This window comes from Pristiophorus japonicus, chromosome 20 (assembly GCF_044704955.1).
Source record: "Pristiophorus japonicus isolate sPriJap1 chromosome 20, sPriJap1.hap1, whole genome shotgun sequence".
In the NCBI taxonomy this organism is placed as follows: Eukaryota; Metazoa; Chordata; class Chondrichthyes; family Pristiophoridae; genus Pristiophorus; species Pristiophorus japonicus.
The window spans coordinates 78,993,958-79,282,315 of NC_091996.1; the positions used below are offsets into that span (position 1 = coordinate 78,993,958).

The 288,358-nt window shown below is 47.0% G+C and overlaps 1 protein-coding gene, 1 long non-coding RNA gene and 2 pseudogenes across 2 annotated transcripts; 2 read left to right on the plus strand and 2 right to left on the minus strand.

Annotated features, from left to right (window-relative positions):
* Nucleotides 1–20,765: 20,765 nt before the first annotated feature.
* On the minus strand, nt 20,766–167,374 carry LOC139232785 (zinc finger protein 850-like; annotated as a pseudogene).
* Nucleotides 167,375–167,584: 210 nt separating this feature from the next.
* LOC139232622 (uncharacterized) lies at nt 167,585–184,914 on the plus strand. Its single transcript, XR_011588051.1, has 3 exons — nt 167,585–167,664; nt 170,352–170,540; nt 184,432–184,914. It is a non-coding gene; the product is annotated as an uncharacterized lncRNA (long non-coding RNA).
* Nucleotides 184,915–243,973: 59,059 nt separating this feature from the next.
* On the minus strand, nt 243,974–266,505 carry LOC139232786 (zinc finger protein 229-like). Its single transcript, XM_070863280.1, has 2 exons — nt 265,967–266,505; nt 243,974–244,739 (listed from the first exon to the last, which is right to left on the minus strand). The coding sequence occupies exons 1-2, from the start codon at nt 266,503–266,505 to the stop codon at nt 243,974–243,976; spliced, it is 1,305 nt and encodes a 434-aa protein (XP_070719381.1).
* On the plus strand, nt 259,622–261,605 carry LOC139232605 (zinc finger protein 271-like; annotated as a pseudogene).
* Nucleotides 266,506–288,358: the final 21,853 nt, after the last annotated feature.

Consider the following 288,358-nt stretch of genomic DNA (forward strand, 5'->3'; position numbering starts at 1 on the left):
CTCTACTCCAACATTATTGATGGTGACCCTACTCTAACGTTACTAGTGGTGACCCTACTCTAACATTACTAGTGATGACCATACACTAACATTATTGGTGGGGACCATACTCAAACATTAATGATGATGACCCTACTCTAATATTAATGGTGGTGACCCTACTCTCATATTACAGGTGGTAATCTAACATACTGGTTGTAATCCTACTCTAATATTACTGCTGGTGACCCTACCCTAATATTACTGGTGGTGGCCCTACTCTAACATTACTGGTGGTACCCCGACTCTAACATTACTTGTGGTAATCCTACTCTCACATTATTGGTGGTGACCCTACTCTAACATTACCGGTGGTGACCCTACTCTAACATTACCGGTGGTGACCCTACTCTAACATTATTGGTGGTGACCCTACTCTAACATTACCGGTGGTGACCCTACTCTAACATTACCGGTGGTGACCCTACTCTAACATTACTGGTGGTGACCCTACTCTAACATTACTGATGGTGACACTACTCTAACATTACTGATGATGACCCTACTCTAACATTACCGGTGGTGACCCTACTCTAATATTATTGGTGGTGATCCTACTCTAACATTACCGGTGGTGACCCGACTCTAACATTATTGGTGGTGACCCTACTCTAACATTACCGGTGGTGACTCTACTTTAACATTACTGGTGGTGACCCTACTCTAACATTACCGGTGGTGACCCTACTCTAACACTACTGGTGATGACCCTACTATAATATTACCGGTGGTGACCCTACTCTAACATTACTGCTGGTGACCCTACTCTAACATTACCTGTGGTGACCCTACTCTAACATTAATGATGATGACCGTACTCTAATATTAGTCGCGGTGAGCCTACTCTCATATTACAGGTGGTAATCTAACATACTGGTGGTAATCCTACTCTAATATTGCTGCTGGTGACACTACCCTAACATTATTGGTGGTGATCCTATTCTAACATTACTGATGGTGACCCTACTCTAACATTACAGGTGATGAACATATTCGAACATTACCGGTGGTGACCCTACTCTAACAGTATTGATGGTGACCATATTATAACTTTATTGGTGGTGACCCTACTCCAACATTACTGGTGGTGACCCTACTCTAACATTACTGGAGGTGACCCTACTCGAACATTATTGGTGGTGACCCTACTCTAACATTACTGATGGTGACCATATTCTAACATTATTGGTGGTGACCCTACTCTAACATTACTGGTGATGACCATATTATAACTTTATTGGTGGTGACCCTACTCCAACATTACTGGTGGTGACCCTACTCTAACATTACTGGTGGTGACCCTACTCTACCATTATTGATGGTGACCCTACTCTACCGTAACTGGTGATGACCAGACACTAACGTTATTGGTGGTGACCCTGCTCTAACATTACTGGTGGTGACCCTACTCTAACATTACTGGTGGTGACTCTACTCCAACATTATTGATGGTGACCCTACTCTAACGTTACTAGTGGTGACCCTACTCTAACATTACTAGTGATGACCATACACTAACATTATTGGTGGGGACCATACTCAAACATTAATGATGATGACCCTACTCTAATATTAATGGTGGTGACCCTACTCTCATATTACAGGTGGTAATCTAACATACTGGTTGTAATCCTACTCTAATATTACTGCTGGTGACCCTACCCTAATATTACTGGTGGTGGCCCTACTCTAACATTACTGGTGGTACCCCGACTCTAACATTACTTGTGGTAATCCTACTCTAACATTACTGCTGTTGACCCTACTCTAATATTACTGGTGATAATCCAAATTTAACATTACTGCTGTTGACCCTATTCTAATATTACTGGTGATAATCCTAATTTAACATTACTGCTGTTGGCCCTACTCTAACATTACTGGTGATAATCCTAATTTAACGTTACTGCTGTTGACTTTACTCTGATATTACTGGTGGTAATCCTAATTTAACATTACTGCTGTTGACCCTACTCTAACATTACTGGTGGTGACCTTACTATAGCATTACTGGTGATGACTCTATTCAAAACTTAGTCTTTGTGACCCTACTCTAACATTACTGGTACTGATCCTATTCTAACATTACTGGTGGTAACTCCAGCTAACATTACACGTGAAGAGACTATGCTACACTTACTGGTGGTGACTGCACTCTAACATTATTGGTGGTGATCCAGTTCTAACATTACTGGTATTGGCACTTGTCTAAAAGTAGTAGTCGCTAATCTAACAATACTGGTGGTGAACGGACTGAAACCATACGTGCGGTGACACTATGCTAAAATTCCTGGTGGTTACCCACTCTAACGTGAATATTACTGGTATTGGTCCTACACTAACATTACTGGTGTTAAAACTGCACTACCATTATTGGTGGTTACTCGAATCTAACATTGCCGGTATTGACTCTACTCTAACATTTATGGTGGTGACTGTACTCCAACGTTACTGGTGGTGATTCTACTCTAATATTACTGGTGGTGACCCTGCTCTAACATTACTGGTGGTGACCCTATTCTAACATTACTGATGGTGACCCTGCTCTAACATTACTGCTGGTGACCCTACGCTAACATTACTGGTGGTGACCCTACTCAAACATTACTGGTGATGACCCTTCTCTAACATTACTGTTGGTGACTGTACTCTAACATTAATGGTGCCTACCCTGCTCTAATATTACTGTTGGTGACTGTAATCTAACATTAACGGTGCCTACACTGCTCTAATATTACTATTGGGGATCCTACTCCTACTTTTCCGCTGGTGCCACTGAACTATCATTAATGATGTTGATCCTAGTCGAACAATACTGGTATCGATAATTATCTAACATTGTTAGTGGTATCCCTAAACTATCATTACTGGTGGTGATCTCACTCAAACCATACTGGTGGCGACTCTACTCTAACAAACCTGTTGGTTACCCTAACCCAAGTGATCCGTTAGGAAATCTACACCAACATTATTCGTATTAGCCCTATTCTAATATTACTGGCGGCGACCCTATTCTAACATGATTGGTTTTGAACCTATTCTAAGATTTCGGGTGGTGAGTCTACTCTAACAATTGTGGAATTGACACTTCTCTAACATTACTACTGGTGTCCCTACTCTAATGTAACTTGTGGTGACACTACACCAACTTTATTGGTGGTGACTCTAATCTAATATTACTGGTATTGACCCGTATTCTAACATTAGTGGTGGTAACCCTACTCCAACATTCCTGATGTTGATACAACATTAACATTATAGATAATAACTCTAATTGAACACGACTGTTTAGTCCGTAATTTTGACCTTGGGCGTCTGGTCATCTGTCACTTTAATTCTCTACTCTACTCCCACTGTAATGAGAGTGACAGACAGATACAGACAGAGTTCGTTTTGTTACAGCTGGGAGTCTACTTCTTGAATGGATTTCCAAATTCGGTGATGTGATCATGGGTGCTCACTGAAAATTGCAACCAATTAATAAAAAGCAGATGCGATCTGGAATATATGCAAATAATAAGACTCTGTATAAACAGCACGTTTACTGTATCCTGCCACACATATATTAAGGTGTTCCCTTTGAATGAGAGAATTATGCATTTAAAAAGTCCCACCAAACCATTAATTGTGTAGAGGCGATTGGTTCCCCATTTTAATGTCATACACAGTGTCCTTATTTGCATATAATTCATTGATTTGATATTGTTACTTATAATTAAGTTGCAAATCTTACTGCAATTTGGAAATTGATTTTTTGAAGCTTCTTGGACTTTCTCTGCTGGAAAAACTCAGGAGTGGTAAGACATGAAGCTGAGATGTTACAGCACCACCAGTGGTGGGGCATGATTGCAGGTGGTTATAGGGTTTCCAATATTAACTTAGACATAGGAATTGATAAGAGAAAGAAGATTTATACGGGAAATGTGACAACTGAAATTCGGTTTCGTAGACCGGTAATGCATCAGGCATAACGTTTTGAATAGGCCATAGATAATAAAAAGATTAACACTTGCCAATAACTGCCTGTTGCAATATCTGACAACGTGAGTTGAATCTAGCGTTGGAATGGTTTGCATTGTAATCCAGCAAGCTTACAAATCCTAATATACATAGTGTAATGTTTTGAGAGGCTTTTCAACCCATGGGGCTAACTGTGCATCAACTTGATTGTGCACCGGAACGAGATTGATTGCAACAGCAGCATCGGTGAAGTGACATGAATAACACGCATAGTAACAGAGCTCTGGGATCAGATGAAAAGAAACACTTGCATTTATATAGCGCCTTTCACGACCGCCGGACGTTTCAAAGCGCTTTACAGCCAATGATATACATTTGGAGTGAATTCACAGTTGCGAAGTGGGTGAGAACTGCACTGTGGGAGGTCCCGTCTTTGGGACCAGAAGTTAAACTGAATCCTTGTCTGCCTGCTCACGTGAACGTAAGAAATCCACTGGCACGATTTGAAGAAGGTAGTGATGTTGGCGAATATAATACAGCTTTACTGGTCATTTATCTCAGTGCTGTTTTCAGGATGTTGCCGTGCGCAAATTTGCCGCCACATTTGCCTGACAATCACGGTCACTGCACTTCTGCATTTGATGGATTGTGAAGTGCTTTGGGACAGTCTGAGGATTTTAAAAGCTCTAAACCAATAGGATTTATTTACTTCTGATGGGATGTTGTTTGCTCAAGATTTGTGTTCAGATTTACAGTGGAATATGTCTGTGTTCTTCCTCAGAAAATTATGATGCAGATAGTGCAAGACCTGTGCAAAAGATCGGGTCTCAACAAATGTGGCTTTGGTAGCCGACCATCTATATCCCAGATCCCAACAAGGTAGGGTCGTGGTTTCCTCAATATTAATCAGATTTATATAGAAACAATGCTCTATTGAGGCTGCACGTTTGATTTCCAATGTGCATGTTGGATAAGGAACTGGTATCAACCGCGCAGGCAAATGGCATTCATCAATGGGGTAGATCCACCTGAAGGCAGGTCACAATTTCAGTCCTGAAGTGCACTGTGTTGGGTGACAGCTGTTAACCAACTTCATAAGTAAGTTGATTGAGACTATGGAATGTTAACACGCTCCCATATCACAAAATTGTGCTTTGAAGTTGGGACTTGAAATAATTTCCCATTTAGTTGTTTTAGACTTATGGGTGGTTCTGGATACATAGCTTTTATTGCCCCTCCCAAGTTGCCTTGAGATGAAGGCGGGCATTTTCTCAGAATCACTGAAGCCCTTGTGACGCTGGTGCTCTCAGGTGGCGTCAGGGGCGGAATTTCACGAAATTGACCCAATCCGGTAAATCAGTGGTGATATGTGTCCCTGTGATGGTGAAGTGTAGCATGGGTTGTGATTTGGAGATGTTGCTGCTCCCAGTACTTTGTGTCTCTTGTTTTTTTTTAGGGTCGAGTTCGCAGAGGAGTGAAAAGTTTTGTCGAAGTAACTTCAGAGAGTTGCTGAAGTTTATCCTGTAGACCGTGTATACAGCAGCCGCATTGTGTCGGTAGTGGAGCGGTTAGTATTGGGTTGAATTAAGGCCGATTTATGGAATGGGTCCCAGCGTCGCAGATATTCTTCAATTTGGCTAAGTGTAGGGTGATGCATTTCCGTATGGGAAACTCCAAGATTGTGCTCACAAGGTAACGGTACCTGTTAAAGGCCAATATGCAGGGAGTTAACGTGGTGTCACAACCAATAAATCATTGATGATCCACAAGTAGCGTTAGAAGGACATTGGTAAGGTAAACCGAGATTTATGTTGTATTACTACAATAGTACAATATTAACTAAGAACACTATAATGAGCTTTGACATGGTTTCGATTGGAATATTGCAGGCTATTTTGGAAGGCACAGATGGTGAGAGATATCGAGGCCCTTTCGAAGGTATGATAGAGAGCGATCAAAGCGATACTCATTCTTAGACCCCTTTGTTTTGGGGATAGGCTCCATAAATTGAGCTGAATTTCGTAAGAGAAATTCTGGTTCGGTGGCGATATCATTGAAGGCTTTAAAACGATGAAGATATTAAATTCTGCTCAGCTGTATGAGTTATTCGGCTCCTGGGAGGACTACGGGCAGTGAGCATAAAACACATCGACAAAGTGTTAAGTTAGACTTTCGGACAAAGAATCCTGAAATTTTGGACAGATTACAGAGACATGCAGTGAATACAGATTCACCACAGTTCAATCGGAGCATCAAGAGTTGCTCAGTTAGCAGTACAGTTGTGTGACTGGTAAAATTATCTCCATTGAGTTAGTGTAGGAATCAATGCCACGAATTCTCAGCTAAATACAGCATCAGGTAGTGAAGGTCGCAGAAGGATCAGTTAGTTATCGATGTGGGTAATAGAATGCATAATATGTCCTTCAGAATCAGATGCCTCTCATTTATTAGCTGGTATTTCCTCACTCTGTTCGTGTCTTTTGGGCTGGTAGCCAACACATTGCCTGAATCAGATTCAAGAGATGTGCACGACAATAGAAAAGACGATAAACCTGACAGTTCAGAACACGCTGAACCAGCTGGAGAAGGACTGCGAGCTGACCATCCGCACAACCAGATGCCAGCTCGAGGAGAGCAGGTGAGGCTTTAGTGTGTGTTGTGTTCAGGACAGGTGCGGTAAGACTGGGGAAACAAGGATGGGAATAAACAACATTGTCCGAAATGGTAACAGAAAAAATATTATGATTGAAGAGGATATCGGGCAAGGAGACTGGGCTCTATATTCCTTTCTGCATTACTCCAATTCTTTCCTCTTGCGTATCCCCGATTTTAATCGCTCCACCATTGATGACCGTGCTTTCAGCTGCCGAGGGCCTAAGCTCTGGAATGCCCTCTCTAAGCCTTGTCACCTCGCTACAGCTCTTTCCTCATTTAAGATGCTCCTTAACATCGACATCTTTGACCAAGCTATTGGTCACCTACCCTCATATCTTCTTATGTGTCTCGGTGTGAAATTTTGTTTGTTAAGGCTATAGCGAAGTTCCTTGGGATGTTTCACAACTTTAAAGGCGCTATATAAATATAAGGTGTTGCTATTATTATATCAGGAATATTTAGATAGGAAAATTAGACTTATTTTCTTCAGCAATACGTTTATGTGATCTCATCGAAACGTTCAAGTTAATGGGGTAGTTGACAAAGATTATTGTGAACTATCAAGGGACACGAGGCAGAATCGTGGAATTAGGAGCAAGAACAGAAATCAGATGACCCATTTTATCCAAAGTGAACTAAGATCCTTGAATCCATGGAAGAGTATTGAAGCGGGAAACACACAGAAACTGGAGTCAGGATGGATGCACAAGGCATTCAAAACAAAGTTGAAAGAAAACAAAATAAGAAGCTATAATATTTATGAAGAAATACGACATAGCTGTAAGGGAACATTTCTTAGATTTGGACAGGCTTGCCAAATTATTGGCACTGAAATTGCAGTCTCTTTGTCAGCATACTCTGAGTAAGCCATCATAATCCATTTGAAAGGTTCAGCAACGTTTGGATTTCGGCATGCACTTATGAACCGCCTGAAAATTGTGTATTGCTGGTGCAGATTTGGGCTATTTGCCCAACAACTGCCAAGCAATTGCCCATGCAACTCTTATATCTGGTAAAATCAGGCGTAGGGCTTGCTTTTATCAGCGTGAGGGATAATGCTTAATGTGTATAATGCTTAAATAAACCATTTATAAATCCAGAATTACACATATATACTTTAAATAATTTTATGCAAATATTGGCCCGAGTTAAGATTTTAAAATTATTAATCAAAAAGTTAATTTTGTATTGAGGTTGGTGCAGTGACGGAAGTTATGTCCAATATTGCAATTCAGTACGTTTATAATTGTTAAAATTCTGTAAATTGTTTTATAATTTGGGGATGCCATACATATCATCTTGGGATGCCCTTTGCAAGTTACTGCAATGGAATCCTCCTTTGCCATTGGAGGATCGGGCCCATATGATCCCAGGGTTACTTCCAAAATGCCTGCATCTCATCGGCCTTTATGCTGCCATCCGCCTGGAGGCCCGAGACTGCAACTCTTTGCAGCCTGGATGTCAGGATGTATTTTGGAAATTGTTTTGTGTATCGGAGGCGTATGGCAATTTATAGTTCAATATTCCAGGTTTCGTACCTGCCTCTACCAAAATGCTGCTGAAACCCTCATCCATGCTATTGTTACTTCCAGAGTGGACTCGGCTATTCCAATGCTCTCCTGGCCGGCATAGGTACTTTCACGCTCCATAATCTTGAGTTAATCGCATACTCTGTTGCCCCTATCCTAAATTGCACGAATTCGCGTTTACCCATCACCCCTGTGAGCACTTACCGAAATGTTATCCTTATCCAGCAAAACTTCGACTTCAAAATTCTCATCCGCCTGTTACAATCACTCCGTAGCCTCGCTAATCCTTATCTGCAACTTTTTGCAGCCCCACATCCCTCCGAAAACTCTGCATCCCTCCAATTCTGCCCGCTTGTGCATGCTCCACTTCCTTCATGCCACCATTGGCAACTGTGCCTACAGCCCTAAACTCTGGAAATTCCTCCCCAAACCTCTCCTCTTCTTCGCATCTCTCTTCCTATAATACAAACCTGAAAACCTACCTCTTTGACCAAGCTTTTGATCACTCCTCCCAATGTCTCCTTCTTTGGCTCGGTGTGAATTTGTATCTGATTACCCTGCTGGGAAGCGCCTTTGGACGTTTGGCTTTGTTGAAGGCGCTTTATAAAATCACGTTTTCATGAGAGAAAGGGGCAGTAAAAGGTGCTGGAGTAGCAGCATTAATGAAGGATTCAGTTACAGCGCTAGAAAATCGTGATATCACAAACCATGCAATGAGACAGGATTCACAAGGACAGCTTTGCGGACTTGGAGGGGCCATGGTACAATTTTCGATGTACATAACAGAACACCAGAATTATGTGATAGAGGGGAGAACCGCAGCCAGTTCAAAGAGATAATATCAGAACAAAAGCTTACTCATATTTGGAGAATGTATCAATCAAACAATAGACAGAAATAATGTCCGTGATCAAAGTGAAGAACACATTTTAGACTAGATCGGGCACTGCAAGTAGGACCAGAATGTTTCATAGAAAATAGTTGCAGGAATAGGCCATTCGGCCCTTCGAACCTGCACCATCATTCAATAAGATCATGGCTGACCATTTCCTCAGTACCCATTTCCTGCTTTCTCTCCATACCCTTTGATTCCTTTAGCCATAAGGGCCATATCTATCTCCCTCTTGAATATATCCAATGAACTGGCATCAACAACTCTCTGCAGTAGGGAATTCCACATGTTAACAACTCTCTAAGTGAAGAAGTTTCTCCTCATCTCAGTCCTAAATGGCCTACCACTTATCCTAAGACTGTGTCCCCTGGTTCTGGACCTCCCCAAAATCGGGAACATTCTTCCTGTACCTAATCTGTCCATTGCCATCAGAATTTTATGTGTTTCTATGAGATCCCTCTCATCCTTCTAAACTCCAGTGAATAAATGCCCAGTAGATCCAGTCTCTCCTCATAGGTCAGTTCTGCCATCCCGGGAAGCAGTCTGGTGAACCTTCGCTGCACTCCCTCAATAGCAAGAAAGTCCTTCCTCAGATTAGGAGACCAAAACTGAATAATGTTCCAGGTGAGGCCTCACCAAGGCACTGTACAACTGCAGTAAGACCTCCCTGCTCCTTGAATCAATACCCCAAGCTATAAAGGCCAGCATACCATTTGCCTTCTTCACCGCCTGCTGTACCTGCATGCCAACTTTCAATGACTGATGTACCATGACACCCAGGTCTGGTTGCACCTCCCCTTTTTCTAATCTGCTACCATTCAGATAATATTCTGCCTTCGTGTTTTTGCCACCAAAGTGGATAACCTCACATTTATCCACATTATACTGCATCTGCCATGCATTTGCCCACTCACCTAACCTGTCCACGTCACCCTGCAGCCTCTTAGCGTCCTCTTCACAGCTCAGATCACCACCCAGTTTAGTGTCATCTTCAAACCTGGAGATATTACTCTCAATGCATTCATCCAATCATTAATGTATATTGTAAATAGCTGGGGTCCCTGCACTGAGCCCTATGGCACCCCACTACTCACTGCCTGACATTCTGAAAAGGACCCGTTTATCCCGACTCTCTGCTTCCTGTCTGCCAACCAGTTCTCTATCCACGTCAATATATTACCCCAATACCATGTGCTTTAATTTTGCACAGCAATCTCTTTTGTGGGACCTTGTCAAAAGCCTTTTGAAATTCCAAATACACCACATCCACTGGTTCTCCCTTGTCCACTCTGCTAGTTACATCCTCAAAAAATTCCAGAACATTTATCAAGCATCATTTCCCTTTCATAAATCCATGCTGATTTGGACAGATCCTATCACTGTTTTCCAAATGCTCTGTTAGTTCATCTTTAATATTTGATTCCAACATTTTCCCCACTACTGATGTTAAGCTAACCGGACTACAATTATCCGCTTTCTCTGTCCCTCCTTTCTTATAACGTGGTGTTACATTCGCTACACTCCAGTCCATAGGAAAATGATCACCAATGCATCCACTATTTCAAGGGCCACTTCCTTAGTACTCTGGGATGCAGACTATCAGGCCCCGGGGATTTATTGGCCTTCAATCCCATCAATTACCCTAACACAATTTCCCACCTAATAAGGATATCCTTCAGTTCCTCCTTCTCACTAGACGCTCAGTCCCCTGGTACTTCCAGAAGGTTATTTGTGACTTCATTCCTGAAGACAGAACCAAAGTATTTGTTCAACTGGTCTGCCATTTCTTTGTTCCCCATTATAAATGCACCTGAATCTGACTGCAAGGGACCTACGTTTATTTTCACTAATCTTTTTCTCTTCACATATCTATAGAAGCTTTTGCAGTCAGTTTTTATGATCCAAGCAAGCTTCCTCTCATACTCTACTTTCCCCCTCCTAATTAACCCCTTTGTCCTCCTCTGCTGAATTCTAAACTTCTCCCAATCCTCAGGTTTGCAGCTTTTTCTGGCCAATTTATATGCCCCTTCCTTGGATTTAACAATATCCTTAATTTCACTTGTTTGCCACGGTTGAGCCACCTTCCCGGTTTTATTTTTACTCCAGACAGGGATGTACAATTGTTAAAGTTCATCCAGGTGATCGTTAAATGTTTGCCATTGCCTATCCACCATCAATCCTTTAAATATAATTTGCCAGTCTATTCTAGTCAATTCGAAGTTACCTTTCCTTAAGTTCAGGACCCTAGTCTCTGAATTAATTGCGTCACTCTCCATCTTAATATAGTTCTACCATATTGTGGTCACTCTTCCCCAAGGGGCCTCGCACAACAAGATTGCTCATTTGTCCTTTCTCATTATACATCACCCAGTCTAGGATGACCAGCCCTCTAGTTGGTTCCTCGAAATATTGGTCCAGAAAACCATCGCTAATACACTCCAAGAAATCCTCCGACACCATATTGCTACCAGTTTAGTTAGCCCAATCTATATGTAGATTAAAGTCGCCCATGATAACTGCTGTATCTTTTTTGCACGCATCCCTAATTTCTTGTTGATGCTGTCTCCAACCTTACTACTACTGTTTGGTAGTCTGTACACAACTCCCACTAGCGTTTTCTTCCCTTTGGTATTCTGCAGTTCCATCCATACAGATTCCACATCATCCAAGCTAACGTCCTTCCTTACTATTGCGTTAATTTCCTCTTTAATCATCAATGCTACCTCAGCTCCTTTTCCTTTCTGTCTACCTTTCCTGACTGTTGAATACCCCCGGATGTTGAGTTCCCAGCCTTGGTCACCCTGGAGCCATGTCTCCGTGATGCCAATTATATCATATTCATTAATTTCTGCCTGTGCAGTTAATTTGTCCACCTTATTACAAATACTCCTCGCATTGAGGCACAGAGCCTTCAGACTTGTCTTTTTAACATACTTTCCCCTTTTAGAATTTTGCTGCCATGTGGCCGTTTTTGATTCTTGTCTTGGGTTTCTCTGTCCTGTACTTTTACTTTTCTTCTTTCTGTCTTTTGCTTCTGCCCCCATTCTACTTCCCTTTGTCTCCCTGCATAGATTCTCATCCCCCTGCCATATTAGTTTAGCCCCTCCCCAACAGCACTAGCAAGCACTCCCCCTAGGACTTTGGTTCCGATCCTGCCCAGGTGCAGACCGTCTGGTTTGTACTGGTCCCACCTCCCCCAGAATCGGTTCCAATATCCCAGGAATTTGCATCCCTCCCTTCTGCACCACTTCTCAAGCCAGGTATTCATCTGAGCTATCCTACTCTGACTAGCACGTGGCACTGGTAGCAATCCTGAGATTACTATCTTTGAGGTTCTACTTTTTAATTTAACTCCAAGCTCCCTAAATTCAGCTTGTACGACCTCATCTCGTTTTTTACCTATATCGCTTGTACCTATATGCACCACGATAACTGGCTGTTCACCCTCCCCCTTCAAAATCCTCTACAACCGCTCTGAGACATCCTTGACCCTTGCACCAGGGAGACACCCTACCATCCTGAAGTCTCGATTGCTGCTGCAGAAACGTCTATCTGTTCCCCTTACAATAGAATATCCTATCACTATAGCTCTCCCAATCCTTTTTCTGCCCTCCTGTGCAGCAGAGCCACCCACGGTGCCATGGACTTGGCTGTTGCTGCCCTGCCCTGATGACTCATCCCCCCCAACAGTACGCAAAACAGTGTATCTGTTTTGGAGGGGGCTGACCGCAGGGTACCTCTGCACTACCTTCCTTCCACTGCTCTTCCTGTTGGTCTTCCATTCCCTATCTGTTTGTGTAACCCTTATCTGCGGTAAGACCAACTCACTAAACGTGCTATTCATGGCATGCTCAGCATCGTGGATGCTCCAGAGTGAATCCACCCGCAGCTCCAGTGCCACAATGCAGTCTGTCAGGAGCTGCAACAGGACACACTTCCCACACATTTAGTCATCAGGGATGCTGGAAGCGTCCCTGACTTTCCACATAGCGCAGGAGGAGCATGACACATGTCCGAGCTCTCCTGCCATTACTTAACCCTCAGATTAACTTAAGTTGGCAAAAACAATGATAAATGTCACCTACCCTTAGGGAAAAGAAAAAGAAAAACTACTCACCAACCACCAACCAATCACTTATCCCTTTGGCTGTGACTTCACTTTTGGATTTCTTTCTACTTCTTTGTTTACCTTCTGCCCCTGCTATAGCTGCACCAGCTGGCCTCTCGGACTGCTGCCGCTGCGATGACGCTGGGCCTTTTATATGCTTCCTCAATCTCCCTGGTCTCCAGCCTCTCCGAGTGCCACCTCACAGATGAATTTGGGCGGTTTATATGCCTCCTCGATCTCCCTGGACTCCCGCCTCTCCGACTGCCGCCTCTTCGACAAGGTTGGGCCTTTTATAGGCCTCCTCGGCCTCCTCGATCTCCCTGGACTCCCGCCCCTCTGACTGTCACCTCTCCGATGATGTTGGGCCTTTTATAGGCCTCCTCGATCTCCCTGGACTCCCACCTCAATTTAACAAGGAAAGAAGCATCGCTTGGTTTATTCAGGGAATTTGACTGGGGTAAATAACTGCATTGAGATTAGGAGAAAAACCTAGAAACAGTGACCACCACATATTGGAAGAAAGGGGCGCATCAGAATGGTAGCCAATTTACCTTTGGGTAACAGTGTAAAATGGATTATATCGGTGCGATAGCTCGTGATGCACCTCATGAGATTTTCCTTTCCATTGAACTTAATCAGGAGAGATGTAAAACCAGCTGTCGATTCGTTATTGCCTGTATAACGCTATCACATGACGTGAGAATAAGAACATAAGAAATAGGAGCAGGAGTAGGCCATATATCCAATTGAAGCTGCTCCGCCATTTTATATGATCTTGGCTGATCCGATCATGGACTCAGGTCCACTTCCCTGCCCGCTCCCCATAACCCCGTATTCCGTTATCGGTTAAGAAACTGTCTATCTCTGTCTTAAATTTATTCAATGTCCCAGCTTACACGGCTCTTTGAGGCAGCGAGTTCCTCAGATTTAAAACCGTCTGAGAAAATACATTTCTCCTCATCTCAGTTTTAAATGGGTGGCCCCTTAATCTAAGATCATGTTCCCTAGTTCTAGTCTCCCCCATCAGTGGAAACATCCTCTCTGCATCCATCTTGTCAAGCCCCTTCATAATCCTACACATTTCGATAAGATCACCTCTCAATCTTCTGAATTCCAATGAGTACAGGCCCAACCTCCTCAACCTTTCCTCATAGGTCAATCCCCTCATCTCCGGAATCAACCTAGTGAACCTTCTCTGAACTGCCTACAAAGCAAGAATATCCATTCGTAAATATGAAAACCAAAATTGCACGCAGTATTCCAGGTGTGGCCTCACCAATACCTTATATAGCTGTCGCAAGACTTCCCTTCTTTTATACTCGATCCGCTTTGCAATAAAGCCCAAGATTCCATTGGCCTTCCTGATCACTTGCTGTAACTGCATAGTAACCTTTAGAGTTTCATGCACAAGTACCGACAGGTCCCATTCTACTGCAGCACTTTGCAATCTTTCTCCATTTAAATAGTAACTTGCTCTTTGAGTTTATTCGGCCACAGTGCATGACCTCATACTTTACAACATTATACTCCATCTGCCAAATGTTTGCCCACTCATTTAGCCTGTCTGTGTCCTTTGCAGGTTTTTTGTGTCCTTGCACATTGCTTTTCCTCTCATCTTTGTATCATCAGCAAACTTGTCTACATTACACTTGGTCCCTTCTTCCAAGTCGTTAATATAGATTGTAAATAGTTTGGGTCCCAGCACTGATTCTTGCAGCACCCCACTAGTTACTGATTGCCAACCCTAGAATGAACCATTTATCCCAACTCTCTCTTTTCTGTTACTCCCAGTGGCAAGGAAAATAGAGTGGGGCCGATAATTTATATCATGCATTGAACACCATCAATGAACACCACGCCTAAAGTTAAAATTACGCACATGGAAGCTATTTAAGGTGAATGTTCGGTACTGAGAGCAGAACTCATATATTAAGAAATGCTGTAGTTTTGGAACACTGTTGTTGATTTCTGGTGTCATGCGGTGCTAAGTTTTCACTATTTCAGTGATTTGGTGGACTTTTGGAAGCTGTTTTACACCAGTTACCTAAGATAGTGATGCTTGCTTTCATTTCAGTGAACAGGCACCTAAGAACAAGAGAGCCTGGATCAAGCGTATGTTCTTCAGATCCTTGACATACCTGACACCACTCTCACTGCTGACAAGTTGCACCATTTCCAACACACCAAGAGAAAGTCTCACCGATGTAATGGGAAAGGACTTGGCACACATTTCACATATCTGGGTGGTATGGCTCGCTTTTATTATCCTGAGTCTAACCAATGAATATCTGGCAGTGTTCGGCGTCTATATGTTTGCTCGGACTGTGCAAATGGAGCACTGTTCAAGATCCTGATCTGCACCTGCCCCGTGAGTGTTTGAGGAGAAAATGCAGAGGAAGATTTACTGAATACCGAAACCGTATTGTACCAAGCCGAGGAGTGTTTGATGGAACAGTACACAAACCGGTTTACTCTGTACCTAACCCGTGCTGTACATGCATTGGGAGTTTTGATGGGATAGTGTAGCGAAAACTGAAATCTGTATCTAACCTGTGCGTTACCTACCATGAGAGTGCTTAATGGGACAGTATAGATGGAGCTTTACTCTGTATCTGACGCATCTTTTATCGAACCCATACTGTACTTAACGTTTTGATAGTTGGTGTGAGTAATTGATTGGGAATTGTGGAGGCCATTTCACTCTATATCTGACGCACACTGTACCCGCCCTGGGAATGTTTGATGGTACAATGTAGAATGGGTCTTTCTCTTCAGTTAACCCGTGGTGTACTTGCCCTGGGAGTGTTTGATGGTACAGTGTAGACGGAGCTTAACTCTGCATCTGACTCATGCTTTATCTATGCGGATTTCGTCAACTACGGGCCACAACAGACATGATCTTTGCAGCGCGCCAATTGCAGGAAAAATGCAGGGAGCAGCGCCAGCCCTTATACATGGTCTTTTTCGATCTTACAAAGGCCTTTGACACTGTCAATCGTGAGGGTCTCTGGAGCGTCCTCCTCCGTTTCCGAAGCCCCCAAAAGTTTGTCAACATCCTTCACCTGCTTCACGATGACATGCAGGCCGTGATCCTTACCAACAGATCCATTATAGACCCAATCCATGTCCAGACCGGGGCCAAACAGGGCTGCGTCTTCGCTCCAACCCTCGTCTCAATCTTCCTCGCTGCCGTGCTCCACCTCACAATCAACAAGCTCCCTGCTGGATTGGAATTAATCTACAGAACCTGTGGGAAGCTGTTTAAACTATGCCGCCTCCAGGCCAGGTCCAACATCACCCCAACCTCTGTCATTGAGCTGCAATATGCGGATGATGCCTGGGTCTGTGCATATTCAGAGGCTGAACTCCAGGATATAGTCAATGTATTCACTGAGGCATATGAAAGCATGGGCCTTACGCTTAACATCCGTAAAACAAAGAGCCTTCACCAGCCTGTCATCGTCGCACAACACTGCCCTCCAATCATCAAGATCCAAGGCGTGGCCCTGGACAACATGGACCATTTCCCGTATCTCGGGAGCCTCTTATCAGCAAAGGCAGACATTGATGCGGAGATTCTACATCGCCTCCAGGGCACCAACATAGCCTTTGGCCGCCTGTGGAAAAGAGTGTTTGAAGACCAGGCCCTTAAATCTACCAACAAACTCATGGTCTACAGGGCTGTAGTAATAGCCGCCCTCCTGTATGGGTCTGAGGCATGGACGATGTACAGAAGGCACTCAATTCACTGGAGATATATCACCAACGATATCTCCGCAAGATCCTGCAAATCCCCTGGGAGGACAGGCGCACCAACATCAGTGTCCTCGTCCAGGCTAACATCCCCTTGTATTGAAGCACTGACCACACTCGATCAGCTTCGCTGGACAGGCCACATAGTACGAGACTCCTTAAGCAAATGCATTATGGGGAGTTCCTTCATGGTAAACGTGCCAAAGGAGGACAGTGGAAACATTATGACACCCTCAAAGTCTCCCTGGTAAAGTGCGACATCACCACGGACACCTGGGAGACCCTGGCCGCAGACCACCCGAGGTGGAGAAAGTCCATCCGGGAGGGCGTTGAGCTCTTTGAGTCTCGATGCAAGGAGCATGAAGAGGTCAAGTGCAGGCAGTGGAAGCAGTGCGCGGCAACCCAGCCCTACCAACCCCTTCCCTCGACAAATGTCTGCCCCACCTCTAACAGGGTCTGTGGCTCTCCTATTGGACTGTTCAGCCATCAAAGATCTCACTTTGGGAGTGGAAGCAAGCCTTCCTCGATTCCGAGGGACTGCCTATGAGGATGACGATGTTTGTATCAAGTGAGATGTCGTAGTGCCCGCTCTACTGGTCATCCTGTCTGTATAGGTGGAGTTTGTCCCATCAAGCTGACGGAGCAGGGTCTGTGCTTTCCTGACAGAGTGAGTGAAGGCTCCTCCACTTTTCACATCTCGCCGAGTTCACAGATTCCAGCATTGTGCTGACTGTGGCTTGGTTCTTGTTCAGCAAATACTCCTGGTAGTGAGCATCGCTTTCTTCTGTCCAACAAGGAATATATGACTTCCTGTACCCCCGAGGTATACTGCATTTTGCAACAGCTTTAATAATTCCTATTAATCAGTTAAAGGCATTGGTGGTTAGCAGAATCCACCTGATGTTGGTGTCAACTGGCCTTTGGAAGGTTTCCCAGTCTGCTTTTTTGAAGTTCCAATGTGATTTCGGTGTTGATGTGATGACAAGAATTGCAATCCCGATATTGATGATCGAGGGCCTGTGTTCACTGTTGGGGAAGTTATCGAGAAAGGTTCTGGAGGCTGTGATTGGGTTTCCTTTGTTGTCTTGAGAGAGCAAAATTGGTCTGGGTTATAATCTGCAGACGTTCGATGTCCTTTGCGATGACATTAGTTGTGCTCTCCGAGCTAAGATCATGTAACAGGGTGGGACACGAGAACCTCTGTAAAAGGAAGGGGTGTCAGATTATAACCTAGACAAATGGAACTTATCTCGATCTTTGGCATCAAAATGGAGGAATTTATTCTCTAGTGAAGCCCACAATTACTTCTCCATTATAATTGCTGTTTTCATAGCCCCATGTTGTGTGGTGATATTAAAGTCTACAAGATCAATGGATGGATGTTGATTAGGAAGGAGCGGTGGGTCAGACCACTGTACAAATGGTGGTTTATAGACATCAGAGATTGCTAGCTCTCCTATGCCCATTGCTGTAGTGAAAATTCCAGCAATACTGCTATGCTCAAGTTCAGTGCAGCCTTCGATGTCTCGTTTAACATAGCATGTCAGGCCTTATGTAAGATGGTTATTGAATGGGATTTGGTTACAAACTGTGATCCGTCCTCTTGTGTCAAAGTGATGGGTGTGTTCAATGTGTGTTTCCTCAAGCACAGAACATCAACGCTGTGTTCCTTGAGTAACCTTTGAAGGTATTCACATTTTGAACGGGAGAGGCCTTCGATATTCAGTTGGCATGTTCAGATGGCTATGCTTACATGCAGTTTTCTCTGGAGAGGATTGTTCGATTTGCTTAGTTTGCTACGGTCACCCGGATGTCAATTTAACAAAAAGGTCGATGTCCTTTGATACGACATTAGTTGTGATCTCCGAGCTATGATCACGTAACAGGGTGGGCCACGCGATCCCCTGTAAAAGGAAGGGGTGTCAGAGGCACATTGTAGGGGTCATCAATGGCTGGGGCCATATGAACAAATGTTGGAGGGGAATCGTGGTAAATAATAGTTAAAGCTGCGTCTACACTGTCCCATCAAACACTCCCAGGGCAGGTACAGCACAGGGTTACACAGAGTAAAGCTCCCTCTACACTGTCCCATCAAACACTCCTAGGGCAGGTACAGCACGGGTTAGATACAGAGTAAAGCGCCCTCTACACTGTCCCATCAAACACTCCCAGAGGAGGTGCAGCATGGGTTAGATACAGAGTAAAGCTCCCTCTACACTGTCCCATCAAACACTCCCAGGGCAGGTGCAGAACGGGTTAGATACAGAGTAAAGCTCCCTCGACACTGTCCAATCACACATTCTCAGGGCAGGTGCAGCATGGGGTTAGATACAGAGTAAAGCTCCCTCTACACTGTCCCATCACACACTCCCAGGGCAGGAGCAGCAAGGTCGAGACACAGAGGAAAGCTCACTCTGAACTGTGATATCTCGAACAGCATGGGTCAGATACAGACTGAAGACTGCTCGAAACTGTTCTATCAAACACTCGGGGACAGGTACAGCATGTCTTAGACACAGTAAAACTCACAGCACTGTCCCATCAAAAGCACACAGGGCAGGTAGACAGGGGCTAGATACTGTGAAAACCTCATGATATAGTCGTTAATTAAGCACAGTGCACTCAGATACAGCATGTGGCCCATGAAGCGTACAACTCCTGACAGTACGCACACAGCAGGGTATGAATACAGGGCAGTAATGGTCCATATCAGCACAACTCCTGACAGTACACACACAGCATGGTATGAATACAGGGCAGTAATGGTCCATATCAGCACAACTCCTCTGACACTACACAGCATGGTATGAATACAGGACAGTTAATGGTCCATATCAGCACAACTTCTCTGACACTACACACAGCATGGTATGAATACAGGGCAGTAATGGTCCATATCAGTACAATTCCTCTTACAGTACACACACAGCATGGTATGAATACAGGACAGTAATGGTCCATATCAGCACAACTTCTCTGACACTACACACAGCATGGTATGAATACAGGGCAGTAATGGTCCATATCAGTACAACTCCACTGACACTACACATGGCATGGTTGAATACAGGGCAGTAATGGTCCATATCAGCACCAACGACATAGGTAGGAAAAGGGATGAGGTTTTCGAGGCAGATTTTAGGGAGCTAGGAAAGAGATTAAAAAACAAGACCTTAAAGATAGCAATCTCCCTGTGTAGTGTTGATGTCCCTGTGAGGTGCAGTATCTGACCCTGAGTTGCCCCATGGAGGAGGCAGTGTGTGATGTCCCTGTGGGGTGCAGTATGTTCAGTGTCTGACCCTGAGCTGCCCCAGGGAGGGGGCAGTGTGTGATGTCCCTGTGGGGTGCAGTATGTTCAGTGTCTGACCCTGAGCTGTCCCAGGGAGGGGGCAGTGTGTGATGTCCCTGTGGGGTGCAGTATGTTGTGTCTGACCCTGAGCTGTCCCAGGGAGGGGGCATTGTGTGATGTCCCTGTGGGGTGCAGTGTATTCAGTGTCTGACCCTGACCTGCCGCAGGGAGGGGGCAGTGTGTGATATCCCTGTGGGGTGCAGTGTCTGACCCTTACCTGCCCCAGGGAGGGGGCAGTGTGTGATCTCCCTGTGGGGTGCAGTATGTTCAGTGTCTGACCCGGATCTTCCCTCATTCATCCTACTCCAGGGGGCAGTCACGTTCCAATCAGTCTGAATTAATTGGAGGGACAGAGTCATCTACTGGACACCGGCGGTATTTCAAGGCACATCATGTCTGGCTCCATCCCAGAGAAATCCAAAACCAACCTGCAGATTCAATTCATTTTATTGTCAATTGCTTAACAAACTTTAACTCCATTTGTTGCAGCTTTCAGTATTTTAAAACCCTTCTGATATTTTGTATCAGTATTAAATGTAGAAGATACTAAAGACATCCCAATAATAAATAATCAAGGGGCTATAGGGAAGGAGAACTTAAAACTATCACTGACACGAAAGAAAAAGTAAGCTGTAAAATAATGGGACTAAAGGTGGACAAATCCCCTGGACTAAAGGTGGAGAAGTTCCCCTGGAACTGATGGCCTGCATCCTAGGGTCATAAAAGAAGTGGCTGCAGAGATAGTGGATGCATTGGTTGAAATCTGCCAAAACTCCCTGGATTGTGGAGGGGTCCCAGCAGTTTGGAAAACCACAAATTTAACACCGCTATTTAAAAACTGAGGGAGACAGAAAACAGGAAACTATAGACGAGTTAGCCTAACATCTGTTTTTGGGAAAAAGCTGGAGTCCATTGTTAAGGAAACAGGAGCAGGACATTTGCAAAAGCATAAAACAGACAAGCTGAGTCAGCATGGTTTTAGGAAAGGGAAATCATGTTTGACAAATTTGCTGGAGTTCTTTGAGGATGTAATGAGCAGGGTGGCTAAGGGGGAACCAGTTGAGGTGGTGTATTTGGATTTCCAGAAGGCTTTTAATAAGGTGACATATAAAAGGTTACTGCTCAAGATTAAAGTTCACGGGTTTGGAGTTAATATATTAGCATGGATAGAGGGTGGGATAACTAACAGAAGACAGACAAATGGGTCATTTTCCGTTTGGCAAACGGTGACCAGTGGGGCGTCGCAGGGATCGGCCTCAACTATTTACAACCTATATTAATGATTTGGATGAAGGGACAGAGTGTAATGTAGCCAAGTTTGCTAATGATACAAAGATGATAGGAAAGCAAATTGGAGGAGGACACAAAGAATCTGCAAATAGATGTAGATAGGCTAAGTGAGTGGGTTAATATTTGGCAGATTGAGTATAATGTGGGAAAGTGTGAGGTTATCCACATTGGCAGGAAAAATAAAAGTACAATTTATTATTTAAATGGTGAGGTATTACAAAATGCTGCGGTAGAGGGACCTGGTTGTCCTTGTGTGTGAAACACAAAAAGTTAGCATGCATATACAGCAAGTAATTATGAAGCCAATAAAAATGTTGGCCATTATTGCAAGGGGGATGTGGAGTATAAAAGCAGGGAAGTCCTGTTACAACTGTACAGGGTATTGGTGAGACCACACCTGGAGTACTAGGTACAGTTTTGATCTCCTTATTTCAGGAGGAATATGCTTGCATTGGAGACAGTTCAGAGATGCTTCACTAGTTTGATTCCTGAGATGAAGGGTTGACTTATAGGGATAGGTTCAGCAGGTTGGTCCCATACTCATTGGAGTTTAGAAGAATGAGAGGTGATCATACCGAAACATATGATAGTGAGGGGACTCGACAAGGTGGATGGCGAGAGGATGTTTCCACTTGTACAGAATCTAGAACTAGGGGGCATAGTTTAAGAATATGGGATTTAGAAGTGAGATGAGGAGAAATTTCTACTCTCAAAGGGTTGTAAATCATTGGAATTCTCTGCCCAGAGAGCTGTGGAGGCTGGGTCACTGAGTATATTTAAGGTGGGAATAGACAGATTTTTGAACAATAATGGAGTGAAGAGTTATGGGGAGTGGGCAGCAAAGTGATTTTATTAAATGGCATAGCAGGTTTGAGTGGCTAATGGCCTACTCCTATTTCTTATGTTTTTTAAAGAGTGAATTAGAGATGCAATCACAATCAGCGTTATTTTTAATCTGAGCATTTTCTTGTTGATTAATTTGTCAAATATCCAGAATATTAAACTCCAGCCCAGTTATAGGGGGAATCATTATCAGCAGAAAGAAAGCCCAACTGTCAGAATGGACATGATTCAGTCTGGGACAACAGCAGAATCCAAACCCTGCAGTCACTTGTGAACTCGCTGGTGTGTCAGCAGGGTGGATGACTGAGTGAATCCCTTCCCACACTGAGAGCTGGTGAATGGTCACTCTCCGGTGTGAACTTGCTGGTGTGTCAGCAGGTGGGATGAGGTAGTGAATCCCTTCCCACAATGAGAGCAGGTGAATGGCCTTTCCCCAGTGTGAACTCGCTGGTGTGTCAGCAGGGTGGATGACAGAGTGAATCCCTTTCCACACTGAGAGCAGGTGAATGGCCTCTCCCCAGTGTGAACTCGCTGGTGTATCAGCAGAGTGGATGACTGAGTGAATCACTTCCCACAGTCGGAGCAGGTGAACAGCCTCTCCCCAGTGTGAACTCGCTGGTGTGTCAGCAGGTCGGATGACCGAGTGAATCCCTTCCCACACTCAGAGCAGGTGAATAGCCTCTCCCCAGTGTGAGTGCGCCGATGAACTTCCAGCTCAGATGGGTAATTGAATCTCTTCCCATAGTCCCCACATTTCCACGGTTTCTCCATGGTGGGGGTGTCCTTGTGTCTCTCCAGGTGGGATGATCAGTTGAAGCCTCGTCCACACACACAACACGTGTACGGTTTCTCCCCGCTGTCAATCGTGCGATGTTTTTTCAGGCTGTGTAACTGGTTAAAGCTCTTTCCACAGGCAGTGCACTGAAACACACTCACTCGGGTGTGTGTGTCTCGGTGCATTTCCAGTCACACTGATGTTTGAAATCTTTTCCCAAAGACAGAACAGACAAATTTCTCCTTCCACTTTCAAAGACCGATGATATTCAGGTCCTGATGAATCGATCTTGACGCGATGTTTGGTTTGAGTTTCCTGACTGCAAATCCTGCCCTTCGAATACCCTGGAAAAGGAGTTTACAAAAATCATTACTGCAAGTAAAGGACATTAATTCACAACCGACAATTTTAGATTGTATGTTACATTCTTTCCTCTCGTTCCTCCAAAGCTGTAAATCCCATCCCATACACTCGTCCCCGTCCCTGTCCTGAAATTCAAACATGTCACACGTCTGAAGGCAGCTTGTCCTCCGCTCCCAATTATCATTACCAACTCTGGCTGGGTTCAGTTCTACACTCACTGGTTCCCCTCCCCCGAAGGTACTGGCTCTGGCTGGGTTCAGTTCTACACTCACTGGTTCCCCTCCCCCGAAGGTACTGGCTCTGGCTGGGTTCAGTTCTACACTCACTGGTTCCCCTCCCCCGAAGGTACTGGCTCTGGCTGGGTTCAGTTTTACACTCACTGGTTCCCCTCCCCTGAAGGTACTGACTCTGGCTGCGTTCAGTTCTACATTCACTGGTTCCCCTCCCCTGAAGGTACTGACTCTGGTTGCGTTCAGTTCTACACTCACTGACTTCCCTCCTTCTCACTCAATTCCAGAGGGTGCTGACTCTGGATGGGTTCAGTTAACATAAGATAAGAAATAGGAGCAGAAGTAGGCCATTTGACCCCTAGGGCCTACTCTCCCATTCAATAAGATCATGGCTGATCTCATCATGGGCACAGCTCCACTTCCCTGCCTGCTCTCCATAATCCTTTACTCCATTATCGCTCAAAAAGCTGTCTATCTCTGCCTGAAAATGTTTGCTGGGACCGTGCAGGAGTTAATATCGGACAGAAACAGTCCGAGATTAGTTTAATTACAGAAAAACACTCGGTCACTGAGAGTAATACCAAAGTGGATAATCAAGCGGCTATAGGGATGGAGGAACGTAATACAATCACTATCACTAATGAAACAGTACTCGCTAAAATAATGGGACGGAAGGCAGGCAAGTTCCCTGGACGAGAGGTTCTTACGAGAAATAGCTGTAGAGATAGTGGAATCATTGGTTGTAATCTACCAACATTCCCTGCATTCTGGGGCGGTCCCAGCAGATTGGAAAACCACATATGTAATGCCTCTAGTTAAAAAAGGAGGCAGACAAAAAGCAGGAAACTATAGACCAGTTAGCCTAACATCTGTCGTTGGGAAAATGCTGGAGTCCAATATTAAGGAAGCAGTAGCGGGACATTTAGCAAAGCATGATTCAATCAAGCAGGGTCAGCATGACTTTATGAAAGGGAAATCACGTTTGACATATTTGCTGGAGTTCTTTGAGGATGTAATGAGCAGGGTGGATAAGGGGGAACCAGTGGATGTGGTGTATTTGGATTTCCACAAGGCATTTGATAAGGTGCCACATAAGAGGTTACTGCACAAGATAAAAGCTCATGGGGTTGAGGGCAGTATATTAGCATTAACTAACAGAAAACAGAGAGTTGGGATAAATGTGTTTTCTTCCGGGGTTGGCAAATGGTGACTAGTGAGGTGCTGCAAGTATCGGTGCTGAGTCCTCAACTATTTACAATTTACATTAATGACTTGGATGAAAGGACCGAGTTTAATGGAGCCAAGTTTGCTGATGATACAAAGATGGGTGGGAAAGCAAATTGAGGACACAATAAATCTGCAAAGGGATATAGACAGGCTCAGTGAATGGGCAAAAATTTGTCAGATGTAGTATAATGTGGGAAAATGTGAGGTTATCCACTTTGGCAGAAATAATAGAAAAGCAAATTATAATATAAATTAGAAAAATTGCAAAGTGCTACAGGACAGAGAGACCTGAGGTTGCCTGTGCATGAAACACAAAGTTAGTATGCAGGTACAGCAAGTAGTCAGGAAGGCAAATGGAATGTTGGCCTTTATTGCAAGGGGGATAGAGTATAAAAGTAGGGAAGTCCTGCTACAACTGTACAGGGTATTGGTGAGACCACACCCACAGTACTGCGTACTGTTTTTGTCTCCGTATTTAAGGAAGGATATACTTGCATTGGAGGCAGTTCAGAGTTTGATTCCGGAGATGAGGGAGTTGTCTTATGAGGATAGATTGAGCCGATACACGTTGGAATTCAGAAGAATTAGATGTAATTTTATTGAAATATATGATAACGAGGGGGATCGACAAAGTGGATGCAGAGAGAATATTTCCACTCATAGGGGAAACTAAAACCAGGGGGTATAGTCTCAGAATAAGGGATCGCTCATTTAAAACTGAGATAAGGAGAAATTTCTTCGCTCAGAGGGTTGTAAATGTGTGGAATTCTCTGCCTGAGAGAGCTGTGGAAGCTGGGACATTGAATAAATTGAAGACAGAGATCGACAGTTTCTTAACCGATAAGGGGTTATGGGGAGCGGGCAGGGAAGTGGTGCTGAGTCCATGATCAGATCAGCCATGATCTTATTGAATGGCAGAGCAGGCTCCAGGGGCCAGATAACCCACTCCTCCTCCTATTTCTTATGTTCTTATGAGATAATAACCCTGGGACTGTACATGAGGATTCTAACCCTGGGACTGTACATGGGGATTCAAACACTGGGAGTGAACAGCTCTAGGGCTTTCCTGTTACAATTGTCTGGGATGTAAACCGTAAGCTTAGCCCTGAGCAGTATTTTTAGGAGAGATGGTGAGAAATCCGAGGTGTTGAGAGTGACAATAAAATAATTAAGTTGTTGCTTTCCCCAAGCGAACCGGTTGGAAACAGACACTGACACACCTTACGTTGCTCCTGCACCAAGATGGTCACGCATGCGCTTTGCGGCTCATTGAATCAAGATGGCGGAGCGCTGAACTTACCTTCCTGTACAAAGATGGCCGCCGTTACCATGTGTATCTATCCGGGATAAAGCCCCGAAGCTGCAGTCGCCGATATTCCGGTTATTATTCCGGGCTTCCGGTGGGCACCAGTTGTTTATAAAGCCTCCTCGGTTACCCGCTGGTCCATTACTCTCCTCCGCCCGGCTGAAAACGGGCTCTTTCGCCCAGCAGATCTTCACCGTGTACACTCCGCCATTATACGCACCGCGCATGCTCTAAACACAGCCAGGTGCTGCGCCTGCGCACTGGGCCCCTATTGTCTGGGCTCAGTGCAGTCTTCCCCGCGGGGAATGCTGGGTAAATGCACCACCATTAAAAGGCCACGTTGGTGAATTGAAGTGGATTTACAGAAGAACATAATAATAACATAAGAACATAAGAATTAGGAACAGGAGGAGGCCATCTAGCCCCTCGAGCCTGCTCCGCCATTCAACAAGATCATGGCTGACCTGGCCGTGGACTCAGCTCCCCATAACCCTTAATTCCCTTATTGGTTAAAAATCTATCTATCAGTGATTTAGAACATAAGAACATAAGAATTAGGAACAGGAGTCGCCATCTAGCCCCTCGAGCCTGCTCCGCCATTCAAAAAGATGATGGCTGATCTGGCCATCGACTCAGCTCCACTTACCCGTCCGCTCCCCATACCCCTTAATTCCCATATTGGTTAAAATTTATCTATCTGTGATTTGAATACATTCAATGAGCTAGCCTCAACTGCTTCCCTGGGCAGAGAATTCCACAGATTCACAACTCTCTGGGAGAAGAAATTCCTTCTCAACTCGGTTTTAAATTGGTTCCCCCATATTTTGAGTCTGTGCCCCCTAGTTCTCGTCTCCCCGACAAGTGGAAACAACCTCTTTGCCTCTATCTTGTCTATCCCTTTCATTATTTTAAACGTTTCCATAGGATCACCTCTCATCCTTCTGAACTCCAACGAGTAAAGACCCAGTCTACTCAATGTATCATCATAAGGTAACCCCCTCATCTCCGGAATCAGCTGAGTGAATCGTCTCTGTACCCCCTCCAAAGCTAGTATATCCTTCCTTAAGTAAGGTGACCAAAACTGCACGCAGTACTCTAGGTGCAGCCTCACCAATACCCTGTACAGTTGAAGGAGTACCTCCCTGCCTTTGTACTCCATCCCTCTCGCAATGAAGGCCAACATTCCATTCGTCTTCCTGATTACTTGCTGCACCTGCAAACTAACTTTTTGATATTCATGCACAAGGGTCCTGGGGGAAAGTCTGGCGACCGGGGAGATGCCCCTCTCTTGGCGCAGGGCAGTCATCGTCCTGCTGCCGAAGAAAGGCGATCTCCGCCTTCTTAAGAACTGGTGCCCGGTCTCCCTCCTCAGCACGGACTACAAAATCTTCGCCAGGGCGATGTCTGCTCGCCTTGGTGCCGTGCTGGACCACATGATCCACCCCAACCAGTCCTACACGGTCCCGCGCCGGACAATCCACAACAACATCCATCTGGTCCGGGACCTCATCCATCATTCCCAGGAGGCTGGTCTGTCGGTCGCCTTCCTATCTCTCGACCAAGAGGAGGCGTTCGACAGGGTGGATCACGACTATCTGCTCGGAACTCTGCGTACTTTCGGGTTCGGGTCGCATTTCGTCGCCCGGATCCGACTTTTGTACGCCGCCGCGGAGTGTCTGATTAAGGTTAACGGGTCCTTGACGGCGCCCCTTCGCTTTAGGAGAGGGGTGTGCCAGGGATGCCCCATGTCCGGCCAGTTATATGCCATCTGTGTGCAGCCTTTCCTGCGCCTCCTGCGGACGAGGTTGACGGGACTGGCTCTGCAAGGCCGGGCGTGGACGTCATCCTTTCGGCTTACGCCGATGACGTGCTCCTCACGGTAGAGGATCCCGCTGACCTGCGGAGGATGCGTGAGTGCCAGGAGATTTACTCGGCCGCGTCCTCCGCCAGGATCAACAGGGAGAAATGTTCCGGACTCCTGGTGGGTCAGTGGCTGGTGGACTTCCTGCCAGAGGAGCTCAGGCCTTTTGCCTGGAGCACGACCCATCTCCTCTATCTGGGAGTCTGCCTTAGCCCTGACGAGGAAGCCTGGCCGGCGAACTGGCAGGAGCTGGAGGCCAAGGTCGCCGCTCGCCTAGGGCGCTGGACAGGACTGCTCCGAGTGCTGTCCTACAGGGGTCGAGCGCTAGTCATAAACCAGCTGGTGGCTGCAATGTTGTGGTACCGGCTGGTCATTTTGACCCCTCCCCCTGCGTTTGTCGCCAAGATACAGAAGAAGCTGGTGGACTTCTTCTGGAACAACAGGAAGCACTGGGTCTCTGCCGCAGTCTTGAGTCACCCGCTTGAGGAGGGCGGTCAGTCATTGGTGTGCGTCAGCGCCCAGCTCGCGACTTTCCGTCTTCAGACCCTGCAGAGATACCTTTACGTCGAGCCCCCTCCTAGGTGGTGTGCTCTGGCGAAGTATCTCTTCCGCCAGCAGCGCCACCTGAATTACGACACGCAGCTCCTGTTTGTGAAATTGGGAGGTGTTAGGACCGCCCTCCGGGAGCTGCCTGTCTTTTACAAGGAACTCATCAGGGTCTGGAACAAAGTCTCCACCAAGCGCAGCTCTCCGCCGGCTGGAGTGGCGGCTGTCCTGCAGGAGCCACTGCTCTGGAATTCGTACCTCCACAACCGAGGTTTTACGTGGCGGTCGGAAGAGAGGGCTGTGGCTGGTGAGGTGACCAGGGTCAGGGACCTGCTCGATGGCGGAGGCGCGGGCTGGATGGCGCCAGACACGCTGGCGCAGTGGCTAAATTCAGCAAAACGTCCGCCGCGTGGCCAAAGCCATCGAGTCACTAAAAACAGCTTTGGGCTCTGACTCTGTTAGGTGCATCAAGGAGGCTCAAGCACGTGGGGAGATCCCGTCCGAACTGACCCCCGTCCGGACGGAATTCCTCATCGGCGCCAAACCCCGGAACCTCCCTCGGGGGCTGGCACCTCACAACTTGAGCTGCCTCGGGGAAATCCCCTCCGTGCCTTTCAGTTCCGCGTGGAGGGGTTTCATGCACGGGCTGCTCCTGCACACTCTCAACTTTGCCATCCTCGCCGGCTGTCCGGACACGCCATGGCGTACCATCTTACCGTCCGGAGGAGGCGGGGGTCCCCTATGGAGGGCACTCTACGCGGGATTGCTCCCACTATTCATCGGGGACTTGGCCTGGAGGGTGGTGCACGGAGCAGTGCCGTGCAAGACATTTTTAAGCCGGTTCACGGACTCCCAGGCTGCCTGCAATTTCTGCGGTCTGGAGGAGTTCGTGTTCCATGTTTTTATTGAGTGCACGAGGTTGCAGCCCCTGTTTTATTATTTAAAGGGGCTGCTCCTGAAATTCTGGCTGCACTTCAGTCCCACTCTCCTGATCTTTGGGCACCCTGTGCGGAGGGGAGCGGGTAGGTCCGAGGGCCTCCTCGTAGGACTGCTCCTGGGCACGGCCAAGGGTGCCATCAGCCGGTCCAGGCAGCGGGCGGTCGAGGGGATCGTTCAACCTGACTGCCTGCCTCTCTTCCGCTCTTTCATCCGGTCCAGGGTGTCCTTGGAGATGGAGCACGTGGTGTCCACCGGTACGCTCGCGGCCTTCCGCGAGAGGTGGGCACCGGAGGGACTGGAGTGCATCATCACACCCGGCAACCACATTTTAATTTGATTTTACGTTTTAAAGTTTAATTTGTTTTAATTGCCGGTGCTTTTAGTGTCCCCCTCCCCTTTTATAGGCGGCACTGGAAAAAAAAAATTTGATTTTAGTGCCTCAAAAAAAACCAAAAAAAAGAAAAACACAAAAAAAAAACACAAAAAAGGAAAAAAAGGGCCTTGTAAATGTCTGGTGTGTCATCCAGGTCGGGTGGCACGGATTAATGTTTTATGTTTACAAATAAAGTCCAAGGGCCAATGGTAGAGCAGTGGAGGCGTGGCCTATTCAATTGGAGCCCTGCTGCTGTGAGGGATGGAGCTACCTGCTTTGCTCCTGCCTGGGAAGGCCTGGAGTGAGCCCTGAGAACAGCCCAGGAATAGGAGGGAAGGGCTGGCTTGCTACCCATTCAACATCCGGAGGGAGAGGTGGAGCGCAGAAAAATTAACCAACTTCATTACTGCTACAGAGAGTTGGAGAGAGTGGAAAAAAGCAACAACCTGTGTGGAAGGAGGGAGATTCTGCAATATTCTACAGGTGGGTGTTGGTGCATTCCCCGAAAGACATTGTTTCATTGGTGGGGGGAGGAAAGAAGACTTTTCGAGGGCCGGAACATCGCGGGGGGTGTGTGTGTGTGGAAGTGTGTGTGGGAGTCTTGATTACAACGAGGCCCAACACACCACTAAAGCACCCCTCCCCCATTGCCTAGCCTGGGATAGCTGGAGATACCAGGCTGATAACTATTGATTACCCTGGTTAACATCGTTGGGAGCGTGTGCCTGTGTGGCTCCAGCTGCCCCAGGTGAAGACATCTTCTCCCCCCACCCGAAGACCACCCCAAAGACTGTGTTTTGTTTTTGCCATCTGGGGAGTGCACCCACCCATTGCTGTGAGGGGAGACCTGCCCTTGCAGCCTCCCTCTTTCCCACACCCCGTCGCTCTATATCTCTCTCTCTCTGTCTCTCCCCTCTCTCTCTCTGAGAGCCCTTCCTCCTAATTTTTTTAATAAAAAAAAACAATTAAAACAACTGAGCAGAGGGAGCAAGGCCCCTCCCCAATTGCCAACTAGGGGAGAGGTGAGCCTCTTTCAGAGCTCCTCAGCTCATACATTGAAACGAGGCCAATTAAGACCATTAAGGCCTGTGACTTTGTGGTGGGTGTAGCCCTTAAAGGGACCCCGTGATGGCGACCCCATCTACGCCGGTGGCAGGGCCAGCTAGGACATATGCGCAGGCGGCATCCACAACCACGGCACCTCCTGCGCCACCTGCTGCCCTGCCACCATTCAGACTCATTACAAAGAAAAACGGGGTCAAGAGCTGCACTCACCCCACAATGAGCATTGAGGAGTGTGTGCGGGCGATGACTGGGGTAGTCGGCCCCTCGGCCATTGTCGCAGCCTCCAAGATGTCTGGGAAGGCCGTGTTCTTCCTGGGGTCGAAGCGGGCAGTGTCCCTGGCCATTGAAAAGGGGCTCACGGTGGGCAGGGCGTTCCTGCCGGTGGACCCTCTCGAGGCCAATGTGCAGAGGGTCATTCTATCAAACGTCCCGCCCTTTGTTCCCGCTGAGCTCCTCCCTCACCTACACCAACTGGGGGAGGTAAGGTCGGGGATCAACCCCATACCGCTCGGCCTCAGGTAGAACAGCCTGCGCCACGTGTTCTCCTTCTGCCGCCAGCTCTTTGTCCGGCTGGCGCGGGAAGAGACGACAGAAAACAATTTGAATGTGGTGCACGAGGGGACTGCCTGCCGCATCTTTTGAACGTCAGATGGCGTGCGGTGCCATGCCTGCAGGGAGGTGGGGCACGTTCCCAAGAACTGCCCCGCCTCCAAAGCCACCAAACCACCGAGGGCGGCCAAGGCTGGCGCCGCCGCCACCCCTCCCCCTAGTAGCGTCCGCGTGCCGGAAGCTGTGGGTGCGCGGGCATCGTCGGGGGCCTTTGTTTTCACGGCCTCCGGCAGGGGGGAGGGAGAGCGTCCGGTCGGAAAGAAGGCGCAGAAGAAGACGAAACACCTAGAGGCGGGTCCTCTCGGTGCGCCAGACAAGCTGTTTACCGCGCTCGGCCCAACCCCGTCACCGGCGAGCGCGGGGTGCCCTGAGCCCGTGCCCGAGCCCTTGACTAGTATCACAGAGGTGCTCGGGTGCGGGCAAGATAAGAAAAAAGGGGGGGTGGAGCGGGAGGCCTCGGCAGACATGGAGGTCTCCCTGCCTCCGCGCACCCCCAGAAACAAAAGGAGGCGCCACTCCAATGAGGCGGAGGGGGAACAACATCCCTCCGCGTAGGAGTCGGTGCCCGCCGCGTGTCCCGCGTCCCCCACCGGCACCCCCAAAGCGCCATAGGCGCGAGGAATATGTCCCCGGGGAGGGTGAGGCAGTCGAGGCTGCCCAGCCACTGCCTCCCGGGGATGGCGTGAAAGATCTGCCTGTCGTGGGGGGCGTGGGTCCAGTGGAGGAATGCGTTGCCGCTGGGTCGAGCGTCCCGGGGACTGAGACGGGCGGGGCCGAAAAGGCCGAACCCGAGCCCGCCCAGCCAATATCCAACTTCCCCCGGGATTAGCTCGACCCGGCAGAAATACACAACATTCGCAATTTTAATGAATCTGTACACGCTGGGCCGGGGGTGGCGGCGGGGAAGGGGAAGAACAACCACCCTCACCCCCTACTTCGGAGCTGGGGGACTTGGACGACCTGGAACATTTCTTTGACCAGGTCTCTCCGTGTTCCCCGGTTCCTGGGGCGGAGGAGGAACCCCTTCCGCTGTCGCTTCCTGAACCAGCACCACTTTTAAAAGAGCCCAGTGGGGACTCCTCTGCCGACGATCCTGGGGGTGGGATCGGGGCGGAGCCAGGGCCGGATGGAGCGGCCGGGCCGTTTGCCGTACCTCGTGCGGTCGAAGGGCCGGCTGCTGGCGGCGACCTCCCGGAGGAGGACGGGGACTCGGTGGGGGACTCGGGAGAAGATCTCGAGTCAATCGCCAATGAGGCGGTGGATCTCCTCGTACCCGCCGCTGAGTCCCCCATCATTCCCGTAGAGGAACTCCGGGACGTTTTGGTCCAGAGCCAGGGTCGCCGCAACCGAACCCATCTGGCCCGGGAAAGATGGTCTGAGCCGGGGCTGCTCATCGCGTCCGTCCGCGCCGCTGCTGAAATCATTGCCGCGGGCGGGCCCTCATCAAAGGCACAAGGCCTTGAGCTGCGCCAGCTCAAAAAGTTCCTCGCTGGGCTGCTGAAGGAGTGGAGGTCAACAAACGACTCCACTCCCCCCCCACAATAGGTTAAGGTAGAGGTTGCACTATGCTTTTGCCATGAAGATAACCATAGCCAGCCTCAACATCAACAGTGGCATAGAGGCACACCGTAGATTTAACAATTTTTCGCTCCTGCGGGAGGGGAAATATGCGGTGTGCTTCCTGCAAGAAACCCACACCGTTCCGGGAGACGAAGCCACGTGGCTCCTGGAATGGCAAGGAGAGGTCCGCATGAGCCACCTCACCGCCACTTCTAGTGGGGTGGCCATCTTGCTGGCCCCGCTTTTTCAGCCGGAGATCTTGGGGGTCGAGGAGCCCGTGCCAGGCCGCTTGCTGCACGTAACGGTTCGCCTGGGGGACGTGCCGCTCCATCTCGTGAACGTGTACGCCCCTCAGCCTGGCCCGCAGCAAGCGCGCTTCTTCGAAGAAGTGTCCGCTCTTCTTGGCTCTGTCGGCGACTGCATTGTCCTCGGGGGGGATTTTAACTGCACCCTCGAGGCGAGGGACTGCTCCGGTGCCCCGCAGAGCATGACGGTGATCGAGAAGTTGAGGGACCTGGTCGGGTCCTTCGACTTGGTGGACGTCTGGCGAATTCTCCACCCTGACTCCAGCGCCTTTACTTGGGTGAGGCCTGGAGTAGGATGGTCCAGAGTCGACCGCCTTTACGTGTCTCGGGCGTACGTTTCCTGCGTCCCGGCGGCCACCATGCGGCCGATGCCGTGTTCTGACCACCACCTGGTGTTGGTGGAGCTCGCTTCGCTCCGCGCGAGGACGGGGTCTGCGTACTGACACTTTAACAACCGGCGGCTGGAGGACGAGCGGTTCCAGGACTCGTTCCATCGATTCTGGGGCGACTGGAGAAGGAAGCAGGGGGGCTTCCCCTCCTTGAGGCTATGGTGGGACATGGGCAAGGCTCACGTCCGCGTCTTCTGTCAAGAGTATGCGAGGGGGTCGACCAAGATGCGGGCGGCCAGGGTCAGGCGCCTAGAAAAAGAGGTGCTCGACCTGGAGTCACGTCTCGGTCAAGTCGTCGAGGACCCGGCCCTGCGGACGGTGTACGAAGCGAAGAAGGCCGCGCTGAAGGACCTGCAGCTCGTCGAGTCCCGAGGCGCGTTCGTGAGGTCACGGATCCGGTTCCTGCAGGATCTGGACCGCGGCTCCCCCTTCTTCTACTCGCTGGAAAAAAGGCAGAGTGTCCATAAGCAGCTCTTGATGCTGCTGGCCGACGACGGCTCTCTTGTCTCGGATCCGGAAGGCGTCAACAACAGGGCCCGTGAATATTACGGGACTCTGTTCTCTCCGGATCCGTCCAGCGAGGAAGCGCGTAGAGTTTTGTGGGAGGACCTGCCAAAAGTCAGCCCGGAGAGCGGTGAAAATTTGGAAGCTCCGCTAAGCGTGGCGGAGCTGACCGGTGCCCTCGACCGGCTCTCGAGGGGAAAAACCCCGGGGCTGGACGGGCTGACCGTGGAGTTCCACAGGGCGTTCTGGGACGTCCTGGGGAGCAACTACGCGTGGGTCCTGGGGGAAAGTGGCGACCAGGGAGATGCCCCTCTCTTGGCGCAGGACAGTCATCGTCCTGCTGCCTCAGAAGGGCGATCTCCGCCTCCTTAAGAACTGGCGCCCGGTCTCCCTCCTCAGCACGGACTACAAAATCTTCACCAGGGCGATATCTGCTCGCCTCGGTGCCGTGCTGGACCACATGATCCACCCCGACCAGTCCTGCACGGTCCAGGGCCGGACAATCCACGACAACATTCATCTGGTCCGGGACCTCATCCATCATTCCCAGGAGGCTGGTCTGTCGGTCGCCTTCCTATCTCTCGACCAAGAGAAGGCGTTCGACAGGGTGGATCACGACTATCTGCTCGGAACTCTGCGCGCTTTCGGGTTCGGGACGCATTCCGTCGCCCGGATCCGACTTTTGTACGCCACTGCGGAGTGTCTGATTAAGGTTAACGGGTCCTTGGCACCCCTTCGCTTTAGGAGAGGGGTGCGCCAGGGATGCCCCATGTCAGGCCAGTTATATGCCATCTGCGTGGAGCCTTTCCTGCGCCTCTTGCGGACGAGGTTGATGGGACTGGCTCTGCAAGGGCCGGGCATGGAGGTCGTCCTCTCGGCTTACGCCGATGAAGTGCTCCTCATGGTAGAGGATCCCGCTGACCTGCGGAGGATGCGTGAGTGCCAGGAGATTTACTCGGCCGCCTCCTACGCCAGGTTCAACTGTGAGAAATGTTCCGGACCCCTGGTGGGTCAGTGGCGGGTGGACTCCCTGCCAGAGGAGCTCAGGTCTTTTGCCTGGAGCACGACCCATCTCCTCTATCTGGGAGTCTACCTAAGCCCCGACGAGGAAGCCTGGCCGGCGAACTGGCAGGAGCTGGAGGCCAAGGTCGCCGCTCGCCTAGGGCGCTGGACAGGACTGCTCCGAGTGCTGTCCTACAGGGGTCGAGCGCTGGTCATAAACCAGCTGGTGGCCGCAATGTTGTCCCCTCCCCCTGCGTTTGTCGCCAAGATACAGAAGAAGCTGGTGGACTTCTTCTGGAATAACAGGAAGCACTGGGTCTCTGCCGCGGTCTTGAGTCTCCCGCTTGAGGAGGACGGTCAGTCGTTGGTGTGCGTCAGCGCCCAGCTCGCCACTTTCCATCTTCAGACCCTGCAGAGATACCTATACGTCGAGCCCCCTCCTAGGTGGTGTGCTCTGGCGACGTATTTCTTCCGCCAGCAGCGCGACCTCAATTACGACATGCAGCTGCTGTTTGTGAACTTGGGGGGTGTCAGGACCGCGCTCCAGGAGCTGCCTGTCTTTTACAAGGAACTCATCAGGGTCTGGAACAAAGTCTCCACCAAGCGCAGCTCTTCGCCGGCTGGACTGGTGGCCGTCCTGCAGGAGCCGCTGCTCGGGAATCCGTACCTCCACGACCGAGGTTTTATGTGGCAGTCGGAAGAGAGGGCTGTGGCTGGTGAGGTGACCAGGGTCAGGGACCTGCTCGATGGCGGAGGAGCGGGCTGGATGGCGCCAGGCACGCTGGCGCGGCGCCTAAATTCAGCCAACGTCCACCGCACGGCCGAAGCCATCGAGTCGCTAAAAACAGCTTTGGGCCCTTACTCTGTTAGGTGCATCGAGGAGGCTCAAGCACGTGGGGAGATCCCGTCCGAACTGACCCCCGTCCGGACGGAATTCCTCATCGGCCCCTAACCCCGGAACCTCCCTCGGGAGCTGGCACCTCACAACTTGAGCCGCCTATGGGAAATCCCCTCCGTGCCTTTCAGTTCCGCGTGGAGGGGTTTCCTGTACGGGCTGCTCCTGCACACTCTCAACTTTGCCATCCTCGCCGGCCGTCCGGACACGCCATGGCGTACCATCTTGCTGTCCGGAGGAGGTGGGGGTCCCCGATGGAGGGCACTCTATGCGGGAGTCCTCCTACTATTCATCGGGGACTTGGCCTGGACGGTGGTGCACGGAGCAGTGCCGTGCAACAAATTTTTAAGCCAGTTCACGGACTCCCAGGCCGCCTGCAATTTCTGCTGTCTGGAGGAGTCCGTGTTCCATGTTTTTATTGAGTGCACGAGGTTGCAGCCCGTGTTTTATTATTTGAAGGGGCTGCTCCTGAAATTCTGGCTGCATTTCAGTCCCACTCTCCTGATCTTTGGGCACCCTGTGTGGAGGGGAGCGGGTAGGTCTGAGGGCCTCCTCGTAGGACTGCTCCTGGGCACGGCCAAGGGTGCCATCAGCTGGTCCAGGCAGCGGGCGGTCGAGAGGGTCGTTCAACCTGACTGCCTGCCTCTCTTCCGCTCTTACATCCGGCCCAGGGTGTCCTTGGAGATGGAGCATGCGCTGTCCACCGGTACGCTCGCGGCCTTCCGCGAGAGGTGGGCACCGGAGGGACTGGAGTGCATCATCACGCCCGGCAACCAAATTTTAATTTGATTTTACGTTTTAAAGTTTAATTTGTTTTAATTGCCGGTGCTTTTAGTGTCCCCCTCCCCTTTTATAGGGGGCACTGGAAGGAAAAAAAAATGTGATATTAGTGCCCAAACAAAAACCATAAAAAAAGAAAAACACAAAAAAATAAAGGAAAAAAAGGGCCGTGTAAATGTCTGGTGTGTCATCCAGGTCGGGGGGCACGGATTAATGTTGATGTATTTCAGGTAAACTCCAAAAGATTTTCATGCACAAGGACCCCCAGGTCCCTCTGCACCGCAGCATGTTGTAATTTCTCCCCATTCAAATAATATTCCCGTTTACTGTTTTTTTTTCCCAAGGTGGATGACCTCACATTTTCCGACATTGTATTCCACCTGCCAAACCTTAGCCCATTCGCTTAACCTATCTCAATCTCTTTGCAGCCTCTCTGTGTCCTCTACACAACCCGCTTTCCCATTAATCTTTGTGTCATCTGCAAATTTTGTTACACTACACTCTGTCCACTCTTCCAGGTCATCGATGTATATTGTAAACAGTTGTGGTCCCAGCACCGATCCCTGTGGCACACCACTAACCACGGATTGCCAACCTGAAAAGGACCCATTTATCCCATCTCTCTGCTTTCTGTTAGTTAGCCAATTCTCTATCCATGCTAATACATTTCCTCTGATTCTGCGTACCTTTATTTTCTGCAGTAACCTTTTGTGTGGCACCTTATCGAATGCCTTTTGGAAATCCAAATACACCACATCCATCGGTACACCTCTATCAACCATGCTCGTTATATCCTCAAATAATTCCAGTAAATGAGTTAAACATGATTTCCCCTTCATGAATCCATGTTGCGTCTGCTTGATTGCACTATTCCTATCTAGATGTCCGCTATTTCTTCCTTAATGATAGCTTCAAGCATTTTCCCCACTACAGATGTTAAACTAACCGGCCTATAGTTACCTGCCTTTTGTCTGCCCCCTTTTTTAAACAGAGGCGTTGCATTAGCTGCTTTCCAATCCGCTGGTACCTCCCCAGAGTCCAGAGAATTTTGGTAGATTATAACAAATGCATCTGCTATAACTTCTGCCATCTCTTTTAATACCGTGGGATGCATTTCATCAGGACCAGGGGACTTGTATACCTTGAGTTCCATTCGCCTGTCCAGCACTACCTCCCTAGTGATAGTGATTGTCTCATGGTCCTCCCTTCCCACATTCCCATGATCACCAATTTTTGTCATGGTTTTTGTGTCTTCCACTGTGAAGACCGAAGCAAAATAATTGTTTAAGGTCTCAGCCATTTCCACATTTCCCATTATTAAATCCCCCTTCTCATCTTCTAATGGATCAACATTTACTTTAGTCACTCTTTTCCGTTTTATATATCGGTAAAAGCTTTTACTATCTGTTTTTATGTTTTGCGCAAATCTACTTTCATAATCTATCTTTCCTTTCTTTATTGCTTTCTTAGTCATTCTTTGCTGTCGTTTAAAATTTTCCCAATCTTCTAGTTTCCCACTAACCTTGGCCACCTTATATGCATTGGTTTTTAATTTGATACTCTCCTTTATTTCCTTGGTTATCCACGGCTGGTTATCCCTTCTCTTATCGCCCTTCTTTTTCACTGGAATATATTTTTGTTGAGCACTATGAAAGAGCTCCTTAAAAGCCCTCCACTGTTCCTCAATTGTGCCACCGTTTAGTCTGTGTTCCCAGTGTACTTTAGCCAACTCTGCCCTCATCCCACTGTAGTCCCCTTTGTTTAAGCATAGTACGCTCGTTTGAGACACAATTCCTCACCCTCAATCTGTATTACAAATTCAACCATACTGTGATCACTTATTCCGAGAGGATCTTTTACTAGGAGATCGTTTATTATTCCTGTCTCATTACACAGGACCAGATCAAAGATAGCTTGCACCCTTGTAGGTTCTGTAACATACTGTTCTAAGAAACAATCCCGTATACATTCTATGAATTCCCCCTCAAGGCTACCCTGTGCGATTTGATTTGACCAATCGATATGTAGGTTAAAATCCCTCATGATTACTGCCGTTCCTTTTTCACATGCCTCCATTATTCCCTTGATTATTGTGCGCCCCAGCATGAAGTTATTATTTGGGGGCCTAGAAACTACGCCCACCAGTGACTTTTTCCCCTTACTATCTCTAAATTTTTAATTTTTTAATTTTTAATATTTTTTAATAAGTAAGATTTTTAACCAATAAGGGAATTAAGGGTTATGGAGAGCTGTCGGGTAAGTGGAGCTGAGTCCACGGCCATATCATCCGTGATCTTGTTGGGTGGCGGATCAGACTACTACTCGGGGGATCAAGGGGTATGGCGAGAAAGCAGGAATAGAGTACTGCGGTGTAGGCTCGAAGGGCCGAATGGCCTACTCCTGCACCTATTTTCTATGTTTCTATAATCTCCACCCACAATGATTCAACATTTTGTTCATTAGAGCTAATATCGTCTCTCACATCTACCCTGATATCATCCTTTATTAACAGAGCTACCAACCTCCTTTCCCTTCTTGTCTATCTTTCCGAATTGTCAGATACCCCTGTATGTTTAATTCCCAGTCTTGGCCTCCCTGCAACCACGTTTCAGTAATGGCCACCAAATCATACCCATTTGTAATGATTTGTGCCATCAACTCATTTACTTTGTTTTGAATGCTGCGTGCGTTTAGATAAAGTGTTTTAATACTAGTTTTTAAACCATGATTTTTAGTTTTGACCCCTCCTGCAGCCCCTTTATATTCAGATATATTGTCCCTTCCTATCACTTTGTGATTTACACTTACCCCAGTGCTACTCTGCTCTGTTGCCTCCTGCCTTTTGCATTATTTCCCGGAGTTCTGTTCATCTGAGCTCTCACCCACTCTAACTAGCTCAGACCCTCTCCTGGGTTCCCATCCCCCTGCCAAGCTAGTTTAAAGCCCTCCCAACCGCACTATCAAAACCACCCGTGAGAACATTGGTCCCGTCTCTGTTGAGGTGTAACCTGTCCAACTTGTACAGGTTCCACCGACCCCAGAAGCGGTCCCAATTGTTCAGGACACTAAAGCTCTCCCTCCTACACCAATGCCCCAGCCACGTATTTATTTGACTAGCCTTCCTATTTCTAGCCTCACTAGTACGTGGCATTGGCTGTAATCCCGAGATTACCACCTTTGAGGTCCTGGCTTTCAATCTTATTCCTAGCTCCCTAAACTCAGCTTTCAGGACCTCACCCCTCTTTCGACCTATGTCGTTGGTACCAATGTGGACCACAACCATTGGCTGTTCCCCTTCCCTCCCCAGAATGCCCTGCAGTCGCTCAGTGACATCATTGACCCTTGCTCCAGGGAGGCTACACACCATCCTGATGTCACTTTTGCTGCCGCAGAAGTGCCTATCTGCTACCCTAACTATTGAATCTCCTATCACTATAGCCCTTCCCCTTCTTCCTCCCTCCCTGTGCAGTTGAGCCACCCACGGTGCTGTGGACTTGGTCTTGGCTGCACTCCCCAGAGGCAACACCGCCCTCGCTAGTAGTCAGAATAGAGAACTGGTTGGAGAGCGGGATAGCCTCAGGGGACTCCTGCACTACCTGCCTCGCCATACTCTTGTGTGCGACAGTCACCCATTCCCTATCCTCCTGTATCCTTTTAATCTGTGGGGTGACCAACGCCTGAAAAGTGCTATCCACGTACCTCTAGTTCTCTCGGATGCTTCTCAGTGCCTCCAGTCCTTGCTCAATCTCCGAGACTCGGCGCTCGAGTTGGAGGAGCTGGAGACACTTCCTGCACCATGTGGTCATCCCAGTTGCGGGAAGCATCCAGGAATTCTCACATGGTACAGGTGTTGCATTCCGTTTGAATGAGCTGCCCTGCCATCCCACTAGTTACCCTTAAATTACCCAGCAAAAACACTGACTCCCACTACACACACTAAACAGCTATTTAGTAATTTATCCTCTTTTTATTAGAACACAAAATCAAAGAGATATACTCACCAGCCGATCAGCCAACCACTTACCAGCTTGGCTGTGACGTCACTTTTTGATTTCTTGTCCCTCCTCCCCGCACTGCTCGCTCACTAACTGCCACTGGGCCTTTGTAGGCCGCTGATCCCGGACTGCCACTGACGCTGCTCCTCCCCGCACTGCCACTGGGCCTTTGTAGGCCGCTGACCCCGGACTGCCACTGACGCTGCTCCTCCCCGCACTGCCACTGGGCCTTTGTAGGCCGCTGATCCCGGACTGCCACTGATGCTGCTCCTCCCCGCACTGCTCGCTCACCAACTGCCACTGGGCCTTTGTAGGCCGCTGATCCCGGACTGCCACTGACGCTGCTCCTCCCCGACTGCCGCTGGGCCTTTGTAGGCCGCTGACCCCGGACTGCCACTGACGCTGCTCCTCCCCGCACTGCCACTGGGCCTTTGTAGGCCGCTGATCCCGGACTGCCACTGACGCTGCTCCTCCCCGCACTGCTCGCTCACCAACTGCCACTGGGCCTTTGTAGGCCGCTGATCCCGGACTGCCACTGACGCTGCTCCTCCCCGACTGCCGCTGGGCCTTTGTAGGCCGCTGATCCCGGACTGCCACTGACGCTGCTCCTCCCCGACTGCCGCTGGGCCTTTGTAGGCCACTGACCCCGGACTGCCACTGACGCTGCTCCTCCCCGACTGCCGCTGGGCCTTTGTAGGCCGCTGACCCCGGACTGCCGCTGACGCTGCTCCTCCCCGCACTGCTCGCTCACCAACTGCCGCTGGACCTTTGAAAGGATGCATTAGAGGGAGCAGAGTGCGGTGGCATACCACTGCAGGAGGGCGGCGGCTGCGAAGTCAGGTCGCTGATTGCAGTGCCAGCAGGCACAGCAGGAGGGGCGAAGGAGCAAGAGTTTGTAGAAGGAAGTGACCGGGGCCCAGGAGAGGCGTGAGTCAGGGGCCCAAAAGAGGCGAGGGCCCAGGGGCAGCATGGGCCAGCCCACACGGCGATATGTGCGTGCGCTCGGTCCTTGCAGCAGAGCTGGTCTCCAGTCATCTGGGATAATCCTTGCCACTGGACCAAGACCTAGCTCTGTCAAGCCCATGTGGTGGCTGCTGTGCAACGGCAACCACACGTTAAAAAAAATCCACGCACAGGCATCTTCCACTCTTCAGGATGTAATTCGAGATCTGGAACATTAGGTCGTTCATTGAAACACATGTGAACTCATTCCTTTTTGGCATGGAAGCAATTCATCCTCGATTCGAGGGACTGCCTATGATGATGACTCTTATTGCATTGGGCAATGAACCAATTTCATTCTGGCAGTTAGACTTTGTTTCTGATGCTCTTAATAACCCCAATACCTGAGCTGGAGTTTAATGTTCTGTATAAATATTGAATCAATCAGCTTGTTTCAAACACCGTGTTGTAGGGCACTTTCAAAGGCAAAGGCAACAGCTGAATATATGTATGTATGTATGTGTAAAATGGTAGCCAGATATAAAATGGCTGCTAGGGATTCCGTAAAGCACTAGGGGAATTCAGCTAACCAGCTTGACTAACTTTCTGGGTAACTGATGACACTGCAGTTCCTTGTACAGGAACACTGGAAAGGGTGAGCTCAGCAGAATGTCTCTAATCAGCAACCCCCAGACAAGATGTCCTAGCAGAATACTGAACAAAGGAATTCCTGTAACTGGGTTAAGATAAGAAGGTTAGGCGCAGGCAGAATCCAAGGACAGTAGAGATAAGGGGGTCTGGAGAATATCACGAGGCCATGAGTAAGCCCCAGCTAAACATGAGATGGCCACGCAGTCCCTGGTGCCTGGGGACCAATTCCATTGGCCCAGAAGAATCGATTTGTAATCTATAATCATTATGATTGGATTGTGTCCAGCCGACATAAGCTGAGTGATTGTAATGAACTGTTGTACAACATATAAATATCGATGAATTTCTTTGTTCGGCGGAGAGTAGTGCCTGGATTAACCCAAATACTTTATCCCCGCCAGCAAAATAAAAACCGTTTTGATGTTCGAACTGACCCAGATTGACGACCGATTCTTCCAGGATTTAATTTGCGCTAACAGTGGCGAAGTCACTAGACGCCCTTGGAAAAATTGGGTGAGTATAGATTTTTAAAAATATAATACAGGATGCTGAAGGTGGACATTGATCGACACAAGGAGATGGTCCAGTCTCCTAAATGCCTAGCCTGAGCCTGAATTAAGAGGACTTGGTCCCACATGACGGCCAGGGCAGAGAGAGTACACTTAGACCGTAGGATCGTGATACCGAGCGACATCTACTGGATCTGGTAGTGTAATTTGAAACGTACCCCGGTGACCAGGCGGTGCACAGCGACCAATGGATATCAAACCTGTGAACAGGGTCGGACCAATAGGCAAAACGGTGGTATGTAGTTTGTTAAGGAGATGTCGAGTGCTATCGGGAATTGCTTAAAGTGTTAAAGAATTGTATTTAAACCTGTTGTAAGAAAGACATTGTAACAGACTTGTGACCCGCCAGTTAGCCAGGAGACGGTCTACTACAAGTAGCGCTAGGTAGAAAGCGGACCTCAGAGTAGATTCCTAACGGTTCTAATCCGACCCAGGAATGGCCAATGAACAAACAAAACTCGAGTGGGGGCCAGAAGGGTCCCTTACCCACCACCTGGCGGAGAAACAGAAGAAAATAATAGAAAAGATGATTAAATCAGGTTTGAAACCCCACGACCCGCCGGCTGACCAGCGGGAGTTGTGGAAGAGGAAAGGAAGGATAAGGAAGAAAAAGCCTGGGTCTTGATCCTTCAAGCCTATGTAACATTAACAGAAAAAGTAAATGAATACATAAGAAATAAAAGGGAGCAAGCGGCTGTTATGTCCGGACAAACAGTCTTGCCAGCTCAAACAAAGGGTCCAAACGCACCACCTAGTGCGGACAATATTGACTGGGGATCCTTAGAGGAAGAGGCATATAATTATGCCCAAGAAGAAGGGGATGCACTACCACCCCCATACACCCCAATAAACCCAGTCAAAGTGGTTCCCATAAAGGTGGAGTATATACCCGGAACCCCAGCAGTAAGCGCTTCAAAAAATGGGAATGGAGGGGCTCCCTCCAAACCCGCGCAAATCAGAATGACATACACATCCCTGTCTCCCGGGGATACTATGCAGTTACTAGCAAGCTACCACTCTTAACCCCCCAGCACAGCAATGCGGTCTGCTGGCAGAAGCTCAAGGAGATGCAAATTTGACACCAGCTTCACAACCGAGATATTGCAGGACTAGTCAGAATCAAAATGCCGGAGAAACATTGGGGGAGATTAGATGTGGAGCATCGGTACAGTACCTGGTGTAGGAACAGGAACAAGATGGTAAATTACGACATCTTAAAGCGGATGTGACAGAAGTTTTAGGAGAGGTCCCCGTAAATTGGAACTCGATCGTAGGGGTGACACAAAGGAAGGATGAAGGGGCGCAAGACTATGGGACTAGAAAATTTGAGTCTTTCCTAGTGCATAGCGGTGTGCCAAAGCCCGACCGACAGAACCAGCCCTTCATACAATTATATAAGGATGGATTAAGCCACGCTCACCAGACAATACTAATCACAGGATTGGTAGCGTTCAATAACTTTGACGATTTCGAGAATTGGGCCACTCCGGTAGATAATCAACAAAGGTCCAAAGTGGCAGCCAGCACAAGTGAAGCTTGTGCAGCCGCAACCCTGAAAGTGACCGATACATGCTTTAACTATAATAAACCAGGCCACTGCCGCGCCGAGTGCAGAGCCCCAAAGTGCGACAGTCGCAAGAAGTACAAGAACTGTGACCGGATAGGCCACGAGATGAAGGACTGTTGGGAAAAGGGGGGTGGACAAGAAAGAAAGGGGTCACAACAGGGACAGAGAAAGGAACAAAATACCAACGAGGAAACCATGGATGAAACCACACTGGGAAAGCAGCAGCTGTTAGATATTATACAACAGCTGACCTGACAACAGACGAAGCCTCGGCCTACGGCCAAGGACCCTATCCCCGCATATGGATCAATGCATCGTTAGGGGGCCGATGATGAGACATGTTAATAGATACAGGGATTGGTGTCCCTGACCAACCTTGACCTGCCCACCACCCGACGATCCATTATGATCCAGGGAGTGGGGGGAAACAGAACTATTGCGTACCAGAGCGAAACACAATTATTAGAAGTGGATGGTATAATGCTACCGGTCCAGTTCTGGGTATGTCCAAATCCAGAGGGTACTATACCAGGGATGGACTTACTCAACGAACTAGCTACGATAATTGACGCACAAAAGCAGCAAATAATTTGGACAGCGAGAAAGGGGTACAAAGATAAAATCACTGGAAAATGGGTCCCAGTGAGAAATGTAGCCATAATAGGTAATGTGGGCGGACTAGCTAGAGATTGGTCTGAAGACGGAATGTTAGGGTCACTGTGTCAGGCCATCCCAGGGGTCTGGGCAAAAAGCAAACAGGACTATGGTCTCATTAATATCACACCAGAGAAAATCATGGGGCCAATGCACCCTCCCCACAAACAATACCCCATCAAACCGGAGGCCATGCGGGCTACTGAGAAAATAATAGAAGCCCTGGTGGAACAGGACATATTATGACAGACAGTATCGGTCACAAACTCCCCGATGTGGCCGGTTAAAAAGCCCGATGAGAGCTATCGACTAACTATAGATTATACGGCCCTGAATAAGGTAACACCCAAGGAACACCCTATTGTAGCCAGCCCAGCTGTGATTTTTAACGGTCTAAGTCCGGAGCACAAGATTTTCACAGTTTTAGATATAGCCAATGGATTTTGGTCGATCCCCTCGACCCCGAGTCCCAGGAAAAGTTTACCTTTACCTCAAAGGGCAGACAGTACACGTGGACTCGGCTCCCTCAGGGGTTCCATAATAGCCCGAACATTTTCCACTGGGTTATGAGCACAGCCCTGGAGGAATGCCATTTAACCCCGTACAACAACACGATCCTACAGTAAGTAGATGACATCCTAATAGCCTCATCAAATGACCGAGAGCATTGGGAAGCCGTAGCAACTGTATTAAGAACGTCAGAAAAAGCAGGATTTAAGATAAACCCCAAGAACCCACAAATTGGGCAGGCTAGGGTGCGATATTTGGGACATGATATACGCCAGGGAAGTAAGACACTCCCAAAGGACCGAAAAACAGCCATCGCTGACATGCCCCGACCCACAACGGTGTGAGAAGTGCGGCGGGTAACGGGCTTGTTCTATTACTTTAGAAATTTCATTCCCCACTTCGCGACCATAGCCGAACCCGTTCAGCGCTTGGTAAAGGGAGAAAAGCCCGGAACGGAGCAGATAGAATGGGGAACGGAGCAGGAAAACGCATATCAAAAATTAAACGTTAGTCTGCTGACAGCTCCTGCCTTAAAATTACCAGACATAGCCAAACCATTCCGCGTATACTATGATCTCGACGGGGGCATCTCGTAATTTAAGAGAAAGGGGAGTGATGAGATCAGTAGCCTATTACTTGACACAGGAGTGCCCGGTAGTAAAGGGACTCCATCAGTGTGTAGCTGCCCTCGACCGTGCTGCCTGGGCTGCGAGAATATGAGAACCAGTGACAATGTCAGGACAGCTAGTTTTACACACCAAACACACCATAGTGCAATTGTTGAACACTGGGAGATTAAAACCGGTGTCCGATATATGTGGAATGGTTTGGACATGTCTGGTAATTTTAAGGCAGGGGCTGTCAGCAGACTGACCGTTAATTTTTCATATGCTTCTCTCTGCTCCATTCCTCATTTCCCGTCGGGCCCACACAGGAGGCGGTGTTACTACCCAAAGACCAGTCCATACGGATAATTAGAGACATAGGATTTAACCCAGCCGAGGGAAGAATGAGCGAAGGTGAGCCCCACCAGTGCCAGACAGAAATTGACCAGGGGCTAGAAGGAGAAATAGGCAATGAACCCCTGACCGACCCCGATCTGACTCTTTACATGGTCGGATCCCGACGGTACACTGATGGACAGTTCCGTACTGGATGGGCCGTGGTAGACCAGGATAGTACCACCCTCCTACGGGGAGGATTGGAAGGAATGGTATCTGCTCAATTGGCGGAACTCGTGGCCCTGACAGAAGCTCTGAAATTAGCAGAAGGAAAGCGTGTAAATGTCTATACCGACAGCCGATACACGTTTGGGGTAATACACGTCAAGATGACAGCATGGAGTAGGCGAGGATATGTAACTTCAGGACGGGGACATATTAAACATGAGAACATAGTACGGGAACTAGTGGAAGCAATTAAACAACCCGCCACGGCAGCCGTGATAAAAATCAAGGCACACCAAAGGGTCGAAAGTAGGGAACGGCAGGGGAATATGCTGATGGATCTAGCAGCCCGGAGCGCAGCAGAAGAGGCTGAGCCCCAGACAATACAAGTAGCCTCGGTAGGATCAGGAGAATTAAACATCCGAAAAGTGCAGGAAGAGAACAGCCCGGAGGAACGATCCCAATGGGTATGCCAAGGGGCAGTTATTGGGGAAGATAGAGTATGGAGGAAGGGACAGCAGGTAGTCGCCCCACTGTCTATCCAGACTGAACTACTCAGACTGCACCATGAGTCAGACCACACCGGGCGGGACGGGGTGTTGAACCGCCTACTCAAAGACTGGTGGTGGACTGGGATAGGGTGAGACGTGGCAAAACATTGCCAGCATTGCATAATCTGAACGGAGCATAACCCAGGGAAGCCCATAAAGGTTAAGAAGGCGCATCAGCCGCGCCCCAAATGTCTGTGGGAAAACCTACAGATCGATTTCAGCGGACCCCTACCCAACAGTCAGGGAAAGAGATACTGCCGAGTAATCATTGATCAATTTCCCCGATGGGTCGAGGCTTTTCCCACCCAGGATTGCGGGGCATCCACCGTGGCACATATTCTCGCTTTTGACATAATCCCACGATGGGGAGTACCCCTCCAAGTCGACTCGGATCAAGGCACCCACTTCACGGACCAGGTCATGAAGCGGGCGTTCGGTTTATTAGGAATACGACAACTATTCCATATCCTGTACCACCCGCAGAGCTCAGGGATGGTCGCGCGAATGAACTGCACCCTCAAGACTGCAATTGCAAAGGCCATAACAGACAGGGAAGGGATAGGTGGATGTCCTACCGTGCATATTAATGAGACTCAGAGCAACCTCCAATCGCACCAGCGGTTTAACCCCCTGCGAGCTAATTACAGGAAGGGCCATGAAACTCCCCGATGATATCATAGTGGGTGGGGAGGACATGGGACCCTTATGAGACCGGATTAAGCAATATATAAAACAATTCGATTCACCGCTGAAAGAATTACAAGAGGTGAGGGATCAACAAGCCATACTGGCCCTAGAGACCCAAGACCAGGGGAAGGCCGACCCACGCCTCCCACAGATAGGGGACAAGGTTCTAGTACGAGTCACCCCTGAACAAGCACGGTTTTGTCCCGAAATGGATCGGAACCTACGACATCATTTTGACTAGCGATACATGCGCATGCATCGACTTGAAAGGAAAGGGCCAGTGGAAAGATTGGTCCCAACTTAAAAAATATAATTAAAGAGGCAATGGCTGAACCAAAGGTAGTACCTATCAATGAGACTGCCTGGTATGCCGCAAAGTATCAGGAGTGGTTAAACACACTTAAAGATGGGATGTTTGGAGGAGTAATGGTGGCATTGATGTTGATTGGAGTTTGGATAATATTTAAATGGGTCATGGACCGGGCTCTAGCACAACAGGCTCAAATGCGGAACCCACAACAGCCCAGATAGGGACATAAAGTGATAGAGATGGTACGAATATAAAGAATATGGATAACATAAGCCTTGCCTCTGATTCCATAGAGTGACCGTGACACAAGTAGACCAGAACTTCATACCTGGTGACGACCAGGCTGTCTGTTTGAAATTTGCAGATAAAACTCATCGAGGTGGGACCACGGTGACTGCTTCAACTCATAATATTGGGAATCTTGAGGCCCACGCAAGCACTGGATTACAGCACACGCAGGAAGCAAGCGGTTACATGAACTATGGGATTGTGTTTAATTTAACTGATGGAATATGCATCCCAGCAGCCAAGGACTGGAGCAAGGACAGGACTTATTTTAACGCATGGCTGCAAGTACACCCGACTAAGGACAAAGTATGCGTGCAATGCTCCACGGGTACAAGGGGCAGCTGCATTGAACGAAGGGCCAATGGGCCCGATAAATGCACCTTTGGAATAATTTGTGCGCCCCCTGCCAAGCCCCAACCTATGGTTATCTACAGGAAGGGGATGGGGGTGTGATGATTTTATGAGGAGGTGGAGGCAGCCGCCGTATCTTTGTATTAATGCTTTTCACCTCCCCCAACACTGCACCCCATAAGAGCCTCCACACAGCCTGAGAAATTGTCATGTCCATAACTACTAAGGGACCGGAAAATGGGATTATACTGTTCAACGAAGGTGAACTATTGTATGATAATGTTAAACATGAAATTGTGTCTGTTCTGATCAATATCTCAGGCATAAGAATGCCGGAATATTGTACAGAGCAGGGAAGAAATATGTATAGTGTGTTGAGTAAAGTTGTTATGCAGCAGATGCCATGGGTGCCAGTAGATTCCGAGGTCAGGAGCCAATTCATAGGATCAAGAGGGGAATAATTAATGATGCTGCTACTGGTTTTAATGCCGAAACCTCCATAGTAAGCTCGCTGGATATACAAGGGCTAAACAAAAAGGTGGAGCAACTTAAAGGGGTGATGAAGGGACTATTAGAACGGGCAGAGCAGAATCAGAAAGATCAAGCCAAACTAGGAAGAGAGGGCGCAGGAATCCAACTGGATAGAATTTCTGTTCTAGATGCTCATGCCAAAACAATTAATAGCCTTATCGACAGAGAAAAGGAAGATGCTGGAAAGTTTAGCCAGGGACAATTTTGCCACACCTATGGCTTATGGATGATGGGACAGATACGACACAACCTCGATCAGATCCAAAGGGGAGAGGTGCCCGACTGGATAGACAGCCCACATCTGGCTCAATTGGCCAAACGGAAAGGGACACTGGATAACTGTATCCCAAACTGCCCAATGGGCAAAGCTTCCGGAGTGGGAATAGTCCTGATGATCCCCATAGTAACACAAGACTCGGGGCCGTTTTCCCTGTACCAGCTGGAAAATATTGGGGTCATACGGGAAAATGCCTCCCTCTGGTACCAACTGACCACAACCGCTGCTGTCCGCAGAAACAACACACTCCATGGGATCTTCATAACAGGATTCAAGCAAAAGGGGGCCATCACGGTGTGTCCTCACCCGGTGGGACAAGGAGAACTAGATGAGTGCGGGTTCAATCGAACCAATGGATACGTATTAGAAATAGTACCTGCACACACACACACTTTGCCAGAGCAGGTTACGGAGGCAAAGGGAAGCAGTGAGTCTCGACCATGGAACGGTCTTACCAGTACAATGGCCTACAATGCCAGATCCCACAGCCAAACTTTTGCTTTACGCCTCCAAGACCCATTACTATAGGACAAGCTCATATTATCCAGGTTAGACGTATTCATTTAAACATTTGGGGATTAAGTTTCAGTTACATGGGGCGGGGGGGCGGGAATTGATGGGCTTGCTAATGTTTTTTGGTTGTGGATTGTGGGTCCGTTGTTTATTTGTCAGGGTTGGAGAGAGTGGTGGCTGAGGGAAAGTGTGTTCAAAGATCAGTCCCTCAAATCTGCCACTAAGCTCATGGTCTACAGGGTTGTAGTAATACCCGCCCTCCTGTATGGCTCAGAGACATGGACCATGTACAGTAGACACCTCAAATCGCTGGAGAAATACCACCAACGATGTCTCTGCAAGATCCTACAAATCCCCTGGGAGGACAGATGCACCAACGTTAGCGTCTTCGACCAGGCCAACATCCCCAGCATTGAAGCATTGACCACACTTGATCAGCTCCGCTGGGCAGGCCACATAGTTCGCATGTCAGACACGAGAATCCCAAAGCAAGCGCTCCACTTGGAACTCCTACACGACAAACGAGCCAAAGGTGGGCAGAGGAAACGTTTCAAGGACACCCTCAAAGCCTCCCTGATAAAGTGCAACATCCCCATCGACCCCTGGGAGTCCCTGGCCAAAGACCATCCAAAGTGGAGGAAGTGCATCCGGGAGGGAGCTGAGCACCTCGAGTCTCATCGCCGAGAGCATGCAGAAACCAAGCGCAGGCAGCAGAAGGAGCGTGCGGCAAACCAGTCCCAGCCACCACATCCCTCAACGACTATCTGTCCCACCTGTGACAGAGAATGTAATTCTTGTATTGGACTGTACAGCCACCTAAGAACTCATTTTTAGAGTGGAAGCAAATGTTCCTCGATTCCGAGGAACTGCCTATGATGCTGCGCTCTGTTTGTTGGGGCCGTTTGTTTTGCTGCGATCGTCGATTTTGTTTTTTTGAAAAAAACATTATTTTTGTTTTTGTGCAACTGTATCTCGCTGCAGGGTCTCAGTTCGGTTGCGTGGGGGGTGGGGGGGGGTCTCGGTTAGGTTGTGTGTGTGGGGGGGTCTCGGTTAGGTTGTGTGTGTGGGGGGTCTCGGTTAAGTTGTGTGTGGGGGGGTCTCAGTTAGATTGTGTGTGGAGGTTCTCGGGTAGGTTGTGTGTGTGTGTGGAGGGGTGTCGGTTATGTTGTGTGTGAGGGGGGTTCTTGGTTAGGTTGTGTGTGGGGGGGGTCTCGATTAGGTTGTGTGTGTGTGGGGGAGGGTCACGGTTAGGGTGTGTGTGGATGGGTCTCGGTTAGGTCGTGTGTCTGGGGGGGTCACGGTTAGTTTGTGTAATGGGGGGTCTCGATTAGTTTGTTGTGGGGGGTCACGGTTAGGTTGTGTGTGTGGGGTCACTGTTAGGTTGTGTGTGTGGGGTCACTGTTAGGTTGTGTGTGTGGGGCGGGTCTCCAGTAGTTTGTGTGTGTGGGGTGGGTCACGGTTAGGTTGTATGTGTGGGGGGGTCTCGGTTCGGTTGTGTGTGTGGGGGGTCTCGGTTAGGTTGTGTGTGTGTGGGGGTTCACGGTTAGGTTGTGTGTGTGTGTGGGGGTTCACGGTTAGGTTGTGTGTGGGGGGGGGGTCTCGGTTAGGTTGTGTGTGTGTGGGGAGTCTCGGTTAGGTTGTGTGTGGGGGGGGTCTCGGTTAGGTTGTGTGTGTGTGGGGGGTGTCTCAGTTAGGTTGTGTGTGTGTTGGGGGTGTCTCAGTTAGGTTGTGTGCGCGTGGGGGGGGGGGGTTTCGGTTAGGTTGTGTGTGTGTGGGGGGTCTCGGTTAGGTTGTGTTTGTGTGTGGGGGGGTCTCGGTTAGGTTGTGTGTGTGGGGGGGTCTCGGTTAGGTTGTGTGTGTGGGGGGGTCTCGGTTAGGTTGTGTGTGTGTGTGGGGGGGGTCCCGGTTATGTTGTGTGTGTGTGGGGGGGGGGGGGGGGCTCGGTTAGGTTGTGTGTGTGGGGGGATCTCTATAATTTTTGCGACTTTTAGGGATCGAGTAGTCGGTTCAATTCGTTGTTAGTTACTTCTGGGCCTAGTGCTGATTAAAAGCCTCGGGCTGGATTTAACGTGCGGCCAAGGGGGTGGGTTGGAGCGGAGGTCTTATTGATCCCGGGAAAGGGATTGGGCTTCAGATTTTGAAGGTGGTTGATTTTAAGTCACTATTACCTTCTTTTGGGAAGATTGATTTATGTACTTTGATGTGCTGATTTTTAGTTTTAAGCTTTTAAATGTTATTATTTATTTTTTGTTATTTTTTAAATTTATTTTAACAATGTCTGTTTTTGGGTGAGGGTTGTTTTAATGAGTAATTCAGTTGTAGGATGGGGAAGGGGGCGATTATGTCCTTTTAATTGTTAATGATCTTAGTGGGTTGATCAGTGTCTGTGCCGCGTTGGAGGATCGCGTGGGGGGAGGGGGGAGGGAGAATTTAGGAAGCACTTTTCCCTTTGATTGTTTTTAAATTTATTTTCTGAAATCTTGTGTGTATCATCATCACAGGCAGTCCCTGGGAATCGAGGAAGACTTGCTTCCACTCTAAAAGTGAGTTCTCAGGTGACTGAACAATCGAGGATCCGCAAGATCCTGCACATCCCCTGGGAGGACAGATGCACCAAATTTAGCGTCCTCGACCAGGCTAACATCCCCAGCATTGAAGCACTGACCACACTTCATCAGCTCTGTTGGGCAGGCCACGTTGTCCGCATGCCAGACACGAGACTCCCAAAGCAAGCGCTCTAGTCAGAACTCCTTCACGGCAAATGAGCTAAAGGTGGGCAGAGGAAACATTACAAGGCCCAAAGCCTCCCTGATAAAGTGCAACATCCCCACTGACACCTGGGAGTCCCTGGCGAAAGACCGCCCTAAGTGGAGGAAGTGCATCCGGGAGGGCACTGAGCATCTCGAGCCTCATCGCCGAGAGCATGCAGAAACCAAGCGCAGGTAGCGGAAAGAGCGTGCGGTAAACCTGTCTCACCCTCCCTCTTCCTCAACGACTACCTGTCCCATCTGTGAAGGAGACTGTAATTCCCGTATTGGACTGTTCAGCCACCTAAGAACTCATTTTACGAGTGGAAGCAAGTCTCCCTCGATTTCGAGAGACTGCCTACGAGGAACAGTCCAATACGAGAATTACAGTCTCTGTCACAGGTGGGACAAACAGTCGTTGAGAGGGTGGGTGGGACGGGTTTGCCGCATGCTCCTTCCACTGCCTGTGCTTGATTTTTGCATGCTCTCGGCAATGAGACTCAAGGTGACACTCGAGGTGTGTGTGCACATAGCGGTTCGATGGCAATAGTTTTCTGTTGGGTAGGGCGGTGGGGGATGGGGGGGTGGGGGGAGGTAGCAGAGAAATCACAGTCCCGCAGAAAACAGTTATCCTACTAGCTCTAAATAGCAGTATAATTCGAGCTGGTACGAAGAACATTTTTTGTTAAGAATGAAGGGAAATGAGAGAGAGGCTTTTTTTTTATATAAAAGAAAAAGACCAGCACAGTGGGTTGGAAGTGTGGAGAGAGTGAGGGAGAAGTCTCCCAAGCGTGGGGGGAGAAAAGTAAGGCGAGGTTTTTGGGGGGGGGAAATTTATACTGACTTCATGATCCGTCGTCTAGGTGGCTGATTGTAGTCTATAGGCCTAACGTTTTGCCCTTACTGGGGCTTCATCAGAGGCCAGGAAAGGCAAACGGGTCGAGAGGTTCAAAGGTCAGAGGGTATCAGATTGAAGAACTTACAGTGAGAGGTTATGGAGGGTTGAGAGCTCCACCTTCCACCAGGTCAGTCGGAATGAGATGGGCTGGGAGGTGGGAAAGAAACTATTTAAACCTCCTCCCTCTCAGTGAAGAGTATTAATTGTATGCTTTGTCTGGTGTTATGGTTTTTATTTATACTCCTGATATGTTGTCTCTGTGTGCTCAGTGGTCCTTCCTGTTTGTTAGGTACAAATGTGGAGCTCCGCCCCCTTTTTGTTCGTGTTTGTGTGTGGTGTGTGATGTGTGATGCCTCTCCTGGCTCAATGTCTGTGGTTCGGGGTTGGGATTGTTTTATGGGGGGTCTAATGTTTTGATTTACTGACAGCTTGTTTGTTTCTTTTAAGTCCTTTATTCCATTTTCCCCTTACTTCCTGTAAATTTTTGGTTTTTGATTTTTAATAAATTATTTTTTTTTAATTTTTGTTTTGTACTTTTTTTGATTTTGTTATAGTTTTGGGGTTAGTTCTGTTATGTTTTTGTTATTACCGTCTTCGTTCAATGCAGTGTTTTGTTTTATTACGGTTTGGTTCGCTGCGTCGTCTGTTGTCCCCGATTGTTGTGGGCCCTTCTCGTTCCTGGTCTGCTCGGGGGAGGGCGGCTTCGGCCTCTTTTTTACACACATTTCTGTTTAGTTCCTGTTTCCTCGAGGAGGAGGGAAGGGCAGGGGGTTGATTTAGGGGCATTTAAAGTTGGGTCTTGGGGTTCGGGTTCAGTCTTGGGTCTGGGGTTAGGATTGGGTTTGTGAGCTGTGGTGTGGGCTGTTCAGTTTTCGGTTAGGGTTCGGTTTCCGGTGTTTGGGATCCAGAGTTAGGGTTGGGGTTTTGGGGTTGGGGTCTGGACTGTTATGTTTTATGTTAGGGTTAGATTTTAGGGGGGTTAGGGTTCTGGGTTTGGTTTTGGGGCTGTGCTTACAAGTTTTCGGTTTAGGTTTATGAGGGTTAGGGTTTGGTGTTAGGGTTAGGATTTGGGGCTGGGGGCTAGATTTAAAGCTTCTGCTTAGGATTCGGCCTTAGGGCGTTGGGGTCTGAGGTTCAGACTAGGTTTTGGGACTGTGGTCTGGAAAAATGGATTCTTGGGGCTCGAGTTCATTTTGGGGTCCTGGGTTAGGGTTTGATTTTGAGCTGGGGTCTGTGTTTACAAGTTTTCGGTTTAGGTTTATGAGGGTTAGGGTCTGAAGTTCAGATTCGTTATTTTCGTTGTTTTAATTACTTTAATTAAGAGTATGATTCTTTCTGTTCTGGTTTCTTCTTTTTGGTAAACTGGATTCTCTGTTAAGGTTTGGAATTAGTTTTAGGGTTCATTGTTAAAGTCTGGGAACTAGGATTGGGTTTAGGGTTTACGGCTAAGGCCCGGGAGTTAGGCTATTCTGGCACAGTGCCACCTGTCAGAGAGAACTGATCTGGGCTTGGGTATATGGGGCACTTGATCAAAATCTCCAGGGAACACCAAAAAGGGCCCATGGCCAACTGTGAAGAGATTTTAAATGCCTTCATTGTCAATACACAGGTTAGTAATTGGGGCAGGTAGATGTGAAATGAAATTTAATGCAGAGAAATGTGCTGTGGTAGATTTTGGGAGGAAGAAAAAGGGAGGAAATGTACATTAAATGGTAAAACTTTCAATGGAGTAGAGGAGCAGAAAGATTTAGGGTTGTATGATTCTAGAAAATTCCTTGTCTTATTAAGGATCGAGTGTCTAGTGTTAGAACACAAAAACATAAGAAATAGGAGCAGGAGTAGGCCATCTGGCACCTTGAGCCTTCTCCGCCATTTAATAAGATCATGGCTGATCTGATCCTGGCCTCAACTCCACTTCCCTGCCCGCTCCCCATAACCCTTCACTCCCTTATCTTTCAAAACTCTATCTCCACCTTAAAGATATTCAATGATTATTATTAGCAACTTTAATATCTTAAGAAATATAATTTGACCAGATTCTCTGTCCTCTACCACATCAGAGTAAACATGCAAGTCCCGCGTGTCCACAATAACTGACACCAGGTCAGCCCACTGGATGGAACCTCGGGCACCCTGAGTTTGATCTCCGGTGTTCCAGTCCCAACTGCCCCCTTACATCAGTCTCCCCTCACTTTTATACCCTGCACTGATCCACCTCTGGCACCGGACTCTTCTTTGTCTTCTCTGCTGGGTTTGGGCAGGAGGCGAGGAAAAGACAGCTGGAACTTCTCTAATCTGTGATTTACAAGGACACTTTCCCTGGTTCCCAGCAGTTACTTTTCTTCAGTAATTTTCTCATTATCTCTAAACTCCCCTGCCTGCTGTTAGTTGTTATTTCTTATAGTTTCACAATCACAGGTATAAACATCACACATTATAATTTAATCTATTGTGTTACTCACTCTCTTTTGAGCTAATATTGTGGTTACTAACAGACAAACCCTGTTCTTTCCCCTGATCTGATTACAGATTCCAACAGTGGGTTCAGTGAATGGAATGTCTTATCAGTGTTGCAATTGCGACCTGTCTGCAGTGAATCGATTGTTTGAGTTTCTAACTCAGACTAAACTTCTCTTTCCCATGATGCACATTTAAGTCAAAGTCTATGTATTGTAGCCATGTTATGTTAATAAAGTGGTTAAAAAGCACACGGGATCCGAGGTTTTATAAATAGGGGTGTGAAGTACAAAAGGGCAGCGGTCATGTAAACCTGCACAAATCATTGGTTAGGCTGCAGTTCGAATATTGTGTCAGGTTTTGGGAATCTTACACCAGGAAGGATGTCGGGCCATGGAGAGGATGCAGAGAGATTCACTGAGACGATATGAGGGAAGAGAGGCTTTAGTTATCAGGGGAGATTGGAGAAACTGGGGCTCTTTTCATTAGAACAAAGGGTTAATGGAGATCTGAGGGAGGTGTTCCAAATTTGATCAGATAAATGAGAATAAACTATTTCCACCAGTCGGTGAGTCAGTAACTCGAGGGCATCAAATTCAAATCATCACCAAAAGGCTCAGACCCTGGGATGAACTATCGAGCACTTTGTACAACAATGTTCGGGACACTCACTGTCCCTCCGCATATGCGTCCGGGGGAGAAACTGATGGGTTTCTATCTTTGGGTGAAATTATGTTCTCATCGAGGTGACGGATGTCAGTGCTGGGGAATGGGGTATTCTGAACACCAAGTGTCTGCCTGAAGCACTCTGCAGTCAGGTACAGCATGGGTTCGATACAGAGTAAAGTTCCCTCTACACTGTCCCATCAAACACTCTCGAGGCAGATTCAGCACAGGATTGCTGCACTGTCAGATTTGCCATCTTTCAGATGAGTCGTTCAATCGAGGCCCCATCAGCCCTCAACCACCATCACTAAAACAGATTATCTGGCCAGTATCACATTGCTGTTTGTGGCAGCTTGATTCATTGGCTGTAAAACACTTTCGGGGATCCTGAGGTCGTGTGACAAATGGACATGTCTTTGTTCCATTTTTGGGCTTTTTCTTCTTCATTTAACAGTCGGTAACAGGATATTAATTAATCTCCTCTTATCTTGGAGAAATCAAGGAATCGACACACTGTGTTGAAACCAAATCCGATTTATTTGTCAGATATCCAGAAAATTAAACTCCAGCCCAGTTACAGCAGAAATAAAGCCCAACTGTCAGAATGAACACGGTTCAGTCCCGATGTGATTAACAGCAGAATCCAACCCCTGCAGTCAATTGTGAACTCACTGGTGTGTCAGCAGGCTGGATGGGTCAGTAAATCTCTTCCCACACACGGAGCAGGTGAACGGTCTCTCCCCAGTGTGAGTGAGTTGGTGCATCATCAGATGATTTCTACTTTTAAAGCTCTTCTCACAGTCAGAACATTTAAACGGTCTTTTATTGGTATGAACAACTTGGTGTGTCAGCAGGCTGGATGAACAAGTGAATCCCTTCCTACACACGGAGCAGGTGAATGGCCTCTCCCCAGTGTGAACTCGCTGGTGTCTGAGCAGGCTGGGTGAATGAATGAATCCCTTCTCACACACAGAGCAGGTGAACGGCCTCTCCGCAGTGTGACTGCATCGATGAGCTGACTCTGGCTGGGTTCAGTTCTACACTCACTGGTTCCCCTCCCTCGCCTCCCCTGAAGGTGCTGACTCTGGTTGGGTTCAGTTCTACACTCACTGGTTCCCCTCCCTCTTCTCCCCTGAAGGTGCTGACTCTAGCTGGGTTCAGTTCTACACTCACCAGTTCTACACTCACCAGTTTCTTCACCATGTGCCCAAACTCCATGTGTGAATCTCGACAGTGAGTGTTGACAAGCTATTCCACGGTCCTCACCTGAGGCCTCACACGTGCATTTTCCAGCAGGATCACTGGATCCTCCTCCCAATGGCTTAGTGGGTAAAGGTAATGCCCAGTGTGACTGAATCAAAGGAACAGGAGGGACCTAGGTCTGATCTTGTCTGCATATCCTCCCCTTCTAATCCCCTGTAAAAAGGAACACGGGAACAGGAGTAGGACATTCAGCCCCCTGAGCCTGACCCGCCATTCACTTAGATTGTGGCTGATCAGTATTTTAACTCTGTCTATCTGCCTTGGTTCCATCTCCCTTAATAAATACCCTTGCCTAATAAAAATCTATCTATCTCAGTTTTGGAATTTTCAATTGGCCCCTGCCTCAGTTTTACGGGGAACAGAGTTCTGGATTTCTTCCACCATTTAAGAACATAAGAAGTAGGGGAACGAGTAGGGCATACAGCCCCTCGAGCCTGCTCTGCCTTTCAATAAGATCAAGGCTGATCTTGTACTACAGCTCCACTTTCCCCGCACTTTCCACATATGCCTTTATTATTTTAGTGTCTCAAAGTCTATCAATCTGAGCATCCACAGCCCTCTGGGGTAGAGAATGCCAAAGATTCACAATTAAGAAATTCTTCCTCATCCCAGTCTTCAAGCGCAAACAGCGGAAGGAGCTCACGACAACCCAAGCACCCCACCCACCCGTCCCTCCAACCACCATCTGCCCACCTGTGGCAGAGACTGTAGGTCCCGCATTGGACGCATCAGTCACCTGAGAACTCATTGGTGTGGAAGCAAGTCATCCTCGACTCCGAGGGACTGCCCAAGAAGAAGGAGAAGGAATGGCCGACCCCGTATCCAGAGACTGTGACCCCTGGTTCGAGACTCTCCAGCCAGGGGAATCAGCCAATCAGCCTTTGTGTGAGGAAGTGCTTCCTGACATCACCCTGAACTGCCTAGCTTTAATTTTAAGGTTCTGTCCCTTTCATCAGATGAAATAGTTTTTCTCTATCAACCACATGAACCCCTTTAATCATCTTAAGTACCTCAATTTGATCACCCGTTAATCTTCTTTATTCAAGGGAATACAAGCCTAGTCTGTGCAATCTGTCCTCATTATTTCCAAAAGTCATCACTGTATGTGCAGGATAGAAATTCTGAACACACAGTTCTGGTTTCTCTGGAACATTCTTTCCTCTCTTGCCCCTCCTCAGCTGTAGATTAATCCCAGTCCCCTGCTCGTGCCCCATAACCCTGCAAATTTGTCCTACTCAAATATTTATCTCTTTTGATAGTTACAAGTGAATCTGATTCCACCACCCTTACAGGCAGTGCGTTCTTGTGCATAACATCTCACTGCGTAATTTGTCCCCTCATGTAGCATCTGGTTCATTTGCCAATCACCTTAAATCTGTGTCCTCTGATTACCGACCCTTCTGACATTGAAAATTGTTTGTCCTGATTAAGAGAGTTGGCGGGCTGGAGGTTACAGAGATAGGGAGAGGCGAGGCCTTGAAGGGATTTGAACAAGAGGATGAATATTTTAAAGGCTGAAACCACAAGCCGTCTCCCCCATGCAGAATGTGACTCACTACTAACAGGAAGGATTTTTGTTTAACTACTAAAAATGAATAATGAAGGGAAATCAATCTCTGTCCCTTTAACTAACAGTGACATGAAGGAAATGAATGACCTTTAAACACCTGATCTACTTGGCACTGAACTGTCTGAAACTTATAATAGGATCTCCAGGGAAATAAAATACTGACAAATGTTAAACTGTTTGGTTGGCAAAAGAAATCTCGATTTAACTTTTAAAAGATAAATTGTTTAACAGGGGTTCACACTGACTCACCTGACAGGCTGACTCAGGATTCATCCCTCAAGCACCGCGATTGGTTACAGAACACGCTGCTCCCTGGGCCCTCCGGCCTCTGAGCTCTCTTCCTGTTGGTTCCCAGGGCAATCAATCACCACTTGCCAACATTATACTGCCAGATGAAGTTGAGGGGCTCAGAGGAAGAAATAAAATGAGGCCGTGAATCTGAGTTAAGAAATAAAATTAGAGAAGCATAATTAAATTTCTAAACTAAACTATTTAAAGTCAAATCAATAAATTGTTGCATTTAATATATTCCTTTTGGGCCAAGTGGGGAACAAGAGATGTGTGGGCTGTGCAGAGTGTCCCTGGCTCTCCGCTCCAAGTGTACATGTTTCAGCTCACATCCAACTGACTGGATAAATCTCAGCCGTCTAAACCCCATCACACAAATATCAGCATTTGATGTTTAGTTATGCTAAACCTTTATAAAACACTGGTTAGGCCTCAGCTGACACATTGTGTTCAATTTTGAGCAGCACACTTTCAGAAGGATGCCTACACCTTAGAGTGGGTGCAGAAGAGATTTACTAGAATTGTGCGAAGAATGAGGGACTTCAGTTATGTGGAGATACTGGAGAAGCTGCAGTTATTCTCCTTGGAGCAGAAAAGGTTAAGAGGAGATTTGATAGAGTGTTCGAAATCATGAACAGTTTTAATAGACTAAATAAGGAGAAACACTTTCCAGTGGCAGACGGGTTGGTAACCAGAGGACACAGAGTTCAGGTGATTGGCAAAAGAAGCAGACGCAACATGAGGAAACATTGTATAAGCAGCGAGTTGTTGCAATCTGGAATGTACAGCCTGATCGGGTGGTGGAAGCAGATTCAACAGTAACTTTCAAAAGTGCATTGGATAAATACTAAAGGGACAACATTTGCAGAGCTATGGGGAAAGAGCAGGAGAGTGGAACTAACTGGATAGCTCTATCATAGAGCCAGCACAGACACGATGGGCAAAATGGCCTCTTTCCACGCTGTTTCATTCTGTGAAAATGGCAGATGATCTTGCCCAGAAAGCTGTGACCACATATCCCCAGCATAACCAAGACCAACTATTTCCACCTCCGTAACATCGGCCATCTCCGCCCCTGCCTCAGCTCACCCATTCCTCAGTTACCTCTAGACTTGACTATTCCAACACATTCCTGGCTGGCCTCCCACATTCTACCCGATGTAATCTTGAGCTGATCCAAAACTTGGCTGCCCGTGTCCTAACTCGCACCAAGTCTCGCTCACCCGTCACCCCTGTGTTCGCTGACCTATATTGGCTCCCAGTTAAGAACATAATAAATAGGAGGAGTAGGCCATATGGCCCCTTGAGCCTGCTCCTCCATTTAATACGATCATGGCTGATCCGTTCATGGAGTCAAGTCCACTTCCCTGCCCACTTCGATTTTAAAATTCTCATCCTTGTTTACAAATCCCTCCATGGCCTCGCCCTTCCCTATCTCTGTTATTTCCTCCAGCCCCACAACCCCCAAACATGTCTGTGCTCCTCCAATTCTGCCCTCTTGAGCATCCCTGATTATAATCACTCAACCATTGGTGGCCGTGTCTTCTGTTGCCGAGGCCCCAAGCTCCGCAACTCCCTGCCTAAACCTCTCTACCTCCCTTTCCTCCTTTAAGACACTACTTAAAACCTACCTCTTTGACAAATCTTTTGGTCACCTGCCCTAATTTCTCCATATGTGGCTCAGTGTCACATTTCTTGTCTCATAATATAACACTCCTGTGAAGCACCTTGGGACGTTTTACGACATTAAAGGCGCTATATCAATACAAGACAAAAACAAAATACTGCAGATGCTGGAATCTGAAATAAAAACAGAATGCTAGAAATCTCAGCAGGTCAGGCAGCATCTGTGGAGAGAAAAGCAATATGTTATATAAATACAAGATGTCGTTGGCATGACCACGCCGCGCATGCTCAGCACACGATCACACCGCGCATGCTCAGCACACGACCACACCGCGCATGCGCAGCACACGACCACCCCACGCATGCTCAGCACACGAACACACCGAGCACGCTCAGCACACGACCACACCGAGCATGCTCAGCACACGACCACTACACGCATGCTCAGCACACGACCACCCCACGCATGCTCAGCACACAACCACCCCGCGCATGCTCATCACACGACCACACTGCGCATGCTCAGTCCACTCATGCTCAGAGCACTACCAGACCGCAGCCATGTGATTAACACACCGCCTGATTGACGGGAGCTTCTAACCGAAGGGAGCGAGTGGGCGGTGCCCGGAGGACCGAGAGCACGGATGGTCCTCAAACCAATCCGGGGGCCCCGAGGGGTGGGGCTTCAAGGGAGCTTCACTCAGCATCAGTGCTGCACCTGCCCTGGGAGTGTTTGATGGGACAATGTAGAGAGAGCTTTACTATGTATCTAACCCGTGCTGTACCTGCCCTAGGATTGTTTGATGGGACAGTGTAGAGGGAGTTTTTAAATTGTATTTGACCCGTGCTGTACATGCCCTGGGAGTGTTTGAGAGACTCATAGAAATTTACAGCAGGGCAGGAGCACATTTCAGCGCATTGTATCCATGCCGGCCGACAAAGAGCTATCCAGCCTAATCCCACTTTCCAGCTCTTGGTCCGTAGCCCTGTAGGTTACCGCACTTCAAATGCACATCCAAGTATTTTTTAAATGTGATGAGGCTTGCTGCCTCTACCACCCTTTCAGGCAGTGAATTACGGACCCCTACCACTCTCTGGATGAAGAAGTTTGCCCTCATATCTCCTTTAAACCTTCAACTAATTACTTTAAATCTATGTCCCCTGATTGTTGACCCCTCCACCAAGGGAAACAGGTCCTTCCTATCCACGACCCTCATAATTTTATACACCTCAATCAGCTCTCCCCTCAGCGTCCTTTGTCCCAAAGAAAGCAGACCCAGCATCTCCAATCTTTCCTTATAGCCAAAACTCTTGTAATATTCTTGTAAATCTCCTCTGTACCCTTTCTAGTGCAATCACATCTTTCTTGCAATGTGGTGACCAGAACTGCACACAGTACTCCAACTGCAGCATGACCAGTGTTTTATACAGTTCAAGCATAACCTCCTTGCTCTTGTATTCCATGCATTGACTAATAAAGGCAAATATTCCATATGCTTCTTAACCACCTTATCTACCTGGCCTGCTACCTTCAGGAATCTGTGAACCAATGGTGGAGCTTTGGAGGCGTGGCCTATTCAGTTGGAGCTCTGTTGCTGTGAGAGAAGGAACTACCTGCTGCAGCTCCTGCCTGGAAAGCCTGGAGAGACCTGTGAAACAGCCCAGGAAGAGGAGGAAGGGGCTTTCTACATTCCAATCCATCCAGAGGGAGAGGAGGAGAGCAGAAAATTCAACAACCTTTAATACTGCTGCAGAGAGTTGGAGAGAGGGGGAAAAAAGAACAACTATCCAGTGCGGAAGGAGGGAGAAACTTCATCAACCAAAGGTGGGTGTGTTTTTGGTGCATTACCCTAAAGACTTTGTTGTATCGGTGGGGGGAGGAAAGAAGACTTGCTCGAGGACCGGAACATTGCGGGGGGGGGGGGGGGGGGGCTGTGTGTGGAAGTATGTGTGGGAGTCTTGCTTACAGCTAGGCCCCACACACCACTGAAGCACACCTCCCCCATTGCCTAGCCTGGGATAGCTGGAGCTACCTGGCTGAAGAACTATTAATCACCTATTTAACATCGTTGGGAGTGTGTGCCTGGGTGGCTCCAGCTGTCCCAGGTGAAGACATCTTCTCCCCCCACCCGAAGACCATCTACAAAGACTGTGTTTGTTTTTCCATCATCTGGGGCGTGCACCCCAAGAAAAACACCCACCCATCGCTGTGAGGGGAGACCTGCCCTCACAGCTTCCCTCTTTCCCATCCCCCACACTCTTTCACTCTCTCACTCTCTGTCTCTCCCCTCTCTCTCTGAGAGCCCCTTTCCTCCTAATTGAAAAACCGATTAAGACAACTGAGCAGAGGGAGCAAGGCCCCTCCCCAATTGTCAACCAGGGGAGAGGTGTGCCTCTTTTAGAGCTCCCTCTGCTCAAACACCAACGAGGCCATTTAAGACCATTAAGGCCTGTGACTTTGGGGTGGGTGTGGCCTTTAAAGGGACCCCGCGATGGCGACCCAATCCACGGCGGAGGCAGGGCCAGCAAAGTCATATGCGCAGGCGGCGTCCACATCCACGGCGCCTCCTGCACCTCCTGCTGCCCTGCCACCTTTCAGACTAATAACAAAGAAACACGGGGTCAAGAACTACACTCACCCCACAATGAGCATTGAGGAATGCGTGCGGGCGATGGCTGGGGTAGTCGGCCCCTCGGCCATTGTCGCAGCCTCCAAGATGTCTGGGAAGGCCGTGTTCTTCCTGGGGTCGGAGCGGGCGGTGTCCCTGGCCCTTGAAAAGGGGCTCATGGTGGGCGGGACGTTCCTGCCGGTGGACCCTCTCGAGGCCACCTCGCAGAGGGTCATCCTTTCAAACGTCCCGCCCTTTGTTCCCAATGAGCTCCTCCTCTCTCACCGACACCAACTGGGGGAGGTAAGGTCAGGATAAACCCCATACCGCTCGGCTTCAGGGAGAACAGCCTGCGCCATGTGTTCTCCTTCCGCCGCCAGCTTTTTGTCCGGCTGGCGCGGGAGGAGACGACAGAGGGTAATTTTAATGTGGTGCACGAGGGGACTGCCTACCGCGTCTTCTGGACGTTGGACAGCATGCGGTGCCATGCCTGTAGGGAGGTGGGGAAAGTTTGCAAGAACTGCCCCGCCTCCAAGGCCGCCAAACCACTGAAGGCGGCCAAGGCTGGCGCCACCGCCACCCCTCCCCCTAGTTGTGTCCGCGTGCCAGGAGACGTAGGTGCGCGGGCATCGTTGGGGGCCTTTATTTTCATGGCCTCCGGCGGGGGGGAGGGAAAGCGTCCGATCGGAAAGAAGGCGAAACATCTCGAGGCAGGTCCCCTCAGTGCGCCAGACAATTTGATCACCGCGGTCAGCCCAACCCTGTCACCGGCCAACAACAAAAGGAGGCGCCGCTCCAATGAGGCGGAGGGGGAACAACATCCCTCCACGGAGGAGTCAGTGCCCACCACGTGGCCCGCGTCCCCCACCAGCACCCCCAAACTGCGCCGTAGGCGAGAGGAGTCTGTCCCCGGGGAGGGTAAGACAGTCGAGGCTGCCCAGCCTCTGCCTCCCGGGAATGGCGTGGAAGATCTGCCTGTCGTGGGGGGCGTGGGGCCAGCGGAGGAATGCGTAGCCACCGGGCCGGGCGTCCCGGGGACTGAGGCAGGCGGGGCCGAAAAGGCCGAACCTGAGCCCGCCCAGCTATTAACCAACTTCCCCCGGGAGTCGCTCGACCCGGAAGAAACAAAAAATGTTAACAATTTTAATGATTCTGTACACGCTGGGCCGGGGGGTGGCGGCAGGGAGGGGGAAGAACAACAACCCTCGCCCCCTACTTTGGAGCTGGGGTACTTGGAAGACCTGGAGAATTTCTTTGGCCGGGTCTCTCCGTGTTCCCCGGCTCCTGGGGCGGAGGAGGAACCCCTTCCGCTGTCGCTTCCCGACCCAGCATCGCTTTTAAAAGAGCCCAGTGGGGACTCCTCTGCCGGCGATCCTGGGGGTGGGATCGGGGCAGAGCCAGGGCCGGATGGAGCGGCCGGGCCGTTTGCCGTACCTCCTGTGGTCGATGGGCCGGCCGCTGGCGGCGACCTCCCGGAGGGGGACGGGGACTCGGTGGGGGACGAGGGAGAAGATCTCGAGTCCATCGCCAGTGAGGCGGTGGATCTCCTCGTGCCCGCCGCTGAGTCCCCCCTCATTCCCGTAGAGGAACTCCGGGACGTTTTGGTCCAGAGCCAGGGTCGCCGCAACCGAGCCCATCTGCCCCGGGAAAGATGGTCCGAGCCGGGGCTGCTCTTCGCGTCCGTCCACGCCGCCGCTAAAACCATGGCCGCGGGCGGGCCCTTATCAAGGGCGCAAGGCCTTGAGCTGCGCCGGCTCAAAAAGTTCCTCGCTGGGCTGCTGAAGGAGTGCAGGTCAACAAAAGACTCCGCTCCCTCCCCCACAATAGGTTAGGTAGAGGTTGCACTATGCTTTTGCCATGAACATAACCATAGCCAGCCTCAACATCAACGGCGGCAGAGAGGCACACCGAGATTTGACAATTGTTCCCTCCTGCGGGAGCGGAAATATGCGGTGTGCTTCCTGCAAGAAACCCACACCGTTCCGGGAGACGAAGCCACGTGGCTCCTGGAATGGCAAGGAGAGGTCCGCATGAGCCACCTCACCGCCACTTCTAGTGGGGTGGCCATCTTGTTGGCCCCGCATTTTCAGCCGGAGATCTTGGGGGTCGAGGAGCACATGCCAGGCTGCTTGCTGCACGTAACGGTTCGCCTGGGGGACGTGCCGCTCCATCTCGTGAACGTGTACGCCCCTCAGCCCGGCCCGCAGCAAACGTGCTTCTTCGAAGAAGTGTCCGCTCTTCTTGGCTCCTTCGACGTCGGCGACTGCTTGTCCTCGGGGGGGATTTTAACTGCACCCTCCAGGCGAGGGACCACTCCGGTGCCCCGCAGAGCATGACGGCAATCGAGAAGTTGAGGGACCTGGTCGGGTCCTTCGACTTGGTGGACGTCTGGCGAAATCTCCACCCCGACTCCAGCGCCTTTACTTGGGTGAGGCCTGGAGTAGGATGGTCCAGAGTCGACCGCCTTTACGTGTCTCGGGCGTACGTTTCCTGCATCCCGGCAGCCTCCATGCGGCTGGAGCCATGGTCGGACCACCACCTGGTGTTGGTGGAGCTCGCTTCGCTCCGCGCGAGGACGGGGTCCGCGTACTGGCAATTTAACAACCGGCTGCTGGAGGACACGTTCCATCGATTCTGGGCCGACTGGAGAAGGAAGCAGGGGGGCTTCCCCTCCTTGAGGCTATGGTGGAACGTGGGCAAGGCTCACGTCCGCGTCTTCTGTCAAGAGTACGCGAGGGGGTCGACCAAGAGGCGGGCGGCCAAGGTCGGGCGCCTAGAAAAAGAGGTGCTCGACCTGGAGTCCCGTCTCGGTCAAGTTGTCGAGGACTCGGTCCTGCGGACGGTGTGCAAATCGAAGAAGGCCGCGCTGAAGGACCTGCAGCTCATCGGGTCCCGAGACGCGTTCGTGAGGTTGCGGATCCGGTTCCTGCGGGATCTCGACCATGGCTCCCCCTTCTTCTACTCGCTGGAAAAAAGACAGAGTGTCCGTAAGCAGCTCTTGACGCTGCTGGCCGACGACGGCTCTCTCGTCTCGGATCCGGAGGGCGTCAACAACAGGGGCCGTGAATATTACGGTGCTCTGTTCTCTCCGGAGCCGTCCAGCGAGGAAGCGCGTAGAGTTTTGTGGGAGGACCTGCCGAAGGTCGGCCCGGAGGGCGCCGAAAATCTGGAAGCTCCGCTAAGCTTGGCAGAGCTGACCAGCGCCCTCCACCGGCTCTCGAGGGGAAAAGCCCCGGGGCTGGACGGGCTGACCGTGGACTTCCACAGGGCATTCTGGGATGTCCTGGGGGGCGACTATGTGCGGGTCCTGGGGGAAAGTCTGGTGACCGCGCAGATGCCCCTCTCTTGGTGCAGGGCAGTCATCGTCCTGCTGCCTAAGAAGGGCGATCTCCGCCTCCTTAAGAACTGGCGCCCGGTCTCCCTCCTCAGCACGGACTACAAAATCTTCGCCAGGGCGATGTCTGCTCGCCTCGGTGCAGTGCTGGACCACATGATCCACCCCGACCAGTCCTACACGGTGCCGGGCCGGACAATCCATGACAACATCCATCTGGTCTGGGACCTCATCCATCATTCCCAGGAGGCTGGTCTGTCGGTCGCCTTCCTATCCCTCGACCAAGAGAAGGCGTTCAACAGGGTGGATCACAACTATCTGCTCGGAACTCTGCGCGATTTCGGGTTCGGGACGCATTTCGTCGCCCAGATCCGACTTTTGTACGCCGCCGCAGAGTCTCTGATTAAGGTTAACAGGTCCTTGACGGCGCCCCTTCGCTTTGGGAGAGGGGTGCGCCAGGGATGCCCCATGTCCGGCCAGTTATATGCCATCTGCGTGGAGCCTTTCCTGCACCTCCTGCGGACGCGGTTGACGGGACTGGCTCTGCAAGGGCCGGGTGTGGAGGTCGTCCTCTCGGCTTACGCCGATGACCTGCTCCTCGCGGTAGAGGATCCCGCTGACCTGCGGAGGATGCGTGAGTGCCAGGAGATTTACTCGGCCGCATCCTCTGCCTGGATCAACTGGGAGAAATGTTACGGACTCCTGGTGGGTCAGTGGCGGGTGGACTCCCTGCCGGAGGAGCATAGGCCTTTTGCCTGGAGCACGACCCATCTCCTCTATCTGGGAGTCTACCTTAGCCCCGACGAGGAAGCCTGGCCGGCGAAGTGGCAAGAGCTGGAGGCCAAGGACGGCGCTCGCCTAGGGCGCTGGATAGGACTGCTCCGAGTGCTGTCCGACAGGGGTCGAGCGCTAGTCATAAACCAGCTGCTGGCCGCCATGTTGTGGTACCGGCTGGTCACTTTGACCCCTCCCCCTGCGTTTGTCACCAAGATACAGAAGAAGCTGGTGGACTTCTTCTGGAATGACAGGAAGCACTGGGTTTCTGCCGTGGTCTTGAGTCTCCCGCTTGGGGAGGGCGGTCAGTCGTTGGTGTGCGTCAGTGCCCAGCTCGCGACTTTCCATCTTCAGACCCTGCAGAGATACCTTTACGTCGAGGCCCCTACTAGGTGGTGTTCTCTGGCGACGTACTTCTTCCGCCAGCAGCACGGCCTCAACTACGACATGCAGCTCCTGTTTGTGAGCTTGGAGGGCGTCAGGACCGCCTTCCAGGAGCTGCCTGTCTTTTACAAGGAACTCACCAGGGTCTGGAACAAAGTCTCCACCAAGCGCAGCTCTCCATCGGCTGGAGTGGTGGCTGTCTTGCAGGAGCCGCTGCTCGGGAATCCGTACCTCCACGACCGAGGTTTTATGTGGTGGTCGGAAGAGAGGGCTGTGCCTGGTGAGGTGACCAGTGTCAGGGACCTGCTCGATGGCGGAGGAGCGGGCTGGAGACACGCTGGCACGGCGTCTAAATTCCGCCAACGTTCGCCGCGCGGCCGATGCCATCGAGTCGCTAAAAACAGCTCTGGGCCCCGACTCCGTTAGGTGCATCGAGGAGGCTCAAGCACGTGGGGAGATCCCGTCCGAACTGACCCCCGTCCAGACGGAATTTCTCATCGGTGCCAAACCCCGTAACCTCCCTCAGGAGCCGGCGCCTCACAACTTGAGCCACCTCGAGGAAATCCCCTCCGTGCCTTTCAGTTCCGCGCGGAGGGGTTTCCTGTACGGTCTGCTCCTGCACACTCTAAACTTTGCCATCCTCGCCTGCCGTCCGGACACTCCATGGCATACCATCTTGCCGTCCGGAGGAGGCGGGGGTCCCCGATGGAGGGCACTCTATGCGGGAGTCCTCCCACTATTTATAGGGGACTTGGCCTGGAGGGTGGTGCATGGAGCAGTGCCGTGCAACAAATTTTTAAGCTGGTTCACGGACTCCCAGGCTGCCTGCAATTTCTGCGGTCTGGAGGAATCCGTGTTCCATGTTTTTATTGAGTGCACGAGGTTGCAGCCCCTGTTTTATTATTTGAAGGGGCTGCTCCTGAAATTCTGGCTGCACTTCAGTCCCACACTCCTGATCTTTGGGCACCCTGTGCGGAGGGGAGCGGGTAGGTCCGAGGGCTTCCTCGTAGGACTGCTCCTGGGCACGGCCAAGGTGCCATCAGCCGGTCCAGGCAGCGGGCGGTCGAGGGGTCGTTCAACCTGACAGCCTGCCTCTCTTCCGCGCGTACATCTGTGGATATCTGAATGGAATATATGGAATTAAGGACAGTAAAGTAAACGGGATATATGAAAATGTATAAGCCATGGAAGAATAGCTGGGAGAATGTCAGATTGCAAATAGTGCAACATCAGCACAGCTAACAGTCTGTCTCAAGGTTTCAAGTCACTAATCCTGCCAATAATATATAATTGTAACATGAAATACATCTGCAGAATTGCAAGGTCTCAGTTAATAGTCACACCATTAGATTGAAACATTTAGAGGCAATACTTGAGCTTTCATAAAAAACATCTCATATAGATTGACTAATGAGTGGCTGAGTTAGACTGTCAATCCATTTGTATTTTGTTATCTGATTTCAAAACTGTATAACTGTTAACGCTTTACGATGTAACTTCACCTATCCGTAGGGAGTGTGTACGCTCTATCCAGAGAGTATATCTTCTGTCTGATAGGTCTTACTGGCCGGTAATAAAGACTGCTTTGTTCAAAGCACAAGAGGTATTTGACTCAGTAATTTTACTGAACCAGATTGAGGTAAAAGAATCCAGGAATTTACATTTGGTGTCAGAAGTGGGATCTCAACGGACGACTGCCGAAAACTTGCGAATTAAGAGCCAGACTAGCCTTGGACGAGACGAGGGGAAAATGGCCACTGGAGTGAGTATGATTTCAATACTGCTCCAGTTTCCCCCGGTTTCAAAAGTCTGAGTAAAGTTTAGCCACTCGCTGGTTCTCAGGTAGTGTCTGAACGAGATCCAGGACAATCTGGTGAATACCTTTCTAACTTAGAATAGGGGTAGAGATAGGGAAATTGCGCGATGACGCAAACCAAGCGGCGACTTGGAAAGGGAAAGATAGTTAGAGCTAGATAGGGATAGATGATCAATCATGGATCCAAAAAAAATTAATAGGAAAGAAAAGAGACTCTTGTGAATGTCTGTTTAAATGAGAAATGCTTCTGTGACTTTTACTGTAAAAAAAAAAAGCCGGGGAGTTGTAGTTTGTTTTATCTCAAACAGAATGAAAGTTTGTTTTAACCCTTCGTAGTGTTGTCCTGTATGTGGGAAGTTTAAGAGTTTAAACCTTATTGAACTACGTATATTCGGATGATAAGTTACAGAGCCAGGAAATGCCCAAAGGATAGGTTTGTTAAAAAAAAAAGAAAAAATTACATGGTCCCGGTGGTTAAAAAAAAAGAAAAACTTGTTGAAAGAAAACATTCAGAGAAGGCACAGCAAAACAACTGAGATGGATTCAAAAGGATTTTAAAAAAAAATTATATTAAATAACACGACCTTGAGGCTGGAACAATTGAGATAACGAAAAGCAGTCCACAGCCTACGTGCCAGACTTCTCTCTAGTTATACAAAAATAAGTAACGTACTAAATAGGTGCTAAAAAAAATTGTTCTGAGATTTTAAATTATGGAAAAAATTCCACTGCAAAAAAAAATAAAATCACTCCTGTCCAATTGGCAGAAAAACTCCATTAAATTAGGGCTTTCATTGACTGATTGAATTTAAATTGCGCAGTAACGCGAAAGGATAGGGAAATTTGGAGACTAAAAGAAATTAATTGAGGCTCATAAGAAATCAAATTTAGAAACTTAAGCTCACAGGGAATAAAATGGGGATTTAAATAGAGGATAGGTGTTCAACTCAGGTACGACGAAGGGACCTTGAATATCACTTGGCCCGTCTAGGCTCTGATTGAATTTTTTAAAAAAACCCCCGCAGCAACTCGGAAGGTAGGGCCGACGTGAACGCGCAGTGACGTAAACGCGCAGTGAAGCGAACGCGCAGTGACGTCAACATGCAGTGACGTAGACGCGCGGTGACGTAAAAGCGCAGTGACGCCAACACGTAGTAACGTAGAGGCGCAGCAACGCGAATCGCAAAAGTCAGTGCTAATGTCAGTAAGTCTTTGTAAGTCTTAAGTGTTTAGAGTTTTAAGTAAAGTTTTAAGTATTGAAATCGCGTGGCGATGTGAACCGCGCGGCGACGCAGGTAAGTGTTAGAAGTCTTTGTCTATTTTGTATTGAAATCACGCGGCGACGTGAACCGCGCGGCGACGCGGGTAAGTGTTAGAAGTCCTTGTTTATCTTTTAAAGTTTTAAGTATCTTAACTCACGCGGCGACACGAGCCATGGGTCGACGCTGATTGCGCGGCAACGTGAACTGCGAGGCAACGCGGATTGCGCGGCGACGTGAACTGCGAGGCGACGTGGTAGTTGTAGTATCCTAAATCGCGCGGTGACGTGCGTAAGTGTTAGCATTAGTAAAGTTTGGTTATTTGGAGTTAGTTAAAGTCAGTGTTAGTTTCTGTAAAGTCTGTGTCTATTTTTAAGTTTGTTTAAATTGCACGACGACACGAACGCGTAGCGACACAGTAATACGAGGAGCAGCGTGAAAATGGGTAATCAGTTAGATAAAACAATGGATGCGGATAGTCCGCTACAAAAGTTATGTGAGGAATTCCCTGCAAGAGCTGAAGACTTTAGAAAATTATCAGGAGCCCTGAATAAATTATTAGAGGATGACCAGTGGCCTCTAGGTGACACTAGAAGCGTAGAGGTAAACAAAAAAGCACAGGGGTTAATTTGGAGAAGGGGACGAGGAAAAGGGGATAAAAATGTAATTGCAACCTGACGACATTATTGTCAGAAATTAAAAGATGCATCACTTCTATCGAGTTGGCAAACAAATGCTTTTAAATTAGGACTTGCATTGACAGAGGGAACACATGTTAAAACTGTAGACGTCTTAAAAAAAAAGAGAATGTGCGCACGAGAAACTTGCTAAGAGATCCTCTGGGACCTCTGAGAAAGGTATTGATCAACTACAAGTTAAAATGGCTGGTTTTGTGTTAACCGAGGCTGATGATGAAATTGATGAGTGGCCACTGACTCAGCGCCCAACGGCGCCTCTCGCACCCCCTGGCCTCTTGCTCCAGTCCTCTTCCCAACACCCTCCACCTAACACTCCGGCAAAAAGAGTTAGGAACAACCACATATCACCAAAGCAACAAACCCAAATTGACTCCTCATCCTCTGATAGTGATTCGGATCCCCAGTTTACAATCAATATAGCCGAAAGGACCAGATCTCACACTCGAAAGGCAGGACTATATCTCGACATCACAAACAGTCCCGTAAATTTTCTAGTCAATCTACCAGTCAAAGTTGTGAAAGACATAGCAAACGCCCCCGCTGATCGAGACGCAGAACTGTCAAGCAGTCAGACAGCTCTGAAACATCCTCCGGCCTAGAAATGATTTCCAAGATCCCAATGTCCCGACACCAATTCCCTGTCAGACCAATGCCAAACCCTGATGCACAACAAGCTGTAGACCACCTCTCTATAGATGTCTGTGATCTTCAAACAACTATTTGATTGCTCATGCTATCCAGACAGATGGAGAGGACAGTTAGATATTATTGGCAGGAAAAGAAAGGGGAGGGGGGAGGTGCGGCCCCAACCCGGGTCAAGACTGAATACATGACTAGAAAGGAAGAGCCATCTCGGGAGGAAGGATCAATAGAACCGTAGTGTGGCATACAGGATTGGATGGATAAGCAAGGATACGGTTATACTAAACAACCAAACGGCCCGAGCCCTGCTAATAAACCTCCCTATGGTCCCCGGCATGGTATGGGAAGAGGCCGGGACTGGGTAAGAGGAATTGACTGTTTTAATTGTGGGCAGGAAGGACATTGGAATAAAAATTGCCCCTACCGTCAGCATGGAAAAGGAAGAGGAGGAAGAGGAGGGGGCAAGGGGGGAGAGGAGGATCTTACACTAACTTCTCCCAGAACAACCCCTTTGGTCAATTGTCCCCCAATTGACTACGCAGCTTGATTGTGCAGGGATCCTCCCCGGACGACGAACCCATAGATACGGGAGCCTTCATGTCTTCTGTACAATCAAAGCTTAAACTCCCTGCCTCTACTGAAACACAGGAACTTTCAGGATTCCTGGGACAAATCTCGACATTCCCAGTGTCAGAACCAGTTAAAATGGGTTACCAGGAAGAATCGGTGGAACATCGAGTTGTTATCACAACCAATCTGGACTGTAACTTGATGGCTAGAGACCTCCTTTGCAAATTCCAGTTGCATTTGGAGTGTGGAGATAATGGGATTATTGTAAAACAGGAAACCCTTAAGCGGCAGTATTATACCACTAGAACCCCTCAGTGGTGGTCTCTGGACCTGCCGCAGGCACCCTATCACTTGACCCTAGCATACGATCCCAGTGGAAAGAATCAGGACCTGCAGAACTTTTATCAGGATCACGAAGGGGAAGTGAAGGGAATTCTATTAAGGGCTAGAGTGATTGGACTCGAAAGAGAGGCAGATTTTGTGGAAGTGGATAAGAATCTGTGGAAACAGCCCCTAACAATGGCACCGTATATTGCTCGTGAAGTATAAGCCCCTCACCATGCTAAAGATTTGGGAGTTATGGTACGCAAGGCCATAGATGAGGCTGACCCTACCAGCCGGGATGTGCAAATCGTAAAACATGGCCGAACAGTCCAATTTCATGGGGACTCCGAGAAGGTCTTAACGACTCTACAGCATCATACTGGCTCGGACATACCTGACTATGTGGATCCTCATGTGTGGGCAGAGGACCCCTTCCAAGTGGGTTATACTCCCATTAATTGAGATCCCAGTGCAGGGCAATGTGGACTGGCCCTCTATCCGACAGAACCCACTGAAATCACAGGCAATCCTAAACTGACCTTTCGGCACTGTACGGCAATTAATCCAGCCAGTTTTCTTACTGAGCCACCCCAAGATGAGGAAGAACCCAGTCATGATTGCTTATCTTTAATTTAAGAGGCCACATCAGTCAGGGAAGATTTAGTTGATGGAAGATCCAGACTATATTCTTACTGAGCCACCCCAAGATGAAGAAGAACCCAGTCATGATTGTTTATGTATGTTGACGGAAGTACTTCTATTAATCCGGAAGATACACGAATCTCAGGATACGCCATAGTAAACCAGGAGAATCAGGTCTTGGAATCTGCCGCTTTGAAACCACCTATTCTGCTCAACAAGCTGAACTATTCGCCCTCACCCGAGCCTGTATCTTGCCCAAAGATCTCAAAGTCAATATCTATACCGACTCTAGGTATGCCTTTGGGGTGGCCCATGATTTCGGACAATTATGGAAAAATAGGGGATTCCTAACCTCACAGGGGAATGAGATATCTCATAAACAGCTAGTATCTGATTTGTTGCAAGCCCTCATGTTCCCCAAACGCATTGCCATTGTCAAATGTACCGCCCATACTACCGGAAATTCTCTGGTTGATATAGGGAATCGTTGTCCTGACCAAGAGGCCAAACAGGCCTCCCGTGACCAACAGATGGTAGTGCCAAAAATTATGAGTCAGACTAAAAATCCTGCGAAGGATAAGTTAGCCTCGGAAAAACCAATGCCAACCATCCAAGATGTTATAAAAGCACAGGGGGACGCTCCTGAAAAAGATAAACTGTTGTGGAAATATTATGCATGTACTTATGACAATGTTTCTAAACTCTGGACCACTCCCTCGGAACAGACTTGCATGTCTGACGAGTTGGCCTCATGGGTTATAGAATGTCTGCATTTTGCTACTCATTGTGGAGCAAGGACCACGAGTGACACACTTTTGGCTACTTGGTGGCACCCTAAACTCCAGGCGCTCACCCAGAACATCAGTAGTCGTTGCCTGGTTGGCCAGCAACATAATCCAGGGAAGGGAGTCCCCTGTGATTGGGGTAAAACGCCCCTACCCGAAGGTCCCTTTGAGACATTTCAGTTGGACTACATTGAGTTGCAAAAAGTTCAGTGTTACAGATATGTGTTAGTAATAGTAGATGTGTTTAGCAGATGGATTGAAGCCTACCCTAACCTGGACAATAAGACTCAGACTGTTGTTAAGGTGTTAATGAGGGAAATTGTTCCTAGATATGAGATCTCAGCTAGACTAATGACCACCTATGTTCTTTCTCTGACTCAGGCTCTTCGACCAGTTCACAACCAGGTTCAAGATGCTCACCTCGACCTCCGAGTTTTAACCGAATTGTCCCTCGTGGCACCAGGGAAGTATGGATTCGGAAGGGATGAGAGCCACAATGGGAGGGGCCTTTTTAGGTGTCACTCACTACCCCCACTGCAGCCAAGGTTGAGGGGAAAAGTGCCTGGGTTCACCTGCACCACTGCAAGCTCATCACCATTTAAACAAATCTTGCTGGTTAGTCTAATTCCTGTTTCTGTTCCAGATCTCCTCCTCCCTATAGCTGAACAAGGCAGTTGAAGGAGGATCAGTTTGAACTCTTACCTGTCAGACAGCCAAATACACTGACGGAGACCTGAAGGGAAACGTGAAAACAGAACTCTTTTTATCAGCTAAATAATTGGACTATTTATAAGATGAGACTGTGTCTGTATGCTACTGTCTGCATAATAGTGTTGATATATGACAGTTTTGGTGCACGGGAAAAAAGACAAAGGCGAGAGCTCCATGTAAACACCTTTTTGTATATGTCTTACGTTTATGCGGAAAAAGCGCACTTCACTAGATGCTGGGTGTGTTCACATATCCCTATACATTCCAAAGGGGGAATTTCTTTGCGCACCGTTCCCCTGACCCTAACTGAGACTGTTAGATGGATTCAAAGAAACGATATTGGAACAGGTAGCTAACCGCACTGCTGAGGCTCTGGAGGGCATCACAGCTGAAATGGTAGCGATAAGGACCGTAGCATTACAAAACCGAATGGCCCTCGATTACCTGTTAGCTGAGAAAGGGGGAACGTGTGCCCTGATAGGAATGTAAGTGCAACATTCAGATCCTGATAGTTCAGAAAACATAACCCACCTTGCCGATCACATAAGGAGGGAGGTGAAAAAGTTATCCACACCAGCAAAAGAACTTAGCAGGTTTGATTGGTTTCTGGGTGGATCTTGGAGATCCTATCTAATACATGGGGCAATTGTTCTCATCATAATAATTACCTGCTGTTTGATTGTTGGTTGCCTTAACCTCTGCTGTAAAGTAATGACAAGGTTAGCAGACCCTCTTGTGGTCAAGGGTTCCCGGGTTATGATCCAACAAACTAGAGAACTACTCAACAATGCAATAATCATAGAATGATCCTAAATGCTATCATAGAATGATAAAAGGGGGGATGTGGATATCTGAACGGAATATATGGAATTAAGGACAGTAAAGTAAACGGGATATATGAAAATGTATAAGCCATGGAAGAATAGCTGGGAGAATGTCAGATTGCAAATAGTGCAACATCAGCATAGCTAACAGTCTGTCTCAAGGTTTCAAGTCACTAATCCTGCCAATAATATATAATTGTAACATGAAATACATCTGCAGAATTGCAAGGTCTCAGTTAATAGTCACACCATTAGATTGAAACATTTAGAGGCAATACTTGAGCTTTCAAGAAGAACATCTCATATAGATTGACTAATGAGTGGCTGAGTTAGACTGTCAATCCATTTGTATTTTGTTATCTGATTTCAAAACTGTATAACTGTTAACGCTTTACGATGTAACTTCACCTATCCGTAGGGAGTGTGTACGCTCTATCCAGAGAGTATATCTTCTGTATGATAGGTCTTACTGGCCGGTAATAAGGACTGCTTTGTTCAAAGCACAAGAGGTATTCGACTCAGTAATTTTACTGAACCAGATTGAGGTAAAAGAATCCAGGAATTTACACATCCACGCCAGGGTGTCCTTGGAGATGGAGCACGCGGTGTCCACTGGTACGCTCGCGGCCTTCCATGAGAGGTGGGCACCGGAGAGACTGGAGTGCATCATCATGCCCAGCAACCAAATTTTAATTTGATTTTATGTTTTAAAGTTTAATTTGTTTTAATTGCCGGTGTTTTTAGTGTCCCCCTCCCCTTTTATAGGGGGCACTTGGAGAGAAAAAATATATGATTTTAGTGCCCCAAAAAACTTTTTAAAAAACACCAAAAAAAACAACAACAAAAAACAAAATAAAGGGCCTTGGAAATGTTTGGTGTGCCCCCCAGATTGGGGGGACACGATTTAAGGATTAATGTTTTCGTTTCCTCCCAAAGGAGTTCTGTGAACCTGCACTCCAATGTCCCTTTTTTCCTCTACACTTTTCAGTTTCATACCATTTAATGTATATTCCCTTGCCTTGTTAGACCTCCCCAAATGCACCACCTCACACTTATCCGGATTGAATTCCATTTGCCACTGTCTGCCCCCATGACCAGTACATTGATATCTTCCTGCAGTCCGCAGCTTTCTTATTCATTATCAACCACACAGCCTATTTCAGTGTCATATGCAACTTCTTAATCATACCCCCAACATTCAAGTTCAAGTCATTTATATGTACCATAAAAAGCAAGGGATCCAGCACTGTGCCCTGTGGAACCTTATTGGATACAGCCTTACAGTCACAAAAACACCCATCAAACATTTCACTTTGATTCCTGCCTCTGAGCCAATTTTGGTTCCAACTTGCCACTTTGCCCTGCATCTCATGGGCTTTTACTTTTGTGACCAGTCTGCCATGTGGAAAATTGGCCAGGACATCGGGGATAACCCCCCTGCTCTTCTTCGAAATAGTGCCAAGGGAAATTTTACGTCCACCTGAGAGAGCAGACGGGACCTAGGTTTAAACTCTCATCCGAAAGTGTTTGATGAGACAGTGTATATTCAGGTTCTGATGAATTGAGTAACTCTGTCAGATCTTGACATAGTGTTTGGTCTGAGTCTCTTGTTCTCCAAAGCTAAGTCCCCATCCCACACACTCTCCTCCCTCCTCCCTGTGCAGAAATCCAAACCCATTACACCATCTCCAACTATTTTTCCTCTGCTTCCAATTTTTTCCCTTCCCTGAAAGCACTGACTCTGGCTGAGTTCAGTTGTAAATTCACTGGTCCCCATCCCTCTCCTCCCCTGAAGGTGCTGACTCTGGCTGAGCTTGGGACGATCTCAGACGATGGAACAATTGTTGATTTTAGACAGTGAGGATGGAGGGAGAGTGTCTAGAATAAGGAATTTACAGCTTACGGGGGACAGAATGTTCTATCGAATCAAGAATTGTCTGTTCTAAATTTCTATCGTGTCCTTAAAGTAACCACCATTTATTTGCAGGGTATTAGAAGGGGAGGATCTTGAGGGAAACTCAATCCAAACAGCTCGACAAGATTTGACAGATTCCGCGTATTGATCAGGATCACCTTATCATCAGCCTTTGTAAAAACACCAATCACAGCGGGGAGAAACAGGAACATGTGTGTGTGGATGCACCTTCAACCAATCGTTCAGCCTGTGAGACTCGTGATCCCACCTGACTCAACACTATAGGGGTCAGTGGGAATGGATGCTGTTGCATGTGGAAAGAGATTCAGTCGCTTATCTCACCAACTGACATTCGAGGAGTTAGATAACAGACTTTCTCCTGTGAATCTAGAGCTGGTTTATTGGGCTGTGATGTGTTTACTTATTCATATTGTTGACTCTAAACCTTTACCAATTATTTGATGTGATTAGTTTACTTGTACATATTAAAAAAATACATTTGCTGAGTGGAATCAAATTTAAATTGAAACCAGGTTTGCAGGCGTGATTCACACATTGAAGGTGAGAGAGATGCTGTGGGACACATGCTAAGTCCAGTATCTGAATGACTAACAGACCGGGTTTTGTGTTTAGTGATTCCAGGCATGTTACCTCGATACCAAGGCTAGGCGAGGCACTCTGGAAAGTAAGGGAAACTGGGACTTATCCCTGCGAGTAACCAAAGGTATGAGAACTGAAATAATCCAGAGTTAGAAAGGAGAAAATACCCAAAATGGAGCAGTCAGTAACAGGACGTCAATTAGTCTCTTCTTATCTTGGAGATATCAAATGTCGACACACTTATTTGAAATATCAAAATATTAAACTCCAGTCCAGTTATTATCAGCAGAACAAACCCCAACTGACAGAACTAACTCGATTCAGTCAGGATGCGATTAAGAGCAGCAATAACATTAGAATACAACGCCTGCAGTTACTTGTGAACTCGCTGGAATCTCAGCAGGTTGGATGACTGAGTGAATCCCTTCCCACACTCAGCAGGTGAACAGCCTCTCCCAGTGTGACTGCAATGATGCATTTCCAGCTTATAAGGTTTGGTTCAGTTCTGCACCCGCTGTGCGCAGAGTGAGAATAAAATCAATGAGCTGCTGATTTACTCTGCTGGATACTGGGCCTTTTGTGCTGGCCCAATGAGGTGAGCCCGGGCTGGTTCAATGGGGTCAGCATAACATGGCTCCCTTTCAGGGGTCACGAACATGTGGTCCAATCAAACTGACAGACACCCTGAAGCCACGCCCACCCTTTGTCCCTGCCGTGTCGAAGCTCCGAGTGGAGCACTTGTTTTGCGAGTCTCATTTCGGGCATATGGAGAGTTTTCACCACCAATTCTGGCAGGGTTCAGTTCTACACTCACTGGTTCCCCTCCCTCTCCTGAAGGTGCTGACTCTGGCTGGGTTCAGTTCCACACACTCAGGTTCCTCTCCCCTGAATGTGCTGACTCTGGCTGGGTTCAGTTCTACACTCACTGGTTCCCCTCTTTCTCCTACCCTGAAGGTGCTGACTCTGCAGGGTTCAGTTCTACACTCACTGGTTCCCCTCCCTCTCCTACCCTGAAGGTGCTGACTCTGGCTGGGTTCAGTTCTACACTCACTGGTTCCCCTCCCTCTCCTACCCTGAAGGTGCTGACTCTGGCTGGGTTCAGTTCTACACTCACTGGTTCCCCTCCCTCTCCTACCCTGAAGGTGCTGACTCTGGCTGGGTTCAGTTCTACACTCACTGGTTCCCCTCCCTCTCCTACCCTGAAGGTGCTGACTCTGGCTGGGTTCAGTTCTACACTCACTGGTTCCCCTCCCTCCCTCTCCTACCCTGAAGGTGCTGACTCTGGCTGGGTTCAGTTCTACACTCACTGGTTCCCCTCTCTCTCCTACCCTGAAGGTGCTGGCTCTGCAGGGTTCAGTTCTACACTCACTGGTATCCCTCCCTCTCCTGAAGGTGCTGACTCTGGCAGGGTTCAGTTCTACACTCACTGGTACCCCTCCCTCTCCTGAAGGTGCTGACTCTGGCAGGGTTCAGTTCTACACTCACTGGTTCCCCTCCCTCTCCTGAAGGTGCTGGCTCTGGCTGGGTTCAGTTCCACACTCACTTTGTTCCTGCACCAAGATGGCCGCGCATGCGTTTTTCTACTCACCGAATGAAGATGGCGGCGCGCTGAGTCTGCGTTCCTGCACAAAGATGGCCGCCGTTACTCTGGGCCTGTGGCCGGAAGAAAGCCCCGAAGCTGCGACCGCCGATATTCCGGGCTTGCGGCGGGCACCGGTGGGTTAGAAAGCCGCCAGGGCTCCCTGCTGGTCCGTTACTCCCCTTAACCCCGCTCAAAATAGCTGCTTCTGTGGACTCTATGTGAACCGTGTCGCCTCAGCCATTACACTAACCGCGCAGACTCCAAACCCAGCCAGGATTTGCGCCTGCGCACTGAGCTCCTGTAGTCTGGGTACGGCACATTTTCGCCCGCTAGGAATGCTGGGGGAAAGCCCTTCCATTGAACGCCCACTTTAATGAATTGAAGAGGATTTACTGTGATTGCATTGGGCACTGAACCATGTTTATTAAGGCAGTTAAACTTTGTTTCTGATGCTCTTAATAACCCCTATACCTGAGCTGGAAATTAATGTTCTGTATAAATATTGAACAAATCTGCTTGTTTCAAACACAGTGTGTCGAATATTTGATTTCTCCAAAATAAGAGGAGACTAATTAATGCTCCCTTACCAACTGTTCCATTTTGGGCCTTTTCTTACTCTCGATTATTTCACTCCTCACCCAGTTCATTTTTTACCACATCAAATCTCAAGGTTGTTCCGTCTGAGTATATGACTTGTGGGTGTCATAGACTGAATCGGAGTATCTCACATTGCACTCATCTGACGTTCCTTTCAACCAAACCTTCGAATAACAATCTTGTTTAAAACTGTAAATCCGTTATTTTGTATATTATTTAACGCTTTTTGAGTGCGGTTACTGCATACAATAGCCTTCGAAATGTTCTGATCTTTGTAATTGCCTTTGCTGTTTTCAAAAGTTTTGTTGATATAATTACTTGTTACTAACATACCTTGCAATATTTCTTGCATCGAGATAATTGTTTAAATACTTCCATTATCAGGTATTTAGCTCCTCCACTGATAGCTGTCAACAATCCTTGGTTAGGGGCAGTGGTTTGGGTGCAGGTTTAGCAGTTAGTGGTTATTTGTTAGGATTGGGGTTGGTAGCTGTGATAGTCAATAGGATATTAGGCTGAGAAGATCGTGATTAACTTAGAAAGCACTATTAACAATATAAGTGTCACTGGACGTGCCCTTTTCCATTTCATTATTTTAACCTCATGCAGACGAGTCACAAAACAACCTCACAAACTGTTCATTCAAGGAACCTTGTTTCCTGCAAGTCTCGTTTCCTCCCTTAGAATCATAGACGTGTACAGCACGGAAGGAGGCCATTTCAGCCCATCATGTCCATGCCGGTCAACAAAAGTCTATCCAGTCTAATCCCACTTTCCAGCTCTAGGTCCGTAACCCTGCAGGTTATGGCAGTTCAGGTGCACATCCAGGTAGTTTTTAAATGTGGCAAGGGTTTCTGCCTCTACCACCCTTTCAGGCAATGTGTTCCAACCCCCCATGACCCTCTGCATGAAGAAATTTCCCCTCAAATCCCCTCTAAACCTTCTACTAATTACTTTAAATTTATGCTACCTGGTTATTGACCCCTCTGCTAATGGAAATAAGCCCTTCTATCCATTATATCTAAGCCCTTCATAATTTTATACACCTCAATGAAGTTTCCCTCCAGCCTCCTCTGTTCCAATAAAAAGAAATCCAGCCTATCTAATCTGTCCTCATAGCTTAGATTCTCCACTCTGGGCAACATCTGCATAAATTTCCTCTGTACCCTCTCCAGTGCAATCATGTCCTTCCTGTAATGTGGTGAACAGAACTGCATACAATACTCCAGCGGTGGCCTAACCAGTGTTTATACAGTTCAAGATTCCTTGCTCTTGTATTCTATGCCTCGGCTAATATAGGCAAGCTTTCCATATGCCCTCTTAACCACCTTATCTACCTGGCCTGCTACTTTCAGGGATCTGTGGACATGCACTCCAAGGTCCCTTTATTCCTCTACACTTCAGTGTCCTATAATTTAATGTTATTCCCTTTCCTTGTTAGCCCTCCCCAAATGCATGTCTCTGGATTAAATTGCATTTGCCACTGTTCTGCCCACCTGACAAGTTGATTAATATCTTCCTGCAGTCTGTAGCTTTCTCGTAGATTTTAGTATCATCTCTAAACTTCTGAATCATACCCCCTATACTCAAGTCTAGATCATTGATGTGTATCACAAAAAGCAAGGGATCTAGTATTGAGCCCTGCAGAACCCCACTGGACACATCCTTCCAGTCACAAAAGCACCCATTAACCATTACCCTTTGCTTCCTGCCTCTGAGCTAATTTTAGATCCAATTTTCCACTTTGCCCTGGATCCCATGGGCATTTACTTTTGTGACCAGTCTGCCATGCAGGATCTTATCAAAAGCTTTGCTAAAATCCATATACACTGCATCATATGCTTTGCCTTTATCGGCCCTCCTGGTTACCTCCTCGAAAAATTCAATCAAGTTAGTCAGACATGACCTTCCCTTAACAAATCTGTGCTGACTGTCCTTGATTAATCAGTGTCTTTCTAAGTGAAGATTTATCCTGTCCTTCAGGATTTTTTCCAATAATTTTCCACTGATGTTAGGCTGACGAGCCTGTAATTGATCCGTCTGTTCCTTTCTCCCTTCTTAAACAAAGGTACCACATTAGCAGTCCTCCAGTCCTCTGGCACCACACCAGAAGCCAGAGAGGATTGGAAAATGATTGTCAAAGCCTCAGCTATTTCCTCTTTTGCTTTGCTTAACAGCTTGGGATACATTTCATCCGTGTCTGGGGACTTATCCACTTTCAAAGCTGCCAAACCCCTTTATACTTCCTCTCTCACTATGTTTATTTCATCTAATATGTCACACTTCTCCTCCTTGATAGTAGTATCTGCATTGCCCCTCTTTTTTGTGAAAACAGATGCAAAGTATTCATTTAACAACCATACCCACATCTTCTGCCTTTTTTCCACATATCTACATTTCTCACATAACATTTAATTAGGCACATTAGAGTTTGGGATTTTGGAACAAGAACAGACGGATACATTTGTTGCACTAGTTACAGCCAATTATCAGCCTTTCTGAAAAGGTCTTCTGACAATAACCTGTCACCAGGCCCCACCATTCACCATGTGAATCCACCATCATATCTTCATTCATTACCCACCTTTCATCATCACCACCATGATCATTCCCCACACTGAGGCTCTCTAATTCCCAAGTGGAGCACAAACACTGGCATGGACTGGTTAGTCCAAATGGCCCGATTCTCTGCCATATATTCTATGTCATTTTGTAGTCTCAGTTTAAGTGGTTCCTGGATTTGGTTTCACAGTGTAAATGGTTCTTGGATTTAGAGTCACAGTGTAAGTGGTCCCTGGATTTGGTGTCACAGTGTAAGGGGTCTCTGGATTTGGTGCCTCAGTGTAAGTGGTCCCTGGATTTGGTGTCACAACGTGAATAGTCCCTGGATTTCGTGTCACAATATAAGTGATCCCTGGGTTTGATGTCACAATGTAAGTGGTCACTGGATTTGGTGCCTCAGTGTAAGTGGTTCCTGGATTTGTTGTCAAAAGCACCTCGTCACTGGGACTGAGGGCAAACCCACAGCCCAGCAACGTGTTCAGCACAGAATGATCGCACTCAAATCTATTCATAATTAACACTATCCACATTAAATCACCAGAAACAGCTCAGTGCCCTCAAGTAACTGCAGCCCCGCATCTAAATTCAGTGAAATACAATTCAAAACATTTTAAAGAAAAATAAACCCCATCATAGCTCAACAGAGGTGATTAATGGGCAGTAAATCCCCCTCACTCATACACCTCCTTCACCCCTACTCTCCAACTCCCTCTACATACACCTTCTTCACCCCTACTCTCCAACTCCCTCTCTACATACACCTCCTTCACCCCTACTCTGCAACTCCCTCTCTACATACACCTCCTTCACCCCTACTCTCCAACTCCCTCTCTACATACACCTCCTTCACCCCACTCTCCAACTCCCTCTACATACACCTCCTTCACCCCTACTCTCCAACTCCCTCTACATACACCTCCTTCACCCCTACTCTCCAAATCCCTGGACATACACCTCCTTCACCCCTACTCTCCAACTCCCTCTACATACACCTCCTTCACCCCTACTCTACAACTCCTCACCCCAACTACTCCTTCACCCCTACAATTTCATTTTTACCATCACTTACACTAATTATCTAAACTGGAGGTAAATATCAGGAGCTTCTGTGTGATGGCGAGTTGATCACTGGACAATAAAGCACAGAAACTGGTAGCTGGCTGCTCATCATCCTCGGTGTGATTTAATCACCTTTCTCACTGAATACTGCGGACAGACATGGTCACCTTGGTAACGGAATGGTCAGTGTGACATCACTTTCTAAACAAGAGCGCACAAGACAATGGGTTGTCAAGAAATGATAAAGGTCTTAAACACTCTGCCATTACATTGTAAACAAAATGGAAATAAAATGCTGAAAAATAATTGGTGAAGATAATAATTTGTCTCTGTGGAATTGTCTTAAATATTAAGAATGATGTGTTTTGTTTACACACGCATATATAGCAAAGACTTTGTGTGCTTTTTTCAGTTGTTCTGCTGAACCTGATGCGATCCACATTCTATGTTCTTTAGCCCATCCGGCGGTGCTTGCTGGGTCACTGCCTGGGGGAATGGGGCAGATATTGAAAGGGACAGTCCAGTTTTGCTTGGGGTGTCAGAGGACTTCACAAACCGAACTCCCATTAACAGTCGCTGCCTTCTGTATTGTGCAGTGATTGAAAATCTGTCTATTTCAGTGACTTGAGCCTTTCTAAAATGTCTCACTGATTTTGATGATCCAATTGTATAATTTGGAAAGAGTTCGGAATTGTGCAGTGTGACGAAGATTTCATTTAAAGATGGAGTCAAATTTGTTTCAAAATATTCTGTTCTCATCCTCCCCCAACACCCCCAAATTTTAGAATATTACAATACTGACTCGGAAGGTCCCAAGTTCGATCTTTGATCTGGGTTGTGAGTTGATCTCAGCCAAGGCAGCAGTTCAGCGGTTATAATTGCCCTCAGTACCACTGGGCGAAATATGAGTAAAAATCAGCCACTGCCCCTGCTCATCATACTGATCCAGGGACCTCAACTGCGAAGTGTGTGGATGTCATTTGAGGACAGGATTTGAGGCTGTGATGCCTACCACAGTGGAAATCCTGTTGGCACTCACTGTCGACTGATGGTGAGGCACTAGAGGTTAACTAATGTCCGTGGAATTGCACCCAGCCAGATGCAGCATTTTCTGGAGATAGTAAATCTCAGACGCTGAAAGGAATGTTGAATTTAGACAGTGAGGATGGAGGGAGAGTGTCTGGAATAAGGAATTTACAGCTTAGGAGGGACAGGAGGGGACAGAATGTTCGATAGAATCTAGAATTGTCTGTTCTGAATTTCTATTCTGTACTTACAGTAACAATGTTTGTAACCACAATTTATTTGCAGGGTATTAGAAGGGGAGGATATGCAGCTGGGAAACTCAAACCAAACATCGCGTCAAGATTTGACAGATGCCCCGGATTGTTCAGGATCACCTTATCATCAGCCTTTGGAAAAACACCAATCACAGTGGGGAGAAACAGGACACATGTGTGTGTGGATGCACCTTCAACTAATCGTTCAGCCTGTGAGACTGGTAATCCCACCTAACTCAACACTGTAAATGTGGGGACAGTGCGAATGTATGCTGTTGGCGTGGAAAGTGATTCAGTCTCTCATTTCACCAACTGACCTTCAAGGTGTTACACAACAGACTTTCTTCTGTGAATATAGAGCTGAGTTATTGGCCCGTGATGTGTTTACTTATTCATCTTGATGACTCTAAACCTTTGCCAATTATTTGATGTGATCAGTTTACATGTACATATTTTTAAAAATATGTTTGCTGTTTGCAGGCGTGATGCTCCATTCACACATCGAAGGTGAGAGAGATGCTGTGGGACACACGCTAAATCTAGTATCTGAACGTGATTAACAGACTGGGTTTTGTGTTTGGTGATCCCAGGCGTGTTACTGACACCTTCCCGCGATACCAAGGCAAGGACTCTGGAAGGTAAGGGGAACTGGGACTTGTCACTGAGAGTAATCGAAGGTATGAGCACTGAAATAATCCAGAATTAGAAAGGAGAAAATGCGGAAAATGGAGCAGTCAGTAACAGGACCTAAATTAGTCTCCTCTTATCTTGGAGACATAAACTATCGATACACTCTGTTATTTAAAGATCAAAATATTAAACTCCAGCCCAGTTATAGGTTATTCACATCAGCAGAACAAACCCCAATTGATACAACGAACACAATTCAGTCAGGATGCAATTAACAGCAGCAATAACAGTCGAATCCAACCCTGCAGTCACTTGTGAACTCGCTGGTGTCTCCCTTCCGAGTGAATTTCTTTCCACACTCAGAGCAGTAAACGGCCTCCCCCCAGTGTGACTGTGATGATGCATTTCCAGTTTACAAGGTTGGGTTCAGTTCTGCACCCACTGTGCACAGAGTGAGAATAAATTCAATGAGCTACTGATTTTCTCTCCTGGGCCTTATGTGCTGGCCCAATAGGGGTGAGCACGGGCTAGCCCAATAGGGTGAGCCCGGGCTGGCCAAATAGGGTGAGCCCGGGCTGGCCAAATAGGATGAGCCCGGGCTGGTCCAATAGGGTGAGCCCGGGCTGGTCCAATAGGGTGAGCCCGGGCTGGTCCAATAGGGTGAGCCCGGGCTGGTCCAATAGGGTGAGCCCGGGCTGGCCCAGGGTTACCAGGCAACAATCAGCACAACAAGGCTCCCTTTCAGAGGCCACTTACCTGGGCACAAACATGTGCTCCAATCAAACTGACAGACACCCTGAAGCCCCGCCCATCCTTTGTCCCTGCTGTGTCGAAGCTCCGAGCAGAGCGCTTGCTTTGGGAGTCTCGTGTCGGGAATATAAGACAGCCGAATTTGTAGAGTACACTCCATAATCCCTCACGTTTGACAGTGTCAAAGGCCTTTGTCATGTCAAAGAAGGTTGAACCAATCCCACAGTCACTGACACCAAGCTCCTCCCATGTGATATAAACCAACCCTTGTCACTGACACCAAGTGGACTGGGAAAATATGTTAAAGGGTAACACTGCAGAAACGCAGTGGAAAACACTTAAGGAAATATTTCATAATTCTCAGCAAAGATTTATTCCAGTGAGAAATAAAGATGCTAAGAGAAGGATGAACCATCCGTGGCTAACTAAGGAAGTAAAGGATGGTATCAAATTGAAAAAATGGCATACAATGTTGCAAAGTACAGTGGAACGCCAGAAGATTGGGAAATTGTTAGAAACCAGCAAAGGACAACTGGAAAAAATAATTAAGACAGAAACGATAGATGAGAGCAAACGAGCAAGAAATATAAATACCAGCAGTAAGAGCTTCGACAGGTATATAAAAAGGAAACGAGTAGCTAAAGTAAACGTTGGTCCCTTAGAGGATGAGACTGGAGAATTAATAATGGGAAATGGTAGAGACTCTGAACAAATATTTTGTATCGGTTTTCATGGTAGAGGACACAAAAATTTCTGAATAGTTGATAATCAAGGAGCTATTGCGGTGGGGGTGGGGGTGGGGGTGGGAGCGACTTGAACAATCACTATCACTAGAGATAAAGTACTAATCAAACTAATGGGACGAAAGGTGGACAAGTCCCCTGCACCTGTTGACATGCATCCTAGGGTCTTAAAAGAAGTGGCTACAGAGATAGTGGATGCATTGGTTGTAACCTACCAAAATTCCCTGAATTCTGGAGCGATCCCAGTGCACTGGAAAATTGCAAATATAACACCCCGAATTAAGAAAGGAGGGAGACAGAGAGCAGGAATCTATAGACCAGTTAGCCTACCATCTGTCAGTGGGAAAATACTGGAGGTCATCATTAAGGAAGTAGTAGCAGGACATTTAAAAAATCATATTGCAGTCAAGCAGAGTCAGCATGCTTTCATGAAAGGGAAATCATATTTGACAAATTTGCTGGAGTTGTTTGAGGATGTAACGAGCGGAGTGGATAAAGGAGAACCAGTTGATGTTGTATATTTGGATTTCCAGAAAGCATTCCATAAGGTGCCACACAAAAGGTTACAGCACAAGCTAAGAGTTCACTGGGTTGGGGGTAATATATTAGCATGAATAGAGGATTGGCTAACTAACAGAAAACAGAGAGTCGGGATCAATGGGTCATTTTCAGGTTGGAAATCTGTTAACTAGTGGAGTGCCGCAAGGATCAGTGCTGGGGTCTCAACTATTTACAATTTATATTAATGACTTGGACGAAGGGACGAATTTGTTGATGATACAAAGACAGGTGAGAAAGCAAGTTGTGAGGAGGATGCAAAGAATCTACAAAGGGATATAGATAGACTCAGTGAGTGGGCAAAAATCTGGCAGATGGTGTAATGTGGTAAAATGTCAGGTTATCTCTTTTGGTCGGACAAATAAAAAAGCAAATTATTATATAAATGGGGACAATTACATAATGCTGTAGTACAGATGGATCTGGGGGGTTCTTGTACATGAAACTCAAAAAGTTAGCATGCAGATACAGCAAGTAATCAGGAAGGCAAATGGAATGCTGGCCTTTATTGCAAGGGGGATGGAGTATAAAAGTAGGGAAGTCCTGCTACAACTGCACAGGACGTTGGTAAGACCACACCTGGAGTGTTGCGCACAGTTTTTGTCTGGACTTGTCTCCATTCCCGTGCCGAGGGGATTGCTACACCAGATGGGAGGGACAACATTTGGGGACACCGATTCCCCACCAATTCCCATTCCCTTTATTTCTGGTGGATAATGGAGGGGCCACTGTGTGTCATGTGCAAGTCAGTAAGAATTGTCAGCAAGCTCTTTCTAATTGGAGATTTTATTCAGTGGAAACGTTCACACACTATTGTAGATTTTATGCCAAAGATCAATTTAGGATTAAAGTAAAAGTTCATCATTTTATAGCAAATTAAATTTCTGTTGAGAATCGCTGAATTAAGGGGACCGTTAAATCGAATCTGCACCTGAAAACAAAATCAGCAATATATCCAGAATATTAAAGTCCAGCCCAGTTATAGGGTATGAATATCAGCAGAAACAAACTCCAACTGTCAAAATGAACACGGTTCAGTAGGAATGTGATTAACAGCAGCAATAACAGCAGATTCCAACCCCTGCAGTCACTTGTGAACGCGCTGGTGTGTCAGCAGGTCAGATGACTGAGTCAATCCCTTCCCACACTCTGCGCAGGTGAATGGCCTCTCCCCAGTGTGAACCCGCTGGTGTGTCAGTAGTTGGGATGACCGAGTGAATCCCTTCCCACACTCTGAGCAGGTGAACAGCCTCTCCCCAGTGTGAACTCGCTGGTGTGTCAGCAGGTTGGATGAACAAGTGAATCCCTTCCCACACTGGGAGCAGGTGAACGGCCTCTGCCCAGTGTGAAGTTGTTGGTGTTTCTGTAGGCTGGATGACTGAGTGAATCACTTCCCACACACGGGGCAGGTGAATGGCCTCTCCCCAGTGTGACTGCGTCGATGAATTTCCAGCTGAGATGGTGATCTGAATACCTTCCCACAGTCACCACATTTGCACGGTTTCTCCATGGTGCGGGTATTCTTGAGACTCTGCATGGCTGAACTATCAGTTGAAGCCCCGCCCTCGCACACAACACGTTTACTGTTTCTCCGTGCTTTGAATGGTGCAATGTTTTTTCAGTCTGTGTAACAGGTTAAAGCTCTTTCCACAGGCAGTGCACTGGAACACTCACTTGGTTGTGTGTGTCTCGGTGCCTTTCCAGTCACACTGATATTTGAAATTTTTTCCCACAGACAGAACAGACAAACATATCTCCTTCCACTTTCAAAGGCCGATGATATTCAGGTCCTGATGAATCGATTGACTCCGTCAGATCTTGATGTGATGTTTGGTTTATGTTTCCTGTTTGAAAATGTCCCCTTCTAATACGCTGTAAAAGAAGGTAACAAAACTCATCACTGTACTTCCAAGACAGAAATTCAGAATAGACACATCTAGTTTCCATGGAGCATTCTTTCCTCTCTTGTTCTTCCAAAGCTGTCACTCCCTGTTGCACACATTATCCCACCTGCTGGGCTGAAACCCAAATCAACACACATTTCTAGACTGTTTCTCCTGCACTCCCAGTTTTCACCACCAATTCTAACTGGGTTCAGAAATACACTCACTGGTACACTTCCTACTCCTAAAGGAATGGAATCTGGCTGGGTTCAGATCTAGACTCTCTGGTTCCCCTCCCTTTCCTGCCCTGAAGGTGCTGACTCTGGCTGGGTTCCGTTCCACACTCACTGGTTCCCTCTCTCTCCTTTCCTAAAAGTGCTGACTCTGGCTTTGAGGATGTAACAAACAGAGTGGATAAAGGGGAACCTTTCGATGTGGTGTATTTGGACTTCCAGAAGGCATTTGACAAGGTGCCACATAAAAGGTTGCTGCACAAGATAAAAGTTCATGGAGTTGGGGGTAATATATTAGCATAGATAGAAGATTGGCTAAATAACAGAAAACAGAGAGTAAGGTGAAATGGTTAATTCTTTGGTTGGCAATCAGTAACTAGTGGGTGTTGCAGGGATCAGTGCTGGGACCCCAACTATTAACAATCTATATTAATGACCTCGATGAAGGGAGTGAGTGTAACATAGCCAAGTTTGCTGATGATACAAAGATGGGAGGAAAAGCAATCTGTGAGGAGGACATGAAAAACCTGCAAAACGACAGATAAGCTAAGTGAGTGGGCAAAAATTTAGCAAATGGAGTATAATGTTGGAAAGTGTGAGGTTATGCACTTTGGCAGAAAAAAAATCGAAGAGCAAGTTATTATTTAAATGGAGAAAAATTGCATAGTGCTGCAGTACAGCGGGACCTGGGGGTCCTGTTGCATGAAACACAGAAGGTTAGTATGCAGGTACAGCAAGTGATCAGGAAGGCCATAGACACATAGAAAATAGGTGCAGGAGTAGGCAATTCGGCCCTTCGAGCCTGCACCATCATTCAATAAGATCATGGCTGATCATTCCCTCAGTACCCCTTTCCTCCTTTCTCTCCATACCCCTTGATCCCTTTAGCCGTAAGGGCCATATCTAACTCCCTCTTGAATATATCCAATGAACTGGCATCAACAACTCTCTGCGGCAGGGAATTCCACAGTTTAACAACTCTCTGAGTGAAGAAGTTTCTCCTCATCTCAGTCCTAAATGGCTTACCCCTTATCCTTAGACTATGTCCCTTGGTTCTGGACTTCCCCAACATCGGCAACATTCTTCCCGTATCTAACCTGTCCAGTGCCGTCAGAATTTTATATGTTTCTATGAGATCCCCTCTCATCCTTCTAAACTCCAGTGAATACAAGCCCAGTCGACCCAGTCTCCTCTCATATGTCAGTCCTGCCATCCCGGGAATCAGTCTGGTGAACCTTCGATTCACTCCCCCAATAGCAAGAACGTCCTTCCTCAGATTAGGAGACCAAAACAGAACACAATATTCCAGGTGAGGCCTCACTAAGGCCCTGTACAACAGCAGTATGACCTCCCTGCTCCTATACTCAAATCCCCTAGCTATGAAGGCCAACATACCATTTGCCTTCTTCACCGCCTGCTGTAGCTGCATGCCAACTTTCAAGGACTGATGTACCATGACATCAAGGTCTCGTTGCACCTCCCCTATTCCTAATCTGCCACCATTCAGATAATATTCTGCCTTCGTGTTTTTTCCACCAAAGCGGATAACTTCACATTTATCCACATTATACTGCATCTGCCACGTGTTTGCCCACTCACCTAACCTGCCCAAGTCACCTTGCAGCCTGTTAGCGTCCTCCTCACAGCTCACACCGCCACCCAGCTTAGTGTCAGCTGCAAACTTGGAGATATTACATTCAATTCCCTCATCCAAATCATTAATGTATATTGTAAAGAGCTGGGGTCCCAGCACTGAGCCCTGCGGCACACTACAAGTTACTGCCTGCCATTCTGAAAAGGACCCGTTTATCCCGACTCTCTGTTTCCTGTCTACCAACCAATTCTCTATCGACGTCAGTACATTACCCTCAATACCATGCGCTTTGACTTTGCACATCAATCTCTAGTGTGGGACCTTGTCAAAAGCTTTTTGAAAGTCCAAATACACCACATCCACTGGTTCTCCCTTGTCCACTCTGCTAGTTACATCCTCAAAAAATTCTGGAAGACTTGTCAAGCAGGATTTCCCTTTCATAAATCCATGCTGACTTGGTCCAATCCTGTCACTGTTTTCCAAATGTGCTGCTATTTCATCTTTAATAATTGATTCCAACATTTTCCCCATTACTGATGTCAGGCTAACCGGTCTATAATTACCTGTTTTCTCTCTCCCTCCTTTCTTAAAAAGTCGTGTTACATTAGCTACCCTCCAGTCCATAGGAACCGATCCAGAGTCGATAGACTGTTGGAAAATGATCACCAATGCATCCACTATTTCTAGGGCTACTTCCTTAAATACTCTGGGATGCAGATTATCAGGCTCCGAGGATTTATTGGCCTTCAATCCCATCAATTTCCCTAACACAATTTCCCACCTAATAAGGATTTCCTTCAGTTCCTCTTTCTCACTAGACTCTTTTGAAATCTTGGCCTTGATTGCAAAGAGGATGGAGTATAAAAGCAGGGAAGTATTGCTACAGTTATACAGGGTATTGGTGAGGCCACACCTGGAATACTGCGTGCATATCGAAGAAAGGATATACGCTTTGGAGGCTGTTTAGAGAAGGTTCAATAGGTTGATTCTGGAGATAAGTGGGTAGACTGATGAGGAAAGGTTGAGTTGGTTGGGCCTCTAATCATTAGAATTCAGAAGAATGAGAGGGGATCTTATCGAAACATATAAGATTTTGAGGGGATTTGACAAGGTGGATGCAGAGACGATGTTTTCACGGATAGGGGAGACTAGAACTAGGGAGCATAATCTTAGAATAAGGGGCCGCCCATTTAAAGTGAGATGAGAGGAATTTCTTCTCTCAATGGATCTGTGGAATTCGTTGGCTGAGAGAGCTGTGGAAGTTGGGTCATTGAACAAATTTAAAACAGAGACAGACAGTTTCTTAACCGATAAGGGGTTAAGGGATTCTGGGGAGCAGGCAGAGAAGTGGACCTGAGTCCATCATCGGATCAACCATGATCTTATTGAATGATGGAGCAGACTCGAGGGGCCGTATGGCCCACTGCTGCTCCTATTTCTTATGTTCTTATGCTGACTCTGGCTGGGTTCAGTTCTACAATCACTGGTTCTCCTCCCTCCCCTCACCTGATGGTGCTGACTTTGGCTGCGTTTAATTCTACAATCATTGGATTCCTCTCCCTCTCCTCCTCTGAAGTGATGTCTATCTTAGATCTGGTCCTGAGTAATGAGACAGGAATAATAAACAATATCCTCGTAAAGGATCTCCTTGGAATGAGTGACCATAGCATGGTTCAATTTCATATTCAGATGGAGGGAGAAAAAGTTGGATTTCAAACCAGCGTACTAAGCTTAAATAAGGAGTACAGCAAAGGTATGAGGGCAGAATTGGCTAAAGTGGATTGGGAAAATAGATTAAAGTATAGGTCAGTTGATGACCAGTGGCATACATTTAAGGAAATATTTCACAACTCTCAAGAAAAATATATTCCAGTGATTGAGGAAAGGGTGTAAAAGAAAAGATAGCCATCTGTGGCTGACTAAAGAAATAAATGACGGTATCCAATTAAAAACAAGGGCATACAAAGTGGCTGAGTGAGTGGGCAAAAATTTGGCAGATGGAGTATAATGTGGGAAAATGTGAGGTTATTCACTTTGGCAGAAAAAATAGAATAGCAAATTAAATTTAATTGGAGAAAAATTGCAAAGTGCTGCAGTAGAGAAACCTGGTGGTCCTTGTGCATGAAACACAAAAGGTTCGTATGCAGGTACAGCACGTGATCAGGAAGCCAATTGGAATGTTGGCCTTTATTGCAAAGGAGATAGAGTATAAAAGCAGAGAAGTCCTGCAACAACTGTACTGGTATTGGTGAGGCCACACCTGGAGTACTGCATGCAGTTTTGTTCTCCGTATTTAAGGAAGGATATACTTTCATTGGAGGCTATTCAGAGAAGGTTCACTAGGTTGATTCCGGAGATAAGGGGGTTGACATATAAGGATGGGTTGAGCCTATACACATTGGAGTTCAGAAGAATGAGAGGTGATCTTATTGAAATTCCTCATGAAGGGGCTCGACAAGGTGGATGTAGAGAGGATATTTCCACTCATAGGGGAAACTAAAACTAGGGGACATAGTCTCAGAATAAGGGGCCGCCCACTTAAAACTGAGACAAGGAGGAATTTCTTCTCTCAGAGGGTTGTAAATCTATGGAATTTTCTACCACAAAGAGTTGTGGAAGCTGGGACATTGAATATATTTAAGGTGGAGATGGACATTTTTTTGAGCGATGAGAGAGTAAAAGGTTATGGGGAGCGGGCAGAGAAGTGGAGTTGAGTCCATGATCAGATCAGCCATGATCTTATTGAATGGCGGAGCATGCTCGATGGGCCAAATGGCCTACTCATGCTCCTATTTCTTATGTTATTAACTGTTTCTCCTCCACTCCCAGTTTTCACCACCAATTCTGGCTGCTTTCAGTTCGACACTCACTGGTTCTATTCTCTCTTCTCCCCTGAATGTGCTGACTCTGGCTGGGTTCTACAATCACTGATTCCCCTCACTCTCCTCCCCTGAAGGTGTAGGCTCTGGCTGGGTTCAGTTGCATACTCACTGGTTCCCCTCCCTGGAAAGCACTGACTCTGGCTGGGTTCAGTTCTGCACTCAATGATTCCCCGCCCTCTCCTCCCCTGTCGGTGCTGACTTTGGCTGGGTTCTGTTCCACACCCATTAGTTCCTTCTCCCTCCCTCTCCACCCCTGAAGACCTGACTGTGTCTGGGTTCAATTCTACACTAACTGATTGCCCTCTCTCTCTCTTCCCCTGAAGGTGCTGACTCTGTCTGGATGCAGATATAGACTCACTGATTCCCGTCCCTCTCCCACTCCTGAAGATGCTGACTCTGGCTGGGTTCAGTTCTACACTCACTGGTTCCCCTCCCTCTCCTCCCCTGAAGATGCTGACTCTGGCTGGTTTCTCTTCTACAGACACTGGTTCGCCTCTCCTCCCGTGAAGGTGCTGTTTCTGTCTAGCTACAGTTGTACAGTCAATGGTTCCCCTCCCTCTTCTCCCCTGAAGGTGCTGACTCTGGCTGGGTTCAGTTTCAGACAATCATTCAATTTGTTCCTGCACCAAGATGACCGCACATGCACGGTGCTACTCACTGAACCAAGATGGCGGAGCGCTGAACCTGCCTTCCTGCACGAAGATGGCCGCCGTTAGCCTGGGCCTGCGACCGGGAGAAAGCCCCAAAGTTGCAACTGCCGATATTCTGGTTATTATTCCCGACTTGTGGCGGGCACGGGTTGTTTATGAAGCTTCCCTGACTCCCCGTTGGTTCATTACTCCGCCCCGTCGCGCTGAAAACTACACTTCTGAGGAGCCTGTCTGAAACGTGTTAACACCGCCATTACACTAACCGCGCATGCTCTAAACAGAGCCAGGGCCCACGCCTGCGCACTGAGCTCCTGCAGTCTGGGTGCGGCACATTCTCCCCCGCGGGGCATGCTGGATACATAAGACCATGAGAAATAGGAGCAGGAGTGGGCCACACGGACCCCACGAGCCTGCTCCCCATTTAATAAGACCATGGCTGGTCTGATCATAGATTCAGCTCCACTTCCCTCCTGCTCCCCATAACCCTTTATTCTCTTATCGCTCAAAAATCTGTCTATATGCTTTATGCTCATTATGGACTGACTCACGCCCATGTCCAAATCAACCTTCAGCAATATTGGGGGACACTTTGTGGTAAATGTGTGCACCTCATATACCTCTGCCTCCTCAGTCTGAGGCTCTGGTTCATCGTGATCCACCATGGATCTGTCCTCTGTAACATGGTGGTTTGCAAGATTAGCAGGGTTTGCAGCTTGCCTGCACATACATTGGAGGTTTCCCATTGTTCCACAGCCCTTGCAAACGTATCCTTTGAAGCGGCATGATTGGAAATGATGATCACCTCTGCAGCGCCAACAAGGTGTTAATGGCCTTGCATTCACCACCCTTAATGGTGGACTCTGAGACATCTGTGACGTGCAGCAGCAGGTATGTGATTCCTGTCCTGTACATATGATTCAAAAACAACCTTACTTTGTTCACAATACTTGCAGCAGCACTCGTGTGCTGAGAGATTTATTTGGTATTGTCACTGGTGGTGATGAACGCCTGGATTATCGCTATGGTTTTACTCAAGGTTGGGGTCTCTACAGTCAAAAGTTTGTGAAGTATTACTTCATGGCCAATGCCAAGTACAAAGAAGTCCCTGAGCATGTGCGCCAAATGTCCTTCAAATTCGCAATGTCCTACAAGGTGCCTTAGCTCGGCGATGTAGCTCGCCATTTTCTGACCTTCAGTCCTCTTGTATGTGTAGAACTGGTACCTCGCCATCAGAATGCTGTCCTTCGGGTTTAGATGCTCCCAGACCAGTGTGCACAAATCATCGTATGACTTCTCCGTGAATTTCGCTGGAGCGAGCAGATTTTTCATGAGACCATATGTTGATGCCCAGCAAACAGTGAGGAAAATCGCCCTTTGTTTCGCAGTGTTCGCTTCTCCTTCCAACTTGTTGGCCATGAAGTATTGGTCGATTCCCAATCATCTCCCTCTGAAAATTTCTCCAGAATGCCCATGGTTCTCTGCATTGTTGCGGTGGGGTTCGCCATCTTTATCTCGTCGCCAGTTATTATGTCTTGAATTAAGAATCTGACCAGATACTGTAAGCTCAAAGTAATGTGTGAACGTAGTCCTTTATTACAGGTCTCCAAAGTGCCTCTCCAGCCTGTGAGGCCTCCTTATGTACAGGTGCTCTCAAAGGATTGTGGGATCCCTTGGGACTCCAGTGGATGAGCCCTCTGGTGGTTAAACAAGGTATTTACAGGTTTACATATATAACATGACCCATGTGCCCAATCTCCATGTGTGAACCTCGACAGTGAGTTTTGACAGGCTATTCCACTGTCGTCACCTGAGGCCTCACACGAGCAATTTCCAGCTGGGTCCCTGGCCCCTCCTCCTAATGGCCCAGTTGTTAAATGTAACGCCCAGCATGACTGAGTTATAGGAGTAGGAGGGACCCAGGTATAATCCTAACTGCATATCCTCCCCTTCTAATCCCCTGTAAAAGGAGTTTACAAAAGTCATCTCTGTAAGTCGGAACACAGGAACAGGATAGACCAGTCAGCCTCTTGTGCCTGTCCCGCCATTCAATTAGATCGTGGCGGATCAGTATTTTAACTCATCTACCGGCCTTGGTTCTAGCATTTTTAATACCCTTGCCTAAGAAAATCTTTCCATCCCAGTTTTGAATTTTCAATTGGCCCCAGCCTCTAGTTTTATGAGGAACAGAGTTCCGGATTTCCATTAACCTTTAAGAACATAAAAAATATGAGCAGGAGTGAGCCATACAGCCCCTCGAGTCTGCTGTGGCATTCAATATCAAGGCTGACCTTGTACTTCAGCTCCACTTTCCTGCATCATTCCTGTATCTCTTGATTCCTTTAGTGTCCAAACAGCGTTTTCTCAGCCCTGAATATACTTGACAACTCAGCATCCACAGTCCTCTGGGGTAGAGAATTCTAAAGATTCACAACCCTCTGAGTGCAGAAATTTCTGCTCATCTCAGTCCTAAATGGCCTACCCTTTATACTGAGACTCTAACCCCTGGTTCTGGACTCTCGAGCCAAGAGAAACAGCCTCTCAGCATTAGTGTGAGGAAGTGCTTCCTGACATTAGTCCTGAATGGTCTAGCTTTGATTTTAAGGTTGTGTCCCCTTGTTGTGGACTCCCTCACCAGAGAAAATAGTTTCTCTCCATCCACCCTATCAACTCTTTTAATCATTAACCACCTCAATTAAATCACCCCTTAATCTTCTATATTCAATGGAATACAAGCCTAGTCTGTGCAACCTGTCCTCATAAGTTTTACAGGATTAATAAATGATTTCCTAGTAAAGGATCCTCTAGGAAAGAGTGATCATAGCATGGTTGAATTTCAAATTCAGTTGGAGGGTGAGAAAGTTCGATCTCAAACCAGTGTCCTAAGTTTAAATAAAGGAGACTAAAAAGGTATGAGGGCAGAGTTGGCTAAAGTAGACTGGGAAAATAGATTAACGTGTAAGATGGTTGATGAGCAGTGACAGACATTTAAGGAGATATTTCATATCTCTCAATAAAAATATATTCCAATGAGAAGGAAAGACTTTAAGAAAAGGGATAACCATCCATGGCTAACTAGGGAAATGAAGGATGGTATCAAATTGAAAACAATGTCAGACAAAGTGGCCAAGATTAGTGGGAGGCCAGGGGATTGGGAAACTTTGAAAAAACAGCAAAGCACGATTAAAAACATAATAAAGAGAGGGAAGATAGATTATGAAAGCAAACTAGCAATAAATATAAAAACAGATTGTAAGAGTTTCTACAGGTATATAAAAAGGAAGAGAGTGGCTAAAGTAAATGTTCATCCCTCTAGATGTATTAGCCCACCCTTTTTCTTTAGGTGAACGTACTTGCTCTGAACCCTCACTATCTCCTCCTTGATTACATCCCACTGATTTACCTTTAAGTAACTGTTTCCAGTCCACTTTGGCTAAATCACATCTCAGCTTAGTAAAATTAGCTTTTCCCCAGGTGAAAACTTTTAGTCTTGGTCCATCTTTGTCTTTTTCCATGCCTACCCTAAATCTAACTGAATTATGATCGCCACTGAAAAATGCTCTCCCACTGATACCCCTTCCACCTGCCCAAGCTTCGTTCCATAAGTCCAGAACCGCCCCCTCACTTGTTGGGATTGCTACGTACTGGCTAAAAAAGTTCTCCTGAATGAATTTTAAAAATTCTGCTCCATCTATACCTTTCACACTAATTCTATCCCAGTTATTATTAAGGTAGTTGAAATCCCTGACTATTACTGCCCTATTATTTTTGCACGTATCAGAAATGTGCCGATATATTTGCTCTTCTGTCTCCCTCTAACTATTTGAGAGTCTGTAGTACATCCCCAGCTGTGTGACTGCCCCTTTTTTGTTCTTCAGTTCTCCCACGTGGCCTCATTTGATGATCCTTCTGACATATCATCCCTCCTCACAGCTGTAATTGATTCTATAATCAATATTGCAATGCACCTTCCTTTTTTTATCCCCATCTCTATCCTGTCTGAAAACGCTGGAAGGAGGAATGTTGAGCTGCCATTCCTGCCCTTCTTTTAGCCATGTCTCACTAATAGCTATAATATTATGCTGTCTATCTGCTCTCAACTCATCTGCCTTATTCCCTAGACTCCTTGAATTGAAGTATATATCATGTTTTACAAATTTGCTGGAGTTCTTTGAGGATGTAACGTACAGGTTGGATAAGGGGGGACCAGTGGATGTGGTGTATTTGGATTTAAAGAAGGCATTCGATAAGGTGCCACATAAAAGGTTACTGCACAAGATAAAAGCTCACAAGAATTGGTTGGGGGTAATATATGAGCATAGATTGAGGATTGGCTAACGAACAGAAAACAGAAAGTCGGGATCAATAGTTCATTCTCGAGTTGGCAACCAGTAACTAGTGGAGTGCTGCAGGGATCAGTGCTGGGATAAAAACTAGTATTAAAACACTTTACCTAAACGCACGCAGCTTTCGAAACAAAGTAAAGGAGTTGACAGCACAAATCATTACAAATGGGTATGATTTGGTGGCCATTACTGAAACGTGGTTGCAAGGTGGCCAAGACTGGGAAATAAACATACAGGGGTATCTGACAATTCGGAAAAATAGACAAGAAGGGAAAGGAGGTGGGGTAGCTCTGTTAATAAAGGATGATATCAGGGCAGTTGTGAGAGATGATATTGGCTCTAATGAACAAAATTTGAATCATTGTGGGTGGAGATTAGAGATAGTGAGGGGAAAAAGTCACTGGTGGGCATAGATTATAGGCCCCCAAATAATAACTTCACGGTGGGGCGGACAATAATCAAGTGAATAATGGAGGCATGTGAAAAAGGAATGGCAGTAATCATGGGCGATTTTAACCTACATATTGATTGGTCAAATCAAATCGTACGGGGTAGCCTTGAGCAGGAATTCATAGAATGCATACAGGATTGTTTCTGAGAACAGTATGTTACAGAACCTACAAGGGAGCAAGCTATCTTACATCTGGTCCTGTGTAATGAGACAGGAATAATAAACGATCTCCTAGTAAAAGATCCTCTCGGAATGAGTGATTACAGTATGGTTGAATTTGTAATACAGATTGAGAGTGAGGAAGTAGTGTCTCAAACGAGCGTACTATGCTTAAACAAAGGGGACTACAGTGGGATGAGGGCAGAGTTGGCTAAAATAGACTGGGAACACAGACTAAACGGTGGCACAATTGAGGAACAGTGGAGGACTTTTAAGGAGCTCTTTTATAGTGCTCAACAAAAATATATTCCAGTGAAAAAGAAGGGCGATAAGAGAAGGGATAACCAGCCATGGATAACCAAGGAAATAAAGGAGAGTATAAAATTAAAAACCAATGCGTATAAGGTGGCTAAGGTTCGTGGGAATCTAGAAGATTGGGAAAATTTTAAACGACAGCAAAGAATGACTAAGAAAGTAATAAAGAAAGGAAAAATAGATTATGAAAGTAAACTTGCGCAAAACATAAAAACAGATAATAAAAGCTTTTACCGATATATAAAACGGAAAAGAGTGACTAAAGTAAATGTTGGTCCCTTAGAAGATGAGAAGGGAGATTTAATAATGGGAAATGTGGAAATGGCTGAGACCTTAAACAATTATTTTGCTTCGGTCTTCACAGTGGAAGACACAAAAACCATGCCAAAAATTGCTGGTCACAAGAATGTGGGAAGGGAGGACCTTGAGACAATCACTATCACTAGGGAGGTAGTACTGGACAGGCTGATCGGACTCAAGGTAGAAAAGTCCCCTGGTCCTGATGAAATGCATCCCAGGGTATTAAAAGATATGGCGGAAGTAATAGCAGATGCATTCGTGAAAATCTACCAAAATTCTCTGGACTCTGGGGAGGTATCATCGGATTGGAAAGCAGCTAATGTAACGCCTCTGTTTAAAAAAGGGGGCAGACATAAGGCAGGTAATTATAGGCCAGTTAGTTTAACATCTGTGGGGAAAATGCTTGAAGCTATCATTAAGGAAGAAATAGTGGGACATCTAGATAGGAATAATGCAATCAAGCAGACGCAACATTGATTCATGAAGGGGAAATCATGTTTAATTAATTTACTGGAATTCTTTGAGGGTAAAACGAGCATGGTGGATAGAGGTGTACCAATGGATGTGGTGTATTTGGATTTTCAAAAGGCATTCGATAAGGTGCCACACAAAAGGTTACTGCAGAAGATAAAGGTACGTGGAGTCAGAGAAATGTATTAGCATAGATAGAGAATTGGCTAACTAACAGAAAGCAGAGAGTCGGGATAAATGGGTCCTTTTCAGGTTGGAAATCGGTGGTTAGTGGTGTGCCACAGGGATCGGTGCTGGGACCACAACTGTTTACAATATACATAGATGACCTGAAAGAGGGGACAGAGTGTAGTGTAACAAAATTTGTAGATGCCACAAAGATTAGTGGGAAAGCGGGTTGTGTAAAGGACACAGAGAGGCTGCAAAGAGATTTATATAGGTTAAACGAATGGGCTAAGGTTTGGCAGATGGAATACAATGTCGGAAAATATGAGGTCATCCACCTTGGGAAAAAAAAACAGTAAAACGGAATATTATTTGAATGGGGAGAAATTACAACATGCTGCGGTGCAGAGGGACCTGGGGGGTCCTTGTGCATGAATGCCAAAAAAGTTAGTTTGCAGGTAATCAGGAAGGCGAATGGAATGTTGTCCTTCATTGCGAGAGGGATGGAGTACAAAAGCAGGGAGGTCCTGCTGTAACTGTATTGGTGAGGCCGCACCTGGAGTACTGCGTGCAGTTTTGGTCACCTTACTTAAGGAAGGATATACTAACTTTGGAGCGGGTACAGAGACGATTCACTAGGCTGATTCCGGAGATGAGGGGGTTACCTTATGATGATAGATTGAGTAGACTGGGTCTTTACTCGTTGGAGTTCAGAAGGATGAGGGGTGATCTTATAGAAACATTTAAAATAATGAAAGGGATATACAAGATAGAGGCAGAGAGGTTTTTTCCGCTGGTCGACGAGACTAGAACTAGGGGGCACAGCCTCAAAATACGGGGGAGCCCATTTAAAACCGAGTTGAGAAGGAATTTCTTCTCCCAGAGGGTTGTGAATCTGTGGAATTCTCTGCCCAACGAAGCAGTTGAGGCTAGTTCATTGAATGTATTCAAATCACAGATAGATAGATTTTTAACCAATAAGGGAATTAAGGGTTATGGGGAGCGGGCGGGTAAGTGGAGCTGAGTCCATGGCCAGATCAGCCATGATCTTGTTGAATGGCGGAGCAGGCTCGAGGGGCTAGATGGCCTTCTCCTGTTCCTAATTCTTATGTTCTTATGACCCCAACTATTTACAATCGATATTGAAGAAGGGACCGAGTGTAACGTAGCTAACTTTGCTGATAATACAAAGATGGAAGGTAAAGCAACGTGTTAGGATAACACAAAAAAACTGCAAAGGGACATGGACAGGTTAAGTGAGTGGGCAAAAATTTGGCAGATGGCAGATGGAGTATAAGGTTGGAATGTGTAAGGTTATGCACTTTGGCAGAAAAAAATCAAAGAGCAAGTTATTATTTAAATGGAGAAAAATTTCAAAGTGCTACAGTAAAGCGGGACCTGGGGGTACTTGTGCATGAAACACAATACGTTAGTTATGTAGGTACAGCAAGTGATCAGGAAGGCCAATGGAATATTGGCCTTTATTGCAAAGGGGATGGAGTATAAAAGCAGGGAAGTCTAGCTACAGTTATACAGGGTAGTGGTGAGGCCACACCTGGAATACTGCGTCCAATTTTGGTTGCCATATTTAAGAAAGGATATACTTGCTGTGGAGACGATTCAGAGAAGGTTCACATGGTTGATTCCAGAGATGAGGGGGTTGACTTATGAGGAAAGGTGGAGTAGGTTGGGCCTCTACTCATTGGAATTCAGAAGAATGAGAGGTAATCTTATCGAAATGTATAAGATTATGAGGGTTTTGTCAAGGTGGATGCAGAGAGGATGTTTCCACTGATGGGGGAGACTAGAACTAGGGGGCATAATCCTAGAATATGGGGCTGTCCATTTAAAATTGAGATGAGGAGAAATTTCTGTTATAAATCTGTGAAATTCGCTGCCTCAGAGAGCTGTGGAAGCTGGTCATTGAATACATTTAAGACAGAGATAGACAGTTTCTTAACTCATAACAGGTTATGGGGACGGGCAGGGAAGTGAACCCGAGTCCATGATCGGATCAGCTATGATCATGTTAAATGGTGGAGCAGGCTCGAGGGGCAGTATGGCCTACTCCTGCTCCTATTTCTTATGTTTTTATGTTCTTATGTAGGGAGAAGTACTCTGGAATTTATGGGGAATTGGGACTTGTCCATAAGAGTAACTGAAGGTGTGGAAACTAAAATAATCCAGAGTTAGAAAGGAGACAAGGCTCAGAATGGAGCAGCCAGTAACAGGATATCAATCAGTCTCATCTTATCTTGGTGACATCAATTATCGACACACTGTGTTATTTGAAATCTCAAAATATTAAACTCCAGCCCAGTTCTTGGGGTTATTAACTTGAGTAGAAACAAACCCCAACTGACAGAACGAACATGATTCAGTCGGGATTTGATTAACAGCAGCAATAAGAGTAGAATCCAACCTTGCAGTCACTTGTGAACTCGCTGGTGTCTCAGCAGGTTGGATGACTGAGTGAATCCCTTCCCACATACAGAGCAGGTGAATAGCCTCTCTCCAGTGTGACTGTGATGATGCATTTCCAGTTTACAAGGTTGGGATCAGTTCTGCACCCACTGTGCACAGAGTGAGAATAACATATATGAGCTGTTGATTTTCTCTGCTGGACACTTTTTTTTGTGCTGGCCCAATAGGGTGAGCCCGGGCTGGCCCTATAGGGTGAGCCCAGACTGGCCCAATAGGGTGAGCGTGAGCTGACCCAATAGGGTGAACCTGGGCTGGCGCAATAGGGTGAGCCTGTACTGGCCCAATAGGGTGAGCCCGGACTGGCCCAGGGTCAACAGACAACAATCAGCACAACAAGGTTCCCTTTCAGGGGCCAGTGACCTGGGCACAAACATGTGGTCCAATCAAACTGACAGATACCTTGAAACGCCGCCCACACTTTGTCCCCGCCCAAAGGGCCGCGCATGCATCGCGAGACCCGCCCTGACCAAGATGGCAGCCGCTGAGCCCTCTCCCCCCGCCCTGACCAAGATGGCAGCCGGTGAGCCATCTACCCCCTCCCTGACCAAGATGGTAGCCACTGAGCCTGCTCCCCCGCGCTGCCCAAGATGGAGGGTGCTGACCCGGCTCTCCCAGACGCTCACTGACTGGTGCTGGAACCGGGGGGAAAATACGTGGCCTGCGGGCTGTGATTCGCAGCCTGGGGCCAAGCCAGGGTGTGTGTGAAGCGGATGATGCGAAGTGTTGTGTCTTGGACCTGGGCCTGCACTCGGGCTGTTTATTAACCCATGGAACTATTTGTACTGCACTTTTTGGACTGCCAGGCAACAAGCCTCGCCCCCACCCACCCCCCCCCCCCCCACCTCAGAGAGCTGTGGAAGCTGGGTCATTGAATAAATTTAAGACAGAGATAGACAGTTTCTTAACCGATAAGGGGTTATGAGGAGCGGGCAGGGAAGTGTACCTCAGTCCATGATCGGATCAGCCATGCTCGAGTTAAATGACGGAGCAGGCTCGAAGGGCCGTATGGCCTACTCCTGTTCCTATTTCTTATATTCATTATGAGAAGCCCCCTCCCGCCTCCCAAACCAAATCATTCCATGCAGGTGGTGCCGAGAAACAGGACTGAGGGAGGCATGCTGTTTGACTGGGGCAAGACACTTCGTTAGGATGATATGTTGGAAGGAGCATCAGATGAGGCCATATGTGTTCAACTGATGAAGAAAAGAGGGGCAATCCCAATGTTGCGAGTGTAATATAAACAGTCAGAGGGAGATAGAAATGCAAATATGTAGGAATGATTCTGAGAAGTGCAAAACCAATTCGGCAGCAATAGTCGGGGATTTCAACTATCACAGAATCATAGAAATTTACGGCACAACAGGAGACCATTCGGCCCACTGTGTCTGTGCCGGTCGAAAAAGAGCTATCCAGCCTAATCTCACTTTCCAGCTCTTGCTCCACAACATTGTAGGTTATGGCCCTTCCAGTGCATATCCAAGTACGTTTCAATTGTGGTGAGGGTTTCTGCCTCTCTCCTTTCAGGCTGTGAGTTCCAGACCCCCAGCACCCTTTGTGTGAAAAGTTTCTCCTCAACTCCCCTACAAATCTTTTACCAATTACTTTCAATCTGTGCCCCCTGGTTATTGACCTCTCTGCGAAGGGAAATAAGTCAGTTCAGAGAAGGTTCACGAGGCAGTTCAGAGAAGGTTCACGAGGTTGATGCCTGAGATGAAGGGGTTGTCATATGAAGATAGGTTGAGCAGGTTGGGCCTATACTCATTGGAGTTTAGAAGAACGAGAGGTGATCTTATTGAAATGTATAAGGTGCTGAGGGGGCTTGACAGGGTTGATGCAAAAAGGATGCTTCCCCTTGTGGGGGAATCGAGAACTAGGAGGTATAGTTTCAGAATAAGGGATTGTCCATTTAAAATGGAAATGAGGAAGAATTTCATCTTTCAGAATTCTCTACCTCGGGAAGCTGTGGAGGCTGGGTCATTGAATATATTTAAGGTGGGGATAGACAGATTTTTGAAAGATGAGGGAATCAACGGTTTATGGTGAGAGGGCAGGGAAGTGGAGTTGTGGCCAAGATCAGATCAGCCATGATCTTATTGAATGGTGGAGCGGGCTCGAGGGGCCAAATGGCCTACTCCTGCTTCTATTTATTTGTCATGTTCTTAAGTTCTTCCTATCCACCTCATCTGGGAGCCTCATAATTTTGTACACCTCAATTAAGTCTACCCTCAGCCTCCTCTATTCCAAAGAAAACAACATCAGCCCATCCAAACTTTCCTCGTAGCTCAAATTCTTCAATCCAGGTAACACCCTCGTAAATCTCCTCTGTACCCTCTCTAGTGCATATCACATATTTCCTGTAATGTGGTGACCAGAATTGTGCGAATACTCTAGCTACGGCCTAACTAATGTTTTACACAGTTCTAGTATAACCTCCAGAGGGAGGTGGGAGTCTGGAACTTACTGTCTGAAAGAGCAGGAGAGGCAGAAACCTTCATCTCATTTACAAAAGTACTTGGATATGCACTTGAAGTGCGGTAACCTACAGGGCTACGGACCAAGAGCTGGAAAGTGGATTAGGGTGGATAGTTCTTTTTCTGCCGCACAGACACGATGGGCCAAATGGCCTCCTTCTGTGTTGTAAGCTGCTATGATTCCATGACACCAGTCCCCTCCTGTCTGATATAAACCAACCCCACAGTTACTGACACCAATCCCCTCCTGTCTGATATAAACCAACCCCACAGATACTGACACCAATCCCCTCCTGTCTGATATAAACCAACCATCATTATTATAGGCATTCCCTTGAAGTCAAGGATGACTTGCTTCCACGTTAAAAATGAGGTCTCAGGTGCCTGTTAAGTCCAATGCGGGAGCTACAGCCTCTGTCGCAGGTTCAACAGATGGTGGTTGAAAGTACGTTGGTTGAAGGCCGGTTTGTTGAAGTGCTTGGGTTGTCGTGCTCACCTGCCATCGTATGCGCTTGGTCTCTGCTTGCTCCAGGCGAGTGGCTCAAAGTGTTCGACACCCTCACAGATTATTCTCTTCCACTTTCAGCAATCACGCGCCAGGGATTCCCAGGTGTCGGTGGGGATGTTGAACTTCTTCAAGGAGGCCTTGAGGGTGTCCTTGAAGCATTTCCTCTGCTTCCCTGGGGCTCGCTTGCCTTGTTGAAGCTCCGAGTAGAATGCTTGCTTTGGGAGTATCGGGCATATGGACGATGTGGCCTGTCCATCGGAGCTGATCATACGTAGTCAATGCTTCAATGCTGAGGATGTTGGCCTGTGCGAGAACAGATGTTCGTGCGCCTATCCTGCCAAAGGATTTGCAGAATCTTCCGGAGGCAGCGTTAATGGTACTTCTCCAGTGCTTTGATGTGCCTGCTGTACATAGTCCATGTCTGAGGGCAGGCAGGTATCACTACTGCTCGGTAGACCATGAGCTTTATTTCTTAGGTGACCAAAGGCTGCACTGGAACACTGAAGGCAGTGTTGGACCTCATCATTAATATCTGCCCTTGTTGACAGTAGGCTCCCGAGGTATGAAAAATGATCCAGGTTGTCCAAGGCCTCATCGTGGATTTTGATTATCTGAGGGGGTCGGAGGGGGGTGCATTGGTGTCTGGTGGGGACAGGTTGATAGAGCACCTTTGTTTTATGGATGTTTAGTGTAATGCCTATGCTCTCAGACGCTACGGTGAATGTGTTGAAGATGGTTTGGAGTTCATCCTCTGAGTGAGCGCAGATGCAAGCATCATCTGCATATTGTAATTCGATGACAGAGGATGGAACGACCTTGGATCTGGTCTGAAGGTGATGGAGATTGAACAGTTTCCCGTTCATTCTATAGATTATCTCCACTCCAGCGGGAAGCTTACTGACTGTGAGATGTAGCATTGCAGCAAGGAAGATCGAGAAGAGCATCGGTGCAGTGACACAGCCTTGCTTCTCCCCAGTCCGTACATGAACTGGGTCTGTGGTGGATCCATTGGTCAGGATCACTGCTTGAATGTTATCATGAAGCAAGCGGAGGATGGTGACAGATTTTTGAGGACAGCCGGATTTGTAAAGTACACTCCATAATCCTTCACAGTTGACAGTGATCAGGTCAAAGAAGGTTGAACCTACCCCACAGTCACTGACACCAATCTCCTCTCATGTGATATAAACCAACACTTGTCACTGACACCAAGTGGACTGGGAAAATATGTTAAACATTTAAGGAGATATTTCATAACTTCTCAGCAAAGATTTATTTAAGTGAGACATAAAGATGCGAAGAGAAGGATGGTTAACTAAGGAAGTAAAGGATAGTATCAAATTGAAAAAAAGGCATACACTGTTGCAAAGGACAGTGGAAGGTCAGAGGATTGGGAATGTTTTAGAAACCAGCAAAAGGCGACTTAAAAAAATGATAAAGACAAGGAAGATAGCATATGAGAGCAAACTAGCAAGAAATATAATAACAGACAGTACGAGCTTCGACAGGTATATATAAAGGAAATGAGTAGAGGATGAGACTGAAGAATTAATATTGGGAAACACGGAAATGGCAGAGATTTTGAATAAATATTTTGTATCAGTCTTTACAGCAGATGACACGAAAAACATCCCAACAGTTGATAATCAAGGAGCTATTGGGGGGGGGGGGTACTTAATACAGTCACTATCACTAGAGATAAAGTACTAATCAAATTAATGGGACTAAAGGTGGACAAGTCCCCTGGACTTGATGGCATGCATCCTAGGATCTTAAAGGAATTGGCTGCAGAGATAGTGGATGCATTGGTTGTAATCTACCAAAATTCCCTGAATTGTGGAGAGGTCCCAGCGGACTGGAAAACCGCAAATGTAACACTCCTATTTAAGAAAGGAGGGAGACAGAGAGCAGGAAACTATAAACCAGTTAGCCTACCATCTGTCATTGGGAAAATACTGGAGTCCATCATTATGGAAGTAGTAGCAGGACATTAAGAAAATCATGTTGCAGTCAAGCAGAGTCAGCATGGTTTTATAAAAGGGATATCATGTTTGACAAATTTGCTGGAGTTTTTTGAGAATGTAACGAGCAGAGTGGATAAAGGAGAACCAGTTGATGTTGCATATTTGGATTTCCAGAAGCATTCAATAAGCTGCCACACAAAAGGTCACTGCACAAGCTAAGAGCTCACGGGGTTGGGGGTAATATATTAGCATGGATAGAGGATTGGCTAACTAACAGTAAACAGAGACGGAATAAATAAGTCATTTTCAAGTTGGCAAACTGTAACTAGTGAAGTGCTGCAGTGATCAGTGCTGGGGCCTCAACTATTAACAATTTATATTAATGACTTGGATGAAGGGACCGAGTGTAACACAGCCAAATTTGCTGATGATACAAAGATAAGTGGGAAAGTAAGTTGTGAGGAGGATGCAAAGAATCTACAAAGGGATATAGATAGGCTCAGTGAGTGGCCAAAAATCTGGCAGATGGGTGAAATGTGGCAAAATGTCAGGTTATCCCCTTTGATAGGAAAAATAAAAAAGCAAATTATTATTGAAATGGGGACGATTAAAAAATGCTGTAGTACAGAGGGATGTTTGGGTTCTTGTACCTGAAACACAAAAAGTTAGCATGCATGCACAGCAAGTAATCAATAAGCAAATGGAATGCTGGCCTTTATTGCAAGGGGGATGGAGTTTAAAAGTAGTGAAGTCCTGCTACAACTGTACAGGGCATTGGTAAGACCATACCTGGAGTACTGCGCAGTTTTGGTCTGGACTTGTCTCCATTCCCATGCCGAGGTGATTGCTACATCAGACAGTGGGGGGGGGGGTGAATACTTGGCAAGATTTTGAACTAAAGATCAATTTAGGATTAAAGTAGAAGTTCTTAATTTTATTGCAAACTGAATTTCTGTTGAGAGTCACTGAATTAAGGGGAAAGATAACACACAGCATTTCTTAAATGGACAGTGTTCTCGGGGTTGCAATCAGCAATATCCAGAATATTAAAGTCCAGCCCAGTTATAGGGTTATTAACATCAGCAGAAACAAACCCCCACTGTCAGAATGAACATGGTTCAGTTGGGATGTGATTAACTGCAGCAATAACAACAGATTCCAACCCCTGCAGTCATTTGTGAACTCGCTGGTGTGTCAGCAGATTGGATGACAGAGTAAATCCCTCCCCACACTCAGGGCAGGTGAACGGCCTCTCCCCAGTGTGAACTCATTGGTGTGTCAGCAGATTGGATGGCCGAGTGAGTTCCTTCCCATATACAGGGCAAGTGAACTGTCTCTCCCCAGTCGATGAATTTCCAGCGCAGATGGTGATCTGAATACCTTCCCACAGTCACCACATTTCCACAGTTTCTCCATGGTGTGGTATCATTGTGACTCTCCATGCTTGGACGATCAGTTGAAGCCTCGCCCACACACACAACACATTTACAGTTTCTCCGCGCTGTGAATGGTGGGATTTTTTTCAGGCTGTGTAACTTGTTAAAGCTCTTTCAACAGGCAGTGCACTGAAACACTCTCACTCGGTGGGGTGTGTCTCGGTGCCTTTCCAGGCACCATGGTATTTGAAATCTTTTTCCACAGCTAGAACAGAAAAACATTTCCCCTTCCACTTTCAAAGGCCGATGTTATCAAGGTACTGAAGAATCAATTGATTCCGTCAGATCTTGACGTGATTTTTGGTTTGTGTTTCCTGTCTGAAAATCTCCCTTTCTAATACGCTGTAAAAGGAGATAACAAAACTCATCACTGTAAGTAAAAGACAGAAATTCAGAATAGACACATCCAGTTTCCGTGGAACATTCTTTCCTCTCTTGTTCTTCCAAAGCTGTAAATTCCTGTCTTACACATTGTCCCTCCTGCTGTGCTGAAATCCAAACCCATGCACGTCTCTAGAGTTTTTCTACTTCACTCCCAGTTTTCACCACCAATTCGAACTGGGTTCAGTTCTACACCAACTAGTTCCCCTCCCCCTCCTCCATTGAAGGTGCTGACTCTGGTTGGGTTCAGTTCTACACTCACTGGGTTCCCTCCCCTGAAGGTGTTGACTGTGTCTGGGTTCAGTTCTTCACTCACTGGTTCCCCTCTCTCTCCACCCCTGAAGGTCCTGACTCTGGCTGGGTTCAGTTCTACACTCACTGGTTCCCCGCCCTCCCCTCCAGAATCTGATTCTGGCTGGGTTCAGTTCTTCACTCAATGGTTGCCCTTCCTCTTCTAAAGATGCTGACTCTGGCCGGGTTCACAGTTCTACACTCACTGGTTCCCCTTCCCTGCAGGTGCTGACTCTGGCTGGGTTCAGTTCTCCATTCCTGAAGCTGCTGACTCTGGCTGGATTCAGTTCAAGACTAACTGGTTCCCCTCTGTCTCCTCCGCTTTTGGTTCTGACCCTGGCTCATTTCAGTTCTATACTCACTGGTTCCACTCCCTCCCTCTCCTAAAGGAGCTGACTCTGGCTGGGTTCAGGTCTACACTCACTGATTTCCCCTTCCTCTCTTCCTCTGAAGGTGCTCACTCTGCTGGGTTCAGTTCTACACTCACTGGTACCCCTCCCCTGAATGTCCTGACTCTGGCTGGGTTCAATTCCACAGACACTGACATCGTTCACTTTGTCCCTGTCTCAAATGGCCATGCATGCACTGTGCCACTCATTAAATCAAGATGGCGGAGCGCTGAACCTGCCTTCCTGTACCAAGATGGCCACCATTAGCCTGGGCCTGTGGCCGGGAGAAAGCACCGAAGCTGCAACCGCCGATATTCCGGTTATTATTCCGAGCTTACGGCAGGCACCAGTTGGTTATGAAGTCTCACCGGCTCTCCGCTTGTTCATTACTCCCGTCCGCTCCGTGGAACCTATGCAAACCGTGTCTCCTCTGCCATTACACTCACCGCTCATGCTCCAAACAGTCAGGGCCCGCACCTGCGCACTGAGCTCCTGTAGACTGGGTGCGACGCATTCTCCCCGTGGGGCATGCTGGGTAAATAAAACTCTGCGGAATCGGAGCAGGAGTGGGCCCCCCGGCCCCCCCCCCCCCCCCCCCCGAGCCTGCTCCCCATTCAATAAGATCATGGCTGGTCTGATCATCGACTCAGCTCCACTTCCCCGTCCGCTCCCCAAAACCCCTTAATTCCTTAACGGCTAAAAAACTGCCTATCTCTGTCTTAAATTTATTCAATGATCCAGGTTCCACCGCTCTCTGAGGCAGCGAATTCCACAGATTTACAACCCTCTGAGAGAAGAAATTCCACCTCATCTCAGTTTTAAATGGACTGAGGAGAAAGATTGCATTTGTGAATAGAACAGAATTTACTGGGATTGCACTGGGCACTGAACCATGTTCATTCTGGCAGCTCTTGTTTGTTTCTGATGATCTTATACCCTATACCTGAGCTGGAGATTAATATTGTGTATAAATGTTGAATCAATTATCTTTGTTTCAAACGCAGTGTGTCGAATATTGATCCCTCCATGATCAGAGGAGACTGATTGATGTTCTGTTATTGACTGTTCCAGTTTAGGGCTTTTTCTTAATCTAACTTATATCATTTCTCACCTAGTTTGCCTTCTATCATATCAAACACCAAACTTGTTCCGTTTGAGCACATGCGTTCTGGTTGTAGTAGACTGAACTGTAGTGTCTCACTTTAAACTCAGCTCTAATCCTTTGAACCACCGCTTTATTGAACTGTCTTACAGAAATAAGGGATTTCAAATCTTATGCATCAGTTAACAAGTTTTTGGAACCGATTTAATTTTAAAAACTCATCCACATATCTTGCACATGATAGCCTGTGAAATATTCTGATATTTGTAATTGTCATTGCCACAACATCCGTTCCCTAGCCACTGACTCCATCCCTCTCCCCACCTTCTGTCCGAGGCAGAACCAGACTGTTCGCAACCTTGGTGTCATACTTGACCCTGAAATAAGTTTTTGACCACAGATCCACAGCATAACGAAGGCTGCCTATTTCCATCTCTGCAACATCACCCATCTACAGTCTTGCCTCAGCTCATCCACTGCTTAAGCCCTCATCCATGTCTTTGTTACTTTGGAATTTGTCTATTCCAATGCACTCCTCCCACATTCTACCCTGCAAAAAGTGTTGATCCAAAAGTCGGCTGCCCATGTCCTAACTCACACCAAATCCAGCTCACCCATCACCACTGTGCTCGCTGACCTACATTGGCTTTTGGTTAAGCAATGCCTTGATTTCAAAATTCTAATACTTATTTTCAAATCCCTCCATCCCTCACCGCTCCCGAGCTCTGTAATCTCCTCCAGGCCCACAACACCCGACCCCTCTGTCCCATGAGATATCTGTCTTCCTGAGCATCCCTGATTATAATTGTTCAACCTTCTGTTACCCAGGCCACAAGTTCTGGAACACCCAGCCTAAATCTTTCTAACTAACCCGTGCTGTACCTGCCCTGGCAGCTTTTGATGGGCTAGCGTACAGCAAGCTTTTCCATGCTGTATCTTCCCTCTGAGTGTTTGATGGAACAATGTAGATGGAGATTTACTCTGTATCTAACCCGTGCTTTACCTACCCTGGGAGTGGTTGATGGGACAATGTAGAAGGATATTTACTCTGTATTTAATCAATGCAGTACTTGCCCTGGAAGTGTTTGGTGGGTTAGCGTAGCGGGAGCTTTACTCTGTATCTAACCCATGCTGCACTTGTCCTGGGAATATTTGATGGGACAATGTAGAGGGAGCGTTACTCTGTATGTAACTGGTGCTAGGAGTGCTGCTGGACAGTGTAAAGTGAGTTCTATTCTTATCTAACCCGTGCTGTACCTGTGATTGAAGTGTTTTATGGATCAGTTTATGGGGAGCTTTACTCTGACTAACCCATGCTGTGCCTGTTGTGGGACTGTTTGATGGGACAGCATAGAGGGAACTTTATTCTGTACTCGGGGCTGAGACTAAATAACCAACACGAGCAAAAGAACACTGTGTCTTTTCTTCATTTACTCTGTATCTAACATTCGCTGTGCCTGCCTGGGAATGTCTGGTGAGACAGAATAGAGGGAGATGTACTCTGTGTCTAACCTGTGCTGTATCTGCTCTGGGAACGTCTGGTGGAACAGTATAGAGGGAGCTTTACTCTGTATTTAACCCATGTTGTACCTGCCCTGGGAAAGTTTGATGGGACAGTGTAAAGGAAGCTTTATTCTGTATCTAACCGGTGTTGTGCCTGTCCTGGGCATTTTTGGATTGGCTATTTAGAGAGAGGTTTACTACGCATCTAAATTATGCTGTACTTGCCCTGGGAGTGTTTGATGGGTCAGTGTAGAGAGAGCTTCACTCTGTTTCTAACATGTGCTGTACCTGCCCTAGGATTGTTTGTTGTGACAGTGTAGAGGGATAAATTATTCTGTACTTATCCCGTGCTGTTCCTGCCCTGGAGTGTTTGGGGGAGATATACTCAGTGTCTGACATGTGTTGTACCGGCCCTGGCAGTGTTTGATGGGACAATGTTGAGGGAGCTTTACTCTGTATCTAACCTGTCTAGTACCTACCCTGAGATTCTTTACGACAGTGTAGAGGGAGCTTTACTCTGTATATAACCCGTGCTGTACCTGTCCTGGGAGTGTTTGATGGGACAGCATAGAGGGAGCTTTACTCGTAATCTATCCCATGCTGTACCTGTCCTGGGAGTGTTTGATGGGACAGTGTAGAGGGAGATTTACTCTGTATTTAACCCGTGCTGTACCTGTCCTGGGAGTGTTTGATGGGACAGCGTAGAGGGAGCTTTACTCGTTATCTGTCCCATCCTGTTCCTGTCCTGGGAGTGTTTGATGTGACAGTGTAGAGGGAGCTTTATTCTGTATCTAACCAATGCAGTATCTACTCTGGAATGCTTGGGACAGGGCAGAGGGAGATATACTCCATATCTAACATGTGTTGTAACTGCCCTTGGAATGTCTGGTGGGACAGTGTTGAGGGAGCTTTAATCTATATCTAAGCAAGACAAGTATACCTTAGATACGGAGGGCAAAACTGTGCACAGTACACCAGGTGTGGTAAGGGAGTAAAAGATTATGTGGAGTGAGCAGGGAAGTGGAGCTGAGCCTATGAGGTCATGATCTTATTGAATGAGGAGCAGGCTCGGGGGCGGCTGGTGACCCACTCCTGCCCCGATTTCTCATGGTCTTATGTACCCAGCATGCCCCGCGGGGGAGACTGTGCCGATCCAGACGACAGGAGCTCAGTGCGCAGGCGCGGGACCTGACTGTGTTTGGAGCATAAGCGGTGCGTGTAATGGCGGGGATGACACGGTTCACACAGGTTCCACAGAGATGTCATTTTCCGCGGAGCGAAGGGGAGTAATAGACCAGCAGGGAGCCGCGGAGTTCCATAAACAACCGGTGCCTGCCGCAAGCTCGGAATAATAACCAGAATATTGGCGGTTGCAGCTTCGGGGCTTTATCCCAGTCACAGGCCCAGGCTAACGGTGCCATGTTGGTACAGGGAGTCAGGTTCAGCGCTACGCCATCTTCATTTAGTGAATAGTACAGCGCTTGCGCGGCCATCTTGTTGAAGGAACAAAGTGAGCGATTTCAGTGTCTGTCGAAGAGAAACCAGTCAGAATCAGTACCTTCAAGGGAAGGAAGGGGAACTAATGAGTTCAGAACTGAACCCAACCAGAGTCAGCACCTTCATGGGAGGGAGGTGGAGGGGAACCAGTGAATGCGGAACTGAACACAGTGTGAGTCAGCATCTTTTGGGGGTGAGAGGGAGGGGAACCAGAGAGTCTATATCTGAACCCAAAAGTAGTGTCTTCAGGGGAGGAGAGAGATGGGAGGGAGGGGAACCAGTGAGCATAGAACTGAACCCAGCCAGAGTCAGCAACTGCAGGGGGTGGAGAGAGAGAGGGGAACCAGTGAGTGTAGAACTGAACCCAGTCAGAGTCGACACCTTCAGGGGATGAGGGGGAGGAGAACCAGTGAGTGTAGAACTGAACCCAGCTAGAATCAGCACCGGCAGGAGAGAGCAAGAGAGGGGGTTGGGAAGGGAACCAGTGAGTGTTGAGCTGAACCCAGCCAGAGTCAGCACCATTAGGGGAGGAGAGGGAGGGGAACCAGTGAGTGTAGAATTGAACCCAGCCAGAGTCAGCACCTTCAGGGGAAAGTAGAGGGATGGGAACCAGAATTTATTTCTGAACACAGCCAGAATCAGCACCTTCCAGGGAGGAGAGCGATGGGATGGAGGGGAACCAGTGAGTATAGAACTGAACTCAGCCAGAGTCAGCAACTTCAGGGGAGGAGAGGGAGAGGAACCAGGAAGTGTAAAATTGAACCCAGCCAGAGTCAGTATCTTCAGAGGAGGAAAGGGACGAGAACCATTGAGTGTAGAACTGAAGGCAGCCAGACTGGGCACCTTCAGGACAGGAGAGAGATGGGAGGGAGGGGAGCCAGTGAGTGTAGAAGTGATCGCAGCCTGAGTCAGCATCTTCAGGGGTGGAGAGCGAGGGGAACCAATGAGTGTAGAACTGAAACCAGCCAGAGTCAGCACCTTCTGGGGAGAGGAAAACCAGTGAGTGTACATCGGAACCCAGCCAGGGTCAGCATCTTCAGGGCAGAAGTGGGAGGGGAACCAGTGAGTGTAGAACTGAACCCAGCCAGTGTCAGCACCTTCAGGGGAGGAGTGGGAGGGGAACCAGTGAGTGTAGAACTGAACCCAGCCAGTGACAGCATCTACAGGGATGGGACCCAGTGAGTGTATTTCTGAACCCAGCCAGAATTAGTGGTTATAAGTGGGAGTGGAGGAGAAACAGTCTAGAAATGTGCGATGGGTTTGGATTTCAACACAGCAGGAGGGACAATGTGTGGGGCAGGGATTTACAGCTTTGGAAGAACAAGAGAGAAAAGAATGTTCCATGGAAACTAGATTTGCCTATTCTGAATTTCTGTCCTGTGCTGACAGTGATGAGTTTTGCTATCTCCTTTTGCAGCGTATTAGAAGGGGACATTTTCAGACAGGAAACACAAACCAAACATCACGTCAAGATCTGACGGAGTCAATCGATTCATCAGAAGTTGAATATCATTGGCCTTTGAAAGTGGAAGGAGAAATGCTTGTCTGTTCTGCCTCTGGGAATAGATTTCAACTGTGTATGTGACTGGAAAGGCACCAAGACGCACACACCCGAGTGAGTGTTCCAGTGCACTGACTGTGGAAAGAGCTTTAGCCAGTTACACAGCCTGAAAAAACTGCACCATTCACAGTGCAGAGAAACTGTAAACGTGTTATGTACGTGGGCGAGGCTTCAACTGATCGTCCAACTTTGGAGAGTCACAAGGATACCCGCACCATGGAGAAACCGTGGAAATGTGGTGACTGTGGGAAGGTATTCAGATCACTGCCTGCGCTGGAAATTCATCAACACAGTCACACTGGGGAGAGGCCATTCACCTGCCCCATGTGTGGGAAGGGATTCACTCGGTCATCCCACTTTGGAACTCACCAGCGAGTTCACACTGGGGAGAGGCCATTCACCTGTTCAGAGTGTGGGAAGGGATTCACTCCGTCATCTGACCTGCTGGGACACCAGCGAGTTCACAAGTGACTGCAGCGGTTGGAATCTGCTGTTATTGCTGCTGTTAATCACATTCCGACTGAACCATGTTCATTCTGACAGTTGGGGTTTGTTTCTGCTGATGTTAATAACCCTATAACTGGGCTGGACTTTAATATTCTGGATATATTGCTGATTGTGTTCTCGGGGCTGCAGTGACCATTTAAGAAACACTGTGTGTTATCTTTATCCTTAATTCAGCGACTCTGAACAGAAATTCAGTTTGAAATTAAATTATGAACTTTTACTTTAATCCTAAAATGATCTTTGGTGCAAAATCTAAAATAGTGTCAAAGTTTCCACCGAATAAAATCTCCCATTAGAACAAGCTTGCTGACAATTCTTACTGACTTACATATTACACACAATGGCCCCTCCATTATCCACCAGAAAGAAGGGGAATGGGAATTGGTGGGGAATCAGTGTCCCCAAATGTTGTCCCTCCCGTCTGGTGCAACAATCCCCTCGGAACAGGAATGGAGACAAGTCCAGACCAAAACTGTGTGCAGTACTCAGGTGTGCTCTTACCAATGCCCTGCACAGTTGTAGCAGGGCCTCCCTACTTTTATACTCTATCCCCCTTGCAATAAAGGCCAGCATTCCATTTGCCTTCCTGATTACTTGCTATACCTGCATGCTAACTTTTTGAGTTTCATGTCCAAGAACCCCCACATCCCTCTGTATTACAGCATTTTGTAACTGTCCCATTTAAATAATAAATTGCTTTTTTATTTTTTCTACCAAAGGAGATAACCTGACATTTTACCACATTATAGTCCATCTGCCAGATTTTTGCCCAGTGATCCTATCAATATCCCTTTGTAGATTCTTTGCGGCCTCCTCACAACTTGCATTCCCACCTGTATTTGCATCATAAGCAAATTTGGCTGCATTGCCCTTCATCCAAATCATTAATATAAATTATAAATATTTGAGGCCCAGCACTGATCTCTGCGGAATCCCACTAGTCACAGTTTGCCAACCTCTATCCATGCTTATATATTACCCCCAACCACTTGACTCTTAGCTTGTGCAGTAACCTTTTGTGTGGCAGCTTATTGAATGCTTTCTGGAAATGCAAATATTTGACATCAACCGGTTCTCCTTTATCCACTCGGCTCATTACATCCTCAAACAACTCCAGCAAATTTGTCAAACATGATTTCCCTTTCGTAAAACCATGCTGAATCTGCTTGACTGCAATATGATGTTCTACATGTCCTGCTACTACTTCCTTAATGATGGACTCCAGTATTTTCCCAATGACAGATGGTAGGCTAACTGGTCTGTAGTTTCCTGCTCTCTGTCTCCCTTCTTTATTAAATGGGAGTTTAACATTTGCGTTTTTCCAGTCCGCTGGGATCTCTCCATATTTCAGGGAGTTTTGGCAGATTATAACCAATGCATCCACTACCTTTGCAACCACTTATTTTAAGACCCTAGGATGCATGTCGTCAGGTCTGCAGGACTTGTGCACCTTTCGTCCCATTAGTTTGCTTAGTACTTTATCTCTTGTGATAGTGACTGTTTTAATTCTCCCCTCTTCCCCCCCTCCCCCTGCAGTAGCTCCTTTATTATCAACTATTGGGATGTTTTTCGTGTCCTCCATCATGAAGACGGATACAAAATATTTGTTCAAAATCTCTGCCATATTTCCATGTTTCCCATTAGTAATTCTCCAGTCTCATCCTCTAAGGGAACACCGTTTACTTTAGCTGCTCGTTTCCTTTTTATATACCTGTAGAAGCTCTTACTGTCTGTTTTTATATTTCTTGCTAGTTTGCTCTCATCTGCTATCTTCTGTCTTTATAATTTTTTTTTAGTTGTCCTTTGCTGGTTTCTAAAAATTTCCCAATCTCTGGCCTTCCACTGTCCTTCACAACATTGTATGCCTCTTTTTTCAATTTGATACCATCCTTTACTTCCTTAGTTATCCAGGGATGGTTCATCCTTCTCTTAGCATCTTTATTTCTCACTTGAATAAATCTTTGCTGAGAGTTATGAAATATCTCCTTAAATATTTGCCACTGCGTTTCTACAGTCTTACCCTTTAACATATTTCCCCAGTCCACTTGGTGCCAGTGACAAGGGTTGGTTTATATCACATGGGAGGAGCTTGGTGTCAGTGATTGTGGGATTGGTTCAACCCTCTTTGACCTGACCAAGGCCTTTGGCACTGTCAACCGTGAGGGATTAGAAACATGGAAAATAGGTGCAGGAGTAGGCCATTTGGCTCTTCGAGCCTGCACCGCCATTCAATGAGTTCATGGCTGAACATGCAACTTCAGTACCCCATTCCTGCTTTCTCGCCATACCCTTGATCCCCCTAGGAGTAAGGACTACATCTAACTCCTTTTTGAATGTATTTAGTGAATATGGAGTGTATTCTACAAATTCAGCTGTCCTCAAAAATGTGTCACCATCCTCCTCTTGCGTCATGATAACATGCAAGCTGTGATCCTGACCAATGGATTCACCACAGACCCAATTCATGTATGGACAGGGGTGAAGCAAGGCTGTGTCATTGCACCGACGCTCTTCTCGATCTTCCTTGCTGCAATGCTACATCTCACCATCAGTAAGCTTCCCGCTGGAGTGGAGATAATCTATAGAACAAACAAGAAACTGTTCAACCTCCATCGCCTTCAGACCAGATCCAAGGTCGTGCCATCCTCTGTCATCGAATTACAATATGCAGCTGGCATTGAGTCGGTGCTCACTCAGAGTACGAACTCCAAACCATCGTCAACACGTTCACCATAGCGTCTGAGAGCATGGGCCTTACACTAAACATCTGGAAAACAAAGGTGCTCTATCAACCTGCTCCCGCTGCACAGCACTGCAACCCCACTCCACCCTCCCGATTATCAAAATCCATGATGATGAGGCCTTGGTTAACGTGAACCATTTTTCATACCTCCGAAGCCTACTGTCAACAAGGGCAGGTACTGATGATGAGGTCCAATACCGCCTTCAGTGTGCTCGTGCAGCCTTTGGTCACCTAAGAAATAGAGTGTTTGAAGACCAGAACCTTAAATCCGGCACAATGTTCATGGTCTACAGAGCAGTAGTGATATCTGCCTGCCCTCATACATGCTTCTCAGACATGGACTATGTACAGTAGGCACATCAAAGCACTGGAGAAGTACCATCAACGCTGCCTCTGGAAGATCCTGCAAATCCATTAGCAAGATAGGTACACCAACATCTGTTCCCGCGCAGGCCAACATCCTCAGCATTGAACACGCTCGATCAGCTACCATGGACGGGCCACATCATCCATATGCTCGATACGAGAGTCCCAAAGCAAGCGCGCTGCTCGGAGCTTTGACACGAGGGGGGGTGGGGGCGGGCAGAGAAAATATTTCAAGGACACCCTCAAGGCCTCCTTGAAGAAGTTCAGCATCCTCACCGACTCTGTGGGATGACCTGGCGCAAGATCGCTGAAAATGGAAGAGAATAATCCGTGAGGGCGTCGAACACTTCGCATCTCTTTACCTGGAGCAAGCAGAGACCAAGCGCATACGGCGGAAGGAGCACACGACAACCCAAGCACTTCGACAAACCGGCACTTCAACCAATGTAATTTCAACCACCGTCTGTCCAATCTGCGACAGAGACTGACCCAATAAGGTGAGCCTGGGCTCGCCCAATAGGGTGATGTGGTGACCAGAACTGTGCATTGGACTTACAGACATCTGAGACCTCATTTGTAATGTAGAAGCAGGTCATCCTCGACTCCGTGGGACTGCCTATGCTGATGATATTTAGTTTATATCAGACCGGAGGAGATTGGTGGCAGTGAATGTGGGTGGGTTTATATTAGACAGGAGGGGATTGGTGGCAGTGACTGTGATATTGGTTTATATCAGACAGGAGGAGATTGGTGTCATGGAGTGATAGCAGTTTACAACACAGAAGGAGGCCATGTGGCCCATCATGACTGTGCAGCCTAAAAAGAGCTATCCAGCCTTATCCCACTTTCCAGCTCTTGGTCCGTAGCCCTGTCGATTACGGCACTTCCAGTGCACATCCAAGTACTTTTGTAAATGTGATGAGGGTTTCTGCCTCTACTACTCTTTCAGGCAGTAAGTTCCAGACTCCCACCTCTCTCTGGAGGTTATGCTAGAACTGTGTATAACACTAGTTAGGACACAGCCGGAATACTTGCATAGTTCTGGTCACCACATCACCCTATTGGGCTAGCCCAGGCTCACCTTATTGGGTCAGCACAGGCTCACCCTATTGGGCCAGCACGGGCTCACCCTATTGGGCCGGCATGGGCTCACCCTATTGGGCCAGCACGGGCTCACCTTATTGGGTCAGCACAATAAAACCAGTGTTGAGCAGAGAAAATCAGCAGCTCATTGATTTTATTCACACTTTGCGCACAGCGGGTTCAGAACTGAACCAAACCATGTAAGCTGGAAATGCATCATCGCAGCCACACTGGGGAGAAGCCGTTCACCTGCTCTGCATGTGGGAAGGGATTCACTCGGTCATCCCCCCTGCTGAGAAACCAGCTTGTTCACAGGTGACTGCAGGGATTGTATTCTACTGTTATTGCTGCTAATCGCATCCCAACTGAATTGTGTTTGTTCTGTTAGTTGGGGTTTGTTTCTGCTGATGTTAATAACCCCTATAACTGGACTGGAGTTTAATATGTTGAAATAACAGAGTATGTCAATATTTGATGTCTCCAAGATAAGAGACTAATTAATGTCCTGTTACTGACTGCTCCATTTTGGGCCTTTTCTCCTTTCTAACTCTGGATTATTTCACTTCTCATACCTTCGGTTACTCTCAGGGACAAGTCCCAGTTCCTCATACCTTCCAGAGTGCCTCCCCTAGCCTTGTATCGAGGGAATGTGTCGGTAACATGCCCAGGATCACTAAACACAAAACCCGGTCTGTTAATCACCTTCAGATACTGGACTTAGCGTGTGCTCCACAGCATCCATCTCACCTTCGATGTGTGAATGGAGCATCACACCTGCAAACCTGGTTTCAATTTAAATTTGAATCCACTCAGCAAATGTACTTTTAAAGCTATGTACATGTGAACTGATCACATCAAACAATTGGCAAAGGTTTAGAGTCACCAAGATGAATAAATAAGTCTTACAGTATAGTCCAGTGCAGAAACTTAGTCTAGATGTCCACTGAAGTCCAGGAGATCGGAAACCGATGTGAGAAATGAATTCAGCAGCTGAAGACATTGAAGCGACTAAATAGCATAGCAGAGACACCCTCAACTCTTTTTTTTGGGGGGGGAGGGACAAAATAAACATTAGATCAAGTGCCCCCCGATCTGGGGGACACTCCAGACACTTTTAACTGCCCTCTTTTTAAAAATTTTTTATTTATTTATTTTTGTTTTTGGTTTTTTTTTGTGGGTTTTTTGTGATTTTTTTGGGGCATTAAAATGATATATTTTTACAAGTGCCCCCTATAAAAGGGGAGGGGGACACTAAAACCGGCAATTAAAGCAAATTAAACTTTAAAACATATAAAATCAAATTAAAATTTGGTTGCTGGGGGTAACGATGCACTCCAGTCCCTCCGCGCCCACCTCTCGCGGAAGGCCATGAGTGTACCGGTGGACACCGCAAGAGACACCCTCAACCAACACCACTAAATAACAGATGATCTAATTATCATGTTGCTGTTTATGGGAGATTGCTGTGAGCACAAATTGTCTGTCACATTTCCTACATTACAACAGTGCCTGCACTTCTAAAGTAGTTCATTGGCTGTAAAGGGCTTGAGGACGTGCTGTGACCATGAAAGTTGCTCTTTTTTTTTCTTAATGCTGACTGATTTGATGTTATCGTGCTCACCAGGTGGCACATCAATTGATTTAACAAACTCGCAAAGACATTTCAGTTTGGTGTTTAACTTTATTAGTCCAAAGTCCATCACTAAGACTGGCTCAGTAGCACCACTACTCACCAATCCCATCTGGAACAGTCTAGCCCAAAGATGTAGTTCAACACTAGATCCTAGTTCCCACCATTCAGATTCCCAAGGCTTGGGGTTGCCTGTTCTGTCTCTCTATTTGTCTGTATCATTTGCACTGTGATTCTGGGATATCCTAATTCACTCAATTATGATCTTTAAAGCCAGAGACAGGGGAGATATATTGTGTCCAATATGTGGAATGGCATGAATGGCTTCATCCTCCAGAGGCAGTCCCATCTGCAGACGAGTGGAGTTATGGTGATGTACCAGTACCAATGTTGTAGCACCGATATGCATGTTTCTCGGTGGAATCAAGCAAAAGTGATGTTCTAGTATGGGGCATCAGGTTGAACCCACAGTCATTTATGTAACAGTACTAGTCACACAATACTGTCATTTTCCTTTATACATGGTCTTTGCCCCATTTACTTATTCCAATCTGGCATTCTGGAGAATTTGTCGAGGGTGAACCCACATCTGGAACAACTACAAACCCATGTTGTCCCTTTCGGAGTACAACATTGGATATCTGGCGCTATCCAAGTTCCTCCCTTCTTAATCAGATATCTTGGATATTTCTCATACTATTTATGGATCGGACCTAGCTCAGAGTCTTCCATCCTTGCAAACCATTCTACCTGATACACCTTCCAAGATTTCGTCTCAGTTCCATTTTTCCTTAACAAAGGCAAGACCAATCCCACTGCTCTAATATCTTCACTTCTTTCCCCTTCCCTACGTGCCAACATCCACATTCCCATTGGCTGCATCACGTCATAATCTATGTCCTGGTTCCTTTAAACCATTTTCTCAGTTGTTCTTCATAAATAAACAAAGGGATTTGACTACCCTCTATGTTGTCCAGTCCCTGCTGTACCACATTCTGTAACACTTGCGTCTGCGCTCACTCAGAGGCCGAACTCCAAGCCATCGTCAACACCTTCACTGAGGCATACGAGGGCATAGGCCTTGCACTAAACATCAGTAAGACAAAGGTCCTCGACCATCCGGCCCCCATCACACAGCACTGCACCCCGGTTATCAAAATCCACGATGAGGCCTTGAACAACATGGAACATTTTCCATACCTCGGGAGCCTACTGTCAACAAGAGCAGACATCGACGTCGAGGTTCAACACCGCCTTCAGTGTGCCAGTCCAACCTTCGGTCGTCTGAGGAAGAAAGTGTTTGAAGACCAGGACCTCAAACCCAGCACCAAGCTCATGGTCTATAGAGCAGTAGTAATATACGCCCTCCTATATGGCTCAGAGACATGGACTATATACAGCAGGCACCTCAAAATGCTGGAGAAGTACCACTAGCGCTGCCTCACAAGATCCTGCAAATCCCTTGGCAGGATAGGCGCACCAACATTAGTGTTCTCGCTCAGGCCAACAGCATCGAAGCATTGACCATACTCGATCAGTTCCATGGGGCGGGCCACATCGTCCGTATGCCTGACACAAGATTCCCAAAACAAGTGCTCTACTCAGAGTTTCAACATGGCAAGCGAGCTGCAGGTGGGCAGAGGAAATGCTTCAAGGACACCCTCAAAGTCTCCTTGAAAAAATGCAACATCCCCACCGACACCTGGGAATCTCTGGCCCAAGCATGTCCAAAGTGGAGAAGCATCTGGGAAGGCGCTGAACACTTCGGGTGTCATCGCCAAGAGCAAGCTGAAGCCAAGTATAGACAGCAGGAGTGCATGGTAACCCAGGTTTCACATCCACCCACCCGTTCCTTCAACCACCGTCTGTCCCACCTGTGACAGAGTCTGCAGGACCTGCATCTTCAGTCACCTGAGAATTCCGAGTGACTGCCTATGAGGCAATTAGCAGCTAGTTAAAACCCGTTCTGTAAACGACTGACCAGTAGTGAGTCATCTGACCGAGATACAGTTTAAAAATAGGCAGCTCATGCAGAGCACAGAGTGTAGCAGCATAGAGTGGCATTCGTGAGTTTGGTAAGTGGGTGAGTTTTAAGGGTAAGTGGGGGTGGCAGGTGCTGTTTTATCTTATTTTTCCTACCAGTGCTGACACTAGAGCAGCTGATAAGGAGTGCGAGATTAGGAGACGGAGGCCCAGAGACTAGCCCAACCAGCTGCAGACAAAGATAGAGGGGTGCGAAATCGAGAGGCGACATCACAGCCAAGTTGGTAAGTGGTTGGCTGTTCGACTGGTAAATATAACTCTCTTTTAGCTTGACTTTTAGAGTGGTTTAATGGGCAGCGAACTACTAAGTAGCTGTTTGGTGTTTTAAGTAAATTTTAGTAAGTAAATTAATTTAAGGGTTAAGTCATGGTAGGAGAGCTCGGACCCATGTCATGCTCCACCTGTGCTATGTGGGAAATCAGGAACACGTCCAGTGTCCCTGACTACTATGTGTGTGGGAAGTGTGTCCAGTTGCAGCTCCTGACAGACCGCATGATGGCACTGGAGCTGCGAATGGACTCACTCTGGAGCATGCGCGATGCGAGAATGTTGTGGATAGCACATTTAGTGAGTTGGTCACACTGCAGGGAAGGGTTAGGACAGATAGTGAATGGGTGACCAAGGGACAAGACAAGAGCAGGAAGGTAGTGCAGGAGTCCCCTGTGGTCATCTCCCTCCAAAACAGATATACTGTTTTGGATACTGTTGGGGGTGATGACTTACCAGGGGAAGGCACCAGCAGCTAGGTTCATGGCACCATGGGTGACTCTGCTGCACAGAAGGGCGGGAAAAAGAGTGGGAGAGCTATAGTGATAGGGAACTCTATTGTAAGGGGAATAGATAGGAGTTTCTGCGGCCACAACCGAGACTCCATGATGGTATGTTGCCTCCCTTTTGCAAGGGTCAAGGATGTCTTGTAGCGGCTGCAGAGCATTCTGGAGAGGGAGGGTGAACAGCCAGTTGTCGTTGGTACATATAGGTATCAACGATATAGGTAAGAAGCAGGAAGAGGTCCTACAAGCTGAATTTAGGGAGCTAGGAGTTAAATTAAAAAGTAGGACCTCAAAGGTAGTAATCTCTGGATTGCTACCAGTGCCACGTGCTAATCAGAGTAGAGGGAGCAGGATAGTTAGAATAAATACGTGGCTTGAGCAGTGGTGCAAGAGGGAGGGATTCAAATTCCTGGGACATTGGAACCAGTTCTGGGGGAAGTGGGACCTGTACAAAAGGGATGGTCTGCACTTGGGCAGGGGGGCTCATTTGCAAATGCAGTTCTGGAGTGTTTAAACTAATATGGCAAGGGGATGGGAACCTATGCAGCGAGACAGGGCAAAGTAATATGGAGTCAGAAACAGATGGTAGAAAGGTAAAAAGCAATAGTGGAAGGCCAGTAAACAAAGGCAAGAAACAAAAAAGGCCACACAACATCATAATTCTAAAAGGACAAAGGCTGTTAAAAAAACAAGCCTGAAGGCTTTGTGTCTTAATGCAAGGAGTATCCGTAATACGGTGGATGAATTAACTGTGCAAATAGATGTTAACAGAGATGATGTGATTGGGATTTCAGAGATGTGGCTCCAGGATGATCAGGGCTGGGAACTCAACATCCAAGGGTATTCAACATTCAGGAAGGATAGAATAAAAGGAAAAGTTGGTGGGGTAGCATTGCTGGTTAAAGAGGAGATTACTGCAATAGTTAGGAAGGACATTAGCTTGCATGATGTACAATCTATATGGGTAGAGCTGCAGAACACCAAAGGGCAAAAAACGTTAGTGGGCGTTGTGTACAGACCTCCAAACATTCGTAGTGATGTTGCGGAGGGCATCAAACAGGAAATTAGGGGTGCATGCAATAAAGGTGCAGCAGTTATCATGGGTGACTTTAATATGCATATAGATTGGGCTAACCAAACTGGAAGCAATACGGTGGAGGAGGATTTCCTGGAGTGTATAAGGCATGGTTTTCTGGACCAATATGTCGAGGAACCAACTAGGGGGGAGGCCATCTTCGACTGATGTTGTGTAATGAGAGAGAATTAATTAGCAATCTCATTGTGCGAGGCCCCTTGGGGAAGAGTGACCATAATATGGTGGAATTGGACATTAGGATGGAGAATGAAACAGTTAATCCAGAGACCATGGTCCAGAACTTAAAGAAGGGTAGCTTTGAAGGTATGAGGCGTCAATTGGCTAGGATAGATTGGCGAATGATACTTAAGGGGTTGACAGTGGATGGGCAATGGGAGACATTTAGAGACCGCATGGATGAACTACAACAATTGTACATCACTGTCTGGCTTAAAAATAAAAAAGGGAAGGTGGCTCAACTGTGGCTATCAAGGGAAATCAGGGATAGTATTAAAGACAAGGAAGTGGCATACAAATTGGCCAGAAATAGCAGCGAACCCAGGGACTGGGAGAAATTTAGAACTCAGCAGAGGAGGACAAAGGGTTTGATTAGGGCAGGGAGAGTACGAGAGGAAGCTTGCAGGGAACATTAAGATGGACTGCAAAAGCTTCTATAGATATGTAAAGAGCAAAAGGTTAGTAAAGACAAACGTAGGTCCCCTGCAGTCAGAATCAGGGGTAGTCATAACTGGGAACAAAGAAATGGCAGACCAATTGAACAAGTACTTTGGTTCGGTATTCACTAAGGAGGACACAAACAACCTTTCGGATATAAAAGGAGTCCGAGGGTCTAGTAAGAAGGAGGAACTGAGGGAAATCCTTATTAGTCGGGAAATTTGTTGGGGAAATTGATGGAATTGAAGGCCGATAATTCCCCAGGGCCTGATGGTCTGCATCCCAGAGTGCTTAAGGAGGTGGCCTTGGAAATAACGGATGCAATGACAGTCATTTTCCAACATTCCACAGACTCTGGATCAGTTCCTACGGAGTGGAGGGTAGCCAAAGTAACCCCACTTTTTAAAAAAGAGGGAGAAAACAGGGAATCAGCCTGACATTGGTAGTGGGTAAAATGATGGAATCAATTTATTAAGGATGTCATAGCAGCGCATTTGGAAAGAGGTGACATGATAGGTCCAAGTCAGCATGGATTTGTGAAAGGGAAATCATGCTTGACAAATCTTCTGGAATTTTTTGAGGATGTTTCCATTAGAGTGGACAAGGGAGAACCAGATGATGTGGTGTATTTGGACTTTCAGAAGGCTTTTGACAAGGTCCCATACAAGAGATTAATGTGCAAAGTTAAAGCACATGGGATTGGGCGTAGTATGCTGACGTGGATTGAGAACTGGTTGGCAGACAGGAAGCAAAAAGTAGGAGTAAATGGGTACTTTTCAGAATGGCAGGCAGTGACTAGTGGGGTACCGCAAGGTTCTGTGCTGGGGCCCCAGCTGTTTACATTGTACATTAATGATTTAGACGAGGGGATAAAACGTAGTATCTCCAAATTTGCGGATGACACTAAGTTGGGTGGCAGTGTGAGCTGCAAGGAGGATGCTATGAGGCTGCAGAGTGACTTGGATAGGTTAGGTGAGTGGGCAAATGCATAGTAGATGAAGTATAATGTGGGTAAATGTGAGGTTATCCACTTTAGTGGTAAAAACAGAGAGACAGACTATTATCTGAATGGTGACAGATTAGGAAAAGGGGGAGGTGCAACGAGACCTGGATGTCATGGTACATCAGTCATTGAAGGTTGGCATGCAGTTACAGCAGATGGTTAAGAAAGCAAATGGCATGTTGGCCTTCATAGCGAGGGGATTTGAGTACAGGGGCAGGGAGGTGTTACTACAGTTGTACAGGGCCTTGGTGAGGCCACACCTGGAGTATTGTGTACAGTTTTGGTCTCCTAACTTGAGGAAGGACATTCTTGCTATTGAGGGAGTGCAGCGAAGGTTCACTAGACTGATTCCTGGGATGGCAAGACTGACATGTCAAGAAAGACTGGATCAACTGGGCTTGTATTCACTGGAGTTCAGAAGAATGAAGGGGATCTCATAGAAACGTTTAAAATTCTGACGGGTTTAGACAGGTTAGATGCAGGAAGAATGTTCCCAATGTTGGGGAAGTCCAGAACCAGGGGTCACAGTCTAAGGGTAAGGGGAAAGCCATTTAGGACCGAGAGGAGGAGAAACTTCTTCACCCAGAGAGTGGTGAACCTGTGGAGTTCTATACCACAGAAAGATGTTGAGGCCAATTCACTAAATATATTCAAAAAGGAGTTAGATGTAGTCCTTACTACTAGGGGGATCAAGGGGTATGGCGAGAAAGCAGGAATGGGGTACTGAAGTTGCATGTTCAGCCATGAACTCATTGAATGGCGGTGCAGGCTCAAAGGGCCAAATGGCCTACTCCTCCACCTATTCTCTATGTTTTTATGATGTTGTCCAGTTCCTTCATTACCACACTTATCACAAATGTCACACAGAGGCTGCACACGATACCTCCAATAAGCCATATCGTGTTCCCACATACTTTCTATATCTATTCTGTTTACTCCTGCTAACATTGCCATGGCTCCTATTCCGAGCTATCCTGTCAGCTCTCGCTTTCTTTCTGATTTAAACTGCTTCTCCTTATGTTCCTCATCTTCCTCATCCCTTGGTTCCTGTTTTCTATTCTTTACCAATTCTCTACTAATTCCTTTACTAATTCTCTTCCCATTTTGTCTATAAAATGTGAATAACACCCTTCACATAATCTCGTTGACAGATTCAAGCTTATGTTTAAATGTAACCGGTACAATTTCAAAACACACATCATTATACAATACATTTCCTGATTCAATGACTTCTAGTCATTAGCATTTGGATCCTTTTGCTGGATCGGACAGGCAAAGTTCTTTTTGTGAGGTGGTGATCACCAAATATGATGATCGCTATCAGCGTTTGTACTTGGTAAACCAATAGTTAACATTACTTATCAACACAAGACATTTCTTACTTTAAAATAACCTGCTTAGCATTACCTTTTAAGTCCGTATTGAAGTATTTTACAATGTTCTTGAATTACTTATTGTACTCGTGTGATACTAACTCTTTAACTGAACCCTATTATTTTCGTGTTTGGGGTCAGGGTATGTCCCAGCCCACCTGGTTCAGGGGAGTCTTCCTGGTCTCCCACATACGGGACTCCCAATCTTGCCAAGGAGCCAGCTTTCGGGTTCTTTCTCTATTACCACCAAAATGATGCTTTTGAGAGGTTATACCTCGGTTTATCACGGATTCCAAACCTAACCCTTTTGAGGTCCTCTGCTTTCTTCTGGAGGTCGCCTCTCACTTGGATCCATGTTTTGTTATGGAGCCTGTAAGGTCGAGCCTCCTTGTCTCCCACCTTCGACTTGTAGCTGATCTGTGCACAGCCATGGCCACCTTGTCCAGGCAGAGACAGTCTGACTATTTTGTGTTTTTAGCCTCCCTACAAGATTTCTTTGTTCAGTATTTAGTGGAGGCTTTGAAACTGACGACCATTCTAACTGTAAGGAAATCCTAATTTGATCAGCATTCTCTTTACTTTTAATTCCAATGCCTCTGACAGGTAGCAGTATGTTTAACTCTATCCTGGTTATTTCAAAGTCGGTTTCTCTATGGAGAATCTGTCATGGCCTTGATGGTTTAAAAAGTTCTCTCGCTCTCCTGAGCCACAATAGTCATTTCATATTGTGCTGTTGACAATAACTGAGCATGCCCGAGACTCATTCGTTCCCACACACACATGCACGTATCCCAATATCGTGCCACATGTGACATCTGATCCAAGCCATTTGAGGTGATCTTATCAATAGATCGTGGGGTGTCTGGAGATCTTTGCTCATCTCGCTCTGCACGGTCCCAATGTCTCGGTTAGTGGTCAGGCGATCAAATTCAGTTTTCTTATTATTCACCATAGGCAATGACACAAGCATCTCCGAGAGAAATCTTAGCAATTTCCTACTTGGCTGACTTTAACAAGAATTTACATTAACACCAGATTGTACCCAGGTGATTGATGACAATTTGCCCAGGAACAATGAGTTAAGAAAAATTCCCATTTGGAGGTGTAATTTTCCGGTTTTCCTCTTATATCCTCACTCACTTCCTCTCATTACATTTTATACAGTGTTCACCATTTCATTCATGAGTCCGGAGGAACTTTACTGTCTAATACAATATTATCATACTGTCTTTAAAGCATCGGTCAAGCATTCCCACTTGGTCCAAGTTTTGACCCATGTTTTTTGTTTAATTTTATTTAACCGAACCACTTCTTGGACCTTGTATTCCCCAAAATATGCCAGAGGACAAATCAGTCTACAAGAGGAAGGATGTTAGTTACCTTTAGCACAACAGTCTTCCCCAAAAACTTATTTCTGAATACACAGTTTGGACAGAACCACAGAGACTGGACCTTTTCAAAAATAAAACTTAATTATCTCTTTAATTTTCAGCTAAATTTCCCTTCCCATGAGTTTGAACAGCAACTCTTATCAATTTATATAATCAGTTTTAATTTCACAAACATATTATGCCCAGACTGTGTCATTTTACAAAGACGACAAAAGTAACAATTGTGTTTGGATGGGTTATTTATCTTCCCCTTCGAGCAGTGTGGCTTGGACAATAGTATTACATCGATATACGGCACAGAAACAGGCCATTCAGCCCAACCAGTCCATGCCGGCGTTTACGCTCCACTCGAGCCTCCTCCCTTCTTTCCTCATCTAACTGTATCAGCATAACCCTCGATTCCCTTCTCCCTCATATGCTTGTCTGGCCTCCCCTTAAATGCATCGATACTATTCACTTCAACCACTCCCTGTGGCAGCGAGTTCCACATTCTCACCACTCTCTGGGTAAAGAGGTTTCTTCTGAATTCTCTATTTGATTTCTTGGTGACTATCTTGTGTTGATGGCCTCTAATTATGCTCGTCCCCACAAGTGGAAACACTATCCACTCTATCAAAACCTTTCATCATTTTAAAGACATTAGGTTACCCCTCAGCCTTCTTTTTCCAAGGGAAAAGAGCCCCAGCCTGTCCACCCTTTCCCAATAGGTATACCCTCGCATTTCTGGTATCATTCTTGTAAATCTTCTCTGCACCCTCTCCAGTGCCTCGATGTCCTTTTTATAATTTGGTGACCAGAGTTGCACACACAAAGTCTAACCAAGGTTCGATACAAGTTTAGCATAACTTCACTACTTTTCCATTCTATAACAATTCAATTCTATAACAATCGATCCCAATAATTTAACTCAATAGTTTAAAGTCTTAAGTCCAACTTTGTCAGCATGATGCAACATTCGATGTCTGCAGATAACTGGAGATAATTTTGTTTTAACTGCTGGCTCTCTTGCTATGCCATCAACCTCTTATCCAACTGGAGTTGGCATTGCCTAATATGGTAGTCTTTGGCTACGGCATAGTCCAGAGACACACGTCTGCATTTTCTTCAACATACATCAACAACGTTAGAAGCACATAAAACGCTGGTCTTCCTGTGGCAAGCACAAAGCACTAGTCTCTGAACTTTTCTTATTCTACCATAATATTTCTAATCTAAACATTCGATGATGAAAATATCCACAGCCAGTTGGTTGCAAACACCAGCTGTTGTTCAGTGAAATTTCTCTCTATTGATACCAACCACATTTTCCCCGATATGGAATGAACTAAACATGAACATCTTTCAGAAGTTGAATTAACTAAGTTCCATGTGCCAACATCCCTCTCATCTTCCATTCACTTCAACTGAAAGGAAAACGCCAAATTGTATCAGTCGGGATTTGAAAGATATTTACAACAGATTCTAGATATTCTTAGAGTTAACATCATTCTCGATTCTGTCTACTCGAGGAGTTTGATAACAGACTTTCTCCTGTGAATGTAGAGCGGGATTATTGGGCCGGGATGTGTTTACTTGTTCATCTTGTTGACTCTAAACAGTTGCCAATTATTTGATGTGATCTGTATTTTCTTAAATACATTTCCTGAGTGGATTCAAATTTAAATTGAACCCAGGGTTGCAGGCATGATGCTCCATTCACATATCAAATGTGAGAGGGATGTTGTGGGACACACGCTAAGTCCAGTATCTGAAAGTGATTAACAGACTGGGGTTTGTGTTCAGTGATCCCGGGCGTGTTACTGATACCTTCCCTGGATACCAAGGCTAGGAGAGGCACTCTGGAAGGCAGGGGGAGCTGGCACTTGTCCACAAGAGTAACCAAAGTTCTGAGAACTGAAATAATCCGGAGTTAGAAAGGAGAAAAGGCCCCAAAATGCAGCAGTCAGTAACAGGACATCAATTAGTCTCCTCTTATCTCGGAACATTAAACTTCGACACACTGTTATTGAAACATCAAAATATTATATTCCAGCCCAGTTATAGGGTTATCATCATCAGAAACAAACTTCAACTGTCAGAATGGACATGATTCAGTCAGTATATGATTAACAGCAGCAGTGACAGCAGAATTCAACCCCTGCAGTCACTTGTGAACTCGCTGGTGTCTCAGCAGTGTGGGGTGACCGATTGAATCCCTTCCCACACTCAGAGCAAGTGAACGGCCTCTCCCTAGTGTGAACTCGCTGGTGTTTCAGCAGGCTGGATGACAGTGAATCCCTTCCCACACTCAGAGCAAGTGAACGGCCTCTCCCCAGTGTGAACTCGCTGGTGTGCCAGCAGGTCGGATGAGTGAGTGAATCCTTTCCCACACTCAGAGCAGGCGAATGGCCTCTCCCCAGTGTGAACGCGCTGGTGTTTCACCAGGCTGGATGACCCAGTGAATCGCTTCCCACACTCTGAGCAGGCAAATAGCCTCTCCCCAGTGTGAACTCGCTGGTGTTTCAGTAGGTCAGATGACTGAACGAATTGCTTCCCACACACGAGGCAGGTGAACGGCCTGTCCCCAGTGAATTTCCAGCACAGACGGGTAGCTGAATCTCTTCCCACAGTCCCCACATTTGCACGGTTTCTGCGTGGAGCGGGTGCACTTCCGTCTCTCCAGGTTGGACGATCAGTTGAACACTTTGAATGGTGCAATGTTTTTTCAGGCTGTGTAACTGGTTAAAGCTCTTTCCACAGTCAGTGCACTGGAACACTCACTCGGGTGTGTGTGTCTCGGTGCTTTTTCAGTCACACTGATATTTGTAATCTTTTCCCACAGACAGAACAAACAAACATTTCTCCTTCCATATTCAAAGCCCGATGATATTCAGGTCCTGATGAATCGAGTGACTCCGTCAGATCTTGATGTGTCGTTTGGTTTGAGTTTCCCTCCTGCAAATCCTCCCCTTCTAACACCCTGTAAAAGGAGTTTACAAAAGTCATCACTGTAAGTACAGCACAGAAATTCAGAACAGACACATCTAGTTTCTATGGAACATTCTTTCCTTCTGCTGTGTGGTTTTAAGCATTGACTTAATAAAAATAATAAAGAGGGAGAAGATAGATTGAGAGTAAACTGGCAAGAAATATAAATACAGACAGTCAGAGCTTCGACACGTATATAAAAAGGAAGAGATAGCTAAAGTAAACGTTGGTCCCTTAGAGGATGAGACTGGGGAATTAATAATGAGAAACGGGGAAATGGCAGAGACTTGAAACAATTATTTTTTATCGGTCTTCACGGTGGAAGACACTAAAAGCATCCCAATAATAATAATCAAGGGGTCACAGGGAGCGAGGAACGTAAAACAGTCACTATTACTAGAGAAAAAGTAATCGACAAACTATTGGGACTAAAGGTGGACAAGTCCCCTGGACCTGATGGCCTGCATTCTAGGGTCTTAAAAGATGTGGCTGCAGAGAAAGTGGATGGATTGGTTGTAATCTACCAACATTCCTTGGACTCTGGCGAGGTTCCAGTGGATTGGAAAACCTCAAATGCAATGCCCCAATTCAACAAGGGAGGGTGACAGAAAGCAGGAAACTATAGACCAGTTAGCCTAACGTCTATCATTGGGAAAATGCTGGAGTCCATTCTTAACGAAATAGTAGCAGGACATTTAGAAAATCATAATACAGTAATGCAGAGACAGCATGGTTTTAGGAAAGGGAAACCACGTTTGACAAATTTGCTAGAGCTCTTTGAAGATGTAATGAGCAGGGTGGATGAAGAGGAACCAGTAGATGTTGTGTATTTGGATTTCCAGAAGGCATTCGATAAGATGCCAGATAAAAGGTTACTGCACAACATAAGAGCTCACAGGGTTGGGGGTAATATAATAGCATAGATATATGATTAGCTAACTAACAGAAAACAGAGAGTCGGGATAAATGGGTCATTTTCAGGTTGGCAAACTGTAACTAATGGGCTGCCATACGGATCAGTGCTGGGGCCTCAACTATTTACAATCTATATTAATGACTTGGATGAAGGGACGGAGTGCACTGCAGCCAAATATGCTGCTAATACAAAGATAGGTGGGAAAGCAAGTTGTGAGGAGGACACAAAGAATCTGCAAAGGGATATAGATTGGTTAAGTGAATGGGCAAAAATGTGGCAGATGAAGTATAATGTGGGAAAAAGTGAGGTTATCCACTTTAGTAGGAAGAATAAAAAAGCAAATTATTATTTAAATGGAGACTACAAAATGCTGCGGTATAGAAAGATCTGGGGGTCCTTGTGCATGAAACGCAACACGTTAGCATGCAGGTACAGCAAGTAATCAGGAAGGCAAATGTAATGTTGGCCTTTATTGAAAGGGGGATGGAGTATAAAAGTAGAGAAGTCTTGCTACAACTGCACAGGGTATTGGTGAGACCTGGAGTACTGCGTACAGTTTTTGTCTCCTTATTTAAGGAGGGATATACTTGCAATGGAGGCAGTTTAGAGAAGGTTCACTTGGTTGATTCCTGAGATGAAAGGGTTGTCTTATGAAGAAAGCTTGAGCAGGTTGGGCCTATACTCATTGGAATTTAGAAGAATGAGAGGTGATCTTATTGAAACGTGTAAGATTCTGAGGGGGCTTGACAGGGTAGATGCAGAGAGGATGTTTCCCCTCGTGGGAGAATCTAGAACTAGTGGGCATAGTTTCAGAATAAGGGTTCGCCCATTTAAAATGCAGATGCGGAGGAATTTCTGCTCTGAGGGTCGTGAATCTTTTGAATTCTCTACCCCAGATAGCTGTGGAGGTTGGGTCATTGAGTATATTTAAAGGGAAAATAGACAAAAATTTTTGAACTATACGAGAGTCAAGAGTTTTGGGGAGCAGGCAGGAAAGTGGAGTTGAGGTCAAGATCAGATCAGCCATGATTTTATTGAATTGCAAAGCAGGCTCGAGGGATCAAATGGCCTCCTATTTCTTACTGTTAATCTGTGCACCTGGACCTGAAAGTTCCAAAATGTTACTGATTTTGAGGAATAGAAAAAATATCTAAGCATTGATAAATGCATATCTAACATCTCCAACTGAGTTAACCTGCTCTAACTACGTCTAGTATTTGTGTCAGCTGTAGCTCAGTCGATAACACCCTTGTCTCTGAGTCACAAGGTTGTGGGTTGAAGTCCCACTCCAGAGACATGAGCACAAAAATCTCGGCTGATGCTCCAGTGCAGTGCTGAGGGACTGCTGCACTGTCGGAGGGACTGCTGCACTGTCGGAGGGACTGCTGCACTGTCGGAGGGACTGCTGCACTGTCGGAGGGACTGCTGCACTGTCGGAGGGACTGCTGCACTGTCGGAGGGACTGCTGCACTGTCGGAGGGACTGCTGCACTGTCGGAGGGACTGCTGCACTGTCGGAGGGACTGCTGCACTGTCGGAGGGACTGCTGCACTGTCGGAGGGACTGCTGCACTGTCGGAGGGACTGCTGCACTGTCGGAGGGACTGCTGCACTGTCGGAGGGACTGCTGCACTGTCGGAGGTGCTGTCCTTTGCATGAGATGTTAAACCGAGGCCCCGTCTGCTCCCTCAGGTGGACATAAAAGATCCCATTGCACTATTTCAAGCAGAACAGGGGAGTTATCCCCGATGTCCTGCCCAATATTTTCCCTCATCAGTCAAACAGATTATCTGGTCATTATCACATTGTAAATTGGTTGCTGCATTTCCTACACTACGACAGTGACTACACTTCAAAAAGAACTTAATATATTCAACTAAATGTATTCAAAAAGGAGTTCGATGAAGTCCTTACTACTAGGGGGATCAAGAGGTATGGCGAGAAAGCAGGAATGGGGTACTGAAGTTGCATGTTCAGCCATGAACTCATTGAATGATGGTGCAGGCTAGAAGGGCCGAATGGCCTTCTCCTGCACCTATTTTCTATGTTTCTAATTGACTGTAAAGTGCTTTGGGGCATCTGGTGGTCGTGAAAGGTGCAAAATAAATGCAAGTCTTTCTTTTTATTTTCTGTATGTCTTTTATTACTCTACCTTCTCCCATTGTGTCTCCTTTTGTCTGCTGTCACTTCCCCACCTCCTCTTCCCCACTTTACAGTTCATTTTCTGTCTACATGGTCTCTCTCGCTCCTTTCTCTCACTCTATCGCTCTCTATAAGCTGTCCATCTGCCATATCTCCCAGTTCTGATCAAGTGCTCTCCCTGACCCATCACCATTTCTCCTTCCATTATAGACAACAGCTTGCATTTATATAGCGCCTTTAAGAACATAAGAGTTATGAGCAGGAATAGGCCCTACGGCCCCTCGAGCCTGCTCACCATTCAATAAGATCATGGCTGATCATCGACCTCAACTCCACTTTCCCGTCCGATCTCCATATCCCTTGATTCCCCGAAACTCCAAAAATGTATCTATCTCAGCCTTGAAATACCACTGTAAAATGGTCCTTGTGCTTCACAGGAGTATTATCAGATAGAATTTGACACCGAGCTACATAAGGAGATATTAGGAAAGGTGACCAAAAACTTGGTCAAAGAGGCACGTTTTAAAGAGGGCTAAAAAGGAAAAGAGTTGCTAAAGTAGCTGTTGGTCCACTGAAGGAATTAATAATGGAGAGCAGGGAAATGGCAGAGACATTCAACAAATATTTTGTATCGGTCTTCAAGGCAGAAGACACTAAAAACATCCCAATAGTGGATAATCAAGGGGCTATAGGTGGGGAGGAACTTAATACAATCACTATCACTAATGAAGTAGTACTAGGTAAAATAATGGGACTAAAGGCAGACAAGTCCCCTGGACCTGATGCCTTAGATCCTAGGGTCTTAAGAGAAGTAGCGGCAGGGATAGTGGATGCATCGGTTGTAATCTACCAAAATTCCCTGGATTCCCAGCAGATTGGAAAACCGCAAATGTAACGCCCCTATTTAAAAAAGAGGCAGACAAAAAGCAGGAAACTATAGACCAGTTAGACAGTCTGTCATTGTGAAAATGCTGGAGTCCATTATTAAGGAAGCAGTATTGGGACATTTGGAAAAGCATGATTCAATCAAGCAGAGTCAGCATGGTTTTATGAAAGGGAAATCATGTTTGTCAAATTTGCTGGAGTTCTTTGAGGATGTAACGAGCAGGGTGGATAAGGAGGAACCTGTGGATGTGGTGTATTTGGATTTCCAGAAGGCATTCGATAAGGTGCCACATAAAAGGTTACTTACTACACAAGATAAAAGCTCACGGGGTTGGGGGTAATATATTAGCATGGATAGAGGATTGGCTAACTAACAGAAAACAGAGAGTCGGGATAAATGGGTAATATTCCGGTTGGCAAACAGTGACGAGTGTGGTGCTGCAGGGATCAGTGCTGGGTCCTCTACTATTTACAATCTATATTAATGACTTGGATGAAGGGACCGAGTGTAATGTAGCCAAGTTTGCTGGTGATACAAAGATGGGTGGGAAAGCAAATTGTGAGGAGGACACAAAAAATCTGCAAAGTGATATAGACAGGCTAAGTGAGAGGGCAAACATTTGGCAGATGGAGTATAATGTGGGAAAATGTGAGGTTATCCACTTTGGCAGAAATAATATCAAAGCAAATTATAATTTAAATGGAGAAAAATTGCAAAGTGTTGCAGTACAGAGAAACCTGGGGGTCCTTGTGCATAAAACACAAAAGTTAGTATGCAGGTACAGCAAATAATCAGGAAGGCAAATGGAATGTTGGCCTTTATTACAAGGGGGATAGAGTATAAAAGCAGAGAAGTCCTGCTACAACTGTACATGGTATTGATGAGGCCACACCTGGAGTACTGTGTGAAGGTTTGGTCTTCGTATTTAAAGAAGGATGTACTTGCATTGGAGGCTGTTCAGAGAAGGTTTACTAGCTTGATTCCGGAGACGAGGGGGTTGACGTATGAAGATAGGTTGAGTCAGTTGGGCCTATACTCATTGGAGTTCAGAAGAATGAGGGGTGATCTTATTGAAACACATAAGATAATGAGGGGGCTCGACAAGGTGAAGGCAGAGAGGATATTTCCATTCATAGGGGAAACTAAAACTAGGGGATATAGTCTTAGAATAAGGGGCTGCACCCATTGAGAACTGAGATGAGAAATTTCTTCTCTCAGAGGGTTGTAAATCTATGTAATTCTATGCCCCCGAAAACTGGGGAGGCTGGGTCATTTTATATATTTAAGGTGGAGAGAGGCAGATTGTTGAGGGATAAGGGAGTAAAGGGTTATGGAAGCAGGCAGGGAAGTGGAGCTGAGTCCATGATCTTATTGAATGGCGGAGCAGGCTCAAGGGGCCAAATGGCCTGCTCCAGCTGCTATTTCTTATGTTCTTAGAGTCTTAAAGGAGGAGGGAGAGGTTTAGGGAGGGAATTCGGGAGCTTAGGGCCGAGGCAGCTGAAGGCATGGCCAGCAATGGTGGTGTGATTAAAATCGGGAATGCACAAGAGGCCAGAATTGGGGGAGAACAGAGATCCTGGAGGGTTGTAGGGCTGGAGGAGGTTACAGAAGTAGGATGGGGGCGAAGCCACGGAGGGATTTGGAAACAAGGATGAGAATTTTAAAATTGAGGCTTCGTGCCCACTCACCATTTCTCCTTCCTTTACACATGCTCCCTCACTACTCCTCTTTCCTTTACAGACGCTCCCTCACCACTCACCATTTCTCCTTCCTTTACACACGCTCCCTCACCACTCACCATTTCTCCTTCCTTTACACACGCTCCCTCACCACTCACCATTTCTCCTTCCTTTACACACGCTCCCTCACCACTCACCATTTCTCCTTCCTTTACACACGCTCCCTCACCACTCACCATTTCTCCTTCCTTTACACACGCTCCCTCACCACTCACCATTTCTCCTTCCTTTACACACGCTCCCTCACCACTCACCATTTCTCCTTCCTTTACAGATGCTCCCTCACCACTCACCACTACTCCTTCCTTTACACACGCTCCCTCACCACTCACCATTTCTCCTTCCTTTACACACGCTCCCTCACCACTCACCATTTCTCCTTCCTTTACACACGCTCCCTCACCACTCACCATTTCTCCTTCCTTTACAGACGCTCCCTCACCACTCACCATTTCTCCTTCCTTTACACACACTCCCTCACCACTCACCATTTCTCCTTCCTTTACAGACGCTCTCTCACCACTCACCATTTCTCCTTCCTTTACACACGCTCCCTCACCACTCACCATTTCTCCTTCCTTTACACACACTCCCTCACCACTCACCATTTCACCTTCCTTTACACACGCTCCCTCACCACTACTCCTTCCTTTACAGACGCTCCCTCACCACTCACCATTTCTCCTTCCTTTACAGACGCTCCCTCACCACTACTCCTTCCTTTACACACGCTCCCTCACCACTCACCACTACTCCTTCCTTTACACACACTCCCTCACCACTCACCATTTATCCTTCCTTTACACACACTCCCTCACCACTCACCATTTCTCCTTCCTTTACACACACTCCCTCACCACTCACCATTTCTCCTTCCTTTACAGACGCGACCTCACCACTCACAATTTTTCGTTCCTTTACACACGCTCCCTCACCACTCACCATTTCTCCTTCCTTTACACACACTCCCTCACCACTCACCATTTCTCCTTCCTTTACAGACGCTCCCTCAACACTCACCATTTCACCTTCTTTTACAGACGCTCCCTCACCACTTCTGCTACATTTTTTTAAATATTTAAAGATTTTTAAAAATCTTTGAAGATGGCAGGACAGGTTAACAAAACTGTTAATAAAGTGTAAAGGATCCTGGGCTTTGTAAATAGAGGCACAGAGTACTAAAGCCGGGAAGTTATGCTAAACCGATATAAAACACGAGCTCGACCCCAGCTGGAGGATTGTGTCCAATTCTGGGCACACTTTAGGAAGGACACACAGGCTTTGGAGAGGGTACAGAAGAGATTTACTGGAATGGTGCCAGGGATGAGGGACTTCATTTATGTGGAGACTGGAGAAGCTGGGGTTGTTCTCCTTGGAGCAGAGAAGGCTAAGAGGAGATTTGATATAGGTGTTCAAAATCATGAAGAGTTTAGATAGAATAAATAGAGAGAGAGAAGCTGTTTCCAATGGCTGATAACCAGAGGGCACAGATTTGGTGATTGGCAAAAACTGAGGTCACATGAGGAAAACCATTTTCACACAAGGAGTGGTTAGGATTTGGAATGCACTGCCTGACAGGGTGGTGGAGACAGATTCAATAGTAGTCTTCAAAAGTGAATGGATAAACAGTTGAAGCAGAATGATATTGCAGGGATCTGGGGAAAGAGCGGAGGAGCGGGATAACTGGATTGCTCCCCGAAAGAGCTGGCGTAGACTCGATGGGCCGAATGGTCCCCCTTCTGTGCTGTAATATTCTGTGATTCTAGAATTCTTTACAGGCGCTCCCTGCTCATCATTATTGCTCCTTTATTTACACACGCTCCCTGACCCATCACCAATAATCTTTTATTTACAAATGCTCCGTGCTCAGTCATCATTGCTCCTTCATTTATACACGCTCCCTGACCCATCAATATTTATCTTTTATTTACAGACACTCCCTGCTCAGTCACCATTGCTCCTTAATTTACAGACGCTCCCTGGTCCATTACTATTTCTCTTTGATTTACAGACACTCCCCAAGTGTTTGACACAGACACTGACCACTCCTTCGGGCTGGAGTTGGAGCGAACCTGAGACCCAGCAGGCAGGGGGTGAATGTTCCCCGGTTTAGATCCGGGCCTACCCCCCGGTGTGGGGTGAATGTTCCCCGGTTTATATCCGGGCCTCCCCCCCAGATGTGGGGAGAATGTTCCCCGGTTTATATCCGGGCCTCCCCCCCGGTGTGGGGAGAATGTTCCCCGGTTTATATCCGGGCCTCCCCCCCCAGGTGTGGGGTGAATGTTCCCCGGTTTATATCCCCACCCCCCCTCCCCGGTGTGGAAAGAATGTTCCCCGGTTTATACCCCCCACCCGGTGTGGTGAGAATGTTCCCCGGTTTATATCCCCCCCGGGTGTGGGGAGAATGTTCCCCGGTTTATATCCGCCCCCCCCCGCAGTGTGGGGAGAATGTTCCCCGGTTTATATCCCCCACCCCCCCGGTGTGGGGAGAATGTTCCCCGGTTTATATCCCCCACCCTGTGTGGGGAGAATGTTCCCCGGTGAATATATGGGCCCGGGGCTGCACTCGGTGTTTTTGCCCCCAGAGTTTCTTTAACCCGCTCCCTGGAGCTCGCTCACCTCCTGCGTCAGAGTCTGCTACCACCGCCTGTGCATGCTTGGCTTACACGGCCCGGGTGATTGACGGCAGCTCCCCACCAATAGGAAGAGTGGGGCGGGGCTGGAGGACCGAGTGGGCGGTTGGTCCTCCAACCAATCGGAGTGTGAGAGGGGCTGGAGCATGCTGTAACTAGTGGGGTGCCGCAAGGATCAGTGCTGGGGCCTCAGGTATTTACAATCTGTAATAATGACCTAAATGAAGGGACCGAGTGCAATATTTGCTGACGATGTAAAGCTAGGTGAGGCAGTAAGCTGTGAGCAGAACACAAGAGTGCAAAGAGATAGACAATGTAAGTGGGCAGTAAGGTGGCAGATGGAGTATAATGCAGGGAAATGTGAGGTTATTCACTTTGGTAGGAAGAATAGAAAAAGATTATCTTTTAAATGGTGAGAAACTTTTAAATGTTGTTGTTGAGAGAGATTTGGGTGTTCTCGTGCAAGAAACACAGAAAGCTAGCATGCAGGTACAGCAAGTAATAAGGGGCTGGTGTATAAGAGTAAGGAAGTCTTGCTACAATTGTACAGGGCCTTGGTGAGATCACACCTGGAGTACTATGCACAGTTTGGGTCTCCTTATCCAAGGAAGGATATACTTGCCTTGGAGACGGTGCAACAAAGGTTCACTGGATTGATTCCTGGGATGAGAGGGCTGTCTGATGATGTGAGATTGTGTAGAATAGGCCGATACTCTCTGGAGTTTAGAAGCATGGGAGGTGATCTCATTGAAACATACCAGATTCTGAAGGGGATTGGCAGGGCAGATGCTGAGAGGTTGATTCCCCTGGATGGAGTGTCTAGAATTAAGGGGCTCAAGATAAGGAGTAGGCCATTTAAGACAGAGATGAGGAATTTCTTCACTTAAAGGCTGAAGCCACCAGCCGTTTCCCCCAGTGCAGAATGAGATTCATTACTAACAGGAAGGATTTTTGTTTAACTACTAAAGATGCATAATGAGGGTAAATCATTCTCTGTAACAGCGACATGGAAAGAGGGAATTGAATGATCTTTTCAATATCTGGTCCACTTGGCACTGAAGTGTCTGAAACTCATAATAGGAACTCTGGGAAAACAAAATACTGACCAATGTTAAACTGTTTGGTTGACAAAACAAATCTCGATTTAACTTTTAAAAGAAAAATTGTTTAACGGGTTCACTGACAGGCCGACTCAAGATCCACCCCTCAAGCACCACGATTGGTTGCAGAACACACAGCTCCCTGGGCCCTCTGGCCTCTGAGCTCTCTTCCTGTTGGTTCCCAGGGCAATCAATCACCACTCGCCAACATTATACTGCCAGATGAAGTTGAGGGGCTCAGAGGAAGAAATAAAATGAGAGAAGCATGATTAAATTTATAAACTAAACTATTTAAAGTAAATCAAATTAATTATTGCATTTAATATATTCCTTTTGGGCAAGTGGGAAACAAGAGATGTGTGGGCTGTGCAGAGTGTCTGTGCCCGGTTACACAGCGTGTCCCTGGCTCTCCGCTCCAAGTGCACATGTTTCAGCTCACATCCAACTGACTGGATAAACCTCATCCGTCTAAACCCCATCACACAAATATCAGTATTTGATGTTTAGTTATGCTAAACCTTTATAAAACACTGGTTAGGCCTCAGCTGGCACATTATGTTCAGTTCTGGGCACCACACTTTCAGAAGGATGTCTACACCTTAGAGAGGGTGCAGAAGAGATTTGCTAGAATGGTACGAAGGATGAGACCTTCAGTTATGTGGAGATACTGGAGAAGCTGCAGTTATTCTCCTTGGAGCAAAAAAGGTTAAGAGGAGATTTGATTGAGTGTTCAAATTCATGAACGGTTTTAATTGACTAAATAAGGAGAAACACTTTCCAGTGGTAGAAGGGTCGATAACCAGAGGACACAGAGTTCAGGCGATCGGCAAAAGAAGCAGAGGCGACATGAGGGAACATTTTATAAGCAGCGAGTTGTTGCAATCTGGAATGTACAGCCTGATCGGGTGGTGGAAGCAGATTCAATAGTAACTTTCAAAAGTGAATTGGATAAATACTAAAGGGACAATATTTCCAGAGCTATGGGGAAAGAGCAGGGGAGTGGAACTAACTGGATAGCTCTACCATAGAGTCAGCACAGGCACGATGGGCCGAATGGCCTCCTTCTGCGCTGTTTCATTCTATGAAAATAGCGGATGATCTTACCCAGAATGCCCTGACCACATATCCCCAGCATAACCAAGATCGCCTATTTCCACCTCGATAACATCGGCCGTCTCTGCTCCTGCCTCAGCTCATCCTTTGCTGAAACCCTCATCCATTCCTCGGTTACCTCTAGATTTGACTATTCCAACACACTCCTGGCTGGCCTCCCACATTCTACCCGACGTAATCTTGAGCTCATCCAAAACTCAGCAGCCCATGTCCTAACTCGCACCAAGTCCCACTCACCCATTACCCCTAAGCTCGCTGACCTACATTGGCTCCCGGTTAAGCAACGCGTCGATTTCAAGATTCTCATCCTTATTTACAAATCCCTCCATGGCCTCACCCCTCCCTATCTCGGTCATCACCTCCAGCCCCACAACCCCCAGAGATGTCTGCGCTCCTCTAATTCTGCCCTCTTGAGCATCCGATTATAATCACTCAACCATTGGTGGCCGTGTCTTCTGTTGCCGAGGCCCCAAGCTCTGGAACTCACTGCCGAAACCTCTGTGCCTCTTGCCTCTCTTTCCTCCTTTAAGATGCTACTTAAAATCTACCTCTTTGATGAAGCTTTTGGTCACCTGCCCTAATTTCTCTATACATCCAAAGCTCTCCGGGGGGCGTGGGGAAAGTGACGTTTGCTCAACATCTGAATGTGATCATGGCTGAGCCGGAAAATCTTTACAAGAGTACTGAGCGGCCCACACTGACCGCGAGCCGATTCCGTTTGACCGCAGCCATGTGATCCGCACAGCGCCTGCTTGACGGGAGGTTCTGACCAATGGGGGCGAGTGGGCGGTGCCTGAAGGACCAAGAGTTCGGCGCGTCCTCCAACCTATCCGGGGGCCCGAGGGGCAGGGCTTCTGGGGAGCTTCATTCAGCATCAGTGCCGCACCTAACCTGGGACTGTTTGATGGGATAGTGTAGAAGGAGCTGCACTCTGTATCTAACCCGTACTGTACCAGCCTTCAAGTCACAAAAACACCCATCAACCATTACAATATGCTTCCAGCTTCTGAGCCAATTTTGGATCCAACTTGCCACTTTGCCCTGGATCCCATGGGCTTTTACTTTCGTGACCAGTCTGCCATGTGGAAAATTGGCCAGAACACTGGGATAACCTCCCTGCGCTTCTTCGAAATAGTGCCATGGGATATTTTACGTCAACCTGAGAGCAGACGGGACCTCGATTTAACCTCTCATCCGCAAAACAGTGTTTGATGAGACAGTGTATATTGAGGTCCTGATGAATCGAGTTTCCCTGTCAGATCTTAACATGATGTTTGGTCTGAGTCTCGTGTTCTCCAAAGCTGTAAATCACAATCCCACACACTCGCCCTCCTCCCTGTTCAGAAATCCAAACCTATCGCACCATCTCCAACTTCTTTTCCTCTGCTTCCAGTTTCTTTCCCTTCCCTGAAAGCGCTGACTCTGTCTGGGTTCACTTCCCCACTCACTGGTTCCCCTTCCTCTTCTCCCCTGAAGGTGCTGACTCTGTCTGGGTTCAGTTCCACACTCACTGGTTCCCCTCCCTCTCCCTCCCCTGAAAGCGCTGATTCTGTCTGGGTTCACTTCCCCACTCACTGGTTCCCCTCCCTCTCCTCCTCTGAAGGTGCTGACTCTGTCTGGGTTCAGTTCTACAGTCACTGGTTCCCCTCTCTCTCCTCCCCTGAAGGTGCTGACTCTGTCCGGGTTCAGTGCCACACTCACTGGTTCCCCTTCCTCTCCTCCCCTGAAGGTGCTGACTCTGTCTGGGTTGTTCCCCACTCACTGGTTCCCCTCCCACTCCTCCTCTGAAGGTGCTGACTCTGTCTGGGTGTCTGTGCTCTCGTCACCTCTTTATACACTCTGACCCTCCCTATCTATCTGTAATATCTCCCTGTTTTGGTGATGGGCTCTCCCTGACCACTCTCCATTTCACCTTCTGAGACAGATGCTCCCAGACTGTCACCATTTCAGAGAATCATACAGCACAGAAGACCAATCGGTCCATCAAGCCTGTCCGACTCACTGGAAGAGCCACTCCCTGCACCGACCCCAAAGCACTGGAACATTTCCCCTTTGAAGCATTCATCGTTTTGAAAGTTATTATTGATGAACTTTTCAAAGTGTGGAGCCCAACCCTCAATATCTGAGGTGTAACCAGTGACTGATAAAGGTTGACCATAATGAGCTTGTTGTTGTATCTATACTGCTATTAATACTGTAACAGATTGATCAGCTGACCCTGCCCCTCACAGATTTGTGGTCACCTTTAAATTGGACCATTTGGTTTAGAAAGCCTCCCATTCTTCTTCCTTCCAGAATACATTGAGTGTGGGTGTCCCTGGGAGCCTGAGGCCCTGTCCCCGCGGGCTCAGCCTCTGGCCTGTTATTGGGCCCTGGGCCCCACACCAGGGGTTTATGAAGCTCACCAGCCCCACTCGCGGCTCCAATTCCTGCCCCGCGCCGACAACCCACCGTCTCGTGTCCCACATCATCCGGGCTCCACCAACTATCGTCGCCGCCGCCCGCGCATGCTCAGTGCGGGAGATCCGGGCTCAGCCCCGCCCTTCGCACACTCCGATTGGTTGGAGGACCAACCGACCGCTCGGTCCTCCGGCCCCGCCCCCGCTCTTCCTATTGGCCCAGAGCCGCCGTCAATCACCAGTGTGAGCGGAGGGACAGAATGTTGAATAGAATCGAGAATTGTCTGTTCTGTGTTTCTATCCTTTATTTACAGTAACAACGTTTGTAAGCACCATTTATTGCAGGGTATTAGAAGGGGAGGATCTGCAGCTGGGAAACTCAATCCAAACATCGCCTCAAGATTTGCCAGATTCCCGGATTGGTCAGGATCCCCTGATCATCAGCCTTTGTAAAAACACCAATCACAGCGGGGAGAAACAGGAACATGTTGTGTGTGTGGATACACCTTCAACCAATCGTTCAGCCTGAGAGACTGGTGATCCCACCTGACTCAACACTGCAAATGTGGGGTCAGTGGGAAGGGATGCTGTTGTGTATATAAAGTGATTGAGTCTCATCTCACCAACTGACATTCGAGGAGTTAGATAACAGACTTTCTCCTGTGAATATAGAGCTGGTTTATTGGGCCGTGATGTGTTTACTTAGTCATCTTGGTGACCTTTGCCAATTATTTGATGTGATCGGTTTACATGTACAGATTGTTAAAAATACATTTGCTCAGTGGATTCAAATTTAAATTGAAACCAGGTTTGCAGGCGTGCTGCTCCATTCACACATCGATGGTGAGAGGGATGCTGTGGGGCACACGTTAAGTCCATATTTGAAAGTGATTAACAGATCGGGTTTTGTGTTTAGTGATCCCGGGCCTGTTACCGACAACCTCCTTCGATACCAAGGCAAGGCCTCTGGAAGGTAAGGGGAACTGGGACTTGTTCCTGAGAGTAACCGAAGGTAGGAGAACTGAAATAATCCAGAGTTAGAAAGGAGAAAAGTCCCAAAATGGAGCAGTCAGTAACAGGACATCAATGAGTCTCCTCTTATCTTGGAGACATCAAATATCGACACACTCTGTTGTTTGAAATATCAAAATATTAAACTCCAGCCCAGTTATAGGGTTATTAACATCAGCAGAAACAAACCCCAACTGACAGAATCGTGTTTGTTCTGTCAGGGTGCGATTAACACCAGCAATAACAGGAGAATCCAAACCCTGCAGTCATTTATGAAATTGCTGGTGTGTCAGCAGGTCGGATGACTGAGTGAATCCCTTCCCACACTCAGAGCACGCGAACGGCCTCCTCCCGGTGTGACTGCGACTATGCATTTCCAGTTTACAAGATTTGGTTCAGTTCTACACCCGCTGTGCACAGAGTGAGAATAAAATCAATGAGCTGCTGATTTTCTCTGCTCACCACAGGGTCGGTCTTATGTGCTGGCCCAATAGGGTGATGTGATGACCAGAACTGTGAGAGTACTCCAGGTGTGTCTTATCTCATGTTTTACACAGTTCTAGCATAATCTCCAGAGGGAGGTGGGAGTCTGGAATTTACTGCCTGAAAGAGTAGTAGAGGCAGAAACCCTCATCGTATTAACAAAAGTACTTGGATATACACCTGAAGTGCTATAAACTACAGGGCTACAGACCCAAGAGTTGGAAAGTGGGATTAGGCTAGATAGCTCTATTTCAGCTGCACAGACAAGATGGGCCGAAAGGCCTCGTTCTGTGTTGTAAACTGCTATGCTTCCATGACACCAATCTCCTCCTCTCTGATAAAAACCCACCCCACAGTCACTGACACCAATCTCCTCCTGTCTGATATAAACCCACCCCACAGTCACTGACACCAATCCCCTCCTGTCTGATATAAACCCACCCCACAGTCACTGACACCAATCTCCTCCTGTCTGATATAAACCCACCCCAGTCACTGACACCAATCCCCTCCTGTCTGATATAAACCCACCCCACAGTCACTGACACCAATCCCCTCCTGTCTGATATAAACCCACCCCACAGTTACTGACACCAATCCCCTCCTGTCTGATATAAACCAACCCCACAGTCACACACACCAATCTCCTCCTGTCTGATAGAAACCCACCCCACAGTCACTGACACCAATCCCCTCCTGCCTGATATAAACCCACCCCAGTCACTGACACCAATCTCCTCCTGTCTGATATAAACCCACCCCAGTCACTGACACCAATCTCCTCCTGTCTGATATAAACCCACCCCACAGTCACTGACACCAATCTCCTCCTGTCTGATATAAACCAACCCACAGTCACTGACACCAATCCCCTCTTGTCTGATATAAACCAACCCCACAGTCACACACACCAATCTCCTCCTGTCTGATAGAAACCCACCCCACAGTCACTGACACCAATCCCCTCCTGCCTGATATAAACCCACCCCACAGTCACTGATACCAATCTCCTCCTGTCTGATATAAACCCACCCCAGTCACTGACACCAATCTCCTCCTGTCTGATATAAACCCACCCCAGTCACTGACACCAATCTCCTCCTGTCTGATATAAACCCACCCCAGTCACTGACACCAATCCCCTCCTGTCTGATATAAACCTATCCCGCAGTCACTGACACCAATCTCCTCCTGTCTGATATAAACCCACCCCACAGTCACTGACACCAATCCCCTCCTGACTGATATAATGTTGCGAAGGACAGTGGAAGGTCAGAGGATTGGGACATTTTTAGAAATCAGCAAAGGACAACTAAAAAAAATGAAGACAGAGAAGGTAGTAGATGAGAGCAAACTAGCAAGAAATATAAAAACAGACAGTAAGAGTTACTACAGGTATATAAAAAGGAAATGAGTAGCTAAAGTAAACACTGGTCCCTTGGAGGATGAGACTGGAGAATTAATAATGGGAATCACGGAAATGACAGAGATTTTGAACAAATATTTTGTATTGTGTTCATGGTAGAGGACATTAAAAACATCCCAACAGTTGATAATCAAGGAGCTATTGTGGGGGGTGGGTGGGAACTTAAAACAGTCACCATCACGAGAGATAAAGTACTAAGCAAACTAATTGGACTAAAGGTGGACAAGTCTCCTGGATTTGATGGCCTGCATGCTAGGGTCTTCAAAGAAGTGGCTGCAGAGATAGTGGATGCATTGGTTGTAATTACCAAAATTCTCTGAATTATGGAGAGGTCCCAGCGGACTGGAAAACCGCACATATAATACCCTAATTCAAGAAAGGAGGGAGTCAGAAAGCAGGAAACTATAGACCAGTTAGCCTGCAATCTGTCATTCGGAAAATACTGGAGTCCATCATTAAGGAAGTAGTAGCAGGACATTTAGAAAATCATATTGCAGTCAAGCAGAGTTAGCGCGGTTTTATGAAAGGGAAATCATGTTTGACAAATTTGCTGGAGTTGTTTGAGGATATAACGAGCAGAGTGGATAAAGGAGAACTAGTTGATGTTGTATATTTGCATTTCCAGAAAGCATTTGATAAGTTGCTACACAAAAGGTTACTGCACAAGCTAAGAGCTCACGGGGTTGTGGGTAATATATCAGCAGGGATAGAGGATTGGCTAACTAACAGAAAATAGAGAGTTGGCATAAATGGGTCATTTTCGGGTTGGCAAACTGTGACTATTGGGGTGCCGCAGGGATCAGTGCTGGGGCCTCAACTATTTACAATTGATATTAATGACTTGGATGAAGGGACTGAGTGTAACGCAGCCAAATTTGCTGATGATACAAAGATAGGTGGGGAAACAAGTTGTGAGGGGAACACAAAGAATCTACAAAGGGATAATTATAGATGGGCTCACTGGCCTATGGACTATGACATGTTAAAACATCAGGTTATCTACTTTGGCAGGAAAAATAAAAAAGCAAATTATTATTTAAATGGGACGATTACAACATGCTGTAGTAGAGAGGGATATGGAGGTTCTTGAACATGAAACAAAAAGTTAGCATGCAGATACAGCAAGAAATCAGGAAGGCAAATGGAATGCTGGCTTTTATTGCAAGGGGGAAGGTGTATAAAAGTCGGGAAGTCCTGCTACAACTGTACTGCAGTTTTGGTCTGGACTTGTCTCCATTCCCATGCCGAGGGCATTGCGACACCAGACAGGAGGGGCAACATTTGGGGACACTGACTACTCACCAATTCCCATTCCCCTTTCTGGTGGATAATGGAGGTGCCACTGTGTGTAATGTGCAAATCAGTAAGAATTGTCAGCAAGCTCTTTCTAATTGGAGATTTTATTCAGTGTAAACTTTGACACTATTGTAAATTTTGTACCAAAGATCAGTTTGAGATTAAAGTAAAGTTCATAATTTTATTGCAAACTGAATTTCTATTGAGTCGCTGAATTAAGGGGAAATATAACACATGGCATTTCTTAAATGGACACTGCAGCCCCGAGAACACAATCAGCAATATATCCAGAATATTAAAGTCCAGCCCAGTTATAGGGTTATTAACATCAGCAGAAACAAACCCCAACCGTCAGAATGAACATGGTTCAGTCGGGATGTGATTAACAGCAGCAAGAACAGCAGATTCCAACCCCTGCAGTCACTTGTGAACTCGCTGGTGTGTCAGCAGGGTGGATGACCGAGTGAATCGCTTCCCACACTGAGAGCAGGTGAATGGCTTCTCCCCAGAGTGAACGCGCTGGTGTCTCAACAGGTGGGATAACTGAGTGAATCGCTTCCCACACTGGGAGCAGGTGAATGGCCTCTCCCCAGAGTGAACTCGCTGGTGTCTCAGCAGGTGGGATAGCTGAGTGAATTGCTTCCCACACTGAGAGCAGATGAATGCCCACTCTCCAGTGTGAACTCGCTGGTGTCTCAGCAGCTGAGATGATACAGTAAATCCCTTCCCACACTCAGAGCAGCTGAACGGCCTCTCTCCAGTGTGAACTCGCTGGTGTTTCAGCAGGTCGGATGACCCAGTGAATCCCTTCCCACACACAGAGCAGGTGAACGGTCGCTCCCCGGTGTGAACTCGCTGGTGTCTCAGCAGGTCGGATGACCCAGTGAATCCCTTCCCACACACGGGACAGGTGAACGGCCTCTCCCCAGTGTGAGTGCGGTGGTGAATTACAAGGTGGGATGACCGAGCGAATCCCTTCTCACACACGGGGCAGGTGAACGGCCTCTCCCCAGTGTGACTGCGTCGATGAATTTCCAGCGCAGACGGTGATCTGAATACCTTCCCACAGTCCCCACATTTCCACGGTTTTTCCATGGTGTGGGTAACCTTGTGACTCTCCAAGTTGGACGATCAGTTGACGCCTCGCCCACACACGCAACACGTTTACAGTTTCTCCCCGCTGTGACTGGTGCGATGTTTTTCAGGCTGTGTAACTGGTTAAAGCTCTTTCCGTAGTCAGTGCACTGGAACATTCACTCGGGTGTGTGTGTGTCTCGGTGCCTTTCCAGTCTCTCACATATTTGAAATCTATTCCCACAGGCAAAACAGAAAAACATTTCTCCTTCCACTTTCAAAGGCCGATGATATTCAGGTCCTGATGAATCGACTGACTCTGTTTGGTTTGTGTTTCCTGTCTGAAAATCTCCCCTTCTAATACACTGTAAAAGGAGATAACAAAACTCATCACTGTAAGCACAAGACAGAAATTCAGGTTAGACACATCTAGTTTCCGTGGAACATTCTTTTCTCTCTTGTTCTTCCAAAGCTGTAAATCCCTGTCACACAAATTGTCCCTCCTGCTGTGCTGAAATCCAAACCCATCGCACATATCTGGACTATTTCTCCTCCACTCCCACTTATAACCATTAATTCTGTAGTCTGGATGCGGCACATTCTCCCCTGTGGGGCATGCTGGGTACATAAGACCATGAGAAATAGGAGCAGGAGTGGGCCACCCGGCCCCCCCGAGCCTGTTCTCCATTCAATAAGATCATGACTCATGGGCTCAGCTCCACTTCCCAGCCCATTCCCCATAATCTTTTACTCCCTTACCACGCTGAACTTAAGAAAAAGGTATCTTCGATGGTTTGAGGCGTGAATTGGATAGAATAGACTGGCAAATGATACTTAAAAGGTTGATGGTGGATAGGCAATGGCAAACATTTAAAGATCACATGGATGAACTTCAGCAATTGTACATTACTGTCTGGAGTAAAAATAAAATGGAAAAGGGGGCTCAACTGTGGCTAACAATGGAAATTAAGGATAGTGTTAAATCCAAGGAAGAGGGATATAAATTGGCCAGAAAAAGCAACAAACCTGAGGACTGGGAGACATTTAGAATTCAGCAGAGGAGGACAAAGGGTTTAATTAAGAGGGGTAAAATACAGTACGTGAAGAAGCTTGCCGGGAACATAAAAAGTGACTGCAAAAGCTTCTATAGATATGTGCAGAGAAAAAGATTAGTGAAGACAAACGTAGGTCCCTTGCAGTCAGATTCAGGTGAATTTATAAATGGGGAACAAAGAAATGGCAGACCAATTGAACAAATACTTTAGTTCTGTCTTCACGAAGGAAGACACAAATAACCTTCCGGAAGTACTAGGGGACCGAGGGTCTGGTGATAAGGAGGAACTGAAGGATATCCTGATTAGGCGGGAAATTGTGTTGGGGAAATTGATGGGATTGAAGGTCGATAAATCCCTGGGGCATGATAGTCTGCATCCCAAAGTATTTAAGGAAGTGGCCCTAGAAATAGTGGATGCATTGGTGATCATTTTCCAAAAGTCTATCGACTCTGGATCAGTTCCAATGGACCAGAGGGTAGCTAATGTAACACCACTTTTTAAAAAGGGAGGGAGAGAGAAAGCGGGTAATTCTCGACCGGTTAGCCTGACATCAGTAGTGGGGAAAATGTTGGAATCAATTATTAAGGATGAAATAGCAGCGCATTTGGAAAGCAGTGACAGGATTGGTCCAAGTCAATATGGATTTATGAAGGGGAAATTATGCTTGACAAATCTTCTGGAATTTTTTGAGGAGAGTGGACAAGGGAGAACCAGTGGATGTGGTGTATTTGGACTTTCAAAAGGCTTTTGACAAGGTCCCACACAAGAGACTGGTGTGGGGGTAATATACTGACGTGGATAGAGAACTGGTTGGCAGACAGGAAGCAGAGAGTCGGGATAAATGGGTCCTTTTCAGAATGGCAGGCACTGATTAGTGGTGTGTCGCAGGGCTCAGTGCTGGGACCCCAGCTCTTTACAATATACATCAATGATTTGGATGAAGGAATTGAGTGTAATATCTCCAAGTTTGCAGATGACACTAAACTGGGTGGCAGTGTGAGCTGTGAGGGGGACGCTAGGAGGCTGCAGGGTGACTTGGACAGGTTAGGTGAGTGGGCAAATGCATGGCAGATGCAGTATAATGTGGATAAATGTGAGATTATCTACTTTGGGGGCAAAAACGCGAAGACAGAATATTATCTGAATGGCGGCAGATTAGGAAAAGGGGAGGTGCAACGAGACCTGGGTGTCATGGTTCATCAGTCATTGAAAGTTGGCATACAGGTACAGCGGGCGGTGAAGGCGGCAAATGGTATGTTGGCCTTCATAGCTAGGGGATTTGAGTATCGGAGCAGGGCGATCTTCCTGCAGTTGTACAGGGCCTTGGTGAGGCCTCACCTGGAATATTGTGTTCAGTTTTGGTCTCCCAATCTGAGGAGGGACATTCTTGCTGTTGAGGGAGTGCAGTGAAGGTTCATCAGACTGATTCCCAGGATGGCAGGACTGACATATGAGGAGAAACTGGATCAACTGGGCCTTTATTCACTGGAGTTTAGAAGGATGAGAGGGGATCTCATAGAAACATATAAGATTCTGACAGGACGGGATAGGTTAGATGCGGGTCGAATGTTCCCGATGTTGGGGGAGTCCAGAACCAGGGGACACAGTCTTAGGATAAGGGGTAGGCCATTTAGAACTGAGATGAGGAGAAACTTCTTCACTCAGAGAGTGCGTCGGAGGTGCGTGGAGAGGCGTGAGTCCGGGGTCGGCGAGAGGCCTATAAATGTCCCAGTGCGGCGGCAGTTGGGAGCAGCGTCGGAGGTGCGTGGAGAGGCGTGAGTCATGGCAGGAGAGTTCGGTCACGTGATATGCCCCTCCTGTACCATGTGGGAACTCAGGGACACTTCCGGTATCCCTGACGACTATGAGGTGCGGGAAGTGTATCCGCCTGCAGCTCCTGACGGACCGCGTTGCAGAATTGGAGCTGAGGGTGGATTTACTCGAGTATCCACGATGCTGAGAATGACGTGAGTAGCACGTGTAGTGAGTTGGTCTTACCGCAGGTGAAGGGTCCACAGCCAGCGAGGGAATGGAAGACCAGCAGGAAGAGCAGTGCAAGGAAGGTAGTGCAAGGGTCCCTTGCGGTCATCCCCCTGCAAAACAGATATACCGTTTTGAGTACTGTTGAGGGGGATGACTCATCAGGGGAGGGCAGCAGCAGCCAAGTTCATGGCACCGTGGCTGGCTCTGTTGCACAGAAGGGTGGGAAAAAGAGTGGGAGAGCGATAGTGATAGGGGACTCTATTGTAAAGGGAATAGATCGGAGTTTCTGCGGCCGCAACCGAGACTCCAGGATGGTATGTTGCCTCCCTGTGCAAGGGTCAAGGATGTCTCGGAGCAGCTGCAGAGTATTCTGGAGAGGGAGGGTGAACAGCCAGTTGTCGTGGTACATTTAGGTACCAACGATATAGGTAAGAAATGGGAAGAGGTCCTACAAGCTGAATTAGGGAGCTAGGAGTTCAATTAAAAAGTAGGACCTCAAAGGTAGTAATCTCTGGATTGCTACCAGTGCCACGTGCTCATCAGAGTAGAGGGAGCAGGATAGTTAGAATAAATACGTGGCTTGAGCAGTGGTGCAAGAGGGAGGAATTCAAATTCCTGGGACATTGGAAACAGTTCTGGGGGAAGTGGGACCTGTACAAAAGGGACACTCTGCACTTGGGCAGGACTGGAACTGATGTCCTCGGCTAACATTTGCTAATGCAGTTCGGGAGTGTTTAAATTAATATGGCAGGGGGATGGGAACCTATGCAGCGAGACAGGGTGAAGTAATATGGAGTCAGAAACAGATGGTAGAAAGGTAAAAAGCAATAATGGAAGGCCGAGTCAACAAAGGCAAGAAACAAAAAGGGCCACACTACATCATAATTCTAAAAGGAAAAAGGGTGTTAAAAAAAATAAGCCTGAAGGCTTTGTGTCTAATGCAAGGAGTATCCGTAATGTGGTGGATGAATTAACTGTGCAAATAGATGTTAATGGATACGATGTGATTGGGATTACAGAGACATGGCTCCAGGATGATCAGGGCTGGGAACTCAACATCCATGGGTATTCAACATTCAGGAAGGATAGAATAAAAGGAAAAGGAGGTGGGGTAGCATTGCTGGTTAAAGAGGAGATTAATGCAATAGTTAGGTAGGACATTAGCTTGGATGATGTGGAATCTATATGGGTAGAGCTGCAGAACACCAAAGGGCAAAAAACGTTAGTGGGAGTTGTGTACAGAGCTCCAAACAGTAGTAGTGATGTTGGGGACGGCATCAAACAGGAAATTAGGGGTGCATGTAATAAAGGTGCAGCAGTTATCATGGGTGACTTTAATATGCATATAGATTGGGCTAACCAAACTGGAAGCAATACGGTGGAGGAGGATTTCCTGAAGTGCATAAGAGATGGTTTTCGAGACCAATATGTCGAGGAACCAACTAGGGGGGAGGCCATCTTAGACTGGGTGTTGTGTAATGAGAGAGGATTAATTAGCAATCTCGTTGTGCGAGGCCCCTTGGGGAAGAGTGACCATAATATGGTGGAATTCTACATTAGGATGGAGAATGAAACAGTTAATTCAGAGACCATGGTCCAGAACTTAAAGAAGGGTAACTTTGAAGGTATGAGGCGTGAATTTGCTAGGATAGATTGGCAAATGATACTGAAGGGGTTGACTGTGGATGGCCAATGGCAGACATTTAGAGACCGCATGGATGAACTACAACAATTGTACATCCCTGTTTGGCGTAAAAATAAAAAAGGGAAAGTGGCTCAACCGTGGCTATCAAGGGAAATCAGGGATGGTATTAAAGCCAAGGAAGTGGCATACAAATTGGCCAGAAATAGCAGTGAACCTGGGGACTGGGAGAAATTTAGAACTCAGCAGAGGAGGACAAAGGGTTTGATTAGGGCAGGGAAAATAGAGTACGAGAGGAAGCTTGCAGGGAACATTAAGACGGACTGCAAAAGTTTCTATAGATATGTAAAGAGAAAAAGGTTAGTAAAGACAAATGTAGGTCTCCTGCAGTCAGAATCAGGGGCAGTCATAACGGGGAACAAAGAAATGGCAGACCAATTGAACAAGTACTTTGGTTCGGTATTCACTAAGGAGGACACAAACAACCTTCCGGATATAAAAGGGGTCAGAGGGTCTAGTAAGGAGGAGGAACTGAGGGAAATCCTTATTAGTCGGGAATTTGTGTTGGGGAAATTGATGGAATTGAAGGCCGATAAATCCCCAGGGCCTGATGGACTGCATTCCAGAGTACTTAAGGAGGTGGCCTTGGAAATAGCGGATGCATTGACAGTCATTTTCCAACATTTCATAGACTCCGGATCAGTTCCTATCGAGTGGAGGGTAGCCAATGTAACCCCACTTTTTAAAAAAGGAGGGAGAGAGAAAACAGGGAATTTTCGAACGGTCAGCCTGACATCAGTAGTGGGTAAAATGATGGAATCAATTATTAAGGATGTCATAGCAGCGCATTTGCAAAGAGGTGACATGATAGGTCCAAGTCAGCATGGATTTGTGAAAGGGAAATCATGCTTGACAAATCTTCTGGAATTTTTTGAGGATGTTTCCAGTCGAGTGGACAAGGGAGAACCAGTTGATATGGTATATTTGGACTTTCAGAAGGCTTTCGACAAGGTCCCACACAAGAGATTAATGTGCAAAGTTAAAGCACATGAGATTGGGGGCAGTGTGCTGACATGGATTGAGAACTGGTTGTCAGACAGGGAGCAAAGAGTAGGAGTAAATGGGTACTTTTCAGAATGGCAGGCAGTGACTAGTGGGGTACCGCAAGGGTCTGTGCTAGGGCCCCAACTGTTCACATTGTACATTAATGATTTAGACGAGGGGATTAAATGTAGTATCTGCAAATTTGCGGATGACACTAAGTTGGGTGGCAGTGTGAGCTGCGAGGAGGATGCTATGAGGCCGCAGAGTGACTTGGATAGGTTAGGTGAATGGGCAAATGCATGGCAGATGAAGTTTCATGTGGATAAATGTGAGGTTATCCACTTTGGTGGTAAAAACACAGACAGACTATTATCTGAATGGTGACAGATTAGGAAAAGGGAAGGTGCAACGAGACCTGGGTGTCATGGTACATCAGTCATTGAAGGTTGGCATGCAGGTACAGCAGACGGTTAAGAAAGCAAATGGCATGTTGGCCTTCATAGCGAGGGGATTTGAGTACAGGAGCAGGGAGGTGTTACTACAGTTGCACAGGGCCTTGGTGAGGCCACACCTGGAGTATTGTGTACAGTTTTGATCTCTTAACTTGAGGAAGGACATTCTTGCTATTGAGGGAGTGCAGCGAAGGTTCACCAGACTGATTCCCGGGATGGCGGGACTGACATATCAAGAAACACTGGAGCAACTGGGCTTGTATTCACTGGAGTTCAGAAGAATGAGAGGGGATCTCATGGAAACGTTTAAAATTCTGATGGGTTTAGACAGGTTAGATGCAGGAAGAATGTTCCCAATGTTGGGGAAGTCCAGAACCAGGGATCACAGTCTAAGGATAAGGGGTAAGCCATTTAGGACCGAGATGAGGAGAAATTCTTCACCCAGAGAGTGGTGAACCTGTGGAATTCTCTACCACAGAAAGTTGTTGAGGCCAATTCACTAAATATATTCAAAAAGGAGTTAGATGTCGTCCTTACTACTAGGGGGATCAAGGGGTATGGCGAGAAAGCAGGAATGGGGTACTGAAGTTGCATGTTCAGCCATGTACTCATTTAATGGCGGTGTAGGCTCGAGGGGCCGAATGGCCTACTCCTGAACCTATTTTCTATGTTTCTATGTTTCTACTGTGCACAGTTTTGCCCTCCGTATCAAAGGATATACTTGTCTTGCTTAGATACAGAATAAAGCTTCCTCTACACTGTCCCGTCAAACACTCCCAGGGCAGGTGCAGCACGGGTTAGATACAGAGTAAAGCTCCCTCAACATTGTCCCATCAAACACTGCGAGGGCCGGTACAACACATGTTAGACACTGAGTATATCTCCCCCAAACACTCCAGGGCAGGAAAAGTATGGGATAAATACAGAATAATTTCTCCCTCTGCACTGTCACAACAAACAATCCCAGGGCAGGTACAGCACATGTTAGATACAGAGTGAAGCCCTCTCTATACTGGCCCATCAAACACTCCCAGGGCAAGTACAGCATAATTTCGATACAGGGTAAACCTCTCTCTAAACAGCCAATCCAAAAATGCCCAGGACAGGCACAACACCGGTTAGATACAGAATAAAGCTCCCTCCACACTGTCCTATCAAATTTTCCCAGGGCAGGTACAGCACAGGTTAGACACAGAGTAAAGCTCTCTCTATGCTGTCTCATCATACAGTCCCATAACAGGCACAGCACGGGTTAGTCAGAGAATACATTTTCCCATAAACCTGTATATATCTTACGTTTATGCAGAAAAAGGACACTTCACTAGATGCTGGGTGTGTTCACATATATCTATACATTCCAAAGGGGGAATTCCTTTGCGCACCATTCCACTGACCCTAACTGAGACTGTTAGATGGATTCAAAGAAACGATATTGGAACAGGTAGCTAACCACACTGCTGAGGCTCTGGAGGGCATCACAGCTGAAATGGTAGCGATAAGGACCGTAGCATTACAAAACCAAATGGCCCTCGATTACCTGTTAGCTGAGAAAGGGGGAACGTGTGCCCTGATAGGATCTGAATGTTGCACTTACATTCCTGATAGTTCAGAAAACATAACCCACCTTGCTGATCACATAAGGAGGGAGGTAAAGAAGTTATCCACTCCAGCAAAAGAACTTAGCAGGTTTGATTGGTTTCTGGGTGGATCTTGGAGATCCTATCTAATACATGGGGCAATTGTTCTCATCGTAATAATAATTACCTGCTGTTTGATTGTTGGTTGCCTTAACCTCTGCTGTAAAGTAATGATGACAAGGTTAGCAGACCCTCTTGTGGTCAAGGGTTCCCGGGTTATGATCCAACAAACTAGAGAACTACTCACAATGCAATACTCCTAGAATGATCCTAAATGTTATCATAGAATGATAAAAGGAGGGATGTGGATATCTGGACAGAATATATGGAATTAAGGACAGTAAAGGAAACGGGATATATGAAAATGTATAAACCATGGAAGAATAGCTGGGAGAATGTCAGATTGCAAATAGTGCAACATCAGCATAGCTAACAGTCTTTCTCAAGGTTTCAAGTCACTAATCCTGCCAATAACATCTAATTGTAACATGAAATAAATCTGCAGAATTGCAAGGTCTCAGTTAATAGTCACACCACTAGATTGAAACATTTAGAGGCAATGCTTGAGCTTTCATAAAAAACATCTCATATAGATTGACTAATGAGTGGCTGAGTTAGAATGTCAATCTAATTGTATTTTGTTATCTGATTTCAAAACTGTATAACTGTTGACGCTTTACGATGTAACTTCACCTATCCGTAGGGAGTGTGTACGCTCTATCCAGAGAGTATATCTTCTGTCTGATAGGTCTTACTGGCCGGTAATAAAGATTGCTTTGTTCAAAGCACAAGAGGTATTCGACTCAGTAATTTTACTGAACCAGATTGAGGTAAAAGAATCCAGGAATTTTCCATAACTACCCTAAATCTAACTGAATTGTGATCACTAGCACCAACATGCTGTCCCACGGATACCCCTTCCACCTGCCCAGCTTCAGTCCCTAATACTAAGTCCAGAACTTCTCCTCTCTTGTTGGGCTTGCTACATACTGGCTAAAAAGTTCTCCTGGTTGCTGACCCCTCTGCGAAGGGAAATGGGTCCTTCCTATCCACTCTATCTAGGCCCCTCATAATTTTATACATCTCATTAAGGTCTCCCCTCAGCCTCCTCTGTTCCAAAGAAAACAAACTATTAAGAGGGTTGATGGGCAGGAGGAGGTTACAGAGATCGGGAGGGTTAGGCCCTGGAGAGATTTGAACAAAAGGATTGAGTATTTTAAAGGCTGATGCCACCAGCCATCTTGCCCAGCACAGAATGTGACTCACTACCAACAGGAAGGATGTTTCTTTAACTACTACAAATGCATAATGAGGGGAACTCAATCTCTGTACCTTTAACTAACAGCGACATGGAAAGAGGGAAATAAATGACCGTTAAGCACCTGGTCCACTTGGCACTGAAGTGTCTGAAACTCATAATAGAAACTTCATGGAAATAAAATGCTGACAAATGTTAAAACTGTTTTGTTGACAAAAGAAATCTCGACTTAACTTTAAAAAAATTGTTAAAAGCACAAACTCACCTGACTGGCTGACTCAGGATCCACCCCTTAAGCACCGTGATTGATTGCAAAACACGCTGCTCCCTTGGCCCTCCGATCTCTGAATTCTCTTCCTATTGGTTCCCAGGGCAATCAATCACCACTCGCCAACATTACGCTGCCAGATGAAGTTGAGATGCTCGGAGGAAGAAATGAAATGAGGCCGTGAATCTGAATTAAGAAATAAAATTAGAGAAGCATAAACTAAAGGGTATATTCCTAAAGCGGGTGCATGAACAGTGAGACCTGCGGGTTTACGCGCACAAATCACTGAAGGTGGCAGGACAGGTTGAGAATGCAGTTAAAAAAGCTTGCAGATCCTGGGCATTACAGAGGCGTGGCGTACAAAAGCAAGGAGGTTATGATGAACCTTTGTAAAACACTGGTTCAGCCTCAACTGGAGCATTGTATCCAATTTTGGGCACTGCACATTAGGGTGTGATGCCTTAGAGAGGGTGCAGAAAAGATTTACAAGAATGATTCACGAGATGAGGGACTTCAGTTACGTGGATTGACTGGAGAAGCTGGGGTGGTTCTCCTTGGAGCAGAGAAGGTTGAGAGGAGAATTGATAGAGGTGTTCAAAATCATGAGTGGTCCGGGCAGAGTAGATGGAGAGATACTGTTCCCATTGGCGGAAGGGTCGAGAACCAGAGGACACAGATTTAAGGTGATTGGCAAAAGAACCAAAGGCAACGTGAGAAAAATCTATTTTGCGCAGCGAGTGGTTAGGACCTGGAATGCACGGCCTAAAAGGGTGGTGGAGGCAGACTCAATCACAGCTTTCAAAAGGGAGTTGGATAAGTATCTGAAAGAAAACACTTGCAGGGCTGGGGGAAAGGGCGGGGCAGTGGGACTAGCAGGGAGCTGGCAAGGGTTCGACGGGCTGAATGGCCTTCCGTGCTGTAACCATTCTCTGATTGCGTGAGCAGAACCACTCTGTTCCCTGACTCAATCTAAAGCCTTCCTGATTGTGAGCACCTGTTAAACCTGCCCTGCACCTCACTGCTCCAAGGAGAACCACCCCAGATGCTGCAGCCATCATCTTATTGAATGGCGGCAGGCTCGAGGGGCCAAACCGCCGACTCATCTCCTGTTTCTTATGTTCTCATGTGTTCATGTCACTGGTCCCCAACCTGCATCTGATGGCCGCCGCGCATGCTCCCTGCCCTGCAGCGGGACAATGGAAAGCATTGCGACATTGAGGAAGCCCCGCCCCTGTCACTCCCTGCTCCCCGCGGCAGGCGGACCCGTGCTGCCCAAAGATGGCGGCCGAACGCCCGCAACCCCCGCCCGTCCCCCCCCTAAGGTGCCCTGCATCTGCCACCGACTCGGCGAGGAAATCTCGCTGCCCACACGTGTACGTGAGTCCGCAGGGAGGCTGGGCACGCTGCCCGGGCCGCTCCTCCATCCTCCGCGGCAGCTGTGAAATGTCGTCCGTCCGCGGGTAATCTCCCTCAATAGGCTGGCCCCCCGCCTGCGCACAACTCCGCCCCGCCTCACCCGGGCCACCGAACTCAAAGGCCACGAGCGGAGCCTGCCAACTAACCGCCAACCCGTGCAACACTCAGCCCGCAGCCAATGGCGAGGCAGCACGGGGCACCAGCCCACGCTGCTCCGCAACAATCAGCGGCAGGAGGCGGGGCCGCGGCACCAATCAATCAGTGAACAATCCAGGCCGCGCGGTGCTGAAGGGAAAGTGTCTCTGGGGACATAAACAGAAGATGCTGGAAGTGTCAGCGGGTCAGGCATCTGTGGGCAGCAACAGAGTTAATGGTTCGTCACAACTGCAGAGTGTTGGGAAAGGGCAGATCCTGAAGGAGCATCACAGGCAATCCCTCGGAATCGAGGAAGATTTGCTTCCACTCTAAAAATGATTCATTAGGTGGCTGAACAGTCCAAGGGGAACCACAGTCCCCGTCACAGGTGGGACAGATAGTCGTTGAGGGAAAGGGAGGGTGGGACAGGTTTACCGCACGCTCCTTCTGCTGCCTGCGCTTGGTCTCTGCATGCTCTCAGCGATGAGACTCGAGGTGCTCAGCGCCCTCCCGGATGCACTTCCTCCACTTAGGGCGGTCTTTGGCCAGGAACTCCCAGGTGTCAGTGGGGATGTTGCACTTTATCAGGGAGGCTTTGAGGGTGTCTGTAATGGATCCGTTGGTAAGGATCACCCATCACCCCTGCGCTCGCTGACCTACACTGGCTCTTGGTTAAGCAACGCATCAATTTCAGAATTCTCATCCTTGTTTACAAATCCCTCCACGGCCTTGCCCCTCTGTGATCTTCTTCAGTCTCACAACTCCCCCGCCCGCCCCGAGATAGCCTCTAATTCTGGCCTCTTGAGTATCCCTGATTATAATCGCTCCACAATCGGTGGCCGTGCCTTCAGTTGCCTGGGCCCCAAGCTTGGGAACTCCATCCTAAACCTCTCCACCTCTCTTTCCTCCTTCAAGACGCTCCTTAATCGTGACAGATTAATAAAAGGGGAGGTGACCTGGGTGTCATGGTACATCAGTCATTGAAGCTAGGCATGCAGATACAGCTGGCAGTAAAGAAAGCAAATGGCATGCTGGCCTTCATAGCGAGGGGATTTGAGAATAAGAGCAGGGAGGTCTAACTGCAATTGTACAGGGTCTTGGTAAGACCACACCTGGAATATTGTGTTCAGTTTTGGTCTCCTAACCTGAGGAAGGACATTCTTGCCATTGAGGGAGTGCAGCGAAGGTTCACCAGACTGATTCCTGGGATGGCAGGACTGATATATGAAGAAAGACTGGATCGACTGGGCCTGTATTCACTGGAGTTGAGAAGAATGAGAGGGGATCTCATGAAAACATATAAAATTCTGACTTGATTGGACAGTTTAGCTGCAGGAAGAATGTTCCCGATGTTGGAGTAGTCCAGAACCAGGGGTCACAGTCTTAGGATAAGGGTTCGGCCATTTAGGACTGAGATGAAAAACTTCTTGACTCAGAGAGTTGTTAACCTGTGGAATTCCCTGCCGCAGAGAGTTGTCGATGCCAGTTCATTGGATATATTCAAGAGGGAGTTAGATATGGCCCTTACGGCTAAAGGGATCGAGGGGTATGGAGAGAAAGCAGTAAAGGGATCCTGAGGGAATGATCAGCCATGATCTTATTGAATGGTGGTGCAGGCTCGAAGGGCCGAATGGCCTACTCCTGCACCTATTTTCTAAGTTTAAAAGCCGCCTCTTTGAGCGACCTGTCGCTCCCCGGCCTTCATTGATTGTTGTGTCTCGGGGCCCAATGTATTTGTCCTGGAACACCGCGCGCTGGGAAGCGCCTTCCGGCCTTTTGTGACGCTGTATAAATACAAGTTGTTGTTGTTGCGGCTCAGCCAATCAGCGGCACAGGTCCCGCCCCTCTGGCTCCCCGATTGGTTGGAGGACCCGCCGGCTCACTCCTCCAGCCCCGCCCCGCTCGCTCCCCATTGGTCGGTAGCTCCCGTCAATCAGGCCGTGCGCCCGGCTCACGTGTCCCTCGAGCGCGCTCCGCCAAACTGTGTAAAGTGGTGTCGGGGACCCGGATGTGCGGACTCTCAGGTTTGGATTTCCCTTTATTCTCCCCTCCCCCCCGCGCGATTCTCTACCCAATCGGAGCGGAGAAAACTCACTTTACGTCACCGATCGCGGATCTTTAACGGACACAAACACCTTTCCCCGGAAGGCCCCGCGCCGACCCGACTCCGCGACACAGGAACCGATCACGCAGGCGCAGCTCCGAGTGTGGGGGAGGGGGCGGTTGGTGTCCTCTGAGCATGCGCGGTTATTACCGCCGGTGACCGCAGTGTCGGGCACGGTTCCCTGTGCGCAGGCGCGGACTCTGGGCTGTCAATCACCCATCAGGCAGTGCGGCTGCTGGCGAGACCTGTGACATCATAGAACCCCAGACAGTGACATCACAGAAGGAGGCCATTCGGCCCATCGTGTCCCTGCCGGCCGGCACAGAGCTCTCCAGCCTAATCCCACTGTACAGCTCTTGGCTTACATTGACAGAAGACTTACATTTATATCGCGCCTCTCACCGCCACCAGACGTCTCAAAGCTCTTTACAGAGAATTAAGTTCTGTTGGAGCGTAGTCACTGTTGTAATGTGGGAAATGCGGCAGCCAATCTGCGCACAGCAAGCTCCCACAAACAGCCATGTGGTTGAGGGATAAATATTGGCCAGGACACCGGGGATATCTCCCCTGCTCTTGATCAAATTAGCCATGGGATCTTTACAGCCACCAGACAGAGCCTCGGTTTAACGTCTCATCCGACAGTGCCGCACTCCCTCAGCACTGCACGGCAGTGTCAGCCTACACTTTCTGTGCTCAAGTCCCTGGAGTGGGACTTGAACCCACAACCTTCTGACTCCAAGGCAAGAATGCTGCACACTGAGCCACAGCTGACCCCTCTGCTAAGAGAAATAGGTCCTTGCTATCCACTCTATCCAGGCCCCTCATAATTTTATACACCTCAATCAGGTCTGCCCTCAGCATCTCTTTTCCTAAGAAAACAACCCCAGCCTATTCAATCTTTCCTCTTAGTTAAAATTCTCCAGTCCAGGCATCATCCTCGTAAATATCTGTACCCTATCTAGTGTAATCACATCTTTCCTGTAATGTGGTGACCACAACTGCACACAGTACTCTAGCTATGGCCTAACTAGTTTTTTTATAGAGTTCAAGCATAACTGCCCTGCTCTTATATTCTATGCCTCGGCTAATAAAGGCAAGTATCCCGAATGCTTTCATAACCACCTTATCTACCTCTCCTGCTCCCTTCAGGGATCTGTGTACAAGCACTGCAAGGTCGATCTGAGAACAGTGTCCTACCATTTATTGTGTATTCCCTTGTCTTGTTAGCCCTCCCCAAATGCATTAACTCATACTGGGTTGAATTCCATTTGCCACTGTTCTGCCCACCTGACCAGTCCATTGATATCTTCCTGCAGTCGACGGCTTGCTTCTTCATTATCAACCACATAGCCAATTTTTTTATAATCTGCAAACTTCTTAGTCATACCCCCACACTCAGGTCAAAATCATTGATATATACCACAAAAAGCCAGGGACCTACTACTGAGCCCTGCGGAACCCCACTGGAAACAGCCTTCCAGTCACAAAAACACCCATCGACCATTACCCTTTGCTTCCTGCCTCTGAGCCAATTTTGGATCCAACTTGCCACTTTGCAATAGATTCCATGGGCTTTTGTTTTTGTGAACAGTCTGCCCTAACTGATAAGGGATTATGGGGAGCGGGCAGGGAAGTGGACCTGAGTCCATGATCGGATCAGCCAAGATTGTATTAAATGGTGGAGCAGGCTCGAGGGGCCATATGGCCTACTCCTGCTCCTATTTCTTATGTTCTTAGGTGGGACCTTATCAAAAGCCTTGCAAAAATCCATATCCACTGCATCAAATGCACTCCCCTCATCGATCCTCCTTGTTACCTCTATGGTCGAGCTATCCAGTTAGTTCCACTCCCCTGCTCTTTCCCCATAGCTCTCAAATATTGTCCCTTTAGTATTTATCCAATTCACGTTTGAAAGTTACTGTTGAATCTGCTTCCACCACCCTATCAGGCAGTGCGTTCCAGATTGCAACAACTTGCTGCTTATAAAATGTTCCCTCATGTCACCTCTGCTTCTTTTGCCAATCACCTGAACTCTGTGTCCTCTGGCTACCAGCCCTTCTGCCACTGGAAAGTGTTTCTCCTTATTTAATCTATTAAAACCGTTCATGAATTTGAACACTCTAACAAATCTCCTCTATACCTTTTCTGCTCCAAGGAGAATAACTGCAGCTTCTCCAGTATCTTCACATAACTGAGGTCCCTCATCTTTGGTACCATTCTAGTAAATCTCTTCGCACCCTCGCTAAGGTGTAGATATCCTTCTGAAAGTGTGGTGCCCAGAATTGAACACAATGTGTCAGTTGAGGCCTAACCAGTGTTTTATAAAGCTTTAGCATAACTAAACATTAAATACTGATATTTATGTGATGGGGTTTAGACGGGCGAGGTTTATCCAGTCAGTTGGATGTGAGCTGAAACATGTGCACTTGGAGCGGAGAGCCAGGGACACGTTGTGTAACCGGGCACAGACACTCTGCACAGCCCAGATATCATTGTTTTCCCACTTGGCCCAAAAGGAATATATTAATTGCAACAATTCATTTGATTTGACTTTAAATAGTTTTGTTTATAAATTTAATCTGGCTTCTCTAATTTTACTTCACTCAGGTTCACGGCCTCATTTTATTTCTTCCTCTGAGCCCCTCAACTTCTTCTGGCAGCATAATGTTGGCGAGTGGTGATTGATTGCCCTGGGAACCAACAGGAAGAGAATTCAGAGGCCGGAGGGCCCAGGGAGCAGCGTGTTCTGCAACCAATCACGGTGCTTGAGGGGCGGCTCCTGAGTCGGCCTGTCAGGTGAGTCAGTGTAAACCCCCGTTAAACAATTTATATTTCAAAAGTCATATCAAGATTTCTTTTGTCAGCAAAATAGTTTAACATTTATCAGTATTTTACATAAGAAATAGGAGCAGGAGTAGACCATACGGCACCTCGAGCCTGCTCCGCCATTTAATACGATCATGGCTGATCCGATCATGGACTCAGGTCCACTTCCCTGCCCGCTCCCCATAATGCCTTATTCCCTTATCAGTTAAGAAACTGTCGATTCCTGTATTCAATGACCCAGTTTCCACAGCTCTCTGAGGCAGCGAGTTCCACAGATTTACAACCCTCTCAGAGAAGAAATTCCTCCTCAACTCAGTTTTAAATGGATGACCCTTTTTTTGTAAGATTATGCCCCTTAGTTCTAATCTCCCCCATCAATGGAAACATCCTCTCGGCATCCACCTTATCAGCCCCCTCATTATCTTATATGTTTCAATAAGATCAGCTCTCATTCTTCTGAATTCCAATGAGTAGAGGCCCAACTAACTCAACCTTTCCTCATAAGTCAACCCCCTCATCTCCGGAATCAACCTAGTGAACCTTCTCTGAAATGCCTCCAAAGCAAGTATATCCTTTCTTAAATATGGAAACCAAAACTGTACACAGTATTCCAGGTGTGGCCTCACCAATACCCAGTATAACTGTAGCAAGACTTCCTTGCTTTTATACTCCATCCCTTTTGCAATAAAGGCCGAGATTCCATTGGCCTTCCTGATCACTTGCTGTACCTGCATACTAACCTTTTGTGTTTCATGCACCAGGACCCCCAGGTTCTGCTGTACTGCAGCACTTTGCAATTTTTCTCCATTAAAGTAATAATTTGCTCTTCGATTTTTGGTTACAATTTAGCCCCATGTTCCTAATCTTTGGTGTGGAGGGTGTTGGTAAGTCAGAGGACCTTCTCCTGGACCTGCTCTTGGGCCTGGCTAGAACAGCAATTTGTAGGTCCAGGATGGACAGGGCCTGGGGGGTCACACTGGTTGCCTGCCTCTCTTCCTGCTGTCTGGTCTGTGGTGGCCCAGAGAGAGAGCAGGCCTTGTCCACCGGTACATCAGAACATAACAGATAGAAACCAGAGTAGGCCATTTTTGCCCTTCAGGCCTGCTCTGCCATTCAACAAGATCATGGCTGATCTTCTACCTCATCTTCCTGCACTATCCCTCTATCCCTTAATTCCCTTAGTTTCCAAAAAATGATCACCTTCTGTCTTGAATCTACTCAATGGCTGAGCACCTACAGCTCTCCGGAGTAGAGATTTCCAACGATTCACCATCCTCTGAGTGAGGAAATTTCTCCTCATCTCAGTCCTAAATGTCTGACCCCTTATTCAGCAGCATGGATGAGCAAGCAAATCCATTCCGACACATGGAGCAGGTAAATGGCCTCGCCCCAGTGTGAGTGCGTTGGTGTGCAATGAGGGTGAATGACTAAACCTCTTCCCACAGTGAGAGCAACTGAACTGTTTCTCGTCAGTGTGAACTCGCTGGTGTTGAATCAGATCTGCAGAGCTTTTAAACCAGTTTGCACCTTATTACACTAGACCCTGTCTCTGTTTATATTACATTAGGACCTGTCCCAGTTATTATTGCACTAGATGCTGTCCCTGTTTATATTACACTAGACCCTGTCCCTGTTTATATTACACTAGACCCTGTCCCTGTTTATATTACACTAGACCCGGTCCCTGTTTATATTAGTCTAGACCCGGTCTCTGTTTATATTACACTAGACCCGGTCTCTGTTTATATTACACTAGGCCTTGTCTCTGTTTATAATTACACGAGACCCTGTCTCTGTTTATATTACACTAGACCCTGTCTCTATTTATATTACACTAGACCCTGTCCCTGTTTATATTACACTAGACCCTGTCCCTATTTATATTACACTAGACCCTATCTCTGTTTATATTACATTAGACAGTTTCTCTGTTTTTCAATAGAGGTATTGAGTACAAAAGTGTGCATATTATGATGAACCTGTACAAAACACTGGTTCGGCCTCAATATTGGAATATTGTGCTCAATTCTGGGCACCGCACTTTAGGAATGATGTGAAGGCCTTAGAGAAGATGCAGAAAAGATTTACAAGAATGATTCCAGGGATGAGGGACTTCATTTACCTGGACAGACTGGAGAAGCTGGGGTTGCAAGGGAGATAGAGTATAAAACCGGAGAAGTCCTGCTCGAACTGTACAAGATATTGGTGAGGCCACACCTGGAGTACTGCGTACAATTTTGGTCTCCGTATTTAAGGAACTGTACACTTTCATTGGAAGCAGTTCAGAGAAGGTTCACATGGTTGATTCCTGAGTTGAAGGGGATATCTTATGAAGAAAGGTTGAGTAGGTTGGGCCTATATTCATTGGAGTTCAGAAGAATGAGAGGTGACCTTATTGAAACATATAAGATACTGAGGGGACTCGACAAGGTAGATGCAGAGAGGATGTTTCCACTCATGGTGGAATTTAGAACTGGGGGCATAGTTTCAGAATAAGGGGTCACCTATTTAAAACTGACATGAGGAGGAATTTCTTCTCTCAGGGGGTTATAACTCTGGAATTCTCTGCCCCAGAGAGCTGTGGAGGGTGGGTCGTTGAATATATTTAAGGCAGAGATAGTCAGATTTTTGAGCAATAGGGGAGTAAAGGGTTATGGGGAGCGGGCAGGGAAGTGGAGCTGAGTCCATGATCAGATCAGCAGCGGGAGCGGGAGGAGACAGGCCTAGATAAAAGGGCCCGAGTGTAGGAGGAGCCACAGCAGCGGGAATGGGAGGAGCCAGGCCCAGATAAAAGGGCCCGAGTGTAGGAGGAGCCACAGCAGCGGGAATGGGAGGAGCCAGGCCCAGATAAAAGGGCCTGAGAGTAGGAGGAGCCAGCTGGTGCAGGGACAAAAAGTTTTTATTTAAATCAAAATAGAAGTGTGACGTCACAGCCAAGCGGGTAAGTGATTGGCTGGTGGATTGGTGAGTATTTTATCTTTTTCTTTTCAGTCGGAAACCTTTGGCATTGTTGTCAGTAGGATCTGCCAGTAAATATATGTGATCTTTATTCTAAGGAGAGCCAGTTAATTAAATCGGCTGTTTACTGAGTAGTGGCTGTGTGAGTTGTGCTAAGGTTTAGAGTTTAGTTCTACTCAATAATTGGGAGTGTAACTAGAGGGATGGCAGACCAGCTCAGTCCCATGGATTGCACATCCTGTGGCATGTGGGAAATCCTGGATACTTCACGCAGCCGGGACAACCACATTTGCAGGAGGTATCTCTGGCTGCACCAACTCGAGCTCCGTGTTTTGGACCTGGAGCGGCAGCTGGGGACACTGCGGTGCATCCGTGAGACTGAGAGCTACGTGGATAGAATGTTTCTAGAGGCGGTCACCCCACAGCTTCAGAGTTGTCGAAATCTCGACCTCCGAAAAGAATGACTCCGACACTTACAGCTCCGGTAGAAGTTTCTTTAATTTACTTGCTCGCAAGGGGTAGGTTACACTCAGTCAAGGGCTAAGTGAACACCTCCGAAATGGTTCAGTTTCACAAGATATTTATACAGTAAAACCAAAGTTATGGCCTCTCCCTGTGTATTGCTCTGTCTCACAGTCAGTGAATACAGATAAAGAGTTAATTACTATATCCTGGTCCTGACATGGTATCCAGATATTTCCTTTTGTCAGGGTTATCAGTTGGCCAGCCGGCCATTACTCCATGAGTCATAGGTAATGGGCTATCACCTGTCTTGTATTGTGTCAGGATTGTTCCAATTTCCTGGTCAGTTTATCTGTTTGCATCAAATGGATGAGGTCTCGGAAAGAAGATAATGGCTAGAAGATAAGGGTGGGGTGACATGGAACTTCTGTAGTGTAGACAATAGGAAAGCACCATGGGGGGGGGTTACTTGTCTCAGCATGACTTGTCTCCTAGCTGTCTGATGGCCATCAGCCATCTCAAACCAGGTTTAGCTGTTTATGCAAGCTGACTGCTAAAATGCAGAAAGTTCTGGAAGGGCCAGGACTCCATTTTGATCAAAAGGCACACAAATACCGTATGGTATCAGCTTAGATAAAAATACATTTCCACAGAGTGTACAGGCAGAGAGGGAGTGGGTGACCGCCAGACAGAAGAGGAGGACTAGGCAGGTAGTCCAGGAGTCCCCCGAGTCCATCTCGCTCTCCAACCGGTATTCTGTTCTGAGTACCGGTGAGGGCGATGGTGGCTCTGGGGAGTGCAGCCAGAGCCAAGTCCACGGCATCAAGGGTGGCTCAGCTGCACCGGGGAGAGAGGAAGAAGAATGGAAGAGCTATAGTGGTAGGGGATTCAATAGTCAGGGGAGCAGACAGGTGTTTCTGCGGCCGCAGACGTGACTCCAGGATGGTATGTTGTCTCCCTGGTGCCAGGGTCAAGGATGTCACTGAGCGGCTGCAGGGCATTCTGGGGGGAGTGGATGAACAGCTGGAGGTCATGGTCCACATCGGTACCAATGACATCGGTAGGAAGAGGGATGAGGTCCTGCAGGCAGAGTTTAGGGAGCTAGGAGAGAGATTAAAAAGCAGGATCTCAAAGGTAGTAATCTCCGGATTACTCCCAGTGCCACGAGCTAGTGAGTAAAGAAATAGGAAGATGGAGCAGATGAATATGTGGCTGGAGAGATGGTGCAGGCGGGAGGGCTTTAGTTTCCTGAGGCATTGGGACTGCTTCTGGGGGAGGTGGGACCTGTACAAGCCAGACGGGTTGCAATTCAACAGAGTTGGGTCCAATGTCCTCGTGGGGGGTATGCGGTTTGCTAGTGCTGTTGGGGAGGGTTGAAACTTGCTTGGCAGGGGGATAGGAACCTGAAAATAGATTCAGTAGGGAGGAGAGTAAAGCTGGAATTAGAAAGCAAAAATAAAGGAAGTGAGTTTGAAGGAGAGAGGAAACAAGTAGGAAAAAAGGGTAAAAAAACGAACTTAAAGGCACGTTGTCTAAATGCATGTAGCATTTGCAACAAAATAGATGAGTTGACGGCACAAATTGAGACAAATGGGTATGATCTGATAGCCATTACAGAGACGTGGTTGCAAGGTGACCAGGACTGGGAATTAAATATTCAGGGGTACTTGACAATCCAGACGGACAGACAGAAAGGAAAAGGAGGTCGGGTAGCTCTATTGATAAAGGATGGAATCACTGCAATAGTGAGAAACGATATTGGCTCAAATGATAAGGGTGTTGAAACAGTTTGGGTGTAGATAAGGAATAATAAGGGGAAAAAGTCACTGGTGGGCGTAGTCTATAGGCCCCCTAACAGTAGCAACTCTGTTGGTCGGAGCATAAACCAGGAAAGAGTGGGGGCTTGTAAAAAGGGAACAGCAGTAATCATGGGTGATTTTAACCTCCAGATTGATTGGACAAATCAAATTGGTCAGGGTAGCCTTGAGGAAGAGTTCATAGAGTGCAGAAGGGACGGGTTCCTTCAGCAGTATATAATGGAACCAACCAGGGGGCTGGCTATCTTAGATCTGGTCCTGTGTAATGAGACACGATTAATAAACAATCTCCTAGTAAAGGATCCCCTGGGAATGAGTGATCATAGCACGGTTGAATTTCAAATTCAGATGGAGGCTGAGAAAGTTGGATCTCAAACCAGCGTTCTAAGCTTAAATAAAGGAGACTACGAAGGTATGACGGCAGAGTTGGCTAAAGTGGACTGAGAAAATAGATTAAAGTGTAGGACGGTTGATGAACAGTGCAATACATTGACGGAGATATTTCACAACTCTCAAGAAAAATATATTCCAGTGAGGAGGAAAGGGTGTAAAAGAAAAGATAGCCATCCGTGGTATCCAATTAAAAACAAGGGCATACAAAGTGGCCAAAACTAGTGGGAGGACAGAAGATTGGGAAGCCTTTTAAAAGCCGGCAAAGAATGACTAAATAAATTATTAAGAAAGGGAAGATAGACCATGAAAGTAAACTAGCACAAAATATAAAAATAGATAGCAAGAGTTTCTATAGGTATATAAAAAGGAAAAGAGTGGCTAAAGTAAATGTTGGTCCCTTAGAGGGTGAGACCGGGGAATTAGTAATGGGGAACATGGAGATGGCAGAAACTCTAAAACAAGTATTTTGTATCAGACTTTATGGTAGAGGACACTAACAATATCCCAACAGTGGATCGTCAAAGGGCTATAGGGGGGAGGAACTTACCATAATCGCAATCACTAAGGAGGTGGTACTCAGTAAGATAATGGGACTAAAGGCAGATAAATCCCCTGGACCTGATGGCTTGCATCCTAGGGTCTTAAGAGAAGTAGCGGCAGGGATAGTGGATGCATTGGTTGTAATTTACCCAAATTCCCTGGATTCTGGGGAGGTCCCAGCAGACTGGAAAACTGCAAATGTAACACCCCTATTTAAAAAAAGCAGGAAATTACAGAACAGTTAATCTACCATCTGTGGTTGGGAAAATGTTGGAGTCCGTTATTAAAGAAGCAGTAGCAGGACATTTGGAAAAACATAGTTCAGTCAGGCAGAGTCAGCATGGATTTATGAAAGGGTAGTCATGTTTGAAAAATTTGCTGAAATTCTTTGAGGATGTAACGAACAGGGTGTCTAAAGGGGAACCAGTGGATGTGGTGTATTTGGACTTCCAGAAGGTATTTGACAAGGTGCCACATAAAAGGTTACTGCACAAGATAAAAGTTCATGGGGTTGGGGGTAATATATCAACATGGATGGAGCATTGGCTAACAGAGAGTCAGGATAAATGGTTCATTCTCGGGTTGGCAATCAGTAACTAGTGGGCTGCCACAGGAATGAGTGCTTGGACCCCAACTATTTACAATCTATATTAACGACTTGGAAGAAGGGACTGAGTGTAATGTAGCCAAGTTTACTTACAATACAAAGATGGGACGAAAAGCAATGTGTAAGGAGGACACAAAAAATCTGCAAAGGGACATAGACAGGCTAAGTGAGTGGGCAAAAATTTGGCAGATGGAGTATAATGTTGGAAAGTGTGAGGTTATGCACTTTGGTGAAAGAATCAAAGAGCAAGTTATTATTTAAATGGAGAAAAATTGCTAAGTGCTGCAGTACAACGGAACCTGGGGGTCCTGGTGCATGAAACACAAAAGGTTAGTATGCAGGTACAGCAAGTGATCAGGAAGGCCAATGGAATCTTGGCCTTTACTGCAAAGGGGATGGAGTATAAAAGCAGGGAAGTCTTGCTACCATTAGGCAGGGTATTGGTGAGGCCACACCTAGCATACTGCATGCAGTTTTGGTTTCCATATTTAAGAAAGGATATACTTGCTTTGGAGGCAGTTCAGAGAAGGTTCACTCGGTTGATTCCGGAGATGAGGGGGTTGACTGATCAGGAAAGGTTGAGTAGGTTGGGCCTGTACTCATTGGAATTCAGAAGAATGAGAGGTGATCTTATCGAAACATATAAGATTACGAGGGGGCTGGATAAGGTGAATGCAGAGAGGATGTTTCCACTGATAGGGGAGACTAGAAGGAGGGGGCATAATCTTAGAATAAGGGGCTGCCCAATTAAAACCGAGATGAGGATAAATTTCTTCTCTGAGGGTTGTAAATCTGTGGAACTCGCTGCCTCAGAGAGCTGTGGAAGCTGGGTCATTGAATATATTTAAGACAGAGATAGACAGTTACTTAACTAATAAGCGAATAACGGGTTATGGGGAGCGGGCAGGGAAGTGGACCCGAGTCCATGATCGGATCAGACATGATAGTATTAAATGGCAGAGCAGGCTCGAGGGGCCATATGGCCTACTCCTGCTCCTATTTCTTATGTTCTTATGTAGTGAGTATAGAACTGAACCCAGCATCTTGAGGGGAGGAGAAGGAAGGGAACCAGAGAGTCTATATCAGGACCCAGCCCGAGTCAGCACTAACAGGGAAGGGAGGGAGGGATGGGAACCAGTGAGTGTAGAACTGAACCCAGCCAGGGTCAGCACCTTCAGGGGAGGAGAGGGAGTGGTACCATTGAATATAGAACAGAACCCAGTCAGAGTCAGCACCATCAGGGGAGGAGAGGGAAGGGAACCAGTGAGTGTGGAACTGAACCCAGCCAGAGTCAGCACCTTCAGGGGAGGAGAGGGAGGGGAATCAGTGAGTGTAGAACTGAACAGGGCCTTGGTGAGGCCACACCTGGAGTATTGTGTACAGTTTTAGTCTCCTAACTTGAGGAAGGACATTCTTGCTATTGAGGGAGTGCAGCGAAGGTTCACCAGACTGATTCCCGGAATGGCGGGACTGACCTATCAAGAAAGACTGGATCAACTGGGCTTGTATTCACTGGAGTTCAGAAGAATGAGAGGGGACCTCATAGAAACATAGAAACATAGAAACATAGAAAATAGGTGCAGGAGCAGGCCATTCAGCCCTTCTAGCCTGCACCGCCATTCAATGAGTTCATGGCTGAACATGAAACTTCAGTACCCCCTTCCTGCTTTCTCGCCATAACCCTTGATCCCCCGAGTAGTAAGGACTTCATCTAACTCCCTTTTGAATATATTTAGTGAATTGGCCTCAACTACTTTCTGTGGTAGAGAATTCCACAGGTTCACCACTCTCTGGGTGAAGAAGTTTCTCCTCATCTCGGTCCTAAATGGCTTACCCCTTATCCTCAGACTGTGACCCCTGGTTCTGGACTTCCCCAACATTGGGAACATTCTTCCTGCATCTAACCTGTCTAAACCCGTCAGAATTTTAAACGTTTCTATGAGGTCCCCTCGCATTCTGAACTCCAGTGAATACAAGCCCAGTTGATCCAGTCTTTCTTGATAGGTCAGTCCCGCCATCCCAGGAATCAGTCTGGTGAATCTTCGCTGCACTCCCTCAATAGCAAGAATGTCCTTCCTCAAGTTAGGAGACCAAAACTGTACACAATACTCCAGGTGTGGCCTCACCAAGGCCCTGTACAACTGTAGCAACACCTCCCTGCCCCTGTATTCAAATCCCCTCGCTATGAAGGCCAACATGCCATTTGCTTTCTTAACCGCCTGCTGTACCTGCATGCTAACCTTCAATGACTGATGTACCATGACACCCAGGTCTCGTTGCACCTTCCCTTTTCCTAATCTGTCACCATTCAGATAATAGTCTGTCTCTCTGTTTTTACCACCAAAGTGGATAACCTCACATTTATCCACATTATACTTCATCTGCCATGCATTTGCCCACTCACCTAACCTATCCAAGTCACTCTGCAGCCTCATAGCATCCTCCTCGCAGCTCACACTGTCACCCAACTTAGTGTCATCCGCAAATTTGGAGATACTGCATTTAACCCCCTCGTCTAAATCATTAATGTACAATGTAAACAGCTGGGGCCCCAGCACAGAACCTTGCGGCACCCCACTAGTCACTGCCTGCCATTCTGAAAAGTACCCGTTTACTCCTACTCTTTGCTTCCTGTCTGACAACCAGTTCTCAATCCACGTCAGCACACTACCCCCAATCCCATGTGCTTTAACTTTGCACATTAATCTCTTGTGTGGGACCTTGTCGAAAGCCTTCTGAAAGTCCAAATATACCACATCAACTGGTTCTCCTTTGTCCACTTTACTGGAAACATTCTCAAAAAATTCCAGAAGATTTGTCAAGCATGATTTCCCTTTCACAAATCCATGCTGACTTGGACCTATCATGTCACCATTTTCCAGATGCACTGCTATGACATCCTTAATAATTGATTCCATCATTTTACCCACTACTGAGGTCAGGCTGACCGGTCTATAATTCCCTGTTTTCTCTCTCCCTCCTTTTTTAAAAAGTGGGGTTACATTGGCTACCCTCCACTCCATAGGAACTGATCCAGAGTCAATGGAATGTTGGAAAATGACTGTCAATGCATCCGCTATTTCCAAGGCCACCTCCTTAAGTACTCTTGGATGCAGTCCATCAGGCCCTGGGGATTTATCGGCCTTCAATCCCATCAATTTCCCCAACACAATTTCCCGACTAATAAAGATTTCCCTCAGTTTCCCCTCCTTACTAGACCCTCTGACCCCTTTTATATCTGGAAGGTTGTTTGTATCCTCCTTAGTGAATACCGAACCAAAGTACTTGTTCAATTGGTCTGCCATTTCTTTGTTCCCCGTTATGACTTCCCCTGATTCTGACTGCAGGGGACCTACGTTTGTCTTTACTAACCTTTTTCTCTTTACATACCTATAGAAACTTTTGCAATCCACCTTAATGTTCACTGCAAGCTTCTTCTCGTACTCCATTTTCCCTGCCCTAATCAAACCCTTTGTCCTCCTCTGCTGAGTTCTAAATTTCTCCCAGTCCCCAGGTTCGCTGCTATTTCTGGCCAATTTGTATGCCACTTCCTTGGCTTTAATACTATCCCTGATTTCCCTAGATAGCCACGGTTGAGCCACCTTCCCTTTTTTATTTTTACGCCAGACAGGAATGTACAATTGTTGTAATTCATCCATGCGGTCTCTAAATGTCTGCCATTGCCCATCCACAGTCAACCCCCTAAGTATCATTCGCCAATCTATCCTAGCCAATTCACGCCTCATACCTTCAAAGTTACCCTTCTTTAAGTTCTGGACCATGGTCTCTGAATTTACTGTTTCATTCTCCATCCTAATGCAGAATTCCACCATATTAAGGTCACTCTTCCCCAAGGGGCCTCGCACAATGAGATTGCTAATTAATCCTCTCTCATTACACAACACCCAGTCGAAGATGGCCTCCCCCCTAGTTGGTTCCTCAACATATTGGTCTAGAAAACCATCCCTTATGCACTCCAGGAAATCCTCCTCCACCGTATTGCTTCCAGTTTGGCTAGCCCAATCTATGTGCATATTAAAGTCACCCATTATAACTGCTACACCTTTATTGCATGTACCCCTAATTTCCTGTTTGATGTCCTCCCCAACATCCCTATTACTGTTTGGAGGTCTGTACACAACTCCTACTAACGTTTTTTGCCCTTTGGTGTTCTGCAGCTCTACCCATATAGATTCCACATCATCCAAGCTAACGTTTAAAATTCTGACGGGTTTAGACAGGTTAGATGCAGGAAGAATGTTCCCAATGTTGGGGAAGTCCAGAACCAGGGGTCACAGTCTAAGGATAAGCGGTAAGCCATTTAGGACCGAGATGAGGAGAAACTTCTTCACCCAGAATTGCAAATTGTAAATAGTTGAGTCCCCAGCACTGATCCCTGCGGCACCCCACTAGTTGCAACTTGCCAACCTGAAAATGACCCATTTGTCTGACTCTTCTATTAGTTTGCTAATCCTCTGTCCATGCTGATATATTATCCACAACCCGTGAGCTTTTAGCTTGTGCAGTAACCTTTTGTGTGGCACCTCATTGAATGTTTTATGGATATCCAAATATACAACATCAACTGGTTCTCCTTTATCCACTCTGCTCGTTAGATCCTCAAACAATTCTAGCAAATTTGTCAAATATGATTTCCCTTTCATAAAACCAAGCTGACTATGCCTGACTGCAGTATGATTTCCTTAATGGTGAACTCCAGTATTTTCCCAATGACATGGTAGGCTAACTGGTCTATAGTTTCCTGCTCTCTGTCTCCCTCCCTACTTGAATAAGGGTGCTACATTTGCAGTTTTCCAGTCCACTGGCCTTCTCCAGAATTGAAGGAATTTTGGTAGATTACAACCAATGCATCCACTATCTCTGCAGCCACTTCTTTTAAAACCCTAGGATGCATGCCATCATGTCCAGGGGACTTGTCCACCTTTAGTCCTATTAGTTTGATTAGTACTTTATCTCTAGTGATAATGACTGTTTTAAGTCATCCCCTTCCCCCCCCCCCGCTCCGAAATAGCTCCTTGATTATCAACTATTGGGATGTTGTTAATGTCCTCTACCGTGAAGACCGATGTAAAATATTTGTTTAAATTATCTGCCATTTCCTTGTTTCCCATTATTCATTCTCCAGTCCCATCCTCTAAGGGACCAACATTTACTTTAGCTGCTCGTTTCCTTTTTATCTACCTGTGGAAGCTCTTACTGTTTGTTTTTATATTTCTTGCTAGTTTGCTCTCATCTGCTATCTTCTCTGTCTTTATTATTTTTTAGTCGTCCTTTGCTGGTTTCTAAAAAATTCCCAATCCTCTGGCCTTCCACTGTCCTTCGCAACATTATATGCCTTTTTTCCAATTTGATACCATCCTTTACTTCCATGACGACACTTGTTGTACACATGGTTGACCAGACCACGAGAAGCGTGGTTGCTCCACAACGATAGGTTTTATCTTGTTTAAACAGAAACAACTACACTGTGTTATTTCCTGAAATAATTCCCGCCGTACGGCCTGAATGAATCCATGTCACTACCAAATGCTGCAATGTTCGCTCCACTCCACAGGGTTACATCTGTTTAAAGCCACAACACAAAGGTCCCGTTTCCTCCTGGAGTTTGAGAGAAATCAGCTTTGACAATGGGGCAGAGTTGCAGCCAATGAGAGAGATCCGGGCTCAGCCCCGCCCACTGGGGGGCCGCAAGCCCCACCCCTCGCAAACTTCAATTGGTTGGAGGACCAACCGCCAGCCCGGCCCTCCAGCCACGCCCCCTCTCTTCCTATTGGTCGGGAGCTGCCATCAATCAGCCGGGCAGGGTGAGCTGAGCATGCGCGGTGGGTGAGGCAGTGGGTGAGAGGAGGGCAGAGGGAGACGCAGATTAATAAAGGAAGCACTTATTTATACGGCAAAAATGGCCACCGTGTTCCATCCTTTGTCTATGATTGGTCCACTTGGAGGATAAGTCACACGCTGAAGTTTCACTGGAATGTGTAACTGGAACCGCACATCCCAAGATCTCACTGACTTTGCAAATTGTAACTCGATCCACTTTTACTCCCTGAAGTGACAGAGGACAAAGCCCCCCAGAAGACAGCAAGGGCCAGCCAAAGTGCCTTACCCCAGTCCCAGTGCATGCCTCCCCCAGCCAAAGTGCCTTACTCCAGACCCAGTGCATTCCTCCCCTAGTCCTATTTCTCGGCACCACCTGCATGGCCACGAGGGGAGGGAGCGGGGCTTGTCACCTGTCAGTCAGAAAAGTGCAGAACAAATAGTTCCATGGGTTAATAAACCCTGGCGGGATGCGGGCTTCACACAGCTGGAGTGCGGGCCCAGGCCTGAGAGGCAACACTCTGCACCATCCGCTTCACACACAGCTGGGCTCAGCCCCAGGCCCCGAATCACAGCCCACAGGCCCTGTGTTTGCCCCCGGTTCCAGGCCTGGTCAGTCAGTGCCCGGAGGAGCGGGCTCAACGGCCGCCATCTTGGTCAGGGCGGAGAAGGGGGCTCAGCGGCCGCCATAAGAACATAAGAAATAGGAGCAGGAGTAGGCCATACGGCCCCTCGAGCCTGCTCTGCCATTTAATACGATCATGGCTGATCCGATCATGGACTCAGATCCACTTCCCTGCCAGCTCCCCGAACCCCTTATTCCTTTATCGGTCAAAAATCTGTCTATCACTGTCTGAAATTTATTCAATGACCCAGCATCCACAGCTCTCTGAGGCAGCGAATTCCACAGATTTACAACACTCCAAGGGAAGAAATTCCTCCTCATCTCAGTTTTAAATGGACGGCCCCTTATTCTAAGATTATGCCCCTAGTTCTACACTTAAAAAAAAAGCTTGGAACTAATGATTTGGAATCATGTGTTATCTTCCACGACAGATTGCTCGAGGGGGAAGATAAAGAACTTGCTGCAAACACATTGCACATACCTTTTGTATTGTTTAATCACAAAGGCTGGACATAGGTTTTTGTGAAAATAAAATTGACTAGCTAAATAGATAGGAGTTGCAACTCAAGCATGACCTCTCACAGAGCACTGCTATTTTTCCTTTTGTGTTTTTTCTTGCAGAAGCAAGTGGAAGCGAGGACGCAGGATGAAATATCGCAGCCAGCAAGGTCCAGGTGAACGAGGGAAGGCCAGTGTGCCTAGAATGCTGGGGAAGCATCGCTGACCTACATTCTTCCCGGTCAAGCAACGCCTCGATTTCAAAATTTTCATTCATTGTTTTCAGATCCCTCCATGGCCTCGCCCCTCCCTATCTCTGTAATCTCCTCCAGCCCAACAACCCCCGAGATATCTGCTCTCCTCTAATTCTGCCTTCTCTCGCTCAACCTTCTGTTGCCTAGGCCCCAAGCTCTGAAACTCGCTCCCAAAATCTCTCCGCCTCTCATTCTTCCTTTAAGACGCTACTTAAAACCTATGTCTTTGACCAAGCTTTTGGTCACCTGTCCCAATATCTGATTATGTGGTTTGGTGTCAAGTTTTTGTCTTATAATACTTTGTGAAATTGCTTCGGACGTTTTACACATTAAAGGCGTTATATAAATACAAGTTTTTGTTGTTGCTGATTCCCTTGATTTGACCTTTCAGGGTATTACATAGAATGTACAGCACAGAAACAGGCCATTCGGCCCAACTGGTCCATGTCTGGGTTTAAACTTCACACGACCCTCCTCCCACCCTATTAACATATCCTCCTATTCCTCTACAGTGAGGAGTTTCACAGTCACTGGTTGCCTTCTAGTGCCTGTCCAAAGGGCCACTGTGTGAGGGTATGCAGTGATTGTTGGCAGCCTATTCAACCTTGAGGGCATCACAGTCCAAAAACGCCCCCTTTGCAGACTTGGCCTTTGCTGCTAGGGTGAGTGGACAGTGATCAGTAGCAGGAGCCCAGGGCACTGAGGTTAACTGCAGTCTCCCCAACTGCAGCCCAGGCTGGGATCAGCTGACAACCCCCTCAGTGAGCAGCTGGAATGTGCAACCTCTCCTGGTCTGCACTGGGGAGCAAGGGAGGTCAAGGGTCAGCACAGAATGTCATCAACCTTGACCCCCAGCCTCCTTCACTCAGGAGAACAAAGTTGCGTTGACGTCGTGACGTCTGCACTTTTCATGACGTCAACACGTTCCAGCACGCGTCTCAATCAGACGCCCGCCCACTGTTCCCGCGATCTCGCTCCCCATTGGTCGGAATCTCCTGTCAATCAGGCCGTGGGCCCGGGTCACGGGTCCCTCGAGCGCACTGCCCAATGGCCGGAGGTGGAGAGAAGATTCCGGAGCGGGGAGGAGGAGGAAGCGGCGGCGGGGCACAGGGCAGCCCAGGAACCGGCGGGGAGGCTTTCTAAACACCCGGGGTAGGTCTCAGGCCCCTAACAAGAACCTGCGGCTCTGGCGTTTGCCCCGAGCGGGGCCTCCGGGGGACAGCTACGGGACTTTTTCCTGGTGACAGGCCCCTGGCAACGGCCGCCATCTTGGGGCAGACTCTGCTGAGGGGCAATGACATCACGGGGCTGCAGGACGCTGATTGGTTGGTGAGTCGGACAGGCTTTGTCCCTCCGCGGGCTGACTAACTGTCAATTGCTGCAATCACAACTTGTATTTATATAGCGCCTTTAACGGAGCAACACGTCCCAAGAGCTTCACAGCAGCGTTACAGACACAACACATACATTTAACACCCAGACACAAAAGGAGCAATTAAGGCAGGTGACCAAAAGCTTGTTTAAAGGGGCGGGTTTTAAGGAGCATCTTAAAGGTGGAAAGAGAGGCGGAGAGGTTTAGGGAGGGAGTTCCCGAGCTTGGGGCCCAGGCAGCTGAGGGCACGGCCACCGCTGGTGGAGCGATTATAATCGTAAATCTCCTCTGTACCCTCTCCAGTGCAATCACGTCCTTCCTATAATGCGGAACTGCACGCAGTAGTCCAGCTGTGGCCTAATCAGTGTTTTATACAGTTCAAGCATAACCCCCCCTGCTCTTACACTCTATGCCTTGGGTAATAAAGGCAAGCATTCCGTATGCCTTCTTAACCACCTTATGTACCTGGCCAGCTACCTTCAGGGATCTGTGGACATGCACGCCCACATCCCTTTGTTCCTCTACACTTCAGTGTCCTACCATTTATTGTAAAATCCCTTTTCTTGTTAGCCCTCCCCAAATGCATTACCTCACACTTCTCCAGATTAAATTCCATTTGCCACTGTTCTGCCCACCTGACCAGTTGATCGATATCTTCCAGCAGTCTGCAGCTTTCTTCTTCATTATCAAACACACAGCCTATTTTGGTATCATCTGCAAAATTATTAATCATACCCCCTATATTCAAGTCGAGATCATTGATGTATACCACAAAAAGCAAATATTGGGGTTACATCAGCTACCCTCCAATTCACAGGAACTGTTCTAGAATTTATGGAATTTTGGAAGATGACAACCAATGTATCCACTATTTCTAAAGCAACCTCTTTCAAAACCCTAGGATGTAGGCCATCAGGTCCAGGGGACTTATCGGCTCTCAGTCCCATGCATTATTCGAGTACTATTTTTTTACTAATGCTAATTTCTTTCAGCACCTCATTCTCACTAGACCCCTGATATTTCACTATTTCCGGGAGATTTTTGAGTCTTCTGCAAAGACAGGCACAATTAGTTGGTTAATTTATCTGCCATTGCCTTACTCCCCATTATAATTTCTCCTGTCTCAGCCTGTAAGGGTCCCACATTTACTTTCTCTAATGTTTTCTTTTTTACATATCTATAAAAGCTTTTACAGTTTGTTTTTATGTCCAGTATACTCTCGTATTCTATTCTCCCTTTCTTTCTCAATTTCTTATTTCCCCTTTGCTGAATTCTAAATCCCTCCCAATCCTCAGGCTTACTACTCTTTTTGGCTCCATTATTATGGTCACTCTTCCTTAAAAGTTCCTTTACTACAAGTTTATTAATTATCCTTTTCTCGTTGCACAATACTAGATCTAAAGCAGCCTGTTCCCTAGTTGATTCCTCAACATAGTGATCTGGAAAACTATCTTGTACCCATGCCATGAAATCATCCTCCACACTATTACTGCAGATTTAGTTTGCCCAGTCCATATGTAGATTAATGATTTATACTCTGCCCTACTTTACAATTACTCTTTGGGGCGGGGGGGGGGGGGAGCTTATAAACAACTCCCACCCATGTTTCTGCCCCTTGCTGTTTCTTAGCTCCTCCCAAACTGATCTTATTTCTTGACTTTCTGAGCTAAGATCTTTTCTCTCTTGTCTTTATCCCATCCTTTATTATAAGGGCTACACCTCCTCCTTTTCCATTTTGCCAATCTCTTCTAAAAGTTAAGTATTCTGGAATATTTAGTTCCCAACCACATCTCCTTAATGGCTATTAGATCAAACCGATTAATTTCAGCTAAGTTCAAGAAGGCGGCTTACCACCATCTTCTCAAGGGCAATATATGCCGGCCTTGCCAGCGACGCCCATGTCCCATGAACAAATTTTTAAAAAACATTTAGTTGTGAATACTTTGTGCACAGATATAGTGCCTTTAGATTTAACTTATTTCTATTCTTCCCTGATGTCACCTCAGTCACTGAAGCTTTATTACCTTTGTTAATTTCTCTGTCCCTTCCTGACCCATTCGGCTTATTTTTACTCAAAACTCTGCTCTAGAGACTTCACATTTCTCTTGCTGCTTTTAAATTTACTCTTTCCTGAAACCTCCCACCCCGCCCCTTCATTAGTTTAAAGCCCTGTCTACTGCCCTAGTTATTCGGTTCGCCAGGACACTGGAGCTCATCCCAATGGAACAGTTCCCGCTTTCCCTAGTACTGGTGCCAGTGTCCCATGAACTGAAACCCGTTCCTCCCACACCATTCTTTGAGCCACACATTTAAATCTTTAATATGTTTGTCCCTATGCCACTTTGCTCGTGGCTCGGGTAACAATGCAGAGATTATTACCTTTGAGGTTCTGCTTCTTAATTTGGATCCTCGCTCCTCAAAAGCCATCAGCAAAACTCATGGGGGAAACTAAAACTAGGGGGCATAGTCTCAGAATAAGGAGCCGCCCATTTAAAACTGAGATGAGAAGGAATTTCTTCTCTGAGGGTTGTAAATCTGTGGAATTCTCTGCCCCAGAGAGCTGTGGCGGCTGGGTCATTGAATATATTTAAGGCGGAGATAGACAGATTTTTGAGCGATAAGAGAATAAAGGGTTATGGGGAGCGGGCGGGGAAGTTGATCTGAGTCCATGATCAGATCAGCCATGGTCTTATTAAATGGCGGAGCAGGCTCGAGGGGCCAAATGGCCGACTCCTGCTCCTATTTTCTTATGTTCTTGTTAGCCTCATTCCTGGTTCTACTTGGACAACTGGATCCTCCTCCTCCTCCCATTTCAAGTTCTTCCCCAGCCATGAGGATATATCCTTAATCCTGGCACCGGGCAGGAAACACAACCGTGCTGTGGTTAGTTTGCACATCCTCCCTGCAGTGATTTTCCTCATGCATACAGGCAGAAAGTACTTCATACCTGTTGGACAATGTCAAGGGTTGAGGCTCCTCAATCACTACATCCTGTGTCCCCAGACCTGCCTCCCGTCCCTGACCATTGACAAACTACTTAACCTAAGGGGTGTGACAGCCTCCTGGAATAAAGTATCTCGGTAACTCTCTACCTCCCTGATGCCCCGCAATGTCTGCACCTTGTACTCGAGCTCAACAACTCTGAGCCGAAGTTCCGAGCTGCAGACAATTACAACAGAGGTGGGCGCTCAGGATCACCATGCTCTCCACAAACTCCCACATGCTGCAGTAATGGCTAACCACCTGCTCTGCCATGTCTATCTAACCTTTATTCTTCTACAACTCTTGGACACCAATGGGTCTTCGGAACTTTCTTCCCCTTCACTTCCCTCTGATCCCATCCCTTCTTCCAATCTCACGCCCTGCCGTGTTTTCACTATCCCTTCTCTGACCCCCGAACAATCAGTCCTCAGCAAAGGCCTGAGCTCCATCCCCTTATGCCCTCACCTCAATTAATTTCGAGCTCGACACGATGCTGAGCTCTTTTTCCTCCGCCTTCGCCTCCACGCCCACTTCTTCGGCCAGGAGAGGGGCCCAGGAGTGGCATGAATCTGAGGCCCAGAAGAGGTTGAGGGCCCAGGGGCAGCACGGGCCAGCCCACACTGCGATATGTGTGCGCGCTCGGTCTGTGCAGCAAAGCAGGTCTCCAATTAGTCTTAGGTAACCCTTGCCACTGGATCAAGACCTAGCTCTGTCAAGCCAGTGTGGTGGCTGGTGTGCAACGGCTCCCACACGTTTAAAAAAAAGAAATCCAATCACAGGCATCTTCCACCCTTCAAGATGTAGTTCGGGATCTGGAATATTAGGACCTTCATTCAAACACCTGTGAACTCATCCCTTTTTGGCGTGGAAGCAAGTCATCCTCGCTTCGAGGGACTGCCTATGATGATGATGATGAGATGCCCACTTCTTCGGCCAGGAGACTTCCCCCTGCATAGCTGACCCTTTCTCCCGTTTTCAGAATTCTCACTCTACCTGGACTCCTCCCTCTGGCCTCTTGCCCTCTCTATCTTTTCATTGCAAACTGCCGACGGGACATTGGCCATCTCACTGCTCCCCTCACTCCCTCCAATCTCTCTCCCTCTGAACTTGCAGCACTCCGCTCACTCAGATTCAACCCCTACATTGTCATTAAACCTGCTGACAAGAGTGACACAGTTGTTATTTGACGGACCCTGCAAAGTCTGATCGCCAACTGTCTGACACTTCCTCCTGCCTCCCCCTGGACCATGACCCCCATCACCGAACATCATTGACCTCATCTCCTCTGGTGATCTTCCCTCCACAAGCCACCAATCTCATAGATCCCGAACCCCGCACAGCCCGCTTCTACCTCCTTCCCAAGATCCACAAACATGTATTTCAGCCTGTTCTTGCCCCACAAAATGTATTTATTCCCATCTTGATGCTATTTTTTCTCCCCTTGTCGAGTCTCTTCCCGCCTATATCTGCAACTCTTCCAATGCCGTCCGCCACTTTTCACTATGGATGTCCAAACCCTCTCCACTTCCAACCCCCAACAGGATGGCCTGAGGGGCTCCGGTTCTTCCTCGAGCAGAGGCCCAACCAGTCCCCATCCACCACCATCCTCCTCCTCCTCCTCCTCCTCATCCTCATCCTCATCCTCATCCTCATCCTCATCCTCATCCTCATCCTCCGGCTGGCTGAACTTGTTCTCACATTGAACAACTTCTCCTTTATCTCCACTCACTTCCTCCAAATTAAAGGTGTTGCTATGGGAACCCACATGGGTCCTAGCTATGCCTGTCTTTTCGATAGGAAAATGTGGAACATTCTGTGTTCCAGTCCTACTCGGGTCCCCTCTCTCACCTCTTTTTCCGGTACATTGATGACTGTATCGGTGCCGTCTCCTGCTTTCGCCCAAAACTATAAAATATCATTCACTTTGCACCAATGTCCACCCTTCCCTCACCTTCACACCTTAAATATATTCAATGACTATTATCAGCAACTTTAATATCTTAAGATATATAATTTGAGCAGATTCTCTGTGCTCTACCACATCAGAGTAAAGATGCAAGTCCCACGTGTCCACAGTAACTGACACCAGGTCAGCCCGCTGGATGGAACCTCGGGCGCCCTGAGCTTGATCTCTGGTGTCTCCAGTCCCGACTGCCCCCTTACATCAGTCTCCCCTCACTTTTATACCCTGCACTGATCCACCTCTGGCACCAGACTCTCCTTTGTCTTCTCTGCTGGGTTTGGGCAGGAAGTGAGGAAAAGACAGCTGGAACTTCTCTAATCTGTGATTTACAAGGACACTTTCCCTGGTTCCCAGCAGTTACTTTTCTTCAGTAATTTTCTCATTATTCATAAACTCCCCTGCCATTGTTATTTCTTATAGTTTCACAATTACAGGTCTAAACGTCACACATTATAATCTAACCTATTGTGTTACTCTGGTTTAAGCTTACATTGTGGTTATTAACAGACAAACCCTGTTCTTTCCCCTGATCTGATTACAGATTCCAACAGTGGGTTCAGTGAATGGAATGTCTTATCAGTGTTGCCATGGCGACCTGACTGCAGTGAATTGATTGTTTGAGTTTCTAACTCAGACTAAACTTCTCTTTCCCATGATGCACATTATATCAGCAAGTTTATGTCCATGTGTTTTAGCCAAGTTATGTTACTATCTCTAACACCAAAAAAGGCTTCAGATACATGAACCTTTAAAAGGAGGAGGACAAGTTGGTAAAGTGGTTAAAAAGCACATGGGATCCTAGGTTTTATAAATAGGGGTGTGGAGTACAAAAGGGCAGAGGTCATGTAAACCTGTACAAATCATTGGTTCGGCTGCAGTTCGAATATTGTGTCAGGTTTTGAGGATCTTACACCAGGAAGGATATCGAGACCATGGAGAGGGTGCAGAGAGATTCACTGAGACAATACCAGAGAAGAGAGGCTTTAGTTATCAGAGGAGATTGGAGAAACTGGGGCTCTTTTCATTAGAACAAAGGGTAACTGGCGATCTGAGGGAGATGTTCAAAATTTGATCAGCTAAATGAGGATAAACTATTCCCACCAGTCGGTGAGTCAGTAACTCGAGGGCATCAAATTCAAATCATCACTGAAAGGCTGAGACCCAGGGAGGAACTATCGGGCACTCTGTACAACAATGTTCGGGACACTCACTGTCCCTCCGCATCTGTGTCCAGGGGAGGAACTGATGGGTTTCTGTCTTTGGGTTATATAATGTTTTCATTGAGGTGATGGATGTCAGTGCTGGGGAATGGCGTATTCTGAACACTTAGCGTCTGCCTAAAGCACTCTCTAATCAGATACAGCATGAGTTAGATACAGAGTAAAGCTCCCTCTACACTGTCCCATCAAACACAACCAGGGCAGGTACAGCACAGGTTAGATACAGAATGAAGCTCCCTTTACACTGTCCCATCAAACACTCCCAGGGCAGGCACAGCACGGGGTTAGATACAGAGTAAAGCTCCCTCTACACTGTCCCATCACACACTCCCAGGGCAGGTGCAGCACGGGTTAGATACAGAATGAAGCTCCCTTTACACTGTCCCATCAAACACTCCCAGGGCAGGTACAGAGCAGGATTGCTGAGTTGTTAAACTGAAGCCCCATTAACTCTCAACCAATATCACAAACAGATTATCTGGCCATTGCTGTTCATGGCAGCTTGCTGTGTGCAAATGCACTTCAAAAGTACTTTGACGTTGTTGTACTTCATTGGCTGTAAAGCACTTTGGGACATCCTGAGGTCATGTGAGATGCTGCATAAGGGCAGGTCTTTATTAAATGAAGGAGAAAAATTCCAAAAAAGGAACAGTTGGTAACAGGACATCAATTAGTCTCCTCTTATATTGGAGAAATCAAGGAATCGACACACTGTGTGTTGGAACCAAAGCTGATTTATTGTCAGATATCCATAAAATTAAACTCCAGCCAGTTACAGGGGAAACACAGCCCAACTGTCAGAATGAACACAGTTCAGTCCCGATGTGATTCACAGCAGAATCCAAACCCTGCAGTCATTTGTGAACTCGCTGGTGTCTCAGCAGGTGAGATGGGTCAGTGAATCTCTTCCCACACATGGAGCAGGTGAACGCCCTCTCTCCAGTGTGTATATGTTGGTGTTTCCTCAGATCACTTCTGCTTTTAAAGCTCTTCTCACAGTCAGAACATTTAAACGGTCTCTTATTGGTGTGAACTCGCTTGTGTGTCAGCAGGTCAGATGAACGAGTGAATCCCTTCCCACACTCAGAGCAGGTGAACGGCCTCTCACCAGTGTGAACTCGCTGGTGAGTGACAAGATTGGATGACCCAGTGAATCCCTTCCCACACAAAGCAGGTGAACAGCTTCTCCCCAGTGTGAACTCGCTGATGTGTCTGCAGATCTGTTTTGGTTTTAAAGCTCTTCTCACAGTCAGAACATTTAAAAGCTCTATCAGAGTGTTCATGGCGCCTCAGGTGCCCGGAACTTTTAAAGCATTTTCCACAGTCCGAACATTTAAAAGGCCTCTCCCCAGTGTGCATTCACTGGTGTCTCAGCAGGTGGGATGATGCAGTGAATCCCTTCCTACACACGGGACAGGTGAACGGCCTCTCCCCGATGTGACAGCGTCGATGAATTTCCAGCTCAGACAGGTAATTGAATCCCTTCCCACAGTCACCACATTTACGGTTTCTCCATGGTGGGGGTGTCCTTGTGTCTCTCCATGGTTGGAAGATCAGTTGAAGCCTCGTCCACACACAGAATACGTTTCCAGTTTCTCCGCGCTGTGAATAGTGCGATATTTTTTCAGACTGTGTAACTGGTTAAAGCTCTTTCCACAGGCAGTGCATTGGAACACTCTCACTCGGGTGTGTGTGTCTCTGTGCTTTTCCAGTCACACTGATATTTGAAACAGGCAGAACAGCAAACAATTCTCCTTCCAATTTCAAAGGCCGATGATATTCAGGTCCTGATGCATCGAGTGACTCTGTCAGATCTTGACATGATGTTTGGTTCGAGTTGCCTGTCTGAAAATCTCCCCTTCTAACACCCTGTAAAAGGAGATTACAAAACTCATCACTGTAAGGACAGGATAAAAATTCAGAACAGACAAATCTGGTTTCTATGGAACATTTTATCCTCTCTTGTTTCCCCAAAGCTGTCAATCCCCCTTTCACACGCTCCCTCCTCCCTGTGCTGAAACCCAAACCCATCGCACCATCTCCATCATTTCTTCCTCCTCGTTGTTTTCCTTCACTGAAGATGCTGACTCTGGCTGGGTTCAGTTCTACACTCACTGGTTCCCTTCCCTCTCCTCCTCTGAATGTGCTTACTCTGGCTGGGTTCAGTTCCACACTCACTGGTTCCCCTCTCTCTCCTCCCCTGAATGTGCTGACTCTGGCTGGGTTCAGTTCCACACTCACTGGTTCCCCTCCCTCTCCTCCCCGGAAGGTGCTGACTCTGGCTGGGTTCAGTTCTACACTCACTGGTTCCCCTCCCTCTCCTCCCCTGAATGTGCTGAATCTGGCTGGGTTCAGTTCCACATTCACTGGTTTCCCTCCCTCTCCTCCCCTGAAGGTGCTGACTCTGGCTGGGTTCAATTCTACACTGTATTCTATGGATATTCTGAGCAATTAGTGTGTGGCTGAAACACGCTCCAGTCAGGTACAGAGTAAAGCTCCCTCTACATTGTCCCATCAAATGCTAAACCCAGCCCATAATGAGCAGGGCTCAGGGAGGTTGGTTGCTAGGCACTGCAGTGATGTAATAAAGCAGGGCCAGTCAGCCCAGAGTCATTTCCTTGTCCCTTTAAAGATGGAGAACTGGGACATTCTGTCTCAACTCACATCCCCCTGTTCATACTGAGAATCGCCGGGGAAGGCTCAAGGCCCAGAGTATGCAACACAACCATAGAAACATAAAAAATAGGTGTAGGAGTAGGCCATTCGGCCCTTCGAGCCTGCATCACCAGTCAATAAGATCATGGCTGATCATTTACCTCAGTACCCCTTTCCTGCTTTCTCTCCATACCCCTTGATCCCTTTAGCCGTCAGGACCATATCTAACTCTCCCTTGAATATATGTAATAAACTGGCAACAACAACTTTCTGTGGTAGAGAATTCCACAGGTTAACAACTCCCTGAGTGAAGAAGTTTCTCCTCATCTTGGTCCTAAATGGCTTACCCCTTATCATTAGACTGTGACCCCTGGTTGGGAACATTCTTCCTGCATCTAACCTGTCCAGTTCCGTCAGAATTTTATATGTTTCGATGAGATCTCCTCTCATTCTTCTAAACTCCAGTGAATACAGCCCCAGTTGATCCAGTTTCTCCTCATAGGTCAGTCCTGACATCCCGGGAATCAGTCTGGTGAACCTTCGCTGCACTCCCTCAATAGCAAGAACGTCCTTCCTCAGATTAGGAGACCAAAACTGAACACAATATTCCAAGGCCCTGTACAACTGCATTAATACCTCCCTGCTCCTGTACTCAAATCCTCTAGCTATGAAGGCCAACATGCCATTTGCCTTCTTCACCGCCTGCTGTACCTGCATGCCAACTTTCAATGACTGATGTACCATGACATCCAGGTCTCGTTGCACCTCCCCTTTTCCTAATCTGCCTCCATTCAGATAATATTCTGCCTTCATGTTTTCGCCACCAAAGTGGATAACCTCACATTTATCCACATTATACTGCATCTGCCATGCATTTGCCCACTCACCTAACCTGTCCAAGTCATCCTGCAGCCTCTTAGCATCCTCCTCACAGCTCACAGTGTAAATTCCTGGATTCTTTTACCTCAATCTGGTTCAGTAAAATTACTGAGTCGAATACCTCTTGTGCTTTGAACAAAGCAGCCTTTATTACCGGCCAGTAAGACCTATCAGACAGAAGATATACTCTCTGGATAGAGCGTACACACTCCCTACGGATAGGTGAAGTTACATCGTAAAGCGTTAACAGTTATACAGTTTTGAAATCAGATAACAAAATACAAATGGATTGACAGTCTAACTCAGCCACTCATTAGGCAATCTATATGAGATGTTCTTCTTGAAAGCTCAAGCATTGCCTAATGGTGTGACTATTAACTGAGACCTTGCAATTCTGCAGATTTATTTCATGTTACAATTAGATGTTATTGGCAGGATTAGTGACTTGAAACCTTGAGAAAGACTGTTAGCTATGCTGATGTTGCACTCTTTGCAATCTGACATTCTCCCAGCTATTCTTCCATGGCTTATACATTTTCATATATCCCGTTTACCTTACTGTCCTTAATTCCTTAATTCCATATATTCTGTTCAGATATCCACATCCTCCCTTTTATCATTCTATGATAACATTTAGGATCATTCTAGGAGTATTGCATTCATCCGTTCGCACTCCCGTTCCAGAATCATATTATTGTTGAATAGTTCTCTAGTTTGTTGGATCATAACCCGGGAAGCCTTGTCATCGTTACTTTACAGCAGAGGTTAAGGCAACCAACAATCAAACAGCAGGTAATTATTACTACGATGAGAACATTTGCCCCATGTATTAGATAGGATCTCCAAGATCCACCCAGAAACCAATCAAACCTGCTAAGTTCTTTTGCTGGAGTGGATAACTTCTTCACCTCCCTCCTTATGTGATCAGCAAGGTGGGTTATGCTTTCTGAACTATCAGGAATGTAAGTGCAACATTCAGATCCTATCAGGGCACACGTTCCCCCTTTCTCAGCTAACAGGTAATCGAGGGCCATTCGGTTTTGTAATGCTACGGTCCTTATCGCTACCATTTCAGCTGTGATGCCCTCCAGAGCCTCAGCAGTGCGGTTAGCTACCTGTTCCAATATCGTTTCTTTGAATCCATCTAACAGTCTCAGTTAGGGTCAGGGGAACGGTGCGCAAAGGAATTCCCCCTTTGGAATGTATAGGAATATGTGAACACACCCAACATCTAGTGAAGTGCCCTTTTTCCGCATAAACGTAAGACATATACAAAAAGGTGTTTACATGGAGCTCTCGCCTTTGTCTTCGTTCCCGTGGGCCAAAACTGTCATATCAACACTATTATGCAGACAGTGGCATACAGACACAGTCTCATCTTATAAATAGTCCAATTATTGAGCTGATAAAAAGAGTTCTGTTTTCCCGTTTCCCTTCTTCAGGTCTCCGTCAGTGTATTTGGCTGTCTTACGGGTAAAAGTTCAAACTGATCCTCCTTCAACTGCCTTGTTCAGCTATGTGGAAGAGGAGATCTGGAACAGAAACAGGGATTAGACTAACCAGCAAAATTTGTTTAAATGGTGATGAGCTTGCAGTGGTGCAGGTGAACCCAGGCACTTTTTCCCTCAACCTTGGCTGCAGTGGGGGTAGTGAGTGACACCTAAAAAGGCCCCTCCCATTGTGGCTCTAATCCCTTCCGAATCCATACTTCCCTGGTGCCACGAGGGACAATTCGGGTAAAACTGGGAAGTCGAGGTGAGCATCTTGAACCTGGTTGTGAACTAGTCGCAGAGCCTGAGTCAGAGAAAGAACATAGGTGGTCATCAGTCGAGCTGAGATCTCATATCTAGGAACAATTTCCCTCATTAACACCTTAACAACAGTTTGAGTCTTATTGTCCAGGTTAGGGTAGGCTTCAATCCATCTGCTAAACACATCTACTATTACTAACACATTTTTGTAACACTGAACTTTTTGCCACTCAATGTAGTCCAACTGAAATGTCTCAAAGGGACCTTCGGGTAGGGGCGTTTTACCCCAATCACAGGGGACTCCCTTCCCTGGATTATGTTGCTGGCCAACCAGGCAACGACTACTGATGTTCTGGGTGAGCGCCTGGAGCCTAGGGTGCCCCCAAGTAGCCAAAAGTGTGTCACTCGTGGTCCTTGCTCCACAATGAGTAGCAAAATGCATACATTCAATAACTCACAGAGCCAACTTGTCAGACATGCAAGTCTGTTCCGCGGGAGTGGTCCAGAGTTTAGAAACATTGTCATAAGTACATGCATAATATTTCCACAACAGTTTATCTTTTTCAGGAGCGTCCTCCTGTGCTTTTATAACATCTTGGATGGTTGGCATTGGTTTTTCCGAGGCTAACTTATCCTTCGCAGGATTTTTAGTCTGACTCATAATTTTGGGCACTACCATCTGTTGGTCACGAGAGGCCTGTTTGGCCTCTTGGTCAGCACAACGATTCCCTATATCAACCAGAGATTTTCCGGTAGTGTGGGCGGTACATTTGACAATGGCAATGCGTTTGGGGAACATGAGGGCTTGCAACAAATCAGATACTAACTGTTTATGAGATATCTCATTCCCCTGTGAGGTTAGGAATCCCCTATTTTTCCATAATTGTCCGAAATCATGGGCCACCCCAAAGGCATACCTAGAGTCGGTATAGATATTGACTTTGAGATCTTTGGCCAAGATACAGGCTCAGGTGAGGGCGAATAGTTCAGCTTGTTGAGCAGTATAGGCAGTTTCAAAGCGGCAGATTCCAAGACCTGATTCTCCTGGTTTACTATGGCGTATCGTGAGATTCGTGTATCTTCTGGATTAATAGAAGTACTTCCGTCAACATACATAAACAATCATGACTGGGTTCTTCCTCATCTTGGGTTGGCTCAGTAAGAATACAGTCTGGATCTTCCATTGGTACATCAACTAAATCTTCCCTGAATGATGTGGCCTCTTAAATTAAAGATAAGCAATCATGACTGGGTTCTTCCTCATCTTGGGGTGGCTCAGTAAGAAAACAGGCCGGATTAATTGCAGTACAGTGCCGAAAGGTCAGTTTAGGATTGCCTGTGATTTCAGTGGATTCTGTCGGATAGAGGGCCAGTCCACATTGCCCTGCACTGGGATCTCAATCGGATCAATGGGAGTATAACCCACTTGGGAGGGGTCCTCTGCCCATACATGAGGATCCACATAGTCAGGTATGTCCGAGCCAGTATGATGCTGTAGAGTTGTTAAGACCTTCTCGGGGTCCCCAAAGAAATTGGACTGTTCGGCCATGTTTTACGATTTGCACATCCCGGCTGGTAGGGTCAGCCTCATCTATGGCCTTGCGTACCATAACTCCCAAATCTTTAGCATGGTGAGGGGCTAATACTTCACGAGCAATATGCGGTGCCATTGTTAGGGGCTGTTTCCACAGATTCGTATCCACTTCCACAAAATCTGCCTCTCTTTCCAGTCCAGTCACTCTAGCCCTTAATAGAATTCCCTTCACTTCCCCTTCGTGATCCTGATAAAAGTTCTGCAGGTCCTGATTCTTTCCACTGGGATCGTATGCTAGGGTCTCGTGATAGGGTGCCTGCGGCAGGTCCAGAGACCACCACTGAGGGGTTCTAGTGGTATAATACTGCCGCTTAAGGGTTTCCTGTTTTACAATAATCCCATCATCTCCACACTTCAAATGCAACTGGAATTTGCAGAGGAGGTCTCTAACCATCAAGTTACAGTCCAGATTGGTTGTGATAACAACTCGATGTTCCACTGATTCTTCCTGGTAACCCATTTTAACCGGTTCTGACACTGGGAATGTCGAGATTTGTCCCAGGAATCCTGAAAGTTCCTGTGTTTCAGTAGAGGCAGGGAGTTTAAGCTTTGATTGTACAGAAGACATGAAGGCTCCCGTATCTATCAAAAAGGGTTGCCACTCATTCAGAATGGGTTCGTCGTCCAGGGAGGATCCCTGCACAATCAAGCTGTGTAGTCACTTGGGGGACAATTGACCAAAGGGGTTGTTTCTGGGAGAAGTTAGTGTAAGATCCTCCTCTCCCCCCTTGCCCCCCTCCTCTTCCTCCTCTTCCTTTTCCATGCTGACGGTAGGGGCAATTTTTGTTCCAATGTCCTTCCTGCCCACAATTAAAACAGTCAATTCCTCTTACCCAGTCCCGGCCTCTTTCCATACCATGCCGGGGACAATAGGGAGGTTTATTAGCAGGGCTCGGGCTGTTTGGTTGTTTAGTATAACCGTATCCTTGCTTATCCATCCAATCCTGTATGCAACACTACGGTTCTATTGATCCTTCCTCCCGAGATGGCTCTTCCTTTCTAGTCACGTATTCAGTCTTGACCCGGGTTGGGGGCGCACCTCCCCCCTCCCCTTTCTTTTCCTGCCAATAATATCTAACTGTCCTCTCCATCTGTTCGGATAGCGTGAGCAATCAAATAGTTGTTTGAAGATCACAGACATCTATAGAGAGGTGGTCTACAGCTTGTTGTGCATCAGGGTTTGGCATTGGTCTGACAGGGAATTGGTGTCGGGACTTTGGGATCTTGGAAATCATTTCTAGGCTGGAGGATGTTTCAGAGCTGTCTGACTGCTTGACAGTTCTGCGTCTCGATCGGCGGGGGTGTTTGCTATGTCTTTCACAACTTGGACTGGTAGATTGACTAGAAGATATAGTTCGAGTGTGAGATCTGGTCCTTTCGGCTATATTGCCTGTGAACTGGGGATCCGAATCGCTATCAGAGGATGTGGAGTCAGTTTGGGTTGGTTGTTTTGGTGATATGGGGTTGTTCCTAACTCTTTTTTTACCGGAGTGTTAGGTGGAGGGTGTTGGGAAGAGGACTGGAGCAAGAGGCCAGGGGGTGCGGGAGGCGCCGTTGGGCGCTGAGTCAGTGACCACTCATCAATTTCATCATCAGCCTCGGTTAACACAAAGCCAGCCATTTTAACTTGTAGTTGATCAATACCTTTCTCAGAGGTCCCAGAGGATCTCTTAGCAAGTTTCTCGTGCGCACATTCTTTCTTTAAGACGTCTACAGTTTTAACATGTGTTCCCTCTGTCAATGCAAGTCCTAATTTAATAGCATTTGTTTGCCAACTTGACAGAAGTGATGCATCTTTTAATTAATGTTTTTTTTAACAATCCCTGTGCTTTTTTTTACTACCTCTACGCTTCTAGTGCCACCTAGAGGCCACTGGTCATCCCCTAATAATTTATTCAGGGCTCCTGATAATTTTCTAAAGTCTTCAGCTCTTTCAGGGAATTCCTCACATAGCTTTTGTAGCGGACTATCTGCATCCGTGGTTTTATCCAACTGATTACCCATTTTCACGCTGCCCCTCGTATTACCGTGTCGTTACGCGTTCATGTCGTCGTGCAATTTAAACAAACTTAAAAATAGACACAGACTTTACAGAAACTAACACTGACTTTTAACCAACTCCAAATAAACAAACTTTACTAATGCTAACACTGACCTGCATCGCTGCGCGATTCTTAAAACTCCCACGTCGCCCCACAGTTCACGTCGCCGCACAATCCGCGTCGACCCGTGGCTCGTGTCGCCACGCGAGTTAAGATACTTAAAACTTTAAAAGATAAACAAGGACTTCTAACACTTACCCGCGTCGCCGCGTGATTTAAATACTTAAAACTCTAAACTCTAAACACTTAAGACTTACAAAGACTTACTAACACTAGCACTGACTTTCGCGATTCGCGTTGCTGCGCCTCTGCGTCACTGCGCGTTCGCTTCACTGCGTGTTTACGTCACTGCGCGTTCGCTTCGGCCCTTCTCCTCTCGGCCGCACGCTCGCGCCGCTGCGCGTCTCGCGTTGTTTGTGCGTCTGCGCCGCTGCGCGTTCGCGTCGGCCCTACCTTCCGAGTTGCTGCAGGGTTTTTTTTTAAATTCAATCAGAGCCTAGACGGGCCAAGTGATATACAAGGTCGACGTCGTACCTGAGTTGAACACCTATCCTCTATTTAAATCCCCATTTTATTCCCTGTGAGCCTAATTTTCTAAATTTAATTTCTTATGAGCCTCAATTAATTTCTTTTAGTCTCCAAATTTCCCTATCCTTTCGCGTCACTGAGCAGTTTAAATTCAATCAGTCAATGAAAGCCCTAATTTAATGGAGTTTTTCTGCCAACTGGACAGGAGTGATTTATTTTTTTTTACTGCAGTGGAATTTTTTTCGTAATTTAAAATCTCAGAACATTTTTTTTTCAGCACCTATTTAGTACGTTACTTTTTTTTTATAACTAGAGAGAAGTCTGGCACGTAGGCTGTGGACTGCTTTTCGTTATCTCAATTGTTCCAGCCTCAAGGTAGTGTTATTTAATATAATTTTTTTTTGAATCCTTTTGAATCCATCTCAGTTGTTTTGCTGTGCCTTCTCTGAATGTTTTCTTTCAACAAGTTTTTATTTTTTTTTAACCACCGGGACCATGTAATTTTTTTCTTTTTTTTTAACAAACCTATCCTTTGGGCATTTCCTGGCTCCGTAACTTATCATCCGAATATACGTAATTCAATAAGGTTCACACTCTTAAACTTCCCACATACAGGACAACACTACGAAGGGTTAAAACAAACTTTCATTCTGTTTGAGATAAAACAAACCACAACTCCCCAGCTTTTTTTTTTCAGTAAAAATCACAGAAGCATTTCTCATTTAAACAGACATTCACAAGAGTCTCTTTTCTTTCCTATTAATTTTTTGGATCCATGATTGATCATCTATCCCTATCTAGCCCTAACTACAACCTATCTTTCCAAGTCGCCGCTTGGTTTGCGTCATCGCGCAATTTCCCGATCTCTATCCCTATTCTAAGTTTGAAAGGTATTCACCAGATTGTCCTGGATCTCGTTCAGACACTACCTGAGAACCAGCGAGTGGCTAAACTTTCCTCAGACTTTTGAAACCGGGGGAAACTGGAGTAGTATTGAAATCATACTCACTCCAGTGGCCACTTTCCCCTCGTCTCGTCCAAGGCTAGTCTGGCTCTTAATTCGCAAGTTTTCGGCAGTCGTCCGTTGAGATCCCACTTCTGACACCAAATGTAAATTCCTGGATTCTTTTACCTCAATCTGGTTCAGTAAAATTACTGAGTCGAATACCTCTTGTGCTTTGAACAAAGCAGTCTTTATTACCGGCCAGTAAGACCTATCAGACAGAAGATATACTCTCTGGATAGAGCGTACACACTCCCTACGGACAGGTGAAGTTACATCGTAAAGCGTTAACAGTTATATAGTTTTGAAATCAGATCACAAAATACAAATGGATTGACAGTCTAACTCAGCCACTCATTAGTTAATCTATATGAGATGTTCTTCTTGAAAGCTCAAGAATTGCCTCTAAATGTTTCAATCTAATGGTGTGACTATTAACTGAGACCTTGCAATTCTGCAGATTTATTTCATGTTACAATTAGATGTTATTGGCAGGATTAGTGACTTGAAACCTTGAGAAAGACTGTTAGCTATGCTGATGTTGCACAATTTGCAATCTGACATTCTCCCAGCTATTCTTCCATGGCTTATACATTTTCATATATCCCGTTTACCTTACTGTCCTTAATTCCATATATTCTGTTCAGATATCCACAACAGCACCACCCAGCTTAGTGTCATCTGCAAACTTAGAGATATTACACTCAATTCCTTCACCTACATCATTGATGTATATTATAAATAGCTGGGGTCCCAGCACTGAGCCCTGCGACACCCCACTAGTCACTGCCTGCCATTCTGAGAAGGACCCGTTTATCCCAACTCTCTGCTTCCTGTCTGCCAACTAGTTCTCCATCCACGTCAATACATTACCCCCAATATCATGTGATTAAATTTTGCACACCAATCTCTTGTGTGGGACCTTGTCAAAAGCCTTTTGAAAGTCCAAATACACATACACTGGTTCTCCCTTGTCCACTCTATTAGTTACATCCTCATAATATTCTAGAAGATTTGTCAAGCATGATTTCCTTTTCATAAATCCATGCTGACTTGGACCGATCCGGTCATTGCTTTCCAAATGCGCTGCTATTTTATCTTTAATAATTGATTCCAACATTTTCCCCACTACTGATGTCAGGCTAACCGGTGTATAATTCCCCGTTTTCTCTCTCCCTCCTTTTTAAAAAAAGTGGTGTTACATTAGCTACCCTCCAGTCCATAGGAACTGATCCAGAGTCGATAGACTGTTGGAAAATGATCACCAATGCATCCACTATTTCTAGGGCCATTTCCTTAAGTACTCTGGGATGCAGACTATCAGGCCCTGGGGATTTATCGGCCTTCAATCCCATTAATTTCCCTAACACAATTTCCTGACTAAGGATTTCCTTCCTTCTCGCGAGACCCTCGGTCCCCTAGAATTTCTGGAAGGTTATATGTGTCTTCCTTCGTGAAGACAGAACCAAAGTATTTGTTCAATTGGTCTGCCATTTCCTTGTTCCCCATTATAAATTCACTTGATTCTGACTGCAAGGGACCTACGTTTGTCTTCACTAATCTTTTTCTCTTCACATATCTATAGAAGCTTTTGCAGTCAGTTTTTATGTTTCCAGCAAGCTTCCACTCATACTCCATTTGCCCCCTCCGAATTAAACCCTTTGTCCTCCTCTGCTGAATTCTAAATTTCTCCCAGGTTTGCTGCTTTTTCTGGCCAATTTATATGCCTCTTCCTTGGATTTAACACTATCCATAATTTCCCTTGTTAGCCACAGTTGAGCCACCTTCCCCGTTTTATTTGTACTCCAGACAGGGATGTACAATTGTTGAAGTTCATCCATGCGATTTTCAAATGTTTGCCATTGCCTATCCACCATCACCCCTTTAAGTATCATTCGCCAGTCTATTCTAGCCAATTCATGGCTCATACCATCGAAGTTACCTTTCATTAAGTTCAGGACTGTAGTCTCTGAATTAACTGTGCCACTCTTCATCTTAATAAAGAATTCTACCATATTATGGTCACTCTTCCCCAAGGGGCCTCGCACAAGATTTCCAAGAGGGAAAGAGGAGGAGAGAAGGGGAGGTAAATGAAGGAGTCGGGACTGAGGGCCACCAAGCTTCAGCTTTAGAGCCTGTAGACTTCAGATGGGGGAAGAGTGAGTTCAGTAGTTTTAGGATCCAGGAAAGAACAAGGCACAAGGCACATTGCACAAATTCCTGCTATTTTATCCTTCTCTCCTCTCCTCTCCTGAAGGTGCTGACTCTGGCTGGGTTTGGTTCTACACTCACTGGTTCCCCTCCCTCTCTCTCCCCTGAATGTGCTGACTCTGGCTGGGATCAGTTCTACACTCACCAGTTTCTCTCCAATATGTGACCCATGTGCCCAATCTCTCTGTGTGAACCTCGACAGTGAGTGTCGATGGGCTATTCCACTGTCCTCACCTGAGGTCTCACATGTGCATTTTCCAGCAGGGTCACTGGACCCTCCTCAGTGGCTACAGGCACTGCCCAGTGTGACTGTGTCATAGGAACAGGAGAAACCCAGGTTTAATCCTGTCTGCATATCCTCACTTTCTAATCCCTTGTAAAAGCTGTTTATAAAAGTCATCACTGTAAGTAGGAATACAGAAACAGGAATAGGCCATTCAGCCCCTTGAGCCTGTCCCACCATTGAATTAGATCGTGACTGATCTGTATCTTAACTCCGTCTACCTGCCTTGGTTCCATCGCCCTTAATACCCTTGCCTAAGAAGAATTTGTCAATCTCAGTTTTGGGATTTTCAATTGGCCCCCAGCCTCCGTTTTATGGGGAACAGAGTTCTGGATTTCCATTACGCTTTAAGAGTATGAGAAATATGAGGAGTAGTCTAAACAGTCCCTCGAGCCTGCTCCACCATTCAATGAGATCATGGCTGATCTTCTACCTCAGCTCCACTTTCCTGCACTATCCCCGTATCCCTTGATTTCTTTAGTTTCCAAACATCTATCGATCTCAGCTCTGAATATACTTAATTAGGTCTCCCCTCAGCTTCCTCTGTTCCAAAAGAAACCCCCCCAGCCTATCCAATCTTTCCTCATAGCTAAAATTCTCCAGTCCAGCAACATCCTCGTAAATCTCCTCTGTACACTCTCTAGTGCAATCACATCATTCCTGTAATGCGGTGACCAGAACTGCATGCAGTACTCTAGCTCTGGCCTAACTAGTGTTTTATACAGTTCAAGCATAACCCCCCCACCCCCCCCCCACTCTTGTATTCCATGCCTCGGTCAAGTTTTCTGTATGCCTTATTAACCACTTTTTCTACCTGTCCTGCTACCTTCAGTGATCTGTGGACATGCACTCCAAAGTACCTTTGTTCCTCTACACATCTCAGTGACCTACCATTTATTGTGTATTCCCTTGCCTTGTTGGCCCTCCCCAAATGCATTACCTCACACTTCTCCGGATTGAATTCCATTTGCCCCTGTTATGTTCACCTGACCAGTCCACTGATATCTTCCTGCAGTATGCAGCTTTCTTCTTCATGATCAACCACACTGACAAATTTTGTATCATCTTCAAACTTCTTAATCATACCCCTACATTCAAGTCCAAATCATTGATATATACCACAAAAAGCAAGGGACCTAGTACTGAGCCCTGCAGAGCCCCACTGGAAACAGCCTTCCAGTCACAAAAACACCCATTAACCATTACCCTTTGCTTCCTGCCTCTGAGCTAATTTTGGATCCAACTTGACACTTTGCCTTGGGTCCCATGGGCTTTTACTTTCGTGACCAGTCTGCCATGTAGGACTTTATCAAAAGTCTTGCTAAAATCCATATACACTATATCAGACGCCCTATCCTCATTGACCCTCCTGGTTACCTCGTCAAAAAATGTAATCAAGTTATTCAGACACAACCTTCCCTTAACAAATCCATGCTGACTGTCCTTGATTAAACCGTGATTTCTAAATGAAGATTTATCCTGTCCCTGCAATAATTTTCCCACCACCGAGGTTAGGTGGATTGCGTGTAATTACTCGGTCTATCCATTTCTCCCTTTTTAAACAACGATACAACATTAGCAGTCTTCCAGCACCACACCTGTAACCAGAGGATTAGAAAATTATGTTCAGAGCCTTTGCTATTTCTTCTTTTGCTTCTCTTATCAGCCTGGGATACATTTCATCCGGGCCTGGGGATTTATCCACCTTCAAAGATGCTAAACCCCTTAATACTTCCTCTCTCACTATGTTTATTTCATCTAATATTTCACACTCATCCCTGATTGCAATATCTGCATCGCCCCTCTCTCTTTTGTGAAAGCAGATGCAAAGTATTCATTAAGAACCATACCCACATCTTCTGCCCCCACACACATGTTACCTTTATGGTCCCTAATAGGCCCTGCTCTTCTTTTAGTTATCTCTTGCTCTAAATGTATTTTTAAACATCTTTGGGTTTTTCTTGATTTTACTTGCCAATATTTGTTCATGTTCTCTCTTTGCTTTCCTAATTTCTTTTATAATTTCAACCCTGCACTTTCTATACTCCAAGAGATTCTGCAATATTTAGCCCTCGGTATCTGCCATAAGCTTCTCTTTTTTTCGTTATCCTACCCTGTATACCCCTTGACATCTGGGGGGCTCTAGATTTGTTTGTCCAACCCTTTTTCTTTAAGAGAACATACTTGCTCTGAACCCTCACTATCTCCTCCTTGAATGCCTCCCACTGCTCTGACACTGATTTACCTTCAAGTAGCTGTTTCCAGTCCACTTTGGCTAAATCTCGGGTAAGTAACAATAGTTTTTCCCCAATTGAGAACCTTTATTCCTGGTCTATCTTTGTCCTTTTCTTTGTTCCCCGTTATGACTTCCCCTGATTCTGACTGCAGGGGACCTACGTTTGTTTTTACTAACCTCTTTCTCTTTACATACCTATAGAAACTTTTGCAATCCGCCTTAATGTTCCCTGCAAGCTTCTTCTCGTACTCCATTTTCCCTGCCCTAATCAAACCCTTTGTCCTCCTCTGCTGAGTTCTAAATTTCTCCCAGTCCTCAGGTTCGCTGCTATTTCTGGCCAATTTGTATGCCACTTCCTTGGCTTTAATACTATCCCTGATTTCCCTAGATAGCCACGGTTGAGCCACCTTCCCTTTTTTATTTTTACGCCAGACAGGAATGTACAATTGTTGTAATTCATCCATGCGTTCTCTAAATGTCTGCCATTGCCCATCCACAGTCAACCCCTTAAGTATCATTAGCCAATCTATCTTAGCCAATTCATGCCTCATACCTTCAAAGTTACCCTTCTTTAAGTTCTGGACCATGGTCTCTGAATTAACTGTTTCATTCTCCATCCTAATGCAGAATTCCACCATATTATGGTCACTCTTCCCCAAGGGGCCTCGCACAATGAGATTGCTAATTAATCCTCTCTCATTACACAACACCCAGTCTAAGATGGCCTCCCCCCTAGTTGGTTCCTCGACATATTGGTCTAGAAAACCATCCCTTATGCATTCCAGGAAATCCTCCTCCACCGTATTGCTTCCAGTTTGGCTAGCCCAATCTATGTGCATATTAAAGTCACCCATTATAACTGCTGCACCTTTATTGCATGCACTCCTAATTTCCTGTTTGATGCCCTCCCCAACATCACTACTACTGTTTGGAGGTCTGTACACAACTCCCACTAACGATTTTTGCCCTTTAGTGTTCTGCAGCTCCACCCATATAGATTCCACATCATCCAAGCTAATGTCTTTCCTAACTATTGCATTAATCTCCTCTTTAACCAGTAATGCTACCCCACCTCCTTTTCCTTTTATTCTATCCTTCCTGAATGTTGAATACCCCTGGATGTTGAGTTCCCAGCCCTGATCATCCTGGAGCCACGTCTCCGTAATCCCAATCACATCATATTTGTTAACATCTATTTGCACAATTAATTCATCCACCTTATTGCGGATACTCCTTGCATTAAGACACAAAGCCTTCAGGCTTGTTTTTTTAACACCCTTTGTCCTTTTAGAATTTTGCTGTACAGTAGCCCTTTTTGTTCTTTGCCTTGGGTTTCTCTGCCCTCCACTTTTCCTCATCTCCTTTCTGTCTTTTGCTTTTGCTTCCTTTTTGTCTCCCTCTGTCTCCCTGTATAGGTTCCCATCCCCCTGCAATATTAGTTTAACTCCTCCCCAACAGCACTAGCAAACACTCCCCCTAGGACATTGGTTCCGGACCTGCCCAGGTGCAGACCGTCCGGTTTGTACTGGTCCCACCTCCCCCAGAACCGGTTCCAATGCCCCAAGAATTTGAATCCCTCCCTGCTGCACCACTGCTCAAGCCATGTATTCATCTGCGCTATCCTGCGATTCCTACTCTGACTAGCACGTGGCACTGGTAGCAATCCCGAGATTACTACTTTTGAGGTCCTACTTTTTAATTTAGCTCCTAGCTCCTTAAATTCTTTTCGTAGGACCTCATCCCTTTTTTTACCTATGTCGTTGGTACCAATGTGCACCACGACAACTGGCTGTTCTCCCTCCCATTTCAGAATGTCTTGCACCCGCTCCGAGACATCCTTGACCCTTGCACCAGGGAGGCAACATACCATCCTGGAGTCTCGGTTGCGTCCGCAGAAACGCCTATCTATTCCCCTCACCATCGAATCCCCTATCACTATCGCGCTCCCACTCTTTTTCCTGCCCTCCTTTGCAGCAGAGCCACCTACGGTGCCATGAACTTGGCTGCTGCTGCCCTCCCCTGATGAGTCATCCTCCCCAACAGTACTCAAAGCAGTGTATCTGTTTTGCAGGGGGATGACCACAGGGGACTCCTGCACTATCTTTCTTGCACTGCTCTTCCTGTTGGTCTTCCATTCCATATCTGGCTGTGGACCCTTCTCCTGCGGTAAGACCAACTCACTACACGTGATACTCACGTCATTCTCAGCATCGTGGATGCTCCAGAGTGAATCCACCTTCAGCTCCAATTCTGCAACGCGGACCGTCAAGAGCTCGAGGCGGATACACTTCCCACACACGTAGTCGTCAGGGACACCGGAAGTGTCCCCGAGTTCCCACATGGTACAGGAGGAGCATATCACATGACTGAGCTCTCCTGCCATGTCTTAACCTTAGATACCCTTAAATTGGTAATAACAATGTTATAGTTCACTTACTGATATAAAAAATAAAAGAAAAGCTACTCACCCAACACCAGCCAATCACTTACCCCATTGGCTGTGACGTCACTTTTTGATTACTTTCTACTTCTATTTTGCTTTCTCTCCCGCTGTAGCTGCACCGGTACGCTGGCTCTCGATCTCCCGCTGGGCTTTTGACAGGTCGCTCCCCTCTCACCAACTGCCGCTGGCTCTCGATCTCCCGCTGGGCTTTTGACAGGTCGCTCCCCTCTCACCAACTGCCGCTGGCTCTCGATCTCCCGCTGGGCCTTTTATAGGTCGCTCCCCTCTCACCAACTGCCGCTGGCTCTCGATCTCCCGCTGGGCCTTTTATAGGTCGCTCCCCTCTCTCCAACTGCCGCTGGCTCTCGATCTCCCGCTGGGCTTTTGACAGGTCGCTCCCCTCTCACCAACTGCCGCTGGCTCTCGATCTCCCTCTGGGCTTTTGACAGGTCGCTCCCCTCTCACCAACTGCCGCTGGCTCTCGATCTCCCGCTGGGCTTTTGACAGGTAGCTCCCCTCTCACCAACTGCTGCTGGCTCTCGATCTCCCGCTGGGCTTTTGACAGGTCGCTCCCCTCTCACCAACTGCCGCTGGCTCGATCTCCCGCTGGGCTTTTGACAGGTCGCTCCCCTCTCACCAACTGCCGCTGGCTCGATCTCCCGCTGGGCTTTTGACAGGTCGCTCCCCTCTCACCAACTCTTAATCTAACTGAATTACGATATGTACCACCAAAACGCTCTCCCACTGATATCCCTTCCACCTTCATTCCATAAAACAAAGTCCAGAACCGCACCCTGTCTTGTTGGACTTGCTACATACTGGCTAAAAAAGTTCACCTGAATGCATTTCAAGAATTCTGCTCCCTTTATATTTTTCACACTAAATCTATCCCAGTTAATATTAAGATAGTTGAAATCCCCGACTATCACTGCCCCATCACTGTTCATTGTTCATAGGTTTACAAAAAATCTGCAAAAGGACATAGACAGGCTAAGTGAGTGGGCAAAAGTTTGGCAGATGGAGTAAAATGTCGGGAAGTATAAGGTCATGCACTTTTTCTGCCAAAGTGCATGACCTGAGGAAAAAAAAACAAACAGCAAGTTATTATTTAAATGGAGAAAGATTGCGAAGTGCTGCAGTACAGCGGGACCTGGGGGTACTTGTGCATGAAACACAAAAGGATACTATGCAGGTACAGCAATTGATCAGGAAGGCTAACGGTATGTTGGCCTTTATTGCAAAGGGGATGGAGTATAAAAAGCAAGGAAATCTTGCTGCAGCTATATAAGGTATTGGTGAGGCCACATCTGGAGTACTGCATGCAGTTTTGGTTTCCATATTTAAGAAAGGATATACTTGCTTTGGAGGCAGCTCAGAGAAGGTTCACTAGGTTGATTCTGGGGATGAGGGGGTTGACTTATGAGGAAAGGTTGAGTAGGTTGGGCCTCTACTCATTGGAATTCAGAAGAATGAGAAGTGATCTTATCGAAATGTATAAGATTATGAGGGGGCTTGACAAGGTGGATGCAGAGAGCATGTTTCCACTGATAGGGGAGACGAGAACTAGAGGGAATGATCTTAGAATAAGGGACCGCCCATTTAGAACAGAGATGAGGAGAAATTTCTTCTCTCAGAGGGTTGTAAATCTGTGGAATTCGCTGCCTCAGAGAGATATGGAAGTTGGGACATTGAACAAATTTAAGACAGAAATAGGCAGTTTCTTAAACAATAAGGGGATAAGGAGTTATGGGGAGCGGGCAGGGAAGTTGAGCTGAGTCCATGATCAGATCAGCCATGATCTTATTAAATGGCAGAGCAGGCTCGAGGGGCCGTATGGCCTACTCCTGCTCCTATTTCTTATGTTCTAATGTTCTTATGTTTATATGTAACCTTCAGGGCAGCTGGCCGAGGGCCTTGTGGCTCTTTGTCGGCTGGCGTGGACACGATGGGCCAAAATGGCCTCCTTCTGCGCTGTGGATTTATTTTTCTATTGTTTTTTAACTTCTCAGAAATGTGCCTACATACTTTCTCATCTATCTCCCTCTGACTGTTTGGAGGTCTATAGTACACTCCAGCAATGTGACTGCCCCTTTTGTGTTCTTCGGTTCAACCCGTATGGCCTCATTTGATGATCCTTTACACATATCATCCCTCCTCACTGCTATAATTATTACTTTAATTAATACTGCAACCCCCCCACCCCCGTCTCCTTTTTTATCCCCCCCTCTATCTCGTCTAAAAACCCTGTAGCCACGAATGTTGAGCCGCCATTCCTGCCCTTCTTTTAGCCTTGTCTCAGTAATAGCTATAATATTATACTCCCACATGTCTATCTGTGCTCTCAGCTCATCTGCCTTATTCCCTAGATTCCTTGCATTGAAGTATATACCATTTAGCACTGCCAAACTTCCTTGTTGTCTACTTTCCTCTGCCTTCCAATCTAGCTTGCTAATTTTCTGCCTTCCATTCCAGCTTTTCTTCTCACCCTTCTGAATCTACTTTCAGGTTCCCATCCCCCTGCCAAGCTAGTTTAAACCCTGTAGCACTAGCAAACACCCCCGTGAGGATATTGGTCCCGGCCCTATTGAGGTGCAACCTGTCCGGCTTGTACTGGTCCAACCTCGCCCAGAAACGGTCCCAATGCCTCAGGAATCTAAAGCCAACCCTTCTGCAGCATCTCTCCAGCCACGCATTCATCCACCCCGCATCCCCCCCACCGCCCCCCCCCCCGCCCTGTGCAGCTGAGCCACCCCTGTTGCCGTGGACTTGACTCTGGCTGCACTCCCCAGAGTCACCATCGCCCCCACCAGTACTCAGAACAGAATACTGGCTGGAGAGTGAGATGCACTCTGGGGACTCTTGCACTACTTGCCTGGTCCTCCTCTTCTGTCTGACTGTCATCCATTCCCTCTCTGCCTTTTAATCTGCGGGGTGACCACCTCCTGAAACGTGCTATCCACGAAGCTCTCAGCCTCGCGGATGCACTGCAGTGATGCCATCCGCCGCTCAAGCTCCGAAACCAGGAACTCGAGCTGCTCCACCTGGCGATACTTCCTGCACATGTGGTCGTACAGGTCACGAGAAGTATTCAGGACTTCCCACATGGCCCAGGATGTGCATTCCATGGGACTGAGCTTCCCTGCCCAGGATGTACATTCCATGGGACTGACCTGTCCTGACCAGGGTGTACATTCCATGGGACTGACCTACCCTGCCCAGGGTGTACATTCCATGGACTGACCTACCCTGCCCAGGGTGTACATTCCATGGACTGACCTACCCTGCCCAGGGTGTACATTCCATGGACTGACCTACCCTGCCCAGGATGTACATTCCATGGGACTGACCTTCCCTGCCCAGGGTATACATTCCATGGGATTGACCTACCCTGCCCAGGGTGTACATTCCATGGACTGACCTACCCTGCCCAGGGTGTACATTCCATGGACTGACCTACCCTGCCCAGGGTGTACATTCCATGGGACTGACCTACCCTGTCCAAGATGTACATTCCATGGGACTGAGCTACCCTGCCCAGGATGTACATTCCATGGGACTGACCTACCCTGCCAGGGTGTACATTCTATGGGACAGATCTACCCTGTCCAGGGTGTACATTCCATGGGACTGACCTACCCTGCCCAGGGTGTATATTCCATGGGACTGACCTACCCTGACCAGGATGTACATTCCATGGACTGACCTACCCTGCCCAGGATGTACATTCCATGGGACTGACCTACCCTGCCCAGGATGTACATTCCATGGGACTGACCTTCCCTGCCCAGGGTATACATTCCATGGGACTGACCTACCCTGCCCAGGATATACATTCCATGGGACTGACCTTCCCTGCCCAGGGTATACATTCCATGAGACTGACCTACCCTGCCCAGGATATACATTCCATGGGACTGACATTCCCTGCCCAGGGTATACATTCCATGGGACTGCCCTACCCTGCCCAGGGTGTACATTCCATGTACTGACCTACCCTGCCCAGGATGTACATTCCATGGGACTGACACTTCCCTGCCCAGGGTATACATTCCATGGGATTGACCTACCCTGCCCAGGGTGTACATTCCATGGACTGACCTACCCTGCCCAGGGTGTACATTCCATGGGACTGACCTACCCTGTCCAAGATGTACATTCCATGGGACTGAGCTACCCTGCTCAGGATGTACATTCCATGGGACTGACCTACCCTGCCCAGGGTGTACATTCTATGGGACAGATCTACCCTGTCCAGGGTGTACATTCCATGGGACTGACCTACCCTGCCCAGGGTGTATATTCCATGGGACTGACCTACCCTGACCAGGATGTACATTCCATGGACTGACCTACCCTGCCCAGGATGTACATTCCATGGACTGACCTACCCTGCCCAGGGTGTACATTCCATGGACTGACCTACCCTGCCCAGGATGTACATTCCATGGACTGAGCTACCCTGCCCAGGATGTACATTCCATGGGACTGACCTACCCTGCCCAGGGTGTACATTCTATGGGACTGATCTACCCTGTCCAGGGTGTACATTCCATGGGACTGACCTACCCTGCCCAGGATGTACATTCCATGGGACTGACCTTCCCTGCCCAGGGTATACATTCCATGGGATTGACCTACCCTGCCCAGGGTGTACATTCCATGGACTGACCTACCCTGCCCAGGGTGTACATTCCATGGGACTGACCTACCCTGTCCAAGATGTACATTCCATGGGACTGAGCTACCCTGCCCAGGATGTACATTCCATGGGACTGACCTACCCTGCCAGGGTGTACATTCTATGGGACAGATCTACCCTGTCCAGGGTGTACATTCCATGGGACTGACCTACCCTGCCCAGGGTGTATATTCCATGGGACTGACCTACCCTGACCAGGATGTACATTCCATGGACTGACCTACCCTGCCCAGGATGTACATTCCATGGACTGACCTACCCTGCCCAGGGTGTACATTCCATGGGACTGACCTACCCTGCCCAGGATGTACATTCCATGGGACTGACCTTCCCTGCCCAGGGTATACATTCCATGGGACTGACCTACCCTGCCCAGGATATACATTCCATGGGACTGACCTTCCCTGCCCAGGGTATACATTCCATGGGACTGACCTACCCTGCCCAGGATATACATTCCATGGGACTGACATTCCCTGCCCAGGGTATACATTCCATGGGACTGCCCTACCCTGCCCAGGGTGTACATTCCATGTACTGACCTACCCTGCCCAGGATGTACATTCCATGGGACTGACCTACCCTGCCCAGGGTGTACATTCCATGGACTGACCTACCCTGCCCAGGGTGTACATTCCATGGGACTGACCTACCCTGCCCAGGATGTACATTCCATGGGACTGACCTACCCTGCCCAGGATGTACATTCCATGGGACTGACCCCCAACCTTCTGACTCAGAGGCGACAGTGCTACGAACTGAGCCACTGGCTGAGTTTACTTTGATTGGACCATAGCTTTGGGGAAACAAAAGAGAGGAAAGAATGTTCCAGAGAACATAGAATTGTCTGTTCTGAACTTCTGTTCTTCGTGATGACTTTAGTAAACTCCTTTTACAGGGTGTTAGAAGGGGAGGATTTACAGATCAGAAACTCAAGTGACTGTCACTCCATTCATCAGGACCTGACCTTTGAATGTGGAAGGAGAAATGTTTTTCTATTCTGTCTGTGGGAAAAGATTTCAAACATCAGTGTGACTGGAAAAGCACTGAGACATACACACTTGAGTGAGTGTTCCAGTGCACTGACTGTGGAAAGGGCTTTAATCAGTTATACAGTCTGAAAAAACATCGCACAATTCACAGCGGGGAGAAACCGTACATGTGTTCTGTGTGTGGACGAGGCTTCAACTGATCGTCCAACCTGGAGAAATACAAAGACACCTGCACCATGGAGAAACTGTGGAAATGTGGTGACTGTGGGAAGGGATTCAAATACCCGTCCCTGCTGGAAACTCATCGACGCTGTCACACCGGGGAGAGGCCGTTCACCTGCTGTGTGGGAAGGGTTTCAGTCAGTCATCCCACCTGCTGACACACCAGTGAGTTCACACTGGGGAGAGGCCGTTCAGTTGCTCTCACTGCGGGATGAGATTCGGGCAGTCATCCACCCTCACTGAACACCAGCTTGTTCACACTGTTGAGAGATCTTTTAAATGTTCTGACTGCGAGAAGAGTTTTAAGCGCACAAGGGATCTGCTGACACACCAACACACTCACACTGGGGAGAGGCCGTTCACCTGCACTGTGTGTGGGGAGGGATTCACTCGGACATGCGACCTGCTGACACACCAACACACTCACACTGGGGAGAGGCCGTTCACATGCTCCGTGTGTGGGAATGAATTCACTCAGTACACCAACTTGTTCACATTGGTGAGAGACCTTTTAAATGTTCTGACTGCGAGAAGAGCTTTAAATGCATAAGGGATCTGCTGAACCACCAACGCACTCACACCGGGCAGAAGCCGTTAATCTGCTCTGTGTGTGGGAAGGGATTCACTCGGTCATCCCAACTGCTGACACACCAGCGACTTCACAAGTGATGGCAGGGGTTGGATTCTGCTGTTATTGCTGCTGTGAATCACATACATCAAAGCGTCTGAGTTCCTGGGCAACAATGGCAGTACGACATTCTGTTGCTGTTGGGATTGTCCATGAAGGTCCTGACATTCCAGGTCCTGAACTTCATTCTAAGTGGTGGAAGATGCATGTGCGTGAATTATTTTAATGTGGGATGGCCGTTGCACACCAACTACCACACGGGCTTCACAGAGCAAGGTCTTGGTCAAGGGGATCCAAGACGACTGGAGACAAGGCTCTGCTGCATTAGCCTAGTACCTACATATAAACATAAACATACTCCCACTGTCCACCATCCTCCTTCCCACAGAACCTCTCTCCCTGGAATTCATAGGACACTCCTCGTTGGAGCCGTAAGTGAGACCCAGCGAGAAGGGGAAGACCCGCTCTGGGAACAAGGTGGTGGTTACACATTATTCTGGAGAGGTAAAGTAGAAGAAGAATGCCGCCTCTATGGGGTGGGCTACATTATCGTCTGAGCGAGGGACTGCAAGGACATGCGCATCACCCGTGTTCTGACAGGAGCCGACGATTGTTGGATGGACCATCACCCAATCCGCTCGGTGATATCCATTAATGTTGCCCAAATACAGTGGCGGCAACAGAAACAATGCCACAGGAAAATCAACGCTGGAGCACTCGGAGACCATGCTAAGAAAGCACTATTCAGGCAACGCCTCACTACCAACCTGGTGACTCAAGGTGATCCAGAGACACAGGGCGTTCATGGCGCCTGATCTGACCTCAAGACCTCCATATTTAAGACCTGTGAGGAGACGCTCGATCACTCGACCAAGAAACACCAAGACTGGTTCGTCGAGAATGACCAGGAGATCCAGGAGTTAATAACCTGCAAGCACAAGGCATTCTTGAATTGGAAACAGCAAGGCAACTTGAGTGCAAGAAAGCAGCACTACAGATGTTTGAAGCCCGAGGTCCAACAAAAATCTCGCAACCTAAAGAACAGATGGTAGGTGGAGAAAGCGCAGGAGATCCAGCAACTAGCCGACAACCACGACGTACGTGGATTCTTCAGTGTAGTAAAGACCACCTACTGCCCAAGCATCCAAGGTCCTAGCTTATTGCAGGCCAAGAACGGAGAAGTTCTCATCAAGGACAGAGAGGCAGTCAATGCTCGCTGGAAGGAGCACCTTAAAGATCTCCTTCACCGAGACTTTGTCTTCGATGTGAGTGTACTCGACTCCATCCCACAGCATGCTACGTGCCACCATCTCAGTATAGCCCCATACTTGCACGAGGTTGAAAAGGCCATTGGACAATTGAGGAACAAGGCTTCAGGAGTGGATGGAATACCCGCCGAAGCACTAAAACATGACGGAGAAGCACTATTGGTGCGAATACATGAGGTCATTTCTCTTTATTTTTAAGGAGGAGAGCATGCCAGGGGATTTCAGAGACGCCGTAATCGTGACCATCTTCAAGAAAGGAGTCCGATTGCGATAACTACAGAGGAATTTCCCTGCTGTACCAAAGGGAAAGTTATCGCAAGAATCCTCCTCAACAGTCATCTCCCTGTGGCAGAAGAGCTCCTTCCAGAGTCGCAATGCGGATTCTCGTCACTATGGGAAAAAATGGACATTATCTTCATCGCGCGACAAATTCAAGAGAAATGCAGGGAACAGCACCAACCTATGTACATGGTCATCTTTGACGTGACAAAGGCCTTCGACACCATCAACTGTGAGGGATTGTGGAGCGTACTCTTCAAATTCGGCTGTCCTCAAAAATTTGTCAGCATTCTCCGCTTGCTTCATAATAACATGCAAGCCGTGATCCTGACCAATGGATCCACCACAGACCCAGTTCATGTACGGACTGGGGAGAAGCAAGGCTGTGTCATTGCACCAACGCTCTTCTCGATCTTCCTTGCTGCAATGCTACATCTCACCATCAGTAAGCTTCCCGCTGGAGTGGAGATAATCTATAGAACAAACAGAAAACTTCAACCTCCATCGCCTTCAGACCAGATCCAAGGTCTTGCCATCCTCTGTCATTGAATTACAACATGCAGATGATGCTTGCGTCTGCACTCACGCGGAGGTCGCACTCCAAACCTTCGTCAACTCGCAAGATCGCTCAAAGTGGAAGAGAATAATCCGTGAGGGCGTCGAACACTTCGAGTCTCTTCACCTGGACCAAGCGAAGACCAAGCGCATACGATGGAAGGAGCGCACGACAACCCAAGCACTTCAACAAACCGGCACTTCAACCAACGTACTTTCAACCAGCGTCTGTCCAACCTGCGACAGAGACTGTAGCTCCCGCATCGGACTTAACAGACATCTGAGATCTCATCTTTAATGTGGAAGCAAGTCATCCTCGACTCCGAGGGACTGCCTATGATGATGATAAATCACATCCAAGACTGAACCATGTTCCTTCTGACAGTTGGAGTTTGTTTCTGCTGATGTTAATAATTCCTAAAACTGGGCTGGAGATTAATATTTTGATATGTGTCAAATAAATCAGCGTTGCATTAAACACACTGCGTCCCTAATTTCTCCAAGATAAGAGGAGACTAATTAATGTCCTTTAACCGACTGTTCCATTTTGGGCCTTTTTTCCTTTCTAACTCTAGATTATTTCAGTTCTCAGACCTTTGATTACTCTCAGGGACAAGTCCCAGGTCCCCCTACCTTCCACTGTGCTTCTCCGAGCCTTAGTATCCAGGGAAGGTATTGATAACACTCCTGGGATACAAAACACAGTCTTGCTGATCACTTTCATCTACTGAACTTAGTGTGTGCCCCACAGCATCTCTCTCCCCTTCGATGTGTGAATAGAGTATCACGCCTGCAAACCTGGTTTTAAATTTGAATCCACTCAGCAAATGTATTTAACAAAAGATAAACACATAATTGGCAAAGGTTTAGAGTCAACAAGATTATCAAGTAAACACATCACGACCCAATACTCCAGCTCTATATTCACAGGAAAAGTCTTATCTAACTCATCGAGTGGACAGAATAAAGAAAGATCCCAATTCGAAGAACCTCTAAAACCAATTGTAAATATCTTTCAAATTCTGACTAGTATAAACTGTTGGTTTCCTTTCAATTGAAGTCAATGGAAGATGAGAGGGGGCTGTGAGTAGGGATTAAAGAAGAGTTGGGGTCAAGGGGGGTTGGAGAGTAGGGGTGAAAGAGGAGTTGGAGTGAAGGTGGGTTGGAGAGTAGGGGTGAAGGAGGGGTTGGGATGAGGGAGGTTGGAGAGTAGGGGTGAAAGTGGAGTTGGGGTGAAAGAGGAGGTGAGACTACCCAGCCCATTAATATTCCCCCTGCTCTAACCCTGAACTCTCATCTCTCGTTTCATCAAACCCTCTGCCAGCTCACCTTGTTCAAGAGACCCACATTTTGGTCCAACCAAACTGCTGACCACCCTCCGCCTCTTCCTGGCTCTCATGTTAGTTGATAATGGATCCACCTCCTCAGGTATTGTTCTATTCCCCTTCAAATCTGCTGTCATAACCCATCTCTTCAAGAAATCCACCTTTGACCACTGGACAAATGTGAAGTTATCCACTTTGGTTGTAAAAATAGTAGAGCAGGGTATTTTTTGAATGGTGAGAGATTGGGAAATGTTGGTTATTAGAGGGATCTGGGTGTCCTTGGACACGAATCACTGAAAGTTAACATGCAGGTACAGCAATTAATTAAGAAAGCAAGTGGTATTTTGGCCTTTATTACAAGAGGATTTGGGTACAAGAGTAAAGACATCTTACTGCAATTATATAGGACCCTTGTGAGACTAAAACTGGGGTATTGCGTACAATTTTGCTCCCTTACCCAAGGAAGGATATATTTCCCATTGGGAGAGTGCAATGCAGGTTCACCAGACTGATTCCTGGAATGGGGGGATTGTCCGATGAGGAGAGATTGAGTAGACCAGGCCTATATTCTGTAGCGTTTAGAAGAATGAGAGGCCATCTCATTGAAACATACAAAATTCTTTCAGGGTTTGACAGGGTAGATGCAGGGAGGATGTTTCCCCTAGCTGGGGAGTCTAGAACCAGGGGTCAGTCTCAGAATAAGGGGGTGGCCATTTATAACTGAGACGAGAAGACATTTCTTCACTCAGAGGGTGGTGAATCTTTGGAATTCTCTACTCCAGAGGGTTGTGGATGCTCAGTCATTGAGTATATTTAAGACAGAGATCGATAGATTTTGCAATATTAAATGATTCAAGGGATATGGTGATACTGCAGGAAAGTGGAGTTGAGGTAGATGATCAGCCATGATCTAATTGAATGGTGGAGCAGGCTCAAGGGGCTGAATGATCTACTCCTGCTCCAACTTCTCTTTCCTTTGCAAAGTCCTCCAACGTTTTGTCTCCTCCCAAATCCATGCCCATCTTTCCAATCTTTGAATTTGTTGTTGCTGGTTGTTGAATCTGGTTGCTGCTCCTGCCACAGTACTGAAACAGGCTTCATTAAAGTCACAAGCGACATTCTATGTGACTGTGGCCGTGGTTATCCCTCCTCATCCTTCTCCACCTGTCTGCAGCCGTTCACATGGTTCGTGTTAGACATCCCGGGGAGATGTATGTTGGACATCCTGTGGAGATGTATGCAGGACATCCTGGGGAGATGCCTATTAGACATCCTGGGGAGATGTATGCTGGACATCCTGGGGAGATGTATGTTAGACATCCTAAGAAGAGGTATGTTTGACATCCTGGGGCGAGTATGCTGGACATCCTGGGGAGATGTATGTTGGACATGCTGGGGTGATGGATGTTGGACATGCTGGGGTGATGGATGTTGGACATCCTGGGGAGATGTATGATAGACATCCCGGGGAGATGTATGCTGGACATCCTGGGGAGATTATGTTAGACATCCCGGGGAGATGTATGTTAGACATCCCGGGGAGATATATGTTAGACATCCCGGGAAGATATATGTTAGACATCCCGGGGAGATGTATGTTAGACATCCTGGGGAGATCTATGCTGGACATCCAGGGGAGATGTATGTTGGACATCCCGGGGAGATGTATGTTAGACATCCTGGGGAGACGTATGTTAGACATCCTGGGGAGATCTATGCTGGACATCCCGGGCAGTTATATGTTTGACATCCAGGAGAGATGTATGTTGGACATCCTGGGGAGATGTATGCCGGACATCCTGGGGAGATGTATGCCGGACATCCTGGGGAGATGTATGCTGGACATCCCGGGGAGATGTATGTTAGACATCCCGGGGAGATGTATGTTAGACATCCTGTGGATTTTTGTATGTTAGACATCCTGGGGGGATGTATGCTGGACAGCTTGGGGAGATGTATATTAGACATCCTGGGGAGATGTATGTTAGACATCCTGGGGAGATGTATGCGGAACATCCTGGGGAGATGTATGCTGTACATCCTGGGGAAATATACGTTAGACATCCTGGGGAGATGTATGCTGGACATCCTGGGGAGATGTCTGTTAACCATCCTGGGGAGATGTCTGTTAGATATCCTGGGAAGATATATGTTAGATATCCTGGGGAGATGTATGCTCGACATCCTGGGGAGATGTATTCTGTACATCCTGGGGAGGTATATGTTAGACATCCTGGGGAGATGTATGCTGGACATCCTGGAGAGATATATGCTGGACATCCTGGGGAGATGTATACTGGACATCCTGGGGAGTTGTATGCTCGATATCCTGGGGAGATGTATGTTGGACATCCTGGGGAGATGTCTGTTGGACATCCTGGAGAGATGTATGCTGTACATCCCGGGGAGATATATGTTAGACCTCCTGGGGAGATGTGTGCTAGACATCCTGGGGTGATGTATGTTAGATATCCCGGGGAGATGTATGTTCGACATCCCGGGGAGATGTATGTTAGATATCCTGGGGAGATGTATGCTGGACATCCTGGGGAGATGTATGTTAGACATCCTGCGGAGATGTGTGTTAGACATCCCGGGGAGATGTATGTTAGACATCCTGGGGAGATGTATGCTGGACATCATATGGAGATGTCCTGGGGAGATATATATTAGACATCCTGGGGAGATGTATGTTAGATATCCCGGGGAGATGTATGTTAGACATCCTGGGGAGATGTATGCTGGACATCATGGGGAGATGTCCTGGGGAGATGTATGTTAGACATCACGGGGAGATGTATGTTAGACATCCCGGGGAGATGTATGTTAGACATCCTGGTGAGATCTATGCTGAACATCCCGGGCAGATATATGTTTGACATCCAGGGGAGATGTATGCAGGACATCCTGGAGGGATGTATGCTGGACATCCTGGGGAGATGTATGTTAGAAATCCCGGGGAGATGTATGTTAGACCTCCTGCGGAGATGTATGTTAAACATCCTGGGGAGATGTATGCTGGACATCCTGGGGAGATGTATGTTAGACATCCTGGGGAGATGTATGTTAGACATCCTGGGGAGATGTATGTTAGAAATTCTGGGAAGATATATGTTAGATATTCTGAGGAGATGTGTGCTCGACATCCTGGGGAGATTATGCTGTACACCCTGGGGAGATATATGTTAGACATCCTGGGGAGATGTATCTTGGACATCCTGGGGAGGTCGTGCAGGAAAGTTGAGTTGAGGTCGATGATCAGCCATGATCTTATTGAATGGCGAAGCAGGCTCAAGAGGCTGAATGATCTACTCCTGCTCCAACTTCTCTTTCCTTTCCAAAGTCCTCCAACATTTTGTCTCCTTCCAAATCCATGCCCATCTTTCGAATATTTGAATCTGTTGTTGCTGGTTGTTGAATCTGTTTGCTGCTCCTGTCGCAGTACTGAAACAGGCCACATTAAAGTCACAAGTGACATTCAATGTGACTGTGGCCGTGGTCTATCCCTCCTCATCGTTCTCCACCTGTCTGCAGCCATTGACATGGTTCGTGTTAGACATCCTGGGGAGATGTATGCTGTACATCCTGGGGAGATATATGTTAGACATCCTGGGGAGATGTATGCTGGACATCCTGGGGAGATGTATGTTAGACATCCTGGGGAGATGTATGCTGGACATCCTGGAGAGATATATGCTGGACAACCTGGGGAGATGTATGCTGGACATCCCGGGGAGATGTATGTTAGACATCCTGGGGTGATGTATGTTAGACATCCAGGGGAGATGTATGTTTGACATCCTGGGGAGATGTATGCTGTACATCCTGGGGAGATATATGTTAGACATCCTGGTTGATGTATGCTGGACATCCTGGGGAGATGTATGCTGGACATCCTGGGGAGATGTATGCTGGACATCCTGGGGAGATGTATGCTGGACATCCTGGGGAGATGTATGCTGGACATCCTGGGGAGATGTATGTTAGACATCCTGGGGTGATGTATGCTGTACATCCTGGGGAGATATATGTTAGACATCCCGGGGAGATGTATGCTGGACATCCTGGGGAGATGTATGCTGGACATCCTGGGGAGATGTATGCTGGACATCCCTGCCAGATATATGTTTGACATCCAGGGGAGATGTATGTTGGACATCCTGGGGAGATGTATGTTGGACATCCTGGGGAGATGTATGCTGGACATCCTGGGGAGATGTATGCTGGACATCCTGGGGAGATGTATGCTGGACATCCTGGGGAGATGTATGCTGGACATCCTGGGGAGATGTATGCTGGACATCCTGGGGAGATGTATGTTAGAAATCCCGGGGAGATGTATGTTAGACATCCTGCGGAGATGTATGTTAAACATCCTGGGAAGATGTGTGCTGGACATCCTGGGGAAATGTATGTTAGACATCCTGTGGAGATGTATGTTAGACATCTTGGGGAGATGTATGTGAGACATCCTGGGGAGATGTCTGTTAATCATCCTGGGGAGATTGGGGAGATATATGTTAGATATCCTGGGGAGATGTATGCTCGACATCCTGGGGAGATTATGCTAGACATCCTGGGTAGATATATGTTAGACATCCTGGGGAGATGTATGTTGGACATCCTGGGGAGGTCGTGCAGGAAGGTTGAGTTAAGGTAGATGATCAGCCATGATCTTATTGAATGACGAAGCAGGCTCAAGGGGCTGAATGATCTACTCCTGCTCCAACTTCTCTTTCCTTTCCAAAGTCCTCCAACATTTTGTCTCCTCCCAAATCCATGCCCATCTTTCGAATATTTGAATCTGTTGTTGCTGGTTGTTGAATCTGTTTGTTGCTCCTGCCACAGTATTGAAACAGGCCACATTAAAGTCACAAGTGACATTCAATGTGACTGTGGCCGTGATCTATCTCTACTCACCCTTCTCCACCTGTCTTCAGCCATTGACATGGTTCGTGTTAGACATCCTGGGGAGATGTATGCTGTACATCCTGGGGAGATATATGTTAGACATCCTGGGGAGATGTATGCTGGACATCCTGGGGAGATGTATGCTAGACATCCTGGGGAGATGTATGCTGGACATCCTGGGGAGATGTATGTTAGACATCCTGGGGAGATATATGCTGGACATCCCAGGGGGATATATGCTGGACATCCTGGGGAGATGTATGCTGGACATCCTGGGGAGATGTATGTTAGACATCCTGGGGTGATGTATGTTGGACATCCTCGGGAGATGTATGTTAGACATCCTGGGGTGATGTATGTTAGACATCCAGGGGAGATGTATGTTTGACATCCTGGGGAGATGTATGCTGTACATCCTGGGGAGATATCTGTTAGACATCCTGGGGAGATGTATGCTGGACATCCTGGGGAGATGTATGCTGGTCATCCTGGGGAGATGTATATTAGACATCCCGGGGAGATGTCTGTTAGACATCCTGGGAAGATGTCTGTTAACCATCCTGGGGAGATTGGGAAGATATATGTTAGACATCCTGGGGAGATGTATGCTCGACATCCTGGGGAGATTATACTGGACATCCTGGGGAGATATATGTTCGACATCCTGGGGAGATGTATGCTGGACATCCTGGGGAGATGTATGTTAGACATCCTGGGGAGATGTATGCTGGACATCCTGGGGAGATATATGCTGGACATACTGGGGAGATGTATGCTGGACATCCTGGGGAGATGTATGTTAGACATCCTGGGGTGATGTATGTTACCATCCAGGGGAGATGTATGTTTGACATCCTGGGGAGATGTATGCTGTACATCCTGGGGAGATATATGTTAGACATCCTGGGGAGATGTATGCTGGACATCCTGGAGAGATGTATGCTGGACATCCTGGGGAGATATATGCTGGACATCCCGGGCAGATATATGTTTGACATCCAGGGGAGATGTATGTTGGACATCCTGTGGAGATGTATGTTAGACATCCTGGGGAGATGTATGCTGGACATCCTGGGGAGATGTATGTTAGACATCCTGGAGAGATGTATATTAGACATCCCGGGGAGATGTATGTTAGACATCCCGGGGAGATGTATGTTAGACATCCCGGGGAGATGTATGTTAGACATCTCGGGGAGATGTATGTTAGACATCCCGGGGAGATGCATGTTGTACATCCTGGGGAGATGTATGCTGAACATCCTGGGGAGTTAAGGGTTAACAGTTGAACTTCTTTGTGTCTGAAAGCAACAGGCTTTCCAAGATATAAACAGGAATACTTTGAAGTGCCATGCATAGAAAACATAGCTTGTCTTCTGATATGTAAAGTGCTTGTGTTAGGAAATACGTGTCGGGAACAAAATGGGCAGAGAGTCCATTTGCTAAAGATAACAGTAGGTAAAGGAAGTCTTGTTTCAGAGAAGTGATTGAGGTAAACAATTGCAAACTGTTTACATAGACTCGGCTTATATTCTCTAGAGTTTCCATAAAGAGTCTGCTTTCAAAGGATTTGGGAAATAGATATATCATTCTGACATTTCCCTAAGACGTAGTCGAAGTATGGTGTATAAAGGAGCATGGGTTTCAACAGTTTGTTAGTGTGCTCGATAGGTACAGAAACCGGGAAAAAGTCACTCTCTGTATTCAGTTAAAGACCGATCACCTTCACGGTGTATCAATACATTCTGTTCCATATACTCCACTATGAAGTCTCGTGCTTACTCGAAACATGTTGTAGTGAACCAGGGGACAATGGAGGTTGCTTAACATTTGGCACCGTGTGAATTCATCCAATGAACACCCGGATAGTGCCTATGAATTAATATTGATAATGGGTATAACCAGCTTCTGGGAATTGGGATCTAGGGAATAGGATGGAATCAGACACAGTAGTCGGTTTCTTGACCAAGTTGTCACTTTGAACATTTCTGACTGGATTAAAAGTAAGGGGGACCTAACAGTTTTTCCAAATAAATTTGAAACGGGAAATGAGAGGAGACTGGGTGGGACTGCCCCACCTGGTTCCATCCTTATCTGTCCAGTGGTAGCCAGAGAATCCCCTGCAATGGCTTCTCTTCCCGCTCAGCACTGTTAGAATATCTATCCAGTGGTAGCCAGAGAATCCCCTGCAATGGCTTCTCTTCCCACTCAGCACTGTTAGAATATCTGTCCAGTGGTAGCCAGAGAATCCCCTGCAATGGCTTCTCTTCCCGCTCAGCACTGTTAGAAGATCTATCCAGTGGTAGCCAGAGAATCCGCTGCAATGGCTTCTCTTCCCGCTCAGCACTGTTAGAATATCTGTCCAGTGGTAGCCAGAGAATCCCCTGCAATGGCTTCTCTTCCCGCTCAGCACTGTTAGAATATCTACCCAGTGGTAGCCAGAGAATCCCCTGCAATGGCTTCTCTTCCCGCTCAGCACTGTTAGAATATCTATCCAGTGGTAGCCAGAGAATCCCCTGCAATGGCTTCTCTTCCCGCTCAGCACTGTTAGAATATCTACCCAGTGGTAGCCAGAGAATCCCCTGCAATGGCTTCTCTTCCCACTCAGCACTGTTAGAATATCTACCCAGTGGTAGCCAGAGAATCCCCTGCAATGGCTTCTCTTCCCGCTCAGCACTGTTAGAATATCTATCCAGTGGTAGCCAGAGAATCCCCTGCAATGGCTTCTCTTCCCGCTCAGCACTGTCAGAATATCTTTAAATGGCCCAAATGTCCAGGGTATCCAGGCGTATTTTGCTTGAACATTTTAGCCAGAGAGCGAATGTGGAGAAAAGGGGAAGTTGAATCTTGTCTGTGCCGATGAACAGGGGACAGTTTGGAAACTCAAAGGCAGAGAATACTGAAATGGTGAACACCCGGGTCAAGAGAAGGCCTTTTCCTCCATAAGGGAGGCGGTTACCAAGAGACCCACTATCTACAGACCATTAACACTGTAAATTGCTCGGGCAGTAGATTGTTGGCACCATGTGAGGCCAGGGGTAAGTTTGTACTTTGATAACTGAAGCTTACACATTTCGAAGAGGGACATGCTGTTTCTTCTTCAACAACAACAACTTGCATTTTTATAGCACCTTTAACATAGTAAGATGTCCTAAGGCACTTCACAGGAGTATTATAAAATAAAAATTGACACATGCTGAGAACGACGTGAGTAGCACGTGTAGCGAGTTGGTCTTACCGCAGGAGAAGGATCCACAGCCAGCTAGAGAATGGAAGACCAGCACGAAGAGTAGTGCAAGGAAGGTAGTGCAGGGGTCCCATCTGGTCATCCCCCTGCAAAACAGATACACTGCTTTGAGTGCTGTTGAGGGGGATGACTCATCAGGAGAGGGCAGCAGCAGCCAAGTTCATGGCACCGTGGCTGGCTCTGCTGCACAGGAGGGCAGGAAAAAGAGTGGGAGAGCAATAGTGATGGGGGATTCAATTGTGAGAGGAAAAGATAGGCGTTTCTGTGGCCACAACCGAGACTCCAGGATGGCATGTTGCCTCCCTGGTGCAAGGGTCAAGGATGTCTCGGAGCGGGTGCAGGACATTCTAAAAAGGGAGGGAGAACAGCCAGTTGTCGTGGTGCACATTGGTACCAACGACATAGGTAAAAAAAAGGGATGAAGTCCTAAGAAATGAATTTAAGGAGCTAGGAGCCAAATTAAAAAGTTGGACCTCAAAAGTAGTAATCTCGGGATTGCTATCAGTGCCACGTGATAGTCAGAATAGGAATCGCAGGATAGCGCAGATGAATACGTGGCTTGAGCAGTGGTGCAGCAGGGAGGGATTCAAATTCCTGAGGCATTGGAACGGGTTCTGGGGGAGGTGGGACCAGTACAAACCGGACGGTCTGCACCTGGGCAGGACCGGAACCAATGTCCTGGGGGGAGTGTTTGCTAGTGCTGTTGGGGAGGAGTTAAACTAATATGGCAGGGCGATGGGAACCAATGCAGGGAGACAGAGGGAAACAAAAAGGAGACAAAAGCAAAAGACAGAAAGGAGATGAGGAAAAGTGGAGGGCAGAGAAACCCAAGAAAAAGAACGAAAAGGGCCACTGTACAGCAAAATTCTAAAAGGACAAAGGGTGTTAAAAAAACAAGCCTGAAGGCTTTGTGTCTTAATGCAAGGAGTATCCATAATAAGGTGGATGAATTAACTGTGCAAATAGATGTTAACAAATATGATATGATTGGGATTACGGAGACGTGGCTCCAGGATGATCAGGGCTGGGAACTCAACATCCAGGGGTATTCAACATTCAGGAAGGATAGAACAAAAGGAAAAGGAGGTGGGGTAGCATTGCTGGTTAAAGAGGAGATTAATGCAATAGTTAGGAAAGACATTAGCTTGGATGATGTGGAATCTATATGGGTAGAGCTGCAGAACACCAAAGGGCAAAAAACGTTAGTGGGAGTTGTGTACAGACCTCCAAACAATAATAGTGATGTTGGGGAGGGCATCAAACAGGAAATTAGGGGTTATCATGCAATAAAGGTGCAGCAGTTATAATGGGTGACTTTAATATGCACATAGATTGGGCTAACCAAACTGGAAGCAATACGGTGGAGGAGGATTTCCTAGAGTGCATAGGGGATGGTTTTCCAGACCAATATGTCGAGGAACCAACTAGGGAGGAGGCCATCTTAGACTGGGTGTTGTGTAATAAGAGAGGATTAATTAGCAATCTCGTTGTGCGATGCCCCTTGGGGAAAAGTGACCATAATATGGTGGAATTCTGCATTAGGATGGAGAATGAAACAGTTAATTCAGAGACAATGGTCCAGAACTTAAAGAAGGGTAACTTTGAAGGTATGAGGCGTGAATTGGCTAGGATAGATTGGCGAATGATACTTAAGGGTTTGACTGTGGATGGGCAATGGCAGACATTTAGAGACCGCATGGTTGAACTACAACAATTGTATATTCCTGTCTGGCGTAAAAATAAAAAAGGGAAGGGGGCTTAACCTTGGCTATCAAGGGAAATCAGGGATAGTATTAATGCCAAGGAAGTGGCATACAAATTGGCCAGAAATAGCAGCGAACCCGGGGACTGGGAGAAATTTAGAACTCAGCAGAGGAGGACAAAGGGTTTGATTAGGGCAGGGAAAATGGAGTACGAGAAGAAGCTTGCACGGAACATTAAGACGGATTGCAAAAGTTTCTATAGATATGTAAAGAGAAAAAGGTTAGTAAAGACAAAAGTAGGTCCCCTGCAGTCAGAATCAGTGGAAGTCATAACGGGGAACAAAGAAATGGCAGACCAATTGAACAAGTACTTTGGTTCGGTATTCACTAAGGAGGACACAAACAACCTTCCATTTAGGACCGAAATGAGGAGAAACTTCTTCACCCAGAGAGTGGAATTCTCTACCACAGAAAGTTGTTGAGGCCAATTCACTAAATATATTCAAATGGGAGTTAGATGAAGTCCTTACTACTAGGGGGATCAAGGGGTATGGCGAGAAAGTGGGAAGGGGGTACTGAGGTTGCATGTTCAGCCATGAACTCATTGAATGGCGGTGCAGGCTAGAAGGGCCGAATGGCCTACTCCTGCACCTATTTTTTATGTTTCTATGTTTCTATAAGGAGAAATTAGGGGAGATGGAGGTAGGTTTTAATAAGTACATAAGAACATAAGAAATAGGAGCAGGAGTTGGCCACTTGACCCCTCGAGCCTGCTCCTGATCTGATCTGATCTTGGGCTCAGCTCCACTTTTCTGCCTGTTCCCCATAACCCTTTACTCCCTTAAAGTTCAAAAATCTGTCTATCTCCACCTTAAATATATTCAATGACCCAGCCTCCACAGCTCTCTGGGGCGGAGAATTCCACAGATTTATAACCCTCTGAGAGAAGAAATTCCCCCTCACCTCAGTTCTAAATGGGCGGCCCCTTATTCTGAAACTATTCCCTCTAGTTCTGGATTCCCCCACGAGTGAAAACATCCTCTCTGCACCTACCTTGTTGAGCCCCCTCAGAATCTTTTATGTTTCAGTAAGATCACCTCGCATTCTTCTCAACTCCAATGAGTATTGGCCCAACCTGCTTTAGAAGTCAACCCCCTCATCTCCGGAATCAACCTAGTGAACCTTCTCTGAACAGCCTCCAATGCAAGTTATATATTTTCTTAAATAAGGAGACCAAAACTGTACGTAGTACTCTAGGTGTGGCCTCACCAATACCCTGTATAGTTGTAGCAGGACCTTTGCTTTTATACTCCATCCCCGGCGATTTGCCTTCCTGATTACTTGCTGTACCTACATAGTAACTTTTTGTGTTTCATTCACAAGGACCCCCAGGTCCCTCTGTAATGCAGAATTTTGGAGTTTCTCTCCATTTAAATAATAATTTGCTTTTTTATTTTTCCTGCCAAAATGCATAATCTCATACTTTGCCACGTTATGCTCCATCTGCCAAATGTGTGCCCACTCACTATATCCCTTTGCAGATTTTTTGTGTCCTCCTCACAACTTGCTTTCCCAACCATCTTTGTATCATCAGCAAACTTGGCGACATTACACTCGCTCCCTTCATCCAAGTTAAGGAGCATCTTAAAGGAGGAAAGAGAGGTGGAGAGATGGAGAAATTTAGGGATGAATGCCAGAGCTTAGGGCCTAGGCAGCTGAAGGCATGGCCAGCAATGGTGGAGCGATTAATATCAAGGATGCTCAAAAAGCCAGAATTAGAGGGATGCAAATATCTCAGGGGGTTGTGGGGCTGGAGGAGATTGCAGAGATAGGGAGAGGCAAGTCCATGGAAGGATTCGAAAACAAGGATGAGAATTTAAAAATCAAGGTGTTCCTTAATCGGGAGACAATGTAGGTCAGCGAGCACATAGGTGATGGGTGAACGGGACTTGATGCGAGTTAGGACACGGGCAGCCGAGTTTTGGATGGACTCAAGTTAATGTAAGGTAGAACATGGTAGGCCAGCTTGGAGTGTATTGGAATAATCCTGTCTAGGGGTAACAAAGGCATGGATGAGGGCTTCAGCACGGATGAGCTGAGGCAGGGAAATGTTACGGAGGTGGAAATAGACAGTCTTAAATAAGGCGTGGATATGTGGTCAGAAGCTCATTCGGGGTCAGATATGATTCCAAGGTTGCAAACTGTCTGGTTCAGCCTCAGACAGATACTAGGGAGCGGGATGGAGTCAGTGGCTGGGGAACGGAGTTTGCTCATCTCCAAGACCAATACATCTTCTCTGAGGTCCGTTGCAATGTTTACTGAACGCAGTACCTGTTGGAAAATAACTGTGCTTCTATATAGGTTGAGCATTAAACAATGACTGAATGGCTGACCCGGACACCATGGGCACAATGAAGTTAGTCCGAGAACACATGCAGCTCGACACCCTGCTTCACTGAATTGTGACCTTGAACAAACCGAGAGGGAACAGGAAGATAAGGCAGACACAGAAGCAGCTGTGACAATCGACTTTTGACCACAATACAAACTGAATGAGAATCAACAATGGAGAAGCTGGATTAGATTCATTATGCACAATTAATATTAAACTGACTCAATTAATTTAAGGGTAATGAAAGGGTGGAGAAAGACAGAAATGAGTTGAGTCTGAGAGGGTCAGCGTAACCTTGGGAAAGTATAGATATGGTTGTGGTTTCTGCAGCTGCTGCATTTCTGCGCGGACAGGAGGAAGGAGGTCGTTAGATGATGTACATGCCAACATTAAGCTGTGGAAGACAAAATCAAGACCTTCTTTGGAAAATGAGGTGGATGTACAAAGGAAGAGAATCAGTCAGTTAGCTGACACTTATGGGATTTTGGGGAAACAATAAAAAATGACTGTTAGTGATCCTGGCTGCGAGTCAGAAGAATGTAAAGTTCGAGCCCCACTACACACAGCCCTGGCGAGTGGAGACGGATCACCAGCTCATTCTGGGCTGATATCGGGGACAGGTGTTTCGGGTGGGTGGGTGGGTGGGGGGCCCATTGTATTGGGGACAGGTGTGTCGGGTGGGTGAGTGGGGGGCCCAGTGTATCGGGGACAGGTGTGTCGGGTGGGTGAGTGGGGGGCCCAGTGTATTGGGGACAGGTGTGTCGGGTGGGTGGGGGGCCCAGTGTATCGGGGACAGGTGTGTCGGGTGGGTGAGTGTGGGGCCCAGTGTATCGGGGACAGGTGTGTCGGGTGGGTGAGTGGGGGGCCCAGTGTATTGGGACAGTTGTGTCGGGTGGGTGGGGGGGCCCAGTGTATCGGGGACAGGTGTGTCAGTTGGGTGAGTGGGGAGCCCAGTGTATCGGGGACAGGTGTGTCGGGTGGTTGGGGGGCACAGTGTATCAGGGACAGGTGTGTCGGGGGGTGTGGAGGGCCCAGTGTATCAGCAACAGGTGTGTTGGGTGGGTGGGTGGGGGGCCCAGTGTATCAGGAACAGGTATGTCGGGTGGGTTGGGGCCCAGTGTATCGGGGACAGGTGTGTCGGGTGGGTGAGTGTGGGGCCCAGTGTATCGGGAACAGGTGTGTCGGGTGGGTGAGTGGGGGGCCCAGTGTATTGGGGACAGTTGTGTCGGGTGGGTGGGGGGCCCAGTGTATCGGGGACAGGTGTGTCGGGTGGGTGAGTGGGGGGCCCAGTGTATCGGGGACAGGTGTGTCGGGTGGGTGAGTGGAGGGCCCAGTGTATTGGGGACAGTTGTGTCGGGTGGGTGGGTGGCCCTGTGTATCGGGGACTGGTGTGTCGGGTGGGTGGGTGGGAGGCCCAGTGTATCAGGGACAGGTGTGTCGGGTGGGTGAGGGGCCCTGTGTATCGGGGACAGGTGTGTCGGGTGGGTGGGTGGGGGGCCCAGTGTATCAGGGACAGGTGTGTCGGGTGGGTGGGTTGGTGGCCCAGTGTATCAGGGACAGGTGTGTCGGGTGGGTGGGTGGGTGGGTGGCCCTGTGTATCGGGGACAGGTGTGTCGGGTGGGTGGGTGGGTGGGTGGCCCTGTGTATCGGGGACAGGTGTGTCGGGTGGGTGGGTGGGGGCCCAGTGTATCAGGGACAGGTGTGTCGGGTGGGTGGGTGGGTGGGTGGCCCTGTGTATCGGGGACAGGTGTGTCGGGTGGGTGGGTGGGGGCCCAGTGTATCAGGGACAGGTGTGCCGGGTGGGTGGGTGGGGGGCCCAGTGTATCAGGGACAGGTGTGTCGGGTGGGTAGGGGGTCCAGTGTCTCAGGGACAGATGTGTCGGGTGGGTGGGTGGGGGGCCCAGTGTATCAGGGACAGGTGTGTCGATTGAGTGGGTGGGGGGCCCAGTGTATCGGGGACAGGTGTGTTGGTTGGGTGGGGGGCCCAGTGTATCAGGGACAGGTGTGTCGGGTGGGTGGGTGGGGGGCCCAGTATATCAGGGGCAGGTGTCGGGTGGGTGGGGGGCTCAGTGTATCAGGGCCAGGTGTCGGGTGGGTGTGGGCCCAGTGTATCGGGGACAGGTGTGTCGGGTGGGTGGGTGGGGGGCCAAGTGTATCGGGGACAGGTGTCGGGTGGGTGGGGGCCCCAGTGTATCAGGAACAGGTGTGTCGAGTGGGTGGGGGGCCCAGTGTATCAGGGACAGGTGTGTCGAGTGGGTGGGGGGCCCAGTGAATCGGGGACAGGTGTGTCGGGTGGGTGGGAGGCCCAGTGTATCAGGGACAGGTGTATCGGGTGGGTGGGTGGGGGGCCCAGTGTATCAGGGACAGGTGTGTCGGGTGGGTAGGGGGCCCAGTGTCTCAGGGACAGATGTGTCGGGTGGGTGGGTGGGGGGCCCAGTGTATCAGGGACAGGTGTGTCGATTGAGTGGGTGGGAGGCCCAGTGTATCGGAGACAGGTGTGTCGGTTGGGTGGGGGGGCCCAGTGTATCAGGGCCAGGTGTCGGGTGGGTGTGGGCCCAGTGTATCGGGGACAGGTGTGTTGGGTGGGTGGGTGGGTGGGGGGCCCAGTGTATCGGGGACAGGTGTGTCGGGTGGGTGGGTGGGGGGCCCAGTGTATCGGGGACAGGTGTGTTGGGTGGGTGGGTGGGTGGGGGGCCCAGTGTATCGGGGACAGGTGTGTCGGGTGGGTGGGTGGGGGGCCCAGTGTATCGGGGACAGGTGTGTTGGGTGGGTGGGTGTGGGCCCAGTGTATCGGGGACAGGTGTGTCGGGTGGGTGGGTGGGGGGCCCAGTGTATCGGGGACAGGTGTGTTGGGTGGGTGGGTGGGTGGCCCAGTGTATCGGGGACAGGTGTGTTGGGTGGGTGGGTGGGGGGCCCAGTGTATCGGGGACAGGTGTTTCGGGTGGGTGGGTGGGGAGGCCCAGTGTATCGGTGACAGGTGTGTCGGGTGGGTGGGGAGCCCAGTGTATCGGGGACAGGTGTGTCGAGTGGGTGGGGGGCCCAGTTTATCAGGGACAGGTGTGTCGGGTGGCTGCAGAGCCCCCCCCCCCCCCATTGTACGAGTTGTGGCAACTCATAAAAGTCTCCAGGTTAAGGACTCACCAACTTAGCAGCTGTTATCAGAATGGTCCTGGCCATGGAAGGAGCATTACCCAGCCTGTGAATCCGCCCACTATTTCACACTGTTCTCCAAGGGAAGACACAAAGGTTGTGAACAGTCTAGCTCAGCCTCAGACAGAATTTGGGGAGAGGGATGGAGTCAGTGGTTCGGGAACGGAGTTTGTGGCGGGGACCGAAAACAATGGCCTTGGTCTTCCCAATATTCAATTGGAGAAAATTTCTACTCATCCAGAACTGGCTGGCGGACAAGCACTCTGACAATTTAGGGACTGTGGAGGGGTTAGAGAAGTGGCAGTGAGGTAAAGCTGGGTGTCATCAGCGTACATGGAGAAATTGACGCTGTGTTTTCGGACGATGTTGCCAAGGAGCAAGATGTAGTTGAGGACTAGGAGGGGTGAAGGATAGATCCCTGGGGAATACCAGAGGTAACGGTGCGGGACCGGGAAGAGAAGCCTTTGCAGGTGATTCTCTGGCAACGATTGATGGATAAGAATGGAACCAGATGTGTGCAGTCCCACTCAGCTGGACGACAGTGGAGAGGCGTTGGAGATGTATAGAGTTGTCAACTGTGTCAAAGTCTGCAGACAAGTCAAGAAGGACGAGGAGCGATAGGTAGCCTTTGTCACAGCCACAAAGGATGTAATTTACGCTTTTGATAAGAGCCATCTTGCTACGGTGGCAAGCGCGGAATCTGGATTGTAGGCATTCAAACATGGAATTGCGAGAAAGATGGGCTCGGATTCGATACAGAGTAAAGCTACCTCTACACTGTCCCATCAAACACTCCCAGGGCAGGTATAACACGGGGTTAGATACAGAGTAAAGTTCCCTCTACACTGTCCCATCAAACACTCCCAGGGCAGGTACAGCACGGGGTTAGATACAGAGTAAAGTTCCCTCTACACTGTCCCATCAAACACTCCCAGGACAGGTACAGCATGGTTTAGATACACTCTAAAGCCCCCTCTGCATTTCTCCATCAATCACTGCCAGAGCAGGTACAGCACGAGTTAGACACAGAATAAACTTCACTCTACACTCTCCCATCAAACACTCACAGGGTATATACAGGACGGGTTAATCACAGAGTAAAACTCCTTCTACACTGCCCCATTAAACATTTCAAGGGCAGGTACAGCACGGGTTAGATACAGAGTAAAACTCCTTCTATACTGTCCCATTAAACAGAGCAAGTACAGCAAGGGTCAGATATAGAGTAAAGTCCCTCTACAGTGTCTCATCACACACTCTCAGGGCAGGTACAGCACAAGTCAGATACAAAGTAAAGCTATTACTACACTGTCCCATCAAATGCTCAAAGGGCATATACAGCACGGCTTAGTTAGAGAGTAAAGTTCCCTCTACACTGTCCCATCAAACACTCCCAGGGCAGGTACAGCACGGGGTTAGATACAGAGTAAAGCTCCCTCTACACTGTCCCATCAAACACTCCCAGGGCAGGTACAGGGGGTTAGATACAGAGTAAAGCTCCCTCTACACTGTCCCATCAAACACTCCCAGGGCAGGTACAGGGGGTTAGATGCAGAGTAAAGCTCCCTCTACACTGTCCCATCAAACATTCCCAGGGCATGTTACAGCAAGGGTTAGATACAAAGTAAAGCTCCCTCTGCACAGTCCCATCAAACACCCCCAGGGCATGTTACAGCAAGGGTTAGATACAGAGTAAAGCTCCCTCTACACTGTCCCATCAAACACGCCCAGGGCAGGTACACGGGCATGTTACCGATACCTTCCCTGGATCCCAAGTCTAGGAGAAGTGCTCTGGAAAGTATGGGAAGCTCGGACTTGTCCATGAGAGTAACCGACGGTAGAACTGAAATAATCTGGAGTAATGAGCTGTTAGTCGTGGCTCAGTGGTATCACTCGTCTCTGAGTCAGTAGGTTGTGGGTTCAAGTCCACCTCTCGAGGCTGGAGCATAAAATCTAGGCCGACATTCCAATGCAGTACAGAGGGAGCGCTGCATTGGCAGAGGTGCCGTCTTTCACAAAAGACATTCAGCCGCAGCTCCATCTGACCTCTCAAATGGCCGCAAATGATCCCATGAGGTTATTCGAAGAAAAGGGGAGTTCTCCCTGGTGTCCTGGCTACCATTTATCGCTCAACCAACATCACTAAAACAGATTATCTGGTCATTATCACATTGCTGTGTGTGGGAACCTGCTGTGTGCAAATTGGTTGCTGCATTTCCTCCATTACAGCATCGACTGCACTTAAAAGGTATGTCATTGTCTGTAAAGGGCTTTAGAACATCCTGAGGTGGTGAAAGGCACTTTATAAACACAAGTCTTTATTTCACAAAGGTGCAAAAATGGAACAGTCGGTAACAGGTCTTCAATTAAATAAATCAATGAATCAACTCACTGTCGTTAGGAAACAAAGTTGATTGTTTGACATATATCCAGAAAATTAAATTCCAGCCCAGTTATAGGGATTAATTAAATCAGCAGCAACAAACCCAACAGTCAGAGTGAATATGGTTCAGTCCTGGAGGTGATTAACAGCAACAGTTGTTAATACAGATTCTTTTCCACTCAATCTGTTTCAGCGAATACACTGACACACGAACACCTGGCTGCCTTTTCTGTAAAAGACCTTTATTGAAGATTCTCCGGCCGGGACTTGTCAAGACAAAGGAACACTCTCTGTCAAAGCCTGTTTACCTTCCTCTGGACAAGCCCCTTTACAGCACGAAAACACAGCAGTTATACATTTTCAAAACATAACACATTTGATTAGCATTTGGTCTATCCACTCCCTTTCTTCCCCCCCGCCCCCCCCCCCCCCACCCCGAGTATGTCTAATGACAGGAGGAGGTCTCCTAATTAGGGCTGGCCCCGAGGTCAGCTTGTTTATAGCCTCATTAAATTCTCCTTCCTTATCAGAAAAACCTATTTCCTTCTTATCAGTAAAAACCATTACGTTACCCTCTCCTATCCGTGATTGCTTTTTCTTTCCCGTGACCCGTGTTTAACCTCAACTCTCAGTAACCCCTTTTTTTTCTGTTGATTCTGCAACTGTTTACATCTTGACATTTCTTTAGCTATTTTCCCATGATTCCCTATCTCCATCCTTCTGCCACATTGACAATTCTTCTGTACACATTCTAATTACCCACTTTTATCATTCCATGATAACCCTGGTGACTATTCCAGGAGTATCGCATTCAGCCGTTCGCACTCTCTTTTCTGATCCCCCTTGTTGTCTGCGAGTCCGCCTCGAGCCTCTTCGCAAGGTCTTATCAATGTCTGTTTAGGTTCTCACATTGTATCCTGTCGGAATATTATTGAATTGATAACTTCTGGAGCCTTGGTACAAGGCCGAAGAGAGGCCTTTTACCTCCTTATGGGCCAGTGCAGGAACAATCACTTTAACCCTTGTCCCGTTGGTATCTCTAATGCCAAATTTCTCTTACAATTCCCCCCTTTTGGTCCTTGGCTATACACCAAGCTGACCATATTTCCCAATAACTATCTCCCTGTAGGCAAGTTCCAGATAGGTTCGTTCACCTGGGTGGCCATCTCCCAAGCTTTGGGACCTCCTGAAACCTTATATAAGGTAAGTCCTACCTGTAGGACTGCTTAAATTTTCATCCCTTATGGCCTTAATCATAGTGCTTGCCCTGACTTATCGTTTGGCCTGTTTAATTCGTGCACATGTTAATCCCATCATGATCATCAGAACCAGACCCTGTATTACAACAAGTACATGTGATATTATTCTTATCCATGGGTGAATTTGAATATTAAGTCCAATGTCCTACAGCTTTGAGTACCAGGGCTGATCAGCCAGCATTGCGTTAGTGTCTCTCTGTAAGTTCTCTATTTCTTCCATCAGCCGGACATACTGTCGTCTTTGATTCTGGATTCCTTGCACCAAACATAATTGTTCCTCATTTAGTTCCGGCATCTGTTTGCCTTGCGGTTCTCATACCGCCTCTTCGTACCCTTCTCGGAGGGTATCTGTGATTGTTCCGTCGATGATTTCCGTTGTCTCGGGATATATGTGGTATCCATTTACATCTATTTTTCCCATGGGCCTGAAACAGAAGTTAGGGTTGGTGATGACACGGGGTGACTCCTCCCCTGGTCTTAATCGTTGGGTTGGCTGCTCCTGTGCTCCATTCCCTTGTGGAGCAGCGATTGTTTCGGAATCGTGTTTGAGAGGAGTGATACTCAACATGCATCCATTTGTTTGGTGGAATCTGCAATTATCATTCGTCATTCGTGGCGTACATCGACATAAAACCACTTGATTAATTTTATAGCAGTCAATTATGTCAATGCCTTTGGTACTATTATTAATTTTAATCACCCGTCTGGCAGGCTGACGGTAATGTAACCGAGTTTGGTCTCTCACTTCACCAATATTATCGATCTGATATAAGGGGTCTCCCTTTGTTACATCATACTGTGGTATGGACAACATAAATCCGATCATATTCACCCGCCCAGTAATACATCTAAATTTTAGCACCCATGCGTGACTATTCCTTCGTACCTCGCATGTGTTATTCATTTTTTTATCGAGAGTCCAATTGTTAAGTATGCTGTTCGGAATCCAATCTGGTATGTCTCCATTCTGGAGTTGCTCCAAATTATGTTGTACCTCACTTAATATCCAGGCCCCATACCCGGAGAAAACTATCTCAGCCTGTAATCGTTTACTTATATCTTTCCCCATTGCGTGGATCAATGTTATTGTCTTGGCATTTCGGCAATGTATGGGCCACTTGTAACAGTTCCCCTTCCACGTCATCTCCCAACCGCGCTTGTAGGGCTTGGTTATCCAAGTCCCTCCCCAGTAAATCACTTAAGACTACGCCATTAAGTTGTTAACCCGGTCGTATATTGCATACAGGCCGATGGAATTCATCGTCATAACCTGCCGCATAACCCGTGCCTAGTGTTTCCAGCATTCCCCTTTTTGCTCCGTTCTGTTCCCACCCTTCTGTTTCTTGCGGGGTGGATTTGGCTGCTTGTTTAGATTCGTCCGCCCAGGCATGAGCTTCTAGAACTGAAATTCCACCCAGTTGGATTTCTGCGCCCTTCCCCTTTTGGTCCTATGAACTTGCTCCTGTCCTCGGAATCTACTGGCGCCCATGGCATCGGCAGCCTGCTGCATTACAACCTTACTTAATACACTATACATAGCCATGCGTTAAAATAAGTTCTGTCCTTGCTCCAGTCCTTGGCTGCTGGGTTGCATATTTCGGCAGTCAAATTAAACAAAGCTAGTTCATGTAGTTGTGCCTTTCCTGCGGGTGCTATATCTATCGTAGTCCATCTGTATTATCCAGTGCCTGCGTGGGTCTCAAGGTTCCCAGTATCCTGAGTCTCCAGAGTCAAAGTAGCCGCTGCGGTCCCATCTCGGTGAGTGTTTTATCTGCAAATTTTAGACAGATAGCCTGGTCGTCACCAGGTGTTAGGTTCTGGTCTACTCATCTTTTATCCATGCATGTTGCGGTCACTCTGAAAACTGGAGGTAAGGTTAGGTTGGGTTTGTAGACTACACTTACCCACTGTGGGGTACATTGGCTCTATTGCCATAGGTGATGGTGCTATGGCTGCGCACTGCACTATCCGTCTGGCCCCGTTTTTTAAAAAATCTCTTCCAGCTTATTTATCTTAGCTTTTAACTCTTGAATTTGTTTTGTTTGAGTATCTTTCTTTTATTTGTATCAGGCGAGTATTATTTCATAAGCTCGTTCTGTTTTTATTTTTATTCTGACTATCGCACCATTTCCTCTGTTAGGTGAGTCTTTTTTATTCTATTAAGAAATCCAAATTAATAATGTCCTGTATAAAACAGCTGTCAATGGAAAGGGTTAACTCCTTTACAGGTTTGTAAGAAAGCCTGATGTCATTACGTGACTTCACGTAATCATCGGAAAAATTCTTCTTTTTTAAGTCTTTGTGCCTTCAAAACTTGCTTAGAAATTAGGAATCCGTTAAAATAGCAGAAATCATTAGTAAAGCCGTCATAATAAAAGTCTTCTCATCAGGAAAGATGGCATTTTAGAGTAAACTCCAATGTTTTCTTAACTTCTAATTGCCAAAGATTTTTTTTGATTGATTTAAAACGAGACCACACATTTTTAATAGCTATTTTGTTTACTGAAATCCAATTTTCACACACGCTGTGTACATTCTAACATTTCGTTTTCTTTTACGGTCTCGTTCACTGGGCAAATCTTGTGTTTTATTTCTCTCTTAGCACAAAATCTAAACATCTGTGCCAGTTCCATTTTCTATAAGAATTTTAAAATTTTGTAAGATTCTCTAATTCCCAATTCTTTCTGTGCTGAGTTCGCATAGCTTAGATCTTTTCTTCTTGTTATTTTCAAAACCCTCCTGCTTGTTTAGACTGTTCGGGACTTTTCTTGATAAACAACGTCCATTTTGGAAATCTATCAAACTGCAGTGAAACTTTCTCGTAATTTAAAATCATTATCAATGGAGAGAGTCTCTTACTTCTTCAAAATCTTTTTTTTTCAATTAAACCAACATCTTTTTCACAGCCGATATCAACTAGTATTTAGTAAGTTATGTCTTTTTCCATCGCAAACATCCCTTTTTTTTCCAGCACCTAATTAGTGCGTTACGTCTTTTTTCCAGATCACCTTTCTTCAAATCAGGTTTTGGATTTTACACGGAGGGCTCGTGTCTCTGTAAATTTGTTAATTTAAAATCATCAGACAATCAAAGACACTTTTCCTTTCAAATTGTTCAATTTGTTTTCTTTCAAAGTTGCGTCTTTATCTTTTTTCTTTTCTCCATAACTAGAACAGAGTCTGGCACATAGGCTTTGAGGGCTGCTTTTATTATCTCAAAATGTTCCAGTTTCAAGGTCGTTAAAATGACTTTTTCTAAACTGCTAAAGCTTGCTGTTTTAACATTTTCAAAAGTCCCCTTTACACCTTCGCAGATAGCTAGCCACTCAGCCAGGAGTTTGACCTGATCCCTGAAGGTATTTCTAGATTGTTTCCAAACCTTTTAGTTTTATTTCCTCCTTTTTTCTTTAAGAGATCAGATTTAATTTAATAATTTTTTTTTAGTTTGAATCCACCTCAGTATTTTGCTGTGCCTTCTCTTAATATCTCAAAATCCCAATTCAAATTTTGTAATTTCAATCTTTATTTAAAACTCTTTTTTTTGAGGTAGAAGCTTTTTAAAAAGGCATTCTTTATCTCATTCCTAGACAAAATTTATGTCTTTCAACCCAATGTAATCAATCATTGCATGTTTTCTTTCGACAAGTAAGTGAACGTGTCAAATAAATTCTTTCTTTTCAACCACCGGGACCATGTATTTTTTTTATCTTTTACTCAACAAACCTATCCTTTGTGCATTTCCTAGCTCCGTAACTTATCATCCGAATATATCCACACCTGTGTTCCTAACTTAAAATGTCTTAAAACTTCCCACATACAGGACAACACTACAAAGGGTTGAAAAAACTTTCACTCTGTTTGGAGAAGTGGGTGGAGCTAAAATAAACAGACAGCTGCACCACTCTTCCAAACAGGCTTTTAGAAACATGAAAACATAAAAATTAATTCCGCAGTCAAAAATTCACACAAGGACTCTCACTCAACGACAGACATTCACAAAAGTCTCTCTTTATTCAACAAAGCTTATTAATTATTTTTTTTCTTTGGCCGGCTCTATTTTTGGATCCATGATTGCTCATTCCCGCGTCGCCGTGCGGTGAAGAAATATTTTATCCTTACACAATTCCTTTTATCCTTACACAATTTCTCGCGTTGCCCCGCGATTTAATTTTACACAATTCCTCACGTCGCCCCGCGATTTAGTTTTACACAATTCCTCGCGTCGGCCGGCGATTTAGTTTTACACAATTCCTCACATCGCCCCGCGGTGTTCCTATTCGTGATAGTCTATTTCCCTTTCCTTCCGCGTCGCCCCACGGTTTCCTAAGTTAAAAGGTATTTGCCAGATTGACCTGGATCTCGTTCGGATGCTACCTGAGAACCAGCGAGTGGCAAAACTTTCTTCAGACTTTTGGGACTGGAGGAAACCGAAGTGGTATTTAAAAAGTATTCACTCTGGTGGCCATTTTCCTCCCGTCTCGTCCGAGGCTAGTATGGCTCTTAATTTGCAAGTCCGCGGCGTTCATCCGTTGAGATCCCACTTCTGACACCAAATGTTAATACGGATTCTTTTTCCCTCAATCTTTTCCAGCAAATACACTGATACACGAACACCTGGCTGCCTTTTCTGTAAAACACCTTTATTGAAGATTCTCCAGCCGGGACTTGTCAAGACAAAGGAACACTCTCTGTCAAAGCCTGTTTACCTTCCTCTGGACAAGCCCCTTTACAGCACGAAAACACAGCAGTTATACATTTTCAAAACATAACACATTTGATTAGCACTTGGTCTATTCACTCCCTTTCTTCCTCCCCGCCACCCCCCACCCCGAGTATGTCTAATGGCAGGCGAGGAGGTCTCCTAATTAGGGCTGGCCCCGAGGTCAGCTTGTTTATAGCCTCATTAAATTCTCCTTCCTTATCAGTAAAACCTATTTCCTTCTTATTAGTAAAAGCCATTACGTTACCCTCTCCTATCCATGATTGCTTTTTCTTTCCCGTGACACGTGTTTAACCTCAACTCTCAGTAACCCTTTTTTTTCTGTTGATTCTGCAACTGTCTGCATCTTGACATTTCTTTAGCTATTTTCCCATGATTCCCTATCTCCATCCCTCTGCCACATTCACAATTCTTCTGTACACATTCTCACAGTAACAGCAAAATCCAACCGCTGCAGTCACTTATGAACTCGCCGGTGTCTCAGCAGGATGGACGACTGAGTGAATCCCTTCCCACACACAGAACAGGTGAACGGCCTCTCCCCAGTGTGAACTCGCTGGTGTGTCAGCAGGTTGGATGACTGAGTGAATCCCTTCCCACACTCAGAGCAGGTGAACGGCCTCGTCCCAGTGTGAATGTATTGGTGTCTCATCAGATCATTTCTGCTTTTAAAGGTCTTCTCATAGTCAGAACATTTAAACGGTCTCTTATTGGTGTGAACAAGTTGTTGTGCAGTGAGCTGGGATGAACGAGTGAATCCCGTCCCACACACGGAACAGGTCAACGGTCTTTCCCCAGTGTGAACTCGCTGGTGTATCAGCAGGTTGGATGACTGAGTGAAGCCCTTCCCACACTCGGAGCAGGTGAACAGCTTCTCTCCAGTGTGAGCTCGCTGGTGTTCAGTGAGGGTGGATGACCGAGTGAATCCCTTCTGACACACGGAGCAGGTGAATGGTCTCTCCCTGGTATGAGTACTGTGGTGTGTCAGCAGGCTGGATGACTGAGTGAATCCCTTCCCACAAATGGTGCAGGTGAACGGCCTCTCCCCAGTGTGAACTCGCTGGTGTGTTAGTAGGCTTGATGATGAAGGGAATCCCTTCCCACACACGGAGCAGGTGAACGGCCTCTCCCCAGTGTGAACTCGCTGGTGTGTCAGCAGGCTAGATGACGAAAGGAATCCTTTGGCACATACGGAGCAAGTGAATGGCCACTCCCCGGTGTGACTGCATCAATGAGTTTCCAGTAGGGATGGGTATTTGAATCCCTTTCCACAGTCCCCGCATTTCCACGATTTCTCCATGGTGCGGGTATCCTTGTTTCTCTCCAGGTTGGATGATCAGTCGAAGCCTCGTCCACACACAAACACATGTACGATTTCTTCCCACCGTAAATGATGCGATATTTTTTCTGGCTGTGTAACTGGTTAAAGCTCTTTCCACAGTCAGTGCACTGGAACACTCACTCGGGTGTGTGTGTCTCGGTGCCTTTCCAATCACACTGATGCTTACAATCTTTTCCCACAGACAGAACAGAGAAACATTTCTCCTTCCACATTCAAAGGACGATGATATTCAAATCGTGATGAATTGAGTGACTCTGTCAGATCTTGACATCATGTTTGGTTGATATTCCTGTCTGTAAATCCTCCTCATCTAATAGCCTGTAAACGGAGTTTACAAAAGTCAGCACTAGAAGTGCAGGGTATAAATTGTGAACAGACAATTCTAGTTTCTATGGAACATCCTTTCCTCTCTTGTTCCCCCAAAGCTGTAAATCCCTGTCCCACACACTCTCCCTCCTCCCGGTGCTGAAATCCAAACCTATCGCACCACCTTCAACATTTCTTTCCTGCATCCCCAGTTTTCTCGTTCCCTTTGCTCTGGTTGGGTTCAGTTCTTCACCCCCTGTGTACAGTGAGAATAAAGTCAATAAGACAATGATTGTCTCTGCTGGTCACTGGGACCCTGAAGCCCCGCCCATTCCCTGGGCCAAGAAGGCCACGCATGCGCCGTAATTTCTCTTTGTCGAAGATGGCGGCCAGTTACCCCGGGCGGCCGGGCTTATCACCGCGGTGCAAACATGGGGCCCGTGGGCTCTGATTCCGGGCCTCAGGCCTTTCCCAGGTGGTTATGACGCTGCCCAGCCCATCCTGCGGTCCAAACCCTTCGCTCCGCTCACAATCTCCCGGCGCCTCCCGGAACCATATCTTCCACCTCAGACCAGGCCCACCACTGGTACTGCGCATGCTCAAAACACAGCGCGGTCCCACGCCTGCGTACTGGGCTCATATAGATATTGACAGGGCACTTTCTTCCTCGTGATGGCGTCTGGGTAAACGCTCTATCATTGACAGCCGCGAGTCGTGAAGGCAACATTTATTTTGTGTCAGTCGATTGAGATTGGGTCTTTTTTTAAGGGGGTCACACTAAGTTGATGCAGTGTCACCAAATGGTAACAAATACTTATACGCCCGTGCACAACAAATATGAAATAAACAGTAATAACTATATACACACAAATCATAATGTGATTGTGAAGATCAATTATCACCTCTTTAACCTGCGGTGCCCACGGGTCGCGGAAGGTATCACACCTTCCATATGGACACCACATGCTACAACACAGGCTGCAACAGATGAGACCAAAGAGGGTTTTTACTCCAACCTCGAAAAATCTCTATCCCGCGTCCCTGCGGATGACAAACTGATCCTCCTCGGTGACTTCAATGCCAGGGTCGGCAAGGACACAACTCTTTGGGGAGGTGTGATCGGCAGAGAGGGGGTAGGGAAAACCAACTCCAGCGGTACCCTACACCTGACAAAATGTCTAGAACATGACCTTGTCATCACCAACACCTAGTTCCGTCAGAGGGACAAGTACAAGGCATCGTGGCAACACCCTCGCTCCAAACACTGGCACCTGCTCGACTATGTCATGGTCTGAACCAGAGATCACAAGGATATGCGTATCACTTGCACCATGACAGGAGCTGACGGCTGCTGGACAGACCACCGCAGAATCCAATCCATCATTGACATCAACATAGCCCCAAAGCGGCGAGGGCAGCAGAACCAGTGCCACAAAAAAATCAAAGCCGGGTCACTCAAAGACCCAGCTAAGAGAGTCCTATACAGTCAGCGGCTCACAGCTAATCTGGCATGCCTTGATGACCTCGAGACGCAAAATGCCACAGCACCTGGTTTGCCCTCCAGGCCTCCATAACCACTGCCTGCGTAGAGACGCTCGGTCACTCAACCAGGAAACACCAGGACTGGTTTGATGAGAATGATCAGGAAATCCAAAAGCTAATAGATCGTAAGCACAGGGCATTTCTGAGCCTGAAACAACAACCCAACTCAGGAGCAGCCAAGCAGCATTACAGATGGCGTAAGGCCGACGTCCAACAAAAATTTCAGGATCTAAAGAACAGATGGTGAATGGAGACAGCACAGGAGATATAGCAGCTGGCCGACAGCCATGATGTGCGAGGATACTTCATCGCAGTCAAGGCCACCTACGTCCAAACACCCAAGGCCCCACCCCAAGAAGGGGAAACACTCATCAAGGACACCGAGGCAGTCAGGGCCCGCTGGAAGGAGCACTTCGAAGATCTCCTCAATCAAGATTCTGCCTTTGACTCGAGTGTTCTCGACTCCATCCCGCAGCATGCTACCCACCGCCACCTCAGTAAAACCCTAGCATTGCATAAGGTAGAAAAAGCCATGACAGCTTGAGAACAACAAGACTACGGGAGCAGATGGAATCCCCGCTGAGGCACTGAAGTATGGCAGAGGCACTATTGACGTGAATAAATGAACTAATCTCTCTCATCTGGAGGAAGGAGAGCATGCTGGGAGCTCTCAGAGATGTAGTGATCGTGACCATCTTTAAAAAAGCGGACAAGTCCGACTGCGGCAACTACAGAGGAATCTCCCTGTTATCAGCCACTGGGAAAGTTGTTGCTAGGGTCCTCCTCTACCGTCTTCTCCTGAGGCTGAGGAGCTCCTCCCAGAGTCACAGTGTGGAATACATCTCCTATGGGGCAGAACAGACATGATTTTTACAGCACAACAGCTGCAGGAAAAATGTAGGGTACAGCGCCAGCCCTGATACATGGCCTTCTTTGACCTTACAAAGGTCTTTGACACTGTCAACCGTGAGGGTCTATGGAGCATCCTCCTCCATTTCGGATGACCCCAGAAGTTAATCACCATCCTCCGCCTGCTTCACGACAACATGCAGGCAGTGATCCTTACTAACAGATCCATTACAGACCCAATTCACATCTGGACCGGGGTCAAACAGGGCTGCGTCATTGCCCCAACTCTCTTCTCAATCTTCCTCGCTGCCATGCTCCACTTCATAGTTAACAAGCTCCCCGCTGGAGTGGAACTAAACTACAGAACCAATGGGAACCTATTCAATCTTTGTCGTCTCCAGGCCAGGTCCAAGACCACCCCAACCTCTGTTGTCGAGCTACAGTACGCGGACAATGCCTGCATCTGCGCACATACAGAGGCTGAACTCAAGTCATAGTCAACATATTTACTGAGATGTATGAAAGCATGGGCCTTACACTAAACATCCGTAAGACAAAGTACTTCCACCAACCTGTCCCCGCTGCACAGCACTGACCCCTAGTCATCAAGATCCGCGGCGTGGCCCCAGACAACGTGGACCATTTCCCATACCTCGGGAGCCACTTATCAGCAAGAGCAGACATTAACGACAAAATTGAACACTGCCTCCAGTGTGCCAGTGCAGCCTTCGGCCGCCTGAGAAAGAGAGTGTTTGAAGACCAGGCCCTCAAATCTGCCACCAAACTCGTGGCCTACAGTGCTGTAGTAATACCCATCCTCCTGTATGGCTCAGAGACATGGACCATATACAGTAGACACCTCACGTTGCTGGAGAAATACCACCAATGATGTCTCCGCAAGATACTGCAAATCCCCTGGGAGGACAGATGCACCAACGTTAGTGTCCTCGACCAGGCCAACATCCCCAGCATTGAAGCACTGACCACACTTGATCAGCTCCACTGGGCAGGCCATATTGTTCGCATGCCAGACACGAGACTCCCAAAGCAAGCACTCTACTTGGAACTCCTTCATGGCAAACGAGCCAAAGGTGGGCAGAGGAAACTTTACTAGAACACCCTCAAAGCTTCCCTGATAAAGTGCACCGTCCCCATTAACACCTTGGAGTCCCTGGCCAAAGACTGTCCTCAGTGGAGGAAGTGCATCCGGGAGGGCGCTGAGCATCTCGAGTCTCATCGCTGAGAGCATGCAGAAATCAAGTGCAGGCAGCAGAAAGAGAGTGCGGCAAACCAGTCCCAACCACCCTTTCCCTCAACGACTATCTGTCCCACTTGTGACAGGGACTGTGGTTCTCGTGTTGGACTGTTCAGCCACATAAGGGCTCATTTTTAGAGTGGAAACAAGTCTTCCTCGATTCCGAAGGATTGCCTATGATGATGGCATGCCTGTTAAACAGCAGAAGCAGCATTCTATAGGCAGAGCTAATTGATCGCACAACCAACGGATCAGATCGAAGGTCTGCAGTCCTATCATATCTAGTCGTGAATGGTGGTGGACAATTAAACAACTAATGAGAGGAAGAGGCTCCATGAACATCCCCATCCTCAATGATGGCATAGTTCAGCACCTAAATGCAAAAGGAAGCCTGAAACATTCACAAATATCTTCAGCCAAAAATGTTAAGTGCACAATCCTTCTCTCCATCCTCTGAAGTCAACAACCACAACGACTTACTTTTATAGACCTCCTTTAATATAGTAAAATGTTCCCAGGCTCTTCACAAGAGCCTTAACAAACAAGATTGACAGTGAGTCACATAAAACGATGTTAGGTCAGGTGACCTAAAGCATGATCAAAGAGGTAAGTTTAAAGGAACGGCTTAAAGGAAGAGAGAGAGGTGGAGAGTCAGAAAGCTTCAAGGAGGGAATTCCAGAGTTTCGGATCTAGACAGCTAAATGCACGGCCACCACTGGTGGAGTGAAACAAATCAAGGATGCAGAAGTGGTGAGAATTGGAGGAACGCAGAGTTCTTAGATGTTTGTAGAGCTGGAGGAGGTTACAAAGAAAGGGCAAGGCCATGGACGGATTGGAAAATAAGGATGAGAATTTTTAATTGGAGGCATCGCTGGTCTGGGAGCCAGTGTAGTTTGGTGAGCACAGGTATGAGGATGAAAAGGACTTTCCTCAGTAACCTAGGATGCATCCTGTCTGGACCAGGTGACTTTTTTCCTCTTTATCTAATTTTATCCTGACCTATATTGTTACTGCCTCCTCCTTTACTGCTACATTGGCAGCATCCTCTTTGGTGAAGACAGATGCAAAATATTCCTTTAGTACCTCAGCTATGCCCTCTGCCTCCACAGGATCTCAATTTGGGTCCCTAATGGCCTCCACCCTTCCTTTTACTACTTATGTGTTTATAAAAAGACTATTGGGTTCCTTTTATGTTCGTTGCTAATCTATTTTCGTATTCTCTCTTTGCCCCTCTTATTCCATTTTTATGTCCCCTCTGTACTTTCAATATTCAGTTTGTTTCCCCACTGGATTTGAAACTTGCATTTGTCAAAAGTCTCCTTTTTCGCATTTTAACGTCTATACGTTTAATCATCCAGGGAGCTCTAGCTTTGGATGCCCTTACTGTCCCCCTCAGAGGAATGTGTCTACTCTGTACCCGAACCATCTCCTATTTGAAGGCGTCCCATTGTTCATTTACTGTTTTTCCTCCCAATTTTTGACTCCAATCCACCTGGGCCAGACCCCTTTACATCTCACTGTAATCTGCCCTCCTCCAGTTAAGTATTTTTTACACTTGATGGTCCCATGTCCCTTTCCATAATTATTTTAAACCTGATGATATTATGATCACTGTTCCCCCAAATACTCTCCTATTGAAATATACTCCACTTGTCCCACCTCATTCCCCAGAATTAGATCCAGCCCTGCTTTTTTCCGTGTTAGGCTGGAAACACACTAATCCATATTTCAGGAATTCCTAGCCACGTTGCCCTTTAGACTGTTACCATCCCAGTCGATATTCGGATAATTGAAGTCCCCCATTGTCATTACTCTGTAGTTCTTGCATCTTTCCGTAATTTGCCTGAATATTTGCTCCGCTATCTCCTTCCCACTATTTGGTGGCCTATAGTATACACTCAGCGCTGTAAAATCTCCTCTATTGTTCCTTATTTCAAACCTGTCTTTGATTCTCACTACACCATCGCTCTCCAGTGCGAAAATAGTTCATTTAAGCAATACTGCCAGCCACTTCCCTTTTTCCTTCCGTATCGTTCCTGAATACCTTGTAACCAGATATATTAAGTTCCCAACGTTTGAGCCAGGTCTCTGTTATTGCCACTATATCATAGTCCCATGTGCTAACTTGTGCCTGCAGCTCACAAACCTTATTTGCCACGCTCCGTGCATTTACGCACATCCACTGTAAACCCATTTGCCTTTGCCCCGTCTGATCCCTCCTATTTCTGAACTATTCTTTACTCTGGTGCTATTTCTCACTCTTATATTTATGACCTCTAGTTCTGGTCTCCCCAACAAGTGGAAACATTTTCTCTGCGCCTACCCTGTCAAATGCTTTCATAATTTTAGTGACCTCCATCAGGCCACCCCTCGGCCTTCTCATTCCCAGAATAAAGAGCCTCCAGCCTGTTCAACGATTCCGGATAGGTATATCTCTCAGTTCTGATATCATCTTTGTGAATCATTTTTGAACATACCACTGATGTCAGGCTAACCAGTCTATAATTCCTTGTTTTCCCTTCCTCTCTTGAATGACGGGGTGACATTTGCCACATTCCAATCCTCTGGGTCTGTTCTAGAATCTAGGGAATTCTGGAAGATCATACCAAGACTCGAAGAGTTATTGGTAAACTCTACAATCTGGAATCTGGAATAAAGTTAATTACTAACTGACAGAACAAGGAGAATCGCTGTCCCTTTAACTACTACAAACCCCTGTGTGGAGGAGAGGGGGAGATACAGTCTGTCCCAGGAACTGTCCCACAACAGAATTAGAGATCCTGTCCCTTTTATTGATGCATTTAAAAGTCTGCATTAAAATGTGAGCCAGTGGGTTGTGAGCCGCAGAGCCTTGTGCCCAATAAGGACAATAAAGACCCACAGCCTCCCCTGGCCCCAGGCCGTGAACAATGGGCTGCACAAAGTCACGCGCTGTGGCTCAGACAATCACCTGGCACTGACTCTCACTGGGGTACAGTTTCCTCTAGCACTGACTCTCACTGGTGTACAGTTTCCTCTAGCACTGGCTCTCACTGGGGTAAAGTTTCCTCTAGCACTGACTCTCACTGGGGTACAGTTTCCTCTGGCACTGGTTCTCACTGGGGTAAAGTTTCCTCTAGCACTGACTCTCACTGGGGTACAGTTTCCTCTGGCACTGGCTCTCACTGGGGCACAGTTTCCTCTGGCACTGGCTCTCACTGGGGTAGTTTCCCTGGCACTGGCTCACTGGCGTACAGATTCCTCTGGCACTCACTGGGGCACAGTTTCCTCTGGCACTGGCTCTCACTGGGGTACAGTATCCCTGGCACTGGTCATTGGGGTACATTTCCGCAGGCACTGACTCTCACTGGGGTACAGTATCCCTGGCACTGGTCATTGGGGTACATTTCCGCAGGCACTGACTCTCACTGGGGTACAGTTTCCCTGGCAATGGCTCACTGGGGTACAGTTCCACAGGCACTGACTCTCACTGGGGTACAGTTTCCCTGGCACTGGCTCGCTGGGGTACAGGTTCCTCTGGCACTCACTGGGCCACAGTTTCCTTTGGCACTGGCTCTAACTGGGGTACAGTTTCCTCTGCCACTGGCTCACTGGATTAGTTTCCTCTAGCACTGACTCTCGCTGGTGTACAGTTTCCTCTGGCACTGACTCTTACTGGGGTACAATTTCCTCTGGCACTGCCACTCACTGGGGTACAGTTTCCTCTGGCACTGGCTCTCGCTGGGGTACAGTTTCCCTGGCACTGACATTCACTGGGGTACAGTTCCTCCGGCACAGATTTACTGTATATCTAACCCATGCTGCACCTTCCCTGGGAGTGTTTGATGGGACAGTGTAGAGGGAAGTTTACTCTGTATCTAATCCCCTGTACCTCCCCTGGGAGTGTTTGATGGAACAGTGTAGAGGGAGGTTTACTCTGTATCTAATCCCCTGTACCTCCCCTGGGAGTGTTTGATGGGACAGTGTAGAGGGAGTTTTAACCTGAAACTGATTAGGAGCTGTGGGTGGAAAGTTTTCAGTGCAGTGGCAGGTCACACTGCTGCTGACCTTTAATTGATAAGCTGCTAGCAGCAAGGTGGGGATGGACTCGGACCCCGGCCGCACCAGACCCGTTGAGCTTGTTGCGGAGCAAACAGCAAGTCTGCAAGTGAACTGTTGGCCTGCAGAGGAGAGGCTTTGCAGAAAACAGTAAGCGGCACTTCCTGTCAGAAGGTGGATCTCTATTTTTTTTTTAGTCTTGTGTGTGTGTGTGTGTATGTGTGTGTTGAATTGCACAACGTCTTTTTTCATTGAACGATCGCAAGAGAGTGATCTTGGAACTGTGCCTGCGTGCAGCACCCATCTGTTAACAGAAATCCCCCGCGGGATGTTTTCTATAACTGAACAGTTTTCAGATTTCAGCCGTCCAGACAGACTGAGCGCCGGCTGAAGGAGCCCGGGGAGCAATTAGATCGGTGCGACAAACTGAACTGGACTTGTCAAAGGCAATCCTCAATCATTTCTGTTGCAGTAAAAGGCCTAGTATAGGTGATAAAAGATTGAGTACATTGTTGGAAGAAGGGTATCTAAGCTTGCCTACAGCCAGTTAACCTCCCGGGTCTGGCCAGCTACCTTTTAAGTGCCATTTCAGCCCTTTATTACCCTAAGTGTGCACCTGTGGGCTGACATTTGGCGAATATTATATATTGTACCAATTTATTGTCACATTCTCGGACCCAATGTATTGGGTGTAGCAATTTTTTGATCCTTTCGAAACTTTTTTGGTTTTGTGCCTTTCCAAGCTGCAAGCAGGCAGGGATTGTGTAAGGTGTAAACAGGCCTTTTTAACCTGAGCTTTTCCCCTGTCCATTTAACGTACACTGTGGCTGCTGCTCCAGACCCGAGCCATTCAATACTTTTCCCCCTCTTTCCTTTTCTCTTTATCCCTCCCTGAACCTTCTCTCCTGTCATCATGCCTTCTTTCACCTCTCCTCTCTCGGATACTCTGCCCGCCTAAATACCTACCCCAATCCTTCATTACTCTTCGACCTTCCTACTCTCCTGCTGCCGTTCCAGGCTTTGCTCCCTCTTAGACAAGCCTACAGCTTCCCTCGGTGCTTCCCTTGGCATCCTACGGCACTTGTCACTGCCTCCTCACGAGCAGCAGCCCTGACTGTCCCATTCTACTCTCTCGCCGACCTTCCTAGCCGCCGACCTTCCCAGCACGCCCACCACTGGGGGCTAATCTTGCCAATCTCCTCCCCGTCCAATTACCTCCGCCCCCCCCCCCCCCCAGCGCTAACCCTGTGGACGCTGGCAGTGGCTGCCATCACCGACCCTCTCTGCATCTCCTTCTAGAATGTCCATTCACTTGTGAAGAAAGCCCTTTGCCAAACATGAGCTTATCGTAGATGATTGCATCGACATCATGGCTCTGACGGAAACTTGGCACGGGGGCGATGACTCCTTACCCTGAAATCAAGCCTCCCCGCCTGGCTATACCTTCCATGCTGTGGCTCTCATCACCAAATCACACCTTGGTCTGTCCCCCTCCAGCGCTTTCTCCTCCTTGTCCAACATCCACTTCTCAATGAGCAGAAATTTTCTCCAATTGAATATTGGGAAGATCGAAGCCATTGTTTTTGGTCCCCACCATAAATTCCGATCCATAATCACTGACTGCATTCCTCTCCTTAACTTTGTCTGAGGCTGAACCAGACTGCTTGCAATCTTGGTGTCATATTTGACTCTGAAATGAGCTTTTAACCACATATCCAAGCATAACTAAAATTGCCTATTTCCACCTCTGTAACATCGCCCGTCTCCACTCTTGCCTCAGCTCATCCACTGTTGAAGCTCTCACCCATGCCTTTATTTACCTCTAGACTTGACATTTCCAACGCACTCTTGGCTGGCCTACCACATTCTACCCTACGTAAACTAGAAGATCTGTATCATTCTTCGATTCTGTGATTCTGTAATTACATCATGTCTCTGGTCATATTACACTAGGACCTGTCTCTTTATATTACACGAGGACCTGTCTCTGTTTATATTACACTGGTCCCTGTCTCTGTTTATATTACACGAGGACCCTGTCTCTGTTTATACAACACTGGATACTGCCGCAGTTATTACTGCACTAGACAATGAATCTGTTTATATTACACTAGACCCTGTCTCTATTTGTCTTACAATAGACCGTGTCCCTGTTTATATTACACTAGACCCTGTCTATCTTTATATTACAGTAGATCCTCCCTTTGTTTATATTACACTAGACCCTGTCTATTTATATTACACTAAACCCTGTCTCTCTTTACATTACAGTAGACCCTGTCTCTGTTTATATTACACTAGACCCTGTCTCTCTTTATATTACAGTAGATCCTCCCTTTGTTTATATTACACTAAACCCTGTCTATTTATATTACACTAAACCCTGTCTCTCTTTACATCACAGTAGACCCTGTCGCTGTTTATATTACACTAGGCCCTGTCATTCGAGTTCAGAAGAATGAGAGGCGATCTTATCGAAGCATATAAGATAATGAGGGTTCTTGATAAGGCTTATGCTGAGAGGATATTGCCACTGACAGGAAAAACTAAAACTAGGGGACATAGTTTCAGTATAAGGGCCGCCCATTTAAAACTGACATGAGGAGGAATTTCTTCCCTCAGAGGGTTGTAAATCTATGGAACTCTCTGCCCCAGAGAGCTATGGAGGCTGGGTCATTAAATATATTTAAAGTAGAAATAGACAGATTTTTGAGCGATTAAGGGAATAAAGAGTTATGGGGAGCGGGCAGGGAAGAGGAGCTGAGTCCATGATCAGATCAGCCATGATCTTATTAAATGGTGGACCAGTTTCGAGGGGCCAGGTGGCCTACTTCTGCTCCTATTTCTTATGTTTTCATAGGGGAAACTAGGACTAGGAGGCATTGTCTCAGAATAAGGGGTCGTGCATTTAAAACTGAGATGAGGAGGAATTTCATCTCTCAGAGGATTGTAAATTTGTGGAATTCTCTGCCCCAGAGAACTGTGGAGGCTGGGTCATTGAATATATTTATGGTAGAGATAGACAGATTTTTGAGTGATAAGGGAGTAAAGGGTTATGGGGAGTGGGCAGGGAAGTGGAGCTGAGTCCATGATCAGATCAGTTATGATCTTATTAAATGGTGGAGCTGGCTCGAGGGGCCAGGTGGCCTACTCCTGCTCCTATTTCTTATGTTCTTATGCAAGGGGGAAGTCGGGACTGGAGACACTGGAGATCATGCTCAGGGTGCCCGAGATTCCATCGAGCGGGCTGATCTTGTCTCAGTTACTGTGGACACATGGGACTTGATCAATCTTAGGTACAGCAGAGGACAAAGAATCTGTTCATTTTATTTATCTTCTTTTGTTGCTTAAGATATTAAAGTTGCTGACACTGGATACTCGATCCTGTTAATTAATAAAACAAGGCTTTAGCTAGAATCTTACACCAAAAGTCTATCTGCTCCTGTACTTCTTTTAAATGTTTACTGTTTAATGTACCTTTCCTACCATTTTTTCCCAACAAGATGTAACATCTCACATTTCTCTGCGTCAAATTTCACCTGCCCCATTTACGAATCTCTTTATGTCACACTGAAGTCATTACATTCCTCTGCACAGTTAGCCATGGTCCCATTTTAGTCTCATCTGGAGATTTTGACCTTGTGGCTAATATACCAAAGCTGAGGTCATTTCTGTATATTGAAAAGAACAATGCTCCCAACAGTGACTCTCGGGGATACCAGACTTTGATAAAGATAATCAATTAACAACTGCTCTCTGTGAACCTATCCATGTGGAACACATTGTTTGAAAAAGTGGTGCAAGCTGATTCAATAGTTACTTTGAAAGGGGGAAGTTTCAGGGTTCTGGGGAAAGACCGGGGGAGCGGGACTAATTGGACAGCTTTTCAAATACCCAGCACAGAATCGATGGGCTGAATAGCCTCCTTCTGCACTGTATTATTCTGAGTTTGGGTCATTAATAAAGTAGATAAGGATGTTGGTGAAAATGAAAGCGCTCGGGATTGGTCAGGAGGTAGGGAGCAGAGAGTGGGGATGAAAGGTATGCACTCAGATTGGCTGGATGTGGCAAGTGGTGACCCCAAAGGATCTGTTCTGGGGCCTCAACCTTTCACCATATTTATTATTGTCTTGGATGAAGAAACAGAGTTGTGCATGCAGTTTTGCAGATGACACTAAATTAGGAGGGAGACTAAGTAGTGCAGGTGGGAGCAGCAAGTTACAAAGGGCAGGAGCTAAAGGACAGCACGATAAACACTGACCCTGGGGACACCACTGTTTACATCCCTCCAGTCTGAAGAACATCCATTAACCGCTACTCTCTGTTTTCTGCCCTTTACCCAACTTCCTCTCCACATTGCCTCACTCACTTTAATACTGTGAGCCTTAATTTGATCAAAAGCCTCCTGTCCGGCACCTTATCAAACACTTTTTGACAATCCATCTGCACAACATTTCCTTTCTCACTGCACTGTGTAATTTTCTCAAATAATTCCTGCTGTCCTCAATGAATCCATTCCACTCACAGATGTTGCAATGTTTGCTCCACACCACAGGGTTCCATCTGTTTAAAGCCACAACACAAAGGTCCAGCTTTCTCCTGGATTTTGAGAGAAATCGCTTTAAAAATGATGCAGAGTTTCAGCCAATGAGGAAGATCCTGGCTCGGCCCCGCCCACTCGGCGCAGCAAGCTCAGCCCCTCACACACTCCGATTGATTGGAGGACCACCATCCGCTTGGTCCTCCAGCCCCGCCCTCGCTCTTCCTATTGGGCCGGAGCTACCGTCAATCTCCCGGGCAGTGTGAGCTGAGCATGCGCAGAGCGAGCACTGGAGACGCACGGACGTTGAGACGAGTTCAGGCTGCAGCCGGAGTCTGCACCGGGTGAGAATCAGCGGGGCGCAGCGGAGTCATCGATCGGCAAATGGGCGGGGAGGCTTCATAAACAACTGGTGTAGGCCGCAAACCCCGAGTAATAACCCAAAACTGCCGCGTTTGCAGCGACGGGTTTTTCTCCTGGTAGCGGAAGCCCGGATTCACCGCCATTTTTGTACAGGAAGGCGGGAAGGTTCAGAGTGCAGCCCGCTCGCTTCATGGCGTGATAGCGCATGCGCAGCCATCTTAGCACGGGAAGAGAGTGGGCGGGGCCTCAGTGTCTGTTCCCAACCGGGTGCCAGTGCACGGGAAAGTAAATTAATGTTTCATTTATTTTATTCTCACTCTCCACACGTCGTATTTCTCACCATCTCTCCTGAAGGTGTTGGTAAGTGCCGAACTTATGGTTTACATCCCACACAATTCTAACAGAAGAGCCCCAGAGCTGGGCCCCCTTCTACAGTCCCTGGGTTAGAATCCCCATGTACAGACCCAGGGTTAGAATCCCCAGGTACAGTCCCGGGGTTAGAATCCACATGGATAGTATCAGATTTAGATTCCCCATGTACAGTCCCAGGGTTAGAATCCACATGTATAGTCTCAGAGTTAGAATCCCCATGTACAGTCCCAGGGTTAGAATCCCCATGTATAGTCTCAGAGTTAGAATCCCCATGTACAGTCCCAGGGTTAGAATCCCCATGTACAGTCCCAGGGTTAGAATCCACATATGTAGTCTCAGAGTTAGAATCCCCATGTACAGTCCCAGGGTTAGAATCCCCATGTACAGTCCCAGGGTTAGAATCCCCATGTATAGTCTCAGAGTTAGAATCCCCATGTACAGTCCCAGGGTTAGAATCCCCATGTACAGTCCCAGGGTTAGAATCCACATATGTAGTCTCAGAGTTAGAATCCCCATGCACAGTCCCAGGGTTAGAACCCCATGTACAGTCCCAGGGTTAGAATCCCCATGTTCACTCCCAGGGTTAGAATCCCCATGTATAGTTCCAGGGTTAGAATCCCCATGTATAGTCTCAGAGTTAGAATCCCCATGTACAGTCCCAGGGTTAGAATCCCCATGTTCACTCCCAGGGTTGGAATCCTCATGTGCAGTCCCAGGTTTGGCATCTCCATGTACAGTGGTAGGGTTGGAATCCCCATGTACAGTCTAAGGTTTGGAATCCCCAGGTACAGTTCCAGCATTGAAATCCCCATGTACAGTCCCAGGGTTAGAATCCCCATGTACAGTCCCAGGTTTGGAATCCATCACACGGAAGTAGCATTTGAGCCTTGGTGTTACAAGTTTCTTTGGTTACAGGCTAGAGAGAGGAATAATTCACTGACAGGGCCTTTTAAATTTATGTGGTCAGGTATTCAAATTCCCAGCAACTCTAATCCTGAATTTGATGGAGGGGAGAGCTGTGTTTAATTCAAATAGTCTCTTTTGAAATTCTCTGAGAGAAGGATGTGGTCAGCTTGAAACTCTGAAAGCGAAAAATTCGGTTAGAAAATTCCAATTGGTAGTTTATGACCAATTTCGACTCCCACAGGGCGGGGAAATTCTGTAACAAGAAAGGAACTGGGCAAGATTTGAAATGTTTTAACAAAGGATTCCAGGGACTCTTACATTTGGGATCTTTATTTTTGTCCACTCGAGGAGCTAAGTAACAGACTTTCTCCTGTTAATATAGAGCTGTATTATTAGGCCATGATCTGTTTACTTGTTCATTTTCTGTTCAATACATTTGCTGAGTAAATTTAAACCCAGGTTTGCAGATGTGATGCTCTATTCATACATCGAAGGCGAGAGAGATGCTGTGGGGCACACGTTAAGTCCAGAGCTGAAAGCAATCAACAGACTGGATTAAATGATCCCGGGTGTATGAAGGAACTTTGTATAGAAACTAGAATTGTCTGTTCTGAATTTCTATCCTGTACGTACAGTGATGACTTTTGTAAACTCCTTTTACAGGGTATTAGAAGGGGAGGATTTACAGATGGGCAACTCAAACCAAACAGCACATCAAGATCTGACAGAGTCAATTGATTCATCAGGATGTGAATATCATCGGCCTTTTACTGTGGAAGGAGAAATGTTTGTCTGTTCTGTCTGTGGGAAAGGATTTCAAACATCAGAGTGACTGAAAAAGCACCGAGACACACACACCCGAGTGAGAGTGTTCCAGTGCACTGACTGTGGAAAGAGCTTTAACCAGTTACACAGCCTGAAAAAACATTGCACCATTCACTGTGGGAAGAAACTGTACACGTGTTGTGTGTGTGGATGAGGCTTCAACTGATCATACAACCTGGAAAGACACAAGGACACCCGCACCATGAAGAAACCGTGGAAATGTGGCGACTGTAGGAAGGAATTCAGATCACCGTCTGAGCTGGAAACTCATCGACGATTTCACACCGGGGAGAGGCCGTTCACCTGCCCCGTGTGTGGGAAGGGATTTACTCATTCATCCACCCTTCAGAGACACCAGCTAATTCACAGTGGGGCGAGGCCGTTCACCTGCTCTGTGTGTGAGAAGGGATTTTCTCAGTTATCCAACCTGCTGACACACAAACGAGTTCACACTGAGGAGGGGCCATTCACCTGCTCTATCTGTGGGCAGAGATTCACTCAGTTATCCGGCCTGTTGGCACACAACAAGCCAGTTCACCCTGAGGAGAGGCCGTTCACTTGCTCTGAGTGTGAGAAGGGATTCAGTTGGTTATCCAACCTGCTAAACCACAAATGAGTTCACATTGGGGAGAGACCGTTCACCTGCTCTGTCTGTGGGAGGGGATTCACTCTGCTAGCCGATCTCCAGACACACCAGCGAATCCACACTGGGGAGAGGCCATTCACGTGCTCTGTGTGTGGAAAAGGATTCACTCAATCATCCGGTCTGTTGGCACACAACAAGGTAGTTCACATTGAAGAGAGGCCATTCACTTGCTCCGAATGTGGGAAGGGATTCACTCAGTCATCCACTCTGCTGACAAACCAGCGAGTTCACACTGGGGAGAGGCCATTCAGCTGCTCTCTCTGTGGGAAGCGATTCACTCAGTTATCCCACCTCCAAACACACCAGCGAGTTCACACTGGAGAGAGGCCATTCAGCTGCTCTGTCTGTGGGAAGCGATTCACTCAGTTATCCCACCTCCAAATACACCAGCGAGTTCACACTGGAGAGAGGTCATTCAGCTGCTCTGTCTGTGGGAAGAGATTCACTCAGTCATCCAGCCTGCTGGCACACCAGCGAGTTCACACTCGGGAGAGGTCGTTCAGCTGCTCCAAATGTGGGAAGAGATTCACTCGGTCATCCGAGTTCCTGAGACACCAGCGAGTTCACAATGGGGAAAGGCCGTTCACTTGCTCCAAATGTGGGAAGAGATTCATTCGTTCATCCGAGCTCCAGAGACACCAGTGAGTTCACACTGGGGAGAGGCCGTTCACTTGCTCCAAATGTGGGAAGAGATTCACTCAGTCATCCAACCTGCTGACACACAACAAGCGAGTTCACACTGGGGAGAGGCCGTTCCCTTGCTCCGTATGTGGGAAGGGATTTGCTCTGTCATCCGACCTCCTGAGACACCAACACATTCACAACTGATGGCAAGGGTTGGATTCTGCTGTTAATGACACCCAAGACAGAACGATGTTCATTCTGGAAGTTGGGATTTCTTTCTGCCAATGTTAGTCACCCGATAACTTCACTATAGTTTGATAATCTGTATAAATGTCAAACAAATTAGCTTTCTTTTAAACACCGTGTGCCTAGTCCTGGATATCTCAATGATAGGAATCAAAGAAGCCTTGGTGACTTGCTACTGTAGATAGTGCACACTACAGACACAGTGGTCCTCATGTTTTTATCCCAGACGGGCCTCAGCCCAGTCATTTGTTCCCAATGTTTGATGCAATGGTTCAAGAGGTGCCGGGTATCGAGGGATGGGTGGGACAGTGCACTGTGAGGAGAACACAAAGCATCTGCAAAGGGATATGGACAGGTTAAGCAAGTGGGCAATAAGGTGCATAATGTGGGTAACTGTGAGGTTAATCACTTTATTAGGAAGGACAGAAAAACAAATATTTTAAATTGTGAGAAAACGTTAAATGTTGGGTGTTCAGAGAGGCTTGGGTGTCCTCGTACAGGAAATACTCAAAGTTAGCATGCTGATACAGCAAGCAATTAGGAAGGTGAATGGCATGTTGGCCTTTATTGCAAGAGGGTTGGAGTACAACCGTAAGGAAGTCTTACGACAATTGTACAGGTCTTTGGTGAGACCACAGAGATTGAGTAGATTATACTCTCTGGAGTTTCGAAGAATGAGAGGGGATAAGGGGGATTGACAGGGTAGATGCTGAGAGGTTGCTTCCCCTGGCCGGAGAGTCGAGAAATAGGGGGCATAGTCTCAGGATAAGGGGTAGGCCATTTCAGACTGAGTTGAGGAGCAATGTCTTCACTCAGAGGGTTGTGAATCTGGAATTCTCTACCTGAAAGGACTGTGGATGTCGAGTCATTGAGTATATTCAAGGCTAAGATAGATTTATGGACTCTGTCCCTGTTTATATTACAGTCGACCCTGTCTCTGTTTATATTACACCAGACCCTGTCTCTGTTTATATTACACTAGACCCTGTCTCTGTTTATATTACACTAGGCCCTGTCTCTGTTTATATTACACTAAGCACTATCTCTGTTTATATTACACTCGACCCTGTCCCTGTTTATATTTCACTGGACCCTGTCTCTGTTTATATTACACTGGACCCTGTCCCTGTTTATATTACACTAGACCCTGTCTCTGTTTATATTACACTGGACCCTGTCCCTGTTTATATTACACTGGACCCTGTCCCAGTTTATATTTCACTGGACCCTGTCTCTGTTTCTATTACAATAGGCCCTATCTCTGTTTATATTGCACTAGACCCGGTCTCTGTTTATATTACACTAAGCCCTATCTCCGTTTATATTATCCTAGAACCTATCTCTGTTTATATTACACCAGACCCTGTCTCTTTTATATTACACTAGACACTGTCTCTGTTTATATTACACTAGACCCTGTCCCTGTTTATATTACACTAGACCCTGTCTCTGTTTATATTACACTGGACCCTGTCTCTGTTTAATTTACACTAGACCCTGTCTCTGTTTATAATACACTAGATCCTGTCTGTCTTTATATTATACTAGACCATGTCTCTGTTTATATTACACTAGACCCTGTCCCTGTTTATATTACACTATACCCTTTTTCTGTTTATATTACACTAGACCCTGTCTCTGTTTATATTACACTAGGCCCTATCTCTGTTTAATTTACACTAGACCCTGTCTCTGTTTATATTACACTACTCCCTGTCTCTGTTTATATTACACTGGACCCTGTCTCTGTTTATATTACACTGGACCCTGTCTCTGTTTATATTACACTAGGCCCTGCCTGTGTTTATATTACACTGGACCCTGTCTCTGTTTATATTACACGAGGCCCTGCCTGTGTTTATATTACACTGGACCCTGTCTCTGTTTATATTACACTACACCCTGTCTCTGTTTATATTACACTGGACCCTGTCTCTGTTTATATTACACTACACCCTGTCTCTGTTTATATTATACTCGACCCTGTCTCTCTTTATATTACACTAGACCCTGTCTCTGTTTATAATACACTAGATCCTGTCTGTCTTTATATTATACTAGACCATGTCTCTGTTTATATTACACTAGACCCTGTCCCTGTTTATATTACACTATACCCTTTTTCTGTTTATATTACACTCGACCCTGTCTCTGTTTATATTACACCAGACCCTGTCTCTGTTTATATTACACTAGACCCTGTCTCTGTTTATGTTACACTCGGCCCTATCTCTGTTTATATTATACTCGGCCCAGTCTGTGTTTATATTACACCAGACCCTGTCTCTGTTTATATTACACTAGACCCTGTCTCTGTTTATATTACACCACACTCTGTCTCTGTTTATTTTACACTAGACTCAGTCCCTGTTTATATTTCACCAGGCCCTGTCTCTGTTTATATTTCACTAGACTCTGTCCCTGTTTATATTACACTAAACCCTGTCTCTGTTTATATTTCTCTACACCCTATCTCTGTTTATATTACACTAGGCCCTGTCTCTGTTTATACTACACCACACTCTGTCTCTGTTTATATTACATTTGACTCTGTCCCTGTTTATATTACACTTGGACCTGTCTCCGTTTACATCACACTGGGCCCTGTGTCAGTTATTACTGCACTCGGCCCTGTCTCTGTTTATATTACACGAGGCCCTGACTCTGTTTACTGGACATAATTTCCTTTCTCACTTTATATTACAATAGAACCTGTCTCCGCTAATACTGTACTAGACCTTGCGTCTGTCAGATAGAGAGATAGATGGTAGATAGAGGAATAGATAAATATTGATAATCGTAAAGATATATATTTGTGTGTGAGAGAGGTTGCAATCATTTTTTTAACTTAGAAGCAGGTTTAATCTTGTTAATAGCTATCAGCAGCTGCGGGCAATGTGTAATTGATCTGGTATTGTGTGGGTAATATTTGTGTTGAGAGGATGGGGTGAATCTTGTAACAATCTCCCAGAGATGGACTGGGATTGAGGGACAGGACTGAAGGGGAGCAATTCACTTTGCACTACTTAGTGGCACTGTGTGTGTTAAAGGTCACTAATTCACACTTGTGTTGTCCTGTGACAACTGCTCACAGATTTTAGTGCTAAGGATTGTTTTTCTTGCAGTATTTCCCATTGAGCTTTGCCTGGCCCACTGATTGTGTCAGACAGAGTCTGGAACCGTGACCTCACAGCATCACCGGCTGGGCAGCCGCAGGGTCCTAATGTCCGCCGTGTTCTTTAACTCTCGTCTGGTTAAGAGGAACAACTGGAAAAAAAGCACACACTTCGCTCTATATATGTGTGATTTGTGGGTGTATAAAGTTCATCATTTTTAATATTTGCAAGTGCATTCTGCAAAAATAAATGATTAACCTCACCAGTTATCTTTCACCATTTTATAACCTTTATTCAAAACATAATTGCAGAGTGTTTAATATTACCATTTATTGATAACCCATTGTCTTGCCTGCTCTTGTTCAGAAAGTGATGTCACACTGACCATTCCATTACCAAGGTGACCATGTCTGTCCGGAGTATTCCATGGGAAAGGGGATTAAATCACACCGAGGGTAATGAGCAGCCACCCACCAGTCTCTGAGCTTTATTGTCCAGTGATCCCCTCACCATCACACAGAATTCCTTGATATACACCTGGAGTGTGTGATGATTGGTGCAAGTGATGGTAAAAATAAAACTACCTGTACCTGGCATGAGGTTAATAAACCTGTAATTATATGACCGAGTATTTCCCTCATTTGAAAAGAATGAAACACTTGTTACTCTCCAGAGAATTGTGCACTATTTCTGTTTCCACAATCTTCTTTCTTTTGACTGTTCCCTTCACTGTTTCCTCCTTAACCTCTTCCATCATTTGTTGGAATGATCTAGTGCAGTAATAACTGGGGCCGGAACGAGGAAGAAACGAGTTTTTGTGATAATAACAGAAACAATATTTGGCACAATGATAACTGAAAGATGACATAGCCCTCTATGTGGTCTAACCAAGGTTCAATACAGGTTTAGCATAACTTCCCTAGTTTTCAATTCTATTATTTTTTTTCCTATGTATCAAAAGAAAATAGAAATTTAGATGCTTCATCAACCACCCCCCCATCCTTTAATCAAAAGCAGCAGTCACCAAATGCTCCCATGACTGTGCCAATAACTTGACGTTACTCCCAGGTGGTGTCTCAGAGCAGCCACCCTCTTGCTCAAGTAAAATTGTTTTGCCGCATTTCCTAAACTACAACAGTGAATGCTCTTCAAATGCACTTTGATGTTGTATTTCATTGGCTGTAAAGCACTTTGGGACATCGCGAGGTCATGTGAGGTGCTGCATAAGGGCAGGTCTTTGTTAAATGAAGGAGAAAAGTTCCAAAAAAAGAACAGTCAGTAACAGGGTATCAATTAGTCTCCTCTTATATTGGAGAAATCTAGGAATCGACACAGTGTGTTGGAACCAAAGCTGATTTATTTGTCAGATATCCAGAAAATTAAACTCCAGCCCAATTACAGGGGAAACACTGCCCAATTGTCAGAATGAACACGGTTCAGTCCCGATGTGATTCATAGCAGAATCCAACCCTGCAGTCACTTGTGAACTCGCTGGTGTGTCAGCAGGGTGGATGAACGAGTGAAACCCTTCCCACACTCAGAGCAGGTGAACAGCCTCTCCCCAATGTGAATTCCCTGGTGTTTCCTCAGATCACTTCTGCTTTTAAAGCTCTTCCCACAGCTAGAACATTTAAATGGTCTATTGATATGATCAACTTGGTGTGCAGTGAGGCTGGATGAACAAGTGAATCCCTTCCCACACTCAGAGCAGGTGAATAGCCTCTCCCCAATGTGAACTCCCTGGTGTTTCCTCAGATCACTTCTGCTTTTAAAGCTCTTCCCACAGTCAGAACATTTAAATGGTCTATTGGTATGATCAACTTGGTGTGCAGTGAGGCTGGATGAACAAGTGAATCCCTTCCCACACTCAGAGCAGGTAAACAGCCTCTCCCCAGTGTGGATACACTGGTGAGCCAGAAGGTGGGATGAATTTGTGAATCCCTTCCCACACACGGAGCAGGTGAATTGCTTCTCATCAGCGTGAAACCGCAGGTGTCTTAGATGGTGAGATGATTTCATGAATCGTTTCCCACACACACAGCATATGAACGGTCTCCAGAGTGAACTCGCTTGTGATCAGTGAGGTGACATGAACAAGTGAATCTCTTCGCACACACGGAGCAGGTGAACGGCTTCTCCCCGGTGTGACTGCGTCAATGAGTTTCCAGCAGGGACAGGGAATTGAATTCCTTTCCACAGTCCCCACATTTTCACGGTTTCTCCATGAAGCGGGTGTCCTTGTGTCTCTCCAGGTTGGACGATCAGTTGAAGCCTCGTCCACATGGAACACATGTACGGTTTCTCCCTGCCTGTGAATGGTGTGATGTTTTTTCAGGCTGTGTAACTGGTTAAAGCGCTTTCCACAGGCAGTGCACTGGAACACTCTGACTCGGGTGTGTGTGTCTTGGTGTTTTTCCAGTCACACTGATGTTTGAAATCTTTTCCCACAGACAGAACAGACAAACATTTCCCTTTCCACATTCAAAGGCTGATGATATTCATGTTGCGGTGGATCGAGTGACAGTCAGATCTTGGTGATGTTTGTTCAAGTTTCCCATCTGAAAATCCTCCCCTTCTAATCCCCTGTAAAATGAGTTTACAAAAGTTATCACTGTAAGGACAGGATGGACATTCAGAACAGTCAATTCTGGTTTCTATGGTACGCACATTCCTCTCTGGTGTCCCCACAACTGTAAATCCCCGTCACACACACTATCCCGACTCCTCATGCTGAAAGCCAAATCCATGACATCATTTCCAACATTTTTTCTTTCTTGCTGAAGGTGCTGACTCTGGCTGGGTTCAGTTCTACACTCACTGGTTCCCCTCCCTCTCTCCCCTGAAGGTGCTGACTCTGGCTGGGTTCAGTTCTACACTCACTGGTTCCCCTCCCCTGAAGGTGCTGACTCTAGCTGGGTTCAGTTCTACACTCACTGGTTCCCCTCCCTCTCTCCCCTGAAGGTGCTGACTCTGGCTGGGTTCAGTTCTACACTCACTGGTTCCCCTCCCTCTCTTCCCCTGAAGGTGCTGACTCTGGCTGGGTTCAGTTCTACACTCACTGGTTCCCGTCCCTCTCTTCCCCTGAAGTGTTGACTCTGGCTGGGTTCAGTTCTACACTCACTGGTTCCCCTCCCTCTCTTCCCCTGAAGGTGCTGACTCTGGCTGGGTTCAGTTCTACACTCATTGGTTGCCCTCCCTCTCTTCCCCTGAAGTGTTGACTCTGGCTGGGTTCAGTTCTACACTCACTGGTTCCCCTCCCTCTCTTCCCCTGAAGTGTTGACTCTGGCTGGGTTCAGTTCTACACTCACTGGTTCCCCTCCCTCTCTTCCCCTGAAGGTGCTGACTCTGGCTGGGTTCAGTTCGACACTCACTGGTTCCCCTCCCTCTCTTCCCCTGAAGTGTTGACTCTGGTTGGGTTCTAGTTAGGCCACAGCTAGAGTATAGAAAAACATAGAAAATAGGTGCAGGAGTAGGTCATTCGGCCCTTCTAGCCTGCACCGCCATTTAATGAGTTCATGGCTGAACATGCAACTTCAGTACCCCATTCCTGCTTTCTCACCACACCCCTTGATCCCCTTAGTAGTAAGGACGACATCTAATCTTTTTTGAATATATTTAGTGAATTGACCTCAACAACTTTCTGTGGTAGAGAATTCCACAGGTTCACCACTCTCTGGTTGAAGAAGTTCCTCCTCATCTCGGTCCTAAATGGCTAACCCCTTATCCTTGGATGTGGACTTCCTCAACATTGGGAACATTCTTCCTGCATCTAACCTGTCTGAACCCATCAGAATTTTAAACGTTTCTATGAGGTCCCCTCTCATTCTTCTGAACTCCAGTGAAAACAAGCCCAGTTGATCCAGTCTTTCTTGATAGGTCAGTCCCGCCATCCCGGGAATCAGTCTGGTGAACCTTCGCTGCACTCCCTCAATAGCAAGAATGTCCTTCCTCAGGTTAGGAGACCAAAACTGTACACAATACTCCAGGTGTGGCCTCACCAATGCCCTGTACAACTGTAGCAACACCTCCCTGCCCCTGCACTCAAATCCCCTCGCTATGAAGGCCAACATGCCATTTGCTTTCTTAACCGCCTGCTGTACCTGCATGCCAACCTTCAATGACTGATGTACCATGACACCCAGGTCTCGTTGCACCTCCCCTTTTCCTAATTGTCACCATTCAGATAAAAGTCTGTCTCTCTGTTTTTACCACCAAAGTGAATAACCTCACATTTATCCACATTATACTTCATCTGCCATGCATTTGCCCACTCACCTAACCTATCTAAGTCGCTCTGCAGCCTCATAGCATCCTCCTCGCAGCTCACACTGCCTCCTAATTTAGTGTCATCTGCAAATTTGGAGATACTACATTTAATTCCCTCATCTAAATTTTTAATGTACAGTGTAAACAGCTGGGGCCCCAGCACAGAACATAGCGGTACCCCACTACTCACCGCCTGTCATTCTGAAAAGTACCCATTTACTCCTACTTTTTGCTTCCTGTCTGACAACCAGTTCTCAATCCATGTCAGCACACGACCCCCAATCCCATGTGCTTTAACTTGGCACATTAATCTCTTGTGTGGGACCTTGTCGAAAGCCTTCTGAAAGTCCAAATATACCATATCAACTGGTTCTCCCTTGTCCACTCTACTGGAAACATCCTCAAAAAATTCTAGAAGATTTGTCAAGCATGATTTCCCTTTCACAAATCCATGCTGACTTGGACCTCTCATGTCACCTCTTTCCAAATGCGCTGCTATGACATCCTTAATAATTGATTTCATCATCTTACCCACTACCGATGTCAGGCTTACCGGTCTACAATTCCCTGTTTTCTCTCTCCTTTTTTAAAAAGTGGGGTTACATTGGCTACCCTCCACTTGATAGGAACTGATCCAGAATCAATGGAATGTTGGGAAATGACTGTCAATGCATCCGCTATTTCCAAGGCCACCTCCTTAAGTACTCTGGGATGCAGTCCATCAGACCCTGGGGATTTATCGGCCTTCAATCCCATTAATTTCCCCAACACAATTTCCTGACTAATAAGGATTTCCCTCAGTTCCTCCTCCTTACTAGACCCTCTGACCCCTCTTATATCCGGAAGGTTGTTAGTGTCATCCTTAGTGAATACCGAACCAAAGTACTTGTTCAATTGGTCCGCCATTTCTTTGTTCCCCGTTATGACTTCCCCTGATTCTGACTGCAGGGGACCTATGTTTGTCTTTACTAACCTTTTTCTCTTTACATATCTATAGAAACCTTTGCAATCTGTCTTAATGTTCCCTGCAAGCTTCTTCTCATACTCCATTTTCCCTGCCCTAATCAAATCCTTTGTCCTCCTCTGCTGAGTTCTAAATTTCTCCCAGTCTCCGGGTTCGCTGCTATTTCTGGCCAATTTGTATGCCCACTTCCTTGGCTTTAATACTATCCCTGATTTCCCTAGATAGCCACAGTTGATCCACCTTCCCTTTTTTATTTTTACGCCAGACAGGGATGTACAATTGTTGTAGTTCATCCATGCGGTCTCTAAATGTCTGCCATTGCCCATCCACAGTCAACCCCTTAAGTATCATTCGCCAATCTATCCTAGCTAATTCACACCTCATACCTTCAAAGTTACCCTTCTTTAAGTTCTGGACCATGGTCTCTGAATTAACTGTTTCATTCTCCATCCTAATGCAGAATTCCACCATATAGAAACATAGAAACATAGAAAATAGTGCAGGAGAAGGCCATTCGGCCCTTCTAGCCTGCACCGCCATTCAATGAGTTCATGGTTGAACATTCAACTTCAGTACCCCATTCCTGCTTTCTCGCCATACCCCTTGATCCCCCTAGTAGTAAGGACCTCATCTAACTCCTTTTTGAATATATTCAGTGAATTGGCCTCAACAACTTTCTGTGGTAGAGAATTCCACAGGTTCACCACTCTCTGGGTGAAGAAGTTCCTCCGCATCTCGGTACTAAATGGCTTACCCCTTATCCTTAGACTGTGACCTCTGGTTCTGCACTTCCCCAACATTGGGAACATTCTTCCTGCATCTAACCTGTCTAACCTCGTCAGAATTTTAAATGTTTCTATGAGGTCCCCTCTCATTCTTCTGAACTCCAGTGAATACAAGCCCAGTTGATCCAGTCTTTCTTGATAGGTCAGTCCCGCCATCCCGGGAATCAGTCTGGTGAACCTTCGCTGCACTCCCTCAATCGCAAGAATGTCCTTCCTCAGGTTAGGAGACCAAAACTGGACACAATACTCCAGGTGTGGCCTCACCAATGCCCTGTACAACTGAAGCAACACCTCCCTGCCCCTGTATTCAAATCCTCTTGCTATGAAGGCCAACATGCCATTTGCTTTCTTAACCGCCTGCTGCACCTGCATGCCAACCTTCAATGACTGATGTACCAAGACACCCAGGTCTCTTTGCACCTCCCCTTTTCCTAATCTTTCAGCATTCAAATAATAGTCTGTCTCTCTGTTTTTACCACCAAAGTGGATAACCTCACATTTATCCACATTATACTTCATCTGCCATGCATTTGCCCACTCACCTAACCTATCCAAGTCGCTCTGCAGCCTCACAGCATCCTCCTCGCAGCTCACACTGCCACCCAACTTAGTGTCATCCGCAAATTTGGAGATACTACATTTAATCCCCTCATCTAAATCATTAATGTACAGTGTAAACAGCTGGGGCCCCAGCACAGAACCTTGCGGTACCCCACTAGTCACTGCCTGCCATTCTGAAAAGTACCCATTTACTCCTACTCTTTGCTTCCTGTCTGACAACCAGTTCTCAATCCATGTCAGTACACTACCCCCAATCCCATGTGCTCTAACTTTGCACATCAATCTCTTGTGTGGGACCTTGTCGAACGCCTTCTGAAAGTCCAAATATACCACATCAACTGGTTCTCCCTTATCCACTCTACTGGAAACATCCTCAAAAAATTCCAGAAGATTTGTCAAGCATGATTTCCCTTTCACAAATCCATGCTGACTTGGACCTATCATGTCACCTCTTTCGAAATGCACTGCTATGACATCCTTAATAATTGATTCCATCATTTACCCACTACCGATGTCAGGCTGACCGGTCTATAATTCCCTGTTTTCTCTCTCCCTCCTTTTTTAAAAAGTGGGGTTACATTGGCTATCCTCCACTCCATAGGAACTGATCCAGAGTCAATGGAATGTTGGAAAATGACTGTCAACGCATCCACTATTTCCACGGCCACCTCCTTAAGTACTCTGGGATGCAGTCCATCAGGCCCTGGGGATTTATCGGCCTTCAATCCCATCAATTTCCCCAACACAATTTCCCGACTAATAAGGATTTCCCTCAGTTTCTCCTCCTTACTAGACCCCCCGACCCCTTTTATAACCGGAAGGTTGTTCGTATCCTCCTTCGTGAATACCGAACCAAAGTACTTGTTCAATTGGTCCGCCATTTCTATGTTCCCCGTTATGACTTCCCCTGATTCTGACTGCAGGGGACCTACGTTTATCTTTACTAACCTTTTTCTCTTTACATATCTATAGAAACTTTTGCAATCCGTCTTAATGTTCCCTGCAAGCTTCTTCTCATACTCCATTTTCCCTGCCCTAATCAAACCCTTTGTCCTCCTCTGCTGAGTTCTAAATTTCTCCCAGTCCCCAGGTTCGCTGCTATTTCTGGCCAATTTGTATGCCACTTCCTTGGCTTTAATACTATCCCTGATTTCCCTTGATAGCCACGGTTGAGCCACCTTTCCTTTTTTATTTTTATGCCAGACAGGAATGTACAATTGTTGTAGTTCATCCATGCGGTCTCTAAATGTCTGCCATTGCCCATCCACAGTCAACCCCTTAAGTATCATTCGCCAATCCATCCCAGCCAATTCACGCCTCACACCTTCAAAGTTAGCCTTCTTTAAGTTCTGGACCATGGTCTCTGAATTAACTGCTTCATTCTCCATCCCAATGCAGAATTCCACCATATTATGGTCACTCTTCCCCAAGGGGCCTCGCACAACGAGATTGCTAATTAATCCTCTCTCATTGCTCAACACCCAGTCTAAGATGGCCTCCCCCCTGGTTGGTTCCTCGACATATTGGTCTAAAAAACCATCCCTTATGCACTCCAGAAAATCCTCCTCCACCGTATTGCTTCCAGTTTGGTTAGCCCAATCTATGTGCATATTAAAGTCACCCATTATAACTGCTGCACCTTTATTGCACGCACCCCTAATTTCCTGTTTGATGCCCTCCCCAACATCACTACTACTGTTTGGAGGTCTGTACACAACTAACATGTTTTGCCCTTTGGTGTTCTGCAGCTCTACCCATATAGATTCCACATCATCCAAGCTAATGTCCTTCCTAACTATTGCCTTAATCTCCTCCTTAACCAGCAATGCTACCCCACCTCCTTTTCCTTTTATTCTATCCTTCCTGAATGTTGAATACCCCTGGATGTTGAGTTCCCAGCCCTGATCATCCTGGAGCCACGTCTCCGTAATCCCAATCACATCATATTTGTTAACATCAATTTGCACAATTAATTCATCCACCTTATTGCGGATACTCCTTGCATTAAGACACAAAGCCTTTCGGCTTGTTTTTTTTAACACCCTCTGTCCTTTTAGAATTTTGCTGTACAATGGCCCTTTTTGTTCTTTGCCTTGGGTTTCTCTGCCCTCCACTTTTCCTCATCTCCTTTCTGTCTTTTGTTTTTGCCTCCTTTTTGTTTCCCTCTATCTCCCTGCATTGGTTCCCATCCCCCTGCCATATTAGTTTAACTCCTCCCCAACAGCACTAGCAAACACTGCCCCGAGGACATTGGTTCCGATTCTGCCCAGGTGCAGACCGTCCGGATTGTACTGGTCCCACCTCCCCCAGAACCGGTTCCAATGCCCCAGGAATTTGAATCCCTCCCTGCTGCACCATTGCTGAAGCCACGTATTCATCTGAGCTTTCCTGCGATTCCTACTCTGACTAGCACGTGGCACTGGTAGCAATCCCGAGATTACTACTTTTGAGGTCCTACTTTTTAATTTAGCTCCTAGCTCCTTAAATTCATTTCGTAGGAACTCATCCTTTTTTTTACCTATGTCATTGGTACCAACGTGCACCACGACAACTGGCTGTTCTCCCTCCCCTTTTAGAATGTCCTGCACCCGCTCCGAGACATCCTTGACCCTTGCACCAGGGAGGCAACATACCATCCTGGAGTCTCGGTTGCGGCCGCAGAAACGCCTATCTATTCCCCTTACAATTGAATCCCCTATCACTATCGCTCGCCCACTCTTTTTCCTGCCCTCCTGTGGAACAGAGCCAGCCACGGTGCCATGAACTTGGCTGCTGCTGCCCGCTCCTGATGAGTCATCCCCCTCAACAGCACTCAAAGCAGTGTATCCGTTTTGCAGTGCGGTGACCACAGGGGACCCCTGCACTACCTTCCTTGCACTACTCTTCCTGCTGGTCTTCCATTCCCTCGCTGGCTGTGGACCCTTCTCCTGCGGTAAGACCAACTCGCTACACGTGATACTCACGTCATTCTCAGCATCGTGGATGCTCCAGAGTGAATCCACCTTCAGCTCCAACTCCGCAATGCGGATCGTCAGTAGCCGGAGGTGGACACACTTCCCGCACATGTAGTCGTCAGGGACACTGGTGTTGTCCCCGTGTTCCCACATGGTACAGGAGGAGCATATCACGTGACCGAGCTGTCCTGCCATGACTTAACCCTTAGATACACTTAAATTGCCGACAACAATGTTAAAAGTTACTGACTAATAAAGAAAAAGAAAAACTACTCACCAATCAGCAGCCAATCACTTACCACGTTGGCTGTGACGTCACCTTTTGATTTCTTTCTACTTCTTTTTTGACTTCTCTCAGCTGGAGCTGCACAAGTCACGCCTCTCTCGACTCCCGCGTCTCTCGACTCCCCGGACTGCTGAGCCTTTTATAGGCCGCTGCCTCTCTCGACTCCCGCCTCTCTCGACGCTCCCCGGAATGCTGAGCCTTTTATAGGCCGCTGCCTCTCTCGACTCCCGCCTCTCTCGACGCTCCCCGGACTGCTGAGCCTTTTATAGGCCACTGCCTCTCTCGACGCTCCCCGGACTGCTGAGCCTTTTATAGGCCGCTGCCTCTCTCAACTCCCACCTCTCTCGACGCTCCCCGGACTGCTGAGCCTTTTATAGGCCGCTGCCTCTCTCGACTCCCGCCTCTCTCGACGCTCCCCGGACTGCTGAGCCTTTTATAGGCCGCTGCCTCTCTCGACTCCCGCCTCTCTCGACGCTCCCCGGACTGCTGAGCCTTTTATAGGCCGCTGCCTCTCTCGACTCCCGCCTCTCTCGACGCTCCCCGGACTGCTGAGCCTTTTATAGGCCGCTGCCTCTCTCAACGCTCCCCGGACTGCTGAGCCTTTTATAGGCCGCTGCCTCGCTCGACTGCTGCGTCTCTCGACGCTCCCCGGACTGCTGAGCCTTTTATAGGCCGCTGCCTCTCTCGACTCCCGCGTCACTCTTCCCCAAGGGGCCTCGCACAACGAGATTGCTAACTAATACTCTCTCATTACTCAACACCCAGTCTAAGATGGCCTTCCCCATAGTTGATTCCTCGACATATTGGTCTAAAAAACCATCCCTTATGCACTCCAGGAAATCCTCCTCCACCATATTGCTTCCAGTTTGGTTATGTGTGCAGTTCTGGTCACCACATTACAGGAAAGATGTGATTGCACCAGAGAGGGTACAAAGTCACAGAGGAGGCAGAGGGAAGACCTATTTGCAGTGTATAAAATTATGAGGGGCCTAGATAGAGTGGACAGGAAGGACCTATTTCCCTTAGTAGAGGGATCAATACCTGGGGGGCATAGATTTAAAGTAATTGGTCAAAGGTTTAGATGGGATTTGAGAAGTTTTTTCACTCAGAGGATGGTGGGAGTCTGGAACTCACTGCTTGAAAGGATGGTAGAGGCAGAACCCCTCATAGCATTTAAAAGTACCTGGATATGCACTTGAGTGGCCTAGATAGAGTGGATAGGAAGGACCTATTTGCCTTAGCAGAATGGTCAATAACTCGGAGCGCATAGAATTAAAGTAATTGGCAGAAGGATTAGAGGGGAGACCTAATTGAAGTGTATAAAATTATGAGGGCCTGGATAGAGTGGATAGCATGGACATATTTCCATTAGCAGAGGGGTCAGCTGTGGCTCAGTAAGTAGCACTCTCATCTCTGAGTTAGAAGGTTGTGGGTTCAAGTCCCACTCCAGGGACTTGAGCACAAAAAATCTAGGCTGACACGCCAGTGTAGTGCTGAGGCAGTGCTGCACTGTCGGAGGAGCCATCTTTCGGATGAGACGTTCAACAGAGGCCCTGTCTGCTCTCTCTCTGGTGTCTGGTAAAAGATCCCATGGCACTATTTCTAATAAGAGCAGGGGAGGGACAGTTTATCTGGTCATTATCACGTTGCTGTCTGTGGGAGTTTGCTGTGTGCAGATTGGCTGCCGCGTTTCCCCACATTACAACAGTGACTACGCTCCAACAGAACTTCATTCTCTGTAAAGAGCTTTGAGACGTCTGGTGGCGGTGAGAGGCGCTATATAAATGTAAGTCTTACATGAATGTAAGCCAGGAGCTGTACAGTGGGATAAGGCTGGAGAGCTCTGTGCCGGCCGGCAGGGACACGATGGACCGAACGGCCTCCTTCTGTGATGTCACCGTCTGGGATTCTATGACGTCACAGGTTTCACCAGTAGCCGCACTGCCTGATGGGTGATTGACAGCCGAGAGTCCGCGCCTGCGCACCGGGAACTGCACTTCTGGCACAGCGCCCCCTCTCGGTCGCCATCGGTAATAACCGCGCATGCCCAGAGGACACAGACCGCCCCTTCTCCCCACACTCGGAGCTGCGCCTGCGCACTCGGATCCTGTGGCACGGGGCCTTCCGGGGAAAGGTGTTTGTGTCCGTTAAAGAGCCGCGATCGGTGACGTAAAGTGAGTTTTCTCCGCTCCGATTGGGTAGAGAATCGCGCGGGGGGGAGGGGGAGAATTAAAGGGAAATCCAATCCTGAGAGTCCGCACATCCGGGTCCCCGACACCACTTCACACAGTTTGGCGGAGCGCGCTCGAGGGACACGTGACCCGGGCCCACGGCCTGATTGACGGGAGCTACCGACCAATGGGGAGCGAGCGGGGCGGGGACTGTACAGGGAGCTTCACTCTGTATCTTACCCCCGGTACCTGCCCTGGGAGTGTTTGATGGGACAGTGCAGAGGGAGCTTTACTCTGGATCTAACCCGTGCTGCACCTGCCCTGGGAGTTTTTGATGGGACAGTGTAGAGGGAGCTTTACTCTGGATCTAACCCGTGCTGTACCTGCCCTGGGAGTGTTTGATGGGACAGTGCAGAGGGAGCTTTACTCTGTATCTAACCCGTGCTGCACCTGCCCTGGGAGTTTTTGATGGGACAGTGCAGAGGGAGCTTTACTCTGTATGTAACCCGTGCTGTACCTGCCCTGGGAGTGTTTGATGGGACAGTGTAGAGGGAGCTTTACTCTGTATCTAACCCGAGCTGTACCTGCCCTGGCAGTGTTTGATGGGACAGTGTCGAAACATAGAAACAAAGAAAATAGGTGCAGGAGTAGGCCATTCGGCCCTTCTAGCCTGCACCGCCATTCAATGAGTTCATGGCTGAACATGCAACTTTCATACCCCATTCCTGCTTTCTCACCATACCCCTTGATCCCCCGAGTAGTAAGGGCGACATCCAACTCCTTTTTGAATATATTTAGTGAATTGGCCTCAACAACTTTCTGTGGCAGAGAATTCCACAGGTTCACCACTCTCTGGGTGAAGAAGTTTCTCCTCATCTCAGTCCTAAATGGCTTACCCCTTATCCTTAGATTGTGACCCCTGGTTCTGGACTTCCCCAACATTGGGAACATTCTTCCTGCATCTAACCTGTCTGAACCCATCAGAATTTTAAACGTTTATATGAGGTCCCCTCTCATTCTTCTGAACTCCAGTGAATACAAGCCCAGTTGATCCAGTCTTTCTTGATAGGTCAGTCCCGCCATCCCGGGAATCAGTCTGATGAACCTTCGCTGCACTCCCTCAATAGCAAGAATGTCCTTCCTCAAGTTAGTAGACCAAAACTGTACACAATACTCCAGGTGTGGCCTCACCAAGGCCCTGTACAACTGCAGCAACACCTCCCTGCCCCTGTACTCAAATCCCCTCGCTATGAAGGCCAATATGCCATTTGCTTTCTTAACCGCCTGCTGTACCTGCATGCCAACCTTCAATGACTGATGGACCATGACACCCAGGTCTCGTTGCACCTCCCCTTTTCCTAATCTGTCACCATTCAGATAATAGTCTGTCTCTCTGTTTTTACCACCAGAGTGGATAACCTCACATTTATCCACATTATACTTCATCTGCCATGCATTTGCCCACTCACCGAACCTATCCAAGTCACTCTGCAGCCTCATAGCATCCTCCTCGCAGCTAACACTGCCACCCAACTTAGTGTCATCCGCAAATTTGGAGATACTATATTTAATCCCCTCGTCTAAATCATTAATGTACAGTGTAAACAGCTGGGGCCCCAGCACAGAACGTTGCGGTACCCCACTCGTCACTGCCTGCCATTCTGAAAAGTACCCATTTACTCCTACTCTTTGCTGCCTGTCTGACAACCATTTCTCAATCCATGTCAGCACACTACTCCCAATCCCATGTGCTTTAACTTTGCACATTAATCTCTTGTGTGGGACCTTGTCGAAAGCTTTCTGAAAGTCCAAATATACCACATCAACTGGTTCTCCCTTGTCCACTCTACTGGAAACATCCTCAAAAAATTCTAGAAGATTTGTCAAGCATGATTTCCCTTTCACAAATCCATGCTGATTTGGACCTATCATGTCACCTCTTTCCAAATGCGCTGCTATGACATCCTTAATAATTGATTCCATCATTTTACCCACTACTGAGGTCAGGCTGACCGGTCAAAAATTCCCTGTTTTTGACCTTTGCAAAAAAGAAGTAAAAAGTAACACAAAGGTGACATCACAGCCAAACGGGTAAGTGATTGGCTGGTTATTGGTGAGTAGTTTTTCTTTCTTCTCTTTAACAGTGAGTAAACTTTAACATTATTGTTGCCTATCTAAAGGTTAAGTCATGGCAGAAGAGCTTGGTCGCGTGTTATGCTCCTCCTGTACCATGTGGGAACTCAGGGACGACTCCAGTGTTCCTGACGACTACGTGTGTGGGAAGTGTATCCACCTCCAGCTCCTGAAGGTCCGCGCTGCGGAGTTGGAGCTGAGGGTGGATTCACTCTGGAGCATCCACGATGCTGAGAATGATGTGAGTAGCACGTGTACCGAGTTGGTCATAACACAGGAGAAGGGTCCACAGCCAGATAGGGAATGGAAGACCTGCAGGAAGAGCAATGCAAAGAAGGTAGTGCAAGGGTCCCCTGTGGTCAACCTGCTGCAAAACAGATACACTGCTTTGGGTACTGTTGAGGGAGATGACTCATCAGGGGAGGGCAGCAGCAGCCAAGTTCATGGCACCGTGGCTGGCTCTGTTGCACAGGAGGGCAGGAAAAAGAGTGGGAGAGCGATAGTGATAGGGGATTCAATTGTTAGGGGAATAGATAGTCATTTCTGCGGCCGCACCGAGACTCCAGGATAGTATGTTGCCTCCCTGGTGCAAAGGTCAAGGATGTCTCGGAGCGGGTGCAGGACATTCCAAAAAGGGAGGGAGAACAGCCAGTTGTTGTGGTGCACATTGGTACCAACGACATAGGTAAAAAAAGGGATGAGGTCCTACGAAACGAATTTAAGGAGCTAGGAGCTAAATTAAAAAGTAGGACCTCAAAAGTAGTAATCTCGGGATTGCTATCAGTGCCACGTGCTAGTCAGAATAGGAATCGCAGGATAGCGCAGATGAATACGTGGCTTGAGCAGTGGTGCAGCAGGGAGGGATTCAAATTCCTGGGGCATTGGAACCGGTTCTGGGGGAGGTGGGACCAGTACAAACCGGACAGTCTGCACCTGGGCAGGACCAGAACCAATGTCCTGGGGGGAGTGTTTGCTCGTGCTGTTGGGGAGGAGTTAAACTAATATGGCAGGGGAATGGGAACCAATGGAGGGAGACAGAGGGAAACAAAAAGGAGACAAAATCAAAAAACAGAAAGGAGATGAGAAAAAGTGGAGGGCAGAGAAACGCAAGACAAAGAACAAAAAGGGCCACTGTACAACACAATTCTAAAAGGACAAAGGATGTTAAAAAAACAAGCCTGAAGGCTTTGTGTCTTAATGCAAGGAGTATTCATAATAAGGTGGATGAATAGATGTGCAAATAGATGTTAACAAATATGTTGTGATTGGGATTACGGAGACCTGGCTCCAGAATGATCAGGGCTGGGAACTCAACATCCAGGGGTATTCAACATTCAGGAAGGATAGAATAAAAGGAAAAGGAGGTGGGGTAGCATTGCTGGTTAAAGAGGAGATTAATACAATAGTTAGGAATGACATTAGCTTGAATGATTTGGAATCTATATGGGTAGAGCTGCAGAACACCAAAGGGCAAAAAACGTTAGTGGGAGTTGTGCACAGAACTCCAAACAGCAGCAGTGATGTTGGGGAGGGCATCAAACAAGAAATTATGGGTGTATGCAATAAGGGTGCAGCAGTTATAATGGGTGACTTTAATATGCATATAGATTGGGCTAACCAAACTGGAAGCAATACGGTGGAGGAAGATTTCCTGGAGTGCATAAGGGATGGTTTTCGAGACCAATATGTCGAGGAATCAACTAGGGGAGAGGCCATCTTAGACTGGGTGTTGTGTAATGAGAGAGGATTAATTAGCAATCTCGTTGTGCGAGGCCCCTTGGGGAAGAGTGACCATAATATGGTGGAATTATGCATTAGGATGGAGAATGAAACAGTTAATTCAGAGACCATGGTCCAGAACTTAAAGAAGGCTAACTTTGAAGGTGTGAGGCGTGAATTGGCTGGGATGGATTGGCGAATGATACTTGAGAGGTTGACTGTGGATGGGCAATGGCAGACATTTAGAGACCGCATGGATGAACAACAACAATTGTACATCCCTGTCTGGCATAAAAATAAAAAAGCGAAGGTGGGTCAAGCGTGGCTATCAAGGGAAATCAGGGACAGTATTAAAGCCAAGGAAGTGGCATACAAATTAGCCAGAAATAGCAGCGAACCCGGAGACTGGGAGAAATTTAGAACTCAGCAGAGGAGGACAAAGGGTTTGATTAGGGCAGGGAAAATGGAGTACAAGAAGAAGCTTGCAGGGAACATTAAGACGGATTGCAAAGGTTTCTATAGATATGTAAAGAGAAAAAGGTTAGTAAAGACAAATGTAGGTCCCCTGCAGTCAGAATCAGGGGAAGTCATAACGGGGAACAAAGAAATGGCGGACCAATTGAACAAGTACTTTGGTTCGGTATTCACTAAGGAGGGCACTAACAACATTCCGGATATAAGAAGGGTCAGAGGGTCTAGTAAGGAGGAAGAACTGAGGGAAATCCTTATTAGTCGGGAAATTGTGTTGGGGAAATTGATGGGATTGAAGGCCGATAAATCTCCAGGGCCTGATGGACTGCATCCCAGAATACTTAAGGAGGTGGCCTTGGAAGTAGCGGATGCATTGACAGTCATTTCCCAACATTCCATTGACTCTGGATCAGTTCCTATCGAGTGGAGGGTAGCCAATATAAACCCACTTTTTAAAAAAGGAGGGAGAGAGAAAACAGGGAATTATAGACCGGTCAGCCTGACATCGGTAGTGGGTAAGATGATGGAATCAATGATTAAAGATGTCATAGCAGCGCATTTGGAAAGGGATGACATGATAGGTCCAAGTCAGCATGGATTTGTGAAAGGGAAATCTTGCTTGACAAATCTTCTGGAATTTTTTGAGGATGTTTCCAGTAGAGTGGACAAGGGAGAACCAGTTGATGTGGTATATTTGGACTTTCAGAAGGCGTTCGACAAGGTTCCACACAAGAGATTAATGTGCAAAGTTAAAGCACATGGGTTTGGGAGTAGTGTTCTGAGAAATGGTTGTCAGACAGGAAGCAAAGAGTAGGAGTAAATGGGTACTTTTCAGAATGGCAGGCGGTGAGTAGTGGGGTACCGCAAGGTTCTGTGCTGGGGCCCCAGCTGTTTACACTGAATATTAATGATTTAGACGAGGGGATTAAATGTAGTATCTCCAAATTTGCGGATGACACTAAGTTAGGTGGCAGTGTGAGCTGCGAGGAGGATGCTATGAGGCTGCAGAGCGACTTGGATAGGTTAGGTGAGTGGGCAAATTCATGGCAGATGAAGTATAATGTGGATAAATGTGAGGTTGTCCACTTTGCTGGTAAAAACAGAGAGACAGACTATTATCTGAATGGTGACAGATTATGAAAAGGGGAGGTGCAACGAGACCTGGGTGTCATGGTACATCAGTCATTGAAGGTTGGTATGCAGGTACAGCAGGCGGTTAAGAAAGCAAATGGCATGTTGGCCTTCATAGCGAGGGGATTTGAGAACGGGGCAGGGAGGTGTTGCTACAGTTGTACGGGGCCTTAGTGAGGCCACACCTGGAGTATTGTGTAGAGTTTTGGTCTCCTAACCTGAGGAAGGACATTCTTGTTATTGAGGGAGTGCAGCGAAGGTTCACCAGACTGATTCCCGGGATGGCGGGACTGACTTATCAAGAAAGACTAAATCAACTGGGCTTGTATTCACTGGAGTTCAGAAGAATGAGAGGGGACCTTATAGAAACGTTTAAAATTCTGATGGGTTCAGACAGGTTAGATGCAGGAAAAATGTTCACAATGTTGGGGAAGTCCAGAACCAGGGCTCACAATCTAAGGATAAGGGGTAAGCCATTTAGGACCGAGATGAGGAGAAACTTCTTCACCCAGAGAGTGGTGAACCTGTGGAATTCTCTACCACAGAAAGTTGTTGAAGCCAATTCACTAAATATATTCAAAAAGAAGTTAGCTGAAGTCCTTACTGCTAGGGGGATCAAGGGGTATGGCAAGAAAGCAAGAATGGGGTACTGAACTTACATGTTCAGCCATGAACTCATTGAATGGCGGTGCAGGCTAGAAGGGCGGAATGGCCTACTCCTGCACCTATTTTCTATGTTTCTATCTAACCCCCTGTACCTGCCCTGGGAGTGTTTGATGGGACAGTGTAGAGGGAGCTTTACTCTGTATCTAACCCCGTGCTGTACCTGCCCTGGGAGTGTTTGATGGGACAGTGTAGAGGGAGCTTTACTCTGTATCTAACCCCGTGCTGTACCTGCCCTGGGAGTGTTTGATGGGACAGTGTAGAGGGAGCTTTACTCTGTATCTAACCCCGTGCTGTACCTGCCCTGCGAGTGTTTAATGGGACAGTGTAGAGGGAGCTTTACTCTGTATCTAACCCCGTGCTGTACCTGCCCTGGGAGTGTTTGATGGAACAGTGTAGAGGGAGGTTTACTCTGTATCTAACCCGTGCTGTACCTGACTGGAGAGTGTTTATGGCAGACATTCGGTGCCCAGAATACCCCATTACCCGATGCTGACATCCATCACCTCGGTGAGAATAATATTTAACCCAAAGATAAGAGAAACTCATCAGTTCGTCTCCTGGACACAGATGCGGAGGGACAGTGAGTGTCCCGAATATTGTTGTACAGTGTGCTGGATAGTTCAACCCTGGGTCTGAGCCTTTTGGTGATGATTTGAACTAAACCCAGAAAGAGTCAGCACCTTCAGGAGAGGGAGATCAGTCAACTTAAAAGAAAAATGTTGGGATGTCTGCACAGGGTGGAGTAATTTACAGCTTTGGGGGAACAAGAGAGGAAAGAATGTTTTCTCTTGAATAGAAACTAGAATGATCTTTTCTGAATTTATATCATGTACTTACAGCGATGAGTTTTGTAAACTCCTTTTACAGGGTATTAGAAGAGGAGGATTTGCAGACGGGAAACTCAAACCCAACATCACGTCAAGATCTCACAGAATCATTCAATATATCTGAAGCTGAATATCATCGGTGTCTGAATGTAGAAGGAGAAATCTTTTAACCAGTTACATAGCCTGAAATACATCGCACCATTCATAGTGGGGAGAAACTGTACACGTGTTCTGTGTGCAGGTGAAGCTTCAACTGATCATCTAACCTGGAGAGACACCAGGACACCTGCACCATGGAGATACTGTGGAAATGTGGGGACTGTGAGATAGGATTTAATTACCCATCTCTGCTGGAAACTCATCGGCACAGTCACGCTGGGGAGAGGCTGTTCACCTGCCCTGTGTGTGAGAAGGGATTTACTCAGTTATCTGAGCTACTGGCACACCAGCGAGTTCACTCTGGGGAGAGGCCGTTTACTTGCTCCGTGTGTGGGAAGGGATTTGCTCAGTTATCTGCCCTACTGGCACACCAGCGAGTTCACACTGAGGAGAAGCCATTCACCTGCTCTGAGTGTGGGAAGGGATTCACTGGGTCAACCAAACTGCTGAAACACCAATGCGTTCACAAGTGACTGCAGGGGTTGGAATCTGCTATTATTGCTCTGTTAATCACATCCCGACTGAACCATGTTCATTCTGAAAGTTGGGGTTTGTTTCTGCTAATGTTAACAACCCTATAATTTGGTTGCATTTTCGATATATTGTTGATTGTGTTCTCGGGGCTGCAATGTCCATCTAGTATCCACTATCTGTGATCTATCCCCTTAATTTAGGGACTCTCATCAGAAATTAATTTAAAATAAAATTAAGAACTTTTACTTCAATCCTAAATTGATGTTTGGTACAAAATCTAGAATTCACAGTCTGAAAGATTTCACTGATTAATATCTCCAATTAGAAAGTGCTGATTAATCCTTGCTGACAATTCTTACTGACTTGCACATTACACACCGTGGCCCCTCCAGTATCCACCAGAAAGATGGTAATTGGTGGGGAATCAAGAGCCCCAAATGTTGCTCCTCCGTCAGGTACAACAGTTCCCTCGGCACGGGAATGGAGACAAGTTCAGACCAAGTAACGGCTGAGTTTAATCTTTCCGGGCCTGTGGGGTTGGTTTATATCAGACCAGAGGAGATTGGTGTCAGTGACTGTGGGGTTAGTTTATATCAGACAGGAGGAGATTGGTGTCAGTGACTGTGGGATTGGTTTATATCAGACAGGAGGAGATTGGTGTCAGTGACTGTGGGGTTGGTCAATATCAGACAGGAGGAGATTGGTGTCAGTGACTGTGGGGTGGGTTTATATCAGACTGGAGGGGATTGCTGTCAGTGACTGTGGGGTGGGTTTGTATCAGACAGGAGGAGATTGGTGTCAGTGACTGTGGGGTGGGTTTATATCAGACAGGAGGGGATTGGTGTCAGTGACTGTGGGGTGGGTTTATATCAGACAGGAGGAGATTGGTGTCAGTGACTGTGGGGTTGGTCAATATCAGACAGGAGGGGATTGGTGTCAGTGACTGTGGGGTGGGCTTATATCAGACAGGAGGAGATTGGTGTCAGTGACTGGGGTGGGTTTATATCAGACAGGAGGGGATTGGTGTCAGTGAATGGGGTTGGTTTCTATCAGACAAGATAAACTAATGACATTTGGAAAAGATATATAATTTTTATATCTAATGTTATTCCTATGTTTAAAAAGGGAGACACAATAACTGCAGTAAACCACAGACCAACTTAATGCAGTTAGCATGGATTTCAAAAGAGAAGGTCATGCTTGACCAATCTCAGTGAATTCTTTGAAGAGGAAACAGAAACGGTAATATACTTGGATTTTCAAAAGACTTTTGATAAGATACCACACAGTAGACTCATGACTAAAGTCAGAGCATGTGCCCCTGGTTGTTGACCCCTCTTCTAAGGGAAATAGATCCTTCCTAGCCACTCTATCTAGGCCCCTCATAATTTTATATAGTTAAATCTCTCTTCAGCTGCCTCTGTTCCACAGAAAACAACTCCAGCCTATCCAATCTTTCCTCATAGCTAAAATTTCCTAGTCCAGGCAACATCCTTGTAAATCTCCTCTGTACCCTGTCTAGTGCAATCACATATTTCCTGTAATGTGGTGACCAGAACTGCTTGCAGTACTCTAGCTGTGACCTAACTCGTGCTTTATACAGTTCAAGCATAACCTCCCCACTCTTATATTCTGTGGCTAATAAAGGCAAGAATTCCGTATGCCGCCTTAACCATCTTATCTACTTGGCCTGTTACCTTCAAGGATCTATGCACTCCAAGGTCCCTTTGTTCCTCTACACTTCTCAGTGTCCTACCATTTAATGTGCATTCCCTTGCCTTGTTAGCCCTCCCCAAATGCATTACCTCACACTTCTCCAGATTGAGTTCCATTTGCCACTTTTCTGCCCACCTGACCAGTCTGCAGTCTGCAGCTTTCTTCCTCATGGCCACAAGGCCAATTTTTGTATCGTCTGCAAACTTTTTAATTATGCCCCCGCTACATCCAAGTCTAAATCATGGATTATACCACAAACAACAAGAGACCCAGTACTGAGCCCTGTGGAACCCCACTGGAAACAGCCTTCCAATCACAAAAACTCCAGTCGACCATTACCCTTTGCTTCCTGTCCATGAGCCAATTTTAGATCCAACGTGCCACCTTCACTTGGATCCCAGGCCGTTTACTTTTCTGACCAGTCTGCCATGTGGGAACTTGTCAAAGGCCTTGGCCAAGGGCAGGGGAGTGGGACTTGCTGAGGTGCTCTTGCAGAGAGCTGGCACAGGCTCAACAGGCCACATAGCCCTCTTCCATGCTGTAACCATTCTCTGATTCTATGGTAAGATCCTTGTAGACTACATCAAATGCGCTCATCGACATTCCTTGTTACCTCCTTAAAACATTCAATCAAGTTAGACACGACCTTCCCATAACAAATCCATGCTGACTAATCGATTAATCGATGCCTTTCTAAATGACAATTAATATTGTCCCTCAGAAATTCTTCCATCAATTTTCCCACCACCGAGGTTAGGCTGACTGGCCTGTAATTACTCGGTCTCTCCGTTTCTCCCTTTTTAAATAACAGTACAACGTGAGCAGTCCTCGGCACCACACCTGTAGCCAGAGAGGATTGAAAATGATGGTTAGAACCTCTGCTATTTCCTCCCTTTCTTCTCTTAACTGCTTGGGATACACTTCATCCGAGCCTGGGGATTTATCCACTTTCAAAAGATGCTACCCTTCATACTATCTCTCTCACTATATTTATCTCATATGAAATTTCACACTCCTCCTTAACTACAATGTCTGCATCGATCCTCTCTTTTGTGAAGACAGACACAATATATTCATTAAGAACCATTCCCACGTCTTCCGTCTTCACATTCCACAACCTTCCTTTTTGGTCTCCTACTCTTTCTTTGATTATTCTCTTGCTCTTAATGTATTCATAAAACATCTTTTGGTTTTTCTTGATTTTACTTGCCAATATTTTTTCATGGTTTCCTAATTTCCTTTTTAGTTTCACCCCTGCACTTTCTATGTATTGAGCTCTTGGTATCTGATATAAGCTTCCCTTTTTTGCCTTATCAAAACCTTTATGCATCTTGATATCCAGGGGACTCTAGATTTGGGAGTCCCACCATTTTTGTTTGTGGGAACATATTAAGTTGTTTCCAGTCCACTTTTGCTAAATCACATCTCAGCTTATTAAAATTGGCCTTTCCCCCAATCGAGAAATTTTAATCCTTGTCTACCTTTGTCCTTTTCCATAACTACCCTAAATGTAACTGAATTATGATCACCAGCACCACAATACTCTCTCCACCTGTCCAGTTTAATCCCCTAAAACTAAATCCCTCACTTATTGGGCTTGCTAGGTACTGGCTAAAAAAGTTCTCCTGAATGCATTATAAGAATTCTGCTCCCACTATACCTTTTACACTGATTTCATCCCAGTTAATTTTAGGGTTGTTGAAATGCCCTATTATTGCCCTATTGTATTTGCACTTCTCAGAAATATGCCTACATATTTGCTTGTCTATCTCCCTCTGTCCTTTTCAGGGTCCCAGCAATGTAACTACCCCTTTACATGATGTTTGGTTTGCACTTCCTGTCTATAAAATGCTCTACTTCTAAAACCCTGTGGTGAGTTTAGAAAGGAGAACAGGGAAAATGTTACCTCATGTCCCCCTTTCCCATTCCAGGGGCAGTGAAGCTGATTTTCAGGCCCCAGCTGCTGCACAGGTGGTTGAAATTATCAACAGTAATGGCGGCTGCAATACCCACAAGCCCCCATGCTCCAGCCGCCATGCTAAGTTGTCGCTGACAACAGAAATGTGCCATTATCGATGGAACTTTCTCGGTGCCGCGCATGCTCACCTTCACATGGTCCATCTCTGACTCTTCCCTTCCCTTCCTCGACTTCTGTGTCTCCATTTATGGGACAGGCTATCGACAAACATCCACTATAAGCCCACTGACTCCCACAGCTACCTGGACTACACTTCCTCCCACCCCACTTCCTGTAAGGACTCCTTTCCATTCTCCCAGTTTCTCTTGTCTCCGTCGCATCTGTTCAGATCACGGCACCTTCCATACTAGTGTTTCCGATGTTTTCCTTTTTCCTCAACCGAGGATTCCCTCGACCGTGTCCATTTCATTTCCCACACCTCTGCTCTCATCCCCTTCCCCTGCCCCTCCCTCTCAGAACTACGACAGGATTCAACTTGTCCTCACCTTTCACCCCACCAGTCTCCACATTCAACAGATCATCCTCTGCCATTTCTGCCTCCTCCAGCGTGATCCCACCACCAATCACATCTTCCCCTCCCCTCTCAGCATTCTGAAGGGACCGCTCCCTCA

Excerpts from the sequence above, each read along its gene's own strand:
- LOC139232786 (XM_070863280.1), bottom strand. The coding sequence starts at position 266,505 with ATGAAATCATCTCACCATCTAAGACACCTGCGGTTTCACGCTGATGAG. Across the intron at positions 244,740-265,966 it reads ACACACCAGCGAGTTCACAA|TCACACCGGGGAGTGGCCAT; the intron begins GTGACTGCAGGG and ends TCATTGATGCAG.